At 41.2% G+C, this 284,420-nt stretch overlaps 1 protein-coding gene across 1 annotated transcript; it reads right to left on the bottom strand.

The window, feature by feature from the left end:
* Positions 1–40,992: 40,992 nt before the first annotated feature.
* On the bottom strand, positions 40,993–206,785 carry LOC136863609 (pyrimidodiazepine synthase). Its single transcript, XM_067139979.2, has 5 exons — positions 206,688–206,785; positions 155,494–155,819; positions 56,676–56,808; positions 49,064–49,179; positions 40,993–41,254 (listed from the first exon to the last, which is right to left on the bottom strand). Exons 1-5 carry the CDS (start codon positions 206,710–206,712, stop codon positions 41,126–41,128), a joined length of 729 nt encoding a protein of 242 aa, XP_066996080.1. The 5' UTR covers positions 206,713–206,785; the 3' UTR covers positions 40,993–41,125.
* Between the last annotated feature and the right edge of the window lie 77,635 nt (positions 206,786–284,420).

The raw sequence follows: 284,420 nt of genomic DNA, 5'->3' as shown, positions 1-284,420 counted from the left end.
CAAAAACCAACTGAACAAGTCCTGGGTGTCTTAAGATGTGTCCTAGCATTCTATCTCTTCTTCTCGTCAAATTGAGCCAAATCGATCTCCTCTCACCAATTCGATTCAGTATATCTTCATTCGTGATTCGATCTATCCATCTCACCTTCAGCATTTTTCTGTAACACCACATTTCAAAAGCTTCTATTCTCTTTCTTTCTGAGCTAGTTATCGTCCATGTTTCACTTCCATACAATGCCACGCTCCACACGAAAGTCTTCAAAAACATCTTTCTAATTCCGATATCAATGTTTGAAGTAAGCAAATTTCTTTTCTTAAGAAAGCTCTTCCTTGCTTGCGCTAGTCTGCATTTTATGTCCTCCTTACTTCTGCCATCGTTAGTTACTTTACTACCCAAGTAACAATATTCATCTACTTCCTTTAAGACTTCGTTTCCTAATCTAATATTTCCTACATCACCTGCCTTCGTTCGACTGCACTCCATTACTTTTGTTTTGGACTTATTTATTTTCATCTTGTACTCCTTACCCAAGACTTCATCCATACCATTCAGCAACTTCTCGAGATCTTCTGCAGTCTCAGATAAAATAACAATATCATCGGCAAATCTCAAGGTTTTGATTTCCTCTCCTTGGACTGTGATTCCCTTTCCAAATTTCTCTTTGATTTCCTTTACTGCCTGTTCTATGTAAACATTGAAAAGGAGAGGGGACAAATTGCAGCCTTGCCTCACTCCTTTATGGATTGCTGCTTCTTTTTCAAAGCCCTCGATTCTTATCACTGCAGACTGATTTTTATACAGGTTGTAGATAATTCTTCGTTCTCGGTATCTGATCCCTATCATCCTCAGAATCATAAATAGCTTGTTCCAATCAACATTATCGAATGCCTTTTCTATATCTACGAATGCCATGTACGTGGGCTTGTCCTTCTTGATTCGATTCTCTAAGATCAGACGTAAAGTCAGGATTGCTTCACGTGTTCCTACATTTCTTCTGAAGCCAAATTGATCTTCTCCCAACTCAACTTCAACTTGTTTTTCAATTCTTCTGTAAATAATACGTGTTAAAATTTTGCAGGCATGAGATACTAAACTAATGGTGCGGTCGTTTTCACACTTGTCAATGCCGGCTTACTTGGGAATAGGTATAACAATATTCTGCCAAAAGTCGGATGGGACTTCTTCTGTCTCATACATCTTGCACACTAAATGGAATAACCTTGCCATGCTGGTTTCTCCTAAGGCAGTCAGTAATTCAGAGGGAATGCCATCAATTTCAGATGCCTTGTTCCTATTTAGGTCAATCACAGCTCTGTCAAACTCTGGCCTCAAAATTGGGTCTCCCATTTCATCAGCATCAACAGCCTCTTCATGTTCCAGAACCAAATTATCTACACCTTTACCTCGATACAACTGTTGGATATGCTCCTTCCATCTTTCTGCTTTGTCTTCTTTCCCTAGAAGTTGCTTTCCATCTGAGCGCTTAATATTCTTACACCCAGATTTCTTTTCTCCAAATGTTTCCTTGATTTTCCTGTACGCAGCATCTACCTTTCCCAGGACCATACAGTCTTCGATATCCTTGCACTTCTCCTTCAGCCATTCTTCCCTAGCTACCTTGCACTTTCTATCCACTTGATTCTTTAATCGCCTGTATTCTTTTTTGCCCTCTTCATTTCTAGCATTCTTGTATTTTCGTCGTTCATCAATCAGGTCTAGTATCTCCTGAGTTTTCCACTGATTCTTAGTTGATCTTTTCTTCCTTCCTAACATTTCTTCAGCAGCCCTACTGACTTCATTTTTCATGACTCTCCACTCTTCCTCTATTGTGTTTCCTTCAGCCTTTTCATTTAGTCCTTGTGCAACATGTTCCTTGAAACAATCTCTCACACTCTTTTCTTTCAACTTGTCTAGATCCCATCTTTTGGCATTCTTTCCTTTCTTCAATTTCTTCAACTTCAGATGGCATTTCATGACAACAAGTTGTGGTCAGAGTCCACGTCTGCTCCTGGGAAAGTTTTGCAATCCAACACCTGGTTTCTGAATCTCTGCCTAATCATAATGAAGTCTATTTGATACCTTCAAGTGTCTCCCGGTCTCGTCCACGTATACAGCCGTCGTTTGTGGTGTTTGAACCAAGTATTGACAAGGACTAAATTATGATCAGTGCAGAATTCAACCAGCCGACTTCCTCTTTCGTTCCTTTGTCCCAATCCAAATTCTCCTACTGTACTACCTTCTCTTCCTTGGCCTACCACTGCATTCCAGTCTCCCATCACAATTAGATTCTCGTCACCTTTTACATATTGAATTAAATCTTCTATCTCCTCATATATTCTTTCAATTTCTTCATCATCCGCTGAACTAGTAGGCATATAGACCTGCACTATTGTGGTGGGCATTGGTTTGGTGTCTATCTTGACAACAATAATTCTTTCACTATGCTGGTCGTAGTAGATTACCCGCTGCCCTATTTTCTTATTCATTATTAAACCAACTCCTGCATTTCCCCTATTTGATTTCGTGTTGATAATTCGGTAGTCGCCTGACCAAAAATCCTGTTCTTCCTGCCAACGTACTTCACTTATACCAACTACATCTAACTTTAGCCTATCCATCTCCCTTTTCAGATTCTCTAACCTACCACAACGATTCAAACTTCTAACATTCCACGCTCCGACTCGCAGAATGTCAGTATCCATCTTCCTGATGATCGCCCCCTCTCATAAATTTCAAATATACATGTATTTTATAATGAACAGAAAGGCTTTGATCTGTCAGCATACAATCTCTTATGTTCTGAACAGAAAAAAGAACATGTTTATTTTCTTGATGAATGACCCCAACCATTTTAACGCTTCTAAGAAGAGACGATAATTGAAGCACTTTGAAAGGGATATTTAACCTCACCTACATGAAACATTACGTGTTCAACTCCTTCAAGGGGAGACAATAAAGACCGTGTGTGAGGTTAGGTTAGCATTTCTAATAACAAAGTTAGGTTATAATTTCACAATAATATTCTATTCTCAAGTAAATGTTATTAAACTCTACCAAGTAGTGGAAGTGAGGAAGATGGCGGCACGAGTGACAATTTTGAATGCATAGAAGCTATATTTGTGTTTACAGCATACATTGTCTGTTGTCATCTTACCTTGTTCAAAAATTTCGAATATAAATATTATTTATAATGATCAGAAGTGATTTGATCAGTCAGCACACAATCTCTTGTGTGCTGAACAGAAAGAGAATATCTGCATGTTTATTTTTTGGTGAATGGACCCCTACCATTTTAACACTTCTAAGAGGAGACGGTAATTGTAGCACATTGAAAGGGAGAGTTAACCTCACCTACAAGAAATCTTACGTGTACAACTTCTTCAAGCGGGGACAATAAAGATCGTGCGTGAGGATAGATTAGCATTGGACAGTTAACAATTATTCCACATTTTTGAAATGTAATGAAATGTGATTTCACCTTATCTTAAGAAGAATAGATGAATATGTTAAAGCAGTAAGAAAAATCCGATTCATTTTTTTTCTTTCTGTCAAACCGACACAGGTAGGTCATATAGCGTCAATGGGATATGAGAGACCTAGCAGTGGGAAGGAAGCAGCCGTGGTCTTAATTAAGGTACAGTCTCAGCATTCGCCTTGTGTGGAAATGTGATTCCACGGAAAAACAACACCAGGGCTGTCAACAGTGGGGTGCTCGAACCCACCATCTTCCGGATTCAAGCTGACAGCTGCGTGCCCCTAACCGCTCGGTATTATTATTAAGGATCAGTCTGAGGATCAGTGGTAAAGTGTTCGCATCCAGGTACCAAGACCGTAGGTTCAAATCCGGCAGTCGTAATCGGATCTTGAGAGGCGGGAGAAAGTCCATTCGACATTCCATATCGTACGATATTACTACGCGAAAGATCTCTGGTGACACATTTCATGTTCATTTAACAAATTAGTTCAAATAACTCGGCTAAAAATCACCCACCAAATATCCGTTTCTCTACTATTTAGTAGAGAAAAACAAAACGTCGAAATTGACACGTAGGCAACCTAGATTGTGTCAAATCTAAATAACTGCTCATGATAGCTGCGACTATTCGATTATTATTATTTCCACCTCTGTGGTGTAGTGGTTAATGTGATTAGCTGCCATGTGCGGAGTACACGAATAGACATAGCACACGCATTGGACTACGTAACACATTTTCGATCGTAGTGAAGAAACCAACGGAAAACGACACATTCATAAACGCATATCCTTCACACAGTTTTTATGTACGTGTTTTAATTCTGCACACACTTCGATCGCATTTTCTGTATTTAATTACTGTCCTCAGATTAGCATAATATATACTTAAAAAAATAAGAGGAATAATCATATTTTGAAATGTTGAATGTTGCTTGTTGTTTAAAGGGGCCTAACATCTAAGGTCATCGGCCCTAATGTTGAATGTAAACTGCATTGAGTTAATGTAAGAAATGAACTTTTCTTCAACACAACACACTGTTAGAGCAGAGAGCGGATGCGAAGATATTAAATTTGGCCCTGGTAGCATTCCACAGCACAGCGGTCTGTATCTACTCTAGCGTTCCACGACACAATCACACTTACAATACTGCGTGAAAGAAACTAAAATTAAAACATGCAAATAATAAACAGCTACTATTTAACACGTTTGTTTGTCCCAACCCGTGCTCCGTTTCTCTAGCGTGTTGTGTATGTGGTGTGTTCAATCCCTCGGGGCGGATTTTATGTCCGGATGCCCTTCCTGACGTCAACCTCATCAGAAGAGTTCATAAGGTGTAATGAAATGACGTGGTATATGTTATCAGGAAGGGAGAGCGTAATCTCACTGCCGACACATAGCCTACAAATGGTGAACAGCATCAACAGGTTCGCTCAAGGCTTTATGTCTCCATCCAACAGACAGTAAAATCTTGTACATAGTTAATTCCTGTTACCTATGTGTGTCTGTCTATTTGACAGCCTATGGGTAACCTGTGCGGCTAGATGTGGGATGCTGATGATGGGGTAGGGAGAGGGTGAAACTCGGTGTTGGTAGATAGTCTACGCCTGTCGATTAACATCAAGTGGTCTGCACAAGACTTAACATCTCCATTCAACGAATGAATCACTGTTAATCGAGATATGTGTCTTCGTTCCACCTAAACGATATGTAATGTAATCTAAACTTTTGGCACACAACTTGTTGAATAGAGCCGGGCTGTGTGGCTCAGACAGTTGAAGTGCCGGCCTTCTATCCCCCCCCCCACGGCCCACCTTCATCGCAGAGACTGAATATGGCAAGAAATAGCCACACGAAATTATGATTAATACTATAGCTGTCTAGAGTAGGTATTATTATTATTATTATTATTATTATTATTATTATTATTATTATTATTATTATTATTATTATTATTGTTATTATGTCTGACACGTTGGATGCATAGTCAGTGTACTGACCTTCAGTTCAGTGGGGTCATGGGTTCGAATCGCGACCGTGTCGAGGATTTTATCTATTATTAGTTAAATCCAATGGCACAGTGGCTGGGTGTATGTGATAACACCATCAATCATACAACACTCTCACGACACATAACACTAACCTTTACCACAAAAACATGCAGTTACACATAGCAGATGCTGCCCAACCTCATCGGAGGGACTGTCTTACAAGGGATTGCCCACGGCAAGAAATAACCACATGAAATTATTATTATTAATAATATAGCTGACTACAGTAGGTAATAACATTATTATTGTTCGAGAAAGCTCTGGACTAAAACCGGACACACCCTCTCATTTTACTGGCGGATAAAATAGGTACAAGAAGCGTATGATTGGCTGAAATATAAAAGCATGAAATTTATGACTGGTTAGAATCCCACGTTGGCGGGATGAATAAGAAGTGTTGCAAACCTTGAAATATCAAAAACTAAGAAAGTCCATTCAGATCAGAAAACCCATAAACACAAATTTTCTTTCAATTACTAGTTGGTCCACTTTGCACCAGAGTGCATGACATCAGATTTTTTAATAGAGACATCTATGGAGAAAAGTCCAAAACTTCTTGAAATGATTGTGGCAAACACCTAAAAACAAAGGAAATCCAGTCAGTTTAGGCAACCTTAAAATGTCACATTAATCTCTCCCTTTAGTAGTGACATTTGTTAATCAATGTCCCAACTTCCTCCACTACCTGTTTCAAGTTTTGTATGATAGACAACGTTCTTCAAGGCGTTTCTTTTAAATGAGCGGCGTTGAGGTGTACCTCCCGGTACAATTATTATGTCTAACACGTTAGATGAATAGTCAGCGTACTGACTTCGTGGCTTCGTGGGTTCGAATCGTGACCGGGTCGAGGATTTTATCCATTATTAGTTAATTCCAATGGCACAGAGGCGGGTGTATGGGATGACACCATCATCCCCTGCAACACTCACACCACACGTAACACTATCCTTTACGGCTAAAACATGCAGTTACACGTAGCAGATGCTGCCAACCCTCATTGGAGGAACTGCTTTACAAGAGACTGTACACGGCCAGAAATAGCCACATAAAAATATTATAATTAATTATAAAGTTGTCTACAGTAGGTATTATTATTATTATTATTATTATTATTATTATTATTATTATTATTATTATTATTATTATTATTATTATTATTATTATGTTTGACACGTTGGATGAATAGTCAGTCTACTGACCTTCAGTTCAGTGGGTTGTAGGTTCGATTCGCGATCGGGGTCGTGTAATTTATCCATTAATATGTAATTGCAGTGGCCCGGAGGCTGGGTGTTTGTGCTGTCTCCATCAACCGTACAACTCACACACCACATATAACTATATCTTTTCCCGCAAAATCGTGCAGCTCCACATGACAGATGCTGCCCACCCATCTCGGAGTGTCTGCCTTACATGGGCCTGCACACGGCAAGAAATAACCACACAAAATTATCGAACCTGCCTACATGGACGTAAACAATCCCAGATTCATCTTTGTACAACCCTTCATCTTGTAAACGTGCAGATGCATCTTTGTACAGCAATACATCCCGTATCACGTTATTTGAAAACCTACACATACCGCCTTGCGGCACGTAACTGTTGCCTGACTGTTCTGTCGCCTGAGCATACGAGTGTAAGAAAACAATGAATTTTATTAATAATATTATTAAACATCACCTGCATTTTTTTGCTCCGGGGCATGGAACACACTATCTTGTCCTGTTGTCTAACCATATGTGTATGAGAAAAAACTAAAAAGTTATTATTTTTATTATTAATATTTCCCATCTCCTTTGCACAATAGTCAGAGTTGAAGCCTTCGTTTCCGGAGGGAACCCGGGAGTTCGATTCTTGGCTTTGATATTATAAAAGTGACTGTGGTATGTGCGTTGTAAGTAGTGCCTTTCTTTCTGCAGCTAGTCCCTGCTATGATTGCTAAATAAATGTTGATTATAGGGTCGGACGGTGCATGCATTACAGTGCACTTGGCAGAATTTTGGTACGGTGAAGAAAGCAACGGGAAACTCCCTCACTCCAAATTTCCCTAGTATGCCTCTTCAGTGATGTCTAGACCATCTATGTCAGTTGATGATAGTTATGTTGAGGATCTAAGTTGGTGCATGCATTTCAGTGGGCTTTGGCAGACTTCCAGTACGGTAAAGAAAGCAACGGGAAACTACCGCCCTCCTCATTTCCGTAGTATGCTTCTTCAGTGATGTCTAGACCATCTATGACAGTTGATGATGATGCTATTGAGGATCCAAGTTGTGCATGCATTTCAGTTGGCTTGCCAGACATCTGGTTCGGTAAAGAAAGGGACGGGAAACAACCTCTCCTCATTTCTCTAGTATGCCTCTTCAGTGTTGCCGAGACCATCTATGTCAGTTGATAATGGTGCTGTTGAAGATCTAAGTTGGAGCATGTATTTCAGTGGGCTTCGCAAGCTTCTAGTACGTTAACTAATGAAAGCAACGGGAAACTACCACACTCCTCATTTCCCTACTATGCCTCTTCAGTGATGTGTAGACCAACTATAATATTTGATGTTGGTGCTGATGAGGATCCAAGTTTGTGCATGCATATCAGTGAGCTTGGCAGACATTTGGTACATTAAAGGAAGCAACGGGTAACTACCTCACTTATTTGCCTACTATGCCTCTTCAGTGATATCTAGACCATCTACAACAGTTATATAATAGAGCTGTTGGGGATCCAACCAACCTTACGGTTGAAAAAAGCTGCTACCTCCCGGAGGTCCGGGTTCGATTCCCGGCTCTGCAACGAAATTTAAAAAGGGGTACAAAAGATAGAACGGAGTCTACTCAGTCACGGGTAGACAACTGAGTAGAGGGGCGATTGATTCCCTCCTTAGCTATCTACGATGTGGTTTTCTGTGGTTTCTTACTTCTCTTAATGGCAAATGCCAGGATGGTATCTAACTTAAGACACACTGCTCCCTTCGATTTTCCTTATCCATCATTTCCAATAACATTATTATTATATCCGTCACAATAGATAAATAGACAGTGTACTGGCCTGCAGTTCAATTGGTAGCGGGTTCGATTCCCCCGACCAGCGCAGTGGATAGTGTGATTATCTACTGCCAAACGGTGGACAAATGAGTAGCTGGGGCGTCGATTCCCTCTTTAGCTATCGACGATGTGGTTTTCTGCGGTTTCTTATTTCACTTCAAGGCAAATGCCAGGATGGTATCTAACTTAAGACCATGGCTGCTTCCTTCCCTCTTCCTTATCTATCCTTTCCATTAACATTATTATGTCCGACACATTAGATAAATAGACAGTGTTACTGTCATCAGTTCAGAGGGTAGTGGGATCGATTCCCCCAACCGAAATAGTGGATAGTGTGATTAGCTACTGCCCACGGAGGCCTGCGTTCGATCCCCGGCTTTGCTACGAAAATTTGAAGTGCGGTATTAATGCAAGAACAGGGTTCACTCTGCTTCGCGAAATTAAATGATTAGAGGTGAGTACGATTCACACACACACTCACACACAACACCTATCGTGGATGTGGTTTATCACTTCTCCTCCAGGCAAATACCGTGATGGTACCTAACTTAAGCCTACGGGCGTTTCCTTCCCTCTTCTTTGTCCATCCCATCCCTCGACAGGGCCCCTGTTCAGCATAGCGAAAAATCCTCATTGCAACGGGTATATGACAGTGATGATTTGTCTGTTGGATGGAGACGTAATGCGCGAACTGTACGTCATTTGCTTTCAGCGACATACGAAAGTCCGCACATGTGTATGTCCACACTAGCGCGAATATTTGAACTGTAACTCACAAAGATCCCCACAAGTGTGCATGCGGGGACAGATAGTTACTTCGCAAGACGCCGCGTGACTGCACTGTACTCTCACGTCCATCCCTGAGTGTACTGTTTCCGCACTAGCGCGATATTTGAAATGTAGTGTAACTCACAAAGATGCTACAAGGGTGCGTGCGCGGCGATGGATAGTTACTTCCCCAAGTATCCCGCATGACTGCGCTGTTATCCGCAGGCGCGTTTGCACGCGCACCTCCCTCTCCACTGTGCACTGTTCCCCACTCCTCGTCCATCCCCCACCCGCAAGACGATGCAATAAAAAGGCGTTTCCCATTTTCTGTTTGTATTTAATTAAATCGTCATAGGGAATTGCAGATAATACACCCCGCATGTCAGAGGATCTTGAGTTCACTTCTAGGCGGCAATGAGGTCTATGCTCACTGTCGGTGACCGTATATGGACTATGCCATCTATTATTCATCTTGTAAATATGAAGTGTATTGTTTCATGTCTTGTCTTTCAGACAGTGTTAATATGTATGTCGTATTTTGTGTTGGTTATTGTTTCACTATATGTGTTGTTCTACAGGAAGCAACGTTGTCTTGGAATAATGTCTTGTCAAATAGTGCTTGGTGATATCCCGATGAAACAAGCGTCATGTATGATTTAATAGTTCATAAATAGTCAAATACGTGTGGTAAGGTAATACTGTGATACGACTTTCGTGTGTCTTCAAATGCGCTCAAGAAAGCTTCGTTATACACCTCGATCACCATGATATTAAGGCATCATAACTCATCATTTGGAATGTATAAAATCACGATGTAAAGATAATGAACCGTTGCGAGATATGCCTTTATTTAATTATATTTGTTTAAAGTGTTACAGTGTGTTATGTAATGATTGTCTTCGTGTGTTAAATAGTCGGAAAGGGGACGCCCTTTTGATATTATAAAGTTATGGAGTAAAAAATGCGACTCAGGAATAAACTGAAAGACATTAACTCACTCAACATAAATCAGGCATATATATATATTTCATAGCATATCTTTTCGCATAGATTTTTGACACGTGCTTTCTCAGTTTATTAAAGCTTGTGTTTGAAAAGTATAGAACCATTCTGCTCATTTAGAAATGAGAGATAATTAGTTTGGTGCCTACTTTCCGGACAGACCAGGGTATGCTCTCGAGCTTAGCCGCGCATGTTATTCAAGTAGGGGCGATGGGGCTTCGATGCCGGTGTTACTGCCGAAGGTTTCCTCTAAAATAATCCATTCAGCCATCGCATTGGAGACTTACAATAAATCATTACGCACTGGAGTCCTGGACAGGTGCAATATATACAGGGTTATTCACCTAAGACGTTACACGGACATAACGTCTAAACCGTGAAAGATTTCATATTAGGTTTACATAATATGTTTTCATATCATACCCAAGGGCTTGTAAAATAATGTGCTACGTATTCTCATGGGGTGATTAATAACCGAGATATCGATACTAATTCCATATTTTTAAATAGAACGGCACAAATTCATACAGCTTGTCCAAAAGTTCAACTGTGTACCAGTTCAAATATGTAAGTACTTTCAAAATTGGAAAGTTAGTTTTTGATATATCAATAAGAACAGAATGCGCTGTTTTGCATGCCGCATCAGACAGCATGAAGTCGGGCAAGAATATATTGATGCGCAAGCCGGTTCTCGGGTGTGATTCCAGCCACAGAATGGATACCAGGAATGTAAGCATATCGTACACATGTGATGGGTTTGCAAAGTGTGTATGACAGACGAGTCCGTCTCTGAGGTGCAGTGATTAGTGTGATTAGCTGCCACCCCTGGAGGACCGGATTCGATTCCCGACTCTGCCACGAAATTTGAAAAGTGGTACGAGGGCGGGAACGGCGTCCACTCAGCCTCGGGAAGTCAACTGAGTAGAAGTGGGTTCGATTCCCACCTCAGCCATCCTGGAAGTGGTTTCCCGTGGTTTCCCACGTCTCCTCCAGGCAAATGCCGGGATTGTGCCTAACTTAAGGCCGCGGCCGCTTCCTTCTATCTTCCTTGTCTATCCCTTCCAATCTTCCCATCCCCCGCCAGGCCCCTGTTCAGCATAGCAGGTGAGGCCGCCTGGGCGAGGTACTGGTCATCCTCCCCAGTAGTATCCTCCGACCCAGAGTCTGAAGATCCAGGACACTGTCCTTGAGGCGGTAGAGGTGGGATCCCTCGCTGCATTCGAGGGAAATCCGACCCTGGAGGGTAAACAGATAAAGAAGGAAAAGTATGACAGGCGAACTCATGACAGGACAGGGAGATGTGATGTTTTTAAAAGGAATAAAATAATTACTTTGACTTCAAAGGAACATAACGAAAGCTATAATTGTCAATGATTTAAGTCTTTCATACATACTACTCTATGAATTGAGATATAAACATAATACAGAACACCGGAAGAGCTCCTTCTAGAAAATCATCATCATCATCATCATCATCATCATCATCATCATCTGTTTACCCTCCAGGTTCGGTTTTTCCCTCGGACTCAGCGAGGGATCCCACCTCTACCGCCTCAAGGGCAGTGTCCTGGAGCTTCAGACTCTTGGTCGTGGGATACAACTAGGGAGAATGACCAGTACCTCGCCCAGGCGGCCTCACCTGCTACGCTGAACAGGGGCCTTGTGGAGGGATGGGAAGATTGGATTGGATAGGCAAGGAAGAGGGAAGGAAGCGGCCGTGGCCTTAAGTTAGGTACCATCCCGGCATTCGCCTGGAGGAGAATTTTGAAACCACGGAAAACCACTTCGAGGATGGCTGAGGTGGGAATCGAACCCACCCCTACTCAGTTGACCTCCCGAGGCCGAGTGGACCCCGTTCCAGCCCTCGTACCACTTTTTTTTTAAATTTCGTGGCAGAGCCGGGAATCGAGCCCGGACCTCCGGGGGTGGCAGCTAATCACGCTAACCACTACACCACAGAGGCGGACTCCTTCTAGAAAATAAAGTGAATAATGTCCGAATAATCTTCCTTCCCCGTTGTGTGTTCGCCAGTCATACAATAACCTTACACACCCAGGGTATGTTACGATACATCACATTATGTGTACGATAGTTCACAGTACATGCCTTGTCCGACTCGTTGGCTGAAAGGTCAGCGTACTGGTCTTCGGTTCAGAGGGTCTGGGGTTCGATTTCCGGCCGGATGGGGGATTTTAATCGCTTCTGATTAATACTTCTGGCTCGGGGTCTGAGTTAATGTGTCCGTCCTAACACTCTCCTCATCACATTCATACAACATACGACACTACCAGCCACCACAGAAACACGCAATTGTGATTACACCTTTCCATATAGGGTTGGCGTCAGGAAGGGCATCCGGTCACAAAACAGGGCCAAATACACATGTGCGACTCAGTTCTCACCCTTGACCCCGCAGGTGTGGGAAAAAGCCGTAGCAAAAGAAGAAGTTTACAGTACATGCTTGGTATCCGTTCTGTGGCTGGAGCAATGCCAAGTAACAGCTTGCGTGCCGATACGTCCTTGGCCGACCGTACGCTGTCTGATGCGGCACGCAAAAGCCCAAATGCGTTCTTATTGATATCTCAAAAAGTAACTCTCCGATTTTGAAAATACCTACATATTGAACTTGTATGCAGTTGAACTTTTAGGCCAGCTGTAGGCATTCCTTCCATTCCATTTAAGAGTATGGAGTTAGTATCATTATTTCAGTCCACTCTTCTTTGCTTTGTTAATGGGAGCTAAAAAATGAAATGTCGTATGGCTTTTAGTGCCGGGATATCCCAGGACGGGTTCGGCTCGCCAGGTGCAGGGCTTTCTATTCGACGCCTTTAGGCGACCTGCGCGTCGTGATGAGGATGAAATGATGATGAAGACAACACATACACCCATCCCCGGGGCCATTGGAATCAACCAATTATGGTTAAAATCCCCGACCCGGCTGGGAATCGAACCCGGGACCCTCTAAACCGAAGGCCAGTACGCTGACAGTTCAGCCAACGAGTCGGACAATGGGAGGTGATACACCCTATCTTGGCAATGTTAAATTGTCCATAATAAGAAGTATTTTTCTACAAAATTGTAAAACTTAGGATGATGATATTTGGTATGGTTCAAAAGCAATATTTTTTGTGTATACTGACACTTTTATTACTTCATATAACCTCACATATAGTAGAAAAGGTTTTTTTTATTTACTGCTGAAAATAACTGCTTTTAGCGAAGTGTTATGTTCAATAACTTTAGTACTATTTGAGTTAGAGGCATCATCCCATGAGAATAAGTAGCACGTTATTTTACAACATCCTGGGTACCATTTACGAATATGAAAACAGAATGCCGATATCTTTAATGGTTTAGAAGTTATTTCCGTGTAATATCTTAGGTAAATAACCATATATATATATGTGTGTGTGTGTGTGTGTGTGTGTGTGTGTGTGTGTGTGTGTGTGTGTGTGTGTGTGTGTGTGTGTGTGTGTGTGTGTGTGTGTGTGTGTGTGTGTGTGTGTGTGTGTGTGTGGCAAGCCCATCCCCTCACATAGGATTGGCATTAGAAAGGCCATCTGGCAGTAAAACAAGGCCAAACCCACATGCACGACACAAATCGCAACCGTTAACTCACCATTGTGTGTGATGAGAGGTAAGAGAGGAGAAGACTATAATATGGTAAGCTGTTTCATTGCAGGGAGTGCGTCAGTAGTTTGATTTTGGTACTGTTGCGCATCTAGTGCCTAGTCGCTAGAAATGCCAATTAGCTTGTAGAACAGCTTACCGGTAATGAGCTCAGAGAAGAGAACATTAATGCTTCCTCTTCTCCTGTCGCTCGATGTCACAATTCACATCCTCCATCCCGTCTGGGGAAAGATCTTTTGATCGCTGTTAATTGCTAGCATAAGCTTTCAGCAGATCATGAATTATTGTTTATTCCTCTGTAAGTTCACTGAGCGAAATACTGAATAGTCCACTCTTCTTTGCTTTGTTAATGGGAGGTGATACACCCTATCTTGGCAATGTTAAATTGTCCATAATAAGAAGTATTTTTCTACAAAATTGTAAAACTTAGAATGATGATATTTGGTATGGTTCAAAAGCAATAAGTTTTGTGTATACTGGCACTTTTATTACTTCATATAATCTCGCATATAGTAGAAAAGGATTTTTTTAATTCACTGCTGAAAATAACTGCTTTTAGCAAAGTGTTATGTTCAATAACTTTGGTACTATTTGAGTTAGAGGCATAAAATAATGTCAGTATATTAATCAAGCAAAATATAACAGCTGGTAGACATTTCATTTAACTGGATTAAATACATCCTGAGAAAAATACCTGAATAACTTTAAAAGTCATATTTCCGAAATAATTAAAGTTGCACACTGCCTAGTGCATCCCTGGTCCATATCATCTGGATCATCACAGTCATCTTCCCTTACTCTCTTCCTGTTCCTCATCACTACCCTGTCCCTCTCGACCACCATATCAGCTTTAACGTCAGCCTTTCTTACTTGCTCTGCATCAATTTCACTATAGATATGTCGCATGTTTCTTTCTTTCTTAATCTATTTACCCTCCAGGGTAGGTTTTTCCCTCGGACTCAGCGAGGGATCCCACCTCTACCGCCTCAAAGGCAGTGTCCTGGAGCGTGAGACATTGGGTCGGGGATACAACTGTGGAGAATGACCAGTACCTCGCCCAGGCGGCCTCACTTGCTCTGCTGAACAGGGGCCTTGATGGGGGATGGGATGATTGGAAAGGATAGGCAAGGAAGAGGGAAGGAAGCGGCCGTGGCCTTAAGTTAGGTACCAGCCCGGCATTTGCCTTGAGGGGAAGTGGGAAACCACGGAAAACCACTTCCAGGATGGCTGCGGTGGGAATCGAACCCACCTCTACTCAGTTGACCTCCCGAAGCTGAGTGGACCCCGTTCCAGCCCTCGTACCGCTTTTCAAATTTCGTGGTAGAGCCGGGAATCGAACCCGAGTCTCCGGGGGTTGCAGCTAATCACACTAACTACTACATCACAGAGGCGGACCGCATGTTTCTGCCAGGATTTATTCCTAAATTTCCTGCACTATCATTCGACCCACACAGCCCGCATTATAGATCACTGCATCATACAATCCCATGCATAAGGTATCATAGCTAATTAACACTGTTTTTAGTACACGGGTCCAAACTACACCATTGAACGATTCATTTACATTTTGTGTATTGCCATGTAAACAAGTACGAAAGAGGTCAGGGGCTGCTAGATTTCTGAACACTGATTTGAATACTTTTATAACTTCATCTGGAAGGCAATGCTTATGCTGATAAGGTTCATTAGTAACCAAGGACCTATTGTAATTACACCAGCTTGATTCACCTATCGGAGAAAGAAAATGTTATGGATGCTCATCTGTCGAATACCTGTGTAAAATTAATGCCCAGACTGCCTGTTTCATTTCATCCACACTATCTGTATTTCCCCTTATAGCCATACCATAATATGTCTGTATGTTGTCTATCTCTTTAGCAGTTAGCCTACCACGCCCAGATATGAACTTTCTATCATCCAGTTTCTTGCCTTTATAATCCTTCACTAACCTATGAAGCTGATATCCCATTGTTCTTTTTGTCATGTGCTATGCATTCCAACTTCCCAATCTGCACATCACCATAAGGTTTACTGTCCACAACCTTTTTAAAACCTTTGCTATCCCCATGACCCAAATATTTTCTATACCTATCACCATACAACTCCAGTAAACGATTGAAAATTTCAACTGCTCCAGCTGCTTCCATCCCTCCACTACACCTATATACATAGTTTACTACACATTCACCACTGTCCCGTCCGGCTCTAAGGCTAAATGCTCAACGCGCTGGCCTTTGGTCACAGGGGTCCCGAGTTCGATTCCCGGCAGGGTCGGGAATTTTAACCATGATTGTTTAATTTCGCTGGCACGGGGACTGGGTGTGTGTGTTGTCTTCATCATCATTTCATCCTCATCACGACACGCAGGTCGCCTACGGGTGTCAAATCGAAATACCTGCATCTGTCGAGACGATCTTGTCCACGGACACTCCCGGCACTAAAAGCCATATGCCATTTCATTTCAATATTACCACCGTCTTCATGTTGTTTCAATGAATGTTTACACTTTGTGACATTTTCATATTAATGGCAGTATTTTGTTAGAGATACAATATCTATCACCTCCCCATTGTCCACGCTTGTTGCAGAAACTATACCATTCGCACCTGTATGGCCACATTTCTGCCAGGAACCGTCTAATGCAACTGTCAAATCTTTTGAGCCTTCATTCTCTAACACAGCTTCCTTTACTGCCTTTTGCTTACAATTAGAGCAGGGTCAGCCAACTGCGTGTACGTGTGATGTCAGGTAACACGTCACACACTCTGCTCGGGCAGCGAAACGAAGTACTTAGTACTGTAACTGAGAAGTGAAGGCTAGAGGGGCAAGGGAAAACACAACGTCATTCGTAGGGGGAGGCCCAAGGGTTGCAGGTACAATGTGGTATGTGTAGTACATATTTCTCTCTACATATTTTATTGTAACGTAACTTTGTTATGAAGTAGCATAAGAGTTATAAAGCAACATTATTTCTACATATACAAACTAAACATTTAGCTCTAGCATTCCTATCATTTTCAACATATAAATATAGATCTTCCCATAAAGATAAAAAGATCGGAGGGGTAGGTAGCTTGTTGCACCATGATGTGCCCGGTTCATCCATACGTACTGTACCACTACCACCATCACTACGTATGGTACTGCACGTGTTTGCTACAAAGCGGGGCTGTCTCTTCGTCTCACTCTACGACAGCGTCTCCCCACCTTCTGCGCTCATACGTCACATGTGCTCTCCGACGTCACACGGGCCCTCTTACACCATACGCCAGCCAGTTGGCTGACCCTGGCTTAGAGTTTTCAGCACACAATTTTATACTTTTGATCAAAATAGCATTGAATGTACTGAACTTTGTTGGTCGTTTCGGTGAGTTCATCACTGCACAGAAAGTCATTCCAGCTCCTGGCCCTTTTTCAATTGATCTAATGCCATACACAAAATTAATGTTGGCCTGATACCCATCTGGTGTCAATTATTTTTTTGCCAGTAGTTTTACGTCGCACCGACACAGATAGGTCTTATGGCGTCGATGGGATACGAAAGACCTAGTAGTTGGAAGGAAGCGGCCGTGGCCTTAATTAAGGTACAGCCAGGGAAAACCATCTTCAGGGCTGCCGACAGTGAGATTCGAACACACTATTTCCCGGATGCAAGCTTACAGCCACACGCCCCTGACCGCACGGCCAATTCGCCCAGTTGGTGTCAAATTAGAGGCTAAAAATTCATGTTTACTATTGCAGCTTATGCATTGTTTTTTGCAAGCTGCTTTACGTCGCATCGACACAGATAGGTCTTATGCTGACGATGGGATAGGAAAGCGCTAGGAGTGGAAACGAAGCGTCCGTGGCCTTAATTAAGGTACAGACCCAGCATTTGCCTGGTGTGAAAATGGGAAACCACGGAAAACCATCTTCAGGGCTGCCGACAGTGGGGTTCGAACCCACTATCTCCCGAATACAGAATACTGGCCGTACTTAAGCGACTGCAGCTATCGAGCTCGGTGCTTATGCATATTAGAATTAATTTAGCAGCTAAACCTTTTCTACTAGAAATGTCCTCACATAATTTTATGGAATGTTCTTCATTGCAGATTTTACATTTCCCGTATATATTTAAAGCAGTGCAAAGTAGTTCAAGATCAATTGGGGGAGTACCATTCACTGCTACTTGATACGGTAAGATATTACCCGAGTTGCGATCGATCGTTGATAGAGCAAAATAATACTGGCATGGGGCCTTGCGCCTTCATTCTTGTTGTGCAAGCTGTCAGGCAGAATGCAAAAAAGAGACACGTATTCGTACTCTAACAACAATTGTAATAACGGATATGGTTTTATACTACGAGAGATTCTATAATCGTTCTTTCCCTTTCGAGATTACACAATCGTCAGTAGGTATTTGGCACCATGAAGTGAATCACAACTTTTCAGACGTGTGTAGCAATAACGTGTCCTCGTCTGAGTTTAATGTAAAAAGAAACAAACAAATCCGTGTCACACACAATTTTTTTAGGACCTTGCTCTGCCAAAACGACTACCACCCACCCAGATGGCCTGCAGATAATCGGCTGTTACGTGGTAAGGTAACGATATCCTCCAATGTATTACTTGGCTTTCTCCATTGGGTCCACTGCCTCTCCTACCAGACACCTGCCCAATCAAAATCACGAGAGTGAGTGAACTCTTTACCAGCCCTTAACCCACTATTAAATTCCGTGGACTGACCAGCATCAGAGCGTGAAGCCCCCCGTGTAAGAGGCAGACACACTACTCTACCCAACAGGGTTGGTTCTGTACTTTACCGAGCTCGATAGCTGCAGTCGCTTAAGTGCGGCCAGTACCCAGTATTCGGGAGATAGTAGGTTCGAACCCCACTGTCGGCCCCTGTACCTTAATTAAGGCCACGGCCGCTTCCTTCCCACTCCTAGCCCTTTCCTATCCCATCGTCGCCATAAGACCTATCTGTGTCAGTGCGACGTAAAATAACTAGCGAAAAAGAAGTAAGTTCTGTACTTTAATTGATTCCACTTATTTAGCGCTCCTGTCTCTATCCCGTCTGACCTCACTTGTTCAAGCTTAACTCCCATTCAAAGTCCATGATTTTACTGTACGGTTCCTGGGTCCTAGGCAAACCCATTTTGCATTTCAACTTCCATAGCCTTTCAACTTAGAATTTTGATATGCCGATATTGTATGGACTGATGACTTACAACGGGAACATCAATTAATAAACCAGCCGAATTCAGTTACATAACATTTAGTGGTCCGCCTCTGTGGTGTAGTGCTTAGTGTGATTAGCTGCCACCCCCGAAGGCCCAGTTTCGATTCCCGGCTCTCCCACGAAATTTGAAAAGTGATGCGAGGGCTGGAACTGGGTCCACCCAGTCTAGGGGGTCAACTGAGTTGAGGTGGGTTCGATTCCCACCACAGCCATCCTCGAAGTGGTTTTGCGTGGTGTCCCTCTTCTCCTCCAAGCAAATGCCGGGATGGTTTCTAACTTAGCGAAACGGACGCTTCCTTCCCTATTCCTTGCCTGTCCCTTCCGATCTTCCCATCCCCCCAAAAGGCCCCTGTTGAGCATAGCACGCTATGCTACCTGGACGAGGTACTGGTCCTCCTCCCCAGTTTTATCCACCGCCCGAAGTCTGACTCTCCAGAACAATGCCTTTGAGGCGGTAGAGATGGGATCCCTCGCTGAGTTCGAGGGAAAACTAACCATGGAGGGTAAAAGGATTAAGAAAGGACTAAGGAAAGAACATTTTAGTTTAGGTAATCACTTTAAAGCGTGAAATGGGATTCAAATATCAAGAACTGGATTCGTATACCGGGAAGTACACCCGATCACTGCGATCTAGTTTTATGACATCCACCGCGTTTACTACAATTCTGAAATACGTCGGTCCCCCTCCCTAAACAGCGGTAATATAACGAGACGTGTGATTGCGTGATTGAAGATGGCAGGAGTCATTCATTATGTGTACCTCGAATGAAACCGTGAAACGAGAACAGATCGAAGAACACATATGGTACAAGAGGTGCTGCACGCATAGACCAGAAACGGGCATTGTATACGCTGGGAACTGCCCTCTGCATTTCAAGCCTCGCTATAGCTCACTTGACCGAGAAGCGGATGTAAGAGTATAAGTAGCCATTGCTGGAGGATACAGAGGCTCGAATCCCACACCAGTAATTTCTTTACAGCATGGGATGTGGCAAGGTTGCATAGATAACAGTTCCACAGACAGTTTTTTTTAATTTTCTTTACGTTGCACGGACACAGGGAGGTTTTATGGAAACGATGGGAAGGAAACGGCTAGGAGTGGAAAGGAAGCGACCGTAGCCTTAATTAAGGTACAATCCCAGCATTTGTCTCATGGGAAAACGGGAAACCACTGAAAATCATCTTCAGGGCTGCCGACAGTAGGGTTCGAATCCACTACATCCCGAATTCATGCTGAGAGTTACGTGACCCAAACCGCGCTCTGATTTGTTTATTTGGCCCTGTAAAATGCCTTTGGCATCGTGACATAGGTATAGAGCTGAGTTGGACGGCGATGAGAAGGTGATGGTCTGTGGCTAGGAGATAGGCAACCAAAAATCCAGTTAGCAACGTCGTATGTGGTCCAAGCATCGTAGGACACAGGTGGGGCAACGTGTGCCCCATTGGAACGATAACAACGTGCAATGGCAGGTAGTCATATAGCCCCGTGAACTTCCTTCGAGGTAAGTCAAAAACAATACAACACATAACTTATTCACTGCCACGTGATGTATTCCAGGGACGGGCATGTGGATATGTTACTCATCTATGGAGAAGCTAGACATAATGCGTGACATGCACAACGCCTGTATCAAGGAAGCTATCCGGATAGACGACAACAAAAAGGCATGAAATTTTGGAGTGTGAAAAGAAGGCTGCCTTGTACTACGGTACGTCCCAGGGAAGGGCACGGCCTGTTCGAGATCATCCCGTGATGTCTGCTCGCAATGAAGGAGTAACTAGGACACAGTCCATTGTACAGGAGACGAACATCCGCCTGGCGTCTGTTATGCGGAAATTGCATACCCTGCGGTTTCACCCGTACAATCTGCACCTACACAAGGAGCTGCTTGGTCATGATATCGAAGCCCGGGTTGCGTTCTGTCAGTGGACCCTACAGCATGTGGACGCTGATCCTGCCTTTTTAGCGACCATCTTATTTACGGATGAATCATAGTTAGACAACAACGGAACCGTTAATCCCCATAATATGTACTGCTGGAGTGTGAATAAGCCACTTTTTGTACGACAAGACGCAATTCAGATTCAGTGGTGCGTGGACATACAGTGCGGCACCGAGGGTGATCACCTCATCGATTCCCATTCCTTTGAAGGCCATATGACGGAAGATAGCCACCGGCGGTTTCTCCAAGGTGAACTACCACCGTTGTTGAAACATGTGATATTCCTTTATCTATGCGGGATGTGGTTTCAACATGATGGAGCTCCACCGCACGTGACGGTGGTCGCCGGTAACATCTCCATGCGACCTCTCTTGATAAATGGATAGGAAGTGGAGGACCTGTCCTTTGGCTCGGCAGATCACCCGTTCTTACATCCGTGGACTTTATTCCTGTGGGCCCATGTAAAATAAATGGTGTATGCACAGGAGCTAGCCAGTCCTGGTCATCTTAGGTAGCACATCACCGAGCATAACGATCCGTTACGCCGGAGACGTTGACGTGCCAGACGGGCCTTGCAACATCGCGCGCAGCTTTGTATCGAACACGGAGGTCGTCAGTTCAAGCAGGTGCTGTATTAAACGACGTAGGTAACTGAAAGCCTGTAGCATATTTTCTAGCCTCTTCCAATTCAGCTCCGTACCATATGCCAAGATATCAACGGCCTATTACAGGGCCAAATAAGGAAATCTGTCTGCGGAAATTACTAAGTACGCAACCTCGCTTCATCGAAGACAATTGGTGGTAAAAATAAATATTGTCGCGTGATTTGAACCTCCGTACCCAACATTACTGTCCACTATCACATCTACAACCCTGCCACTGCCAAGTGAGCTATTACGAGGGAGAGGCACGGACCACCTAGAAGGTAACGCTTTCTTATTGGCCAGGAGATTAGGTGGGTTGCGTGTTTGATGGAGTAGAATGATGGGTGGGGTTATTTGACATGGTGAAAGAAGAAGAGGGGGAATTTTCGACTTATAGTCCAAGTGCTTTATTTTTTTATACAAAATTACAGTGGATTACAATTGGTGTTAAGTAGTTCTCGTGATTACAGTGATATTTTTAAAATCTGTTTACCCTCCAGGGTCGGTTTTTCCCTCGGACTTAGCGAGGGATCCCACCTCTACCGCCTCAGGGGCAGTGTCCTGGAGCCTTAGACTCTTTGGTCGGGTATACAACTTGGGAGGAGGACCAGTGCCTGGCACAGGCGGCCTCACCTGCTATACTGAAGAGGTGCCTTGTGGGGGAATGGGAAGATTGGAAGGGATGGACAAGGAAGAGGGAAGGAAGCGGCCGTGGCCTTAAATTAGGTACCATCCCGGCATTTGCCTTGAGGAGAAGTGGAAAATCACGGAAAACCACTTCCAGGATGGCTGAGGTGGGAATCGAACCCACCTCTACTCAGCTGACCTCCTGAGGCTGAGTGGACCCCGTTCCAGCCCTCGTAAACTTTTCAAATTTTGTGGCAGTGCCGGGAATCGAACCCGGGCCTCCGTGGGTGGCAGCTAATCACGCTAACCACTACACCACAGAGGACTACAGTGATTTTACCAGTACAAACAAGAAGTTGAGTACTAGTAATCAGCTAAGGAACGTGTACATATATCTATACCTACATATTCAGTATATAACAAAGGTGTTCACGGGCTGATGACCTAGATCCTAGGCCCCTTTAAACAAAAAAGCACCATCATCAAAAGTGCTCACGCTGGGCATTTCGTTCCACGGGCACACGACATTGTAAACGGGCGGGCAGGCAGGAGATTAGACACAGTGGGCCGATTGCAGAAACGGTATTTAGACTACGTCTACGGTTAAACAATGCCTAAGTATGGCTGCCGCATTGCAGAGACGTTATTTATCACTTAGACACTTATCTAAAACCGTTGTTCAACCGGTCATGTTAAAACACTGCCGAGAGCACTGTTTAACCTCAAATGGGAGGAGTGAATCACAATCAGAGGTTATGTACCATGAAATATGTAATTTGTATTATCATGTTGGCGCGGGAAGAAAGGTTAGGCCGACGGCCTCTCTCTGGTCGCCCGCTGCTAAATCGCAGCAATTTGTTCAACATGCACCGGGAGGTTGTTCTTAAAATAAGGTTTCGCTTTTCGGGATTTGTTTCTTGAGACTGACAAAGTGACAGTCTGGTAACTGTCAACTTGAATACAATTCTTGGCAACCTATATATTTTATTATATACATGGGGTAATTTCCATGGAATTATAGGTCACTTCGACTACATATATATCAGAATTACGTGTCCCGATCGTCAGAGGGCTGTCACATGAATCAACCGGGAGGGATTCACTTATATTTACTGCTAAGTAAACACACATAATAGTGAAAACTAAAAAGTAGGTTGTATGGGTTTTCTTATATATACAGGTATAATCGTATATGTTTTCGGCAACTATCAGATGGAAAAGACAAGTGGTGGTGAATATTGTTTAAAGAGGACTGGGGAAGAAGAGCCGTGGCCATAATAACAGCCCTGGTATTTGCCTGGTGTTAAAATAGGGAAACTACGGAAAACAATCTTCACGGCTGCCGATGATGCGTTTCGAACCTACGATCTCCAGAATGCAAGCTACATCTATATGGCCCGTTCAACACACTCGGTTACACATTACTATTGCTTCATCTTCCCTTCGTCGAAGCTACCGTATTTATGAGTAGATTACACTCACTGTAACAACGCTATAATGAAAGCTACACTTCCCCGTACGGTGGCGTGTCGATAATATTATGAGATTTAATTTCCCTCGAAAGCGATGCTCTCATCTGTGGACAAGTCATGCTCAGCCATATTTGAGTAATTTGTACGAAGACAAACAGCTGACTGGCGTTCGCCGCGCGCACCTACGAATTTCATTGGTTGCGACAAGCAAAGAGTTGAATGAAAGATACTTCTGTCTCCATTTCCAAACCAAAATTGAAACTTTAAGCAATGTCTAGTTAAACATCGACTGAACATTGTTTATGCAATGGAAGATCGTGCTCAATTTAGCCGTTGTTTAGGTAGACGATGTGTAAGGCTTAAAACTAGTCAAGTGACGTTTTGGTTTCGTCACAGGCCGTGAAGGTTGGGCGAGGTTCTCCCAGTCACTCTCAATCACTGCGACGATAGCCGAGTTTGAAATGGAGGCAGAAAATAACGAAGAAAGAGGACGGAAATCAACGTCATTACTTAGTTTTAGTTATTAAGTTATTTATGTTTGTTATGTCCGTTGCAGTTTATATATTTTCACCGGATACAATAAACAGTTAGTCCAACAACCTCAAATATGTTTGTATTGTACGTAATGAATTACATTTTGCAATATTGTATTTTAAGAAGTCAACAGATGTAATTGAGATAGCGAAGCGAGAAGTTGTATTCTATAGTGAGTGCTGAGTGAGAAAAATGAATATTACTGTAGATCAGCCATAGATCTATGGCATGGGCGAGTGATGTGTGTGTGTGTGTGTGTGTGTGTGTGTGTGTGTGTGTGTGTGTGTGTGTGTGTGTGTGTGTGTGTGTGTGTGTGTGTGTGTGTGTGTGTGTGTGTGTGTGTACGGCAAGCGGGAAAGTACACCTACGACAATCTGGGCTTGATCTAACTATGATGGTGGCAGCTTAGTGGCAATTCTTCTGGCAATAGAAGGTGTAGATGTGAATCCTGGATCAGCGGGAGCAATGATTTGTGATGATATGGAAAAGATTATGGAAATAATCAGAGAGGCCTGTCAGGCTGAACAAATGAGGGAGATAATTCGTGAGAAGAGAAACGAAATGGGAGAAATTAAAGACTAAAAGGAGAGATAAGAATTATGGCATAAAAGTTAGTGGAGAACTCTGGGGAAATAGAAATACTGAAGACGAAAATGATGGGGATGGATGGGGAATTGGAGCAAATTAAGTGGCAAGAGAAAATAATTTTTCATATACGGCATTGCGGAGAATGAAAAGAAGGATCTGAACGATTTAACGAAGAAAGTGTGGATATTATAAATGATGAAATAAAGGTAAATTGTAAAGAAGAAGACATTGATGGAACTCATAGGCTGGGGAGAGTTAAAAGGTAAAGACCGATTAAAGTTAAGTTGATCTCGGCTCAGAAGGCAAACAATGTTATCTTCAATGCTAGGAACTTTAAAGGAGAAAGGATTTGGATAAGAAGACACATGGATAGAGATACCATCACGGAACAGGGATTCTATCGATTTCATTTAGTAAATGCGGGAACTTATGGGCTAAAAGCATACATAAGTGGCAAACGTCTTATAGTAAGATGACGTAAAGTGGTCGCGTACTTGGTCAGTTACCCAACTGTGGGAAATGGATATGCAGTTGAGTTCGTCGCCTCAGGAAGTTCATCAACAGTCTGTAGAGCAAAGAATTAGCCAGTCAGCTGCCTGCACACTGGCTAACAACACACGATCTGATAACAACAGTGACGTGCATACTCTACAGAAGAAGAAGAGAAGAGAGTAGATTGACGAACGCACAATGGAGGGTGATGGACAACCAGCTGACTGTCGAGTCGACACGAATCCAGAAAACAGCGTACAATCTGATGACGGAAGCAAGACGCTTAATGGACTTCTCGGCTAACAAGGGCAAAGGACAGAAAGACAGTATAGACAAGGAAATTATTAGTCCACCAGAGGGGAGTATTTTAGAATTGGAGAAAAATAGTGTGTCTAGAAGTAAGGCAAATAATTTGACTGCGGGTAAAAGTAGGAAATAACTAGAATAGAATATTCGTACGGTCAATATAGAAGGTTCTTTAGTAAGTTAAGAAATGAACAGGTGAAATTATTTATGGCAGAAATGCATATCATTACCTTTGTTGAGAGTTCGATACCACCGGGATATGAAGTACATTTTGAAGGTTTCAAAACGTATAGCAAGACAAGGGGTAGATATACCGGCGGTATACTAACCTCGATAAGGGAAAAATAAAGGAGAAAATTGAAATAATAGTATCAGGTATAGAAGAAATTATTTACGTGAAAACAAGGATAAAACAGGAGAGGGATGTTTATCTCTGTCTCGGTTTTGTATACAACCCTCCTGAGGTTTCGACATTGGCAAGCAAAGAATTTTTCTCAGAGTTAGTATGAGCAATAAATAGATTAAAGAATAATATGAGGACATAGGCAATGTAATAATGGGGGCTTCAATGCGGGGATTGTGGACCAAAAACCAGTTTATTTTAAATAGGCTGAGAAAATAATAATTGCAAAAATAACTGGTTAATATAAAGGTTATAGTAACTATGGAAAATTTAGTAGAACTATGTAGAGCAGAAGAACTCTATTTCAATGGGTGGTGGCCAGGAGATGAAAGGGGTAATTGATCTAATATTATGTTCTAAGGAGGCATTACCACTCATAAAGAGGATAAATGTTAGAGGTTGGAAAGAATCGCATCACTGGCCCGTAATTGTAAATATGGTACTGTAAGTACGGGAGAGAATAGTGGGGGGTATATCAAAGGCATTTTAAAGAGATATTAGTGCCCAAGTTTGTATGGAGAGAAGACCTTAGCACAGAATTCAAGGAATATTTTGAATGGAGGTCTTTCTAAGGAAGCCTTAGCACTCAAAAGAGGATAAATATTAGAGGTTGGGGAGAATCGCACCACTTACCCATAATTGTAAATATGGTAAGTACGGTAGAGAATAATGGGGGGTATTATCAAAGGCATTTTAAAAAGTGATTAGTGCCCAAGTTTATATGGAGAGAAGACTTTAGCACAGAATTCAAGGAATTTTGTGAGGGGAAGTCTTTTGGAATTATTAAGACAGGAAAAAAGATCGCGACTGAAGGAAACGAAGTAGATGAGGAGATGAAGCTAACAGAAAACACAGTATTGATAGCAGGACATAAGATACGGGTTCAGGGGATAAGAATACAAAGAAATAGTCGGTGTTACAATGAAGAATGCAGAATAAAAGAGTCGGATTAATTAAAACACTAGACACATTCAGAACAATCCCTGGACATGAATCAGGAATTGAATGCTGTAGCAAAAGAAAATACTTCAAAGAAATATTGGTATTATTAAAAGACTTGTGGCAGACGAAACAGACTGATAACTTAAATATAGATGCAAAGAATAACGATGTTAAGGAAGTGTGGTATAGAATAAATCAAATTTTTACAGATAGAAAATATCACACAAGTAAATGTAAGCAATGGAGAATGGATAGGATATTTTAGAAAATTGTTAAGAGGTGAAGATCGTTGGAAACAGGATGTAGAGGAGTTGGGGACCTCGAGAGGACTGGAGTGCACCCTGGAAAATTTAGATAAGGAAAATTCAGCTCAAGAAGTGAAGGGCGGAAGGGAAAATCAGGAGCAATTTCAGGTATAAACAATGAATTCTGAAGGAAAAATTAAGAACAGCTTTATCCTAGCAAGTATCGTCAAAATATTTAACAAGATTTTTCAGGGAGCAATATTCCCTAAATCATGGCAAGAAGGAATCATCTGTCCTGTATGTAAGAAACGTGGAGTAATATCTAACCCAAGTAACTAGGTATAGAGGGATAACGTTGTTAGATTCTTTAAGCAATATAGGCCTATACACAGGGATGCTGGCAAAGAGATTAATGAATTGGGCAGAGGAGTGCTGGATCCTGTCGAGATTCCAAGCAGTATTTAGAGATTTAGAAAGGGAATGAGGATAAGTGACAACAAATGGTAGTAAAAACAACAATAGATGTAGTAAGAAAAGGGGCAAGTTGTACATCACTGCAATCGATTTAGATAAAGCGTTCTATTCGGTGAGTAGCAGGGCTGTCGTCCACTTGTTTGGGCAGATCGGAGTATCAGCAAAAATTATAAGAGCAAATTGATAACATATATTCGAAATTTAAATGAACTGTAAAAGTTAAAGAGGGTGTACTAGAGGGGGAGATATTTTCAAAATTGGGTCTTAAACAAGAGTGTAAATTGTATCCTATATTATTTTGATTGTTCCTCAATGATATCTTCCAATCAAAAGGGTTTAAGAAAAGAGCTTCTCCATATCTTGAGAAACAGGATATTACAGGTCTAATCTTTGCGAACGATATCATTATACTCGCACTAGAACCTGTCAAGATGCCAAATAGTATTAATGAGACATAAAATTATTGTAAATTGTGGAATTTAACGGTTAATCCACGTAAAACCAGAGTAATGGATTGTAAAAGGGGTGTCAATATTTCTAAGAGTAAACAGTGGTGTATGGTTATGACAAAGTAAGAAGTGGCAAAAAAATGGAATACTTAGGCAGCAATGGTAGATGGTCCTATCACATGAAAAGAGCAAAAATGAAGGGAGTGAATGCTTTGGTTAGTATAGAAATACTAGATAAACAGATGCCTAACATCAGACTTAGAGGTAATCGTCAAACTGTACTGCAAACAGTGGAGTAAGAATGATGTGTGAAGGGGTGAGTATACGGGCTGATATTGCGAAATGAATAGTTAAGTATTGGTTGAGATTAAAAACGGTGGGGAGGTGGTGAAATTTTAGGCATAGCTTATCAGCACAGAATGAAACATCTAAACGAAGGCTACTGGGTGGATGGGGTGAAGAAGCTTCTAGAATACATAGGAATGGGATCTTACTAGGAAAATGCATCAAGGGATGACAGGAGATTGTATAAGAAGGTCTTCCAAGGAATGAAAGATGTAGAAAGACAAATAGTGACAGAATGCCACAGCAGGAGGGCACTAATGGAGTTTTGCAAAATAAGTGAAAATGTGACAATAAGGACGCAAATGTTAAGAAACGGGGAAATGAGAGGAATAATTTGGTGGTTGATGGGAGTTTACAAGTATAAATATTTAAGAGAAAAAAATTCGAAAATAAATGTATTTTATGTAATTCACATATGAAGTGGCACATCTGATTAAGGACTGCAATGAAATGATAAATATGTATTAGAGATAAATATATATGTAGTTAAGGAAGAGGTATCTTAGGTAACTTCATTAAAATCCAGTAAATACCTCATAAGCGTAAGATTGTATACTTTGAAAAATATACCTAAACAATTATTAAAGAACATATCTGTAGTAGTAAAGATATACCTAAAAACTATTAAAGAACATATCTGTAGTAGTAAATTATAATTGAACTGTATATTATGATAGTTTGTTAGTTGGAATAAGCGTGTTATATTTCGAAAGCGAACAAAACCAGTGGCATGTGATGGCAATGGTCGGACGGTCTCTCCCTCCTTGTTAGTGGTCATCCGTGACTGGGGAGGGGAATGCCTGTTCGTTGCTTTCATCGGGCATATGTAGTAAAATATGTTTGATATTTCCCATAATTATTAATTCTAGTTGCATGTGACTGCAATGGTTACGGAGGGCGGATTTTCTCTCCCCGGTTGGTGGTTATCCGTCACTGGGTGTGGAGGGGGTTCTCTTCGTAGTTTTTGTTCACTCATGTGGGGTAAAAATAAGTTTTTTATGTTCGAAAAGTAATACTGAAGCATATGATTGCGTTCATCGCGATGGACGGTTGTTCCTTCCCCCATTGGTAGTCATCCGTGACTGGGAGGGAAGTGCATTGATTGATTGATTGATTCATTCATTCATTCATTCATTCATTCATTCATTCATTCATATTTTAAGAGGTGCTTTAGAAACATTTGTGATATAATACAGAGTTGAGGTTGATAAGCTGTGGCCTGTGGTTGATTGGGTGTGAATAATCTGATAAACTCACCAACGATCTAATCATGCCTAACGGTAACAACAGTCATGTTATTCATTTGAAGGCATACTGTATATCTATTTCGTAGATGCATTTACTTTGTTGTTGTACTTTAATCTTGGATAATAAATACCTATTTCTCCACTCGTAATGAAACTCCCTCTCCATTTAGAGGCTGACTATTATCGTCGGATGCTTGATGTGATAAGTTTTAAATATTATTTTCAGAAATTCAGAGAACAGGGAAAATCACATAACACTACAACACTGTGCAACATCGAGCAGTAAACTTCTTGAATTATATACATATGTTACGTTTTCCTGAATGAATAAGAGGAATTTTACTTTTCAATGGAAATACTGTCATCCCCATCCAAGGAACTGTAAACAGTGACTTGTACACTTAAACCCTGTATCTTTCTAAAAGTGTAACACAAAAATAATAACGTGTCAGTGCATCTTTATGCCCTTCACAATTATTCGTATTCGTTCCTCAACAATAACACATTAATTTTGTGTGTCTCTAATGTGGGAATTCGCCACTTAATTATTATCGGGATATTATATCATATCATGTGCTCATTCTTCTAATCTTTTCCGGACCGTAACACATTTAATTTCTTTCTGTTGTTTCTATCGTCTGCAAACTTCGCAATCGAAATTTATTTTGCAAAATGGCTCTATTTACCTATAATAACAACTAATTGCATATCAGGAGAATTCTAATTATTTACCTCCGTTCTATTCAAATTGTTACGAGGATACCGTGGAACGCAGAGGAGTAAGAAGGTGCTGGGGTGAATGGGCGAACAGAGAAAAGATCGAAGCATAATTTAAAAACAATAAATTTGAAATTTTATTTCTTTCCCTTTTTTGGGGCTTTAAATTTTAATAAACAATACCAACAATTCAGGAGCTCGTCGGCTCAAATGACTGGAATGATCAAAGTTCAGGTACACTACACGTTGCAGAATGAGCTTGTAGCTTCAAGGTTACACTATTAAAAATAGCACCTTTGCTCCATTCAATTAATACTCTAGGAGACTGCGCTCCAAAACTTATTACAATCTAAACCCTCCAAGACATAATTTTCTAATCCAAATTTTACATCCGATCATTACCAAACAGTTTTACTGTCTTACCCGCTCGACAGTCTGATTCACACTTGACTATGTATAGTTAGAAATCAAACAGGGGCAATAAATGCCCATATTAAACGGCCTTAGTGCTCAAAAGAAAAGGTTTAAGAAATCGGCGATAAACAAAATGCTTGGAGGTGGAACACTTGCACTCCTTTTGAAATTTACTTCGAAACACTTGAGATCCTGTGTGGGCTTATGGCCTTGAGTTACGGAGGCTAAGGCTCTACTAGAGAGGATCACTACTTGGTGAAAAATATTAAGTTCCAAAAGAAGAGATAGAATTTAAAGTTTTACAAAATCATAGTCACCCCAAAACCAAATTGAATGGTATTTTTTAAAGGGGGTGAACACTCTTTATTCCCTAAGTTATAATAAATTCCTTAGATTTACTGGAGAATTTATATTTAAAAGATATTTGAAAATTTACATTAAGAATTAATTTTAAAACCTTCCCCTCAAGTCATCTTTCAGAAACTATTGCATGTATTGAAAGATGTCTGCAATTACTTTGAGCTGGTGGGCCTTCCGACAGCCGGCAAGGTTTTCCCCTGCCTCCACTACGTATGCACTCTAGACCTCAAGACTGGAGTGATGAAAAAACAATATGACCGAAAAGCTCCCCGCGTTTATTGTAGAAGGGAAGTTTCCAGATCTCTCTAGGCCGGAGGCCTGTACACATCCCCAATTTTGATTGTCTACCTAATATATACACCAAAATTTCTGATTGGCTAATAATTTCATGAAGAAGGAAGAGATAGAAGTGCTAGTAACCTTAGGCCGCTATTAGCCGTGGGCGACTAGTGGCGCAACTACTGTATTTGCTCTGGCGAGTCACGGACCATTGGATATATTAGCCGTGCGCGACTAGTGGCGCAACTGATCAACTAGTTGCCGTCCGTCATCTGAGCCGGCAACTGCTCTCGCGATTCGTAGTTGCTCAAATGCATGACGGGGCATTACAGTAAATGTAACCTATTAGCCGTGGACGACAAGTGGCGCAACTAGATGGCGTCGGGAGGGCATCTTCCGTAAAAGTTAGGTTAGGCTCCTCCATGGGGTTAGGCTTGCTCTCTTACACGAATCCACGAATAGATGCCCTTCCCGACGCCATCTTGTGTAGTAGGGAAATGGGAATTCGCCGAAGCTATCTTGAGTCATAGGGCAATGGGAATTCGCATAAGAGAGCACACGTAACCACATGGAGGAACCTAACTACACGTGGCCTAGTTTTACGGTCAGATGCCCTTCCCGATGCCAATTTGGAGGGGCCTAACTACACAGGGCACAGTTTTAGGCCATTTTAATCCTTACACTAGAGGAGTTACATATAACCTAAGCTAGTTTTATGGCCAGATGCCCTTCCCGACGTCATCTTGGAGGGGCCTATCTACACAGAGCCTAGTTTCTAGGACATATGCCCCTCCCGACGCCATTTTGGAGCGGTCTAACTACACAGGGCACCTTCCCATCGCTATGTTGATCCTCCTATTAGAGGGGGAAAATGGCTTTATGTCTCCATCCGACAGTAACGAACAAGTCAAAACGTGCATAACTATGACGACGTGATCCTACGCTTAAGGCTTTACGCCTTCATCCGACAGACTGTCTCCGACGGGAGTAAGCACGTGCCATACTAAGATTATTCTGTTTTTAACATGCAACGATGACGTCGACATGCCGACTGAGCACGCGCTATACTAAGAATATTCTGTTTTTAACATGCAGCGATGACGTTGATATGTGTTACGTGTTTAGACTTGTTCGTTATCAAGGTTACTCTCTAGTAAACTCATGCCTTTATAGATGATATGTGTGAGAATTTTTCTTTAGTCTCTGATATACTTTGACAGAGAGTAGAGCACTTCATTCCATCATGACAAGAACATTAACAGTTGATGTATAAGACTTCAAAGTAAACGGAAACAAATTTGCCTTTAAAAAGTTGGCTGTTTTGGATTGCAGTGTGTTATGGGCGCCAAAACTCTTTAGTTTAGTATTTAGCCCAACTTTCCCTTCCTGTCTGCAAACAGATGAAAACAAAAAGCAGATTCAATGGATTGAACAAAATTTAGGTCTGTAGTGGGAAGAAAAAGGAATACCTTATCGCTTTCTATCTTTAATAATGAACACACATTAGTCAAGGACAGATCTTGTTTTTTTAAGGGTTGTGAAAAGAAGGAATGGTTTCGTGAGTATCTACCAACATCGTGTGAAATTATCGTCATGCATGAATTAGGATGTCCATTATTTACAACTATTTACAAGGAGCATAGTGGAGAGAAAATTAAACAGTCTTTACGACATGTGTGCATACTCTTTGATTGGTTATGTTGCAGTGCATGCCGGGAGGTGAAAAACATATGTAAATTACAGTGTCAAAATGACGTTAGTGCGAAAGAAACATTTGTAGAGTAAAGACATCATGTCATTTCTATCTGATACTAAGTGTAACGCAGTTGAAAAGGCAATCGTAAAGTTTTATGCTTGCAAAAAGAAACTAAACACTTTTACTGAAGAAGAGTTGAATGCATTACCAAAGGTATTTTTGGTAAATGTAGTTGCAAATTCTGTAAAGAAGATCTGGGATAAGTTGACTCGTGAGTGGACACAAGATCCTGTTTTGTCAGAGCTTCAAACGTGTAGTTTACATCATAAACAAGTTAGTTTAGCTAGGATACCTTCAGTGAGAGTGTCGTACATGTCAACTCATTAAACTGCATCACGGACCTAAAACTAACGAGTTGTCATCGCTTATAAACACTTATCATGGCTGCGAAAAGAGTAAACAAATTGTCTCAGGAAAAGGTGAAAATACGTGCTGGTAGAAACGTGAGGAAACACGCCGGCATGGGCTCATCAATAAGGTGATTGATCTTCTTCCCTTTGAGCTTCATCTTCCTAGTTACCAGCACTGCGGCCCTGGAACACGACATGACGTTCGCTTGGCACGTGATGATCCTGGTATTAATATGTTAGATATGCTGTCTGCAAAGAGTATCACATTGCTTATCGACAAAATAATTCTGAAGTAAGACGTGTAACTGATAAACATCTGCTTCGTAAAGCTATGCAGCATGTGGCGTCACCTAGTGCTTCAGTTACTGAGAAGATAGCAGCATTTGTAGTTGTCGGAGCTATGAAAGTAAAACTGTTACTATGTAGTGACGTTAAACAGCGAAGACAGTAAAGTAATCTATTTAAGACAGGACAAAAAAGATTTACTTAAAATAAAATGTATATGTTCTAAAAATAAATACGAAATGTAAAACATATTGAAGGTGTTGTTTAAATTTTAATATTATTCGTATCCTACAGCATGTCTTAAATTATCTCCTAGTAATAATGTTGTCTTGCAAATTTAATCTTGTGTTATGACGTAGAAGAAAGGAGAGGTAGAGGTTCGAGAATAAAAACACATTATTTAAAGCACATCCTATTTACTAATCCATTAATTGAAGTTGTTATTAAAACCAAGCCATTTGACATACAGTTTATTTCCATAATGTCGAATAACACGTTCGATTAAAAAGTGATCCGGATATTTTGTTTTCTGCAGTTCTTCGATGTAGAATCCTCCTTCAATAGGCTATCCTCTAAGATCGCGAAATAAATACGTAACTGGATTAGTAAGCTTAACACTCCTGATTTGAAAACTCTCAGTGCTCCAGTTAGGGGTGTATCCTTTTGCAAAGATAGACTTGTGTTTGCTGATGCGAACGAAATCACCTTCTTTAAAGCGATGGTGGCACGTATGAGCCGTTTTCATTACAAGATGAATAGTATCCAGGCGTGGTGTATTCCTTGTAACAAGACGTGGCTTTGTCACGATAGTGCGGTGTGGTGTATCGTTGTAGGAAGACACGACTCTAGGTAGCAGATCAATCCAACGATATGAATTTTGTGCTGTAAATTCTCGCCACATCATTGTTTTGAACGTACGATTAAAGCGTTTATACAACACTTGCATAGATATTGCTGAACGTAGAGTAGTGAAGAATGCCAAGTAACTTGACGTAAGAAAAAAAATTCTTCTTGTAAAACTCTTTAACTTGATTGGTTTGAAGAAGCCTTGGGCAGCGTTACCATTCTTCAACAATATGTATAAATGTGTCTTTGACTTGAGCTGCTGTCTTAGAACGCACAGGTTGTGTAAAAGCAAACTTAAAGTACACATCGATGACAGCAAGTATATACTTATACCCCTTATTGCTAGAGGCATATGGAATCATTTCTACTAAGCCAGCTTGCCAGAGATCACCTTTTCCGCGTGTAATCACGCGTCTGCGACAGTAGGTTCGACGTGCTGGTTTATGTAACTTGTGTGCAAAGCTTATCTTTACAGGTGAGGCCTTATCTTGACGAGCCATTACTGAATCATACTCGCATGTCGTATTTCTCTCTCTATTTCTAGAATTTCTGATTCGTTACCTGTGTGACCAGCATCCTGCGATGCTCTTAGAAGTTGTGATCGCTCAACGAGTAAGTTAGAGTCATTCCAGTATCTTATGTCTACATACGGCAACAACGGCTTGTAGATAACATTAATATCATGTGCAGTTGGTTGATGTGACGGAAACAGCTTAGAAATACACTCACGATACTTGTGAATCATATTTGCATTTGCAGCTTCCTTTCTCTTGTAATTACGTCGTGTTGCGTCAGTAGCAAAAAGTACTACTTTATATTTTTAAGATCATCTTTTATAATTATATCCTTGCTAGGTATTCATGAGAAAAGAAGTTCTAAGAAACCTTTCGTAGGTATATAGGTAACACCTTTTACGATAAATCTGTTGGTATTAATATTACCATTTGCAGTTCTTATCCAGAAACAGTCGTCTTCATAGCGAATACCGTAGGTTGAGTCAGTTTGTCCTGTAAAGAGTTTTTCTATATAAGGTGCAAATAGTGATTCATAGGTAGTTCGAATGAAAGTTCTAAACTGATTACGATACTCCGGCGTGATCATAACCTCTGACAAAGAACGTAGATCTTGTGTTGATATAGTAGGTGTTTCAGCAATAACATCTGTAGTTAAAACATAAAAAGCTTAGATGGTGAAGTATCGATAAGTTCTTCTTCCTCGTCCTCTTCTTCTTCCTTATCCTCTTCTTCATCCCTATCCTGCTTCTCCTCTTCCTCTTCCTGCTTCTCTTCTTTTTTTATGCTTTTCTTGTTTATGCTTCTCTTTATTATATGATTTGCAGTTACCCGTGGCTTCGCTCGCGTGGCTTTCGTAAAATATTAGAAGTAATCGTTCCTCAGTACTGTACTAAGACATTATCTGAAAATCCCTAAAGTGTAAACATTCACAGACAAATTGAGTTTCATTTACCCCGGAAACTATTTGTAAACCACGTTTGAGTTATTACCTTTTGGGGCTAAGATGACCATGTAACATAGAACTGTGCATATGAGAAACAGTTTTCTCTCAAATCAAAAAAATGTTATTTTTTAGTTTTTGAGATAGGCTATAAGAGCTCAACATAAAATTAATCCAACCCTTTTATCAGTCCTTCCCATTTTCTGAAAACAAAAAGAAATACATGTCTTCAGATTTTGTGATATCAGTATTCTAATCAAAGGAATTCAACCCACTTTTTCAGTCCATTCTACCCGCTCCTTCCCCCCCCCCCCAAGTGTTTTTTTTTTCGAAAACAAAAAATACGTGTTTCTTCTTTTTTGAAAGGGATTAAAAAACCAATTTCCACTTCTGTAACATGTTAAGTGTTTGAGATATACTGTAGATATGCTCATTCCACAAATTCACCCCCTTTCTTGTTTCCCTTAAGTGGATTTTCCGAAAAAAACTATCTATGTCTCTTTACTTTTACAGGAGATTCCAATTACCAGTTTTCAAGTCTGTAACATATTTATGTCGCCCCGTACTAAAGTATGCACGAATAACGTTTTGCTGTTCTGTTGCGATATCGTCAAAGATCATAAGAGAATTGGGAAACACATCATCCGGTGATGATACTTGCTCATGTGAATTAAATTTAAAGCATTTTATTCAATTTTTAATCAGATCTTGCATCACAACTTGTAGAAAGGTATATAGCGGTTGATCTGTTCATCTGTATCTGTCAGTGTTATGTCATCAGTCTGTACATTATCAACCTCTTCATCAGAACTAGAATCATTACACGAACCACACTCTTCCTCTTTTTCAAAAATCAATGACACAACTTTTCTCCGAAATTCGGGTCATCTCTTCGAATAGTACTCACCTGCAATAACAATAACGGCACACGTTACTAACCAGTATGTGTATAACAAGTTCTGTGGTTCTAAATACTTATTTCATTCAGAATAGTGCTGTAATGTAACTTTGTTACAGAACTTACCTTGCTAAGTTTAGCATACGTAGTCACAAATCGTCGTAAATTTTACGATGCAACAGTCTTTAATTTGAAATCAAAAGACTCACTCTAACAATGCACGCACATGACGAAGCTCGCGGTATTGTAGGAAGCTACTGGGTAGCACAGCAACGTGGCGCGAAAAGCCTAGCAGATAGAGCCGTGTTGCCAAGTATACGTCGTAAAAATTACGAGGGTTTGTGTTCTAGGGTTAAGGGTCTACTTATTAATGTTATTGTGTTTGTATTGTTGCTAGAGGCAAGGATTCATTCTTGGACGACGGTTTCGTGAGATAGATAGGCCATTGGTTGTGTTGTAATATAGTGAGCTGTGTATGCTTTTAGAGTTAGCATAACATGAACCAGTTCGACATATTTAGTTCTTACACCATGAAATCCCTTAGAAGGTGATTGACTATGACCACAGGTATAGGGGTTCCAGATTTTATTTTAGTTTTGGTACGTTCTCATTTTGCGTTTAATGTCAATTAGTTGTAATAGTAGCTACTTCGTGGCCAATTGTATTGAGGTTGTGGATGCTGTATATATTTCTGAGGTCGTCATATACATGTTGTTGTTTATTGCTTTTTGAGCGCGGCTGGACTCAAGTTCATTAAAGTTATTTATGCGTTAGTTATTCGCATAAGGTGACTGATTTATTTTATGAGGTGTAATTTATTTTATTCGCCTAAAGGAACATTACAACTTACAGAATTTATGTAAATGTTAATTTTCAGTTCATCAACAAATCATGACCGTCCGTGATTACCAAATAAAATATTTATTCACACCGACAATGAGTTCTCTCGTTTAAATCAAACGCTTGTATTCTGAGCATATTTGATACTTTCAATTTTCAATTAATAATTACGGACCTGAAGATTAATTTTATAATTGATTAATGCAATCTTTTGGAATAAGTTTAACTTTCTCGAGTCATGTTATATGTTCAGTTGGGACATACCTTTCCTGGGGTGATGATTTGCCAGCATCGTTTTGCATTTTTGTGACACTTGTCACAAGTGTTAACTTTATTGCGAGTGACGGAATTTACTTTTCGGTGATGCAATCTCTTATTTTACTATGACGCAAAGTTGGTCGTCCGTTACTAGAGAATGGATTTAAGAGCATTTAGACTCGATTTAGAAGCATGTTTTACCTCATCAAGTGTTACTTAAAATATTAGCAATGGTTCAAGTTAGGTTGGAGGTTAGGTTGTAACAGTCAAGGGTCCATTCGGTGATTATCTGATAACCTGTTGGTGATTTTAATCATTGGACAACCATACTAGAGATGAAGTTAGGCAGTCGAATTTTCGAGAATTTGAACCATCATACGTAGACAACTTAACCTACGATTAGCTTGAAACGTCAGTGTTTCCTTGCTTCCTTAACAATTTAACATTAAATAAACTTCAGTATTACGAAGGCAGTAACTAATGCAAACCAATATGTTGGTAAAATGTAATTCAACGGGAATGTATCCGATATCGTCATTATTTCTTTGGTCGACATGACATAATATCCTTCAATTTTCGTTTATTTTTTCAAATGTACGGTTCCATGGCTGAATGGTTAGCACGCTGGCCTTTGGTCACAGGGGCCCCGGGTTCAATTCCCGGCAGGGTCGGGAACTTTAACCTTAATTGATTAATTTCACTGGCACGGGGCCTGGGTGTATGTGTCGTCTTCATCATCATTTCATCCTCATCACGACGCGCAGGTCGCCTGCGGGTGTCAAATCTAATGACCTGCACCTGGCGAGCCGAAAACGTCCTCGGACACTCCCGGCACTAAAAGCTATACGCCATTTCATTTCACTTTTTCAAATGTTAATGTCGTGTTTTGGAAAGGAAATATAACTTTTGGAATATTTTTTTCAAGTACTTGATACATCCCTGTATACCTTGTCAATCAGAATACAATGTAATAATAATAATAATAATAATAATAATAATAATAATAATAATAATAATAATCGTATGGCCTCAGCTACCGCATGCACACATTTCAATTTGACGCCATCTGGTTGTCTGCTCTTCAATTTCGACGTTCCGTTTTACTCCAGGCCTACTAGTTGGCAGACCGAATACACCGAAACTCTCTTGGGCGTCTATGGCTGAGATTTAATTAATTTTGTCCTGTAAACACCAAATGTGTCACGAAAGATCATTTAAATGCCAATAACGTACTGCATGGAGTGTCGAATGGACTTTTCTCCGCCCTTCAAAAATCCAACTGCCTCTGCCGGGTTTGAACCCGCTATCTTCGAATCCGGAGACTGACACTCTACCACTGATCCACAGAGGCAGCTATGACTGCAGCGGACAGTTTCCACCCCCTGAGACAAGAAGACGTCATTAGTATAGTCCTACGACACTGGAGTCCTGGTATCGTATTGGCAAAGGTACAATATCGAAATGTCAGGACGGACGGACTGAAATATCAGAAATTACATTGTCAAACTCTCTTCTTTAAAAGTGAGGTCACGTGGCAGAAGAGTTTGCACACCGTTATAAAATACGCCTTCCAAGGTTCTTCGATAAAGTGAATGCGCATCACTCAGTACTTGTAATGATGAATCTATTGCTGCACCTGGACCATGCATCCATCCACATCGTCACAGAGGTTTTCTTGACCGAAGAAAGCATCCCAGTACTAATTCGTCCACTGCATTTGCCAGATGTGAACTTTTCCTTTTTAAATTAGGAACAAACAGGCGTGTGCACGCCGATTTTCTTTCACTTACGAAGCTGACATTCTCGAATATAACGAGTTTTGAAGAAAATATTTGATAGGAAGTAATGTTTAAGTAGATCGTAAAAAATAAAAAGTGCAAAGATATCAGTTAGGAGTCTTGAGAAACTGTGAATGTTTATATGTTTGTATCCATTTGTGCGTATTCGTTTGCGAACAGTTATAAATGTTCGATATGATGCTGGAACAATGATTTTACAGAACAAGCTTTTGTACACTACATAAAAGAACGTATTCAGTGAATACTAACGACTGTACAATACAGTAACTGAATTTATTATATCTGGTAGGCGCCACTGCATACTAAATTTAGGTAATCTAGAAGGTTTGCTTCCTAAAAGAATAAGAACGACTGTTAGGTTCACTTACAATGACATTCGAGAAATAAGGTGACTTTTAAAAAATAATTCTTCGTTGAGAAAGTTCCCTAAGAGCAGTTACGGAAAGGGAAAACTAAAGACAAGGGTAGGTCCCGTACAATTTTTCTCGCTGATCTAAGTGTCAAAGCGTGTGGTCTTTCTTCAGCTACGTGTTGTTGGATTAGAAGAACTCTGTCCGAGTAACCAGCCTTGAAAATATGTATTCGTCACTGCAATATGTATGCCCGTAATAAGGACGGGATATAACGAAGACCACCTTACAAGATTATGTTAGGTATAGAGAGGGCGTAGGGACTTTTCTTCAGTGAGAATGATTTAAAAATCTAGCTTGATTTATGAAATATATTTATTTATTTATTTATCGACCTTGTTTCCTTACTTTCAAAAATCATACAAGTTACAGAAAAATTCAGAGAGGCAAAAATAGGAATATACATATATGAAACATTCAGTAAGGAGCTGGTTATTATAATAATGACATTCTTTAATAGATTATTGTCATTATAATTGGTCACAACGTTTAGGAGACGACATATTTGAAAGCTCCATTCTTAAAGCATGAGACATTTAGTTCGGATGCACCTTTTCAAGGTACTCAGCTTACAGATCATCAAAGGGTGGGTTAGGATCGTCACGAAGGTACCCAACCAAGAACTTCAAGTGAGTTTCTTGATCGATGATGGTTTTCTTGACAGGATCCAGTTCCTGCATAGCCTGCCTCCAAGCAATCTGAAATAAAGAGCAACATAATATACTTGTATATAATTACGCATTTTCCCAATAATACTGATTATCAAATTCATACATTCAAAGAATATTTCAATGGCTTTCGTATATGTTATCATACGTTCGCGTACGGAAATGAAAACTGGCTAGCAGTTTTAAATAACATGCGCCTTGCTATCCGTTAATCATCCAGAGTGAAGAATTTTAAATTAGTTATAAATGTAAGAACAAATTTAACAACAAAATAAAGCACCCATGTTTATAAATAAGAGAACACCTTGAAACACTAGAGATAGGAAGTTCATATTCACACTACATGTTCATTGGTATGTTCTGGAGAAACGATTAGTATTTCAGTCACCTACGTTCAGCATGTGTCCTGTTGCCTAGTAGGCACAGGGTCCTCCATGGGCACTGAGAATTTGTTCCATGCGTGATGGCATCGACGCGTATAAGGCGCGAATGGCGTCCTGTGGTATAGCCATCCATGCTGCATTCACCTGGTTCCACAGTTCATCTTTGGTGGGTGACAATGGGTCACAGCGCCGCACCCATCGTTTCACCATATACCACACATTTTCGATTGGCGACAAGTCCGGTGATCGGGCGGGCCAGGGCAACATTCTGACATCCTGTGACAACAAGAAAGCACGTATTCATGCAGCAACGTGTGGTCGTTTATTGTACTGCTGAACTATGCCGTCTGAGTTGTCGTGCAGAAAGAGTATGGCTACGGGTCGCAGGATGTCATTCACGTAGGTCAAACTGGTCATAGCGCCCTGGACACGTACCAACTGTGATTTGTGGTTGTACCCAATAGCACCCCCACACCATAAGGCCTTGAGTTGGCGCTGTATGTATTGTGCGAATGCAGTTAATGTGATGCATCTTCCCCTGTCTGCGGCGTACCAAAATGCGGACGTCATTTTCAAAAAAAAAGAATCTGGATTCGTCCAAAAACACTATCTGCTGCCATTCCTGTCCCCAGTGATGACGTTCCATACACCATTACACTCTGGCATGTTTATGCACATTAGTCAAAGGTAGGCGGAGAAGTGGACGACGCGCCAGTAACACAGACCGTAATAAACGGCTGCAGACTGTCACTCCTGATAGTGTACGATGTGTTACACTGTTCCACTGTTGCGCCAGAGCCAAGGGGGACGCAGATCTCTCCTGCCATTCGGATGAGGTGTCGATCTTGTCGGGGGTTGGGGGAGGGTGTTCTGGGAGGTGTGACCAGACTATTTCATCGTGTTCTACGGCCTTCTGTGAACCATTCTGTACACACCCGTGCACTACCGACACACTTCGTCCCATACGAGCAGCAGTTTCCCTGATGAATGCATCACGTTCTCTCATGCCAATAATGCGCTCTCTTTCAAACTCACTCATTTGACGGTACGGTTCTCGCATACGACTGCAAGGCATCCTGCACGTCTGCTCAAGTCACACTGATCAATTGCCATCGGTTTATAGTGAAAACGAGAGCAGCAGGCACATTTTAGCAGTCGGTGGTGGTGCGCCGAGATATCGATGTGGACCTTGAACCTGAGGGCCAACATGGTTCAAATGCTAATCATTTCTTCAAAACATATAATGCACATGTTCTGTGAATATAAACTTCCTATCTCCTGTCCTTCAAGGTGTTCTGGTTTTAATGATCATGAGTGTATATCAATGAAAAGAAGTCCAGCTCCATGGCTAAATGGAGAGCGTGCTGGCCTTTGGTCACAGGGGTCCAGGATTCGATTCCCGGCGGTGTCGGGAATTTTAACCATAATTGGTTAATTTCGCTGACACGGGGAGTGGGTTTATGTGTCTTCTTCATCATCATTTCATCCTCATCACGACTCGCAGGTCGCCTAAGGCGTCAAATCAAAAGATCTCCATCTGGCGAGCCGAACTTATCCTCGCACACTCCCGGCACTAAAAGCCTTACGCCATTTCTGTTTTTTTAATGAAAAGAAAATATGATTTTGCCACTGTTTTACGAGACTTTTAATATATCATACTGAAGGTGAATTTAGTTTGGGACATAATGCACCTGGAAAGGGGACTTTTAGCATTCAGCTGGCAATTCCGTTCCTGAATATTCTAATTTTTCTTTCCAACTTGTGCTATGCAGTTACGTTCTCGATGATTTCAGATTTAAACTTGGTCTCCTCAAGCTGCTTTCCGACTGGCTAACCCACCGTTCCCTGGTCATTATGCTTTGCTAGGTAAGCTGATGCCTCTTTGTGACCATGTTATCCTGTTCAGTTCACGCCAGGGAAAGGATGGTCATCTTAAAATAATGTCTGATTCTCAGGAAACCTCTTTGCCTTTGAGATATTAATTACATCGCTTGAGGGAGGGATGGTTAAACTTATTTCCATTGCATTATAAGAAATATTTTCTTCTTTAAAGGTTAGAAGTTTCTGAATTTAGGCTATTGTTGGTATTCAAATCATCAAGTGAAACTCATGTGTCATTTATTCTTTATCTCGCATGTGCGGCTTTCAATTCTACATTTTTAAATATCACTGAGTGCCATTATCGATACATTTAAGGTTAAAAAACGATTCTTGTAACTTGATTCTGGACAACCTTGTACGCCACGTGGTGGCATTTTATTTGGGTGATGGCCCTTCTAACCTCGTTATTTGAACTGCAATCCCTTCTTTAGGTGGTTTCATTTAATTTGTCTGTTGGTTATTGATGTGCTATTTTTCGTACGTGTGATTCGGTAACAATGATTTGATGTGCTGAAAATTTATGTTTCCCACCGCCGAACGACTTCCTGCTCTCTGCGATTGAGCCTGTACTGGTACTCCACATTTTCAGCCCATCACGCTTTCAGCGATGTTTTTGTTAATTATTTCGATATTTTTGGCTATTTTAACTTTGTCTTCTTTTCAAGTAGGATGAGAAAACATGAGGAAATAGGGAGGCCCCTCTGCCTCCCATATAGGTTCTTCTACTTTTCTTTGTTTTGCTTGTTGCCTTAGCATGTCATTCCCCTATGTTTATTAAATCATGAAAAACTTTTGAAAATAAAATTTCCTTCAGTCACATCGCTTAACCATGCCCCCATATCTTTTAATCCTCTAAATTTTGTAATGTGCCCCTTAAGGTTAATAATAATAATAATAATAATAATAATAATAACAATAATAATAATAATAATAATAATAATAATAAACCGTATCTGTAAATAACAAGAGCCTCCGTAGCTCAATCGGCAGCTCACCGGCCTCTTACAGCTGGGTTCCGTGGTTCAAATCCCGGTCACTCCATGTGAGATTTGTGCTGGACAAAGCGGAGTTGGGACAGGTTTTTCTCCGAGTATTCCGGTTTTCCTTGTCATATCTCATTCCAGCAACACTCTCCATTACCATTTCATTTCATCTGTTATTCATTAATCATTGCCCCAGAGAAGTGCGACAGGCTTCGGCAGCCGGTACAGTTCATATCCTCGCCACATGATGGGGGCTTCATTCATTCCATTCTTGACCCGGTCAAATGACTGGAAACAGGTCGTGGATATTCATCTGTAAATAACTGCGAGCCGATGACCTAGATGTTAGGCCTCTTTACACAACCAAGACCATAAACATTACGTAGCACCTTATACACTATTGGACATATCATGTCTACCAATATACAAACATGCGGAAAGGTAATTTGCCTCCAATTACATATAATATGATAAGCAGCAATGAAAGGACTATTATTTCCTGTGCGTTGAGAAGTTCCCATTTCCCCATTCCTGAACATTATTTTAATGTATTGCAGTGACTGTTGTAGTATTCATTTCTACCTTCAACTACGTTATTTTAAACTATGTTTATTATCGTCAAAATCTAGCTTCCTGGATAGCCAGAGTATCCTTGTTCTTATGTAAAGAACTATCTATATAAGTAACTATTGTAAAATCGAGGAGAATCAAATCAATTTGTAACTCAAATTATATTACTCGATGATGATGGAATTATTCATTGTAAACATTCTCAATTGTTCCTTGTTCTGTGATCGTTCAGATGTTGCCCGGAATTATTTTTTATTTAGGGGTCGCCCTTAGTTACTTTTATTGGCATAACTGAGTGACTCGATTTGATTATTTGTCCTTGACCTATACGGACGTGTTATGAAACGTCAAGTTCATTGCTGGTGCTAATCAGCTGTGGGGTTTGATTACTTTGAATTTAATGTGTAATATATATACTGTAATCCAATCTTGATTATTATCCTTCAATACCCCTTTTTACTTGTGGTTCCTATATGGTTTCATGATGATTATTAATTTACATATTTTTCCGTCTGAATGATATTTTTATGTTTTCGTTCATTGAGGCGTTGACGTACTCATATTAATAATCTCAGTTGGGATAAACGACACATGAATTTGAAGTATATCACTCGGTTCAAATTCATGTGTCGTTTATAAATATAAATTCAATATGTTGTAGGACATATTGAATTTATATTTATCTGGTAACGTCATTTTATCCTTTAATTGTTCTCTATATTCTATTTGGCTTTTGAATTGTGCTCCTTTCCACTTTGCCGAATTACCTCAGCAATTGAGAATTATTTAACCGCAACTCAAAATAAACTTAACCAAAATATTTATGAATTAATTGACAAGTTAATACAATTTCCCTTCGCCTGATACTCTTTGTTTTGTAAAGCATCTTGTTATTTACCGGCATATTAAAAGTTGTCTTAATTAATTCTGATTTTATCACTGTTTAATTTGGTCAGGTAGATGGCAACCACGTAACGATCCACGGAATTTGGAGAAATTTATGGGCAGCTTCTTCCACGTTATACTGGTTTGAAAATGAATTTGGTGTTTGGCGTCATCGATTAATTCATTAATTAATGAATCGTGCCGTCACAATCATCGTGAACTAAAGGCTACGCCTTGTCACCCAAACCAACCTTTCCAATTCCCTGTCGTCCTTTTCAGTTCTTCGTAACTCTTGAAATCAACCCTGCCCTTTATGTTATACACGCAATTTTTTCTTGGTATTCCTGTCTTCTCCAGGAACGTTCCTTCGATTATCTTTTCCAAAAAGTGTATCTGTCTCAATATCTGGCCTACGAAATTAATTTTATTCTTTTACATTTCTTCCCAGATTCCTCTCTTTTCATTCACTTCCTTTAAAATGCATATATTGGTTTTCTTCTCTGTCCAACCTATTTTTCTCACATTTCTTCGTACCCACATTTCGGCAGCTTCCTTGTCCTCTTTCCCTTTGCCTATTTTCCAACTCTCGCAGATACAGGGATCTGTAACATGATTTAGATTACTATTGCCCCATTTTCAAATTTTGAAAACTAAGAAACAGGGACGTGGTTTCTTTTTTTCGATAAATAATGACCTTCTCTATACTGGCGGCCGCTTGATACGTGCTAATGTGCTTTAGTACCCTGGCACTTCACTCTAACAGAACAAAATTTTGTTCTCTTCGCTCTATTTACCGTTTTACAAGGTATAATATATAATATATATAGAATCTGTTTTACGTCGCACCGATACGACACACAGATAGGTCTTACGGCGACGATGGGATAGGAGACAGCTAGGAGTGGGAATGAAGCGACCGTGACCTTAATTAAAGTACAACCCCAGCATTTGCCTGTTATGAAAATGGGAAACCACGGGAAACTATCTCATGGCTGCCGACTGTGGGGTTTGAACCCACTATCTCCCGAATGCAAGCTGATAGCTATGTGACCCAAACTGCACAGCTACTTCCTCGGTTTTTACAAGAGAAACTGGTGTGCTGAGTTGCTGGCTTGGCTTCGGCTCACGAGGAAGTAGAGAATTCACGCATCTGAAATTCTAGAGAAAGGCTATGACGGAATGCAATGCGTATAAATATGCTCTTACAGAAGCGTAGCGATAAAACACACTTGCTAGGAAAGGTGTATAACTATCCGAAAACATTAGCTGCGCACAATGTGAGTTTCTTATGCGGACGAGACCATGTGCGAGACAACATGAATGAGGGGAAGAACGTTCACTTCGCTACTTGCAGCGGAAGTGCTCACGTCGGGCGTCGGCTCTTCGTAATTGGAACTGTATTAGGGTTAAGATCTCACGTGAGCAGCACAGCAATAGTTACCCCCTCCACTACCTTCTGCCTCTTCCAAGTTCACGGCCCCGCGCAGGTTTGTGCCATCAGGTTGTAACTCGCAGCACCGGACTATCGGAGTAGTACACATTTGAAGTAGGGATGGGCTTGAGCGCAGCTTGAACAGCTCGAGCTGATGACGTCACTGCTCGATTTAGGTCGAGCAGTACTCGAGCAGGAGTATGGCCCGCCATCTGTGAGTGATATCCTTGCACTAAATCAGTTGCGTGGCAATCTTCTTTCGTCTTTGATGTCAAATACAGCATGTTCGTGGTAATAAAATAAGTTTATATCGAAATATATTAAATTATTAATGCCTAATCCACTAGAATTACAAGAACATAATTCCAGCCCTATGTGTCCATTGATGCATTTTCGCAACATGCAATATGTACGGATTGTGAGATGTAATTTTTAAAAAATTCTGAAAGTTCAGTAAATCCTACCAGACTCAGGACTTCAGCTTTGTTCAAATTTTCTTCTTATTATTACTATTCTCCCTCCTTTCCCTTTTCCTAATTAGCATATACGGCAACAAAATAATTATAAATTGAATGGATACACATTAAATATCGAATGTCCCGTCATACCAATGGTGTACTGTATATAAACACGTCTTCGTGCATTAGAAATAGTATCATAGTACTATAATCAAACTGAAAAATATGTTATTCAAATTATACATCCAATGATCAGAAGAACCAGAAATGGAAGTAGCGACCAAATAACGACAGGAAAACCACAGAAATATTATCACTATGCAGAGCGCATCTTCATGTCGAGCAGTCAGTTAAATTTGAAAATAGGTGGCGAGTTGGCCGTGTGGTTAGGAGCGCACAGCTGTGAGCTCGAATCCGGCAGATAGTGGGTTCGAACCCCACTGTCGGCAGCCCTGAAGATGGTTTTCCGTGCTTTCCCATTTTCACACCAGGAAAATGCTGGGGCTGTACCTCAATTAAGGCCACGGCCGCTTCCTTTCAATTCCTAGGCCTTTCCCATTTTCACACCAGGAAAATGCTGGGGCTGTACCTTAATTAAGGCCACGGCCGCTTCCTTCCAATTCCTAGGCCTTTCCTGTCCCATAGTCGCCATAAGACCTATCTGTGTCGGTGCGACGTAAAGCAAATAGCAAAAAAAAAAATGATAACAGAAATTTATTCTGGTCATATATGGGTTTAATAAACTGATGCGTCCACTACGACTTGTGGTACGTCTGTACTTCTGTAGAATGATCGGTAATTACTCTACTACAATGTAATGCCGGAATGCGATGACAAGAGAATGAGTGAAGACGGAAATGTGGCTCGAGTCACAACTCACACGTCTTGCTTAGAGCGCATGCAAGCCTACGTCACGAGGGAATTCTGTGCTGCTCGATCTTGCTCGACCAAGCTCGACACACCAGTTCGTGACGTCATCACTCGAGCCTGCTCGAGCAGGCGATCGAGTGGCCCATCCCTAAGTTGAAGTATAGTACGAGCCGCCACCGCACCGCTCCACTGCACCTATCGTCCTCGTATTTTACTCGTACAGTTCGTGTATGAGTTAGTATTTAATTAAGGATACAGATTCTTACTGTTTATTACTGCGTGAATTGTGAACATCAAGAAGCGTCAAGGCCCATATAAATGAGATATCATTTTTTTCAATTATAAGAACACAACTGTTGTTTCACTTCCATACTTACCAACTTTGGATATTTCTCCTTTGGGAAATTCATGTCCTCGTTGCGCAGAATGTATGGTAACTTCGCACGCTCGCTCCACGGCCACGTCATCAGGTCGACCATGCCAGGCTCCTCACCTGAAAGAGAAGCTAGTTTCAAAAATAATTAACTATAAGGTAATATTTAAGAAGTGGAAACAATTTATCCTGTTCAAACGTTTAAAAGTTCCGATATAACGCAAGAAATATCCCTGCACACACCTGTCATTAGAGGATGAATTACAGTGTTATTCAGACATGTATGACAATCACGTAACACACTCAAATAAAGAATCTTCCGAAAAATGAAGGTATTGTTAAACTAAAATTAATGTTGGTAACATACACCATCATATTATTTGATGTTCAGTCGTGGTAAAATCGAGAAAACGTAAAAAGCATAGGAAAAAAAACTACGTAAAAGTGTGTGAATAATATTTCGGGAGCGTCCCTCCGTTATATTTTCCGATAGTTTCTTACTAGGGCCTACTTCTCGGAGTGTTCCATCATTCGGACGAGGTGCATAGAAATTTAATGGAAATAAGAAGGTAAGAATGAAATAATACTAGCGCTTTTCCTTTCAAATAGCCAGGCCATAGATGAAATACGTTATGTCCAGTAAAATAATAATTGTAGAAGTTATTCTAAGCAAATATTTACTAAAATATCTCCCTACTTTTAATACTGCAGCGTGCAAGAAAATGAATCAACAAGATTCAATAATGTTTTTTTGGAAAATCTTCAGCCTCGTAGAAGCATGTGGACTTCCGTCCCCTCCTTAGCAGGACGTCCGAGTTTAGAGTTTGAGACAAGTATTCTCCCCTAAATATATCTGTGGATTGTTCTAGGCCAGTGTCTTACAAGAGCAGTGCACTGCTGCCGTCATACTACTTAAGTTCTCATACGATCAGATTAAACATTGGAAACAGCTGGATTCTTAGGCCATGATATGACAGACATGCTATGCGTTTACGATAGGACTGGATACGTATGGCAGCTTGGGGCAGTGCTTTTTTTCTGAACTCAAGACTTGAATTCATCTCACTTACAAAAATATGTAGGCTATATATAAGATCAAAATGAAAATCCACAGCCTGTTTCCAGTCATTCGACTGGGTCAGGAATGGAATGAATGAAGCCCCCATCTACCGGCGACGATAGGAAATGTGCCGGCTGCCGAAGCCTGTCGAACTCCTCTGTGGCAATGATAAATGGATAAGATCAAAATAATACTACAAACCATACTATCACTTAAACCAAAAAAGAATCTGCTGAAATTCATTAAATGTCCCAGCCTCTCCAAGAGGCCGAATACAACTCCCCTCATATTCACACATCAAATTACCGACCTCCCGACACTTTCACCTCCTCAGAACCTGCCCGAATATCCTGGCCATAGAGAGGGCGTTGCCCTCTAGGTAACACTCATGATGATAATTTCGGAACTTCCGGGTGAGTTGGCCGTGCGGTTAGAGGCGCGCAGCTGTGAGCTTGCATCCGGGAGATACTGGGTTCGAACCCCACTGTCGGCAGCCCTGAAGATGGTTTTTCGTGTCCCATTTTCACGCCAGGAAAATGCTGGGGCTGTACCTTAATTAAGGCTACGGCCACTTCCTTCCCATTCCTAGGCCTTTCCTACCCCATCGTCGCCATAAGACCTATCTATGTCGGTGCGACGTAAGACAAATAGCGATTTCGGAACTCAAGATCGAGGAACTGAATACAGTACCAGAAGAGTCGGTTAGCATTTAAAAATGTCAAATAAAACCTGCTCAGGCGCATTTTCTAAGACAGATCAGAACAATGATATTTAACAGGGTATACTCATTAAAATTCACCATGCTGTCCCCAGCCGACCTTACTTCTTGCTGAGAACCTGTGTTTACTCTGTACTTTCCCTAAATCTCCGTTGCTATTGAGACTCAGCACATTCCAGGTCCCAATTCATAAATCATTTGTTTTTCTTCATTGCCTGTATCTGTCCGTTACATCCAGCTGGCGAGAAAATGGATTCAGACATACATCCATCCGACTGCTTCTCCAAGAGTCAGATACCGTTAAAAAGGAAGGATTGTGGATGCTGCTCGTACCATTCCAGCATTGCAACCTTGCGTTCATCAATGTTGCAGACACGTTCACCCTTCAGAAATTTGTTGACAGGCCTGCATACATGAAAGTCTCAAGGTGACAGGTCAAGGCTGTAGAGAGAGTGGTCGGTCATGAATCTCCACAATTTCCTCACTAACGTCTCTTGTACGACATTCACAACACATGGACGCACGTGTTCGTGAAATATAAGGATATAAGACTACAAAATACTGTGATGCTTCCTCCTAATCACATAATGCTGAGTTGGATTGTTGAGAATTGCCGCCGATTTTGCTCTTTGCCCATAAAGCCAAACGACGCACGCCAGCTGCCAACTCCTGCTAGAGAATGATAGTATATACTAGAGATGTGCCACTCGATCGCCTGCTCGAGCAGGCTCGAGTGCTGACGTCACAAACTAATGTGTCGAGCTTGGTCGAGCAAGATACAGCAGCACAAAATACCCTCGTGACGTAGGCGTGCATGCGCTCTAAGCAGGACGTGTGTGTTGTGACTCGAGCCACACCTCCGTCTTCACTCATTCCAGCTTTACATTGTAGCAGAGTAATTAGCGATCATTATACAGAAGTACGGACGTGCCACAAGTCGTAGTGGATGCATCAGTTTAGTAAACACATATTTGCCCAGAATACATTTTTGTTATCAAATTTAACTGTCTGCTCGACATGAACATGAGCTCTGCATAGTGTTAATATTTCTATGGTTCTTCTGATCATTGGATGTATAGTTTTACTAACATATTATTTCCATTTTTATTATAATGCTACGATACTATTTCTCCTACACGAAGACGTGTTTATATACAATACACCATTGGTATGATGGGACCTTCGATATTTAATTTGTACCCATTCAATTTATAATTATTTTGCTGCTGTATATGCTAATTAGGGAAAGGGACAGGATAATAGTAATAATAATAAGAAAATCTGAACAGAACTGAAGTCCAGAGTCCGATAGGATATAACTGAACTTTCAGGATTTTTTAAATTACATCTCACAATCCGTAGATATTGCATGTTGCGAAAATGCATCACTGGACAGATAGGGCTGGTATTATGTTCTTGTAATTCAAGTGGATTAGTCATTAATAATTCTATATATTTCGATATAAACTTATTTTATTACCACAAACATGCTGTACTTGAGATTAAGAGCAAAGAAGATTGCCACGCAACTGATTTAGTGCAAGGAAATCACTCACAGGTGGCGGGCCATACTCCTGCTCGAGTACTGCTAAACCTACATCGAGCTATGACATCATCCGCTCGAGCTACTCGAGTTACGCTCAAGCCCATCCAACCCGAGCCCCCTACGATAACTTACTGATGATCACGCAGTGCAGGGAGCAATGGGGCTGAAGTGGGTTTCATCAGATGTCGCGTCGTAAATACTAGAAACGTTGATTTACAGGTGACTAAAGGAAACCGTTCTTAGGGTAGAAGTTAGGCACTCCGGCGTCAGGATCAATGGTTATGACTGTTATGATGCCCTGTTTCACCAAATGTTGAATTTGACAAATTTATGCTTCTCGATATTTGAAACATCTGCAGCCTTATTTTGAAATATTTATATTCTTACCATATACCGTAGGTTCAGTGAGCTAGAATTAAGTGAGCTGTATGATTTTAATACTTTTTATACTTATATCAGTCTTTACATCTTATTCAGGCAGTTTAGTTGCTTCTTTTAGTAATTTTAAAGCATTGAGGAATGTTGGGAAATTACCTGTTTCGTAGTTCATGAGATATAGGTAAATATTATAATATTCACCAAAATGTTGACTGATCACCGTTGACGATAGGTAATTTGACTCGTGTAGCAAGCAACGCGACTTGTGCGGCCTTCATGTGTCTTAGTGAGTAAGAGAAACAGTTGAGGAGGGGATGGCAAATGATTTCGATATCGGTGTAACTGTGGACTGGCACCTCAGTGGGTTGTCCAGTATGGTAATAGCTACGAAATGAAACAGGCACATATCAACTGTTGCGTTGGCTCTGCGTTAAGTGGAAGGTGCATGGACCTAGTGACAATGGTGAACATTCCAAGCGACCGACAATTTTGACGGACCCTCAGATGTGTAATTGTCAAAAGCAGGGCACAGCCGATGACCACCATCAGACAGGAGTTTCAGGTAGCAACGGAGACTGGTACAGTATACCAGCCGCAGTGCATTATACTCTGCACTCTGACATGCCCGTGTTACGTAGATTTGTATGCCATATAGGCATACCAGCACAGATTGGACAATAAAGGTCTGCGGAGCGATTCACAGGGCGTTAGCTAACCACTTCAATAACAGACATCCAAAGACATTTTACAGTACACTTGTCAGGTATTTGTACTGTATATCTATATAACAAGAGCCTTCGTGGCTCAGGCGGCAGCGCGCCGGCCTCTCATCGCTGGGTTCCATGGTTCAAATCCCAGACATTCCATGTGAGATCTGCGCTGGAGAGGTTTTCTCCGGGTACTCCGGTTTTCCCGGTCATATTTCATTCCAGCAAAACTCTCCAATATCATTTCATTTCACCTGCCAGTCATTAATCATTGCCCCAGAGGAGTGCGACAGGGTTCGGCTGCCGGCACAAGTCCCATCATCGCCGCTAGATGGGGCCTCATTAATTCCAGTCCTAACCCGGTCGAATGACTGGAAACGGACTGTGGATTTTCTAATCCATATACCCCCCCCCCCACCTTACCTGTCGTAAGAGGAGATGGAAAGGGGAACCACCCTATGCTCTCACCCTGGGAGCGTAGATTGGCGATCACGTGCTCTATAGCTGAGTCTAACATTGTTCCGAGTTACATGTACCTGGTTCCTCACGTTCATATTTTTATCCGACCTCCCTTAGTCACCACTTGTTCTCTTTCTACCCCGACAGTACATATTTATTTTGCGAGGCCTCGGCTGTCTTTAAATTTTCACGCCCGTCGTGGCCGTCGATACCTTCATTCTTAGAAGAGTCAGACTTCTTCTATATTTCCCATGTGGTTAGTGGCAATTGGGGATGGTTGACCAGTTTAACTTCCTCTTGAACTAATACTCATCACCAAGCAACAAAGACAATAAACACAAAACACAGAAGTTCCTACTCCTACCAGATGGGACAAATAACGTGCTTTAATTTCCTTTCGTGGGCTGCTTACAACAGAAGTATAAATTGATAATTGATAATAATCAAACACCTTAATAACGTAAAATTACTTATAAATGAATGAATGAAGTTGCTTTAAAGCAATGGCTAAGTAATATTTGTACTACCGAAGTATTATCAGCAGTATCTTCTAATGTTACTTTGCTAGACCTAAGTCTAGAAATGAAAGTGTTAAAGGAAATTGCATTTTGTTTTCGCATTGAACGTAGGTATTAAAAGAATTAAAAGCAACTATATAGGCTACGATTGTGTATAGAGTTACGTTAAATACGGTGAATTATTAGCTGGTCAATTCATATGGTTGATACGCGCCTATTTCATGAAGTTCCTCACTGATGCACATTGATGAGGGCGAGCAATATCGTAGACGAAGATGACTTCAGCACCATATTCATCCTTGAAGGGTGCAAATGGTGGAAGAATTCCATCGCTATACCTATGCGAGGTTTACGTCCCTCGAATTTGTATCAAAGGTGCACGATGGTCACACGACTACCCTAGCCCACAACATTACACTACCATCTCCAAACGCATTCACCTCTTGGCCATGCTACTACTTTCCACCACGTCCTTTATGTTTCCATACCCTTTCCCGTCGTGTATCTGGCGTAAGTAACATCCGTAGTTCATATGCAAACATGACTTTACGTAATTGATACAACTCCCAATAAAGATATTGGATGACCCAATTCTCCTCCCAACACGATGGTGATTTTTCCAGTGGAACACGTAAAATCGGTCGAAATTACCTTAACGGAGCACTATGCAACCAATTGCGTACAATTTGTGCAGATACACAGATCCCGATTGCCTCATGAAGTTAGCTGGTAATTGTTGAGCTGTTGAAGTTGATATCCTCCAAGCTGTTACGCGAATGTATCTATCTTGAGGTGGCGTTGTCAACCTCGTGAACCTTGCCTCGGTCTGTTGGTCGTATCATTGGTCTCACGGTACCTTTTCCACGTTCTTGACACTGTACTTTGCGTAACCCATCCGATGCATGATACTGCTGCTTGTGTACGTCTACCCTGAACCTATGCCACAATTTTGTCTCGGTCAAACTGGGAAATACGCATTGCTCATGGAACGTAAACACTAGCTGAAACTCCTACTGATAGACACTACTATCAGTCTTAACCTCAAATGTCAGTGCTCACCCCAGACTCAATACAGACCGTAGGCAGTGACATCTGCTGTATTGTGAACAAGCAGTTGAATTACTTGTGTGTATACAGCCCTTTACTACTTACAACAGAACTACACACTCTCTACCTCATAACGTACTTAACTCCACAACATTCCAAAAATTTTGAGGTTTATGTTTTTTCCAATCGCCTCTTACAAGTTCCCAACGTATTTCTAATCACCCACATACTGTACTCTGTTTAGGGGTTGTAGTAAGGATGTAGAGGAGAGTGCATATAAGTCTCTGCTAAGACATCAACTAGAGTATGGTTCCAGTGTATGGGACCCTCACCCGGATTACCTGATTCAAGAACTGGAAAAAATCCAAAGAAAAGCAGCTCGATTTGTTCTGGGTGATTTCAGACAAAAGAGTAGCGTTACAAAAATTTTGCAATGTTTGGGTTGAGAAGAATTTAGAGAAAGAAGAAGAGCTGCTCGACTAAGTGGTATGTTCCGAGCTGTCAGCGGAGAGATGGCGTGGAATGACATTAGTAGACGAATAGGTTTGAATGGCGTCTATAAAAGTAGGAAAGATCACAATGTGAAGATAAAGTTGGAATTCAAGAGGACAAACTGGGGCAAATATTCATTTATAGGAAGGGGAGTTAGGGATTGGAATAAATTACCAAGGGAGATGTTCAATAAATTTCCAATTTCTTTGAAATCATCTCAGAAAAGGCTAGGAAAGCAACAGATAGGGAAACTGCCACCTGGGCGACTGCCCTAAATGCAGATCAGTATTGATTGATTGATTGAAAAAAAAAGGTTAGATAGTTTTCCTGACTGAGGCTTAGAATTTGCTTCCCATACATGAAGGCTACCCAGTATGCATCGACTCTGAATACACAGAAACGCACTGCATTCGAGTTCAAAAGGTACGAATTCAAGGGGGGAAAACATGCGTGCTGCAATCTTACCTTTACTGTAAAAGACACGTAGAAAATTATGTTAGGCTGGTTTTTTTTAAACAATAACAGGTAAGGCAGCTTCAATATCGACGGACGTCAACTACAATAACATTTAAGGCAAGGTGTCCAATCAAAACAAAAATAAGAATTTAGGTGGGATAATGATACCTAAAATTCAGGTTAAGTTACAAGGATTTTAGGGCACATGTAATGCAAAATGCAATACAACACTTACCACCAAAGAAAGTCGTTTCACGGCTTTCTAATTCGCGTTCGAATTCTTGAAGAATTTCGTATACACCAGACATGTAATGTTCCAGCGGTTTCTTTTCCTTGTCGTGGAACGCGTTATTCATGGCAGTCACCACCTGTAAACAAAGCAGTTCCATATATTTCTGGAATTTTATATGTAATTGAATGTGATGACACTTTAATGCATAACGCTTTCTAATTATCACTCAGAGTAACTGCGTGAGAGCCTCCGTGGCTCCGGCGGCAGCGCGCCGGCCTCTCACCGCTGGGTTCCGTGGTTCAAATCCCGGTCACTCCATGTGGGATTTGCGGTGGACAAAGCGGAGGTGGGACAGGTTTTTCTCCGAGTACTCCAGTTTTCCCTGTCATATTGCATTCCAGCAACGATCTCCAATGTCATTTCATCTGTCATTCAGTAATCATTGCCCCAGAGGAGAGCGACAGGCTTTGGTAGCCGGTAGGATTCCTATCGTCACCGCTGGATGGGGGCTTAATTCATTCCATTCCTGACTCGGTGGAATGACTGGAATGAGGCTGCGGATTTTCAGTAACTGCGTATCGAGTGAACGTCAAACGATTCTTATTATTATTGTTAATATTATGATTAATGTGACGATCGTCGCCATAAGACCTATCTGTGTCGGTGCGACGTAAAGCCCCTAGCAAAAAAAAAATTAATGTGACGATGTCAGTCGTGCTGATTCCGAGCCGAAAGGAGCGAGCTAGTCTGGCCCCACCCACAAGAAAGCGATGTCAAAGCTGGGCTATTGGCCGACGCCTGCGCGTCCACTCCAGGAAGGAGGAACTTGCAGCGGGATGTGTCGGCCTTTCTGGTGTCTCCCTAGGGGTCTCTGACGATTACCGGAAACTGCGAGATGATTGGGAGCCGAGAGGTTTCTGGATGTATACAGCTTCCGGACAGTTCTGGAACCACTTGCCTCCCTGTATAAGGCAGGCCAGACAAGTGTGGGTGTGAATGCAGTCAGTTCAGTCTGAGAGTGACTGCTGTCGAGGAGTGCCGCTGTGGACAGAGACAGTTCGAGTAGAGATTCAGGCTGAGTTGAAAGGGGCAGTCTGTGTGTCAGTCACTGTCAGTGTTCTGTCCGTGGAACTGAGTGTTCATTCCGTGTCTCGTCGAGGAGTTGAGTCTCGCGGGCAAGCTGCTGTGAAGTGAACGTTGTGTCTGGCGCAGCGTGGGAGAGTTTGACGTGGGATCGGCAAGGGACTGTGAACAAAGACTGTTGAGAGTAAACGGACATTGCACGTCATACGGGATTGTGAGACTGTTGTGCTCGGGCTGTAACTAAGTGGCGACAGAGAGAATAACTGCGGAAGTGATTTACACTATAAATGTCAGTTGAGGAAGTGTGTGTAGTGTGATTGCTCTAGTTCATAAGCGAGGCAGCGAAAAATTAGCATACCGAGCGAGATGGCCATGCGATTAGGGGTGCGGAGCTCTGAACTTGCATTTGGGAGACAGCCCTGAAGATTGTTTTCCGTGGTTTCCCATTTTAAGGCCACGGCCACTACCTTACCACTAATAGCCTTTCCCTATCCATTCGTCACCATAAGTCCTATCTCTGTCAGTTCGACTTAAGACAACTTGTAAAAAAAGTTATTCTGAATGAGCAGTGAGAGTAAAGAAAGCCCGAACTGTGTAATTGTGTACATGTGTAGTTGTATAAGCAATTAGTGTAAATTGAAAACTCCTAGAGTAAACGCAACCATTTGTGTGTTTATATATCTACCCGTCAATACGTTGCAATAGAATTATTATTTATTATTATTATTATTATTATTATTATTATTATTATTATTATTATTATTATTATTATTATTATTTCGTGTTACTTTTACTGCCTGGGGCAACTAAATGTAATGCAGATCCATCCCAATATAAAGCAGAATCTGCGATGGGGGTGAACGTCGTCTTTCGTCGGAAGAAAAGTGCCAGTCATAATAATGGTGGGAAGTGGTGTGCAAGTTGCAGAACACAACATCCACTCAACCACTCGAACGAAAATATAATCCGGGACCCAGCAGTCCAAAGATCAGGAAACTATTAATACAAAATGAAGAATTTCTAAGTTATTTATTTATTTACTTATTCTTACTATTTGCTTTACATCGCACCGACGCAAGTAGGTTCTTACGGCGACGATGGGATAGAAAATTGCTAGGAGTGGGAAGGAAGCGACTATGAACATATTAAAGTGCAGTCCCGGCATTTTCCTAGTTTAAAAATGATGAACCACGGAAAACCATTTTCAGGGATGCCGACGAATAAATAAATAAATAAATAAAAAGGGCTGCCCAGTTGCAGTGGTAGAAAAGTGCTCGATTCAGTCAGAATATCGTGGGTTCCATTTCCCGTCGAGAAGTCCATAAATTTAGAAAGCATATTTCAACTTCTGGAGAGGCAAATGGCCGTGAGATGCACCTAAGATACACAAAAAATGAGTACTAGGTTAATTCTTGGGTGCGAAGACGAAAGGCCACCGGGTGTGAACTACTCTGTCGAACTTAGTGCCGAGGTTAAGGATGGTGAAAGATAAGCCCTTAGTTTCCACTCTTCCAAAGGCCTGCATGGCCTGTACGAAGATGGCTTTGTTTTACCTGAATAAAATAATAATAATAGTAATAATTGGCTGAATGGTTTGCCTGCTGGCTTTTGGTCACAGGGGTCCCGGGTTCGTTTCCCGGCAGGGTCGGGAATTTTAACCACCATTGGTTGATTTCGCTGGCACGGGGCTGGGTGTATGTGTTGTCTTCGTCATCATTTCATCCTTATCACGACGCGCAGGTCGCCTACGGGCGTAAAATCAAGAGACCTTCACCTGGCGAGCCGAGCATGTCCTCAGACACTCCCGGCACTAAAAGCCATACGCCATGTCATTTTTCATAGTATTAATAATACGAACAAAAAAACTCGTTGCGTCAATTACGGCTATTGCCTAGCAAGACCACAGCCCAGCCAGTTAGCCTGCTGGCACTTGAATGCCACCTAATCAGCATACAACAACCACAATTATATTGCATGGTTTTTTGACCGCGTCAGCTGACTCTCTTATCAGAAAGCTCCTCAGTAGGTCTCACGAGGTTAAGTGAATCCCATTCCAGCCCTAAGTCAAGAACTAAACTCTCTGGATCGGCTGGAAATCGAACCTGGGTTTCACGGGCAAGAGGCAGGCAAGCTATGCCCTCACTACGGGCATATTATTATTATTATTATTATTATTATTATTATTATTATTATTATTATTATTATTATTACAATTCTTCGTTTGACTGTTGCATCCTGCATTATTATTATTATTATTATTATTATTACAATTCTTCGTTTGACTGTTGCATCCTGGTGCAAACTAAAGTAACGCAGATCCTCCAAAGATGTGATAACCATAATAATAATAATAATAATAATAATTGTACCGGGCGATACACCTCCACGACGCAAGTTCATATCTCGCGCCAATTGAAACTCCTCTAAGAGGAGAAGCTCTGAACTTTACTACTGAACTAACTCTACGGTTTATCAGAAGATGTCACTGAGTGTTTTTGATTTGCTTTTGTTTTTCATGGATCAAGAAGTATGGACATTCTCTAACAGATGTCTCTACCAAAAACTATGGTAATACACTCTGGTGTAATGGAATGTACTCTCCTGAAGAGATTTTGTATTCCTAAGTTTTGTTTTTACTAAATTTTGTTCTGTGGTTTGTGGGTTGGCAACATTAATCCTTTCTTTCCGCCTGTTTTGAATTTAACCAATCACTAATTTCTGTAATTAATTTTTGACCAATACTGTCTTTCTTCTTCGATGTTGATGTATAACTTTCAGCGACCCAATAAAATTGAGGGGGTGTGTCTCCTCATTCTTGAAAGGTCTCGAATTCTCCACGAGGGTATAAAAACTGCTGACTTTCTTGTCTCGGGGCCACTAGTATAACGTCTAACTCAGTGTGTGGATATGTAGCAGGGGGCGGGAAGCGCCTCTTTCTTCAAGCAGCAGCTCTTCAACAAGGTAATGGCCGTCTAACATCTTCATTTCTTGCTAGCTCAGCAGTTTAACTCTCGGGGAGGGTTCGAAACCTTTAGTATGTAACCTACCTTTTAAAATGTAAATTCCTTTTCTCTCTGTGTAAAATCTACAAATATCTTTTACTGTAAAGCGGGGATAGAGAGTGCTTTACCCTCTCGAACTCCCTGTCATTTTGAAATTGATGTGACTACGTTTTTATAATCGTTTCTTCTCTTCCTTAATGTATTAAAGTTTTCTCATACGGGCCACCTCCCTAGCTTGGGACTAGCCCCTTAGGTTTTAAAGGTGTATTTTGGAGTGCAAGTTTACGCCTCCAGTTCCTTCTGTACTTTGGGCCAGTAACTCATCCTGATGTTTTGTTTTCTTCATGCAAAGGCCCTGTAGGTTGGGTATTAGATACCCCTGTTTCACTGTATGTGTGCCTTGAGGGCAGTTAGGAGTAAGGGTTGTTGTGGCCTTTGATAAGGCTTGTAAAACTGAGAGCAGGTCCGCTCTTTCTGGTATTTTGGAAAGTGCCTCTAGGAGGCTTAACATTGTAATTAGGAGCAAGTGCTCCTTGGCATGATGGGGTTTTCTGCCCCTTTGTTCAATTTTGTACCTTGGTAAAGTTGGGCTAATAGCTCAAGGATTGTCATTGTGGGGCTCGAAGCCCAGATCGTGTAAATTATCCCCTAACACTTGTAATTTATTTGTACCTGATTTTGGCTTATTGTTGACTTGTTGAGTTTTCAAATTCTATGTCACCACTGTTAAGTTTTGAAAATATAACCTTGTTGAAATTTTAATGCATCTTTCGAACTTCTGTAGTTGAGACCTATTTCAGCCCGCACCTTTTTCACCTCTAACTACCACGGATATCTCCGTAACAATAATAATAATAATAATAATAATAATAATAATAATAATAATAATAATAATAATAATAATAATAATAAGGTAATGCCCTAAGTAGTGAGCTATACACTTTTTAAAGGGTGACATTTTCAGTGGGTTGCGCACCAATTTTGAGTTTCCGATTGTACTGTTATCCAGCAGCGGAAACGGAGTATTACTGCACAATTTCTGAGGCTGGGTAGTAAAGTTCTTCCACTGGGTACTGACAAGGAAACATCGGCAATGCGTAAATCGCCGATCACGATGAAACTTGGAAAACACATTGAGGTACACGTAAAAATGATGTCGGCATCAATTTTGGGTGCCAACATTCATTAGGGCGTTAACTACGGGGCCTAAAAGTTGCGACATTTCAAATTCCGCGCAATCAGCGGGGAATACCTGCTGGCCAATGCTAACCTGGCACACTGCGTATCTGGAGACACGCCACTGCACCTCCTCCCCTTCCCGCTCCAATTGGTTCGCCTCCGCACGTTCCCCTTCTCTCCGCGCTTGCCGGCCGCTTAGCTGTCGAAGAGAACCGGTGCTACACTTTTGCGTACTCTGTCAGCCTATCTCATATCTCTCCTTTGTAATTTAGACGTAGTATTAGTCAGTTTACGTTTTCTGAAATATTTATGAAAACGTTTGCACCGGGCGAGTTGGCCTTGCGGTTAGAGGCGCGCGGCTGTGAGCTTGCATCCGGGGGATAGTGGGTTCGAATCCCACTGTCCGCAGCCCTGAAGATGGTTTTCCGTGGTTTCCCCATTTTCACACCAGGCAAATGCTGGGGTTGTACCTTAATTAAGGCCACGGCCGCTTCCTTCCAACTCCTAGGCCTTTCCTATCCCATCGTCGCCATAAGACCTATCTGTGTCCGTGCGACGTAAAGCAATTAGCAAAAAATACGGCGCCTGTTGTTAATTGTGATTTGTTTCGGTTTTCTTTTCACTATTTTTTAATGTTTCGAATAGACCAAAGATAATTTTTGTTTACTATCAATTATTGACGGGGTGTTTGCCCGATGTAATTGTTACGGAGTCATTTATTGCGTTGCCTTGTAATTGTTTTTGTTGTACCAGTTCTAAAATACCCATTTAACTTTTTGCGTATGTAACTGCCATTATACCCAGAAGGCTGTAGTGTGATACTTTAATATCGGTACTTGTTGAATACATATAACTTCGTCAGCTATAACGCAAAAGTACCGGTGCAGTAAGACTACAGGTCTGCCTGTGATTACTGTATATCTATTGCATACATAAATGCACATCTTTTTTATGTTTCAAGGCTTTTCTTATTACGTCAAACTTTACTACATTCCATATCATACTCATATCGAAGTGGCCTATGCATTAAATTAATTTATATTCGACAACCATTGCTGCAGTTGAAATGTGTTGTGCCTGTCACTGCAAAACATAAATAAATCGTTCAGTACAAGCACAAATAAAAACATTCTACCTATAGGCCTATTAATTATACCAGAGTACGCAATACAGAAAATACCAGTAGTTTCAAACTCGGAGTTTATAATTGTTGTTGTTGTCATCCACGATGTCGTTTCGTTATGACACAATTGGTAGCGTACACAAAATGGGTGGGTGAAGATCTGGACCTATAACCAGGTTTTGATATCCCGAAGTACCGAATCTCATTACATTCATTGAGATCCTCTACCCAGGCACGTAATTTCTTTACATAAAAAGGTATTTAACGTTGTTTAAATGTGGGAGATTTATTTAGTGGTGGGTGATTTAATTTAATTAATTCCATATGTATGTCCACTCTAAAGGACACTATCGACAGCTTTAAGGCGTTTTAGAAGTAAGTAATAATTTAAGCGTAGGTAGGACGTGGTACCCCATCCCACGTTTCTGTGGTACTTAACTCGGAGTTGTACCCACGAATGTGACAACTCACCGGAATTACCAGGAATGAAAATATAACATTTGAATAAAATATGGGTATATTAATGTAGGTTATTTATTATCATTATGTGTGAAACGGAACGTAATTTAAAGGATTCCAATAATTACAGTACGAAAAGAAGCAGTCGGTCCCGTTGAACAGCTAAGCAGCCGTCAAGCGCGGGGAGAAGGGGAACGTGCGGTGGCGAACCAATTGGAGCGGGGAGGGGAGGAGGTGCAGAGGCGTGTCTCCAGATACGCAGTGTACCAGCTTAGCATTGGCCAGCAGGTATTCATCGCTGATCGCGCGGAATTTGAAAAGTCGCAAATTTTAGGCCCCGTAGTTAACGCCCTAATGCATGTTGGCACCCAAAATTGATGCCGACATCATTTTTACGAGTACCTCAATGTGTTTTCCAAGTTTCATCGCGATCGGCGACTTACCCATTGCTGATGTTCCCTTGTGAGTGTCAATAACGGAGTGCCAAGATGGCTTCCTGAACTTCAAAGCTCACGTATAATGTCCACGATCGGAAGTGGGATCTTAGAATCATGAGCTGTCTAATACCTCTTTTTAATGGCAACATAGATGATGTTACCAACATTTCTAATACAGAATTCTGCTATCGATACAGTACATTAAAAAAGGCTCAATTTTGGCAATTCACAAAACGGTGCTCGGGGCTGCTACCTTCCTTACATGGAGCAGTAACAAGCAAGCTTTTCGGCCGATCCTAAGGACTATTACAGAAAGTGAAGTTATCGAACGACGTTGACTCAGCCTGACAGTTGCGATTTTGGAGCAACCAACTGCGAGATATCAACTGAAATTCCCGTCGATATAATGTACTTCAGAACAATAGATTATCCGTTTTAATGGACGTCAATGGAATACGATTATTCAATATAATAGAAAATCTGTACTGCTTAAGTTGCTTTAAGGAAGTTCGGTTACAATTTTCTGCGCCTTGCAAGGACTAATAACCTTCAAAATTAGCACTCTCGAGTTTTTAAACATAAGTATGTCTAAACGTTTTGTTACGTCTTCCTACTTCGCGGTCACAATTCCCGATAAACGGTAAGAAGTGAGAAGTGACTTCTTACATGATAGTCTAATAGAATTCAAAGGACGAGGGACCCAAATGAAGATCACACATCCATCACAGTAACGTGCTTTCGATAAACATGAAACTGAACTGTGGTAAATACCACTTGATATACACTTCTTAAAAATACAACATATTTTTGCAACATAATTTGTGCATCTATTCATAGCAAGGAATGTTCAGAATAAGCGCTGTCCCATCTGGCCCAATCGTTCCTTCGTAAATCTTGGCTACAAGTATCAACAGTTCGTGCAATCTCCCATCCAGCCAAAGAGGTATGTTGTCAAAAGGAGACTTATAACGGTTCAAATCCCCTTACAAGCATTCATCTGTATTATTATTATTATTATTATTATTATTATTATTATTATTATAACTATTATTATTCTTTGTTTCAATTCTATAATCTGATTTCGCTATATATTAATTATCGCTTGCTTCATTGTAGTTAATTTATTTTGTATATATATATATATGTGTGTGTGTGTGTGTGTGTGTGTGTGTGTGTGTGTGTATCAGCATCAAAGTTATATAGAGTGAGACTTAATTTCTAAAATCAGATCTGGATATGTTTTGTGAAACCTTCTGACATTGCAACATATGGTGTAATACTGCTACCGTAACTGTCCAGTCATCGCTCTGTCATCGCATGCTCTTAGCGATGAGATCATATTTAGGGAACCCCTAATGTGCCTCAGGCTATGTCAACACAATATGTAACATTTTCAGCTGGGTGGGACTTATATCATAGTTATTTTGAGAGATGACGTGTGGATGACAACTTATGTCTATATATATGGGCTGTATTCCATAGCGGCAGTCAGTTGAATAGTTCAGTTGGTTAGAAGCAGTTAGTTGGGAGGAAATGAATGGAGAGACTTGCCATGAACTCAATTGGAGTCAACTGGAAGAAGACGAATGGGGAACAGTGATATGGATACGTAATCGTCAGTGACCAAATGGATTATATGTTCAGAGTGTGTTTCGTGCATCTGTTCGGTCGAGTTCTTGTGTTAGTTCGGTGACAGGCGAATATTGAGTCGTCCTAATGCAAACTAACAGTTATCAGTGAATTATTTGTAAATTTGATTGTGAAGTGTGGATATAGTTTCAAGCCATCCTATATCTCGTTTGTGAAACTAAAAGGATACATCACCAAATTAGGCTTGAGATACCTACAGCTGATACCAATTCAAAGGAATACGTCGTAATAACACTCAATGTGTTTAAGATACAATTAATTGAACCAGTGAGGGATAAATTTCTTGTACAACTTTTAAATGTCCGGTCAAGAGGACTTCAAATTTAATGCCTACAGTTTCCTTCAGTTATAATGTCAGAGTATTATACTATCTTTTGAATTATCGCAGTATATCTCACTCGTTAAAATCAGCATTTAAAAAATATATCTTGTTTAGTATCAAATAAATATTGTTTCATTTCAATAAGTAGATCAGGTAACCTCACATTTTAATAGGGAAACGGTATGCCAATCTCGTTTTCCCAGAACCTATATGTTATGCTGTCAAACTAAGCTTATTACCTCACACCATAAAGACATTCAAGACTCTCATTCATTCATCATTACTGTAGCTGGCGCCCATCAACAATTGTATATGTAAGTAATCAGGTAAGTATAAAGTGCGAGTACATAGTCCGACGATTGAATATTTTATTTCATGAATATTTTAATATTGTTTCATTTTAATTCACTTTCATATTTTTAAATCACTGAGTAATAGTCACAGACTGTCGAGGATTAAAAGAGATATTCTACCTTATATGTCATCTATCAATTGAATTAGGAAAATTGTACAAAATGTACATGAATTTCTGGACCTACCTCATCATACATCAGTGAATGGCACAATAACTCCACTTTATTTATGCATAGTATACAATCAGAATAACTTTTAGCTTCATTACTTTCAGAGGGTTCAACACATTCATAAAGCAGATTTCCGCCGCAGAATAGAACTCAATCAAGCTAGCAATCTCAATGGCATCGTGATCAAAGCTAGGTGACTCCATTTTTTATCACTCGGTCCCTGCAGATTAGAGGAGTAGTTGTGTTCCGTCATGTATGGGACTTGGGACATCCTGATCAACTGTCCCATGTGCGGACAGTCCTGTACGTGGCAACTCAAACAAAAGGCTATTTCCTCCCTTCCACGTGATCCGTTCAAATGGATCAATAATTTGTCTCCTTCTTTATTGGCTAAAAATAACTGTCTGCTAATTTTTGATAATTTGATTAGCACCACGCCACTAGTTGACCTTGGGCTAGCTGCCAGATTTTGCGTCGTGAGCCTAAGTTTGGCGTGACATTCTAGGTGTTGCTGGACAAGGGCTGGCGGCCCATGAGCTCCCAGGCAAGTAACTGGTCATTTGAGAAACAATATAAGCAAATTTTCCTGCAAAATGTGTAACGTGCATATTCGTGTTCTACTCTGATAAGCTGCACCTGCTACTCCTGAAATCACGTAAGTCAGGCTTCATCTGTATAGATCAAGGCATCGATTCTTGTGTTTCCGTTTATGAACAACGTGAGTCAATTTGACTTGTGTTGTTTCTCTAGTAAACAGTGGTAAGTGGCTGATAGCTTCTCACAACATCTTCCTCCATGAAGAGAAATATCATATTTGTTTCTCCATGGTTTCACCATGACATCTTGTTTATGTGCATTAGAGGTTCCTGGAATGGTATTACAGAAAATTTTACATGTGTTTTTTGCAGTATGAGACATATTGGGATTATTTGCTTGTGAAACGTATGTGTCTGAAGTTGCTGCAACTACAAAGCATATCAGCAAGAAAATACGGGAAAGGCGTGACCAACAGATCACAGTATAAATCAGAATAACCGCTAAGGCCCCTAGATGCACATCTTCACTATTAGCCACAAGTTCAGCACATCTGTTAATCTTCCAGCTCATTAAGGCCTACATTAATGGTTTCCTTCAAATTCATGAGAAGAAAATGGAGTACATACGGAAATGTCAACCTTATTTACATGAAAAAGTTGTAGAGCTCTTTTAACAAGAAATTTCTACATTGCCAGCCTTTAGTAAGGAATCTGCTACAGAGCATGAGATGTTAGGTTGAGAACAGTAGTGGTATTCACATGTTATTTAGCAAGAAACATCAACCAAAGATCTTAAGAACTTATTAAACTATCGGAATTCGTCACTTAACTTGAGAAACATCATAAGTCAATGTTTTGAAAAACTGTTTTCTCATAACTAGACTACCGAACTACTTTCTAATTCGCATTCTACTTAAGGAGAACGTATGAAGTGTGTATTATAAATGTTTAAATTTTAAATGAAACAGAATGGCACCTGGAAGTTTTCTTATGTTTCCCGAAAGTACTAATTCTGGACTTACGTTTTCGCAAATGACCACTTCAATGAATAAGTAGGGCAACGTGTTCTCCTTTCCATTTCCCTGTTCCCGCTTAAAACAAAACTTTGAAGTGTTACTCAAATATTCAAATTAGGAATTCCCATATAACTAAAATCAGTATGTTTAATAGTGGAAATCTAAGTTTTACAATTTTGCTCAAAGTCGCACCGACTCAGGTCTTATGGCGATGATGGGATAGGAAACGGATTTGAGTGGAAAGGAAGGGGCCGTGGTCTTGATTAATGTACAGCCCCAGCATTCGTCTGGTGTGAAAATGAGAAACAACGGGAAACTATATTCAGGGCTGCTGACAGTGGGCTTCAAACCCACTTTCTCGTGAATGCAAGCTCACAGCTGCGCGACCCTAACCGCACGGCTAACTCGCTCGGTGAAAATCTACGTGTGCGCGGCAGGAAGGCTAGATCACCTCCCTGTTAAGAACTTTAGAAAGTAGCTTCGTCATAAGCTACGGTATCCCCCCATTTGACTGAGGTGGGTAAATGGTGGTTAAATTTTAAAAACCTACGTATGTTTTAATACTCACTTCACGTAGGATTCAGATATCCTCTGCAGGAAGGAATTTTCCATTCCACTATAGGTACCAGGCCACGTGCCTTCTTTCTTGTTTTGCTGAGTTGTATTTCGACTGATCATGTACTGCTAAGAATGTATGGAATGGTTAATCCCGTAAGGGTAAAGTGACCCCGTGTTAATTTTGTGTTCATAGTCGCGTCACGACATTGTAACTGTTCCCTCTCATCATCAAGACTCGGGGAGATGAATGTTATTATCTTGGGACACATGAATATCAAATAAACTATTTGTGGCTTGCCCGCAAATTGCCACGCAAATAGAAACAATTAACATTCCATGGTTTCCCATTTCTCTATGTGATTTTTGGGCGCCAGGGTTACAGTTTCAAACAAAACTGTAAACCAAAATTTATATTTACTAGCATAGAAACTTACACTTAAACCACATGGGTAGGATTTTAAATAATTAACCATTAAGTATCGCTTAAGAAAGAAAATTAACGCAATATAAAATACAAATGAATTTATTATACAAAAAAATGAGATGAATCGGAAAAGTTCCTTAAAGCGTGGAGGAATTTACTTTACTGAATTTAATATTGCTTGCTTTATCTAATTGAAGCTCACCAATTGCAGCTTCCGTTGAAGTCATCTGGTTTCCGTGGTTACTCGTTCTCTTCTTCTCGATGTAGAATTTGTTCCATGGACATCCTTCCTTCCCTCTCTGATATGATACGGGCTATCTGGACTAACACTCCCTACTTGCCTAGTCTTTAAATTGGACATTGGCTCTATACTTGTAAAAACTGATCAGCTTTGCTTAAGAGGAGAAAATTCAGAGATATGAATTTTTCCATATTAGTAGAAATCTCAATCCAACTGAGCTATACTATTTATACGGTACAGACTTGTACGAAAATTACGTAGACTTGAACTAAACATAGTTCTTCGTCCACAATATTTACTGAACATCACACAAGCCATAAGCTTGTTTCGTTTCACGTAGATCCGATAACATAACCTAAGCGACAACACATTGTACAAAAGTAACTATGTCGCGGAGCGACCACACACTGTTTCAAAAATCAAATAACGTCGTTCAAAGTAGATGTTCACAGTAGAAGTAGTACTGATGGAGTACCCGTTAGTATCTCGCTCCGCACTTGATAATATCACCGGGCTCCCCCACTCTTGGTAGCAGCTCAATCCTCAGATCTCTATATAACGAAACATCTGATTCGTAGATCGCATTATCATCTCCCCTTCTCTTCTTCCTTGTCGAGTCCAGTAGGCGCGGCGATGATGTATCTGCTGGTATGCAAGCCTCGCGCGCGGGTCGCTGTTTACTGCCTTCGCCAAACCCATGAGTCACGCAAAATCCCCAGCTTTAAGAATAACTTTCCGTATACACAAATATGAGATGAAATGAAAACAACTATGTCTCAACATATTGACCGTATTTACAACATAATGAATTCCTATCCTACATAATATAATAATTTAAATAATAAAACGATGTTATCATATATACAATATGATTCCAAAAGGTCTTGATTACAAATGATTGACGTTGAATAAATATGTTATTATGAATAATTGCCGATGGCGGATAAACTTGATATCAAATGATTTCGCGTAAAATGATGTTATATTAAATTAGTAGGGCTGGAGAAGCCTGGACGGTTACAACATTAACGTCATATTCCAAGAAATTCATGTAACTTAGCGGTTACGCTGTTAAGCCCTCCATTACATCGAATGTTGGATAACTCATTTAATGTTCATGTTTTCATTTAGGATGTAGTGTTTTATCGGTATCCTCGCTTGGAGGAATTAACTTCTCGTAGTTTGATTGACGTTCTTACCTTCTTAATTTAATGTTAGGTGGTGGAAGTTAAGAGCATAACCACCTTTTGAAAAGTTCTTTTACGCACTTTACATGCAGTATAACTATATTGTCTTTTGATATTTATCCCTTACTTAAATTCACGTGGTCTTCTCATTTTCTTCCTCACTAGTTAACAAATTATGTTTTATAAAATTATCTGACTTGCATGTTCTATACCTCATCACTCTAGCAGTTCAACCCATGGACCTGATTCTCATTATTATTATTATTATTATTATTATTTCCAAATCATCTTATTCTTATTCTCCTTCTTTCTCTTAGCCTCGTGCTTCTCCAGTACGTTATAACTGTGGTTCATTGGACCAACTTGGAAATAACTTTCCGAGGAATATATATTTAAATAATTTTTCTTGTGCTAATGCTAATATTGCACCTGACAGATTTCTGAATGTTACCTTACTCGTAATCATGCTAATGCAGTAACTCATCGTCAGACGCCTACTAGAATTTCTACAAATACTGTGCATAACGTATGATATGTTTTCAGTGAGGTTCTAATAAACACTTGAAACATGACTGTCCTTGTGGTCGCCTTAATTTTTCTGTTCCTGGACGACCGAATTCTAGTGGTAATAAGATTAATTTCCTCAGGTCAACAAGCTTGTTTACGCTATCTGTAACGTTATGTCCTCTAATTAATTGCAACTTACTATCTACTCCAAGTGACTCTGATATTAAATTTTCAGTGCAATCACATGGAATTTGTGCTGTTCAGTCATGTAGTTTGCCTTACGTGTGTATTGAGGTTAATAACGAACCTCTTTGTGCTTTGTTCGACTCGGGAACTGGTGTATCACTAATGAGCGGGGAGTGTCATTGTACTATAAAATCTTCATATAAGTTCCTTCCTTCAGAGTCTGTCTCATTAACGTGTCGCACTGCTAACATTTGCGTGTTTATTGTTGGTTCTCATAAGGTTAAAATTCGAACTCGAGGTTTTATAAGGAAGGTCCCTATCCTGGAATCTATAGGCATGTCATGTTCTTTTATTTCGGGTGCTAATTTTACGGCGCTTTCTGGATTTATATTAGACTTCTTTCTTGGCATTTTATAAGCACTTCTCCTCTTTCTGTGAATATTTCCGGGTTCTTTTTTTACAAATTGCTTTACGTCGCACCGACACAGATAGGTCTTACGGCGACGATGGGACGGGAAAGGGCTAGGAGTGAGAATGAAGAGGCGTGGGCTAAGGTACAGCCCCAGCATTTTGTCTGTTGTAAAAATGGGAAAACACGGAAAACCATCTTCAGGGCTGCCGACAGTGAGGTTCGAACCCACTATATCCCGAATACCAGAAAGTGACCGTACTTACGCTACTGCAGGTACCGACCTCGGTATTTTCCTGTTCCACCTGCCAAATATTAGCATGTTATTCATTATGAAGATGTTGATTCCTGTGAAAATAAATTCAATTGTCTTCCTGATGTACAAGCTGGTAAGCTTAAGGATCTGTGTAATAAAATTCTTGATGCCTTTACTAATCAATTGGATGACATAGTGATCAATAGTAAGTGATTTCATGAACATGTGGTGCGTCTCAATTAAGTACTAGAACGTCTATATAAGAAGGTCTGACTATCAAATCTTCTAAGGTTAGTTTCACTCATCCACTAATGTCACTTTCGGATATTTTGTGTGTAGTAGTGGTGTCTCCATCGATAAGTCCCGTACTACTGCAGTTATGCAATTAAAGGATTTCCTACACCAAAAAATGGGAAAACAATAGTTAGATTCATAGGTATGGTTTTTTTCCGTAATTTTATACCAAACTTCGTTCAGAGGGCAACTCCCTTAAATTTCCGCTAGGCGGAAAAATGTGAAATTTCTTTGGATCCAGATCAACAGGAGTCATTCTATGGCCTTAGGCCAGCATAATATAGTGCTCCTGTCCTGGCGAGGCCATAATTGCCTAAGCGCTCCATGCTGCATACCGTACCGTCCCCAGGGTTCGAACACCAAGACTATCATTTACTCCGAAAATCGATCCTAAGGATAGACAGCAGAAGGGCTGATGGCATTTCGATGTAATCAATCTGAGTGTAACATTGTAATTGATAAGCTCATAATTCGTGAAAATTAAGGGATGTAGAATAGACATTTGGTACCATAAGTCGAAGTATATTCTGTATTATAGAATGAAGGTTTCATGTAATTAAGAAATTACGTTGCAAAACAAGGAAACAGTCGCGTACGTCCTGTAGACTCAGTGGAGCAATCAAGAGCATAGACTAGGCCAGTTGTAAACCTCCATGACGTGTCGGAAGAAAACTGGTTTCCAGCCTTTGGTTTGGCTGCTAATACTATGCAGAATATTCCATATAATGGAATATTAGGAAAATTTTGATGATCTTCGATATCTAGGGTGTGGTATGAAGGGGCTATACAATCATAACGCAGAAGCCTCCTGGCCTTTTGTTAGACGTCACTGACATATTTGCAGGACGAATCCCTGTCTGAGAAGATATTACGCATCAAAATATAGATATATATTCTGAAGTCGAGATTTCGGACATAGTCTATAGAACAGAAAGAGACTCCTCATTGACTACGCCATACTTAACTATACTGTACATAGTTGTACATAATTCAGAAATAATTGAATCATCAAAGGGAATTCTACGTACTTCATAGTCGGTATTTCCTAATCCAGACTCTCCATTCGCTGAAGATAGCCAACAACTTAGAATGAGTTCCTGTCCCTGTCACGAAAAGTAACTCAATTTTGGTGTCTGTACCGTGAGATCTGCAAATGTCCGACCTCAGGTGAAGAAGGAACAGATTTGTTACAGCCCCGAGCTGTGATTAAACAATGTTAAGTGAGAATTTTATTTCATAACTATTATGCACAACAGTTGAAGCTAGTCTGAAAGTTTAAAACTACGTAAGAGAATTATAGTTAGAGGTCCCAGCAATATAGCATGTGAAACAAATGTGGATTTTTTGAGGCCTGATATGGCGAAGAACAGTGAAAATTTAACAATGGATTATAGAAATGTACTGAAAATCATGACTCGCAGAGTGACAATCAAGAGAGTGTAATAGATCACAACATATCCGTGAAAATCCGGCACCGGTTAATTTGAGTACGACAAGGTACAGTAATGATATGTTGAGCGTTATTCTAGAACAATTTCGGAAGCAGAGTAGCAAAATTAATGAGCAATTTCAGGAGGAAAACGGGAAAATTAATAGGCAATTTCAGGGTGTTAAATTTAGCAGTGAGAAATTAGAGAAAAAATAAAGGACAAATGACGATGTTAAAATAAGTAATGAGAAATTTTGTAGGAAAACTGATGATCGAAGTAGGGAGTTATGTAAAAAATACCGATGACTCAGGTACATAAATTGAGAGGATAATTAATGATGGGAAAATTAGTATTGAGACAACAATATTAATAAAGTAAACAACGAAATTAGTGATCAGAGGGAAGAGAATCAAAGGTATTTCGGGTGGGGTGGTCATGATGAAATTAGAGAAGGTGTACAGGATGACTTACTTTCTGCTAATGTTCGTGGCAAAAACACAGTATGACTGATACTTCAGAAATTGAAATTGAATTTCCTCTGTAAGGTATTGTAGGTCGTTTAATTGGGGAACCACGGGCTTGCGTGGAGGCTTTGTAGCCACGCCGCTAGGAAAATTTTTGCACGGAATTTCAAAAGCTCCAACGAGAATTTAGAGCAGCGCAATTCCCAAGTAGATGAGAAACCAAGGTGTAAATGGTAGGTAGTAATACCTAAGTGTATAAGAAATATGTTTATCAAACTACAGTGTAACACTGAAATAGTAGTGTGTTCATTGTTTGACTTTGCAGGCGAGCGAGCAAGCCTAAGCAAATAAGATGTGTCGTAATTCTCAGGAGTGGTGGTTGTGTTGGTGGTGATTATTGTTTCAATTGGAAGTACGACTACGCAACCATCCTTGCTCGCTCTGATATCAGTGGCAGCCGATTAAGGAATATCTCGTTTTATTTGGCTAACGAAAGAATACGCAGAAGTGTGAATCCAAAGATAATAATGTTTCAAAAATTGGTCAATACAGTGATGTTATCCACGTTGGTATAATGACAATGATTTATATATGTAAGGAATATTGCACTGTTCCGTTTACTGGAGTCTATGGAACCCTGTTTGTGCTTGAAGGCTTGTGAGTATAACAGATATTTTATTAAATTTTAATAAATGTGGGGAAATACTGTTGTATTATGGAATAAGAAGAGTTGAGGTAAGTCAATCTAAATCGAATAATACATTTTTAGCTATCGTAAGCCGTAAATAGAGCTTGGCATATTTTTGCCAGTATGGTAACTAAAGGTACGTTAGTTCTGAACGATGGTTACTACTACCAAAGGAAAAGTAATTAATGAGTAAAGAAAACACTATTAATGATATGAAGCGAGTGAAATCAGCTGTTACTACAATCTGTAAACAGTCCATCGTAACAGGTAACGGTTGGCGAACCAGAGTTACAGCACATGACTTATTAGAAGGAGCTCAGATGTATCTACAGAATAAGCTGGTTCAGTCTGCAAGCAGTCGGATCTTCAAATACCCTGAAATCAACCCTCCAGTTAACGAGTAGTACTGTGTAAAATACGAGGGCTGTAAGTAAAGTAGTGGCTACGTAGTCCAGACACTCGGAGGAGATCGGGCATGCGCAAATAGGATATGGGAGCGATCAAGAGGCGCTGTTATCGGTGTGTTGTGTACATTTTACGAGCATCCGGTAGGGAGTGTTGTTGCTGTTTAGCGTTGAAGTGCTGAGTGTCGATTTCACCTCTCTAAACCATATTTTCAAAAGGTCATCAGCGTTCGTGGATTAAAATAGATCTTGACCGTGGCCAAAATGCATCAGAATGTTATTGAGGATTACGTGAAGCCTGTAGCGAGAATGCATTACCGTATAGGGCGGTTGCGGAATGGGTCAAAGCGCTTCGTGAAGGTCGGAATGAGACTGCCGATTTGCACCGCACAGGTCGGCCGTCCATTCCTCAAGATCAGATTGACATCGTGGAAGGCCTCGTTTCCGAAGATCATCGATGGACTCTCCGGGAACTATCCGTAGAGGTTGGTCACAGTTATCAAGCAGTGTGGCACATACTGACGAAATATCTTAACATGAGTAAAATTGCGTCCCGTTGGGTTCACATCAACTCGCCGACGTGCAGGAATGGCACAGGTACGCACTGGCTGGCATGCCCCTGGACAGATACCGCAATGAAGGAGACGCATATCTGCAGTGTATTGTCGCCATTAATGAGACGTAGGCATGAGCCTATGAGCCTGAATTAAAGCGTCAATCGAATGAACGTCATCACCCTGTTTCGGCACGTTATGCTGAGTGTGGCATATGATTACGAGGGTGTTATTTTTACGCATGCTGTGCCTGAGGGACAAACCATCAACAGTGACTACTATTGCCTATTTCTGGTGCAACATCTACGTCCGGCGCAAACGTTCACGTTTATTGCGAGACGATCACTCTATCGTGTTGCATGACAACGCACACTATCATGTCGCAAACAATGTCAAGCTTTTATTGTAACGGTTGCAATGGGAGGTCTTGGAACACCCTCTGTACTCACAAGATATGAGTCCTTGTAACTTCGAACTGTTTCCGAAGTTGAAGGAATCCTTCCGAGGCCGCCGATTTCCTGACGTGACATCTGTACTCGGGCTCGTCAGTTCATTAAGTATTGCGTTCTATCAATATTTACAGCCCTCGTGCATAAATTTAAGACGTTAATGTCCCAATTAAATCGTTACACCACCGGGCGAGTTGGCCGTGCGCGTAGAGGCGCGCGGCTGTGAGCTTGCATCCGAGAGATAGTAGGTTCGAATCCCACTATTGGCAGCCCTGAAAATGGTTTTCCGTGGTTTCCCATTTTCACACCAGGCAAATGCTGGGGCTGTACCTTAATTAAGGCCACGGCCGCTTCCTTCCAACTCCTAGGCCTTTCCTATCCCATCGTCGCCATAAGACCTATCTGTGTCGGCGCGACGTAAAGCCCCAAAAAAGAAATCGTTACACCGGGGATCAGTTCGCTTATGGAATTCTCGATAATATCTACCTTGAACCATTTAATGGCCATTTAATAACATACCTTAAGTTAAAAATCCGTAAGAAGAACGAAGGTAGTATCCTAAAGGAAGATTTTAAAATTTTGATATTGAATTACGATGAAAGCAAAATTATCAGTTTCTGCACATTCAGCAATCCAACACTTTAAAAGGAGTCCCGATGTATTCATGCTCTGTTCATTAACCGCCAAGATACTACTGCCAGCGAGTTCATTTTACCGTTGTCATTTTATATGACATGAATAAAAGTCCGTTATAGTTTAACACAATGGACTACATATTTCCGCCCTCTCCCCTCCCCCACTCTTATCTTATCCAAGGCTGTTGTAATGTAGAAAGTTAGAGAACCAGCTCCAGTTACGGCAGAGTACTTAGTACAGAACAAGCTCGACCTCACAGTACCGAAATGCGAACAGCCTTTTCTCCTGATGGTGTAATACTCCGCTGTACAGCGAAAGATGCCGTTTCTCGTGAGGGGATTGCCTTATATTTGATTTCAGGAGGGATGGAAAGAGGAGTAGAACATCCATGAAAGTTCTGGAAGGTAACTGAGCGGGGTTGCGTTAAACAACGTCACAGTGTAAGCAGACGGAAGTAGCAGGATTTCAGTTTCTTGCGTGCGCGTGAAGAAAGCGGACACCATCCAGGTTGGGCATCAGTGACGGAGGACGGTGAGTACAATCGACACACTGCCAGTAAAAGTCTGTAGCGACTAGTAATTTTATCATCGGAATGAATAACAGAGCAATTTGTGCTCATATAGCGGTAAAATTCAGTAATCGAGATAAATAGTGGAATGTAAGCAATTAGTTCCAGCGAACTCTTATTGCATACAAGAAATATTATGCCTAAGGATACCTGAAAAATTGCACCTAAGAAATTATCAACGAGGATGGGCAATTGGATCGAAGTAGCACCGACACTGCCCATGAAGTACTCTTCTTCTTCTTCTTTTTCTTCTTCTTGAGGTGGGCATTACTTGTGAATTTAGCCCAGTTTTACGTCTAGAGTCCTTTCAGACCACACGCCACTACCGCGTTTTTCTGGTAGTTGGTAGTGTGACGAGTTGAATATGATTGAAAGGATGTGCATTACGACGAGCAAAACACACAGTTCCTGGGACAGATAAATTACCTATATGAAGTAAACATCTTCGGTCGGGCAAGGTATCTAACCCCGGGCCGTATTAACCGAAGGCCACTACGCTGCCTATTCAGCCGACGAGTTTCTGTCTACAGAATAGCGCCGTGTCCAAAGGAATAACATGTTATTAGCATTACGGCCAACTAACTACTTTCACGGTTTTAGGAGAAGCCGAGGGGCTGGAATTTAGTCCCGCAGGATTTCTTTAGTAACCATTGACCGGCTTTTTGGGCAGTCGACCAGGTTTTTTACCTTGTCTTTTCTTAAATTACTGCAAACAATTTGGAAATTTATTGAATATCCTTTTTACGTGCCAGCAAATCTACCGACACGAGGTTGACGTATTTGAACTCCTTCAAATACCACCAGACTGAGCTATGACCAAGCCTGCCAAGTTGGGGCAGTGCCTCAACCGTGTGAGCCACTCAGCCCGGCTCTAAAGGAACAAAGGTAGCCCTACATGAGGAAGTTCAGGTAAGGAGTACCATAACACGAGAGGAACGCTACAAATCCCAGTCGGGAAAAAGTAATTGATCCGCTACTATTGGGCAGACTACTGCAAATATTGCGAGTCTTTCAGGCACCTTAGTATACCTCAGGATCACTTCACGACTACCGGATTATATTCTTCAGCCATTATCTTCGACTTTTCCCCGTTTCAGATATCAGAGCGAACATCGTCATTGATACAAACGAGAGCGATCCAGATAAATGTGAGTTCAGTATAACAAGCGAGTCTTGACTCCGCATATTATATATATGTACCAAATCTAAGTCAAAATAGTAATGTCGTTTTAAACTCTGATTTGAAAATCAGTGCAAATTAATCTGTGTACAGGTCAATAGCGTAGCCAGGATCGACCGATAGAGGCGGGGCAGTTATAGTTACAAAATGATGATATAACATAATGAAGGTGTTTGTGAGTGTGTGGTGCGCGCATGCTTGGATGTCGTTATAAGGACAATGACACAAGTAAATTATATTGATATTCAGATTGCAGTACCGGTACACTACAACATCTTACATTTAAACTAGGGTCCTTAGGCTACAAGATGGTGTCGGTAAGGGACATATCGAGAAGGGCAGCTAGCTATAAAACTAGGGTTCTTAGAACACTCCGAGATGGTGTCGGCGTGTGGTTAGGGGCACGAAGCTATGAGCTTGCATCCGCGAGATAGTGTGTTTGCATCCCACTGTCATCAGCCGCTGAAGATAGTTTCACACCGGGCTAGTAGGTCATGTGTTATTTTCACTACAGACATATTATGAAAATTAAAAAAATTATAAAGATAAGTGCAATTTCTAAATAATATTATTATAGAAGGTCTGCCTTGCTAATGTCCCGAGAAGGTCAAGTACTACCCGTGTATGGCTGAGCTATTACATCCGGTCAAGTCAGCGGGCAATGTACAGGCAGAATCTCGCTGTGTGTGCCTCGTTAATTTTTATATGGATTCAGGCAGAGAGCACACACACACCCACATACAAAAATTTTAATATATGATTTAATCACATGTAAGTATCTCAGGTAATCAAAATTAAATACTAAAAGTTAAAATTGCTATATCTATGAATGAAGTGTGCAGAGAATTAAACCACGTGTGTGTTTACGCGTAGTGATAAAATATACGTGTGTAAGGCTAGCGCACAGCATTTGCTTGTCCTGCAGTCAACTCCGTATTTTGCGCGTGTTTGGTTTTACGATAGAGAGTGTTGCGTGTGTATAACATCAAAGAAGTGTACAAACGGAAATAAGAAGTAGTGCGTTTGTTAACTTGTATAGTCTGTTGTTATCTTACACATCAGAGAGTTTCAGTGTTCGATTCCATGCATGTAATTTTTTACGGTAACTGTGTTATGAATCATGTGTACACAGCATACGAAATAAGGAGCGAGGTATTTTTATTCTACCATTAATCAGTAAGATCAGGGTTCGATTCCATGTATTAAAATGTTTTATTCTGACAATAAACAGAGAGAACGGGGTTTGAATCCTTGATTTTTATTCGGTCACGGTGACAAAATCAGAGAGATCAGAATTCGAAAATATATCTCTAATACAATTTTTTCTGTTGCATGTGTTAGAGATTTTCTTCACGCGTCGAATGGTGCCGTAAAGCCTTATCGACGGTGTTTTTCTTTTCAGAACACGATAGGAATATATGCTGACTATTCAAATCTTTACTGTAAGATAACAACAGACTGTGTATGTTCTAAACACATACACAAAATTTTGCTCTTAGTAGAAGGCACAGCTCAATGCATTTTTTCCGGTCCTCTGTAACAGGATTGAACCTGCACAGATTAACAACATGTTTCATCTTGGTCAGGACGGCAGGTCACGCGTCGGATAGAGATGATGTCCAGAAGGGCAGCTAGTCTTAAAACTTGGGTCTTCTGAAGTTAGCCCCATCCAAGATGGTTTCGAAAGGGCAGCTAACCTTAAAGCTAAAGAATTATAATGTTAGACCCCTCCAGGATAGTCGAGAAGGGCAGCTTGCTATAAAACTACAGACCTCTGAGGTGAGGCCCCTCCAAGATAGTGTTGGGAATTCCGCACCTCACAAAAGGACGTGGATAAGCCCCGCTAAGGTGATGGCAGTGAGGTTAGGGATCATTCAAAAATTCCAAGCACGTGGCTAAGTCCCATCAAAATGACAGAAGTGAGGTTAGGATCGTTCAAAATTCCGAGCCAAAACAAGTGCACGAAGTTAAGACCTATCAAGATGGCAGCAGTGATGTTAGCCACGTTCACTTGTTCAAAAATTCCACGCCGACCTGTCAAGATAACAGCAGTGAGGCTAACCATGCACACAGTTTCAAAATCCGCGTTGAAACTAGTACACGAGATTAGGACCTGTCAAGATAAAGGCCGTCAGGTTAGCCACCTTCACTTCTTCAAATTCCGCGCCCCACGTGGCCAAGAAAGTAAAGTTAAGACCTGACAAGATGGCAGCTGTCATCTTGACAGCTGTCACTTATTCAAATTCAGCGCCCAGGTGGTTAAAATAGGAGCAGTTAGGTTAGCCACGTTCACTTGTTCACAAAAAGTAAGGTTAGGAACTGTCAAGATGGCATCAGTGAGGTTAGCCGCACCCACGTGCTCAAAAATGGAGGTCAGGGTCTGTCAGGATGACAGCTGTCAAGAGCACGTGGCTTTGTTTGTAAACAATGTGACGTTACGATCACGTGGTCATGACGTCATGGGGTCAATGACCTTGGCAGGGGTCAATGACCTCGGGTGCTAACTCAGCACAAAAAATGCTGACGAGGTGTTTTAGAACATACATTGCTATACTAGTAACGAGGAAGAGATGGGAGATTATAAAGTGTACTTGACAGATGTTAAAAAGGGAAGGGCAGAGTGTGGGATAGGGCTGTTTTTCAGGAATACTATTTCAAGCAACAGAGTTTCTGTTAGGCACGTAAATAAGCAAATGATGTGGATAGATTTGGCAGTTGGAGGAATTAGGACGAGAATTATAGCATTTTATTCAACATGTGAGGGTGCAGATAATTATGAAGTTGACACGTTTTATGAAGAATTGAGTGACATCGTAGTCAGGGTCAACAGCAAGGACAGGATAGTGCTAATGGGCGATTTCAATGCGAGAGTTGGAAATAGAACTGAAGGATACGTAAATTTGGGGAAGATATTGAAGCTAATGGGAATGGGAAGCGTTTGCTGGACTTTTGTGCTAGTATGGGTTTAGCAGTTACTAATACATTCCTCAAGCATAACGCTATTCATAGCTACACAAGGGAGGGTATGGTACCAGATCGATAATAGAATACCTACAGTGTATATACAGTATATATATATGTATATATATATATTAACCGACATCGAATTCAGGAAATCTGTTAGAAATTCACTGGTTTCCGGAGATTTTTCGATGATACAGACCACTACCTGATATGCAGTGAACTAAGTATCTCTAGGCCTAGGATAGAGAATGTGAAATCTATCTGCAAACGAATAAAGGTAGAAAATCTCCAGGACGAGGAAATTAGACAGAAGTACATGGATATAATTAGTGAGAAGTTCCAAAAAGTGGACAGTAAGCAGGTTCAGGATATAGAAAGAGAATGGATGGCATACGGAGATGCTGTAGTAGAAATAGCAAGGGAATGCCTAAGAACAACTGTGTGTAAAGATGGGAAAAAACATCTTGGTGGAATGACGAACTGAAAGCAGCTTTGAAACGTAAAAAGAAGACGTATCAGAAATGGCTCCAAACAAGGACTGATGCAGACAGGAAATTGTATGTAGAGAAAGAAACACAGGGAAACAAATAGTTGTTGAATTCAAAACAAGTAGTCTTGAGAAGATTTTGGTAATAACCTGGAAATGCTAGGTCGGGCAGTAGGTAAACCTCTCTGGGCAGTAATAAAGAATCTTAGCAAGGGAGGGAAAAGGAGGAAAGGAATAGTGTTATGAGTGATTCAGATGAACTCAAAATAGAACCTGGGGAATCACTGGACAGGTGGAAGGAATATTTTGAAAATCTTCGCAGCGTAAATGGAAATCTTCCTGGTGACGTTTCGAACAACCGAGCTCATGGGGAGGAGGAAAATTACGTTGGTGAATTTACGCTTGAGGAAGTGAAAAGGGATGGTAAATAAACTCCATTGTCATAAAGCAGCAAGAATAGATGAAATTTTGACCTGAAATGGCGAAGTACGTATAATGCGAATTCAGGGATGAAATGCCTTCACAGAGTAATAAGATTAACATGCAATGTTGGTAAAATACGTTCAGATTAGAGAAAACCAGTAATTGCAGCTATCTATAAGCAAGGGAACAGGTAGGATTGATTTTCCAGGTTGCTATTGCCTTTAAGTCGCACCGACACAGATAGGTCTTATGACGACGATAGGATAGGAAAGGACTAGGAGTGGGAAGGAAGCGGTTGTAGCCTTAATTAAGGTACAACACCAGAATTTGCCTGGTGTGAAAATGGGAAACCACGGAAAAACATCTTCAGGGCTGCCGACAGTGGGGTTCGAACCCACTATCTCCCGGATGCATGCTCGCAGCTGCGCGGCCCTAACCGCACAGCAAACTCGCCCGGTAGGAAGGATTGGAGCAACTCTGGAGGTATAGCATTGATCAGTATACCAGGCAAAGTATTCACTGGCATCTTTGAAGGGAGGGTGCGGTCAGTGGTTGAAAGGAATTTGGATGAAAGCCAGTGTGGTTTCAGACCAAAGAGGGGCTGCCAGGATCAGATGTTCAGTATACGCCAGGTAAATGAAAAATGCTACGAGAAGAATAGACAGTTGTGTTTATGTTTCGTTGATCTAGAAAGCATATGACAGGATACCGAGGGAAATATTCCTCATACTGGTGGACTATGGGATTAGGGGTAGATTATTAAAATCAATGAAAGTCATTTATCCTGACAATTGGGCTGCAGTGAGAATTGATGGTAGAATGAGTTCTTGGCTCAGGGTACTTACAGTGGTTATACAAGGCTGTAATATTTCACCTTTCATGTTCGTAGTTTACATGGATTGTCTGCTGAAAAGTATAAAGTGGCAGGGAGGGATTTAGTTAGGTGGAAATGTAGTAAGCAGTCTGGCCTATGCTGACGACTTGGTATTAACGACAGATTGTGCCGAAAGTGTGCAGTCTAATATCTTGGAACTTGAACATATTTGCAATAAGTAAGGTATGAAAATTAGCCTTTCCAAGATTAAATTGATGTCAATAGGTAATAAATCGAATTTCAGGTTGGTGATACAAAGCTGGAAAAGGTAGATATTATCAAGTATATAGGATGTACGTTCTCGCGGGATGGTAGTAAAGTAAGTGAGATTGAATCAAAGTGCAGTAATACTAATGCAGTGAGGTCGCAGTTGCGATCAACAGTATTCTGTAAGAAGGAAGTCAGCTTCGTGACGATACTGTCTTTACATCGGTCTGTTTTCAGGCTAACTTTCCTTTATCCGAGTGAAATCTGGGTGGACTCAGGATATCTTCTTCATAAGATAAAAGTAAGAGGCATAAAAGTAACGGAATGATTGCTGATACAAACAGGTGAGAACAATGGCAGGAGGGTATTCGGAATGAGGAGATAAAAGCTAAGTTAGGAATGAACACGATGGATGAAGCTTTACGCATAAACCGGCTTCGGTGGTGGGATCATATGAGGTGAATGGAGGAAGATAGGTTACCTAGGATAATGATGGATTGTGTTACGGAGGGTAGCGCAATTATAGGGAGACCAAGACGAAGATGGTTAGACTCAGTTTCCAACGATTTAAAGATAAGAGGTACAGAACTAAACGAGGCCACAACACTGATTGAAAATAGAGGATTGTGGCGACGCTTAGTAAATTCACAGAAGCTTGCAGACTGAACGCTGCAAGGCATAATGCTCTATAATGATGATGTATGTATGATTTTTGTTTATAATAAATTTTCAACAGCAGTTTCAGAAACAAAACGTGGAACATTATCGTCTTATCGTGCTCCTCATTGTCACATTGAAATTTATGGAGAGAGGCTTGTGTACAATAGAATATTTCCATCCATCAAAACATACATCGTCCGGCTGGTTAGCGTGCTGGCGTTTGGTCACAGGGGTCCCGGTTTTGATTCCCATCAGGGTCTCGAATTTTATCCATCATTAGTTTATTTCGCTGGCGCTGGGGCTGGGTGTATGTGTCGTATTCATCACCATTACATTCGCATCACAACGCGCAGATCGCCTACGGGGTCAAATAAAAAACCTGCACCTGGCGATCCAAACTAGTACTCGGACTCTCCCAGCACTAAAAGCCAGATGCTATTTCATTTCCATTTCAACACGTATATCGCTCAAGCCGGCTCCAGGCCCGAAAGAGGCAGCGAGGATCAGGTTCCAGCATTAATGGCTGTGAGATGATAAACGTGGGTGTACTTTTAGCTGTGACAGTCACCTACGACGCAGTAAGGTGAGGCTGGCACCAGTAATAGATACTTCTAAGTATTCTCAGAAGTTTCCAACAAAGGAGTCAACAAATTAAACAATGGACGTCCAGAAGGATCTGTGTGGGCCGACTGCCGCTCTTCTTGTACGCATTTGATCGTCTAGAAAAATGGGTTCACGCCGATGACAGCGCGCTGGTTACCACGAATAAAGAATTCTCCAAAGCTGCTATAACGTTAACGTCGGACCTGATATTACTGGATGAGAATTTCAAACATTATGATTACTTTATACGTTTTCTAATTATCTCCTAGTAACTGTAAGTGGTATTGTAACGGTACATCAGGGTTAGAGACATCATTCAGTGTTCATTATAATTATTAGGCCTATCATTAACGAGCAAGATTGATTAGATTTTATATTCTGATTTTCATCATTTAAGTAGGCGGCTTCGGAACTAACCACATGAAAAGTGATGATGCTTCCTATATTTGAGATGATATAAGGTTAAAGTTGGTTATTTTTTAATATTTTGTCATTTAAGGCGTTCCAGTCATCTGAAGAAAGTTCGTGAGTGTTATCTACATTTTTCTTATAGTGAAACAAAAAATTACATCACAATTTTATATTGAATATTTCTTGATTCGACAGTTTTTTTATCCTGTATATATTTTTGCGTATACCATATTTTCATGGAATGAAAAAGCTCAACTAGGTATAGATCGATACGGAAGAATTATCTGGCGCGGAAGTTATACACATATTTTACATTCTCTTCTTCCAATAGCTGCTAGAATGGAAGTAACATTCAACATAAGATCAGTACAGAAATTATATATACATTTTTTTGGTATTTCTTCATTTCGTATCAACTCCAATGAGCTTAGGAACGAATATTTGATATACAAATGACAACTAACCATAAAGCAACTCTTAACCCACAACGCTCGTAGACACATCATTAGTTCCCAGACCTTTCATTTCATCCTGAGTTATACTTTACATATAACCATCAATATGACTGATATTACTTTTGACAGTAAAGACCAGAAAATTCCTCCTCAGTATTGTGGTAAACAGTACAAAGGACGTAAAATTCATTATATCAAATTCCATCCAGATGAATATCGTGAATCACTTGTAAATACGACCTCTTTGACTCCTACACCTGACCCAAATATAGGGATGGAAGATGTCGACTCACCTTTATCGTCGCTCCATTCACAAGAACTGGATAAGCGCGGAGACGTAAATAATGCATATGAAGGTGAAATTAGGAGAGGAATTTCTGTAGACTTAAGGTGCGCACATCCCGATCGCAGCGTGACATCAAGCACACATATAGTGTCTTGCGCAACCGAGGAACATTCGATATTAACACCTAACGAACGCCTTGATACCCAGGAAACCGGGAATGCAAATTCGTACGGAAAAAAAAGCAATTCACAAGAGCCTCGGGAAGTCAAATGTCAATACTATAGCCAGTATTTTCGTGGTGAGAGGGGCGTATCCATCCATATTAGTCGCTCTCATCCCGACCGACATCGCGAAAGATTGCTTCAGAATCACACAACCAAAGTATCTCAAACAGTCTCTAGCGAAGATCTCAATCCTAGCGACGACGGGGGTATATCAGATAATTTATCGCTAAAGTACAAACAAGAAATTCGCGTTTGAAAATCAAAATTCCACGCCATCTCTCCGCTGACAGTTCGCAACATACCACTTAGTCGAGCATCTCGTCTTCTTTCTCCCAAGTCTACCCAGCCCAAACTTTGCAACATTTTTGTAACGCTACCCTTTTGTCGGAAATCACCCAGAACAAATCGAGCTGATTTTCTTTGGATTTTTCCCAGTTCTTGAATCAAGTAATCCTGTTGAGTGTCCCATATACTGGAACCATACTCTAGTTGGGGTCTTACCAGAGACTTATATGCCCTCTCCTTTACATCCTTACTACAACCCCTAAACATCCTCACAACCATGTGCACAGATCTGTATCCTTAATTTACAATCCATTTATGTGGTTACCCCAATGAAGATCTTTCCTTATATTAACACCTAGATACTTACAATGATCCCAAAAAGGAACTTTCACCCCATCAACGCAGTAATTAAAACTGAGAGGACTTTTCCTATTTGTGAAACTCATAACCTGATTTTTAACCCCCTTTACAAACATACCATTGCCTGCTGTCCATCTCACAACATTATCGAGGTCATTTTGCAGTTGCTCACAATCTTTTAACTTATTTATTACTCTATACAGAATAACATCATCTGCAAAAATCGTTATATCTGATTCCATTTCTTTACTCATGTCATTTATACATATATAAGAAAACATAAAGGTCCAATAGTACTGCCTTGGGGAATACCCCTCTTAATTATTACAGGGTCAGATAAAGCTTCCCCTTCTCTAGTTCTCTGAGTTTTACTTTCTATAAATATAGCTACCCATTCAGTCACTCTTTTGTCTAGTCCAATTGCACTCATGTTTGCCAGTAGTCTCCCATGATCCACGTCATCAAATGCTTTATACAGGTCAATCGCGATACAGTCCATTTGACCTCCTGAATCCAACATACCTGGCATATATTGCTTGAATCCAACATACCTGGCATATATTGCTTGAATCCTACAAGTAAAGCTTCAGTAGAATAACCTTTCCTGAAACCGAACTGCCTTCTATCGAACCAGTTATTAATTTCGCAAACATGTCTAATATAATCAGAAAGAATGCCTTTCGAAATCTTATATGCAACGCATGTCAAACTTACTGGACTGTAATTTTCAACTTTATGTCTATCACCCTTGCTCCATAATGTTCAACGTAGAAGCATGCACTGATAATAACGTAGACCCATCGTTATTTATAGTCTCGTAACGCTACAGCATGCCCTTCCTGACACAAAATTTATGTAAAAGAATGCAATTTGCTTAATAAATATGCAAGAACTGAAAGGTACTATAGGACTAAATGGCTAGAGGGCAAAATGAGCTTAGTACTAAATAGCAAAATAGATAACGGGTTAGAGGGCAAAGGCAAAGGTCACTAAGTAGCAAAAGTGCTAAAGGCTTAACAGGCTAACAAGCACTAAAGTCTAATGGGCTAACGGACAGTATAGGACTAAAAGACAAACGGCTAAAGGCTAAAGGCTAAAAGGCTAACGAGCACTAGAGGAAAATGAGCTAAATGGTACTATAGGACTAAAAGGCTAACGGGCACTATAGGACTGAAGGGCAAAAGGTCTGACAGGCTAAGGGCAAAAATTCTAAAAGGCTAACAGCCACTATGGCTAAAGTAAACTAAACGAAAAAGGCTAACAGGTACTATAGGACTAAAGAGCACTAAATAACAAAGAATAAAGGGATAAAGAGCACTAAGCCTTAACTGCTGACGAACACCATAGAACTAAAGAACAAAAGGATAAAGAGCTAATAGACACTAAAGAACTAAAAGGCTTGTTGTTGATGTGTAGGAACTAAAAGCCTAAAGGACACTAAATGGCTAAAGGATGCTAAGGGCTGGGTCAGAAAGTACTAATGAAGACAAACGAACCTTATGAGTATTGGACTGTGCTAAGAAAAGTAGAAATATACTGCATTTATTGAGAAATGACAACAGGAAAAATCAAGCTTGTGTTCGTAGATGTATTGCCATGTAAAATAATTTCTGCACGACAAAGGTTCTAGTAAAGGTATTTAGCAGTACGTAAAACTAATAATAATGTTATTGGATTTACGTCCCACTAAATACTTTTCCTGTTTTCGGAGACGCCGAGGTACCGGAATTTTTTCCCGCAGGAGTTCTTTTATGTGCCAGTAAATGTACCGACACGAAGCTGACGTATTTGAGCACCTTCAAATACCACCGGACTGAGTCAGGATCGAACCTGCCAAGTTGGGGTCAGAAGGCGAGAGTCTCAACCATCTGAGCCACTTAGCCTGGCGTATGTAAAACTAATAAGATTTTTTTTTTGCTAGGGGCTTTACGTCGCACCGACACAGATAGGTTTTATGGCGACGAAGGGATAGGAAAGGCTTAGGAGTTGGAAGGAAGCGGCCGTGGCCTTAATTAAAGTACAGCCCCAGCATTTGCCTGGTGTGAAAATGGGAAACCACGGAAAACCATCTTCAGGGCTGCCGATAGTGGGATTCGAACCTACTATCTCCCGGATGCAAGCTCACAGCCGCGCGCCTCTACGCGCACGGCCAACTCGCCCGGTATTATTTTAAAGTGACTTTTATATGTTGATGAAGTAAAATCAAGTATTGTGTTATCAAAAATTAATATTTTCAAACTTCATACTTGATGCTTATTAGACATGCTACAGAAGGAGGTCTTAGATGAGGGTAAGGATGGTGACCGAGAATGTAGGAATGCGTTTTGGCTGTTATACTGTTGTGTGATAGCTTACAGGTGAAATCTTTGCTCAATAATACCTACACAGCGTAATTTTTGCTCAATTGCTAAAATTTCTGGTTTTTACTCTGTGCAACCATCATCTTGATAGGCTCCTAGCAGTTGCAAACGTTTTACAAGTAGATTGATGTCCTTACAGTATTTTACGTCAACATATGGTAACAGAGGCTTGTTGTTAACTTAGAGGCTATGTGCTGACAGTTGATGTGTAGAAACTTGTTTCGATGTAGTAAGTGCTTCTGCAGTAGCATTTCTAGGTACAAACTTAACTTGTGTTGATAGCAAAGAAGCGTTGTAATCTTCTTCTACCTCATCTTGCATTTCTTCTTCTTCTTCGCCTCCGTCAGAATGTGTAATAAGCCTAGAAAATGAAGCAGAAATAAAATGCTCTGATGGTAAGGAAATATTGAAATCTTCCTCCTCCTCGTTATCGTCATCATCATTATCTAGCTTCTCTTCATCCTGAGATGCATGAAAAGTAACAAAAATTGCAGCAGTGTTAAACAATAAAGGAGAATTTAAAATAATTTGCAGAGGTGTACTTTTTAAAATGAAATCAATATTTGCTTGAATGCGTTAGAGCTCATTTTGTTTTCTCGATGAAGCTACATGACACGCGTTTTCAAGACGTTGATCGTTGTCAGCATTCTTGAACTGTCTCCTACAGTGTTTGCATTGAGAAATCGACCTATACGATATTTTATGACGTCTCTTGGGATAGCTCCGTAGAAAGGTTTTTCCACACTCTTTGCAAATATGGCTAGGAATTGGTCATTTCATGATAAACATAATGTTCTGCTAACACATTTTTCTTTAGGAAGAAATAAACTAATCTACTAGACACCTACTCTCTACTTATATACTGTAATACAAAGCTGTAGAGTAGAATATCTGTACCAGAATTTGATCTGCAGAAATTATTTTACGTGCAAATAAATCTATCAACACAAGTTTGATTTCGTATCCTGCAGAAATTATTTCAAATATCAATAAATCTACCAACACAAGGGTGATTTCATCTGCTGTAATTTCTCAACGAATGGAGCACTTTGCTCTGTTTCTTATTGAACCTACCATAGCCGATGTGTTATCACATGTAGAAAGGATGAACTATAGCAAGCTAACATGGTAGAAATAATTGTCACTCAACGTTTATTATCCACGTTGCTCGGAGTTTCGAAGATTATAGGACTTCATTTGGGCACTACAAAGCTTCTTTGCGTTTTATTTAAATACTTAAAATTCCCGATCCAACTAAGTATCAAACCTTGCTAATGATGATAATAACAGTTTTACATCTTCATAATATTGATTTTACGTCTTGCTTATAACTTGTATAGTTTTCGGTGGTGCTATTAAGTTAACAAACACACACACTTGTAGCAACACAGTTAAATGACACACGAGTGTGATTTCAAACTTTTTGATCTCTGTATTTTACACCGTTTTCATGAAACAAGGAAAAATAACACTAGTGTGCGTGTGTGTTTTTTTACAATTTTTACAGAGATAGGACATATAGCAACGATAGGATACGAGAGGACTAGGAGTGAAAAGGAAGTAACCGTAGCCTTAGTTAAAGTAAAGCCCCAGCATTTGCTTGGTGTGAAAATGGAAAACTACAGAACCATATTCTCAGGGCTGTCAGCAGTGGGTTCACCTCCCGAATGCAAGCTCACAGCTGTGTGCCCTACCTGCACGGCCAACTTGCTCAGTGTGTAGTATAGATTGGTTCTTATTGTGTAGGTCGAGTATTCAGTACGAAGGTAGGTGGGATCTTCAAAGTTATTATTATTATTATTTTTTTTTTTTTTTTTTTTTTTTTAATTGTTAACTTTTCAACGTCTGCGTCTTATAAGCTGCCACAGTGGTTTGTTTCCTTGTTCTTGTTTGGTCGCGCAGTTAGCTCAAAATTTATCAACAATTATCCTTTAACAGGTGATATCTATCGACTCACTCTCAAGTGTTTCTTTTCTAAGTTTTAAAGTAAAAATAACCTCGAATGCTTAGGTTCGAACCCACGACAGGTTAGAGATTTTGCTTAGATGTGAAAGTGTTCAGTAGTCTACTCAGCCTACGTAAGGACAGTTAAAGAGCTATCTGACTGTGAAGTAATTAGCCAGGTCTAAACGGTTACGAATAACAGTCGAAAAGAAACATTGTGCTGACCGTGTATTCCGTATTCTGCAGTCGTTCAAATTGAACAGTAGTTGCTTCGTAAGCCAAAACTCCAATAGTAAGGAATGTTCGAACCTATGCGTTTCTTAAATGCAGAGTTTGGTTCTAGAGCCATAGTATATTTACACATGCGATTACTCTGTATTATTATGTTAGTCTTCTTTAACAGTAAAAAGTGTTCGAACTCTTGTATTTCTTGCATGCAGAACTTGACTTCATACTGAAACGGGAATGTCACAGCGACATTCATTATCAAATTATGTCTGGTGTTTACGAGCGCAACGCGTAACAACAGCTGTACGAGAGGATTGAAAAGACCGCTGTGTGCGCAGGTGACGGATGTAGCAGTTATGCAAGCAACCTGCTCGCTGATGGAAAACCAACCAAGGACATACGACGTAGCCATCGAACATTCGATTCCTTCCACCTCATGATTTCCAGAACCGAATGTCATTAAAACATTTCAATTTCATCATCGTATAGCCCATAACAACAGAGGGTAGTATACCAAATTTCATTAAAATCGGCGGTGGGATAACCGATAAATTGTAGATAGAAAATTGACGAATCAGAAGCCACAATGCCCGGACTACGGGTATAAAAGGAGCCGTTGAGTTAGCTTAACCCGGACCTAGAGAGAACGTTACTTTTTAGAGGGCCCGCCCCGACCTTCGGGCGGGAAATAAAATACCTTCTCGTATCTGTGTGTATTGCCAGCTGCCACGGTGTGCGGGGCAGCTGTGGAAGATATCGGTCAGAGATCGTTACGTGGTTGTGTTTACGGAAAGTACAAGTGTTCGCATCTGTGGACGTACAAATTTGTAAGTGTCGAAGATGGAAAGTTTGAACGCTCTTTACGTGCGAGATAGGAAGTGATATAATATTATGTTTATAGTATAGTATTCTGAGTTGTCAACAGCTGACAGACTTGTGTATTAAAACTTGAACAGTTCGAGTAATTAGCATTCTTGAGAACGGGACTAAATTCTCCGAGCGAATGATCATAGATTTTTATCAACTTGCATAAACTGGGCGGACTCACCACATAATAGTTCATCGTCGTGTTATTGTACATATTAAGAGAAGTGATAGTTCAGTTACAAACGAGACCATTTGGCTCATGTCAGTCTTTCGCAACAAATTGTATCATAATAATTTCTAAAGAGTGCGTCGTTTATTTGTTGGACAGTGTTAATTTCTTTCCTTCGAACTATGCTGATCACGTTATAATCATGCCTTTTATGTTCATGAGACTGTGCCTTAGTGACAGAATTTATTTCGTAAAACCTGTGCTTTATTAGCAGCATTTATTTCATGAGACTGTGCCTTAGTAACAGGACATATTTCGTTTTTTTTCTAGTTGCTTTACGTCGCACCGACACAGGTAGGTCTGATTGCGACAATGGGACAGGAAAGGGCTAGGAGTGGGAAGGAAGCGACCGTGGCCTTAAGTAAGGTATAGCCCCAGCATTCGCCTGGTGTGAAAATGGGAAACCACGGAAAACCATTTTCAGGGCTGCCGACAGTGGGGTTCGAACCTACTATCTACCGAATACTGGATACTGGTCGCACTTAAGCGACTGCAGCTATCGATCTCGGTGACATATTTCGTAAAAACTGTGCTTTAATATCAGGATTTATTTTCATGAGACTGTGTCTTAGTGACAAAGTAGACTCGAGGTTTTTGAACTGTGTTCGCTAAGTAGACTCGGTGCACTAGAACAGTGCATCGAACGACAATCATTTAATTTATGTTGAACTGTGTTAATCTTCTTCTTTCATTATGAACTGTGATATTCTATTAACTTGAGTTACGTCGACAGGTGCATCGAACAACAATCATTTCATTTACGTTGAACTGTGTTAATCTTCTTCTTTCGTTACGAACTGTGGAACTTGTAAATTCTACGAACTGTGTTGAGTAGTGATATTCAGTGAATGTACTAATTCGCAAAATGTGCAGTGCAGTAAAGAAGTATCGTACTAGATCTCATTGAAATTCTGTGCGATGCCTATACATACACTTCCTTATTCCCTTCAAGGAACCGAAGAGGAATTCAATGTTAAATTAATTATCCAACATTGCACGTTATCGATCATCAGGCGTCAGACTCTCGGGTTCGATCCCGATCCTCATCGGACCTTCAAGACCTGTCCACCGCCGGTGGATAATGTGGTGCCTTGGTGCTGAGAGGAGACCCATGTTGAGGGGGAAGGAGTCCGCCAACGTGGGATATCGCCGATACCGTTGCTGAGAGACAGCGTCACTTCCAACCACTGTTTAGACTTTCTCAAATCCATCCTTCATATCTGTAAAATGCGATATAACTTTTGTCCAACTTGAATAAAGACTTACATTTCTAAAGAACTTATTCAAATACCCTTCTCTCTGTGGTTCCAGCATGGACCGTACGTCAACCCATCCTCTCCGATAAAGCTAAAGTACGGGTGTTCCTGTTACACTACCTATAGCACATACATACGTGTAATTACATTGCAATTTATTATTATTATTATTATTATTATTATTATTATTATTATTATTATTATTATTATTATTATTATTATGTGTTAGTTTTTCTTCCTCAGACTCAGCGAATGACATTAACTCTACCGCTCTAAAGGCAGTGTCTTAAAGCGTAAGTATGCAATACCTGCTATGCTCATTTAACACTTTTTTAGAAATTTACGGCATTAGAGACCTCGATAAGCAACATTTACGCATTTTCAGAAGCTTTCTTTGCAGCCCAGTATCATTGCATTCTCTCTCTCTGGCAGCCCTCTCTTTTCTGCTGTTCACCCGCTGTTCTGCTGTTCTTCTTCACGAAGCCCTTTAAATTATTGATCCGGTCTCGATACTTGGTTCTGTTAACAATTTCTTCAAGATTTAGTCCAATTTTTTTCAGATCCTTTATGACATCCCTGAACCGGATATCACATATGTTAGGTCTAATTTTGAGTATGGAAAAAATGTTCTTAGTCAACCGCTTGTCTTCAGTTATAAATAGGTGGCCATAGAACTTGAGTCGTCGCTTCTTCATCGATTCCATCAATCATTCGGGTTTCTGATAAAGTTCCATTTGTCCTCGTAACCTGTATTGTCCAGCCACGATCTTTGGGCCATTATCTTTCGAAGGATCTTCCTCTCAAACTTCTCAGATTCTCTCAGACCAACCTTTCCAGTAACTCGAAGGCATTCATATCCATAGAGACATTCGGGTTTAATCACCACGTTGTAATGTCTGAGTTTAGGTTGCATTGAAATTACCTTTCCCTTGTAGAGATCGTGTGTTCTGCGAATCGCTGTGGCCATCCTATCTCTCCTACTGTTCTTAGCTACTCTTTCATCAGATCCCATCTGCACAGACTCACCGAGATATTTGAGGCGGTTAACTCTTTCAGTCTAACCTTACCTTGTCTTTGGTTGTTTCTAGTTTAGTTTTTTCAAAGGAGGTCCTAAATCCAGCCTTTTCAGCTTGTTATTTCAAAAGACTTATCTATTCTGCAACTGTATCTCTTTTACTAGAAAGGATCGCTAAATCATCACCAAAAGCTAGACAGTTGAACATGACACTTCTTTGAACCTACAATGTATACTTGGGTCAATAAACCATTGTTGTTAAGTTCCTTTCCCATTAACGGATAACCTTCTCCAACACGCAATTAAAGGGAGCCGGTGATAGTCCATCGCTCCCTTACTCTTGATTTAATGTCAAACTCGTTGGAAATTTCACGCATGAATTTTACTTTAGAACAGGTGAGAGTTAGGGTGTGCTTGATAATTTCTGTCATTTTATCATGCACTCCTAATTCACTCAAGATGTCAATTAACACTTCACCGTCGACTGAATTGTATGATTTCGGAAAATCTACACATAATACTACCGGATCTTTTGAGGTGTAATTTTATATAACTTCTTTTTCTGAAACCACCTGGGTATTAACCAAGTCGGTGATCTGTTTGCTCCTCTAGTCCGGTCTGAAAGGGCTTTTGGAGTACCGTATTTGCTACATGTAAACTAGAGATGCCGCGATAAATGTTGACATCTGCTTTTTCACCTTGTTTGTGTCATGGGTGAATCAGCGTCATATTCCTTTCTTCGGGGATCTTTTCTGTCTCCCAAATCTTTACCAGTTAGTTATTTATCCACCACTTTTCCGTATTTCCGCTATGATTGAATCATCCTTGCAGCTTCGTTGTTCTTCAGTTCCATGACTATCTTCTGAATTGCATCTTTGGTGGGACTGAATTTTTGTTTCCTTGTTCTGGAAGAGTTCTTGACCATTTATCCCTGGGTTCATCACAGTTCATCAAATGAGCTTGATACGATCTCACAGTTTCCTTTATTATTATTATTATTATTATTATTATTATTATTATTATTATTATTATCTGTTAGTTCTTTACTCCTCGGACTCAGCAAAGAATTCTACATATACCACTTCAAAGGCTATCTCTTAAACCTGCCATGGTCAACAAAAGTATTATTATTATTATTATTATTATTATTATTATTATTATTATTATTATTATTATTATTATTATGCACGCACGCGCGAGTGTGCGTGACCCGACCAGGAATCACAAAATCCAGAATATTTACATCAGCTTAGATTACACCCACACAACCAAAGCAGCTACCCTACATACCTACAGAATAAATAAAGTATACTCTCTTGATAACCATGATAGATTCTAAGTATTGTGTCTTATTTTGCAAATATAGTTGTTTGCTTCATGTCAAAAGCATGTGGTTCTGCATGGTAAACAAACCCACGTGCTTCATAAACGCTCCGCACTTTTGATATCACACAGCGTTGCGATAAGCTTACAAAAACATAATGGCAGTCTTTTTCCTACGTACTGATAAGGACTTACTATGGTAACAGAATGTGTGTCCCACTACTTCAGCCGTAGCGAAATCTCACTGATAATGCATTGCTATAGTAAAATGATGGTCGCCTTGTATAATGAAAATCATTGCTAATTAGGTGAGTTTGTTAAAAAACTAAACATTTTATTTTGTCTTACATTTAATGCATAAACAATAAGTTTACACACCTCACTGTTCATAATGATTCAAATAATTGCTTTCAAACAAAGTATTTTAAAAATAAAAAAGAATAAGAATAGAATAGAATAGAATAGAATAGAATACATGCAACTATCATTATGACCTTTATAAAAGGTCCAACACAAAACTTGCATACTTTTCTGCACAAGCATTCTTATCTGGTAAAGCATACTAATTCCACAATTTTGCCTCCAGAATGCAGTCCAAAAATTGTGATTCTCTTTACATCACATGTAAAAAATGTTCAACAGTATCTCGTATCATAATGTTCTTAGAAAGCAAAAGGATATCCTCCTTACATGTTCTGTTTCCCTAATACTACCTGACGCAAACTTCCCTTTGTGTTACACTTCCAAAAAGTTCAGGCAATCTAGCCCCGTCACCACACCACACTATACTCGAAAGAACAGTGCCTAGGCCTAGTCCCCAAGTACGCTGTCTCTACAAACGTGGGCAGCATTTTCTGTGTATTGAAAACTGTGCGTATGTTTATCTCTCCCGACCGGGAATTACAAAATCCTGAATATTTACATGTCAGCTGAGATTATGAGCATCCTCGTCTTTACATCGACCACCAAGGCCCGCCATACACAGCTCCATGTTGCAAATCGTTTACTCATATTTCCACCAGAATGCCGTTCAAACCTCTTTCCAGCGCTCACACACTAACAACATTTAAACACACTGCTCCAATACCATCAGCATATTCACACAAGTTAACACCACCACCATCAGGTTGGCCAAACCTACGCAGCTCTCGTTTCCACATCGACCACCAGAGCTCCCCATACACAGCTCCACGTGCTAATTACAGACGTCAAACACTTCTGGCAGCTCGCCACACATTAAAATTACCCGCGCACCACATTTCAAATTCCCGTCACACGCCCAACAGCCAATCTCAAGCCTTCCCGCCTTGAAAACCTACAACCTGTTTTCCAGTCATTGACCGGGTCAGGGATGTATGAATGAAGCAGATATAGGCTGTTAGTACGATAGGGTCGCCACTCGCAGAGTGATTTATTAATGAATGATAGATGCTATGAAATGAGAATGGAGAGTGTTGCTGGAATGAAAGATGACAGGGAAAACCGGAGTACCCGGAGAAAAACCTGTCCCGCCTCCGCTTTGTTCAGCACAAATCTCACATGGAGCGACCGGGATTTGAACCACGGTATCCAGCGGTGAGAGGCCGACGCGCTGCCGTCTGAGCCACGGAGGCTCCCTTCCCGCCTTAAACTGACCAATCAGAATCCTATGTGGTCTGGAAATCTCATATCCTAACTACATACAAGAAGTGGAAAGAATTCAAAGGAAAGCAATGCAATTTGTTCTGGGTGATTTCCGACAAAGGAGTAGTGTTACGAGAATGTTGCAAACTTTGGGCTGGGAGGACGTTAGAGTAAGGAGTCGAGATGCTCGGCTATGTGGTATGTTTCGAGCTGTCAGTGGAGAGTTGGCATGGAATAACATAAGGAGACTAATTAGTTAGAGCGGAGCTTTTAAAAGCAGAAAAATCATAATACGAACATAAAGTTGGAATTCAAAAGGGAAAATTGGGTTAAATATTCATTTATAGGACGAGAGATGAGAATAATTTTTCAAGAGAAACGTTCGATAAATTTTTAAGTTATTAGAGAAAGTTAAAGAAAAGCTACTTAAGCAATTGGTAGGGAATCTGTCACCTGGGTGACATCCCTAAAAGCAGATCATTGATTGATTCATTCATTCATTCGTTCATTCATTCATTGATTTATTAATGCGCAGACTAACGTGATTGATACTGAACCCAATTAGACCCAAGCCTCATTACAGAACGCATCCGCCAGACCAATGCACACTGGACATCCATTCCAAGCAATCTTAAACCACCATCCTTCAGAAGATTTCAATCACGGTCAGATACTTGGAAGACAATTTAGGACAGTCCCTCAGTGCCAATAAACAATGATGCAACTACACTCCCAAAATAAATAATACCATGGTGGCGTACATCACTTGATCTACAGGCGAGTTCGTAGAACATTTACAATGCCTGGAACTGTCAGTGGCTACAGTAGCCGAACTACCACATCACCACATTATCCACAATCCCTCTGTGCAATCTGGTTGATTCCAACTACCCAGACGGCAGTGGACGATTACGAATCATAGTGGAACCAGCCAGGAAAGACCCCACGTGGCTGTTCCTGAAGAGAAGACATGCAAACTCTGAACCGTATAGCCCTTGAATGGCCCATCCGTGCATTCAAGGGTACACTAGAACACCCCCACAGCCTGTCGATCGAACCAGCATGCTGGCTATCTCATCTAGATCTGGATATCTGAACATTTCAATCATTTACATTCCGCTAACAACGTTCTTTCATGGATTTCGGAGACGCCCAGGTGCCGGAATTTTGTCCCACAACAACTATTTTAAGTGCCAGTAAATCTACTGACGCCAACGCTATGTTGGTGTATTTGAGCACCATTAACTACCACTGGACTGAATCGGGAACGAAGCCGCCAACTTGGGCCTCAAAAAGACCAGCACTTTCCCATCTGAACCTCTCAGCCCGGTAGAACAGGGAGCGGTTCACTGGGACTTCCAATAAGTTCTATAAGTAGGCTCATAAGTAAATCCCCAGATTACAGAATATCTAGGAAAAACTACACGCAAGATATCCACTGGCACTTACAAATTAGTTGAGTATTTCATAATCAGAGATGAATTTCTAAGATTATATTCGCTGACCAGTGGAAGTCGAAAGGGGGTTAACACGAAAACAGAAAGAATTAAATATGATTTCATTGTACTCATCCCTCCACCTAGAAAATAAAAATTGGACAGTTCTACCATACTACGGTCCAGTTTCTGAAAAACTAGGAAATCTCCTACAGATATATGGTCCGCATCTGTGGTGTAGTGGTTAGTGTGATTAGCTGCCTCAACCGCAGACCCGGGTTCGATTTCCGGCTCTGTCACGAAATTTGAAAAGTGATACGAGGGCTGGAACAGGGTCCACTCAGCCTCGGAAGGTCAACTGAGTAGAGGTGGTTCCGATTCCTACTTCAGCCATCCTGGAAGTGGTTTTCCGGGGTTCCCTACTTCTCCTCCAGGCAAATGCCGGGATGGAGGCCACTTCCTTCCCTCTTTCTTGCCTATCCCTTCCAATCTTCCCCCAACCCACAAGGCCCGTGTTCAGCATAGCAGGTGAGGCCGCCTGGGCGAGGCACTGGTCATTCTCCCCAGTTGTATCCTCGACCCAGAGTCTGAAGCTCCAGGACACTGCCCTTGAGGCAGTAGAGGTGGGATCCTTCGCTGAGTCCGAGGGAAAACTTACCCTGGAGGGTAAACAGATGTAGAAGAAGAAGATATATGGTAATTATGTAGCATTTAAATGTAGTTATTATTTCTCAAAACTATCGAAAACAAAGGATATCATCAGTAAGGAAAATAAAATTGGCGTATGTAAATTACAGTGCAGCGACTGTAACTCCGTTTACGTCGATCAGATAGCACGAAACAAACCAGGACGGAAGAGCATAATCCCCCCCATGGCACTACAGCCCTTGAAGGGCCTTGGCCTACCAAGCGGTCGCTGCTTACCCCGAAGGCCTGCAGATTACGAGGTGTCGTGTGGTCAGCACGACGAATCCTCTCGGCCGTTATTCTTGGCTTTCGAGACCGGGGCCGCTATCTCACCGTCAGATAGCTCCTCAATTCTAATCACGTAGGCTGAGTGGACCTCGAACCAGCCCTCAGGTCCAGGTAAAAATCCCTGACCTGGTCTGGAATCGAACCCGGGGCCTCCGGGTAAGAGGCAGACACGCTACCCATACACCACGGGGCCGTCTGGAAGAACATAATAGACAATGGAAATTACGTAAGTCCACAGAGTAGCAGTTCTCTAAACACCCCAAAACAAGCAAATATTTCTTCAATCCGGATCAGCATCTAGAAATTCATCACATTGAAACTAAGGGCTCCAAATTAAATATCGTCGCTCCTATGCCAAAACTGCAATTTTGACAATGCTATTCTATCCATTATTTCCCTTAAGACTGGTCACACCTCCCAGCCACTTACTGACATGCAGTCCATCAGAACAATTTTCGTTGAGTTTACATTCCTATGCGAATGTGTAAAGGAACATGAACCTTAAATACATCACACTCTCGGAGTGGGAAAATATATCATGCAAACATACATTCCTACAATACGATACATAAGGTTCATTTTTCTTTACACGTCAGCGTAGTAAAATGAACTCAACAAAATTTGTTCTGATGGACTGCATATCAATATGTGGCTGGAAGGCGTGACGAGTCTTAAGGGAAATAACTGATAGGAAGTCCGACTTGTTGGCTGAATGGTTTGCGTACTGACCTTCGGTGCAGAGGGTCCCGGGTTCGATTCCTGGCCGGGTTGGGGATTTTAACCTTCATTGGTTCATTCCAATGACCCGGGGGCTGGGTGTTTGTGCTGTCCCCAACATCCCTGCAACTCACACACCACACACACACTATCCTCTACCACAATAACACGCAGTTACCTACACATGGCAGATGCCGCCCACCCTCATCGGAGGGTCTGCCTTACAAGGGCTGCACTCGGCTAGAAATAGCCACACGAAATTATTATTATATGGATAGGAAGACCATTGTCACATTCACGGTTTTGGCATAGCAGCGACGATATTTCAGAAATCATAGAAATACAAACGTATGTCAAAAATAACCAAGAGACATGCAAATGAACAAACTTGCTTCCCTGATTAACAGATTGTACAGTTCTACCCCTTAACTTATTTCCGTTACCTGATCCACATTTGTCTGTAATTTCATCGTAATCCGTAGTAGAATCGTTCGTACAATTTCTTGCTTCTTCGAGTCAACCGAGTGAACTCCCTGGTATACATCTGATCAGCAGATGGTGGAAGTGCATTATTTCAGTTATTTAGAAAAGGAATAGGTCCCCACGGTTATGTTAATCTTAAATAACGAGTTAGGAATGGTGAATTCCAATGGACAAAATTAGATCCCTGCATAAACTCGTTTACTTACCGTTTGACTTCAACAGGTCAGCGAACATAATGCAAAGGTTGTACTCAGCCGAACATTTTATAGCGGATCGGTCTTGCCCCTGAGTATACCGTCGCTTAACCATAAACACCGCGTAGCTAACAGACTACAGTTGGATATCGCGTGACTAACATGATACCATGAACAATTACGTAGAGAAATGATGAGTCTTCTCTTATTTACAAATTACTTGAGCTATTTCACAATTAGAGACGAATTTCTAAGACTATGTTCGCTGACCGGTGGAAGACAAACTGGGTCTAAATAAGTTTATATGCAGAGGAATAAACCATTAGGGATCTGGCCGATTTAAGCTCTATCTCCAGACACTGGAGTTATCAACGAACATACAGCAAATGCTACTTTGGATTAACAATTTTACAGATGAGAGGTCCATTGGTAGGGCGTAGTCTGATGCAATAGAGTCTGGAATTGATGACCTGGATAAAATGCTCGAAGAAAATCAGGTTGTAGTTGCTCGTTATGTACAGTTACTAGCAGTAAATCAATCACCACTGATCTGAATTCTTGTCAGTTGTGTATCTAGTGTTTTCCTAAATAATTTCTAAGAATGATAATTTATCGACCATCCCCCTTGGTAAATTATTCCTATCCCTAACTCCTCTTCCTATAATCGAATATTTCCCCTAGTTTTTCCTCTTCAATTCAAAATTGAACTTTGTATTGTGAACGTTCCTACTTTGAAAAACACCACTCGGTCGTCTACTAACGCTATTCCACGCCATCTCTACACTGACAGCTCGGAACATAGCGCTTAATTGACTAGTTCGTCCCTTTTCTCCTAAGTGTTCCCAGTCCAAAATTTGCAACATTTTCGTAACGTTCCTCTCTTTTTCGGAAATCATCCAGAACAAATCGAGCTATTTTCTTGGATTGTTTTTTTCTGTTCTCAGCTGGGGTCTTACCAGACACATATATACTCTCCTTTACATCATTACTACAACCCCTAAATACCCTCATAACCATGAGCAGAGATGTGTACCCTTTACAATCATATTTGTGTGCTTACCCCAATGAAGATGTTTCCTTATATTAACACCTAGGTACTTACAATGATCCCAAAATGTAAGTTTCACCCCATCAACGCAGTAATTAAAACTGAGAGGACTTTTCCTATTTGTGAAACTCACAACCTGATGTTTAACCCCGTTTATCATCATACCATTGCCATACACATCTTCTCTTCCAATCCTTGCATTTAGATCTCCAAGGATCATTTTCACGTCATGTCTTTGAACTTCATTAATTTCTATCAATGTGGTGTAAAATCCACCTTTTTCCTCCTCTTCTGCCCCCACTGTAGGGGCATACACACAGAACATTGTAACATCGAAGAATCTTGCCCAAAGTCTCAAAGAGCACATCCTATCGTCGATTGCAGTAATGCTGATCGCGCTTTGCTTTACAGACCTTTGTATGAGGAATCCTGTATCAGTACTGCCTTCTCCTCCTCCACTGTGCATCAGGATATGTTGACCAGATATTATTATCCCGGGTGTTAACTCTCTGTGGCTATGGAGCCAAGATTTACGTTCAGGAGACTCGTGGGTTCGAACCCCATGAGAATGGTTTTATGTGTTTTCCCAATTTCGCTTCGAGGCAAATACGGGGGACAGTTATTATTCATAAGCCACAGCCGACTCCTTCCATACTCTAACTGGGACCTCACCCGATACTTATATGCTCTCTGTTTGGATCCTTAACACAACCACGAAATACTCTCAGGACAATGTGAAGAGATTTGTAACCTTTATTTACAGTCCCATTTATGTGATTACCCCAATGAAGATGTTTACTTATATTAACACCTAGGTACTTACAGTGATCCCCATAAAGAGCTTTCCATAAAGACTTTTCCTCTTTGTCAAATTTCTAACCTGACTTTTCATCCTGTTTATCACCATAACATTGTTTGCTCTCCATCTCACAACATTGTCGAGATCACTTAACAATTGCTCACAATCTTGCAATATATTTGCTACTCTATATGTTAGATCATCATCTGCAACAAGCCTTATCTATGATTTCGGTCTCATATCATTTATATATAGGCCTATATAAGAAAATATATACGTCAAATAATACTGCCTTGAGGATTTTCCTTCTTAATTGCTTTATCTAATCAAATTCTCAGAGTTTTATTTTCTAGAAATAATAGCCATCCATTCGGTTAATCGTTTGTCTAGTCCAGTTGCTCTCAGTTTTGACGTAGTCACCCATGTTCTATCCTATCAAACGCCTTAGGTTGAACAATCGCGATGCAGTCTACTTGACCTCCTAAATATAAATTACATGCTACAACTTGCTGGAATCCCATATGTTGAACTTCAGTGGAATACCATTTCCTAAACCTGACATGCCTTCTATCAAACTAGTTAGTAATTTCGCAAATATGTCTAATATAATCAGAAAGAATGCTTTCCAAAAGCTTACATGCAACACATGTCAGGCTGACAGGCCTGAAATTATCGGCTCTGTATTTATCACCCTTTCCTGTATACGCAGGGGCTACTATAGCAACTCTCCATTCATTTAGTATAGCTGCTTCTTGCAAAGAGTGAGCAAATTTTATACTTCAAACAACAAGATTCGTAGTAACCCAAGGCCATAGTGGGATGGTTGGGGAAGGTGAGGGGAAAGAGGGAGTGAGGCGTTGATGGACTTCCAGTGGGAAAAATGTTGTAGTAACGGAAGCTGAGTATAGCAGTCACGTGAAATAGGAAAACAGTGGAGAACCATCATATTTAATTCAATAGGGGTGTCCTAGGCTGCGTGTATTTCAGTGAGCAGCGTTAAGAGAATTTAAGGGGGGAAACCAAGCTTAACAAAGGAATGCCCACGAGGAAATGACTGGTGAAATTTATGAGAAGTGGTTTTCGGAACAACCGATGCCGAACACTCCCGAAGGTGCCGTGATCAAGCTGGATAATGCCGCTTATCATCCCCGTAAGTTGGAACCTTTGCCGGTGGCTTCTTGGCGGAGAGATGACATCGTACAGTGGTTACGTAAAAACGTGAAGTTATGTTACACGCAAACTCAGTTACTCTTCATTGTAATTAATTTTCGTGGAACTGTGAGACAATATAAGTGCGTAATTATTATCTAATTATATAATCAGGAGAAAGAGCGTCACAGGAAAATATCCTCCGAGGGATGGAAATATGTCGACAAATCGCAATTAGACAATATTCTTCCGCATCTCGAAGAAGTTCAACCCAAGGCGAGTGTGTGATTTAAAAGTGAACGATGCGATTTCAAATCTCACTTGCACTATTGCACTATTATTACGAACTATGGACACGCAGTTGCTAATCATATAGGCCGCTGACATAGAATACTCTATCCCAATAGTTTCCACCCACCGAGCGCCAACAAGTAGTTCTGGCGCGCTCTGGACACACCAGAAAACATATTGTAGGAGGCCTGTCGTGTTCAGTCGTCAGTCATCAGTCGTCACCGTCAGTCGTGAGTCGTTAATCATCAGTTATTTCAGTTGTCAGTTCTCAGTTGACATTTTTGAACTTGGCCTTTGCGCCAACACACGAAAATGGAGCCGAGTGAAACAAGAGCTACAGCACCACGATAAAGTGTCGTCTTCGGTAAGCAAGACTACGGACTAATTTTTTTTTTTTTGCTACTTGCTTTACGTCGCACCGACACAGATAGGTCTTATGGCGACGATGGGATGGGAAAGGCCTAGGAGTTGGAAGGAAGCGGCCGTGGCCTTAATTAAGGTACAGCCCCAGCATTTGCTTGGTGTGAAAATGGAAAACCATTTTCAGGGCTGCCGACAGTGGGGCTCGAACCCACGATCTCCCGGATGCAAGCTCACAGCCGCGCGCCTCTACGCGCACGGCCAACTCACCCGGTCTACGGACTAATAGTAAGTTTTAGCCAAGAGATATTTAGTACCACTGACAGTAATAAATTATGGGAGTTAGCAAGAGATTACAGGTTGACCGACTAATTGGCTGAATAGTCAGCGTTGAGGCCTTCGGTTCAGAGGGTCCCGGGTTCGATCCCAGGCCGGGTTGGGAATTTTAATTGCCTCTGGTTAATTCTTCTGGCCTGGGGACTGGGAGCTTGTGTTTGTCCCAACACTTTCCTCTTCATACAACACAACACACTACACTACCAACCACCATAGAAACACGCTATAGTGATTACATTCCTCCATGTAGGTTTGGCGTCAGGAAGGACATACGGTTGTGAAATCCACATGAGCTACACAGTTCGCGACCCCACAGGTGAAGGAAAATCGGTAGAAAAAGAAGAATAAGAAGAGCTTACAGGTTGTATTTGATAAAGAGTGATAATGAACTTGAATTCCGAGTGTAGCTGAAAGAAGGATTAGTAATCAGTCAGTATATCTGAGGGACAGTTAAGCTTCTCACTTTGGCAGTATTTAGAAATGTAAATGTAAACCATTTGTCTAAGTGCATGCTCCATTACTAACTTGCAGTCCATATACGGTGGTAAAATAAGTTGAATGCTGCAAATCGGTCCAGAGGAATAAAGAAAGATGTAGAAGCACGTCAGAGAAAATGGTACCCTACCAAAAACCTGGCAGATCATGCCACGATATTAATGAAGGCGGCGTAGAAACAGACTGTTAGGAAAGAGCTATCTGCATTGAAGAAGGGTTAGTAACCAGTTCGCTATAGGAAATGTAAGTGTAACCTGAAGGTCGCGCAGACATTCTTTTGCTACCCCTAGTCCAGTACAATGACCAGAGCAGGTTTGTTGACAGTGTCCTAGTAATTAGCAGCCGTGACTAGCAAGGAAGAAGTTATAACTTTTACAGTTAGGCCCGACCTGCTGATTGAGAGCGAATCGTCGCGCCTGTATGAAGTATTTGTTAGTGTCAGGGCGACAGACCTGTAGCATGGAAAAGGCCTCTCAGTTTTAAGTGCCTATGTGTTAATATAAGGAAAGATCTTCATTGGGGTAATCGCATAAATGGGATTGTAAATAAACGGTACAGATCCCTGCACCTGTGTATGGGGGTATTTAGGGGTTGAGTGTGGTTCCAGTGGACCCTCACTAGGATTAAGATTCAAGAACTGGAATAAATCCAAAGAATAGCAGCTTCATTAGTTCTGGGTGATTTTCGACAAAAGAATAGCGTTACAAAAATGTTGCAAAGTATGGGCTGGGAAGACTTGGGAGAAAGGAGACGAGCTGCTCGACTAAGTAGTATTTTCCGAGCTGTCAGTGGAGAGATGGCGTGAAATGACATTAGTAGACGAATAAGTTTTGAGTGGTGTCTTTAAAAGTAGGAAATATCACAATATGAAGATAAAGTTGGAATTCAGGAGGACAAATTGTGGTAAATATTCCTTTGTAGGAAGGGGAGTTGGGGGATGGAATAACTTACCACGGGAGATGTTTAATACACTTCTAATTTCTTTGCAATCAATAAAGAAAAGGCTAGGAAAACAACAGATAGGGAATCTGCCACCTGGGCGACTGCCCTAAACGCAGATCAGTAGTGACTGATTGATTTGATAAATATGTATAATTATTTATGGTTAATATTATGCCGAGTGTAATCAAGAAATTCAACGTAAAATAAGTTGCGTGTGATCAGAGTAATAAAAGGAAAATGCATTACGTTGGATTAATCTCATCTTCCGACATCATTTGTGAAACTGTCCTTATATGGGCTGATTGGCCTGAGTTCGAGAGCCGACAGGGTCCCAATGGATCAAGCTGATATCCAGAAAAGGTAAAGAAATGTTAAATATATTGAAAATCAAAATCCACAGACGGTTTCCAGTCATTTGACCGGGTCAGGAGTGGAATGAATGAAGCCCCCTTCTAGCGGCGAGGATGGGAAATCTGCCGGCTGCTGATACCTGTCGCACTCCACTGGGGCAATGATGAATGAATAATTCATGAAATGATATTGGAGAGTGTTGTTGGAATGAAAGATGACAGGGAAAACCGGAATACCTGGAGAAAAACCTGTCCCGCCTCCGCTTTGTCCAGCAAAACCTCACATGGAGTGACCAGGATTTGAACTAAGGAACCGAGCAGTGACAGGCCGGCGCGCTGCCGCCTAAGTCACGGAGGCTCATTAAATGCATTGACATTATAAGTTAATATAAGGGCCAATGAGTTGTCCGTTTCAGTGTACATAAAATAAAATCCTCATATGGGAAGGAATAGTATCAGTTGTAGACTAGAATAGAGAAGTTCTCGTACCTGTTAATAATATCCATCTATTTGAAGAATTAGAGAAATTCAATTCAAATCGATCAAAGTTTAATTGATCTAATTTTGATCAAATATTTTAAACAGCGTAAATATCACAATCATCGTCATATTAAACCTGACGGGGTTGCCAGACGTCCCGGATTTTACGGGATTGTAACATATTCGTGTTGAGTGTCCCACATCCCGGACAGTTCCTATCCGGGACGGCAACTGTCCCGTATTCTGAACCCAAAGAGAAATACGCCAGTGTCTTCAGCTCTGATAAGTACCAAGAGCTTTCTTTCTTTCCTTCTTTCTTTCTTTCTCGCTTCCTTTCTTTCAAAGAGGATAGATTTCTTCACTCCTTGGTTTACTTATCTGGTGAGAGTTCGTAGATTTGTTTCTATTTTCGGGTTGTCCGTCCTCGCGAATAAGATGCGTAATAGCGGACAGCCATCTGAGGTAGTCCGAGTCCACCGCATGTTCGTGTGAAATTGTCAATTGTGAGAAATATTATGTTCCTGTTGACTTGATTAGGTCTGAGCTGTTAATTTCTGTAAATTTGTCTTCAATGTCATGCAGAGATCTTTATGAAATTGCTAAGAATGACATCAAAAAACTGTTAACAGCACTTTACCGCCTCTGTGGTGTAGTGGTTAGTGTGATTAGCTGCTACCTCCGGAGGCCCGGGTTCGATTCCCAGCTCTGCCACGAAATTTGAAAAGTTGTACGAGGGCTCGAACGGGGTCCACTCAGCCTCGCAAGGTCAACTGAGTACAAGTGGGTTCGATTCCCACCTCAGCCATCCTGGCAGTGGTTTTCGGTGGTATCTCACTTCCCCTCCAGGCAAATGCCGGGATGGTACCTAACTTAAGGCTACGGCCGCTTCCTTCCCTCTTCCTTGTCCATTCCTTCCAAACTTCCCATCCCCCCGCAAGGCCCCTGTTCAGCATAGAAGGTAAGGCCGCCTGGACGAGGTACTGGTCATCCTCCCCAGTTATGTCCCCCGACCCAATGTCGCAGGACACTGCCCTTGAGGCGGTAGGCGTGGTATCCCTCGCTGAGTCCGAGGGAAAAACCAATCCTGGAGGGTGAGCAGATTAAGAAAGAATGAACAGCACTTTAGAAAAATGAAAAATACACTGAAGAAAGTGGAAATTGCAACACCCAGAAGGAGTGGTGCTACATTGCTGCAATTGAACATGCGAGACGAGTGTCCGGTTGTGATTCGATGATTATACTTTCAGCTCCCTCTGACCGCAAGTTTGTACAACAATCAATACAGGACGTGCCCACCACGAGCTGCAATACATAGATGAATTCGTCGAGGCATGGAGTCAATAAGGCCCTGGATCGCTTCCTGAGGAATTGTGCCCATGCTTGCTGCACTGCACGGGTCAGTTGTTCCAGAGTTGTGGGTGGCTGAGGACGGTTGGCCAGTTGTCGACCCATCATGTCCCACACATGCTCAATAGGACTGAGGTCCGGGGATCTGGCGGGCCATTCTAAGGTTGTGATGTCGTGGAGAATTTCTCTGGAGATGCGTGCAGTGTGAACCCGGGAATTGTCCTGCTGAAACATCCCATTAGCAATGTTCGCCATCATAGAAACAACCACTGGATTGAGTACCCTATCAACGTCCTGTCGAGCAGTCATAGTGCCCTCAACGAGCACTAATTGTGATATCACATTAATGCCTATAGCTCCCCAGACCATAATTCTTAGTGTTGGCCCTGTGTGCCTCTCGACAATAAGATCTTGGCGGCCCCTCTCCCCGGTATGTCGGCGCACACGATTCCGGCGATCACTGCGGGCAAGACAGAAGCACGATTCATCACTAAAGACGACCCTATGCCATTCGTCGACCCACGTCGATCTTTCTCGACACCAGGCCAGCCTTACACGTCGCTGTTGTGGGGTCAATGGAACACCTTCTGCAGGGACACGGGCTCGTAAGCCAGCTGCACGCAGGCGATTACCAACTGTTTGTTGTGTGTAACGTGGGGTGCCACAGCTGCTCGAATTTGCGCTGCTGTTGCATGCGGTTCCATCCGGGCCATCCGAATGATGCGGCGATCCTCTCTCACAGTTGTCTGTCGCGCTGGGCCCGTACCAGGTCTACGAGTGTGGGTACCTTCATTTGACCACTGTTGCCATACACGTTGTACCGTAGATGCCTGTCGGCCAACACGTGCAGCGGCAGTCCTTAGCGATAATCCAGCCTCACACAGCCCAATTATCCGAGCCCTCTCAAACGGCGACAGTTGTTGATAGTGTGCTCTTCTCTGTCGTCGAGGCATATTTGACGGGGAACACTTTACTGCACAGACTGCAAGTCAACTACGCTACACCAGAGTCCGTATACTGGAGTTGATTCCTCCGCGACCAATCACGTGGGGAGACATGTAGCAACAATCCAATGAGTCTGAAACTTTGATCGTTTACATACCTACATGGCATCGTTCCATATCTTGAAAATCAACACAAACGACCAATGCCTTCATGGTGTTGCAATTTCCATTTTCTTAAGTGTATATTGAAATTGAAATAACTGGTGTGAATAATATAAGGTTTTTCCTGTTTGTTTCACATTGCACCGACAGAGGCAGGTCTTACGGTAACGATGGGATAGAAAAGGGCTAGGATTGGAATCGACCGTGGCGTTAAGACAGGCTAAAGCCCCAGCATTTGCCTGCTGTAAGAATGGAAAACCAAAACTACACTGTGATGTCAACATAATAATAAGCGTATCATTTTGAAACAAACTTTATCACGTGAAGAATACGAGCCCATTGATTTCCTCGATCCCATATCTGTATCGTACTTTGATTTCAGGTATCTGACAACCCTGAAACCTGAAGTAATAATCATGTTAATCAGTGATGAAATATATGTGAGTCAATGTCGAGCGGAAGTTTACTCAGAGGAAACGTGAATACTATAGACGTCACAAGTGAGATAACAATGAACGTTTATATGAGAATCGTCATAATACAATAATAAATTGCTTAATAATTGTGCAGTTAATAATAATTTATGTGTGTGATATTACGGATTTTTATTACCAGAAAATGTATGTGATTTGAATACCAATCATAAGAAGAAGAAGAAGAAGAAGAAGAAGAAGAGGTAGGAAAAAATCGCCGAGGAATAAATATTTTTCGAGGCTGTATCGTGTCGAATAAAGCATAATAATCGTTTTATAAGTAAAGAAGAAATAGAGTGAATAATAACCCATTTCTGGTAAATGAGATGAAGTTGAGTTTTGCTAATTTCAGGAAGGCGAAGTTGAGAGTAATTAATATTCTGAGTTTGAGTTGGATGTAAATGTAAACCATTTGTAAACATGTTCCATTGTTAACTTGCAGCCGGTATACGGTGGTAAAATAAACTGAATGCTGTAGACAGGTCCAGAGGAATAAAGAAAAAAATTGAAGCACGTCAGAGAAAATGAGGGTCTTTGAATATTTATGTGGCAATATCCTACAAAAAGTATGAAAGATCATGCCTTGATGTTAATGAATCTTCTTATTATTATTTTTCTTCCGCTTTTTCCCACACCTGTGGGGTCCCGGGTACGAATTGCGTCGCACATGTGGATGTGGCCCTGTTTTACGGCCGGATGCCCTTCCTGACGCCAACCATATATGGAGGGATGTAATAACTATTACCTGTTTATGTGGAGGTTGGTAGTATGGTATGTTTTCTGAATATTGGACCTCAAAGGTCACGGGTTCAATATGAAGAGGAGAGTATTGGGACGGACATAAACACCCAGTCCCCGAGCAAGAGGAACTAATAAGACGCGATTAAAATCCCCGACCCGGCCCAGAATCGAACTCACGATCCTCTGAACGAACGCCAGTACGCTGACCATTCAGCCAACGAGTCGGACCCATGATGTTTATGAATAAGGTGAAATATTTAGCTCCAAGAAAGAGAGCGTGAGTCTACGATGACATATTATAATAATTTGAGGATTGCGTGAAATACGTATATCTATGAAGAGTAATAAGTAGGGATATCAATGACAAAAGAGTGTTGTTATTGCAGGATAGAGTTCTAATTAAAGATGATATTTGTGAAATGGACCAAGGGAGCATAATGCAACAGCGTGCATGTAGCAGTTGTGCTAGAGAGTGTGATGTTTAGCCGTACATTTTAAATTTGTGATTCACAAATAATGTCCGCCTCTGTGGTGTAGTGGTTAGTGTGGTTAGCTGCCACCCCCGGAGGCCCGGGTTCGATTACCGGCTCTGCCACGAAATTTGAAATGTGGTACGAGGGCTGGAACGGGGTCCACTCAGCCTCGGGAGATCAACTGAGTAGAGGTGGGTTCGATTCCCACCTCAGCCATCCCCGAAGTGGTTTTCCGTGGTTTCCCACTTCTCCTCCAGGCAAATGCCGGGATGGTACCTAACTTAAGGCCACGGCCGCTTTCTTCCCTCTTCCTAGTCTCTCCCTTCCAATCTTCCCATCCCCCCGCAAGGCCCCTGTTCAGCATAGCAGGTGAGGCCGCCTGGGCGAGGTTCTGGTCATCCTCCTCAGTTGTATCCCCCGACCCAGAGTCTACCCTTGAGGCAGCAGAGGTGGTATTCCTCGCTGAGTCCGAGGGAAAAGTCAACCCTGGAGGGTAAACAGATTAAGATGAGAAGAAGAGGAAGATTCACAAATAATTAATATTTAATTGCCGCCAGGAAAATAATAGGGTGATAAAATTACTAAATACAATACGTTGACGTAAAGGACCGTATGTGATGCTACAATAATGATCGGTAAGTTAATAAAATTGGTGTGTGATTTTTTCTAGATCCGTGAACCAGTTATTTAACCGTCCAATTATTAATTATGCAATCACGATAAAATATGTGAGACATGATTCCTGACATAGTTAGTGATGAAAGACGATTTAGTCACTAACATGCCAGTAAACAATCATAATATTATTATTTCAATACCAGTGTGTGAAGTCATGGTACATTGAGAATAATGCAAATTTGAGTAGAGGCGCGTGAACTTCATTTTTTTAAACACAGTGTCGTCTCAATTTAGGATGTATCTTTTTTTTTACAGGTTATCTTTTTTATGTATAATTTAGAATAGGAAACGCTATGTTTTAAGCGTCACATTGTACATTTTGTAGATAGATATTGCATTAGAACAAGGACAATTATTGTACGCGCACTTTTTAGCGATAGATTTTTGTACTCGGTTGAGGAGTAAGGAGGGAGCATTGCCGGTTCCGGTGATACTGCCAACTGAATGGAAATGAATTCTGAATTGAATCGATAAGATGATCGATCAATATGAATTTTCTGAACCTTTATTATCTTACGCCAACAACTGTGTCACATACACAATATATAATACTATATAACATTTCCCGATGCGAAACGTGTTCCTATCATGAATTCTATAGTTTGCATTTGCTGTGTAAACAACAACAGTACGAGTACTTAAAGTGTACGCCAGATGTCGCACAGCGATGATAAGCTATTCTTAGTTTGTGTTTCAAAGGTTGTCAATACGAATTACGAAGATAACCGAAGTTGACCGATTCAGCACTAGGGTGTAAATCTATCACTAAAAAAGTGCGCAGATAATACCTTGGTCAACATTTCTTTCACCTTAAACCACAAATAGTAAAATGTTCACTGAGCCGACCTACTTAAGAAATCCTGTATGTAATGATAAATTTATAATTAGGTTGACCAATGATGTAAGGGACCAGTTCGATATGTGTAACCATGTCATTATTCACTTGAAAGAGAGTTAGGAATGGTCAACACGATAATTTTGAACTGTAAAATTCAGGTCACTTCAGCTTAGAGAATGGATTTTTTTTTACAAATGTTTTCACGGTAAAAATGAGGTATTAGTAATATTTATGGCTAATTGGATATGTGATTCAGCTGTGCAATTTTTATTTTCAATTTGAGTAAAGCCGTCAAGAGCATATTTGAATCATCTCAAATAACTGTATCAGGGTTCCTAAAATACGTGTGAGTGTTCACAAATTGAATGTGTGTTTCCTAGGACAGCCTACATTTTTCACACATAGGTCTCCGAGTTAATTTAATTATTATTGTTTGATTAACTTTGAGTAAGATAAACTGACAGGAGTAACGGAGGTAAATGTTACTGAGGACAGTTGCCAGCGTGTCTCGCATATTGTTATCAACAAGTAAAGACGTATGAGGTCCGCCTCGGTGGTGTAGTGGTTAGTGTGATTAGCTGCCACCCCCGGAGGTTCGGGTTCGATTGCCGGTTCTGCCACGAAATTTGAAAAGTGGTATGAGGGCTGGAACGGGGTACACTCAGCCTCTGGAGATCAACTGAGTAGAGGGGGGGTTCGATTCCTTCCTCGGCGATCCTGGAAGTGGTTTTCCGTGGTTTCGCACTTCTCCTAAAGGCAAATGCGGGATGGTACCTAATGTACTTCCTTCCCTCCTCCTTGTCTATCCCTTTCAGTCTTCCCATCCCCTCACAAGGCCCCTGTTCACCATAGCAGGTGAGGCGGCCTGGGCGAGGTACTGTTCCACTTCCCCAGTTGTATCACCGGCCGAAAGTCTCAAGCTCCAGGACACTGTCCTTGAGGCGGTAGAGGTGGGATCCCTCGATGAGTCCGAGGGAAAAGCCAACCCTGGAGGGTAAACGGACTACGATACGATACGATCCGATACGAAAGATGTATGAACTCTATTTTCTGTATTTTTCTCAAGGATCTGAATATGATGTCGATTATTTCGTTGCTGTTCTCCAAACGGTCATATCTCACAATGCACTTCCTATCCATTATTTTCCTTAAGATTAGTCACACCTCTCAGACACATATAGCTATGCAGTCCATCAGAACTATGTTCGTTGTGTTCATTTTCCTATGCTAACATTTGTAAAGGAAAATGAACCTTAAGTACATTATACTGTAGGAGTGCGTAAATAAGTCATGCAAACATACATTCGTATAGAATGATACGGTAAAGTTCATTTTCCATTACATGCAAGCACAGGAAACTGAACACAACGAATATTGTTCTGATGGACTAAATATCCATATGTGGCTGGGAGGCGTGATCATTCTTAAGGAAAATAATGGATAGGAAGAGCATTGGGAGATATGACCTTTTGCCCGAACAGCAACGATTTAATCTTGAGTGAGAATTTTGAACTTACGGTAGTTCGATGATTGTGTAAACTGAATTATATTTTTCTTCAGGATTTCTAGTATATGGTTTAACGTTAAGTACGAGTCTGGTGTTATTAAACGCCATTTTATTTGGTATTTTACATGAAATGAAATGGCGTATGGCTTTTAGTGCCGTGAGTGTCCGAGGACAAGTCCGGCTCGCCAGATGCACGTCTCTTGATTTGACACCCGTAGGCGACCTGCGCGTCATGATGAGGATGAAATGGTGATGAAAACGACACATACACCCATCCTCTGTGCCAGCGAAATTAACCAAGTAAGATTAAAATTCCCAACCCTGCCGGGAATGGAAACCGGGACCCCAAACCAAAGGCCAGCACGCTATCCATTTAGCCATGGACCCGGACGGTGTTTTACATTATTTTGTGTTACTCATTTTTCATTCGTCTTCTACGTCACGTTTTGAATAAATTAATTAATTTGAAAATCAGTCTGGTAAAATTAATTAATTGAGCCTTTAGCGTAGTTTCCCCACGTACCTGAAGACGAGAATAATCGGACGCTGCAGTCCTGAGGTTATTTTCACGTGCGCGGTGAGTAATTATTTTACAGCCGAGGTAGAACCTACGAACCAATTTACCAGGGCATTTGCATATATTTGAGATTAGTGCATAAATTTCAACATTCGGATTTATTGTGCATGTTTTCGACTTTTATTATTCATATTTTAACAGGATTAAAAGCAGTCTTCATGACAATGTAAAGTAATTAATGCCGTGAACTCTTTCCGGTCCGCCTCTGTGGTGTAGTGGTTAGTGTGGTTAGCTTCCACCCACGAAGGCTCTGTTTCGATTCCCGGCTCTGCCACGAAATTTGAAAAGTGGTACGAAGGCTGGAATGGGATCCACTCAGCCTCGGGAGGTCAAATGAGTAGAGGTGGGTTCGATTCCCACCTCAGCCATCCTGGAAGTGGTTTTGCGTGGTTTCCCACTTCTCCTCCAGGCAAATGCCAGGATGGTGCCTAACTTAAGGCCATGGCCGCTTCCTCCCTCTTCCTTGTCTATTTCTTCCAAACCTCCCATCCCCCCCGCAAGGCTCCTGTTCAGCATAGCAGCTGAGGCCGCCTGGGCGAGGTACTGGTCGTCCTCCCCAGTTTTATCCCCGACCCAGCGTCTGAAGCTAAAGGACACTGCCCTTGAGGCGGTAGAGGTGGGAGCCCTCGCTGAGTCCGAGGGAAAAAGCGACCCTGGAGGTTAAACAGATAAATGAGAAGAAGAAGAAGAAGAAGAAGAAGAACTGTTTCGGAATTAGTGGCCCTGTTCAGAATGAACATTATACACAGTTCAAGAAAATTTGGGGAATATGTTTTGTAACGTCTGGTATGTGAACGTTAATTTTGTAGATGGGATTCCAATGGCCATACAGCATACCTTGAGACCTTATCTACTCAGGGTGCCGCGCTCGATAGCTGCAGTCGCTTAAGTGCGGCCAGTATCCAGTAATCGGGAGATAGTGGGTTCGAGCCCCACTGTCGGCAGCCCTGGTTTCCCATTTTCACACCAGGCAAATGCCGGGGCTGCACCTTAATTAAGGCCACGGCCGCTTCTTTCCAATTCCTAGGCTTTTTCTATCCCATCGTCTCCATAAGACCTATCTGTGTCGATGCGACGTAAAGCAAATAGCTACTCAGGGTATGTCATATCGAAGTTATACTCCATCTGTAGGTGTAGCCATGCATTAAACTGTCAGGCGACCCCTCAAAACAAAGTGAGTAGCGGTGAGTCCAAGTGTCGTTTTGAGGTACACAGACTACTGTGGTCATTTTAGCACGTCGCACGTAAACCAACACACTCCATCAGACATTTTAACGAGGTTCAAGTAGCAAGGGCCGTTACTTTGATCCAGGAGGGATGGACTTTTCGTCGTGTTCCTGTGGATCTCAATGTCTCTCCGACAGTTATTCACCGCTTGTGGAATCGCTACAATGAGACAGGCCAGTTCACAAGGAGGATTGGACAAGGTCATGGACGCATGACAGCCCCACAGGATGACCGATATCTGACCATCTGTACGTTACGGCGTCCTTCAGCAACTGCCACAAGACCTTAGGAGGGCCACTTGAATCACGGTGTCTGACCAGACAGTAAGGAACAGGTTAAGAGAAGTGTCCTTACGACCCAGACGTCCTGTTCGCTGCACTGAGGTTCCCAGAGACCATCAACAAGTGAGTCACTTCCTACAGCTCATTGTGCCATTTCGCTTATAGTGCCATTTCCTTGCCCCTTCGAATCAATATTTACCCCATTCTCTCTATAGATGATTGATAAGCTGGGAATTTCGGAGATACCTCGTAAGGAAGCACTCAGTAGATCTGGATCCTGGGCTGTCGCTCCATGTAGACACCAATGAACACATTCTCTACAATGTTGACAGGAATTGACGCACGCTGTGTCCTTGTCTTGAATTTTCCTTGAAACATTACTATACTATATACTATAGGCCCTACTTGAAATATTATTTCTTTGAAATACACAGTTCACAGACAACGCCTCAACTTGACAGCTTCGATCGTGGCTCAGTCCGGTGTTACTTGAAGGTGCTGAAATACGTCTGCCTCGTGTCCGCAGATTAACCGGCGTGTAAAATAACTCCTGCGGGACCAAATTCCGGCACCATGGCGTCTCCGAAAACCGTAAAAGTAGTTAGTGGGACGCAAAAACTATAACATTATTATTATTTCCGGAGGTGCATATGGTCCTGAGGTTCATTCAGCCAACACCAAAAATGAGTACCAGGTTAATTTCTGGGGGCAAAGGCGGCCGGGAGTAGACCTAACCACTCTACCCCATCACGTACCGAGGTTAACAATGGTGGAAGCCTTTACCTTCCACTCCTCCAAGGGCCTTCATGGCCTGTACGGAGGTGACTTTGTTTTGTTTTTTTAAATTATTATTATTATTATTATTATTATTATTATTATTATTATTATAATTATAAGAACGATTTCCTACTAAATGCAGTGGTTCATAGCAAGCACACACTGTACTGATCCAAATTTACTTGATAGCGAAACTATTGTCTTTTTACCAAGAACTGACTGATGGAATTAGCGAATAATACGTTGAACATTACTAATAATAATATTATTTGTTTTTACGTCGCACTAACTACTCTTACGACTTATGGAGACGCCGAGGTACCAGCATGTAGTTCCGCAGGAGTACTTTTACGTGCCAGTAAATCTGAGTCTCATCTGAGATGAGAGTCTGATGTATTTGAGCACCTTCAAATACCACCGGACTGGGCCGGGATCGAACCTGCCAAGTTGGGGTCAGAAGGCCAGCGCCTCAACCGCCGAGCCACTTGGTCCTTCTTGAACGTTACTAATGTATCTGAAAGCAACTTTGGTTTATTCGTTTGACTGTAGAAGTCTTATTGATAAATATAACGTAAAACAACGTTATTTTGAGGACAATCCCTACTTGTGTGTTACCTAGTGTAGTTAGGGCTGAGACTTTCAGAAAGAAAGCCAGGGTATGCTTCATCCGCTCAATAAAGGTAATCTGGGATGACGAATATTCAATTTCTTCTTCAGTGAATGGGTTAACTGAGAAATGTTCTTATCGGAGTAGTATTATTTAATAGCAACCAATGCCGACTTCACATCGTGCAATATCAGTCCTTGCGATTTAGAAGCGGCAATGGTGGGAAGGTGTTGTTTTCTCAGTTCAAATTGTTGTGGGCTCTTATCTTCATTCCACAACTTGTTCTCTCTTCCATTCAATTCCATAGATGTGAAACGTACCCTCAATTACTTTACGCCTTCATCTCTAGACAAACTTCATATAATTGTTTAGATAACTCTTTTGTGATCAACCAAATAATACTACCAATCCTTGGTTAACGATCAGCCACTGAAATTCTATGAACAAGCATCGACCTGTACAGATATTGCCTGTTCTAATACCCTTTTACACTCATTGAAATCTGTTAATATTTCCGGATGCAAAACCCATCCATTCTACATTTCTTTCCCTTTGTATTTTATTATTATATCAACTATAGAACATGTTTTGTTTCAAATAGTGTCTGAAATTGCTTTCGAGTAATGTGCTAGCAGCACTCAAAGCGAACGTCTAGAGCCTTTTCTATTATGATTAATGACAATGGTAGTCTAAGCAGGGAATACTGTAAACATGTACTGAGGACAGTGATCTCGTAACAAGAAGTATATGGATAATCCACAAAATTGGGGACGTGACGAAGGGACATTCTAATATGACAATAATTGATTAAATTGTATTCTCTTAATTAAAAAGTGAGTGATAGCGAGAAAATGTTAAGTGACCACGTTTAAATTCCGCTCAATGCATGCAGGCTTTTTTGACTGAAAAGTCATATCCCCGTGGTTCGAATTCCACGTAAAACGGGGGTCCCAGGACAATGATCATGACAATAGTCACTTGCTTGCTTTCTCATGATTAATGTTGAGCGTTTTTTTTTTCGTGTCGCGAAAACATTTTGAACAAAAAGAGATTCTTTTATTCTTCCTCTCAGCAATCTTTTTCACTTAACACAAGCTCTTTGCCTAATAGAGCAAATGATATGGGATATTCAGCTTGTGCTCAGATTTGCGTACATCGTGGGAGAACTCGTTATGTATGATACCTTTGATTCCTTTGTGTGCAGGAACTGTCGCGCTGGAGACCTATCATATAATGAAGAGAAAGGCAGTCTCAGCAGGGTCAGTAGAGAGAAAGTGAGACCGCTACACGGTGTTAGAGTTAGGGTGGTGAGCATGTAGGTGATATGGCCAATTTTTCTTATTAGATCTTCACTCGACCAGCATTATACTTATATTATACTGATGAGGATAAAATTAGGTCATGGATAACAAGTCAGAAAGTAACATAAAATATAATAGCTAACTTAAGACTCGAGGTCGGCCTCATTCAGGCTCATCTGCAGAACTTAACTGGATGATGAACATGTTCTTAATATTAGCGAAAATTCAGCATTGTTAAGCACTGTAGAACTTTTAACGCATGTAGCTTCACTTTGTTTACAAGCACACACATACACACTAATTGTTATCCCATGTCGGCGAGGAAAACTCCTGTGGTAGTCAGCTTCTGATTCTTCTGAAAATGACAGTGCACCTAGCTGACAGCGGACTGTTCCTGGAACACCATGGAGATTTCAAAAGAAGTCCCTGGCTTGTGATTATTGATTGATTGTACTGATTCCTATTTCATGGTGTAGTTGGTTATTGCGAAAGAGCTAAGGGGCCTTGACTGCCATGAGGGAATTTTGTTTCGGAAGCAATGAAGTTTATTTATCTTGCTCTTAGCCGCTCTAAACCATATAGGCCAAGGATATGTGAACAGTGATCCAAGATTGAGCCTCGAGTTGATGTGGAACCTCCACGTTCCACATCGTCAAGATGAACGCCGAGGTACTTCACTGCTTGACCAGATTTATTTCATGGGATGTCAGTAGAGTTACACTGAGTGTGGGTGGCATGTGAGGTAGACACAGAGTGAAGATCTTGCTTCGCACTTTGAATTGTTCAGAGCCATTCTCCATTTATTTAACCAAATAGAGAGTAATTAATTGTAGAGCACTTTACAAATGCTGGGAAGCAGTTACCCATCGCGGGATGTGTAGTAGAGAGAATTCTTTCGTCAGCATACATTGCAATGCTACGATATTAGCTAACGGTGGTGTAAGAATATCACTGGCATAGATGATGTACAAAGCGGTTCCAAAAATGTACCCTTGAGGTACACCCGCTGCGACTTGCTTTTGTGGAAACGATTCTGTCGACGAGCCCACGCCCAGACAGAAAATGTTGAGGAGTTTGGATGCCCGTAATTGTTTAGCTTGTGCGCAAGTCCTTTTTGCTACATCATACCAAAGGTTTGTGTCAAGTCAAAAAGTACTGTCACAGTGTACTGTTTCAAATTGAAGCCATGGGTGACGTGTTCAGACATGCGAACTAGCTGATAATTTGTGGAGCGGAGTTGCCGTAATCCAAATTGATGTGGTGGGAGAACAGACGTGTCTATTACGAATTTGTTGAGGCTTTGTGGATTACTTTTCAAATAACTTAGAGAGAGCTCATAAGAGACTTACGGGCCGATAACTTGATGGGAGGGTGTGCGGCTTATTGGTCTTGTGAACAGGAATGGTTTCTGCGTGTTTCCATACGTTTTGGAAGTGACCTAGGAGCAGAAGTGCGTTAAATATCAAAACCAATAAAGAATAAGCTTTTGTGATGAGATGTATCTCTGCACTGTTTGGTATGAGATCGTGTCCAAGTGACATTCGGTGCGACAAGTTCTTTACGATGTCACGTAATTATCTGGGTGAAATTAAGCCAATTGTTTCCGCTACAGTAGGGTATCTCCTGATTATGATTCTCATTTTTCGGTTCGTGTGGTGTGAAATCTGTTCGAAAGGGTCCTGTTACTAACTCACACTTTTCTTAGTTACTTACGTAGTAGTTTTCTGCTTTTTTTCATAGCGCGTATGGTATTCGGTTCTCGTAAGACTCGTTCAGTTTCCTTCCACAGCCAACAATTTTCTGGTGATAAATTAGAGAGATACCGTTAACAGCTTGTGAATCTGTAGGTGTTCATAGCCGATTTGACTCCTTTGGTGAGGTGAATGAGATGGAAGCGCTGCCAAAATAGAATTTGATACTGCCATAGTGGACATATTTTTGACTTAGATGTTATTAGCCTTATAATTCGGAAGAGAGGTCTTCGTGTGCACTCCATTGACGGACGTTCACGTTCGGAGGTGTGACACTGCGCAAGGATTCGCCGATTGCATATATGAAGTGAGCGATTGCTGTAACAACATAGGTCATTTCTTTCTTAGTCATATTTGGTTATAAGTACTTAATTCTCCCTGATATTTCTCCCAGTTGATAAGCCGTAAGTTTAAGTAAGAACGTGGAATAAATAAGAAAGGATATGACTGCACGATGGTTAATGCAGGTCAATGAGCCGTATTAAGTTCACGTATTTTCTGAGAATGAAACGGTAGAGAGATGTTCTTGACTAGGACGATTTCTGGTACAACGTTACTATTACAAGGGTAGTAGGTTGGTTCGTCAGGTGCCATGATGTTGATACCATGTTGTTCACTGGATTCCATTAGACGTCTTCCGTTTGCTGTTGTCACTAAGTCCTCTAACAGTACAACAGGAAGCTACTCTGCAAAGAGGTGTTTTATAACTTCCTTGCTGATGGTTATGCTGTGCAATGCTTACTCCACAGCTTCTAAACATGTGATTTCAGGTAGAAATATAGAATGATGTTTGATGCTCTTGTTAGCTATTCGTGATAGCAACCCCTCCTAAAGTGACTGGATTGTGATGATCAGACCTAAGAACATTATAATCTGGTAGAGTGAACATTTGACCTTCAGCCAAGTGGGTTTCTGTTATGCAGGCAATTGATATTATTTCGTGGCATAAATTCTACTAACCTTTGCGTTTTGTATGCAACCCGTTGGCTTTCCAATTTAGGAATCAATTAAAAGAGAATCGTATTTGATCGTTAATTGTCATTTTGGAAGATACTTGGCAGTAGATTTTCAATAAAATATTTTTATTTGTAGGATAAAAGGTGTAATTAGTGCTATGGCAAGCTGTGCGAAGCTGGTGGTGCCCAATCCTGTGAGTCACTATTGTTAATAGCTGGACTAGTTGTACTCTAATAGCTTGTTTTTATGGAGGCGATTTGAAGTACTAGTTAACTGAAGCTGCTGGTGTTGTTTGTGTGTTGACACGCTTCCAAGCAGTAGTCTGGCTGAGTGGTGCGAAAGAAATGCGCAACGCGGGGGGCGGGGAGGAAGTTTTCTATGTTCATTACTAGCGGAGATTGAGACGTTTGACTATCATTAGTGTCAGGGGATTTAGGGAGCAATTTACCTGATAATTTTTGAAGAAGTTTTGTTTGAAGACAACCTTTGTAATGGACGCTGTTTGTTTCGGCTTCTTATATTCGGAATAATGGTGATATCCGGCAAATTCCACTCATCTTTAGTTAAGGTGACAGAGATTTTGTATTTCCAAACCTCTGGCATAGAGTGCATTGTGGGATGTCAGACATCTTTTATCGTAACTCAACTGTTACAATCGCTCGTTGGATGCCGGTTATTTGAAAATTTGTTTCGACTTCGTTACTCTTTAATTTGACCATGCATATTGGCATAGGCTCTTCATCTCTGTGCAGAAGTCTGACCCTGTTCCATTTCAGAAAATTATTGCCTTGAGGTCAGAGAACAATTCTTCATCTGTGATTGAAAATGGGACGTTTCGGATTATTACTTCGAGCATTTTATTTTTTGAATCCTGAAAGATGTGAAACTACAATTGCATTTCATCCACAAATTTGGTAACTAAGCGATGATCATCTATTGTCAGGGGCATATTGTACGGGCTACCGGGGCTACCAGCGGTAGCCCAAGAAAATTACATTTAAAAATTAATAACACTTTATTATAGTTTCAACAGAGCATTCAAAAAATAGTGACATTCATGTGTATTTTCTTTACCGAAAGAAAGGATGGATTGAGGATAGTGAACGCGGCAACGCTGTAGAAACCACTACCGGCGAGCGGCAGCCTTACACCCTTCTCCCCATGTCTCCGCACCCACACTCGTTCAGTACAGGCTCAGCACTGAAAGCGATTCAGCTGCCGCTACAGCTAGCGATTTCTTACCTAGTTAAAAGGGTTTGAAGCAAAAACTAGCCTACTAAAATATACGTTATCGCACTCATAGAGGTAAGGTAAGGATTATTCTGCCCGAAGGCAGGTCCGAACCTCCGCAGAGGTGTTCTTGAGCCGGAGTTTACGTGCGGTAGGGTGGCCAGTTCCTTTCCGCTCCTCCATTCCCTTACCCCCACCAACAGCGCGTTGCAACCCATCCAAATCCTGACCACGCCCAATGTTACTTAACTTCGGAGATCTCACGGGATCCGGTGTTTCAACACGGCTACGGCCGTTGGCACACTCATAGAAGTGAATATGTTTTAGAAGTTGTAGTATTTTCGATTTGTGATTTGTTGAAGTGCCTATATGCTGAAGAATTTTATAAGTTTACCTATAGTTATACTTTTAACTATACCAGCTTTGGTTTTGTGAGAAGATGATGGAACAAACACCTGTGGGGGCTTTAAATGCCAATGACTGTATAATAGAGACGTTGTTAAAAGTTCCTTTCAGCCATCTTCGCCCACACAGTGACAAAGCTTAAATTATGAATATGACAAGGCCTACCTGAACTGCAATTGCTTGCCGATGTGAAGGTAAAACAGCATGAGTACACACGTCATATCATATCATCTACGTTACAAGTCCGACTCGTTGGCTGAACGGTCAGCGTACTGGCCTTCGGTTCAGAAGGTCCCGGGTTCGATTCCCGGCCGGGTCGGGGATTTTAACCTTAATTGGTTAATTCCAATGGCCCGGGGGCTGGGTGTATGTGTTGTCTTCATCATCATTTCATCCTCATCACGACGCGCAGGTCACCTACAGGAGTCAAATAGAAAGACCTGCACTTGGCGAGCCGAACCCGTCCTGGGATATCCCGGCACTAAAAGCCATACGACATTTCATTTTCACCTACGTTACATATAGACTTACATATGGACTTAGTTGTCCAGTAGTTCTAAGCTGTCTAAACTATACTGCTGGCCAAGGTATTTAGCCGTGAAGCTGATTTATCGTCAAAGGAAGGGTTTTCAACTATGAACTCTTTCCGCACGGCAGTTCAAAAAATATGATAAATCGAAGACTCATACTTGCAGTAGCATGAACTTTGCAAACTTTCATAATACTAGAATATATTTACAACTAGATAAACAACATGCTCTGCATACTGACCAACATAATGCTCTTGTAAAAGATAAATTGTGAAATTTTACTACGTTTTATTATCACTTGACGTTACAGAGTCAAGGTCTGAAATGATTTTTGATTATTTACTTCTTTCCTTCTTTCTTTATTAATCAATTTACCCTCCAGGGTTGGTTTTTCCCTCTGTCTCAGCGAGGGATCCCACCTGTAATGCCTCAAGGGCAGTGTCCTGGAGCGTGAGACATTGGAACGGGGGATACAGCTTGGGAGAATGACCAGTACCTCGCCCAGGTGGCCTCACCTGCTATGCTGACCAAGGGCCTTGTGGGGGGATGCGAAGATTGGAACGGATAGACAAGGAATCGGGAAGGAAGCGGCCGTGGCCTTCAGTTAAGTACTAACCCGACATTTGCCTGGAGGAGAAGTTTGAAACCACGGAAAACCACTTCCAGGATGGCTGAGGTGGGAATTGAACTCACTTCTACTCATTTGACCTCCCGAGGGTGAGTGGACCCCGTTCTAGCCCTCGTACCACGTTTCAAATTTCGTGGCAGAGCCGCGAATTGAACCCGGACTTCCGGAGGTGGCAGCTAATCAAACTAACCACTACACCTCAGAGGCGGACGATTATTTATTTATTTATTTATTTATTTATTTATTTATTTATTTATTTATTTATTTATTTATTTATTTATTTATTTATTAGTGCCTTTTTACAGTGGCGAAATTAGGCCTCTAGGCCCTACTTTACACTGAACCACATACTAAGTAAAATCTTAAGTTATTAAATTCGTGTAGGAAGATTGGTGGTATGTTACCAGGTTTAGAGGGAGTCTGTGCCACCGAGCGAGTTGACCGTGCGGTGAGGGCCGCGCAGCTATGAGCATGCCCTCGGGGAAATAGTGGGTTCGAATCCCACGGTCGGCAGCCCTGAAGATCGTTTACCGTATTTTCCTATTATTGCGCCAGGTAAATGCTGGGGCTGTACCTTAATTAAGGCCACGGCCGCTTCCTTCTCACCCATATCCTTTTCCTATCCTATCGTCGACATGAGACCTATCTGTGCCGGTGCGACGGAAAGCGAATTGAAAAAAAAAAAGTTTGTGTCTGAGGTGGATGTACATTCTTCATCCATTAGTTGCAATGGGATGTACGTATTATGAATTCTGAAGATATTGCTTGTTTGTTACTGGGCATTTGGAACTCACCATCGTTAGCTATCCCTATTATATTGCCCTGCACAAGTTTAGTTGTTTGCAGTATTGGTTTCGTAGATGAAAATGATAATAACGAACGGCCAGTAATTGCACTGTTACTCACAGTTTGCTGTTGTAGTTGTTGTTGGCACTGCTGCTTTGAAATTGGTAGTGAACTGGATGTGGTTGATTTGAGGACTGGATATTATTTATCGCTACGTGTTGGTTTTGGCGAAGTTGGTCTTGAGTTAAGCGAGAAGTGAACAGTTTGGATTGGGTTGACCACTTTGATAGTTGAGTAATACATTCATTGATTTACTGATGATAGACCATGTAAAGCAAAGCAAAGTCATCTCCCTACTGGCCATGAAGGCCCTTGGAGGAGTGGAACGTAAAGGCTTCCACCATTGTTAACCTCGGCACGTGATGGGGTAGAGTGGTTACCTCTACGCCCGGCCGCCTTTGCCCCAAGGAATTAACCTGGTACTCATTTTTGGTGTAGGCTGAGTGAACCTCAGGGCCATATGCACCTCCGGAAGTGGAAATCTCGTTTCTTAAATTTTACGAATTCCTGACGGGGATTCGAACCCACGTCCTTCCGGGCGAACCGAGCACGCCTTTACTGCCTCGGCCAGGCAGCCCCTGATATAAGAGTTCGCACATTATTAATGAAAAACTGAAGGTGATGGTTAACTAGTGTAAAAGTTTAATTGAGATAAACATTTGCTAAACATCCTAAAAGAGAATTTATTATCTCTTATGAATCCTATCAAAAATTACTAATTTCAATTTTTCATTAATATAATAGCAGCTTTAAGCTGATGGGCACAAAGAACACTTTTTCCCTGTTGGTAATTCGCGTGCCTGAATATAGTGTTCTATAACTATAGTTTCTGATTCTGTTCATACTAGCATGCACCGAGCTGGATAGCTGCAGTCGCTTAAGTGCGGCCAGTATCCAGTATTCGGGAGATAGTAGGTTCGAACCCCACTGTCGGCAGCCCTGAAGATGGTTTTCCGTGGTTTCACACCAGGCAAATGCTGGGGCTGTACCTTAAGTAAGGCCACGGCCGCTTCCTTCCCACTCCTAGCCCTTCCCTGTCCCATCGTCGCCATAAGACCTATCTGTGTCGGTGCGACGTAAAGCAACTAGCCATAGTAGCATGCAAATCATGTTGGTGCCTTTCAAGATGGTATCCTTTTCGGGTGTAGTGCTGGTGTGTGGCTTGTAGTCTGTGCTCCTAACAAAAGGTTATTTATGTCACACTTCAACAGTTGGTGTCGTATATTGCATTGAAACATGTATAGCCCTATTACGGAATAATATGGTACCTTATTTGATTTCCATCACGCACATGTTTCCGTTATATAAAAATAAAAGGATAATGAAGATGATGATGATCACTGTTTACTAATAATGGTATTGGCTTTTCGTCTCACTAACCACTTTTATGTTTTTTCAGAAACGTGGAGATTCCAGATTTATCTTCCTCAGGAGTTTTTGCGCGTATCACTAAAGCTGCCAACATGAGGCTGACGTCTTACCTGCCAACTTGGGCTCAGAAAGCCAGCGTTCTAACAGTCTGAGCGCCGGGCTGAGTGGCTCAGACGGTTAAGGCGCTGGCCTTCTAACCCCTAACTTGGCAGGTTCGATCCTGGATCAGTCCGGTGGTATTTGAAGGTGCTCAAATACGACAGCCCCGTGTCGGTAGATTTACTGGCACGTAAAAGAACTCCTGCGGGACTAAATTCCGGCACCTCGGCGTCTCCGAAGACTTTAAAAAGTAGTTAGTGGAACGTAAAACAAATAACATTATAATTACAGTCTGAGCCACTCAGCTCGGCGATTGTGAGTTATTCTATTGTGCACCTGACTCTGTGGCTTAGATTGTAGAACGCTGGTCTTTCGAGTCCAAACTGGCGGGTCCGACCCGGGCTCAGTCAGCGCAATAGTGACTTAGCAAACAGTTTTGGATGAAGTGTAATATAGGGCTATAATAGCCCTTTACGGCCTAAACTCAGTTTGTACAGCTGCCAGAGCCAACATTCACGATGTGGCTGCACAACGGTATGTTTCTGCACTGGATTTCGGTATCATAAAGGGCTATTATAGGCCACTATCGCTTTATATCTAAAGATGTTGTTTAGGCCACTATTGCGCTGATAGGCTCACTTGAAGCTACTCAAGTACGCCAGTCTCGTGTCAGATTAACACCCTGTGGGTGGGGGACGCAGACAAAGAATGCACCCACGTATCCCCTGTCTGTCGTAAGAGGGGACTAAAAGGGGCGACCAAGGGATGATGACATTAGACTACTTGGGATTAGTACCATTACGTGAAGAACACCATGGGTCGACGTTACTTGCGATCAGTACCACCTTGCGAGGAAGACAATGGGTCTACGTTACATAGAAGCAGTAAGTTTACCATTATGTGGGGAACACTACGGGTCTGGGCGTTGCCTGTGAAAAGTATCATCGTGTGCAGTCCATCGGTTGGTTCCACTGTGTTCAGAATGGGTCTGCGTTACCTGTGAGTAGTGCCACTCCATGCCTGTGGGTGGTACCGTGATGTGTGGTACACCGTGGGTCTATACTGGCTATGATTAGTATCACTATGTGAGCGACACTATGAGTTCCACTATGCGAGGAACACCAGGGGAATGGCGGCGCCCGTGATTAGTCCCACTATATGAGGAGCACCATGGGCCTGCGTTGCTTGCGAGTGCTGCTCTTATGTGATAAACACCATGGTTTTGTGTTACCTGTGAATGGCGCCATTATATGTGACATATCATGGGTCTACATTACCTGTGATTAGTACCACCATGCGAGGAACACCATGAGTCTACGTTACCTGTGATTAGTATCACTGTAGGAGCAACAATATGGCTCTGCTATACCAATGATTAATACTATTAATGAGGAGCCGTTGACCTAGATTTCGGTCCCTCTGTGGACAACAGGCAACATCTCCGGAAATGAAGAATTGTGAATTGGATCACTGATTGTTTCGGATTCATTGTCACCGAGTTCGATAGCTGCAGTCGCTTAAGTGCGGCCAGTATCCAGTATTCGGGAGATAGTGGGTTCGAACCCCACTGTCGGCAGCCCTGAAGATGGTTTTCCCTGGTTTCCCATTTTCGCACCAGGAAAATGCTGGGGCTGTACCTTAATTAAGGCCGCGGCCGCTTCCTTCCACTTCCTAGGCCTTTCCTATCCCATCGTCGGCATAAGACATATCTGTGTCGGTGCGACGTAAAGCAAATAGCAAAAAAAAAATGGATTCATTGTCATTTATTTATCGACCGAACTCGATAGGTGCAGTCGTTTAAGTGCGGCCAATATCCAGTATTCGAGAGATAGTGGGTTGGAACCCCACTGTCGGCAGCCCTGAAGATGGTTTTCCATGGTTTCCCATTTTCGCACCAGGCAAATGCTGGGGCTGTACCATAATTAAGGCCACGGCTGCTTACTTCCCACTCCTAGCTCTTTCCTGTCCCATCGTCGCCATAAGACCTATCTGAGTCGGTGCGACGTAAAACAAATAGAAAAAAAAAAAATGGAATGATTTCTGAAAGCGAGATTCGACACTAAAGACTAAAGACACGTATTGAAGTCAACTGTCACTGCGAGTTTAGAGGATTGGGATGATAAGCGTTAGTGTTTTCAATACGTGAATATTTTAAAAATGTTTTGTTGTGCCCGCGATATGTCAGACTAGCTAGAAAAATTTCACATCAAAGTTCTTACCATTCAAGAGACGCACCATTCAGATAAACAAATAACGACACACTCACTCGAAGCTGTACGAATATTAATAAAACTGAACTCATAGGATATGTAGGTTTCTCTACACGTTAGTAATGAACGACAGTGGTACAGCTACTCTAAATGTACGGTAGAATGTCTCCGAAAAATTATTTACACTGCCCTACTAATTATATTTACAGTATATTTTAAGTGAAAGAATGTATCCTATACAATTAAACGAGCAATTCTCGTGCATATGTACGAACTTTATAGACAACGGCTCGATTCCGCTGAAAATCACAGACTATGGTGTGTTCGTTTGGGTGGTGGTGGGGTCTAGAAATCATCTGTCAGGGGTCTCACATTTTGGAGCGAATGAATGTTAAAATAATCACTTTTCACTCAATTATTTCGAAAGCATTCACTATTCGATTGCTTCATGCATTCCAAGACGTTCATTCGAATGGAGATTCGAATGATTAATCGAAACAATAATTGAATGAAAGAAATAATCGAGTCCACCTCTGTGGTGTAGTGGTTAGCGTGATTAGCTACCACCCCCCGGAGGCCCGGGTTCGATTCCCGGCTCTGCCGGTACGAGGGCTGGAACGGGATCCACTCAGGCTCGGGAGGTCAACTGAGTAGGGGTGGGTTCGATTTCCACCTCAGCCATCCCCGAAGTGGTTTCCGTGGTTTCCCACTTCCCCTCCAGGCAAATGCCTGGATGGTACCAAACTTAAGGCCACGGCCGCTTCCTTCCCTCTTCCTTGCCTGTCTGTTCCAATCTTCCCATCCCACCGCAATGCCCCTGTTCAGCATAGCAGGTGAGGCCGCCTGGGCGAGGTACTGGTCCTCCTTCCCGGTTGTATTCTTCGCGCTCCTGGACACTGCCCTTGAGGCGGTAGAGGTGGGATCCCTCGCTAAGTTCGAGGGAAAAACCGACCCTGGAGGGTAAAGAGATTAAGAAAGAAGAAGAAATAATAGAATAATTGAATTAAATTAAATACTCCAATAAGTGATTATTTTGTATTCGACACATCGCTACATCGTAAACTAATTGGTAGCGTGTGAACAACTCCCAGTTGACTACGCTACTTGGATATAGATTATGTATATCGTTGTCCGTTAGTGTCATTAACAGCTGACCGGGCGATTTAGTCGTGCGGTTAGAGGCGAGCAGCTGTAAGCTTGCTTCCGGGAGGTAGTGGGATTGATCGCCACTGCCGGCAGTCCTGAAGATGGTTTTCCGTGGTTTTCCATTTTCACACCAGGTAAATACTGGGACTGTACCTTAATTAACGCCACGGCCGCTTCCTTCCCACTCGTAGCCTTTTCCTATTCCATCGTCGCCATAAGACCTCTCCGTGTCGGTGCGACGTCAAGCAAATTGTAAAAAAGCATCAACAGCTAATCTCCGAAATCAAATTTCAGCACAGATAGTCGAGGAATTCGGGTGAAGTTAGGACTTCCTAGCCTTCTGGCCTCGTATATTAATTGTCGGGTTTTGCCACAGTCCGGTCTAGAAATCCAAGAATAACGGCCGAAAGGATTCGTCGTGTTGACCACACGATATCTCGTAATCTGAAGGCCTTCGGGCTGAGCAGCGGTCGCTTGGTAGGCCAAGGCCCTTCAAGGTCTGTAGTGCCGTGGGGTTTTTTTTGTTTCGCCACAATAAGTGTTATACTATTATAATATACCGTAGTACTCCTGTATTGTTTGTAGTTGTAGTGACAGTGTTCTTAATTCGCCTTAGAAGTGTTAGTGAAAAGCTAAAGAGTTGACATAGCCTAAGTGTTAAACTGTTTCAGCGATTCTTCATGTCCGACTCGTTGGCTGAATGGTCAGCGTACTGGCCTTCGGTTTAGAGGGCCCCGGGTTCGATTCCCGGCCGGGTTTGGGATTTTAACCTTCATTGGTTCATTCCAATGGCTCGGGGGTTGGGTGTTTGTGCTGTCCCCAACATCCCTGCAACTCACACACCACACATAACACTATCCTCCACCACAGTAACACGCAGTTCCCTACACATGGCAGATGCCGCCCATCCTCATCGGAGGATCTGCCTTACAAGGGCTGCACTCGGCTCGAAATAACCACACGAAATTATATATATAGCGATTCTTCATTGTAGGAATGCACTAAGAGTTTTAGGAAAAACGTGTTATCCTTACGAATGTCCAGAAAAAGTTGTGCCTTAAATTGGTATCCATCAACGTATTAAAGAAACGAGTGAGCCAGGCCCAGATGGTGATACGTCAAATACAAAGAAAATCGTATAAACAGAAATAGGGTTATAGAACGATGACATCTCCGGGTATGTTTTCGAGATGTTATCGAAGAACAAATCTTGATAAATAGGTTTCTCACTTCACTGAAATATGTTTAAACATTTTGAGAAAATTGAAGTTATAGGGTTCCACCAAGCTACCAAAATTTTTATATTTTTGGTCAGTAATAAAAGGCTTATTCAGGTTTTACTTCCGGTGCGAAGTTGTATATTCTGAATGTTAGTCTGTAAACTGAAAATTTATTTCTAAATTAGTAATAATGTAGTGAAAAGAATGAATGAAAACTGTTGCTTGACCATTGGCACGCTAACAACGCTTCATAGATCAATATTTTCACTTTGCAATGCCTTCTACTCATAGTTAACGGCATTCCTCCCTGCATTATTTAAAGAGTTGTCTCCGCGTGTCATTAAACGAGTATTACCAGAACTGCAGAGGTCTAAGAACAAAGCTTGATATATTTTATACAAACTTATTAGATGAGAACATCGATCCGTTGGCTTTGACGGAGAGCTGGCTAAATTCTTCTATTGGGAATTATGAGCTCTTTGATCGAAGTTACAACGCAATTCAATGCAATTGTAATAAAATACCAACAGGTAAAGAACTTGGCGGAAGTGTTTTACTGGCTGTGAGCAACAAATATAAGGCCTCACAGGTTGACATATATGTTTCAGCTGAGCATGTATGTAATAAACTGGCTGCAGATAATGAATTTTACGAAGGTATTGAATCCATTCCTATTTCAAATAGTAAACTGTTGGTAATATTAGGAGACTTTAATTTACCATAATTTACTGCAGAAAACGATATAAGGTGTTCATCCGCACACTTAAATAATTTCTTACAATTCATGGGATTAAGAAATGTTGTTAACGGCGTTGTTAAAAACAATGACATAATGCTTGACCAGATAGAACATGGAATATGTGTAGATAGGAACAACTTTTGGGCATTCGTTAAAAGTAAGCAATGGAAGCCCTATGTCAGTGTAATGAAATACAATGGAAAAGAACTATTAAGCGACACATCTGTTGCTGACAGTTGCGCAGGCTATTTCTCATCTGTATACTCAGAGGAACGGGCGCGATATGATTTACCGGTGTACTAAATGTTAATGAAATTAGTCCTATTGAAATTCAAAAGGCAATGCGCAAGATGAAATCTAAAATAGCCGCAGGGCCAGGTCTGATCCCTCCGTATATAATTAAAGGCTGTGTAGATATTTTATCTTACCCCCTCTCAATTATGTTTAACATTTCCCTAAAAACTGGAACCTTCCCTACAATGTGCAAGATAACGCGAGTTCGTCCACTTCACAAATCCGGGGATAGGTCAGTAATTAATAACTACAGACAGGTTGCAATTTATTCCGCGTTAGCAAAAGTTTACAAACAAACCCTCTATCGGCATGTGTTCGAACACGTAGAAGTTATCATCAGTGACTCCCAACATGGCTTTAGACCGGGGAAATCGACAACGACAAATCTGTTGAAGTTCACTCATGAAGTATCGGCAACTACGGATTCAGGAGGCGAAGATGATGTAGTTTTCACAGATTTAAAAAAAGCATTCGATAAAGTTGATCACGATATACTTTTAAATGCGAGTAAATTAGCTTATTATGGACTTTCTCACAGCTCATTAAAATTATTTTCATCATATCTCTCTGATAGACAACAATTTCTGTATTATGAAGGGATTGATGCTGCGTGTTCAGTACTCGATTTGGTGTCCCACAGCATTCAAATTTTGGACCATTACGTTTTTACTAGTTATTAGTGATCTTCATAAACGCATACAGTATTCAAACATATTGCTATTCGCAGACAATGTAAACAATTTCAAAACATTTCGGTCAGAAGAGGACTGTAGATTTCTTCCGGAAGACCTGAATAGCATATCAAATTGGATCGTTATAAACAAGCTAGATTTTAACATTAACAAGTGTCATGTAATGGTATTCTCCAGGAATAAAAATAAAATTAGTCACTCGTATAATAATTTGAGTATTAACCTGTCATGTCGGCAGATTTACTGGCACATAAAAAAACTCCTGCGCGACAAAATTCTGGCACCTCGACGTCTCCGGAAACCGTAAAGATAGTTAGTGAGTCGTAAAACCAATAACATTACTAGTATTATTATTTCAGAAGACATCGCTAATTATTACAATCTACAATATTTAAGCGGGCCTTTAACAAGCAAGAAAACGTTATTTGAATTTAAATTTCCTGAGATCTGCTGCTTGGACCATCAGCCACTTGCCCTGATTATTTCATCCGTTGATATCTTCTGTTTTTAAAATGAAAATACGTTTTGTTGTATTCAGATGAAACTTATATTCTCCCACATGCACAGTGGTAGCAAGCGTAATGTTCAATATTTCACGAGAAATAGTTAGATAAAAGTAAGAAACAAAGCGTACCAGAAACCAACAGTCGATCCATGGAAAATATTGGCTCTTGATAATGATAAAGATGTCCGGCTTCGTGGCTAAACGTTGGCCTTTCTCCAACGGGTCTCGGGTTCGATTCCCGGTCAGGTCGGGGATTATAACCTTCACTGATTAATTCCTATGGCCCGCTGGCTGGGTGTTTGTGCCATCCTCAACATTAGAATTTAACATAGGTAGTGCTCCATTCTCACAGATGCGCAAATCGCTTACAAGGTGTGAACTCGAAAGACCTGCACCAGGCTTCTGCGGAGGCCATACGCTATAAATATTATTGAGGTTCGGCAAGTGACGAGCTGTAAGGAACATATTGAATCAGAGTTAGTAAAGAGTGTGTCAGACACGCGACATTTCTAACCTCTTGGAATATTCATGAGCGTTCCACAACATGTCTTTCACCTCTGTAATCAGAACAGCTACTGCTCTACCAATACGTTCTCGAAATACTTCATTCATGTGTATGAATAATCGATGATGTTTTCTCTTAGTCTCATGCCATGGCTCGTTTAAGGTGTTTCAAGTCCTTGTATAATTGAGTCTCGTTCAATTATAAAAAAATCCCTTATCCTCAAGTGATACATTGTATTTTTTTATTTATACGATCCCAGTTAAGGATGTAATGTCATTCTTGATTAGCAAACAGGCCGAAAATGTATTAGCTAGTCCTGTTGCCATTTCTTGATGGATGCAGTATTTTTGTATCCGTCTCTTGGCACAGGCCAGAGCAAAGTGTAGCTTCCACCGAAGTCCCAGTCTCATCCATGGCTGTGACAATATGGAAGCTACTGGGGTATAGGTGGTGCTGAGTAATGACATTTGGGGCACAACTAGTGTCTGAGTATTATGAAAGGTGTTGCTCATAGGATCAGTCGTGCTGCAGTGGCACCTTCTGGTCCAGTGAGGAAAGCAATGGCAAACTACCTCACTCCTCATCTTGCCTAGTACGCCACATTTGGGCTCTGCCATTGGTTTTTGCAGTTTCCCTATAACTGCATAGCCTTTGGTGGTCCTATTTGAGGATCCAACCAGCCTCTGGGCTGATGACCTAACAGACAGACAGTCCGACGAATAGCACACAGAAGCCAAAAGGAAAGAAATATTACAAGAAGATTGCGAATAGGCAATGTGGGCATCATTAGAGTGTATTTTGTGAATATTGAAATTTACCTGATAAGCTGCATTTCTGAAGGATCTGTACTGATGAATGCATCCATAATAACAAAATAGATTTCGAAACGAATGCGATCATGAACGGAAAACAGGCTGTCCTTGTAGCCGAATGTTGGGAAAAACACTTTTACCAGTGTATCTGGATACGGAAAATAGATGAACTTCAATAATCGCGGTGCATGTTCCGGGGAAAGAGTTGCATTTAAGGATAATTTGCTCAATACAACAGCTCCAATGAGCTCGATGGGATAGGAATAACTTTTTTATTTCCTGACTGTTATCAGTAATCAACGTTTCATTCAAGATTGGCACAAATACAGCTGCTCAGAGAAATTCTTTGAATACAATAATCAGTATTTAAACTTTATTGCCAGCTTTTCTGTCGATTTCATCAACTGAAATAATATTTGAATGTTCAAGACCACTGGAACTGCTGATGAATGTGGACAGTACGATGGGCTGTTTCAAGAGTTACGAGAATGAAGTTAAGAATGAGCGAGAGACCGACTTGCATATTGTGCCTCCACAAAGCACGAAATTTATTGACGAATTTTCCTGTAATCAAAAGTTAGACACATACACACCATATTTTACAACTGAATGTTTAAGACACAATGTACTCCGCAAATACAGTACTGCAATACAGAACAGCGCTGGTTACTGAGTAGTTGTGGACGGAGCGAACGTCTCATGCGCTTTCATTTCGAGCCTTCAAATGAATTGCAATTGATTTACGGCGGGACAACTTTAAATTACGAAATCCATCAGATGCTGATGTTGTAATTTTTGTGTTAGTTATGCTGCCAGAACTCAACATGGAATGAAAAATTAAAATATGCAATCCTAACGTATTATTTAACAAATATTAATGCATAACTCTCATCCTGTACAACCGATATTTTGGGATATAATTTAAAATAACTGAAATAATTTAAAATCATTTTTCTTGATGATGATGATGTATAATCTTGCTCAAATGAAAATGTATTCTTTTTAGTTTGCCAAAACTGAATCTATAAAAGGTAAGGGTGCATTCTGCCCGAAGGCAGGTCCGAACCTCCGCAGAGGTGTGCCTGAGCCAGAGTTTACGCACCTTAGGGTGGCCAGTTCCTTTCCGCTCCTCCAGTGAATCTATAAATATATCAAAATTCGAATAACTCATTCTGTACAATGATTTTTCTTTAAATTTTTACTAGTGGTTTAACGGCGCACTAACACACTGAAGGTTCCACGTCCTACTCACTCGGTACAATGAAAATAATGCCCATCTAGTGGTCTAGCGGTAACAAGCCTGCTTCGTACCCTTAGGCCCCGGTTTCGATTCCCGATCAGGTCAGGGATTTTTTGCCTGAACCTGAGGGCTGCTCCGAGGCCTGCTCAGCCTACGTGAGGAAACTTGAGGAGCTATATGACGGCAAGATAGCGGCCCTGGTATAGAAAGCCAAAAATAACGGCCCAGAGGATTTTTCGTGCTGACCGCACTTCACCTCTTAATCTAAAGTCCTTCGAGTTGGGCATCGGTCGCTTCGTAGGCCACGGCCCATCAGGGTTGTGGCAACATGATTTTTCGTTATATCGTAAAAATAGGACTTCATAATATTTACCGGCGAAAGAGGTTAAGCTCAGATAATTTAGGCCAAATAATGATTACTTCCATAGAGAAAAATTTACTTTTGGCTTTCTTCGAGACGGAGGAAGTTTTGCCTCCCTGTAATTATTTGTTCAGCCTTGAAAACATATTATCGTCGCTCCTATGCCAAAACCACGAATGTGACAATGCTCTTCCTATCCATTATTTCCCTTAGGACTGGTCACGCCTCCCAGCCACATTTTGATATGCAGTCCATCAAAACAAATTTCGTTGAGTTCATTTTCCTATGCTAACGTGTAAAGGAAAATGGGCCTTACTGTACCGTACTGTAGGAATGTTTGTTTGCATGATATATTTACCCGCTCCTAGAGTATTGACAATCGTTACCCCAGCTGCAAAAATGTTTTTCTTCTTTTTTTTAAATATAAGCAATTGTAGCCCCACTACACTTTCTAAATTCAACATTAACATTTTATAAGGCTGCATTTTTTCCGTGGAAAGGTCTACCTGAGAAAGATATTTCAAGAATATTTTCAACCACACACTCGCACATATTTCCAAATTGATATTCACGACAGTGACGATACAATCATAACTTAATCTATTGCAGATTTTAAACAATGTACTTACAGTTTCATCCAGTGACGCTTCGTTATAGTACAGTCATTGTGTGCACAAAAATTCACCGGGGCTGACTATTTGTTTTTAACTTAAAACGCCTAACCTAAACTAAATCAGCAGAATTTAGCTGGTATTTTGCCGCCACCGAAGTTTCACTCGCTTACTCAGTGTACTATACGCGCACTTTTTCTTGAGCCCGATTTTTACGGGGTGAGGAGTAAGGAGGGAGCACTGCCGGTTCCGGTAATACTGCCAACTGGATGGAAATGAAATCTGAATTGAATCGATAATATGATCAATCGATATGAATTTTCTAAACATTTATTATCTTACGTAAACAATTGTGTCACACATACATTATTTAACATTATATAACATTTCTCAATGCGAATCTTGTTACTAGCATGAATTATATAGTTTGGCTTTGCTGTGTAAACAACAACAGTACTAGTTTGCAAAGTGTACGCCAGACGTCGCACAGCGATGAATAAGCGATTCATAGTTTGTGTTTCAAAGGTTGCCGGTATGGATGTCGAAGTTAACCGAGGTCTACCGATTCAGCACTAGGGAGCTCCGGGCTCAAGAAAAAGTGCGCGTATAGTACGTGCATCAACGACAAATGGGGGAAATATTCCTCTCGACGTATAACACACATCATATTCATGAAGAATGCCACAGAACTCGCGAAACCTTCACCTATAATACAAGAGGAACACTAAAACAATTCACAATATACCACCATCATAGACAACCAAATACGAAATCCTTTCACTTCGCGCTTAGCCCTGTGTTCGTGCTGGGTAACCTAAATATTTTTCTGCGGCTATCGGAACACATACTCTACACATGTCATCAATGAATTCATCGAAGAACTTTATACGTACCGAAATTCAAAAATTGAAATGTATTCTTCTGTATTAAAATTGATTCCATAAACTGGCTCTATTGTTATTAGCAAGACGATGTGATATTTTTCTTCTAGTCTCTAGTGTGTGATGCTGAACACTTCGAGTGTCAAGTGTTAAAACAAACATACCTTACCCAAGCTAGCTGGCCTGTCGCCGTAAATTGCTGGCGGGAGAGGGCCCGCAGCCTCGCCCCACTCCCAGGGCAAGGAAGCTTCAAGTGCATGCGTCAACCAAGTGACTTAAATTTCGCTGGGGTAGCTCTCTTTCGCGCCGGCAAGGAAACCCAGCTCGCTGGAGAAGCTGAACTGCGGTAGTGCGAGTGGATTGTCGAGACAGCTGTACTTGGCTTGTCTTAGATGTTCGCAGTTTTTTTGAACCTTATAAAAAGCGTTCTAAGGGATAATAAGAAAATGTTAATACAAAGTTCAGAGCACGCCACTGTCTGGCAGTATAGCCAACATTCGATTATGCTGGACAATGGAATGTAAGTTCACATTAGCTCCTATTCTTCTCTTTCATCCTGGACATTTCCCTGTTTATTAGGGTCGACACGTGTGTGGATTTGGCTCTGTTTTACGGCCAGATGCCTTTCCTGACACCAACGTATGTGAAGGGACGTAATCGGTATTGTGTGTTCCTGTGATGATTAGTAGTGTGTTGTATGTAGAGGTATACTGAGACGAATGCAACACCCAGTCCCCGAGCCACTGGATTTAAAGATACATAGCTAAAATACCCGATCTGGCCGGGCATTCAACCCGGGTCCCTCTGAACCGAAAGCCACTACACTGGCCATTCAGCCAAGAAGCCGTATTTCATTTTAGCTCATTAATCCAGTAAGTTAAGAACTACATGTCGCTTTTAATTAGGTCTATCCTTCCAAGTTCAGTAGTATGTTGCACAACACTCTGCTTCGTACCTGTTCCCGGTGGCGTAGACATGGGTAGACATATAGTAGACAAGGACAGATCCAAAAATCATTAGTTCAGTTCTCACCCAGCATACATTTTCAATAATAATATTATTAACTTTAGGTCACACTAACTACTTTTTCACGGTTTTCGGGGACGCCTAGGTGCCAGAATTGGTCCCGCAGGAGTTCTTTTACTTGCTGGTAAATCTACCGACATGGGGATGAAGCATTTGTACACCTTCAAATACAACTGTACTGAGCCAGGATCGAACCTGCCAACTTGGGCTCAGAAAGCCAGCGCCTTAACCGTCTCAATAAATAGCTGGAATCAGAGAAAAGACTCTTTGCGGGCGATTTTATATTGTATAGAGTAACAAATAAACTATAATATCGTGAACGACTGCAAAAATAAAAATAAAGACTCGACATTGTTGAGAGATGGACAGCAGGGAAGATAAACGGGGTGAAAAGTCAGGCTGTGAGTTCCACAAAGAGGAAAAGTCCTTTCAGATTTAATTATTGCGGTGATGCGTTGATAGGGTGAAAGTTCCTCATATGGAACACAGTGAGTAGCTAGGTGTTAATATAAGGAATTATATTGATTGGGGTACCCATATAAACGGAATTATAAGTACAGGTTACAAATATCTTCATGTGGTTATGAGGCTATTTATGGGTAGTAGTAACGAGGTAAAGGGGAGGGCATATACGTCTTTGGTGAGACCACAATTAGAGTATGATACCAGTGTATTGGACCCTCGCCAAGATTGCTTGATTAGGGAACTGGAAAAAAATCCATAGAGAAGCAGATCGATTTGTTCTGGATGATTTCCGACAAACGATTAGCGTTACAAAAATGTTGCAGAGTTTGGGCTGGGAAGACTTGGGTGATGGGAGACGAGCTCCTCGACTAAGCGGTATGTTCCGAGCTGCCAGTGGATAGATGGCGTGGAATCATTTTAGTATACGAATAATTTTGAGTGGTGTTTTTAAAAGTAGGAATTCAAGCGGACAAATTGGGGCAAACATTCATTTATACGAAGAGGAGTTAGGGATTGGAATAATTTACCAAGGGAGATGTTCGATAAATTTCCAAATTATTTGGCATTATTTAAGAAAATACTAGGTAAAGAAATGAAAGGCTATCTACCACCTGGGTGACTGACGTAAATGCATATCAGTGGTGATTGATTGATATTCAAACTCTGTGTGTAGGAATGTATATATTATTGCATATTTATGTGGTCTTTGGTAGTGTGGTGAATTGTGTTGTTTGACTATGAACGGAATGTGCTGGGATAAAAAGAAACACCCAGTCCCCGAGCCGTAGGAAATAGACCTACGCAGTTAAAATATCCGGCTCAGTCAGGAATCGAACCCGGATCCCTCTGAACTGAAAGTCGGTTCACTGACTGTTCAGCCAAGGAGTCAGACACCATGAAATACCAAGTCCCTTTCGGGAAAAAGAATTATACAACCAGAAATGTTGCTCCTCTTCTCCTTCTTCTTCTCCTTCTCCTTTCCTGGGCTTTTTTTCAGTTATGTGAGGTCGGCACTTACATAGAATAACCCCAGTTTTATTAACGGATGCCCTTCCTGACACTAAGCCTATGTGGATTGATGTATTCACAGTTGCATTTTCCTGTGGTGATTCCTAGTATGATCTGCTGTGTAGTAAGTGTACTAAGACGATCAAAATTACCTGGCCCAGGGGCTAGAGGATTTAACTAAATGTGGCTATAAATCACCCATACGGTCAGGAATTGACCCCAGGGCCCTTTGATCTGAAGGCCACTACACTGACCATTGAGACGGACGTTCAGAAATATTAACTCACTGAAAATAATAGATGTGCAGCAAAGACATTTGTCAAGTTCGGCTCGGTTCCCGTCCGGGCCGAGGATTTTGACTGCGTATAGTTAGACTTTCGGGCTCGGGAATTGGGTATTTATAATCGTCTTAATACACAACTTCATGCACACTCAACCGCACAAAAATTGGCCGCCAAAAAATATTCATTCTCTTACCTTCTCGAAACGCGAGGATATTCATAAATTGTGGATATCTGGTGGCCGAATAGATGACACTTGGAATCCTACCATCTGCACAATATGTTCATCCTATTTCAAACAGAGGATTTTTAAACAATGACAATTTCTGCGACGGCCAATTTTTGTGCGGTTGAGTGTATATACTGTACAACACACTTCCAATTACCACAGGAACTTGTAATAATCAATACAAACCTCCACATAGGGTTGGTGTTAGGAAGGACATTCAGCCACAAAAACAGGTTTAATTCACTTCAGTAACAACCCCACATAATTGGGGAAAGGCCAGGGAAAGAAGAAGAAGAAGAAGAAGCTGAAAAGTTTGTCTAGTACATGAGGTGAGGGATGGTGAGGTGAGGTCGGGAAACAATACAGTGCGCCTACTCTTCCACTGCGCAACAAGTCACAATTCCCTAATACTTCACCGTCTGTTTCCTCCTACGTTAGCGAAGTGCCGCTAGCTGATCGCATTATTCTCATCGCGTGTCATGACCTATTGTCGAGAAGTGAACCTTGCCCATGTTACTGCTCTGTTGTGCTCTATTTCATCAGGAATTCCTCTCTCAAATTGTGATTTCAAACGCTAGGGAGCTTTAGCCGGAACAAGTCACACAGCGCTCTTACCACTCGCTCGTGTTTACAGTGTAGCATAACGTGTATTGAGTGTTCGTTCTTAAGTGTATTTGTATAAATAAACTTAATGTGCTTTCACACTACGAACCTCAACTTCTCTCAACATGGCTAATGGAATAAACCCTGATACGGGGACTATATCGAAAGAAAGTTTGTTAAGATATTAGGCCTACTCGTCGTCAGCGGACAAAGATTCTACCCAATCAACTAAACTCAAACAACAAGTCCGCACAAAGCAACCACTTGTGAGTGCTCCAGTACATCTACAGCAACAAACTACTCAACAGAAACAGCAATTACAAAGACGGGAACATCATTATGTAAGTCCATAACTTATTTTTTGCTAGTGGCTTTACGTCGCACCGACACAGATATGTCTTATGGCGACGATGGGACAGGGAAGGGCTAGGAGTGGGAAGGAAGCGGCCGTGGCCTTAATTAAGGTACAGCCCCAGCATTTGCCTTGTGTGAAAATGGGAAACCACTGAAAACCATTTTCAGGGCTGCCGACAGTGGAGTTCGAACCTACTATCTCTCGAATACTGGATACTCATAACTTATTAATGAATCTTCTGTATCTTCAGCCCCGTTACGACCTATTTTACAACCAAGTAAACTTACAGAACTTAAAAGTGCGCATGAAACTATTGCTTCTTGAGATCACCAATTGTAAAAACACGACGGTTTTCAGATTCCCAGAATAAAGCAAACTGTATCAGTAGCAAGATTAAACAGTAGTCCCTAAGAGTGTATGGTAAATCATACAGCCGTTCATAATAAGTATGCTCCTCTTGAACACATGGATGTTAACAGTACAGACAACGACGTTGCCCCATTAACACCTAAAGTTAACGTGCCACCAAACTTTCTTCACGAAGTACACAATTATCAGCAAATTATTAGACTTAAATACTGTAACGAGCAGTGATTACACTACACAAAACCGTAGCAAAGTTCTCAAAATGAATACTTCCACTAGCAGTGATTACAGTTCTGCAACAAACTTTCTAGAACAATCAGAACTTCAAATTCATATTGTACCAGTAAATGATAGCCCATACTAACTTGTTATTTGAAAGAGCATGAATATAGTTCTCGGAGCACTTCCTAGACAAAAATAGCTAGGGCTTGGTATAGGAGGATAGATTCTATCTATAAAAAGTAAAAATGTACTCTGAATATTCTGTTTATTCAAAATATTGGCAAGTTGAAATTCGTATCACCTTGGTGCAGTGAACCGCCATCTCCCGAATCGTCTCCCCGAATGGTTCTCCCGGCAACTCGTACTCCAAGATCCTCTCATCACCATGGAATTGGACTCGTACTCCAGGATCCTCTCGTCACCATGGAATTCGACTCGTACTCCAGGATCCTCTCGTCACCATGGAACTGGACTCGTGCTCCCAAGTCCGCTCGCCACCATGGAATCGAAACCGTGCCTCGTACCTGAAGGTCTCGAATTTCTCGGAGGTCTACAGCAATCTGAATGCGAGGTAATCACTCGTGGTTTAATTTTATACTAGTGTCCACAGTCGTACAGTCCCCCGACACGTTCACAATAAATTGTCACCAAAATTTGCAAAATACTGCCTTTAATTTATGTAGGTGGACAACACGTAGTTTGAAATATGCCAATAAACTTCATTTGGTGCTTGAAGATAGAAATTAATGAATGTCACTCCAAAATATTAAAGTTGAACATGCATTGATGTAAGAAGCGAAGTGATGGAACACAGTTCATGGTTATTTACCACTGAAACTAAACACATGCTAGAAGTGAAGATTCCATGGTGTGTAGAATGATTTAGTTCATTCTCCGCGTTGAACCATGTTGTTGTCTTTACATTACGTACAGTTTGCCGACGTTTCGAATACATTGCAGTATTCTTTGTCAAGGCGACTGAAATACCCCTACTCGATCCGAGGTAATCAGTCTCCCAGGCAGCATTCACACTACAAGAGTGGTTCCTGACCTTGTTCTTATATATACTAGTCTTTCTGGCTGACGTAAGCCCCCTGGCTGTCTCGTGAGAATTCTGGAAAGTATGTTTCGCAGCCAGGTAGTGGGGCTTGCCCGTGCTGTTTTGCAATTGGAGGTTCGTCCTGCGTGTTTATGTTGCGGTCTGTATGTCTTAATCTATGTATGACAGCCATCTATGAATTGCTGATTTTATATCCTTCTAAATTCATCCTAGCAGCTATCGCTTGGAATCTGGAAAGGAAAATCCGTAAGGCTATCGAAATCAAGAAACACCCGAACAATATGAATGAAGTACATGCTATAAACTACAATGATTGCCCATTCTACCTAAGTATGAAGAAGAAAGATCAGGCGCGAAAGCTCTTCCCTTTCAACACTACTGCTCAACAGCACCCAGTCCAGCAGAGTCACCCCACTACCAACAGCCAATAACGCTAAAACCTTTCTTCCGCTTCCATCCCAACCTTCACTAGTTTAGGCCCCTTAAACACCAAAATGGCAACGGCCCACTTCCCAAGCTTCAATACAAACATACTGCTCAGAATCGACCGAATAATTATTCTCAACCTGAAGCATCCTCAAGTCTTGTCCAACAGGGCAGAACATTTCTTACGCTTGTCACCCCTCAAATTAAGTCGTGTATCATGAAATTACTTTCAGGAAACATCAGTAACTGTAGTAATCTCCAATCCTACCATTTCAAAACTGGAATGCCAACGGTTTGAAAGTCAAACATACCTTCCTTCTTCTTGTAATTCATGCCTCGCCATAATATCGATGTAGTTTGCATTTTTGAAACACACCTAGTTGAACGTGAACATTTTACAGCACCTGGACGCAAAGTATATAGAACTGATCACCCGACTCATGTTGCCTCTTGTGACGTGGCAAGCATCATAAAGAAAAAACCTTAAGCATCAACCAGTATTCCTACCGCAGCTGTCCACTAGAGAAGCTTCCTGTTAGAATTGAGTTAAGCTACGGACCTCCCCTGGCCGTCACAGCAACCTATAAACTCTCATCAGCTCGACTCCAAGTGGAAGACATATCATTACTGTTTCAAGACCGACTACCAGTCATATCAATGAGAGATCTTAATAGTAAGAACGAAATTTGGGGTTGTCGTGTAACAACACCTAATGTCATCTATGCAGTGATGTGCAGTCAGAAGATTAAAGAAGAAGAAAGTGTAGCTACCAAACAAATATGTCAATGTGAAATATGGTAACATAGCAGCGAGTCGGATGCTCAAACGTTTTTAAACACAGATGATTATTTAACATGCCAAAGCATCTGATTCAGTATTGAGCGCCTGATTTTATGTCCACTTATGCTGCTTCTCATATTCAATACTTTTGGTATGTGCTACCCCTTCACAGTTAAATGTCAAGAGACGTAGCGGTATGCCGTCCTTGTCAACGGCATTACAAAGATCGTGATAAAAACGGTACTTCCGATTGGGACGGACCAAATTCAATGATTAAAGATTGTAGACGTTGTATGCATGAAGTAGCTGATACATCTGATCATATTGGACCGATGACCTAGCTGTTAGGTCCCTTTAAAAAAACAAACATCACTTATTATCTTCTGATCGCAAGGAGATTCAGTCTGTGCTTAATTCTAAAGACACGTGGATCACACTACGAATAGGATGCATGGTAAGAATAGCAACAGATCGTTTACAAAAGCATAATATGCATAGTATAGGATACTTTACACTCACCATTTTGTAAATAATTAAACAATACATACTTTGTTAAATTAAAATATTGCAGGGGTTTCTCAAATTCACGAAGTGTAGACAGTTTACGCTTGAAATTACACCTGTTTAAAAAGAAGTTGATGTTTCTAATCACAACAAGGTTCAGTCTGTGCTTATCTCTAAAGACACATAGATGGTACTCTAAGTAGGATGTAGAGTAAGAATAGCAAGAGTTTCTATTACAGAAACATCACATGCATAGTATACATAATTTTAACACCTAATTTTGTAAGTAATTAAACAATAAATATGTTTTAAACTTTTAAAAAAAATTCTTTTCAACTTTGCTCTTTTTACCTATCACGCTTCCATAGTCACCATCATAGTTTTAATTCTATGATGTAAGCTAAAGAACGTTTGTCCTCTCCCAATCGCCTATCTATTGTTCGCGTCCTTGGCACAAGTGGATACGAAGTAGTAATTGGTTGCATAATGCACAATGCACGAGGTTCGAATCCTGAACTCAGGAGGCGAATATTTTATTTCTACAAAAACATTAGAGAAAATTGCATAACATATTCTAGAGAGCTGACGGAGAGAAATAGTGATATCGAATGCGTCTAAACATGCATGACCGTGTCCACGTGATCATTCCATGTTAATATATTTCTATGTTAAGGGATGTTTTCACCCCTAATGTATTTTTTACTCTAAAAGTCATTTGACGTGTAACCCGACACTTTTTTTAACGTTGGAGGATATTTTCACCCTGAAATTTTTAAAGAAAGAGATAGGGGTGAGTTGATTTATATGTACCGTTGAAAGATTATGTTTAATAAATGTTAAGCTACAAACCAGTTTGCTAAGACCAACAGTTTGGGAGATAATGCATTTTTAACTTAATGGATGATTTAAACCCCAACGGTTTTCCTTACACTAAAATTAATTAAACGTATAATCCGAGACCTTTTCAACGCCCGAAGTTATCTTTCCCAAAATGTTAATATAAACAGTTAGGGGTGAGTTAATGTACTCATATATCGACTATTAAACGATTATTTTTTACTAACTTTGAGCTAAAAACTGTTTTCTTGGACCATTGGTATACATTTTAATTAAGGTATGTTTTATCCCCAACGACGTTTTACTGTAATCGTAACTGGAAATATAATCCGAGGCTTTTTTAACATTCGAAGTTATTTTACCCCAAAATTTTGAAAAAAGTTGAGGGTCAGGGGTGATTTGATATATATTAACTGTTAAGCAATTATTTTTGATAAATTTTAAGCTAAATACAGTTTCCTACGATCACCGGTTTAGGAAGTAGCAATTTTTTAAATTAAGGGGTGTTTTACCCCTTCCCTAACAATAGTACACTTTAACAGACTACAACATTTACTACAGTAACAGAGGTTATCAAACACAGTCTACATACATACAAGTACACGAGGGTAATGACCTCAATGTTATTAAGCTCCTAATGAATCAACAACAACAACAACTTAAGAGAACGGTTTGTTAATAAGAGAGCATGATATAAATAGTTAACAAGACGCGTTTAGTTGCTCTATACTTGGTAGGACACACCACGCATGAAACAAATAAGAAGGTTATTATTTAAAGACTGAAATTAGACATATAAACAAGATGTGAAATGGACTGCTGTGAAATGGCTTGATCTTTCATTTATGTATCACTTTCTTTTGCTTTAGCATTCCTCCATGAACTTTTACGGTTAGATTTGTCCTTTTTATCATTAAAAAAACATTGTATCATCACATTAAGACAATTCTCAATAAACATATCGGCACATTCCTTACACGCATGATGCAATGAATTAACGTTTAAAAGCTGCACAATTTTCCTCTTAACATTAAGCCTACTAACAGAAAGAAAATCTATAAAATCCCGGCTTTAATCTGAGAAGAGGGATAAAAGAAAGAAAAGTATGAAAATGTTGTCGATAGTGATGCTTTGAGGAATATTTACGTACAATTAGAGTAAAAATGTGACATACCCTTGGCTGTATAGTTGAGGATTTCTAAAGTCACTGGCCTGGAAATGATCTGAACAGATCTTATAATTCTTATATAAGCGTAACGTCCCTTCTTTATTGTACACCTTATCCAAATCACTTCTGTGGCATTTCAAAACCCACAGATCACACCTAAAGCAACACATCGGTATTGATGGTAAACTGCTGCACTATACGATAAAATATGCGTATTATTTTTTAAGTCAGTTTAAATATGGGTCGAACAGGTAAGAAGATTATGAATTACTATAAAAATCTCTTTGTCTCTGGAAGAATATATGTGCAAACACAATATTACTTACATTTCCTTGTCACGAGGGAGGCGAAAGAAAGACCGCTCATTCTTCTCTACTTCATAGTTACTGCAGCCAAACACAGCACATACCTTTCTCCTCATGTTAAAAGGAGATATCAAGGAATGATACACGCTACAATTTAATTATGTCAACTCACTGAATACGCATAAATAACACCAAAAACTTCACACACAAATACACATGCTCTTATGACAGAATCAGTAGTTCTCAGGTCTACCCGCTAGAGAGAGCTCTAATAGCTGTCCCTCGATATCTCGCTGAGTGTCGCGTATTGTCTCTACTGTATTTGGCCTGGAACACACGTAGACAGCGCCCTACTTTTCAAATCGCTCGCCAGGTGACATCATACGCTCAACAGCCAATCAGCGCTTGATCTGTTAGGATTGTAAAAGACATCTCAGCGGTGAAGGTCGCCTCTCAGGTCCTGGCAGCGGCGGTGGCTGCTGAAACCCACCAAATACAGTACACTACTGCTGTACGCTAATTAAGACCACTCCCATCCTTGCGTCGCCGAAATATTTCAATGTGTTTGTGCGAAGTTAAGCCACTAGCGTACAAAGTATATAGAGAGATGAATTCCGAAAACTCGTCTCTCGTTAACTCAACATTCCGTAAAACACAACATCAGCAGAATCTCTTTTGTCATAGCAGATAAATCATGGAATTGCTCTTATTACTTTATTTCTGTACTTACACTGGTCAAGCGAATGACATGGGGCAGTAATGTTTGGAATATGCTGCAAAGCATAACAACGTTCCTAGTGACAAAGTACTTGTACGGGAAAATTCCTACATACCCGCAGGTACTCATCAGTCACTGCACTTCTTTCTAATTTTCCGGTCATTATATGGGGCAAAATTTCCACGGAAAATGATCTTGTAAATATTGACCGGTGTGCAGTGACTGCACGAATTTATTTCATTTTAAATAATAATGTTATTTGTTTTAAGTTCCACTAACTACTTTGGCAGTTTTCGGAGACGCCGTGGTGCCGGAAATTTGTTCCGCAGGAGTTCTTTTACGTGCCTGTAAATCTACCGACACGGGGCGGACATAATTAAGCACCTTCAAATACCAGCGGACTGAGCCAGGATCGAACCTACCAACTTGGGTTCAGAAAGCCAGCGCCTTAACCGTCTGGGCCACTCAGCCTGCGTATCTTCCTTCTTATTTCCAGTGAGTCGTCGAGCGGGAAACTTTTCACGTTATGTGCTGTTGTTCTAGCTGTGAAAATGTCGAGTGAGAAGAACACGAAACAAAATAATGTGGTTATGAGATGAAACTGACTTGTTTAGTTTAGGTTTTATATTTTCTTTTGCCTGCTATATGCCAAAAGCTATCGGTATCTTAATACAACCTGAAATGAGTTTTATATAACTCTTCCAGTAGTTCGTAAAAAACAATATTTTAATAACTCGACACCCTCTCAGACCACATTAGGTCAAGTTTGTGAGACTCTTTTTGCAATTTGCTTTACGTCGCACCGACACAGATAGGGCAACGCTGGGATATGAAAGGCTTAGGAGTGGGAAGGAAGTGGCTGTGGCCTTAATTAAGGTGTGAAAATTGGTAACGACAGAAAACTATCTTCAGGATTGCCAACTATCTCCCGGATGCAAGCTCACAGCTGCACGCCCCTAACCGCACGGCCAACTCGCCCGGTTGTGAGACTCTTCTAGGCCTATATCTAATGTGATTCACCTATAACTTGCACACAAACTATTTCTGTAATGGAAGGTACTACTGATGTGCTGTTTTCACGGAAATGAAGTGCAACCAAGAACTGATAATTGTACCCCACACACAGATTTTAATAATTATTAGGATGTGTATTATTTTTCAAATGGAACAATGCTCACTGACATTAACAATCTAGAGGCAATCAAAACATCAATGGTGTTCTTTTTCATGATTCTAGTAGAAATAGTTTACGAGCTTTCGTAGTTTGAAGATTGTAAATACTGAAAGTTTCCGCTCCATTCAACTGCTCAGTTACGAGGCTATGATTATCTTACGTTTGTTTCGTTTACAGTACACTGATTGCAATGAGAATTCCTTGTCAGTTAATTGCATTCGGAAGATGGTGGTCTCGAACCCCAGTTTCGGCAGCCCTGAAGATGGTTTTACGTGGTTTCCCATTTTCACACCAGGCAAATGCTGAGAACATTCGGACATCGACCAAAGCATATGTACTTTGGCCGTACTTACTCCGCTTGCTCGGAATGAACTGGCTAAAGCGGTAGTTTCCACGAAAACCTTCCAGTTCTTCATCTAATGCCCAGTACTCATCACCACAATATGCCTTCTGACTGTTATTCACAAACAATGTAAAAATTTCCCGAATTTATTCCAAGTTTTCACACCTTATCCTGGCCTCTCTGGTATCCCTCCTGTCAAATCTTAGGAAATAAAGTAGGAACCAAAAATGGCTCTCTGATACAACCAAGGGCACAGTTTTACACCCGTCTTATCAGTAGCCCAAATGTCCTTGATATTTCTGTGGTTATCTTTCCTAGCAGCACATGCAATTAATATGCCAATTTGGGCCTTTATTTTACATGTGTCAGTAGATCGAGCGTCATATTCTCTCTACTATCCCTCCTGCGCTGTGCAAACCAAACGTATACGTTAATCAATGTCCACGCCCCGACCAACGACCAGAACCAAAAAAGATTCCGAGAATACAGATAGATTTTGTAACACACTCGATACCAGAATGGCAAACATTCCAAAACACCACGTCAAGATCTTAATGAGTGATTTCAACGCACAACTCGAACGAGAACAGATACACAGACACGGCATTGAGCGATACTTGACTCACAAGAGAACCAACATAAAAGGACGTCTGTTGAATTACGTTAAAATGTCCACCCACTTTCGACACCTTCCCAAAAGGTTCCTTCCCTTCGAAACACAGCAATGAGAGAATTCCAGCTAGACCATGTCGCAGTTTCTTGAAGGTACAGACTCGAAATAATGAACGTCATAGTTAAAAACGGGATGAACATGTATTCATACCCATCCCTTTAAACAGGAAAAAGTGTCAAGCTCTCTTATCCCACTTCGACAGAATGAAACTCAGAGGAAAAAGAGAACGAATTCAAAGAACTAGCCCGGCCAGTGGACTTGGGCTTTAACAGTACAAAATGGTCATGGTTCAACCTGCAAAAGAAGTAGTAGAGTTTAAAAAGAGGAAGAAACAGGCGTGGTGGAAATAAGGTTGTGAACAAGCCTTGATGGATCGTCTACTTACCTGGAAAATGTACTACACGTCCACAAGAGAGAAAAAAAATGGAACATCTACAAAACCCAATGGATGCAAACGGCGAAGATAACATGGAGTGAGAATCTCAAGTACGAAGAGGAACAAAATGAACAAGATTGAGCAGAACTTCCAGCGAGATGAGTCCCGAGAATATTATAGGAATTTTAAAAATAATATAGCAGGGTACAAGCCTCCCTGCTGCTTTCAAAGGAAAGTTGGATCTTTAACAACATTAAATGAAGAAAACTGTGAGCTACTTGCCGAATACTTCGACAAGTTTCTAAACTGTGAAAAACATGTTAACCCCATCAGAACCAAGAAATCAACATGTCAAAAACCTGCCGTCTTCTCCCCCGGGTCGCGATGAGATCAAACGCCAAATAGAGAGATTAAAACTCAACAAGGTCTCTGGTGAAGGTTCTATGACAGCGAAACTATGGAAATACGCCCCAGAAGAAGAAATAGACGTCTTTCATAAGACTATCATTGACAAATGGGAGAAAGAACAGCTACCGGAGGACAGCAAGGTAGATTTAATCCATCATTTACGTAAGAAAGGAAATATTACAGACATAAATAAGTATCGTGCTATCTCATTACTCCCAGTAGCAAACAAAATTGTATCGTTATCCATCCTAGAACGACTAGAGTAGCAAGTTGAGCTCTCGCTTGGAGAATACGAAGGAGGTTTTCGGAATGGCCAATCAGCAGCAGAGCAGATCCACAATCTTAAAACGATAATAAGATATCATGTGCTGAGAGGCCGAGCAAACGTGTGAACATTTGTAGACATCTGAAAGGCATACGACTCCATTAATCGAGACGTGTTGCTTCAAGTTATTGCAGAAATGGGAGTCGACAAAAGACTGCTAGTGGTAATACGAGCAACACTTACTAATACCATCTCCAAATTAAAATTCCAAGGACGCTACTCTGCACCCTTTGAATTTAAAACGGGTGTTAGGCAGGGATATGGACTCTCGCCTCTCTTGTTCAACTGCGTACTGGAGATTAATACAGGAACGGCGTCAGACATTACAAGGTGGAAACTTTTTCAGACCGTTGAGGATTGGGACGAAAAGGAACGGAGTAGGAATGGACTGCTTAACTTTTGTGGATGATATTGCTATAACGACAGAACGTTTTGAAACTGCGACAGAAGAAATTAATGTGCCGAAGGAGGTAGCTGAACGAAGAGGTTTGCACATATCCTTTGAAAAGATGGAAGTAATGTCAAACATTAAAGAAAACACGACACAACTGAACACCAACTACTGAACAATAAACCGTGTGCATAAGTTGAAATAACTTGGTGAGTGGATCCAATGAAAAGGCCTAAATACAGAGGCCTTGGTGGCCATAGCAAAATAGATGAAGGTAGCTTTCCAAACCACCCGGGACAAAGATAACAAATGGTGCTTTTCTATAAATACCAAAGTTCATCATTACTACAACACTGTCGCCAAGCCGGTATCTCTCTATGCGTCAAAATGCCTTATCCTCTCTCAAAAATATGCTCGCTAAGTTACAACAAAAAAGAGAGAAAGATTCTCCACAACATACTTGTCTACATAAGAAAACCCAGACAAGAAATCTACTCTAAGATAGAGAAGATCACGAACCCCAATGCGCGAACGCAGGACTCGCTTCTACGGTCACTTCCGACGGATGGGATACTCTCAATGAACAAAACGCATTTTTTACGATTTCGACTCCAAACCAAAAACAACAATAATCTGGTACGTTAATGTCAATAAAGACCTCGAAGAAATGGTCCTACGATCGAATGACGGGTACAAACGACACCTTTTCAGAACAAGCATCGTGACTTTTGGGACTTTCTGAGATCAGAAATGGACAACGGGTGCAATGTGGTCGGATGACCGCCGTGCTTGACACAGCAAGCTAATGAAAACCTACTGAATCAATCGAAAAGGTAATAAACGCCAGAATGTATAATGAAACATATCGTGGTCCCTAGTTGCCTGAATAATACATAATTAAATAAATAAATAAAAATGATAACGGTATTTGTTTTACGTCCGTCCGTCTTGACAGACGCTGAAGTGTCGAATTTCGTCCCGCAAGTGTTCCTTAACGCCCCCGAAGCCAACAACACGGAGTTGTTGCCTGTAAGAGAAAAGTTCTGCATTTGTTACGTACTTTACCGTGCAGTACACTGTGATACAAAAATTGTACGTGTTTTATCTGAGGCTTGTTGCAGTACTCTGTGTTTCGTGTTGTACGTTTTGGTTATTGCATATTACAGGCTTTTTCGCTGTTATGAACGTTATTTCTCAGAAACAAGGCTGACTGGGGTAATTAACCGAATAAATTATAAGTACATTATTACTCTGTAACGACCCGTCGGAGACCACGGGTCTCATATGCCAAAATATGCAGAAGGTATCCCTGAACAACCACAGAAAGTTTGTCGGTGGAGTTCGGGTTCATTCTGTATATGTGTATTGATTGATATATTTTTGGCACGTGTATTGCAGTATTCCACGTGAAAACGCAACGTTGTTATTCTATTTGTTGTGTTTGTTGTTGTTGCTTGTTATATAAGTTGAGTCAATTTTTTTTTTTTTTTTTTTTCGTTGTAGGTGGTTTTCACCGTCGTCAAGTTTAATAATAAATCTCCTATACAATTTTAGGAAAATAGTAGTTATTAACGATTAAGATTTTTTTCCGTCATTTGCTCATGGAGACAGAGACTATTCCAATTAAAGGAAATGAACGTCGATTACTCTAGTTTTAGCAACGTTAATTGCTATATTTTCATAATAATTTTGGGTTATACAATATTCTAATGTTAAAAGATATGAAATCACTTAAATCAGGAACGCGTTGTTATATATTCTTCATTGGTGAAACGTGTCTTTGGTGAGATAGCGAATTGTTAATTTTTCAGCTCATTCTTAGTCAACATCGATACACCGATATAACCAAGCAATCTCGATCATTTAATTTCTTTTCTTAATCGATAGTGTAAGAGTATCCAGACATGCACCTGGCGAGCCGAACATGTCCTCAGACACTTTCGGCACTAAAACCCATACGCCATTTCATTTCATAAATAAGTAGATCTATAGAATATGAATAAAATAAAAGGTGCAATATGAAGTACTTTCCCGTGGAACTATTACTTCTCCTACACTCTGTCATATCACTAGAGCCGATTCCTCCCTTTATCAAAATATTCTCAGGGGAAAAAAACATTACATTTTAAAAGTAGCTATTTACCCGGTATGAAACTATGACCATTTTAAACATGTGAATTACCAAATAAATAATACAAGTACACTTTCAACGAATCATGGTTTCTATATTTACCTGTTCCAGGAAAGAGAAACCAAATTATAAAAATGGAAGAACAAAATTCGTATAGGGAATCGATCATTATATGGAGCTGATAATCACGATACCCCGGCCCCTTAGATAAAGCAACAACCACTTCAACGGTCGCTTATTCCATCATTAGGCACTGTGTTATAACATTCATATTACCGGGCGAGTTGGCCGTGCGCGTAGAGGCGCGCGGCTGTGAGCTTGCATCCGGGAGATAGTAGGTTCGAATCCCACTATCGGCAGCCCTGAAGATGGTTTTCCGTGGTTTCCCATTTTCACACCAGGCAAATGCTGGGGCTGTACCTTAATTAAGGCCACGGCCGCTTCCTTCCAACTCCTAGGCCTTTCCTATCCCATCGTCGCCATAAGACCTATCTGTGTCGGTGCGACGTAAAGCCCTTAGCAAAAATAACATTCATATTGGTTTTATAGCTCATAGATAGAGACTATTTTGTTTTTTTTAATTATGTCGGATAAAGATTTGCTCAGTTGCAAGCAAAAGGAGCTTTATGTGTGGGTCTTCGGATATCATTATGTCACAGACGTCGAGAACAATAAGTAAAGCAGATGCATTCTTTATGATCTTAATCACCATTAGTTTACGAGTAAATTGTGATTATATATTAGAAATTATTTATGGTTATGCATTTGTAACTAACCTTGCCGAACTTGACAATCAGCTCTTGATCCTTGGCCTTGCGCTCTGGATCAGAGGGGTACAGCGGAGGCTGAGGATACTTGGCATCCAGATAGTTAACAATATCCAAGGAATTGACGAACACCTTATCACCGGTGTCAAGAGCGGGCACCTTACGCTCAGGGTGAATCTTGAACATCCATTCAGGTTTCTGCTTCATATTCACGTTCACCACATCATAGGGAACCTTTTTCACGTTGAGTACCAGCTTAACACGCTGTCCATATGGGCAGAAGTCACTGGTGTACAAACGCAATTTTCCCTGTACCTTAGGGGGGCAAGAAGAACCTGAAAAAAATAAAAGCTTTGTTAGAACATTATATGAAGTTTGACAATGTGAATGCACAATTTGATATTCCCTGGGTCTGCTAAAGCAATCTAGCCTCTAAACAGAAGCTCAGTAACCATTTACAGTCTTTACTAGACGAGCAGTTTCAATGAATTTATTAAACAATATAGAAATAGGCGTTTAAGAGATGAAAAATCGTAATAATTCTAGAACCTAGTACTGTAAAAGATTAACCGTCGACGTGTTTTTCAACCCAGAATGCCTGGAAATTACTCAATGGACACAAATCTTGAAATGGCTTGTAGGAGTTTATAGAATGATAGCGTCATAAATCAGGACTGGGTGAAACTATAATTTTGAAAGCATGGATGAACATTCATGAGTTCCAGCCATTCCAACCCAACGTTTGAGGGCTAGGGAGCGCTGACGCTGCCCTGTATCTACACAGGGCTGATCCCCTACCAATTTCTATAGCTGCGTCATTACAAACCACTCGAGTGATATTAATGTTTCGATTGGTGCTATGGGAGACAGAAATCGTCTTTTAAGACAGAACTTTCATTTCTCGAAAAAAATTACAGAAGAAAGATTTTGAAGACTTCCCATCTTTTAAACCTTATGAGTAGTATGGGCAAGGGCTGTTCTGGACCACAGTAGGAAAGCCAACTCAATGACCTCTGGCAAGGTCATGACGTCATAACCTAACCTACCCTAGCCTCACAGACTCCCCTGAAGGAGCCCTATCGGTGAGGTTAGCAACCGAGTTTGGAAGAAAGAGCTCTCCCCTCCTGGACCACCCACCCCCAGTTCCACCAAAAAATGGCGAGGGGGAAGAGGGTTCTCCCGACTGGACCAACCCCCGGTCCACCAAAAATTGCCGGTCTACTTAGCTGTTCTCCTTCTCCTTCTCCTCCTCCTCCTGCTCCTCCTCAGGCTTGTTGCCCAAGGGTTGGTGGACTGTTGAAGAGAGACCAGCAGTAGTCACTTCAAACAAACCGGGTGAAATGACAGCTTATAGAAGACGACGACGAAGAAGGAGTTTTCATTTCCCACCTTGAAGGGATGGGGCGGGCCATCTAGAGGGTTACGCCCTCTCTCTAGCCAAGAGATGCAGGCCGGTTGGGGAGATGTGATGGGGGAAGTAGGTGGGTAAATGGATGTGCTGAAAAGAGATGAGAAGGGGTTTGTGCCCTCTTGGCTAAGGGATTTGCAACTTTATTTTATTTTATTGTCTTTGTTATTTACAAGAAGGAAATGTTTGTACATACTGTACAGTCTAGCGGTTTAACTTATAACATGCTAGTAGTTATTCAATTTCATCCTACGCCTGGGAGTACACAGTTGAATTTATATTATGGAATAAATGTATTCTTCTGACACACTACATTCCTACATTGAGGCTTGAATTAGTTAGTGAAAGAAGGAGTTTATTTGCTAGACTGAGATAATAGTGAGTTAGTTTAGACCAGGGTTGCGAAAGGGGTGAAATTAAAATGTGAATTTAAGCCTCAGTAGGTGTTTGAGAAATGAAGATTAAAGGTTTTTAAGTTGTAAGTTGTTAAGAAGGAACGATAAGTTGTAGGGATGGATATCGAGTAGGGAAATAGTTAAGAAGCGGATGAGACACTCAACTGTGGGTGGTGGGAAAAGGGAACGATTGAGTGTCTACGATTCGAATAGAGACTATGAGCTCAGGTTGGTTTGGGGGAGGTGCAGGTTGGCGTCTGCATCGGCGTGAGTATTCTAGATGATTACGTCCACAGGTGTAACACCGAGGATGGGGCTGATGTGTGTTCGGGCATCTGAACGTAGATTGATACTGACTACATTGTTCACGTCCCGGAGTTTTTGTTGTGCACTTAGTGGTGGGATGGTTGTTATAAATGAGGCATCCCTCACACCTGATAGATTCCGGCGGCGGGTCTCGGGATGGCTCCATTTTGTGATTGTATCTGTAAATGGAGACCCCGCTGGCCAACACTCGGTCCACGTCTTCGGGTGTCGGAAGAAGAATCCGGCCCTTGTAGGTAGGACCTGTTCAATTCTTCATCAGGAACGGTTTTTTTGCAGGGATGCCCTCTGCGTTACGTACGTAGAGGATGATGTCGTCAGTCGTCAGTCGTCAGTAATAGAGGGGTTTAAGCCTCGTATTACGCAGCTGAAGAATACATAGCGTGAAATGGGAGGCGAAGATTGAATGGGTGGGACTGGGATGGTTTGAAGATGGGTGCTTGATCTAAGATGCCGAAAACCGATTGTAGAGGCAAGCAAGTTGGCTGCGGCGTCTCCATTGACTTGGATGACGATTCCGGCAGTCGTTCTTTGGATGTCTCCGATGTCCTCCCGGCGCATGTTGAATCGAAGCAGAGAGGCAAATATGGCGTGTGGTGACTGGAAGTCAGGGGAAAGGTGGGAAAGTTAAAAGCAATGTGTGCCTGGTGGAGTAGGCTCAAGAAAACGGGAGTGATTAACTGGGCGTCTGGTGTCGGTTACAGCGAAGGAGAGCTAGGAAGGAACAGTGGTGGTGGTGGTTGTAGCAGGTGGGAGGTCATTCTGCATGTTGACATCCATAGGTAGCGGCTGATCATATGACGTGGCTACAGGAGATACCGGTTCCGAGTCAATCACCAGGCGTCGCGAGCTTGTTCCTGTGCTGGATCAGATCGTGGAGCCAAATTCATGAAGTGAAATTGAAGTCCTGAATTATCCAATTCGTGGAGCCGGTGTGGTGGGAATCAACCTGGCTTGATAATTTGGAGTAGCTTAACTGGACATTATAGCCGAGTGGAAGGCAACTGTGACTGCTTGGCTGAAGTCGGTAATGGTGCTAGTGGTGGTGGAGCTGGTGGTGGTGGTGACCGGGCTATGAAATGAGTATGGAAACGTAGTAACTAGTGATGACCTTGAACTACACTGCCATTTCGGTCCAGCAAAGTGTGGAAGTCGTAGGCGATAGGCTCATACCGAGGTGAAACCTCGGATTTTCTTCAGTTCACCTGATCAGCTCATATCTTTCATTAGAGAATGCCCTACGTGACTTATTTAACAGTGTAGGAAAAGGTGGACGGAGAAATTTCAGCTTGTAGTGAGCTCACGGTCTTTTATAGTCAGTGTGTAGAGGGGAGAGATGTAGATGGCGCTCTTAGTACTCTGCTAACACGTATAAGATTCAGCTCCCTGCAGTCGCAGACTGTCAACTGCTGGCTTCTCAGCGCTTTCACTCCCATGTGCGGAGAAACCAGAGGCCTGCAAGGGAGAACCAGTGAATGCTCACTGGTCGGCAGTTGGCAATTTTCTCGAGGAGAGGTTTTAGCCCACTCCCCAAAACAATAAAGCATAACTGATTACTGACCTTGCTGTGGTTCAAGAGAAGATCTAGAGTCTTGGATGATGCGTAGTTTTAAGGAAATTGTCCTTTCCTGCTAGAGTTCGTGAATTCAACCTCTAGTTTTGAGGTTCGGTGCCTTTCTCTGTCGAGGGTTTACGCAGGAAGTACATACATATCCAAAAAATACAGCCGCATAACCCTACGGAAATCTCCACTACTGACACACTATTACTGTTCGATAAGCCCATCAACCGTAGTAAGGCAACAGCGGGACTTACGTGTAAAATTTTCGATACCAAATTACAAATCAAGAGTTACAAACAAACATATAAAGCCAAGGCTATGAAATTACTAAGCAATGTCAACCGTTTCAAAGAAACAACTGATCCCACTGCCCTTCGCCCCTCCTTCCTCACGATCATTCAGTCTCGTAAACAACTGCTCTCAGATTTGAACAACAGCCTCCCCCTCCAATATTATTCACTTAGACAGAGCAGTGTCCTTCGCTGCAATTGTAAGGAACAGAAACCCCAAGCTTAGAAATCGATTCACGCATCAGGTAATAAGGGTGATAAATGTGCCACCGCCACGTATTTGGTGACAGGAAGCTGACCTGAGTTTCCGCCACCGAATCTTAAATGGGTATTACCGCTCGGAATATATATATTCCCACTGTTCTCTCAGTGCTCCTTCCCACTCCACCAAAGTCAAAAATCTTCTCCTCTTTCCTCAACGATCCTTCTTAATCCGTATCCCAACTATCTTTAGTAATATTAATGAGACAAGAGCTTGATACAGCATCATGCAATAGTTTATTCCATAGGAGTGTGAATAATCTCTTAAGAATAAATTAGTGTGGAGTGATTATAATGCCATCTTGACCTACGACGACTTGGCTATGAACATTCTCATGGTTTTTGATTTGGACGGTTGTTATTAATATGTTGTGTACCTAATTTTGTAACACTTGTCTGTTATGTTTTAATATGAAAGTTTACGTTTGTTAATTCATCTGTTAACAGTACGAGTGAAATGTTCTCAGTGTAGCTGAATCTTGTACTTTCCAAATTAATAAATTAATTCGTCGTCGGTAACTCCTAATTCTTCCTTTTAATTTCCTTCACATTACACCAGATATGGTTTTGCTGCGTGTTTTGGGTTTATCTCCTTGTTTGAACATCAGCATGTACGAGGCAAGGTGCACGTGGCCTCAACGTAGGATGGTCTCCGCTGAAGGGAAGCGTTATGGCGAAAAAGGCTCCCCTCCTCCCCATACCTTAAGTAGAGTTGCGTATTTTCATTTAGAAATAAAGTAGACCACCTGATCTCAGTCAGCTATTGAATTCCGATGGAGTAAATAAATACAGAGTTAAATATGTCAGAAATCATGATTTTTGAATTCTTGTTAAAAATGGCAATGCTCTGTTTTAATTTTCCAATAGTGATAGATCTGTAACTTCTAACCTACTTAATCGGTCTCCTTAATCACAACGTCAACACAGAACGATGACTAACGCTCACGAAGTGTACAGCGCGTATTTAAAGCAAACTTGCTTTGCAAGGTCATAGCGGCGCTACTAGCACCACTTTTCGTCGACTAGAGAGCAAATTTGAATAGATGTCATCTTTCAGATGTGCAAACACGCCTTCTGAATTTCGTTTATCTAGCGGAAATCGTTCTCGGTGTTGGGATTTCATTCCCACATTCTCCCCGCGCGTATTATAATGGCATTTTGCCCAGGTGTTTCACAAAGTTCAAATCCTCTTTTTCTACTGGAGATTAACATTTTAGCGAGACAACACAGGCCAGCCTACAAAGAATACATAATTGACTCCCTAGTTAAAACCAGTGGTCACGTCATTTTAAGACTGTCTCCATATCACCCGGAGCTTAACCCGATAGAACTTGTCTGGACACAAGTAAAAATGTATGTTGCCGCTAACAGCACAATTTTCTAGATGCAGCATGTGGTATCACTTAACTACGAGAAAGAAATTTGAAGACTACTCCAAGAAATCCTGGAAAAGGAAGTGTGAACTTGTTGAGGAAATCGAAATCGAACCATTCGTCTACCCCATTCCGCTCTCTTAAAATGTTTCCTAACCTTGTTTACAATAAGCTGAATCCCAAACCCTTCATCAATTTCGCATGAAGCTTCAGGAGAGTTGGAATATATTTTCCCACTAAACAAATGTTGTTTATTCTTCTTCTTATGGCCGCCTGGTAGAAAAAATCCAGTCCTACATTTTCGCGTCTTCTATTCTTATTCGGAGATTCAAATAGAGATTCACTATCCTCTCCTTTCTTACCCTCTCTGTCTATTATTATTATTATTATTATTATTATTATTATGTAAGCCTTCCGGAAAACACCAACTCCAGCTGACACTGTTTCCCGTACTCTTGGTATATCGATTACCTCCCCGCCGTTGTCGTTTCACTCTTCGTGAAGTCCATCACATTATAAATCACTTGACGGATTTGACTTTTTAAAACTCTCCTACTCAAAACAGGAGGTGTTGTGAAATAGCTTGAACAATCACACTGGCGAACACTTCACTATCTGATCTCAAACTAAACAGTAAATAGAACATCAAGGAAATCAATGTCAATATCCCTTTAGTCGCCGACTCATTCATTTACTTAGGAGGAGCTTGTACCAAATACACTTGCTGTTACCACAGACAAATGGTGGCGCTCCTCGTGTCACGACCTGGCAAAATGGCTCCAAATTGAAGCGTTAATGTATTGCTTATAGACGAAACGTATTTGGAAACCCTAGTAAATTAATATATTCACATTTAAGAAGAATTAGTTGTCAAAATTTGTCTATGGCGATTAAGGAGACAAATTAAAGCACAAACGTTAAAATATATTTAATAATAAATAACGTTATTGGCTTTACTTCCCACTAACTACTTTCGGAGACGCCGAGGTTCCCAAATTTACCCACGTGAGTTCTTTAACGTGCCAGTAAACCTACCAACGCGAGGCTAACTTATTTGAGCACCTTTAAATACCACCGGACTGAGCCAGGGTCGAACCTGCCAAGTTGGGGTCAGAAAGCCAGCGCCTCAAGCGTCTGGCCGTGTTTTTCCATTTTCACACCAGGAAAATGCTGGGGCTGTACCTTAATTAAGGCCACGGCCGCTTCCTTCCCATTCCTAGGCCTTTCCTGTCCCACCCATCGTCGCCATAAGACCTATCTGAGTCGGTGCGCCGTAAAGCAACTAGCAAAAAACTTTGAGGATCACATAAGAGGCCATTCGTGCCACATGCGACCAATAGCATGCATGTTGAATGTGTAGTGGCCTGACACTTGGTGTAGCCAAGCAGTCCTGGTCATTTCTTCGCTATGTATTCAACAGATGAGTATGTTGACATGCTCCTTACCTACCGGGAAACAAGACAGAACGCACAGGAACCATAGTGCCTGTACCAGGAAAGGTCTCCACACAGACAACAACCAAACGCAAATACGTTTAGGAGAGTGGAGCGACGTTTGCGTACAACTTCGTCACATTCCCGAAGAGGTCCTGTTAGAGAGGCACCAGTTACGTCTGGTGAAATTGGTGAGATGGTTTTGGACATTTTCCGGGAGAATCCTCACACAAGTACCCGGGCAGTAGCACAACAGCCCAACATCAACCAGTCGTCAGTTTTAAGGATATTGCATTCCAGGTTTTTCGTCCGTGTCACCTGCAACTACATCAAGAACTCCACAGACGAGATTTCGAAACTCGTGCTGATTTCTGTGCGTGGATACTGTAGAAAGTAGCAAATAATCCAGCGTTTGAATCTCAGATTTTATTTTCAGACGAGGCACGATTTCATAGTAATGGCTCTGTGATCGTCATAATATGCACTACTGGAGTGCTGAAAATCCCTACTGGGTAAGGCAGGCAGCATTTCAGGCACGATGGGGAGTAAAGTTCTGGTGTGGTATACTGGGTGATCACCTAATTTGACCATATTTCTTTGAAGATCATTCGACAGGATCACGGTACCTACAGTTTCTTCAAAATCGAATATCATTGCTGCTAGAGGATGTTCCCCTGGGTGAGCGTGTAACCAATTGGTATCAACACGACATGTCAGCAGGTGTTCGCAACTATCTGAATGTTACTCATCCCGGTCGATGGATAGAAAGGGGAGGACCTCTCACCTGGCCTGCTAGATCGTCCGATTTGACGCCACTGGACTTCTTCCTATGGGGCTATTTGAAGGATGTAGTGTACGCTACAGCGTGTAAGCGTGGAAAGCGTGTAAGGGAAAAGTGCCTGCCTCTTACCCGGTGTCCCTGGGTTCGATTCTAGGTCAGGGATTTTTACCTGGATCTGAGGGCCTATTCGAGGTCCACATAGCCTACGTGATTACAACTGAGGAGCTATCTGACTGTGAGATGGCGTCCACGGTCTAAGAAGCCAAGAATAACGACCGAGAAGATTCGTCGTGCTGACCACATGACACCTCATAATCTGCAGGCCTTCGGGTTGAGCAGCGGTCGCTTGGTAGGCCATGGCCCTTCGGGGCTCTAGTGACATGGGGTTTGGATTTGTTTGGTTCGTTGAGGGAAAGAACATATTTGCCCATGCACGGGTCAGACACTTTCCTCTTTCTACATTGAGAACGCTGTATAGTACTAGAGTACATATTTACTACGAACTCCACCTCCGACGACAGAACAGCACCAACAGTATCTTAGATACCGCTGGAAACGGCAGCAGAGCACGCCGCAACCCGAGCCGAATAGGTGAACACTCGTGCGAACAAATTAAAGCGCTTAAATTTATACATTACAACCCCGCTTCTACCAAGTTATCAACCGCTTGTTTTCGGATTGCAAGCTGAATATGTCTGGTCATATGAGTCTTCGCAGACTGAATACAATCAGTAATATATATACACTCATGTTCATAAAAAACAAAGCACCTTGAAAGACTAGAGGTAGGAAGTTCATATTCACAGGACACGTTCAGCAGTATGTTCTGCAGAAACGATCAGCATTTTAGTCGCGTACGTTCAGCGTATGTCCTGGTGCCTAGTAGGCACTGGGTCCTCCATGGGCACTGCTAACTTGTTCCATGCGTGATAGCATCGACGCGTATAAGGCGCGAATGGCGTCTTGGGGTATAGCCATCCATGCTGCATTCACCTAGTTCCACAGTTCATCTTTGGAGGTTAGCATTGGATCACAGCGCCACACCCGTCGTTTCACCATATCCCACACATTTTCGATTGGCGACAAGTCCGGTGATCGGACGGGCCAGGGGAATATTCTGACATCCTATGAAAACAAGAAGGTACGTGTTCGTGCAACAACATTTGGTCGCGCATTGTCCTGCTGAAATATGGCGCCTGAGTTGTCGTACAGAAAGGGTAAGGCTACGGGTCGCAGGATGTTATTCACGTAGGTCAAACTGGTCACAGCGACCTGGACCCGCGCCAACTGAGATTCGTGGTTGTACCCAATATAACCCCACACCACAAGGCCTTCAGTTGGCGCTGTATGTCCTGTGCGAATGCAGTCAATGTCATGCGTCTCCCCTTGTCTACTGCGCACCAAAATGCGGCCATCATTTTCAAACATACAGAACTTGGATTCGTTCGAAAAGACTGATACCATTCCTGTCCCCAGTGACGTCGTTCTATGCACCATTTCAGTCTAGCATGTTTATGCACATTAGTCAAAGGTAGGTGGAGAAGTGGACGACGCCCCGGTAACCCAGACCGTAATAAACGGCGACGGACTGTCAGTCCTGATAGTGTACGATGTGTTACACTGTTCCACTGTTGCGCCAGAGCTGAGGAGGGCGCAGATATATCCTGCAAGCCATTCGGATGAGATGTCTATCCTCTCGGGGGATGGTCTGGGTGGTGCGACCAGACATATCTCGTTGTGTTCTACAGCCTTCTGTAAACCATTCTGTACACACCCTTTGCACTGCCGACCCACTTTGCCCCACACAAGTAGCAATTTCCCGGTTGGATGCATCACGTTCTCTCATGCCAATAATGCGCACTCTTTCAAACTCACTCATTTGACGGTACTTTTCTCGCATATGTCTGCGAGGCATCCTGCACGTCTACTGAAGTAACACTGATCAATTACGTTCAGTTTATAGCGACAACTAGAGCCGCAGGCATATTTTACCAGTCGGTGGTAGTGCGGAGAGATATCGATGTAGACCTTGAACTAGAGGGCCGACATGGTTGAAATACTAATCATTTCTTCAGAACATACTATTGCATATGTCCTGCGAATATAAACTCCCTATCTCTAGTCTTTCAAGGTGTTCTGGTTTTTATGGACATGAACATGAGTGTATAATACAATCTCACTGTTAAAGAGTCCGGCTCCATGGATAAATGGTTATCGTGCTGACCTTTGGTCACAGGGGTCCCGGGTTCGATTCCCGACAGGGATGGGAATTTTAACCATAATTGCTTAATTTCGCAGACACGGGGCTGGGTATATGTGTCGCCCCATCACCATTTCATCCTCATCACGACGCGCGGGTCTCCTATGGTCGTCATATAAAAAAGACCTGCACCTGGCGATCCGAACTTGTCCTCGGACACTCCCGGCACTAAAAGCCATACGCCAGTTCATTTCATTTTACTGTTAATGAAACAAAGTGTAATTAGCTTTTGTATGTTGTAGCTTAAATTGCCTGCATGAAAACTTACTGCTCTACAAATCACAACAGTATTCAGTGTTTCCTTTTATTCTTCGCTGTCGATGGCTAACAAATAATGTATTCTTTAAAATAGATATGTTCCCACATTAACAAATTAACAGATGCACGAGGAATCCAGTTGTGATTCCTTATAACAGAGTAGATTTGAGTATCAGTTAAGTTACCTCCCACGTATCAATGACCGCTTGTGAGTTAATTGCCATGTTCTATTAATCAATTGGTCACACACTGTTGTCACTCCACTTCCAATTCCACTTTTTTCTACTCGCTAAGGGAAATTAAGAAACGTTTCAGAAAGGTACTACGTTATTGCGTTCACATCGAGATAATTTCACATTTTCAGCAAAACATTATTTATTTCGACCCGAAACATATGTCTTCGTGAAAACTTGCTTTAATAAAATTGGTTCTATTAATATTTCACCCCATCCTCCACCCTCATTCCCCAGCTTGTCGTATTTGACAGTCATGTGAAAACCTACGTTTCGTAATAACCATCTTCAGTAGAAAGAATTATGACAACTAAGCTGCAAGTCAAGCTCCTTCGTATAAGCTACAAGAATTAATTTGAATGGAAATACATTCGTAAATCAGAGAAAAGGATTATTCACTATCAGTTCTATGTAAATTATAACAACTATCATTTAAGGTCAATATATAACATTATTTCCATATTTGAAAACACGTACAGTTTTTAAAATACGAGGTTTAAAATGATGTGAATTACATCGCTTAGGTATCTGTTTCGAATAAAATTGTTAAAGAAGTTATTGTGGAGGTTTCCTGAGAAGGCGGGTTTTAGTCTCTCATGAAATTACTGCCCTCTTCTTGCTCTGCACCGAAATACACAATCAATACTTGACGCGCGAACAGCCCTAAAATGCTGTTTGGTTTGGCGTTTCCTGGTGCATTGCTCCTCTACGCTCGCGGTCGATGCGCAAAGAATCCCACTGCAGTTCTATCAGTCCTCACACCACCTGCAGCAAGTGAAGAAAGTATCACAATCTGCCTTTCCTTGGTTGATACGGAAATGTCGATTTCTACCCTGTAATTCAGGATGGCATTTTAAACATTATAACAGCAGACACAGTGCTTATAATCCTCTTTCCCTAATACCGTCAAGGTATTACATTCAACCATCTCTTTATGTGGACCTAGTGAAGAGCATGGTCTTCGATGGAATGTCGATATCTATAAAATAACATTTCCTGACTGATTCATCATAAAGAAATGAAATTTTGGGGATACATTTATATTACAGTGTAGGTGTTCACTAAGTGAGGATTTTTGGATATTCCGTCCGTAAGCGGGTGAAAAGGGGGGTGAATTTTTGAAAAGAGTATATCTATATCTCGAAAACTAAACAGTTTAAAAAACGTTAAAGTTGGTATCTGGAATCTTCTTAAAATATAAAGGAACACGTACTTTTTTGTTTTCGAAAAATTCACTTGAGGGGGTTAAAAATGAGTAAAAAATGGGTTCAATCATTTTTTAGGATACTTATATCTCAAAAACTGAATATGTCACAGACGTGGAAATCGGTACTTTGAATCGCCTTTAGAAATAAAGAAACACGTACTTTCTTGTTTTCGGAAAATCTATTTAAGGGGTGAGAAAGACCGAAAATTATTTTTATGAGGATACTTATATCTCAAAAACTGAATGTATTACAGACTGAAAATTGTTACTTGGAATCACCTTTAAAATAAAGAAACACGTGTCTTTTTGATTTCAGAAAATCTATTTAAGGATGGTGAAAAAGACCGAAAAGAAGGGTTGAATTATTTTTATGAAGATAATTATATCTCAAAAACTGAAGATTTTACGGACATAAAGATTTGTATATGGAATTTTTTTGAAACTAAAGGAACACGTACTTTACATTCGAAAAATCCACTTAAAAGGGTGAAAACAATTGAAAAGTGGGTAGATATTTAAAATGCGTATATGTACAGTATATCTCAGAAACATAACATGTACCAGACCTGAAAATTGGTACTTGGAATCTCCTTTAAAAATAAAGAAACATGTATTTTTGTTTTCGGAAAATCAACTTAAGGGGTGGGGGTCAAAAGAAGTGAAGGAGCTGAATTATTTTTATGAGGATACTTATATCTCAAAAAGTGAAGACGTTACAGACGAGGAAATTGGTTTCTGAAATCGCGTTTAAAAATAAAGAAACACGTACTTTTGTTTTCGGAAAGTCCACTTAATGGAGCAGGGTGTGAAAATAAGTGAAGGAGTTGTTTACTTTTTATGAGGATGCATATATCTCAAATGCTGAAAATGTTACAAAAGCGAAAAGAAAAACATTTCTTTGTTTTCGGAAAACCCACTAGAGGGGGTGAAAAGAATTGTAAAAGCAGGGGAATGTTAAAAATGAGTATATCTACAGTATATCTCATAAATGGGCATTTGTAATCTCCTTTAAAATTAAATAAACGCGTACTTTTTGTTTTCGGAAAATCCCCTTAAGTGGATGGGGTGGGTTGGGAAAGAAGTGAAGAACGAGTTGGAATTTTTTTTTTACGAGAACACATATATCTCAAAAACTGAAGATGTTACAGGCGTGAAATGGTATGTGTAATCTTCTTTAACAATAAAGGAACAGATGTATTCTGTTTGTGGAAAATTCCCTGAAGGGGATGGAATGCATTGAAAAATCGGTTGAAATTTTAAAATGAGTATATCTACAGTATATGTCAAAACTTAACATGTTACAGATGTGAAAACTGGTACTTTGGAAGTCCTTTAAAAATACAAGAGACCGAGCTCGATAGCTGCAGTCGCTTAAGTGCGGCTAGTATCCAGTGTTCGAACCCCACTGTCGGCAGTCCTGAAAATGGTTTTCCGTGGTTTCCCATTTTCATCCCAGGCAAATGCTGGGGCTGTACCTGAATTAAGGCCACGGCCGCTTCCTTCCCACTCGTAGCCCTATCCTGTCCCCCCCGTCGCCATAAGACCTGTCTGTGTCGGTGCGACGTAAAGCAAGTAGCAAAAAAAAATATAAGAGCATGTATTTTTTTGTTTTCGGAGAAGCCACATAACGGAGGTGAAAAGGAAGGGGAAAAGATAGTTGAATTATTTTTCATGAGTATACCTATACCTCAGAAACCGAAGACGTTACAGACATGGAAATAGGTACTTGGAATCTCCTTTAAAAATAAAGAAGCATGTCTTTATTTTATAAATCCACTTAGGTGGGGTGTAGGGGAGGGCTGATAAATGGTAGAAATTTTTATGGGGATACTTATATCTAAAAAATGAAGATGTTTTAGACGTGGAAATAGGTATTTGGAATCCCCTTCAAAAATAAAGAAACACGGTTTTTTAGACTTAAGAGAGGAGTTTTTCTCACATGTACAGTTCTATGTCGCATGGTCATCTAGGCACCAAAAGGCAATACCAAACATGGTTTACAAAAAGATTCTGGGGTAAATGAAACTCAATTTTAGGTGAGTTTTTATACTGCAGGAACTTTCAGATAATGTCTTAGTGCGGTATCGAGGAACGGTTAATGTTTATCAAATTACGAAATCCACGCGAGCAAAGCCGCGGTTAACAGTTAGTTGAAAACATGAATATAACTTTATGAACTGTGGGATAACGGACACCAACTCAGTATTACTATAACTTAGCAGAGAGAAACAGTTGTAAGTACAAAAATGTCAGTGGAGCGGAAGAAACCTCTTGGTAATTCTCGTATGCATTCAACGTTCATTTAACTAAGGCACACTGGAAGCTTCCCGTCAATGGGTTCCATAATGTTCCAGTATTTTTTTACTAGCTTGGTTTTTTCGGCCTTGTTGGGAGATGAATGAACGACAACGCAACTGATTTTCCGGCGAGGTGGCCGCGATTTGAATCCCAGCCAAGACATGCTGGGTATTTTAAAGTCACGTTGCTATGGTTCAAATTCCATACAAAAGTGGAGGTCCTATGTCTACAATCAACAATCACCTAACACTAAGAACTTATCTTTGATTTTCCTCAAGTAGTCTTAAATGTCAACTGAGTGTGCCAGGGCTCCACACGACGTGATCACCTTATAGGATGAGCCAGTAATCACAGCACTGTACACCAGGTTGCATAGGAGCACATACGTCAGGGCATGCAACCGCTGACGGGAGAAAGCGTTCGTTTAGTGGTTGTACCTATTTGTGACAGCACATTCCAGTGCCATGATGACAAGTATCCGTAAATGAGGGTGAAAATTCAATCTAGATGTTTCTTGTCCATCCTAAGAGAAAATTCAAAGAGAGTGGTGATTAAGACAAAGACACCTCCGTACAGGCCATGAAGGCCCTTGGAGGAGTGGAAGGTAAAGTCTTCCACCATTGTTAACCGCGGCGCGTGATGGGGTAGACTGGTAATCTCTACGCCCGGCCGCCTTTGCACCCAGGAATTAACCTGGTACTCATTTTTGGTGTAGGCTGAATGAACCTCAGGGCCATATGCACCTCCGGAAGTGGAAATCTCGTTTCTTAAATTTTACGACTTCCTGACGGGGATTCGAACCCACTTCCGGGCGAACCGAGCACGTCTTTACCGCCTCGGCCAGGCAGCCCCTAGAGTGGTGATTAGTTCAATGATATATTTAGGGACTTAAAATCAGATGCTATTTTATTGCTATCACCATCTAAATATGCATACTAAAACGCATAGTACCTTGTTAACGTGTAAACGGGATCACCTTAGATATTGTAATAGCCGTACCTCACAATCAGTTAAGATGTGTTATTCTTTTTTCCATTTTGGTGGTTTGTGTTCACTTCAGAAATTAACTTTGTTTGTGTGTACAGTCTAATAGTACAAAAGTACACCTCTGATTTTTATTTTGCCAGTTCTTTACAGTCACACTAACATATCGAAGGTATTCGTCATCATCATCATCATCATCTGTTTACCCTCCAGGTTCGGCTTTTCCCTCGGACTCAGCGAGGGATCCCACCTCTACCGCCTCAAGGGCAGTGTCCTGGAGCTTCAGACTCTTGGTCGGGGATACAACTGGGGAGTATGACCAGTACCTCGCCCAGGCGGCCTCACCTGCTATGGTGAACAGGGGCCTAGTAGGGGGATGGGAAGATTGGAAGGGATAGGCAAGGATGAGGGAAGGAAGCGGCCGTTGCCTTAAGATAGGTACCATCCCGGCATTCGCCTGGAGGGGAAGTGGGAAACCACAGAAAACCACTTCGAGGATGGCTGAGGTGGGAATCGAACCCACCTCTACTCAGTTGACCTCCCGAGGCTGAGTGGACCCCGTTCCAGCCCTCGTACCACTTTTCAAACTTCGTGGCAGAGCCCGGAATCGAACCCGGACCTCCGGGGGTGGCAGCTAATCACGCTAACCACTACACCACAGAGGCGGCTGAAGGTATTCGTGAGAGTGAGAAAGGGCTCAGATTGGGAGAGAAGCGGCCGTGGTCTTGATTGATGTACAGCACCGGCATTTGCTATGTGTGAAAGTAGAAAACCACGAAATCCATCTTCAAGGCTCTCGGCTACATCCCGAATGCAACCTTACACCTACTGCATAGCCGACTCGCTCTGTAACTACACAACCCTTTTGGCCCTAGATGTGGGAAATGTGTCCTAAGTAAATTAATATTCCGCCATTCGCCTTGTGTTTTAGAGGACGAGGGCCCCCTTCTGATAAAATGCTAGGTTATGATCGTGACATTACTGACCAGCTTACGGCGTTTCTTAAGGAAGCCTTAATTTACTTACAGTATGTACCTATTCTATTCGTACGGGCTGTTTGCTTTAGCACCTCAACGCACTGCCAGAAAATAATAAACTGAAAATGATTTTATTCACTGAACATATATTCGAAAAAGCCTTCAGAAAACATATACCTACTATATATGTTTGCAACCATGTTAACAAAACATACAGCTTCTAATAAAGAAAAGCGCGCCTATAATCTTGTATCTTTCCTATTCGTACAAGCAAAGTGAACACTTGAAATAAAGAAAAAATAAAGGTTTCCTGGAACATGTTAGTATCTAGTGGAATGTCCCCTAGCATTTGTAACTTCCTGACATCGTCGCCGCATAGATACACTAATTTCTTGCACATGTCGGAGCTGATTTTCTGCCATTCCTGAAGAATCACCCCTTTTAAGTTCCTCCTTCGTACGCACACGTTGCCTACGGATATTCATCTTTAACGTAGCCCAAAGATCTTCGATGGGATTTTAATCCGGAGACTTGGGAGGTGTTCTTAGCTGCTTAGGAATATTCCAGATCAACCATGTCTTATTAATATCAGCAGAGTGTTTTGGGTCATTATCATGCTGGAACATATAAACAGGTGGAAACCCCATTTTTTTTTCCGGCACTCTGCTTAAAGTTTGCCCTAGGATTTCATTATAGCCCTCCTTGTTCATTATTCCGTCAAAGAAATATATGTTACCCACACCTCTGGCTAACGTACAGCCCCAAAACATTACAGACCCACCACCGTATTTTACAGTTGGAAGTGTATTTGCCAATTCATTGTCCGTACCAATTTTTCTCCATATTCTGTGGATGCCATCTGACCCGAAAAGGTTCATTTTTGTCTCACCATACCAAATAACGTCAGTCAAGAATTCTTTCTCTTTATACACATGCTCCTTAGCGAATGTCAGTCTAAGCCATCTGTTTTTTCAACTTACGTTTGGCCTTTTTCCATGGAATTCTTCCATAGTACCCATGCCGATACAGTATCCGACGGATGGTGGAGTTACTGATCTTCTTTCCAGGTCGTTACTCCGTGATTTGCATCAGTACTGGTGTACTTAATTTGGAATCTGACTTTAGCAGTCGAACTAAAAATATTCTTTCCTTTCAGTTAAACACTTTCCCTTGGGTTTCCTTGGAGTGTTCTTTATACTGTAGTGTCTTTTTACATTTATCAACCACATATTGCACAGAAGAATGTGTTCTAATGACAAGCTGTCCAATTTTTCGTAATGAAAATCCTTGAAGTGGCAGTTGATATATAGTGTTCTTAAGCTCCGTACTTAACTCTGCACTCCTACCCATGTACACCACAGATACATTAGGAAGGAGACTAACACTCTTGACTAGTCGTATGCCGTCACTGAGACTTTTCTGTGCATCGCAAGTAAACGGTGCGCATCATCCTGTCCATGTGTATGAATACAACTGGTACACCCGTTTGTCGATGCCGGCATATTCATATAAAATCTTCCTGCCTGTATGTAGATAAGTATGGTTTTGACTAACGAATTATCATTGACAAATCATGTTTTTACCCGTAATTTACGTTTTATTTCAGTTTTTCAATCGTTACTGTTAATATACGAGACTTGATAAGAAATTGAAGCCTGTACGAATAACAGAGACACATGCTGTATCTTCATCGCCATAAGACCTATCTGTGTCGGTGCGACGTAAAGCCACTAGCAAAAAATAATTATTGATCTTTAAGTTGAAGGGGAGCCGACCATAGTGCACCATTGTAGCACGGTAGGTAGAAGAATGCAAGCAAGCAAGCAATCCAAGTTGCTTGCAGGCGCCCAAGTTGGACAGAGCTTGGCTTGGACAGGAGTACAGCAGCCTGTCTGTACTGTTGTTTTCGTTTGACCAGCTTGCTTGTCTGCTCTTCAGGCAAGCATGGGCAAGTTTAACAGTTCAGATGTGACAGTTGCACTGAGAAATGCTTGTGCATGCCAGTGACAGTGGTATCTGCAGAACAGAGTTCTCTAAGCTGAAGGTAATTAAAAATTACTTGCATTCTTCTATTTGTGAGGGACGACTAAGAGGCCTTTCTGTAATAGCTGTGGAAAGGAAGACAGTACCTTTCTTAAATATTAAGAAGTTAGTGCAACTCAAAAACAAGAAAGGTTACCGAGCAAGTGGTTGCGCTGTTTGGGTCACGTAGCTACCAGTTTGTATTCGGGAGTAGTGGGCTCGAACTCCACTATCGGCAGTCCTGAAGTTGGTACTCCATGCTTTCCAATTTATACAAAAAATTAGGTCAGAGTGATCTGAGGTAAACATACGGGGGCTCCAAAATAATGCCTTACAGCGGGACCCAATGTTCTTTCAATTAGCCCTTTACATACTGTATTAATGTTTTCGGTGTTCGACGACTAACCAAAACTTTGTGCAAATATTCACAGTGATTTAGAAGATCGTTTGAAAGATCTAGGCGTTCCTCATGAACGTACATTACTTGCAATATTACATTTGTAACAGACCATGGAAGCAATATTGTTAAGGCTCTCGCCCTCAGCATAGAGCCTACAAACATCTTCCATCCATGGCTCATATTATTAACACGGTCTTAGGGCATGTTCAAAATAAAACGTTTAAAGAATATATGTAGCATATTTCCGTAAATTATGAAGTCCGATCGTTAAAAACGTTTCTCAAAAACTTAAAATCATTAAAATAAAAAAATATCTGAATATATTTGTTCTCTGTCGTAAATCATGTTTAGCCTCTTCGTAGCCATCTATGAAGCGAAGATCATCCGCTTCCATAAAGAACAACACGTTCCTGAGCAACAAAATATGACGAAATGAGAAGTCAGAGGCTAGAAAGAAAGACAGCGCATCTCCAGACCTTACCTTCAGAAGTTAACACTATCACTACACGCCACTGACAATACATGTCAGTGATAATCACAAGAACGCTGTTTAAGTTGAAGTTTTCGGCACTGGAACTACAGAACAGTCAGGACAGTTGAAACTATAGACTATTGATTGGTACTTCTTGGATTAATATCACGTTGTTTAGCGACACAAATATGGTATTTGTAGGTATTTTCATGAATATTTCGGAGTTTGATTAGAATCCTTCCCTCCTCATCTCCGTACAAGCACAGGCTACGTATCTGAGTTGGAGGCAAAGACCTGCGTAAGTCTTTGCCTGCTACCAATTAAGTGAAACTGAAAGCGGACTCGTACAATTTTAAAGAAAGCATACCTAAGTAAAGTGCATTGAAGTTTTAACACGTAATGTATATCGTCGTTGTGCCTAAATAAACCGCTATGTGTTATATTTCCGCTTTTTTAAATTATATTTGTTCCTGGCGTCGACCTCTGCAGATCTTTCGCCACTACCTTCACCATATGATAAGAACCTGCGTGTAAGTGTAATTGGGGAAGTGTAGAGTGTTGAATGTGAGGAAAGGAACATTAAGGACGACACAAACCCCCATCCTCAGGCCAGAGATATTAATCACTTACAATTAAAAACCCTGACCCAGCTGGGAATCGAACCTGGGGCCGCCGGGTGACAGGCGGACGCGTTGCACCTTACACCGCGGAGCCGGACTATATTTCCGCTTAATAATAATAATAATATTAATAATAATAATAATAATAATAATACTTTTATTGGCTTTACGACCCACTGACTATTTTAATGTTTGTCGGAGACGCCGAGGTGCCGGAATTCAGTCCTGCAGGAGTTCCTTTACGTGCCAATAAAACTACCGACATAATGCTGATTTATTTTATCTCTTTTCAAATACTGCTGGACTGAACCAGGATCGAGCCTGCCAAGTTGGCGTCAGAAGGCCAGCGCCTCAACCGTCTGAGCTACTCAGCCCGGCTATTTTAGTTTAGGACTCTGACGAGAAAGGTTCTTTCATTTAAGGTTCAGTATTCTATGAACTATATTATTGAATTTTCGTTCCAAGTGATACATGTACTGCGGGTCTGTATTTTCCCCGACAACATTGTCACATAGCTTTTATTTCGAGGCGCAACGACGATATATTGAATTTAAATCTACCATTTACACATGTACGTGGTCTACTATTTTTGGTTTCAAAATTTGTATTCGGTCCCAACCTTTTAACTGACTGTGAGTGGTTAAGTCCGTTTCATAACGGAAGTGTGAAGCACGATAACCGGCAGATGAAGGAGCTATCGTGAGAGTAGTTCTTCCTGAACTTTTCTCCAAACTTATCCAATAAAATATTGAGATAGCAGTTCTCTTTAACATACTTTTTAACTTTAGGATATTTTGAATGGATTTATTAATTGAACCACTCAGAACGGAAACATTAATCCACTTATAATACTTCTCGAGATATAATATTAAAATAAAATGTCTCTTTTTAAATAATACATATAACCGAGCTCGATAGCTGCAGTCGCTTAAGCGCGGGAAGTATCCAGTATTCGGGAGATAGTAGGTTCGAATCCCACTGTCGGCACCCCTGAAAATGGTTTTCCGTGGTTTCCCATTTTCACACCAGGCAAATACTGGGGCTGTACCTTAATTAAGGCCACGGCCGCTTCCTTCCCGCTCCTAGCCCTTTCCTGTCCCATCGTCGCCATAAGACCTATCTGTGTCGGTGCGACGTAAAGCAACTAGCAAAAAAAAAAATAATAATAATACATATCAAAATAAACTGTTTTATGAGAAGCACTAAATAACACAGTCACTTTAATATTCGGCCACACAAATATGTCCAATTTCTTTCTTTCTTTCTTTCTTTCTTTCTTTCTTTCTTAATCAGTTTACTCTGCAGGGTTGGCTTTTTCCTCGGACTCAGCGAGGCATCCCACCTCTGCCACCACAAAGGCAGTGTCCTGGAGCGTGAGACTTTGGGTCGGGTATGAAATAGGGGAGAAGGACCAGTACCTCGCCCAGGCGGCCTCACCTGCCATGATGAACAGGATCTCATGTGGGGATGGGAAGATCGGAAGGAAGAGGGAAGGAAGCGGCCGTGGTCTTGAGTTAGGTATCATCCCGGCATTTGTCTGGAAGCCTCTACTCAGTTGACCTCCCGAGGCTGAGTGGACCCCGTTCCAGCCCTCGTACCACTTTTCAAACTTCGTGGCAGAGCCGGGAATCGAACCCGGGCCTCCGGGAATGACAACTGATCACACTAACCACTACACTACAAAGGCGGATATTTATTTATTTATTTATTTATTTATTTATTTATTTATTTATTTATTTATTTATTTATTTATTTATTTATTTATTTATTTATTTATTTATTTATTTGCCAGTGTTTTAACGTCGCACTAATACATCGAAGGTCCTTCGGTGCCACAAGGTTGGGAAACGGATAGGATTGCGAAGGAAAGGGGCATAGCTTTAATTAAGGTACAGCCCCAGCATTTGCCTGGTGTTAAAATGGGAAACCACGAAAAACATATTCTGGGCTGCCGGTGGTGGGATTCGAACCCACCATCTCCCAAATGCAAGTTCGGAGCTACGTGACCAATTCCGCACGGCCATCTCACTCGAAAAATGTCCAATTAAATAGAACCGCCTAGGAATATAAAATAGTCAGTATCTAGTACTTTGTAGTACACCCCTTTCGGAGTATGACCTCTCTTTAAGCGTTTCGGTATGTTTGAAATTAGTTTTATTGCGTCGTCAACCTGAATACGACCCCATTCCTCTTGAATTCGTCTTTCTAGCTAACTTTTGGAACTCACTGGTGTTCTGCGCACTCTTCTCTTTAGCTTAGTCCATGCATTTTACATTGGATTGAGGTCTGGGCTTTAGAGAAGTGTTTCAATTACTTCGAGACAGATGAACAACAGCCAACTTCGTACAATTAAATACCTTTGATATTTTTTTGTTAGTTGCTTTACGTCGCACCGACTCAGATAGGCCTTATGGCGACGATGGGATAGGGAAGGGCTAGGAGTGGGAAGGAAGCGGCCGCGGCCTTAATTAAGGTACAGTGCCAGTATTTGCCTGGTGTGAAAATGGGAAACCACGGAAAACCATCTTCAGGGCTGCCGACAGTGGGATTCAAACCCACTATCTCCCGATTACCGGATACTGGTCGCGCTTAAGTGACTGCAGCTATCGGGCTCGGTGATTTCATTACTGCAGAAATCCGACACTTACTTTTTAGAATTTTTGGCACTTTAGCATATCCTTCCGTCAAATTATCTCATGTTTACCGGGCGAGTTGGCCGTGCGCGTAGAGGCGCGCGGCTGTGAGCTTGCATCCGGGAGATAGTAGGTTCGAATCCCACTATCGGCAGCCCTGAAGATGGTTTTCCGTGTTTTCCCATTTTCACACCAGGCAAATGCTGGGGCTGTACCTTAATTAAGGCCACGGCCGCTTCCTTCCAACTCCTAGGCCTTTCCTGTCCCATCGTCGCCATAAGACATATCTGTGTCGGTGCGACGTAAAGCCCCTAGCAAAAAAAATCTCATGTTTATTCCTATTTCTTGTGTAAGATAAAAACAGTAATTCTGGTCGAATATTAATTACAGTCGCTGTACTTTCAGTTGTGCCGGCCCCGTGGTGTAGGGGAAGCGTGCCTGCCTCTTACCTGGAGGCCCCGGGTTCGATTCCCGGCCAGGTCAGGGATATTTACCTGGACCTGAGGGCTGTTTTGAGTTCCACTCAGCCTACGTGATTAGAATTGAGGAGCTATCTGACGGTGAGGTAGCGGCCCCGGTCTAGAAAGCCAAGAATAACGGCTGAGAGGATTCGTCGTGTTGACCACACGACCCCTCGCAATCTGCAGGCCTTCGGGCTGATCAGCGGTCGCTTGGTAGGCCAAGGCCCCTCAAGGGTTGTAGTGCCATGGGGTTTGGTTTGGTTTGGTTTGGTTTGGTACTGTCAGTTGCTGCATTCTGTAGCCGTGCTAGAGGGGTCATACCGACTCCCGCCGGGACAGACTGGTAGTGCAACTGCTTCGTCATTTCAGGAGGTATCGTGGTGATGAGTAGTTAGACGTACGGTGTGTTGCTTGTGAACACTCAGTGAATGTTTTCCGTTTGGAGAGTACTACATTGTCACCATAGGAAGGTCTGTGTACTGGGTGGCGTTCTCATCGCCAACTTTTCACTTTTCCCCGTGGCTAAAGATCCCAGCAACTAACAGTATTTCTAGTTCTGCAGTGGAGTGTGATTATCTCAGTGGCTTAGCTGCTGGCATCCCACCCGGAAGGCTGAGTCAGGGTTCCAACAATCACTTATAAATTAACATCTCACTAAAGAACAAATCAAATTTAGTGAACGCCATTTGAGTATTATCTCCCGTTGTGTTTTCATCGTGTTTCGCCCCAACACGATTTTATTTTATTTTATAATCATACAATCACGGTTGATTCTGGGTTGAGATTTTCATCTCACAAAATCACGTGTTAAAAGCAAGGGCATCCGTCACTAGGCCAAAATCAAAATGCACCTGAGTAGCTCCAGCTGAAGCAAAATTTTAAGTCCGTCTCCTTGGCGGAATGGTTAGTGTAGTAGCCCTTTCGGTTCGGAAGGGCCCAGGTTTGATTTTCGGCCAGACGGTTATTTTAGTCGCCTTTGGCTAATTCCTCTAGCTTGGGGACTGGGTGTCCGTAGTCTTGATATACATATTCATCTACATTCAACACATTATACTACCGACCACCATAGTAACACACACTTGTGAACAACCTACATTCCTCTACACAGGGCTGGCGTCAGAATAGACATCCGGCCGTAAAAATGGCTAAATCTACTTTCATACCAATCCCTGATGATTGGAAAAAAGGCCAGGAAATAAAGAAAACTGTATTTCTAGCCCTTTATCACCTAACGTAATCCTACTCTCAAGGAATTGCGTTGAGGAACACGCTGAGGACTAAATATGGGTTGCAAGAAACAGAGCAGGTATTAATCTAGAATTGTCTTACCCGAGTTGTTGCTGTAGTATCAAATAACAACTGAAAGTTTTATTCCTTTTTTTATTTGTGTGGTAATGTTCCACTGCTTCTGTCAAGTATCCTGACAAGACCTCACGCGTCCAGATTGGGAAAATCGTATCATTTCATAGCTAACTGAATCCGTTGCTGGCTACCCATCCAGGTAGCCATGGTTCGAATCCTGGCCGATGCAAACGACGGTTTAGAAACGGAAAGTTATGTCCCTGTGGTTCGGATTCCACATAACAAGGTCCCGTATTTCATGGCTCAAGATTGACAGTTAAGTAAATCCCCTGCTTGCCTTCTCACAATATTTTCTGCCTTTTGTTTCTTGAATACTGCGCTGGTTCGGGGTCCTTTGGTCTACAAATTATATTTTTAAAGGAAGAACAAACAAGAAATCGAACCTGCAGCGGAAATAGACATAATGAATTCAATAAATACGCACTCGAGTTATTCGATGAAAAACAAAAAGAAACCTGTCCCACCATATTTACCTCAAAATTTGCATATGCGTTCATCGTGTAGTCAAGTAAGTCCATATATCTTATTAATGCGCTATGATCAACCAGTTTTCTATATATTTTTTTACAATTTGCTTTACGCCGCACCGACGATGGGGCAGAAAAGGGTTAGGAGTGGGAAGGAAGCGGCCGTGGCCTTAATTAAGACACAGCCTCAGCATTTGCCTGGTGTAAAAGTAGGAAACCACGGGAAACTACCTCCCGAATGCAAGTTGACAGCTATGTGACGCAAACCGCGCAGCCACTTGTTCGGCCATTAAAAAGTTACTGGGTGTCAAACATAGCTAAAAATGTAATTTAAAGAATACGCATTTTAGGTAATATTTGAATCTTTACCATCATTAGTTTATCTTATAGTATTCATCTCTCTAAAGTAGCATAAATATACCTTCAAACTGTGCACTCACATGTTTTCTAAACTTAACTATCTATTAGATAATGGTTGTTAAACTCAAATCCTTTATACACGTTAAACGTTTCTTTGAAACTTTGTGTTCTAGTTAAGTATAACCAAAATACCAAAGAAACCACGGCACATAACGCCCTTGAAAGGGCCTTGGCCTGCCCAGCGACCACTGCTCATCCCGAAGGCCTGCAGATTACGAGGGGTCGTGTGGTCAGCATGACGCTTCCTCTCGGCCCTTATTCTGGGCATTCGAGACCGGGGCCGCCTTCTCACCGTCATATATCTCCTCAATTCTAATCACGTAGGCTGAGTGGTCCTCGAACCAGCCCTCAGGTCGAGAGAAAAATTCCTGACCTGGTCGGGAATTGAACCCGGTGCCTCGGGGCGAGAGGCAGGCACGCTACCCCTACACCACGGAGTTAAATATATTTTTGCGGGTCCTTTAGGCGTTTGAAAGTTAGGGTCGGAGTGAAGGCTAACACCATGAATCACCTAGTTGACTCAGCACAACGTTTCTATAAATTAGAGACCATCTCCCTGCAAACTGTATTTCTTTTTTTTTTTTTTGCTATTTGTTTTACGTCGCGCCGACACAGATACGTCTTATGGCGACGATGGGATAGGAAAGGCCTAGGAAGTGGAAGGAAGCGGCCGTGGCCTTAGTTAAGGTACAGCCCCGGCATTTGCCTGGTGTGAAAATGGGAAACCACGGAAAACCATCTTCAGGGCTGCCGACAGTGGGGCTCGAACCCACGATCTCCCGATTACTGGATACTGGCCGCACTTAAGCGACTGCAGCTATCGAGCTCGGTAACTGTATTTCTATCCTAGGAGTTCTAGTCATAAATATACTTAGTATGCCAACACTGAATGGTTTTTCATTTGTTTCAGGTCGTATCTGTGTCAGTTAATATTGTTCTTAAATGTGTTCTTTAAAACAGTTTGGGGCTATTGCAGCAGTACAGTGTTCATTTCTAGAAACGCCGACCACTTCAAGCTCTGCATCAGAAACTTCAAATAGTGTAGTGTGTTATATATCGCTGAATCAATGTGACGACTTTTCGTGTGACAAACAGAAGATTATTTGCCTAAGGTCAAGTTTCCCTGAATTGAAATTCGTAGTTTTATCGTGAAGATCTTTATAAAAATATTATGAATTCAAACAATTAAAAAATCTTGTTGTCTTCGTAGCAAACATAGGCATGAAACACGCACCAAAGGTCTTAGGAAGACTGACATTTGTATGTGCGAGATCAGCGGTTCGCCCTCCAAGTGGCCAGGGATGTTCCGCGGTCCGACAGCTTTGGACTCCGACCAACCAACTGAGCAGAGGACGGGTATCAACAGCTCTACCGTGGCTTTACACCTTTGCATTCGGGAGACGGAGAGGAGCTGATCCCCACCGTTGGCTGTTCTGAAAATTGTTTTCCAAGGTTTTCTATTTCCCTGCACTAAGGCAAATGCCGGGACAGTTCCGGCCATGGCCGCCAAGCCTCTCACCTGCACCATACATCTACATCATCACCACAAATCTCCTGGCTTGAGAGGCTGCGTCACTGTCCAACAACTCCACCTCCCCATTGAGGTGAGGAACGAAAACGATTTAGTATGGGTAGGTGTGTGTGATATTTATATTATGTATAATCCTCAATCTTGTACCAGGACAGAAGCTTTGTGCTACTTTTAGGAAAAAATATGCCATTAATCCTGAGTAAGGAAAATGAGAAAAAGGCTATGAATGAAAGTGATGTAATTGGTGCTGGACATGATTGGATACCAGTTATACTGATATGCAGGAATGAAATTCATCTTTACTACTCATCGGTGAATCACCAATAAAGAAAGCTAAACTGGCCCGGAAACACTATGCAGAAACTAAACTTAAGAAGATCAAAGAAAATACAGTTCCAAATTAAGAGCTGTGTCGCCAATTCTTGAACTAACTCTCTTAGATTCAGAGTTTTCTCTACCAGTACAAACTGTTAAAACAAAAAAAAATCGGCTTGACTAAGTGACATGCCAACTGAAAGAAACATTCAAAAATACATAATATATAGTGAGAAAGCTACTTTGGCGGTTCTCCCTAAAATCTGGATTATACGCAGGATTGAAAAAGAGTTCCAGAGGACAATTTAGGTAACCAGAAGAGTCACGTACTGGTTAAATCTCAAGTAATACTTTCATATCCACCCCACAGCCATGCAAAGCAGGTTTGCTAAGTCACCTGAGGACACTGTTCATCAGTTTTATAAATGTGACGTCATCAACCACATAATGCCAGGGAAATATGACTTAAAATCTATCTAAATGCATAGAAGCAGTTATCATATTCAAAATAGGTTAATAATTACAAATTCAAAATAAATATATCAAAAGTATAAAATTACTAACCCAGACATGAAGACTGGCTTCTCAAAATTAGCGAGCTTCGATCCAGGCATGTGGTGCTTGCGGGAGTTGTTTGTACACATTCTGTTTTCTCATGTGTTCAACATCAGAATGCGCAGCTTATGGCTGATATAATCAATTGACAAAGTGCATTAACGATGTCAACTATCAGACATGTTTTCAATGATGAGTTAAAATCCACCAACAGTAGCCTGCCTAATAAATAACTGCAAATAGTTCCCTGAGGATAACGTACTGCAAGACGAATTGCTTGAAGTACTGGAATTCAACGTGATAAATGTCGATACACATGAACAATAGCTAACTGCTCATATATGTAACCTTGATACTCTCACATCCACAGCAGAAGAATTCACGGAAAAATGTGTATCATACCTCAAGAAGCTTTAACTACATGGCTTCATAGCCCTCCAACAGTCTTATTCCTAACTTAAAATAAAATCGTACTTCAAGCTGATGAAGTTACAGTAGTGGGAATTTTTTTTCTGAAAATTATTTATTCATTTTCTGTGATGTAGCACAAAGATTTACTGGAATAACCAGCAAGCAGCTATTCAGCTATTTATTTGTTATTTCAAGAATTTCATGAATGAACTATGTAAACTTCCTTTCGTTGTTTTATCAGACTGTTTGACCCATGACACAGTGGCTGTGCACAATTTTCAAAAATAGTTCACTGTATTTTTAAAAGAATAAGTACCATGTTTTTCAAAGATCTATCACTTTTTGGATGGTACAGCATCTCAACATAAAAGGAGGCACTCAGTAATTTTATCAACTTACGTCTACTGATTTCGGAATCAGTGCTGATTGACATTTTTGCCACTTCAGATGGTCTAGGTGGTACCATTAAACGTCTTGCTGCTCATTCAAGATTACAAAATAATAAGATACAACTTTTCTCGTGGTCAAATGAGCATTTACTATTTGTACATGTAATGTGTCTTACAGTGAAATCGAACAAACGAGACGTAACCTCAAAATAAAGGTTAGAATATGCCAGCACAGTAGCCGACACCCGTCAGTCTAATGCCTTTATTCTAGTTACCTAAACAGCTTTGGTTGCTAAGATGACACCATAGTGACTGTAGGTTATGTGGTTAGCTTATGTGTTGGAGAAATGTGATAAAAATCAAACATTATGTAAAGTCCGACGATTCCTTCATCCAGATGGACCATCATTTGTGTTACCACCACAGTCAGATTACATGCATCTCAAATTTTGTCTTTGGTCAGTCCCTTATCTCAAACTGGAAGGACCGAGCTCGATAGCTGCAGTCGCTTAAGTGCGGCCAGTATCCAGTAATCGGGAGATAGTGGGTTCGAGCCCCACTCTCGGCAGCCCTGAAGATGGTTTTCCGTGGTTTCCCATTTTCACACCAAGCAAATGCCGGGGCTGTACCTTAATTAAGGCCACGGCCGCTTCCTTCCACTTCCTAGGCCTTTCATATCCCATCGTCGCAATAAGACCTATCTGTGTCGGTGCGACGTAAAACAAATAGCAAACTGGAAGGGCATCTACAGAGGCAGACTATACATCTAAGTTACAGGACGATTTCAGGAAATCACCAAAAGAATTTCAGAGCGTGAAAACAATTTGCTTTTTTATTTGTGAAAGTTTAAATCAAGAAATCAAGAAATCTGAACTAATTTGTAACATTTCGTTTATCAAAACTGAAGATGGATTAAAAAGGCTAAGACTTTGCTTTATAAAGAATGTCTACCGGGCGAGTTGGCCGTGTGGTTATGGACGCGCAGCTGTGAGCTTGCATCCGGGAGATAGTGGGTTCGAACCCCACTGTCGGCAGCCCTGAAGATGGTTTTCCGTAGTTTCCCATTTCCACACCAGGCAAATGCTGGGGCTTTACCTTAATTAAGTCCACGTCCGCTTCCTTCCCATTCTTAGGCCTTTCCTATCCCATCGTCGCCATAAGACCTATCTGAGTCGGTGCGACGTAAAGCAAATAGAAAAACTAATATAAAGAAGTTCAACATTTTTGTTTGAATATTAATTTAAAGTAGATTGTGTAAGCTTCCAAATAAGCCATGGTTCGATTTTATATCTATAATACAAAAACATTTATGAGAATTTCAATTTTCTAACATTTTCTTTACGTCGCACTAACGCAGATGGTCTTATTGCAGTGATGGAATAGGATAGGGCTAGGAGTTGGAAGGATGCGGCCGTAGCTTTAGGATACAGCCCCAGCATTTGTCTGGTGTGAAAATGGGAAACTACGAAAAATCATCTTCAGGGCTGCCTAGAGAGTGTTCGAACCTCCACCTCCCGAATGCAAGCTTAAAACTGCGCGAACCTAACTGCTCGGTAGTATAAAAATTTGATTGTTCACCACATGTATAATTATGTCCGTTTTCAAACATCGTCTATTTTTTTGTTCTAATGAATATGTCTCCAATATATTAACAGTATACTGTATTTCACACGATGAAGACAGAAGTGTGTATCAAGTTTCTGGAAAATAGAAGATAGTAGCGTTCAGGCCTACGTTGGTTTTCGATGGAATGACTCGAAGACAAGTAATCGAACGTGAAGCAAGCGTGTAGTTCTTCATGGTTGCTGATCTCGTAATCATAGTATTGGTCGTGTGTCAAACTGCGGATTATCGTTGGATGAAGGTACGTGGCAGAAGCAGTCAGATTTTTAAAGAGCAGAAAAGTGTCTTCTAGACACTCTACGTCATCATGATTTCAGCATGCAATATATCTCCAGAGTCACATCTGGCGTTTAACCGGCAAAATTAAGTAGTAACAGGTCACTTGTACGAATTTCTCTGCCATCAGGTAGTGAAACATTGAGTATCGAAAGTGGCATTCACGTAGGCTTACTGCCGTGAAATCAAAATATTTGCACGTGGTACCTCAGAAGATATAGTAGTAGTAGTAGTAGTAGTAGTAGCAGTAGTAGTAGTAGTAGTAGTAGTACATCAATTTAGGAAGGCTCGGCTTGAGCCGGTAACATAATGGGCTGACTCGGCCTCAGCAAGGAGTCACACTCTTGATTATGAAACTATAGGTACATATCTCTACAAATATTTACAACAGAAATAATTACAACATGTACATTTATATAATAAATATGCACAGATGATGTCACTAAACAACTTCCTATCACCCCGTTTTGGGAATCTGTTCTTCAGTATTACTGCAACTGCGGCCTAGAACTTCATGCTGTTTGGCGTAAGTCAAAGGAAAAGTCGTTCCTAGAAACTTTCTCACAATGTGGCAGGTGCTCAGTTCTGTAGTTCAACGTATGTGTGATGATGCAGGTTTAATGCGGCCAGAGAGCTGTGCAAACGTTTTGGAATAACACCGTTACATGATATTACTATTGGAACTGTGGTGACTGAATCTAGTTTTCACAGGCGTTGTATTTCTGTTGCCAGTTCTGTGTATTTCGATATCTTTGTGGCTATTGTTGTTTGCAGATTGGAGGTGTTTGGACAAGCAATTTCTATAAGGGATGCGGATATTTTTTATTTATCTGGCCTATTGTTGCTGACCGTGACATCGGTTATGACTTCTCGGTCCCATAGTAGTTTGTATGAAGAGTTTTCGAGAACGGGTGGAGGTGTATATTTCCAATATGCAGTTGATGACTGAAGAAATCCACATTTTACAGAAAGTTTCAGGTGAATGACTTTATCTACGTGATCATGTCGGTGTTTATAATCAGTGTTGGCCAAGTGTGGGCAGCCATAGATGACGAGCTGTATGCTCTCTGTAGTTCTGGAACGGCGGCGGCAGGTGCCTGTGACAACTGTTGGATCATTCATGATGAATCTACGGTAGTTCCGTGCACCAATTATTTGATCTTGGATGGCTAGAACAGATCCTTATGTTTATTATTATTATTATTATTATTATTATTATTATTATTATTATTATTATTATTATTATTTAGCCACACGTACCGTTTTCTACTTCAAAAATCCCACATGGATTGCCCAGTTCTTTGCGAAATTATGTTTTTTTAACTTCTCATCACTTAGTAATGCCTGATATTTATTTCGAGTGTATATTGAGATAGAAATAATTAAGTGATCTTTGAGACCTAATTACCTTGCTTTTCGCCTTAAAATAACGAACATCACCATCAGAAAGGCTCTTTAGGAAATTGTTAAATTTCTTTGCCATCCAAGAACAAACGAGAGGTTCGCTTAAACAGAAGAATGGAGTATAGATTTCATACGATGTTGAAAGAAAGGAGGAAAGAAAAAGGGAAGGATTACTCATTTAAGGGATCTCGAGTAGTGGGATTATTAATTCTTGTGGTAACTTCCCGAACAAAAGAACAGGAAGTCCACTTCGGCTAATGCTGTCAGCACGAGCCACTTATTCAAGAGCTCAAAGTGACAACTTAAAAGGCAGTAGGTTTTCCTGAATATCCGGTTGCATAAATTTCTAGGAGTTAGATCGGAAAGCTGTTCAAGTATAGATGACAATTACGAGCCTGTCAACGCAGCTAATTGCCGGGATGCTTCGCTATCATTTCAATAAGTACTTGACATGTGAAAATTACTTCCCTATATTTAAGCATAACGAGTAAATAGCTTACGTAAATGAAAAGGTCAGACGATTAATACGTGAGTTATCCTCTTTATTTATTTATTTATTTATTTATTTATTTATTTATTTATTTATTTATTTATTTATTTATTTATTTATTTATTTACTTTTACCTAGCCACATGGCTGTATCGTAATGGCCGTGATGCTGCAAGCTTACATTCGGGAGATGGTGGGTTCGAACTTCTCTATCGGCAGCCACGGCAGCTCCCTCTTATTTCTTGCACTTTTATTCCATCGTTGCCGAAAGCCTACCCGAGTTATGGGCCGTTAAACCACTAGAAAATAAAATGTGAACAGTGTGACAAGACAGTTCATTTAGAAGCCATAACTTTCCGGGTTAGATAGTTAAGTACAGTATAGCATTAAAACCCGAGGTGTGTTTCTAGAGTGGCATTGTAACTGGCTTTTCAGTACGAAAGTCCCGATTCGAAACTCAGTTTCTAGCTTTGCCCTGAGACTGAATAAGTGTATATAGATGTACAGTCACACTTGCATCGAGGAAAAATTTTAGTGCCTCTTCATCGCTATACCGGATAGAACTTGATGAAAAACTCGATTGCCCCAGTTTCTTAATTTTTGTGGAACTCTCTGAAGACGCTCTTAATTTATGCAATATCTCTCCTTCATAAAGCTCGTATGTCAGATTTTGCAGCGAAAGAAACTTCATCTGCACTTGTATTTTGTACCTAAGATTGCACCTTCCTCCTTTAACTTTTAGTACTGTTATCACTAAATAATTTCCCAGAACGTCCCTTTCTACCTCCTGCTTGGGCCCCATGAAAGGGTAGCCTCAACGTTGCGTATCTTTTCCGGAAAAATTAAATTTCCACTCAGCCATTCATGATTCCTTTCCAAGAATCTCTCATAATGCCTGTGATATGTTTTCTATCGCAGGATAATTTCCCTGTGTCTGCTCTGAAATACCTTGTATTCTTAAGGTATGTACTATACGGTATATCTGAATATGTAATCTTTCCTTGAGCTTCGGTACACAACTTGAAAAAGCTGCCGCCTGGACAGCTTATGCGGTGCCACTGAATTAAATTGATTCCTCCTGTTAGCGCGAATAAGCGCAACAAATGAACGTATATTTCAAAAGCTTAGAAATTTATAGATACAAACATATATGATTTTAATAGCGTCCAATGGAGTCATTCTATAACTCTATTTGAAGTTAGCGTTACGAAAAGAATAACCACACGTTTACATCTTAAAAATATGATATGTTTTCTTTGCGGGGGCCACACTAGTGTCGAAAACATTGATTGTCACCTCATGCAAACCCACATACCTCTATTATTCATTTCCATGCCTTTCACATACAAAGATCACTGATTTAGTATCACTTGCAAGTCTGTTAATAAGGTAAACATCACTGCGGCCGAAGAACGACAGCGAGCGAGCTATGCAGTTGGGGTTCCCTTATGCTATCTAGTCATAAGAAATAATTCGCGAAGACTCAAAAGCCATGCTTCTCAACATTCCTTGTACAGTCGAGAACATAAGTCAGTACACATTTCGGCCGAAGTAAAGAAGTCGAAAAATGATTTTTGTCCAGTTAGATCAAGAAAACTGCGCACTGTGCAACGTGCAAAAAATAACAAACACCGTCGACCTTCCCTGCAAGTTGTTTTGCGTCGACGTACCGAAAGTCGTCTATCTGCAACCGTCTGTGTCTCTCTGAACGTGTTACTAAATCTGGAGACACAACTCTGACTTACTCTAACACAAGCGGCAACATCCCCTTGTAGCCATCTTTCTTGCAGGAATGTCATAATTCGAATGCGGTCAGTAGCAGAAATGGGTACTCTAGCCAAGTTCTGTCGGACAAATATCGAATGTGATCTGAGTTTAGAGTCACTATTTGTCTCAGACATTGGCCTGCATTACATATTGTAAAAACCGGGCGAGTTGACCGTGCGGTTAGGGTCGCACAGCTTTGAGCTTACATCCGGGAGATAGTGGGTTCGAACCCCAGTGTCGGCAGAACTGAAGATGGTTTTCAGTGGTTTCCCATTTTCACACCAGGCGAATTCTGAGGCTGTACCTTAATTAAGGCCGCGGCCGCTTCGTTCCCACTCCTAGGCCTTTCCTGTCCTATCTTCGCCATAAGACCTATCTGTGTCGGTGCGCCGTAAAGCAAATAGCAATATATATATATATATATTGCTAACGTGTTTGAGGTGCCGTGATATAAACACTGTGGCACTGTGGTGGTAATCAAATTTGGCTTTCTGCCTCTCTAAATAAGTTTCTATAGATATCGGCAGGGAAATACGACCTTCCTTGCTTCGGCACGCCTTTAAATCTACACGTAAACACCAAGTGACGTCTTTCCTCAGAATTATAACTTCACAAAAATGAACAGCTATCACAATATACTATTCAGAAGTCGCTAACAATCAATGAGACATATGAACTCACGAGATAATGAACTAGAGATCACCGCAGTGTAAGTATATTTCTTATGCTGGCGCTTAGAACGATGTTCACATAGGTCTCAAAGTAAGTTTACCGACCGACTGGGGTTACTATTGTCATCTTATATGCCAGGGCCTCTCAAACGCCCAAACTCTCACGCGTGCAGAGCGAGGTGCATAGGCTCTGTGCACTGTGCATCGGTACGCTTCGCCTCAACTCGGCTTGACTCGGGTGGTGTAGTGTGCTGAGAGCGACGAAGCGTTTGGTGGTAGACGACGTGTTTATCAGTGAAATAGACAAGCGCACGACAACAACACAATAATGGAGCAACCTGTTTCGAAGAAAGCAAAGACTTCCGAAAGTCCATTTCAATCGAACTGGGAACTTTCGTATTTTTTTTTGTTTGTTTATCGTGACGATAACGCCAAATGCTTAATCCGTGGGACGATAATTACGTGCGTAAGAAAATCATCTATTGAAAGACACTACAACAGACTACATTCGGAAAATTATTGTGAAATCATAGGAGACGTCAGAGAGAAAGAATTAAGGAAGTTGAAACAGCTTGAAGAAGAGCATTCTATATCCACAAATGAGTTTTGTTCCAGTACTGTAGCATTTTCATTTTGGTTACGGGTTCTGCATTTTTTTTAAATTATGTTTACATTCCTCTCAAACATGTATGTGTATTTCTAATTCACTTTTTTAATTTTTTTAATAACACTGGTAACCTTGTCCCATACAACTGTGCGTCTCCGCTCACCACACGTAAACATTTCGCAGTGGGGGAGAAACAGCAGTGAAGGTGAGGAACGCGGAGAGAGGCCGAACGGGGAGACAGGTGTAGGGAGAGAGGAGTGGGGGGTCTGCACTCTGGTCAACCAAGCGAAGTCGTCTTTTGCACCGTGCACAGTGCATGCACCACGCGCATGCACCCTGAGAGGCCCTGTTATATGCCAATATAAACCGTGCTGTGCTGTACAGTATTTCACTTTAACTATCATCAGCATTAACCATTCCTAAGAAAAGATAAAATACCTTACTTCCTTTTATACAGGGTGTAACAATAATTTAATGGTGTGTGGCCTCCGAAGAGGCCTGGTGCAGGTCTTTTGACTTGACTCCCGTAGGCAACCTGCGTGTCGTGATGAGGATGAAATGATGATGAAATGGAATGACGTATGGCTTTTAGTGCCGGGAGTGTCCGAGGACAAGATCGGCTCGCCAGATGCAGGTCTTTTGATTTGACTCCCGTAGGCGATCTGCGCGTTATGATGAGGATGGAATGATAATGAAGACGACACATACATCCAGCCCCGTGCCAGCGAAATTAACCAATCATGGTTAAAATTCCCGACCCTGCCTTGAATCGAACCCGGGACCCCTGTGACCAAAGGCCAGCACGCTAACCATTTAGCCATGGAAAATGATGATGAAGACGGCACATACACCCAGTCCCCGTGCCAAGGGGACTAACCAATTATGGTTAAAATTCCGACCCTGCCGGGAATCGAACCCGGGACCCCTGTAGGGTGTAACAATAAGGTACGATCAAACTTTCAGGACGCATTCCTCACAGGTGGAAGAAAGAAATATCGTCCTTGCGCCTGAGGAAAACGCTATGCGATAATACTGTGGGTGAAATACTGACCCGCAGCACATTACATAAAATCGAGAATTCTTTCAATCCCGGGTGCGCTGACGCGGCGGATTAATGCAGGCCTCAATGCTGACGGAGGGCATTTTGAACGTTTCATGCGGTATGCTAGTAAATTCCTATCATTAATGTACTATGCACCAGTCGCATGACCAATTGCTCAAGACAGCAGTACCGAGCCAGTGGCTGCGCAGTTTGGGTCACACACCTGTTAGCTTGTAATCGGTAGCCCTTAAGATGGTTTACAGTGGTTCCCCATTTTCACACCAGGCAAATGCTGGGACTGTACCTTAATCGAGGCCACGGTCAATTCCCTCCCACTCCTAGTACTTTCCTATTCCATTGTCGGCATATGACCTGTCTGTGTCGGTGCAACGTAAGGAAATTTGTAAAAAAGAAAGACAGCAGTACTCCTCATTGCACGTCTGCACAACGTCAGTTTCTAGAGTACAAAGGAGCCATCAGGTCCTCTAGTGGTAGTAGTACAGAAATCCATTTTGAAAACATTATATCTTTATCGTAAGATCTTCAATTAAGGAAACGCATCCTTTAGGGGAAAGATAGTCTTCTTTCTCGATAGGTAGAATATGTCCATTTTTAAAACTCACAACTTTTTTTACAAATTTTTACGTCGCACAGACACAGATAGTTCTTATGGCGACGATGGGATAGCAAAGGGCTAGGAGTGGGAAGGAAGTGGCCGTGGCCTTAATTAAGGTATAGCCCCAGCATTTTCCTGGTGTGTAAATGGAAAACCTCGGAAAAACAATCTTCAGGGCTGCCTACAGTAGGGTTCGAACCCACTATCCCCGAATGCAACAACTTCTTTTACCATGCTACTTGGAATGAAAGATCTGAAACCACTAGCATTAAGTGTGAGTATTGGCATTTATCTATCGTGATATATCTGAAGTCTACAGATACCAAACGTGGATATAAAGATTAACCAGCTATAAATGTTTCCACTTTGTTGTTAAGTGATAAATTTGAAAATCTTAAATATGATAAAATGACGTCCAAAATTTAAGAATTGACATTAAAACCGCCAATACTTTACTTTGAAGATCCACCAATATGTTACAAGAAACATGGTATTATGGGTAGGATCCTCCGTCGATCAGGCGGCAGCGCGCCGTCCTCTCACCGCTGGGTTCCGTGGTTCAAATCCCGATCACTCCATGTGAGATTTGTGTTGGACAATTCGGAGGCGGAGCAGGTTTTTCTCCGGGTACTCCGGTTTTCCCTGTCACTTTTACTCCAGCAATACTCTCCAGTATCGTTTCATTTCATATGTCAGTCATTAATCATTGCCCCAGAGAAGTGCGACACACCGGGCGAGTTGACCGTGCGTGTAGAGGTGCGCGGCTGTGAGCTTGCATCCGGGAGATAGTAGGTTCGAATCCCACTATTGGCAGCCCTGAAGATGGTTTTCCGTGGTTTCCCATTTTCACACCAGGCAAATGCTGGGGCTGTACCTTAATTAAGGCCACGGCCGCTTCCTTCCAACTCCTAGGCCTTTCCTATCCCATCGTCGCCATAAGACCTATCTGTGTCGGTGCGACGTAAAGCCCGTAGCAAAAAAAAAGAAGTGCGACAGGCTTCGGCAGTCGGTACAATTCCTATCATCGCCGCTAATGGAACTTCATTCATTTCATTCCTGACCAGGTCGAATGACTGGAAGTAGGTTGTAGATTTTTTATTTTTCATGGAATTATGGCGTCTAAAGACCTTTACCAACAATGGCTACGCAGTAGCCTGAAAAGTCTTGCAATAACAGATCGTCAACGCAACACCAACAGGAACAATATGCTGAGAAAAAATGACAATCTAAAAAACAACTTGCGGATATCCAGATCGTTATACACAAATATTGTAAAAAGAAGCATAGGCTAATTATGAGAGGAGGGCCTTATACAATTGGGTAAAATATATTTCATCGCGTAACAGTGTATCTTAAGTTCCAGATACGTGTGAAACAGGGCTAAAGGAAAAGGGAACGAAGGCTCGAGACGAGAGAGTTTGAAAGCTGACACGTCTATAGATAACAAGAATCATATAACATCAATAAGCCTCTCTCTCTTTAGCCCGTGCCTTGTATTGACACTTCCTGTTTATCGTCAAGCTCTCCGATCTAGTTAAAATTTGGGATGCTCCGAAGTGTATGTGGAGTCAGAACAATTTTTGGAAAAATGTTTTCTTACATACATAGCCAGAAGAATCAATGATGGTTATTACGGGCAAGTGAACGAAGTAAATTACAAAATAGAGCCCTTAAAACTACTGCACAATCTCTTTCCATCATCCGTCATAATGTTGTTGTTTTGGGTTTTTTGTTTTGTTTTACAATTTGTTTACGTCACACCAACACAGATAAGTCTTATGGCAACGATGGGACAGAAAAGGGCTAGGAGTGGTAAAGAAGCGGCCTTGACCTCAATTAAGGTACAGTCACCAAGCATTTTCCTGGTGTGAAATTGGGAAAACACTGAAAACCATCTTCTGGGCTGCCGGCGGTAGGTTTCGAACCAACTATCTCCTGAATGCAAGCTCACAGCTCAGTGTTCTTAACCACGCGGCCGACGCTCTCGTTATGCAGTATTTAATACCCTCTACCACTGTTCACATTTAGATAAGGTAAGCCACTTTCTCAACGTTCAGTCGAATAATCCAAAAATTCTTACTTCCAGTCATTGTGATATACTGTCAATCGCCAATCACCCAGCATGAATGATGAACTAATTGCCATAGAGCTCTCATGGGCCGGAATAGAACGGGTAGTCAGAAAATATTGGAGATTTATCTCTCGCGAAAATGCTGGAAATCACAAGCAACTGAACTAAGAGATAGTGTGATCACTTCTTTGGAGCAAGAGAGTAACGAAACCTCGTCGCCTAAAACCGAACGAGGCACGCCGAAATTTTGAAACTGAATTAGTCCAGCCGCTGGTGCTGGATTCGAGAACGTGCAGTAAGTTAGAGCTGTCAATTAACCATCACCATCACCTATCATAACTGCACCACGAGCGTCAATCCATTTATTAACTCTCAGGGTATTGAACGTTCCGCGTTGCTGTAAGCTTCCATTAGTGTGATGATGTGTTCGAATCCCACCGTCGGCTGCCCTGAAGATGATTTTCCGTGATTTCCCACTTTTGACCAGGCAAATGCTGGGGCTGTACCTTCATTAAGGCCAAGGTCGCTTCCATTCCAGCTCTAGCTCCGTCCCAGCCTACCGCCGCACCACCAGAAGACCTATCTGTTTCATTGCGTAAAAGAGTACAGTAGAAAAGAAATAAAAAATGATGTTTTACCTTAAGACGACCTTAGCCTTAAGACGAACTTAGCATTTTCCCATCCTGCGTCGACGGAAGTCTTCCATGTTTTACAGCGACGTTAGTTAAACAGCAAAAATCTTCCTTCACATTTGTAGGTCCCTCCTATACAATCGTCAACGGAAACCTATTTGAGTTACCATGATGTAAAAAATAACTCGCAGACGATAAATGTAGGCTAATGAAACGGAACTTGACATATCAAATGATTAAGAAGAAACTGGAGAGCAACATGACTTGTTTTTCTACAATAGTTATAGCCTTCTCCGAATGATGCTCCTGTAGCAATGTTATCGCTTCACCTCTTACGGCATCCTCTTAGAGACACTCGTAAAAAACTCTCATGAGACGAATTGATCCAGGCATTATGTAGCTATTCCTCTACATCTACACTGTTCTAATGACGATTCCGAAAACTCCTGTCCAAACAGCAACCCCACCCCACCCCACCCCCATCACACACACAGGATTACTCTAGTTCTTCTCCTGGCCATTTTCCCTATGTATTTATGTTCATTTAGGCCAGTTTTACGGCCGGATGTCCTACCGTATGTGGAGGAGGTATTCATTATTGGGTGTTTCTGTTGTGGTTAGTAGTGTAGCGTAGTGTGTCGATGAAGGGAAGTGTAAGAAGATGAGCCAGAGGAATTAACTATACGCAGTTAAAATCCTCAACCCAGGCAGGAATCGAATCCGGGAGCATCGGAGCGGAAGGCCAGTACTCTGAAAGGATCCGGAGGATTAATAAACTACTGCATAAATAATTGAAAAATAACCAATAGGCATATGTAGTCCGCCAACTGCGTATTACATTCAGATGTGTGAATCGAAAGCTCAGTAACCTAGGCTGTAGCGAAATCGTCACAAACCATGCACTAAAAGTGGATGTACAAGGAACTCCACTTGCCCGAATCACATAAATTTAAGATGGTATCTATAAGTGTTGGCTGGCTTCTCGGCTGAAGGGCTCATGTAGTGGCCTTCCCTTCAGTCGGTCCCGGATTCAATTCCCGGCCGGGCTGGGGATTTTAACCTCGTCTGGTTAATTCCTCCAGATCCTGGGCTGAGTGTTTGTGGTAGTCTTAAAATACACATTTAAATTAACATACAACACACCACACTACAAGCCACCACAGAAACGTGTAGTAATGAATACATCTTTCGTCATAGGATTGGTATCAGGAAAAGCAACCGACAGTAAAAGTGGGCTAAACCCCTACAAAATACAAACTCCAGGTAACTGGTAAAAGGCCAAAAAAGAAGTATCTGCAAGTGTTATATAGACATTGCGTAACTCAGATAATCATCATGGAAGTTGATATGAGTTATACAAGGGACCATAATTGCTTTAGAGGTCATCACCTTCATAAATTTATGAAAATGACTTATGCGTATATTTCGGCTTTATGGCTTTGCTTGTAAGTGATTCTTTTATTGGATTTCTTTGCCTAAAAGATCGTTGATTTTTATACTTTTCTTTTTTAAAATAACCTTTACATCGCACCGAGACAGACAAGTCTTATGGCGACGGTGGGATGGGAAGGAAGCAGCCGTGGCCTTAATTAAGGTACAGCCACAGCATTTGCCTGGTGTGAAAATGAGAAACCACGGAAAACCATATTCAGGGCTGCCGACAGTGGGGTTCGGACCCACTATCTCACGAATGTAAGCTCACAGCAGCGCGACCCAAGCCACATGGCCAACTCGGTGCTTTATACTTTTAAGACTGTGGCAGTGCAATATTATTAATACTGATTTTATCCCGAAAAATGCTACAAGTACCTGAATATTCAGGGACGATCAGTATCACTGCTATTAATTATTTAAAGATCTGCCTTTTCAATACAATTCAAAGCATATTTGCTAATACTTCAAATACATAAAGAAATATAAGTACATGCTTCGAGATTCTATTAATATACTCTTATCCAGCTTACGGGCTAAAATCACTTAGATGTATAAAACATTGTGCCCTAACATAAAACTGGTTACAAACAATACAATAAAACATATTCAAGTTTCAAACATGAATAAACTTAGCATTATGCCCAATTTTGTCCTGTAAATATCGTGTGAAATTTCATGTACAGTATTAATATTTAGATGGTTTACAATTATCAAATACTGTTGTAGTGAGGATCAGTATTCTCAGATAGAGAGACATCAACAAAAGAGCATCACTAAATATACAACCAGCAAAAATAAACACACAAACATACGTTTACGATCTAGATGAATCTTTAAAGCACTAATCATGATATTTAACCAAAATGTACTTCACATCGTCCATGTTAAGAATCCATGAACAGTAATATTTGAAGTCAGCGTTTGTGCGAAACTTCTGTACACGGAACTACGCAACCTCTTTTTTATTTTTTACTTTAAATTTTAAATTCTGACGTTCGGCCTTGTTTGACAATACAGTTAGCGTCCTAATTTGCATTTTGACACATGTTAATGAAACTAATTATATATGATTTTTTACTACGATGTTTAATGTTGATTTTGTACGATGTGGTGTACTTACGTATATTTCAACACGAACACAAAGACCCAGTCCCAGGGTAAGAGTTATTAATCAGACGAGGCTATCCTCGACCGGGAATCTAACCCGGATCTCTCTGAACCGAAGGCCGCTGTGCAAAACTTTTATTTAGGAAGGAGCCAGACATGTAACTTGAATCAATGAGATAGTTTCCATGAAACTTTGCACAAATGGAGTCGATGTTAACCCAGTCATAAATATAACATGAGTTTACAATATATTGTCGTTGCACCTCGAAATACCGTTATGTGACAATGTTCAGGGGAGAAATACTGATCCACAGCAATGTATCACTTAGAACGAAAATTGGTTGATATAAAAAGACAAAGTCACCTCCATACAGGCCATGGAGGCCCTTGGAGGAGTGGAAGGTAAAGGCTTCCACCATTGTTAATCGCGGCACGTGATGGGTTGGAGTAGTTAACTCTATGCCCGGCCGCCTTTGCCCCCAGGAATTAACCTGGTACTCATTTTTGGTGTAGGCTGAGTGAACCTCAGGGCCATATGCACCTCCGGAAGTGGAAATCTCGATTCTTAAATTTTACGACGTCCTTCCGGGCGAACCGAGCACGCCTTTACCGCCTCGGCCAGGCAGCCCCTAATTGGATGATATAGTTCATGCAATACTGAACCTTAGATGACAGAACGTTTCTGGTCAGAGTTCTAAGCTGAAATATTATCACTAGAGCCCAGATTATATATAATATAAAAATGAGAAATATGCACATAGATATATAAGATAGCTAATTTGGCAAAATATGTAGTTTACGTATCAAATAAAAAAAAATATTTAAGTTAATGTCTAAGCTTTATTTGATGTATTCTTGTACACAGAAGGGAAACAAAACCGAAAAAAGTTAAAAGTGCAGATGTTATTCAAACTCTGGATTTCATTTGGAGACACAATTAATAACTAAATAGTTTTCCTCATTTTCTGCGGTCATCGAATGCCGTCTGTCTGTTGGGATGTTCTTATGTACAGAAAAAGTCCTTTCAACTTCAAATGAAGTACAGTCCCTGGCCAAATTAATATGACCACCTCATATGTTCTCTCTTTATGGATTCATTTAACCATTTTCGTCACTGGAAAGTGTTTGTAGGAAGACTGTAAGTGCATTTATATATCAAGGAAACATTTAAGTCGAAGAATTGTGAAAAATATTGTATGTTGGACACACTGTTTACATGTTGGCGCCAATTTATACTTATGGAGGGAAATGCGTGTCGCTCTTGTATTCATTTTCTCTGCACACAAGTTGCTTTTTAAAGGTAAAATTCTAATGGTAAGTTAAACCTAATCAATTATTTTCATTTCTGTTTGCATGTACCTATATTTCATGTCCGTTCACGATAAGTTTATGCTCCTTTGGTGGAAAATTAACAACATTTTCCAATTCTAACCTCAAATCATTATGTTTTCAGAAATGGGCTTAGAAAAGGACCTGTCACCAAACAAAAGGGGAATGATTCAAGGTCTTTTGACTGAAACTAATCTTTCACAGCGAGAAATAGCAAAAAAGTTGGAGTTTCAAAAACTTCAGTGGCTAATATCAGTCGTAGGTTACGTGAAAAGAACACTCTGGCATCGAATCGTAAGGCCAAGTGTGGCAGAAAAAAGGTGCTGTCACCTCGCGGTGAACGAATGTTGAGAAAAATAATAATAGAAGATAGAGCAGCAACGAACAGCATCATAAGAAGGAAATTAAACGATGCAGGAATTCCATACCAGAACAGTTCGGCGGAGACTGGCAGACTTGGGCTACAAAAGCTGCAGACCTGCTCGCAAGCCAAGACTTAATCGGATGATGAAGCAACGGTTGGAATGGGCTAAGGCGCACAAACACTTCACTGTAGAAGACTGGAGATCAGTATGTTTTCCAACTCTTCATTTGATTTGAAAATTATCCATAGTTTTAAAAAATGTACAAAGTGCTTTTGTGTTTCAGGTATGCTTTAGTGACGAAAGTACCTTCCAGATTTTAATGAACAAGGCTCAGTTTATTAAGAGAAGGCCATTGGAAAAATTCAGTGAAGATTGTGTGATAAAGACTATCAAACATCCAACTTCGGTGATGATATGGTCAGTGATTAGTGGGAGAGGTCTGGGTAGGCTGTACATCGTTGAAGGTACGATGAAACAAGAACAGTACATCAATGTTCTGCAAACTCGACTTCTTCCACAACTCCGGGACTGGTTCAAAGGAGATGAAAAGAAAATATTTATGCAAGATGGTGCGCCCTGCCATACGGCAAAGACTGTCAAATTCTTGAAGGAAAAGGAAGTTCCTCTGTTGGACTGGCCAGGTAATTCTCCCGACCTCAACCCAATTGAGAATGTATGGGAACTGTTAAAGAGGGAAGTGGCAAAAGACAATGTCACTACGAGGATACATTTACTTGAACGGATCATATTCCACTGGCACCACAACCAGCAATTGAAGGATATGAGCTTACGATGCATAGATAGCATGCCTCGCAGAGTGCAGGCCGTTACTGCAGCAAAAGGAGGACTGACAAAATACTAGTATTGACAATTAAATGAGGGTTCAAATCTGAGTTTTGTGATTAGTTGTGTTATTCTATATGTATATGTATAAGTCTAGTCACATTTCACACAATTAAGATAAATAAAACATGAATGAAATGCATAAAGGCAATTTAAAGTTTATTTTCCTAGGTTTCCTTAGGTGGTCATATTAATTTGGCCAGGGACTGTAAATGGTGCGTATTCCAAATTGCCCGGCAAAGAAATATTTAATTTTAGACTTGCTCAAGCAAGGAAGGTCCTTATTAAGAGAGAAGAAATTTGATCTCATCAAACATAAATATGCTTATTAGAAAAATGTTCCTGAAGACTTGTGTGTGGACTGTAGCTCTTTATGGAAATTAATGGAATAACTGAAGAAGAAAGAAAGAAAGAAAAAAGGTGCTTTTGACATATGGTATTAAACCGAATACTGGCGAAGGGATTACAAAAGAAGAGTCACTAAACATGAGAGGAAAACAATGTGACAAAATTTGTGCAAGGGAAGATTGATAGACACCGCTCAAGACACCCAAGACTTGCACCGTCAACATACCTAAGGGATGCGATTCTTTGACAGAATACTTCACTTTCAATTATTAAACTATTTTTAGATTTTAGAGACGTACAGGCTTTTAAAACTATTTTCAAGTGTTTAACAATAAACTTCAATCGGTGTAAAAATAGTGAAAAAAGAATTGTGTTTTCTTTCAAATGCGCTATAATCTTCAAAATATTTGAAATATGTAATGTTTATCAAAATATTTATTATGCATCGAAAAATGTAAAAATACGTAACTTTCAACTCCTGGAATAATGGCCCTTTTAGTGTGATTCGCCGACATTTTAGCTTTTCTTGTAGCTACTGTACATATATGGTAACAGAATATGTAATTACATATAATCCAGGCTCTAATTATCACATACCGGTTTTTTAAGCGCAAAGACATTATTTAAAATTCATCTGACAGTGGGTAACGTTTATATCTACAGAACACGTTACATTATTACAGAATTGGCTCAATGATTACGAAAATCTCTGACAAAATGGAAGTTTCGTAGAATGCATTCCATATGCCGTTTTAAATAGGCTACAGATGCTGGCTACACATAAATTATTAAACGTTGCAGCAGTGTGAACAAACGAAAACATAATCTCAGCGTGTGTGAAGCGAAGCGTCGTCTGAAAAAATAGTCATCGAAGGCTCCAGTGCATCCATCCAGCGTTGCGGCCTTTGATTCAGAGGGCTCTGAGTTAATTCCCGCCCAGGCCGGGGATTTTAGCCACGTCCTGCCAATTCCTGTGGTTCTTGAACTGCATGTTTATGTTCGTTTTACAGCACATATCTTCTTTTACATACAAAACAGACAACGCTACCAACCATCACAGAAACACGCAATAGTGAATACACCTCTCCACATTAGGTTGGGGACAGGAAAGACATCCGGTCGTAACACATAGTGTCGTCTTCAAGTAATTGGGTGGGAAGGGAAAATTGTCATGCGTTTCAATAGTGCGCTTATTACGAGCGCCACCATTAAAGAGTGAAAAAGTATACCGGGTTGAGTGTCTCAGACGACAAGGCACTGGATTTCTTTAGTGCAAGTTAGTGGAATCGATCCCGGTTCAATCCAGTCGTATCTGAAGGTGTTAAAGTATGCGAAGCTCGTAAAAGATCTCTTGTGGGAAAACATATCCGGCACTTCGCCGACCCGAAAACAGTAAAAGGTTGTTAGTGGCGTAAAATCAATAGCTTTATCGTTCTCTTCTTCTTCTTCTTCTTCCAATTCATTGAGGCCAGCACTTTATGTGAAGTTGGCCCAGTTTACGATCGGGTGCCCTTCCTGACGCTTAACTCTAGGTGGAGGGATGTATTCACTATTGCGTGTTTCTCTACTAGTTAGTGCGATGTGTTGCATGTAGATGAAGAAAAGTATATTAGGACGAACAAAATTTCTCAGTCCAGAGGAATTAACTATACGACCGAATGAGTTGGGATCGCTATTTGAGTAAGGTATCTGTTAACTTGCACTCGGAAGGTGGTGGATTAAAACCTTGCTGTTGGCAGCAAAGAAGATGGTTTTCCGTGGTTTCCCATTTTCACATCAGGCAAATACTGGGGTTGTACCTTAATTAAGGCCACGGCTGCTTCCTTCCTAATCCTAGCTTTTTCCTATCCCATCGTTACCGTAAGACCTGTCTGTGTCGATGTAAAGTAGAACAAATAGAAAATGCCCATATGCAATTAAAATCCACAACCCGGCCGAGAATCGAACCCTGGCCTTTCAGCCAAGGAGACGGGCAAAACAACATTATTATGATCATCACTACTATCACTACTAAGCTACTACTACTATCAAAATTTGTTTACTGAGTTTATTCATTCTCGGACTTCGGATATCCTAGGTCAGAGTTCTAGTGTGCATAGGACCTGACCGTGAGTGACAAGCACTGATATTCTAGGGCCTGGAGCATTGCACCGGGAAAATCATTTGTGTCCAATATTGCGACAGAAATCCCAGAGGAAAAAATAATGTATTTATAAGAAGAGAGTGTGGAAATAAGGCTGTTGTCGATGTCTAGATTCGATCATCGGATCTCCAAACACTCCACTCTCCTGTCAACCTTCTGTGAAAGGCGAGTTTACAATTTCTACGACGAGTAAGTGAACTAAGCAGAGCTCACACTAGAAAAGTGTACCTTTAGTTCACGCCATACAGCTGAAGGCTTCCGAAATAATTCTAGCTTCACGGTATTCGGAAAAGACTGAATATCGTCTTCGTGCCTCGAAATGCCGCCATGTGACAATGTTGTCGGTAAAATACGATCCGCAGCAAATGTCAGGGGTTCAGAGCAATACTATCGTAACTAGCATTTCTCAGATTTTACATTATAGCAATTTAAAAGCTTAGATACTTATGACTGTCAATGTTCTAGTCAATGCTAACAACCATACGTTTCCAGGGTAAGTTCTGACATACATGGGAACTTTAAATTTGCTTTAATATAAAATCTGAGAAATGCTAGTTACGATAGTATAGTTCTGAACAGACAATGTCACACTTAAAACGAAAGTTCGTTGATATAATTCATGCAATACTGAACTTTAGATAACAGAATCTTTATGGTCAGAGTTCTAAGCTGAAATATATCACACAGAGTTTTTATAGGCACAACGACGATATACATTGCTGAAGGAAGAGCTAAAAAGACGTTGCATCGTTGGACCGCTTATGAACAAGGGAATGAATAATTGCTTAGTCTCAGTTGTGAAGTATACCAGAGAAGTTCTAAGGTTTGCATAGGAGCTGATCGTGAGTGACAAGCAGTGATATTCTAGAGTCTGGAGCATTACGCCGACGGTAATAATTTGCGCCCAATATTCGGGAAGAAATCCCAGAGAATAAAATGACATTTACAAAAGAGAGTACTTAACATTGTTGGTATCTGATTGTATTAGATAAGGAGACTGCTAGGTTTGGCTCCGAAATAGATTACTACAAACAAGTGCTGTGGATTCAATAGTAAAATGCTTACTCACTAAAACAGAACATGTTAGTAGTTAACAATTCATGCCAGAAGACAGGAGTTCAAACAATGATTTATGTATTACGGAATGTAATGACAACATAAATTTCAAATTTCCAGTTGTGCGCCGCACATAATTTTGTGTACGCCCCTTATGCCTATGTTTTCGACTCAACCCCGCAGTTGGTTGACATTTAAGACTGTTAAAATGCAACATACTAGCGTCAGAATTTTCTAGCACGCTACAGCGAAGTTGCGGTACCACTGCGCGCCCTCTGCTAAGAATATTAGCTTGTTGCTTTACGTCGCGCCGACACAGATAGGTCTTATGGCGACGATGGGACAGGGAAGGGCTGGGAGTGGGAAGGAAGCGGCCGTGGCCTTAATTAAGGTACAGCCCCAGCATTTGCCTGGTGTGAAAATGGGAAACCACGGAAAACCATTTTCAGGGCTGCCGACAGTGGGGTTCGAACCTACTATCTCCCGAATACTGGATACTGGCCGCACTTAAGCGACTGCAGCTATCGAGCTCGGTAAGAATATTAGCAATCAAGATGACGCTATACAAACAGAATTATCAATTTATATATTCTTTCAATTGTCATTTGTAACAAGGTACGCCGTAGTGCCAGGATTTTGCTGTTGAATGGGGTTTTAACGTGCCAGCAAATTTACTGGCACAAGCAACTCCACAATTGAAATATAACAAGCAGTTATTCATTCCCTTATCCACAAACGGTCCAACGACTTTGCCAGGATAGGATCACAGCAACTTGGAATATGGAAAGCGAGGACCTAGCAAACAAGGCAAAGCAATCGAATATCATCATTTAAAATTAGTCTTCTTTCCTTGCCTTTCTCGCAATTATCTTGGGTTGGCACTAATGTGGATTAAGCCCCATTTTACGCCGAATGCTCTTACTAACGCCCACCCTGTGTGGAGGGATATTTCGCAACTCCGCAAAAATAGTGGCACAACTCCAAAAATGTCAAATGTGAATTTTTTTAATAATAATAATAATAATAATGTTATTTGTTTTACGTCCCACTAACTACTCTTTTACGGTTTTCGGAGACGCCGAGGTGCCGGAATTTAGCCCCACAGGAGTTCTTTTACGTGCTAGTAAATCTACCGACACGAGGCTGACGTATTTGAGCACCTTAAAATACCACCGGACTGAGCCAGGACCGAACCTGCCAAGTTGGGGTCAGAAGGCCAGCGCCTTAACCGTCTGAGCCACTCAGCCCGGCAGTGAAATATTTTAGCTTAGAACTTTGGCCGGTAAGGTTCTGTCATCTAAGGTGCATATTGTGTGAATATTGTGAAGGCATTCTCGCTCTTCATAATGTATGTGCTGCGGGTCAGTATATCTCCAAAAACATTTTCACATAAGAGGTTTTGTCCCGGCAACGACGATAAGCAAAAAATAATCACTCCTTCGATCTAGAAAATTGTTATAAGTGTAACTTCTTTCTTTCTTTCTTTCTTTCTTTCTTTCGGGAGATAGTGGGTTCGAACCCCACTCTCGGCAGTCCTGCAGATGCGTTTCCGTGTTTTCCCATTTTCACATGAGGCAAATGCTGGGGTTAAGCCTTAATAAGGCCACGGCCACTTCCTTCCCACTGCCAACCCTTTCCTAGCCCGTAAAACCTATCTGTGCCAGTGCGTCATAAAGAAAAATTGTAAAAAGAAATTTTGCGAAAAATCACAAATTCCTTTATATCACTTCAGCATGCTAATACATCATTAGTCAAGAACATTAATACTTCTTAGTTGACCGGGCGAGTTGGCTGTATGGTTAGGGCTGCGCAGCTGTGAGCTTGCATCCGGGAGATAGTGGGTTCGAATCCCACTGTCGGCAGCCTCGAAGATGGTTTCCCTTGGTTTCCCATTTTCATACCAGGAAAATGCAGGGGATGTATCCTAATTAAGGCCACGGCCGCTTCCTTCCCATTCCTAGGCCTTTCCTATCCCATCGTCGCCATAAGACCTAGCTGTTTCGGTACGACGTAAAGCAAATTGTAAAAAAAGTTCTTAGTTGTGATTTATTTCATTGAAACGCTGTCAAAATATGATGTAATATATGTTAAATGTTATCATGCAGAAACAGTCTGATAAAATATTATCCTTGATTTGATATAGTGCCTTAAATGTTTAAACTTTATTTTCTCGGAAACGTTAATTTTTGAGTTGTGCCACTATTCTTGCACATACACCATCACTTGTTTCTGTGATGGTTGGTGGGCGCTAAGCACGTAGATTATTATTATTATTATTATTATTATTATTATTATTATTATTATTATTATTATTATTATTATTATTATTATTATTATTATTATTGTATCCAAGTAGTTATAGTAATGATGATACTATGTCCCTGACAGTTTAAAGGAGACCTCTGAGTGACTTAGGCTCCGAAAAGGTAACCAATGATATCCGAATCCCCAAATGAAAGGACAACAATGCGTGGAACAGAGCGGGAGTTTGAAAATACTTCGCAAAACTCTCTTCTGCTTTACAAAGACTCACTCTAAAAATATTCGTGTCAGATCAGAATACCGCTATTTAGACGTGAGATTAACTATTTGATGTTTTATGGTTCAGATAACTTCAAAACAATGCTTGGTATAACATCTTAATGAATAGTGTCAGACCAGCAAGTAGCTAAAAAAAAAAAAATCGTAGGTACATTACAAAAGTCTAAACGACATTCGTTGGAAATACTGTCAAAAAAAAAAAAAAATTATTACTGATTGTAGTGCCAATTGCTAGGTCTACGCACGTTCTGTGTCATTTCTGTATGATCATTTTTTAACAAAGTGCCTTTGAAAGCGCATTTCAGTAATGGTTTTTAGGCACAGTTTCTTTTAGGTATAAGTATTGTACATTAGGTATTATTGTATACAATTCTTTCAAGAATTCACGTGTAAATTACGAAAGTATACATACAAATTCAAGAACTTGTGTAGAATAAATATTACAAAAAGAAAAAACTTTCCTTAAAAGTTGCTCAGCATTTTCTAAACCTGGGAACTGCGGCTCATACGAGTTTTAGTCTGATAATCTTAAAAATAAACATTATAGAGAAGAGTTCTTAAGCGCGCGTCATCTAAACACCGGTACTTCTGTCATATACAATCAAACGGCTCTGAACATATGTTTAAAGGAAACTGTGCCCAGTATTAACGTCTGAAAATATTCAAAATAATAATCTAGGTTTGAAATGAACAAGTACCTTTAGTAAACTTATGATATCAATGTTTGAAAATACTTACCAATTGACAAATGCCTCGCACTCATGCTGCCGGCGATGAATGGACTGCTACGGGACCCCGCCGCTTCTCACGATGTCGTGCTATGTAGTAAACTGATGATCGACCCAATCTGCGTTAACCACGCTCCGCGTCTCGTTTATATCGACCTTGAATAGCGATGGTTGCGATTACGACTGCGCGGTGGGGACGGTGTGAACTACCTATGCCCCACCACTCTTCGGGACACGAAAACTAACGATGACCAATAGACGTGCCAGAAAGTAATACTAGACCAATAAAACTATCACAAACTTGATCGCGCATTTGAACTTACTTACGTGTATTCTTCCCATCCATTTTTTGTGTATGCTACTTATACGGGGAAGAAGCTTATCCGGTGACTATCTTATGACATAGAATATGGAGGAACAAAGGCCTTCTGAGGACCAGACAATCTAAAATGTGCATATCAAGTGGATGGGACAATAGACCACGGACAGGGTGTAAGGTAAAGCGCAAGTCTCTGTGACAAACAGGTTGTCTCAGCTGGCCAATCAGTGGTCGGCTAATTGATGGCGCATTTATCTTCCTTCACTACGCAAACAGCAGCTATCAACTAAGTTACCTCAACACAGAACAGGGTGACAGGTGGGTTGAACATCGTAGACATTATTTTTCATGATTTCCCACTTCCATTTCCAGCATATTACAGGATGGCACGACCCGACTCCTTTCTTTCTCGTCGTAGATCCTATTAATAAGGAGAGATACTTCCATTAATAGTCAAAAGTAGAGATGACTGTTGGCCACGGTATTCCAAGTCAAAAAGTGAAATAATAAAAAACATTTCGATTGCATTGAGTACGCTGGGATTCGTGTGCGTATTAAATGTTTAAAAGACTATGTTATATTAGAATAGCAGCGCTAATACTGGTTTCTATGTTGTACGGTTGTTAGTGATGGAGAAGTCTTTGGTTATCATCCCATAACAATAATAATACTTTTAGGTCTGACTAACTACTTTTACAGCTTTCGAAGAGGTCCGGAAACCGGAATATTGTCCGACAAGAGTTCCTTCAAGTGCTAGTAAATCTATCGACATGAAGCAGGCGTATTTCAACTACTTCAAATACCACCGATCTAAGCCGTGATCGAACCCACAACTTTGGGCTCGGAAGGCCAGCGTTTCCACCATCTCAGCCACTCAATCGGCTTTCCTCAGTTAACTGTTCGATTGCGGATGCGGTCGGTGCCATTTGAGGTTGTTTAAATGCGACAACTCGGAGTTTTCCGTTTCCGACTCGTTAATAAACTATTGTCACCGACCGTAAGTGAACGATCTGCTGTTGAAGGTGCTCTCTCATTTCCTAGTGAGAAAGTAGTTATTACTTTGCATAACAGAAAAAATTGGTGTATGAGTGATTCAGTTAGTGGAACAAATGACTTTGTGTTGGAGGTAATAAAGATGAGTGATTTGTTTCTAATTTTACGTCGAGTAGATCTGCTGGCGTTCGCAGATTACGTACTGTAGCTTACGGAAGTTAGGTTTGCATTGTTTTGTATTTGGGTTGGAGGAAATAGGAAATAATCATCTACTTTTGGTTTAGATATCTATAGTTCTGTTGGTAGGATACTTACTAAGACAGATTCTTACACGGAGTTGTAACTTCAGCAGTTTCCACATTTACATTCGTATAGGTACTAGACACGATATTTCGTACAGCACTTTAAGATGCTTTGCACCTGACACGAAGGAAAAAATTTACATAAAACTAGCTGTAGTACCCATCGTTGGCAGGACAGTCACTTAACATGTGCGTGATTACATGTTTGCTCACCCCTCATATTGTTCCACCAGATTTTGAGACATCCCTCTAACTGCCAGTGGCTTGTTGTGACGTACTCGTTTCCTTGCTTTCTGTGTCCCTTTCAATTTTCGTAATTTTTGTATTATTGCTGATCTTGATTTGATCTCTTCCATCCCGTATAAAATAAAGCCATGTATAGTGTTAATATTCAAAAACTACTGACGGAAATACAAAGCCCTTAAAACGTTGCTGGAAAAATCTCCATAGCAACTCTCTTTACAGTCTTGACAGTGGGCTTAAAGTTTCGCACGATTCAAACTGGTAATTTTTTTTTATTTATCGGAAAATGGTATAGAACGAAAAATCGCCATGAGCTATTTTCATGTAAAACCAACCGTTTGAGCGATACATCGAGTTTTACACGTTAGCCCCTTTCTGAAGCACCCACTCCTGCTGAAATTTTTAGAACAACTTATAGCCAAGAGAAACTTAACCGAGATCGATAGCTGCAGTCGCTTAAGTTTGGCCAGTATCCAGTATTCGGGAGATAGTAGGTTCGAACCCCACTGTCGGCAGCCCTGAAGATGGTTTTCCGTGGTTTCCCATTTTCACACCAGGCAAATGCCGGGGTTGTACCTTAATTTAGGCCACGGCCGCCTCCTTCCCACTCCTAGCCCTTCCCTGCCCCATCGTCGCCATAAGACCTATCTGTGTCGGTGCGACGTAAAGCAACTAGCAAAAAAAAAGAGAGAGAGACTTAAAACTTCCCCGTCTGTTAAACACACAAAATGTCAATATAAATTACAACACTATAAACATACTTGTAAATAATACACACTATTATACAAAGAATGACATGTTTCGTTCTGCAAGAGCCGGGCTGAGTGGCTCAGACGGTTAAGGCGCTGGCCTTTTGACCCCAACGTGGCAGGTTCGATCCTGGCTCAGTCCGGTGCTATTTGAAGGTGCTCAAATACGTCAGCCTCGTGTCGGTAGATTTACTGGCACGTAAAAGAACTCCCGCGGGACTAAATTCCGGCACCTCGGCGTCTCCGAAGACCGAAAAAGTAGTTAGTGGGACGTAAAGCAAGTAACATTATTATTATTATTATTATTGTTCAGCAAGAACTTCCTCAGATTCTATCAAATCACTTACAACATGCTTATATAGGTAGAGTATTGTTTACGTTGCGTAAAGTTGTCAATGATAGAGAACCAGGTGACAATATGAACGAATATTAACAAATAATGATGATTTAATAAGAACTCAACCATCACCGTATTAACATTATGAAAAAATGTTGCGCTTACCTGGATTGCCGAAGTTTAGTTCGTTGCCTCCAAACACTATTTCACGGCAAGTGGAAAACCACAGAAATCCATTTCGAGGATGGCTGAGTTGGATATCCACCCCCCACCCCAACCCCCTGCTCAGTTGACCTCCCGAGGCTGAGTGGACCCAGTTCCTGCCCTCGTGCCACTCATGTTTGGAGACAACGAACTAGGCTTCGGCAATCCAGATAAGTATAACTTTTTTTTCATGATATCAATACCGTGATGGTTGAGTTCTTATGAAATCATCATTATTTGTTAATACTTGTTCATATTATCACCCGATTCTCTATCACTGACAAGTTCAAGCAATGTAAAAAATACTGTACATTTACACGCATGATTTCAGTGATTTTATAGAATCTGAGGATGTTTTTGTAGGACGAAACATACTATTCTTGGTAAAATAATGTGTGTTTCTACAGGTATGTTTATAGTGTTATAATTTATATTTGTTGTGTGTTCGACAGACTGGAAAGTTTTTATGTCTCATCTAACTAAGTCGACAGTGGAAAGTATAGCTTCCTTCTTAACAAATTATAGCCAAGATCACACTCAACTTCATTCCACACCGAATACCAAGTTTCATATAAATCCACACATCGGGTATTTTTCGTGATGTAACAGACAGTCATATATTGAAATGCATTCGACATAGGTCGTTACAATCACGTCAGTATTGTTGTCAAAATACAATATTAACCGACTGAAATGTTGGTTTCAAAGCAAAGTTCTTCTTTCTTGGGCCGATGACCTGGTATTAAGCCCCTTTAAACAACAAGCATCATCATCATCTTTCTTTATCCGTTTACCATCCACGGTTGGTTTATCCCTCGGACTGAGCGAGGGATCCCACCTCTACTGCCTCAAGGTCAGTGTGCTGAAGCGTGAGCCATTGGGTCAGGGGGATACAACTGGGGAGGAAGATCAGTACCTCACCCAGGCGACCTCACCTGCTATACTGAACAGGGAACTTGTGGGAAGATTGGAAGGGGTAGACAAGGGAGAGGGAAGGAATCGGCAGTGGCCTTAAGTTAGGTACCATCCCGGCATTTGCCTGGAGGAGAAGTGGGGAACCACGGAAATGCACTTCGAGGACGGTTAAGGTGGGAATCAATCCTCCCCCCTACTCAGTTGACCTCCCGAGGCTGAGTGGACCCGGTTCCAGCCCTCGTGCCACTTTTCAGATTTCGTGGCAGAGCCGGGAATCGAACCCGGGCTTCCGCGTTGTGGCAGCTAATCACACTAACCACTACACCATAGATGCGGTAAAAGCAATGTTATCATACGAAATGCTCGATCAAATGAAAAACTCCACAATTACTCACTTTTCACGATTAGTACTACGCTGACATTCTAACAGTGACACGTTCCATAACTGGAAAGACACCGGGCGAGTTGGCCGTGCGGTTAGAGGCGCCCGGCTGTAAGCTTGCATCCGGGAGATAGTGGGTTCGAATCATACTGTCGGCAGCCCTGAATATGGTTTTCCGTGGTTTCCCATTTTCACACCAAGCAAATGCTGGGGATGTACCTTAATTAAGGCCACGGCCACTTCCTTCCAACTCCTAGCCCTTCCAATCCCATCGTCGCCATAAGACCTATCTGTGTCGGTGCGACGTAAAGCCACTAGCAAAAAAACTGGAATGACCCGGCCACAGACAGCGGTGAACACTGCTCTGACGTATCCGTTAAGTGCGCACCCTGGCTATTCTATCAGCGCCTCATAGCAGAAATCTATTAGCTGGAATACCACGATGAACCAGTGTGTCACGTATCAGTAGTTATCATAATGTGTATGAACCAAAGGAATGGCATACTAAAAAAAGAAATTTGTCCAACTACCCAGCTATTTCCGCCAATATTCAAGAAAGCTGTTCTACTGGGCATACAGCAGTAATACCACCTATTGGAGATGAGTGTGAACAGAGGAAAATAAGAACAGCACAACAAATGTAAGCTAATGTTATTGTTGATCAATTTCATGGACTTTCGATGCTGTACGCCTTCATGTTTAGTTTCCCTCCGACTCTGTGATATCAGGATATCCAGTTGCAAAGGGAGCCATTATTCCTCCTTTCATGATGTTCCTTCACGGTTTTTTTCATTTTGATAGTCAGTTTTAAAATTTTCCTTGCCGATAAGGACTGATGACCACGAGGTTTAACGTTAAGACAATCACGACAAAAACACTATCATCGCCAGTTAACACGATTGAACAATATTTCAATTTACACTTTAGCCCTCTCCTGCTGAAATTTTTAGAACAACTTATAGCTTATTTGTATATTGAATACGGACCACAATGACAACATTGTAACGTATGACAATATTTCCATGTTAGCTACGCTCGACATTGACATGGGTTAAGAAACAAAAGTCTAAATTATGAATGTCTCTGTTTACACAACGGAAAAACCGAAAATTGTATTTTCTTCAACTTTTGTTATGTAGTGTTTATCGGTGGGGCCACTAATCTATATATATAAAACAGCTTGTACTGACTGACTGATTGACTGACTGACTGACTGACTGACTGACTGAGTCATCATCGCCGAGCCATAACTACTGAACATAATGAAATGAAATTTTGGGGATACATTCATATTAAGATGTAGGTGCTCGCTAAGAGAGGATATTTGGATATTCCGTTGCTAAGGGGGTGAAAAGGGGGGCAAAATTTTAAAATGAGTGTATCTATATCTCAAAACGTTAAAAGTTCACAAATGTAAAAATTGGTATTTAGAGCCTTCTTTGAAAATAAGGAAAGACGTATTTTTTGTTTTCAGAAAATCCCAATAGGACGGGTGAAAAGGGTGAAAAAAGGGTGAAAAAGGGTTTGAATGCCTTTAATCAGGATACCGGTATTTATATCTCAGAAACTGAAGATACTACAGACCTGAAAATTGGTACATTTGATCCCTTTTAAAAATAAAGAAACACGTATTTTTTGTTTTTGGAAAATCCAATTAATGGGACGGGGAAAAGGGGGGTGAATTTTTAAAATGAATTTATCTGTATCTCAAAACTTTGAAAGTTTACAGATGTAAAAATTGGTATTTAGAATCTTCATTAAGAATAAACTAACATGTATTTTTTGTTTTTGGAAAATCCCAATAGGAGGGGTGGAAAGGGGTGAAAAAGGGGTTGAATGCATTTAATGAGGATACTTATATATCAGAAACTGAAGATATTCTAAACCTGAAAATTGGTGTTTTGGATCTCCTTTAAAAATAAAGAAACACGTATTTCTTGTTTTTGGAAAATCCAACTAATCGGGGGGGTGAAAAGGGGTTGAATTTTTAAAATGAATGTATCTATATCTCAAAACTTTGAAAGTTTACAGATGTAAAAATTGGTATTTAGAATCATCATAAAAAATAAAGAAACACGTATTTTTTGTTTTCAGAAAATCCCAATCGGACGGGTTTAAAGGGTGAAAAAGGGGTCGAATGCCTTTAACCAGGATACCGGTACTTATATCTCAGAAACTGTAGATATTACAGACCTGAAAATTGGTACTTTTGATCTCTATTTTAAAATAGAAAAACGTATTATTTTTTGTTTTGGGGAAATCCAATTAATGGGAGGGGGAAAAAGAGGGTGAATTTTTAAAATGAGTGTATCTATATCTCAACACTTTAAAAGTTTGCACATGTAAAAATTGATATTTATAATCTCCTTTAAATATAAAGGAACACGTATTTTTTGTTCTCTGTAAATCCGAATAGGAGGGGTGTAAAAAGGTGAATAATGGGTGAATGCCTTTAATTAGGATACATATATCTCAGAAACTGAAGATATTACAGAACTGAAAATTTGTATATGGGATCTCCTTTGAAAATAAAGAAACACGTACTTTTTTAGAAATTCCAATTAATGGCGGTTAAACAGGAGTGACATATTGGGGTGAATTTTTTGAAAAACTATATCTACAGAATATCTGAGAAACATAGAATGATACAGACGTAAAAAGGGGTATTTGGAATCTCCTGTAAATGTAAAGAAACATAGGTGATTTGTTTTTGGAAACTTCTCTTAAGGGGAACTAAAAAGGGGGTGAAATTTTTAAATGAGAATTTATACAGTATATCTAAAAAAAACTGAACATGTTACAGAAGTGAAAAATGTTATTTTTTATCTCTATTAAAAATAAAGGAACGTGTATTTTTAGTTTTCAGAAATACCCCTTGGGTGGAGGGGGGGATAAAGCGACTGAAAATGGTGTTGAATCCTTTTAATTAGGCCACGGTTATCTCAAAAATGAAGATGTTACAGACGTGAAATTTGATATTTGCAATCTGCTTTAAAAGTAAAGAAACACGTATTCTCGGAAAATCCAATGAATGCTGGGGAGAGGTGAAAGAATTGAAAAATTAATTGACTTAATTGTATGAGAATACTTTCATCTATTAAAAACTAAAGTTGTTAGTTCCTACAGACGTGAAAATTGGTATTTGGAACTCCTTTAAAAAGTAGCAAGATACCCGTGCTTCGCTACGGTATTATACTGAAATTTAGAATTGAATGCTTATTTCTTTATATATAATCCGCCGAAATTTGTGATCTGATTCGTTTTCTGAGAGAATCCGCCAAAATTCGTGATCTGACTCGTTTTCTACTAGATTATGGCAAGTTTCCTCCCATTTTTCAATCCTTCTTTCCAGCAATCGATTTCGTACTTCCCGTGCTAAGTCCAGGTATTCCACCCGGTCAGTTGGGTCCATAGTCTTTGCCATCTTTTCCTATAAGCATTTTTAATATGGGCAAAATCCTTCAGGAGATCCAGCATGGTGACGTCTTGGTTGCCTTGGCGATACTGAACCCGCGGCCGGACTGCATTCTTAGTCATTACCCGTCCAGGAACCGTTTTCAGCGCGGTCCGCACATTTGACGACGGTCCAGAACATTATTATTATTATTATTATTATTATTATTATTATTATTATTATTATTATTATTATTATTATTATTATTATTATTATTATTATTATCATCATAGATGTTCTGGACCCCACAGCAAGATGCAAGACCGCTACTTGGCGGTAAATTACATCTGGTGCCATTGTCATTGCTGAAAATATGACCAACACCATTGTCGCGCGTAGGCAAGTGTGCTGGATTTCTGGCCATACGAATGTCATACCTCCGTGCATTATTGACCTTATTATGGAGGTGAAAAATTGGACAATCAATCTCATTCCTATCGTTTATTTCAAATGTGTTTAAATTTTTATTTATATGCCAGGAGAATCTACTGTAATCTAAGAACGTTCTCCGAAGGAAAAGATGGCTCTTGAAAACGAACCCAGGAAAGATTAAAAATGATCGGTTTATGATCAGAATAAGTACATCGAAAATCTACAGCCTGTTTCCAGTTATTCGACAGGGTCAGGAATGTAATGAATAAAGCCCCTATAATAGCGGCGACAATAGGAATTTTGCCGGCAGCCAAAACCTGTCGCACTCCTCTGCGGCAATGATTAATGGATTACAAATGAAATGAAATTATATTAGACAGTGTTGTTGGAGTGAATGATGATAGGGAAAACCGGAGTATCCGGAGAAAAACCTGTCCCGCCTTTGTTTTGTCCAGCATGAATGTCACATGGAGAGACCGGGATTTGAACCATGGAACCCAGCTGTGAGAGGCCGCCTGAGCAACGGAGGCTCCTTGTAAATACATTATGAACAGTAAAATCAATTGGTCTCACCTCCTTTTACACCCCACCGCCGTTAAGTTTATTTAGCCAACCCCCCACCAAAAAAATCTAAAAGATGGCGTGTTTCTTTACGTTAAAGGAGATTCCAAACACTAATGTTCACGTCTATTACCTTCAGTTTTGAGATTAAAATAATTCACTTTTTTCACTTTCACACTCCTCCCCCCTGCCCCTAAGTAAATTTCCGGCAAAAAGTACTTGTTTCTTTAATAGTAAAGGATCTTCTAAATACCAATTATCACGACTGTAACTCTGTAACTTCTTCAGTTTTTGATTTATGTGTCCTCATGAAACGAATTCATCTCCTTTTCACTCCCGCCCCCAAGATGATTTGCCCCCAAAAACGCGTTTATCTTTGTTTTTAAAGGAGTTCCAAATACCAATTTTCACGTCTGCAGGCCCTAACAACTTTAGTTTCTAATAGATGAAAGTATTCTCATACAATTAACTCAAATAATTTTTCAATTCTTTCACCTCCCACTCCCCCCCCCCCCCATTCATTGGATTTTCCGAGAATACGTGTTTCTTTACTTTTAAAGCAGATTCCAAATATCAAATTTCACGTCTGTAACATCTTCATTTTTGAGATAACCGTGGCCTAATTAAAAGGATTCAACACCATTTTCAGTCGCTTTATCCCCCCCTCCACCCAAGGGGTATTTCTGAAAACTAAAAATACACGTTCCTTTACTTTTAATAGAGATAAAATATAACATTTTTCACTTCTGTAACATGTTCAGGTTTTTTTAGATATTCTGTATAAATTCCCATTTTAAAATTTCACCCCCTTCTTAGTTCCCCTTAAGAGGAGTTTCCAAAAACAAATCACCTATGTTCCTTTACATTTACAGGAGATACCAAATACCCCTTTTTACGTCTGTATCATTCTATGTTTCTCAGATATTCTGTAGATACAGTTTTTCAAATATTCACCCCAATATGTCACTCCTGTTTAACCGCCATTAATTGGAATATCTAAAAAATACGTGTTTCTTTATTTTCAAAGGAGATCCCATATACAAATTTTCAGTTCTGTAATATCTTCATTTTCTGAGATATATGTATCCTCATTAAAGGCATTCAACCCATTATTCACCTTTTTACACCCCTCCTATTCGGATTTACAGAAAACAAAAAATACGTGTTCCTTTATTTTTAAAGGAGATTATAAATATCAAATTTTACATGTGCAAACTTTTAAAGTTTTGATATATAGAAACACCCATTTTAAAAATTCACCCCCTTTTTCCTCCTCCCATTAATTGGATTTCCCCAAAAGAAAAAAAAACGTTTTCCTTTATTTTTAAAAGAGAACAAAGGTACCAATTTTCAGGTCTGTAATATGTACAGTTTGTGAGATATAAGTACCGGTATCCTGATTAAAGGCATTCAACCCCTTTTTTACCTTTTAAACCCGTCCTTTTGGGATTTTCTGAAAACAAAAAAATACGTGTTTCTTTATTTTTTATGATGAATCTAAATACCAATTTTTACATCTGTAAACTTTCAAAGTTTTGAGATATAGATACACTCATTTTAAAAATTCAACCCCTTTTCACCCCCCGATGAATTGAATTTTCCAAAAACAAAAAATACGTGTTTCTTTACTTTTAAAGGAGATCCAAAACACCAATTTTCAGGTTTATAATATCTTCAGTTTCTGAGATATAAGTATCCTCATTAAATGCATTCAATCCCTTTTTCACCCCTAAATTCTAAATTTCAGTATAATACCGTAGCGAAGCACGGGTATCTTGCTAGTCTATATATATAAAATAACTTGTCCTGACTGACTGACTGACTGACTGACTGACTGACTGACTGACTGACTGACTGACTGACTGACTGACTGACTGACTGAGTGACTGATTCAACATCGCCGAGCCAAAACTACTGGACATAAAGAAATGAAATTTTGGGCATAGATTCATATTAAGATGTAGGTGCTCAATAAGAGAGGATTTTTAGTTATTCCGTCGCTAACGAGGTAAGGGAGGGTGAAATTTTAAAATGAGTGTATCTATATCTCAAAACTTTACAAGTTTACAGATAAAAAAAATTGGTATTTAGAATCTTCTTTAAAAATAAGGAAATCGTATTTTTTGTTTTCAGAAAATCCCAATAGGAGGGGTGAAAAGGGTGAAAAAGGGGTTGAATGCCTTTAATCAGGATACTGGTACTTATATCTCAGAAACTGAAGATACTACAGATCAGAAAATTGGTACATTTGATCTCTTTTAAAAATTAAGAAACATGTATTTTTTGTTTTTGGAAAATCCAATTAAAGGGAGGGTGACAAGGGGGATGAATTTTTTGAATGAGCGTATCTATATCTAAAAAATTCGAAAGCTTACAGATGTAAAAATGTGTTTTTTGAATCTTCATTAAAAATAAAGGAACACGTATTTTTTTGTTTTTGGAAAATCCCAATAGGAGGGGTGAAAAGGGGTGAAGAAATGGTTGAATGCCTTAAATTACGATACTTATATCTCAGAAACTGAAGATATTACAGACCTGAAGATTGGTGTTTGGGATCTCCTTTAAAAATAAAGAAACACGTATTTTTTGTTTTTGGCAAATCCAATTAATGGGGGGGTGAAAAGGGGTGAATTTTTAAAATCAGAGTATCCATATCTCAAAACTTTTAAAGTTTATAGATGTAAAGATTGGTATTTAGAATCTCCTTTAAAAATAAAGAAACACGTATTTTTTTGTTTTTGGAAGATCCCAATAGCAGGGGTGAAAAGGGGTGAAGAAATGGTTGAATGCCTTAAATTAGGATACTTATATCTCAGAAACTGAAGATATTACAGACCTCAAATTGGTGTTTGGGATCTCCTTTAAGAATAAAGAAACATGTGCTTTTTGTTTTTGGAAAATCCAATTAATTTAGGGGTGAAAGGGGGTGAATTTTTAAAATGAGTGTATCTATATCTCAAAACTTTTGAAGTTTATAGATGTAAAGATTGGTATCTAGAATCTCCTTTAAAAATAAAGAAACACGTATTTTTTGTTTTCGGAAAATCCCAATAGGAACGGTGGAAAAGGGTGAAAATGTGTTGAATGATTTTAATGAGGCTATTTATATTTCAGAACCTGAAGATATTACAGACCTGAAAATTGGTATTTGGGATCTACTTTAAAAATAAAGAAACAGGTAATTTTTCGTTTTTGGAAAATTCAAATAATTTAAAATGAGTGTATCTACATATTAAAACTTTAAAAGTTTACAGATGTAAAAATTGATATTTAGAATCTCCTTTAAGAACAAGGAAACATGTATTTTTTTCGGAAAATCCCAATAGGAGGGGTTAAACAGGGGTTGAATGCCTTTAATGAGGATACTTAAATCTCAGAAACTGAAGATGTTACAGTCATAAAAATTTAAATTTGGAACCTTCTATAAAATTAAAGGAACACATAATTTATTGTTTTTGGAAAATCCAAATAATGGGGGTGATAAGGGGGGTGAATTTTTAAAATGAGTGTATCTATACCTCGAAACTGTAAAAGTTTACAGACGTAGAAATTGGTATTTAGGATCTCCTTTCAACATAATGAAACACGTACTTTTTTGTTTTCGGAAAATTGCAATAGGAGGGTTGAAAAGGAGTGAAAAGTGGGTTGAATGCCTTTAATGAGGATCATTATATCTCAGAAACTGAAGATATTACAGACCTGAAAAGAAGGTATTTGGGATCTCCTTTAAAAATAAAGAAACATGTACTTTTTTTTTGGAAAATCCAAATAGTGGAGGCTTGAAAGGGGGTAATTTTAAAAATAAGTGTATCTATATCTCAAAAATTTCAAACTTTACAGGTGTAAAAATTGGTACTTAGAATCTAATTTCAAGATGAAGAAACACGTATTTTTTTGGTTTTCGGAAAATCCCAACAGGAGGGGTGAAAAGGGGTGAAAATTTGTTGAATGCCTTTAATAAGGATCCTTATATCTCAGAAACTGAAGATGTTACAGACCTGAAGATCGGTATTTGGGATCTCCTTTATAAATAAAGAAATATGTATTTTTTGTTTTTAGAAAATCCAAATAGTGGGAGTGAAAGGGGGGTCGTATTTTAAAAATTAGTGTATCTACATCTCAAAACTTCAAAAATTTGCAGAGGTAAAAATTGATATTTAGAATCTCCTTTAAAAATAAATGAACACGCATTTTTTTTTGTTTTCTGTAAATCCCAATGGGGGGGGGGCTGAAAAGTGTAAATAAGGGGTTGAATGTCTTTAATGAGGATACTTATATCTCAGAAACTGAAGATATTACAGACCAGACAGTTAGTATATGGAATCTACTTTAAAAATACAGAAACTTTTTTTTGGAAAATCTAATTAATGGGGTTAAACAGGAGGGACAAATTGGAGTGAATTTTTAGAAAGACTATATCTACAGTATATCTAAGAAACGTAAAATGTAACAGACTTAAAAACTGGTATTTGGAATCTCCTGTTAAAACAAAGAAACAGGTATTCTCGGAAAATCAAATGAAGGGTTCCGGGGGGGGGTAAAAAATTGAAAAATTAATTGAATTAATTGTATGAGGATACTTACATCTAATAAAAACTAAAGTTGTTACAGACGTGAAAATTGGTACTTAGATCTTCTTTAAAAATAAAACGACGCGTTTTTTGGGGGGAGGGAGAATTATCTTTGGGGCGGGTGTGAAAAGGAGTTGAATTCGTTTCATGAGGACACATATCTCAAAAACTGAAGAACATCGGTATTTAGAAGATTTTTTACTATTAAAGAAACAAATATTTTTGCCGGAAAATTCACTTAGAGGACGGGATAGTGTGAAAGTAAGTGAAAAAGTGAATTATTTTTATGGGAATACTTATATCTCAAAACTGAAGGTAACACACGTGAACATTGGTATTTGGAATCTCCTTTAAAAATAAAGAAACACGCCTCCTTTTTTGGGGGGGTGGGGGGTGTAAATCAACTTAACCGCGGTGGGGTGGAAACGGAGGTGAGACCAATTGATTTTACTGTTCCTAATGTACTTATAAGGAGCCTCCGTCTCTCAGGCGGCAGCGCGCTGGCCTCTCACCGCTGGGTTTCGTGGTTCAAATCCAGGTCACTCCATGTAAGATTTGTGCTGGAAAAAAAGGAGGCGATACAGGTATTTCTCCGGGTACTCCGGTTTTCCCCGTCATCATTCATTCCAGCAACACTCTCCAATATCATTTCATTTCATTTGTCATTCATTAATCATTGCCCAAGAGGAATGCGACAGGTTTTGGCAGCCGGCACAATTCCTATCCTCACCGCTAGCTGGGGGATTATTCATTCCATTCCTGACCAGGTTGAATGACTGGGAACAGCCTGTGGATTTTCAATGTACTTATTCTGATCATAAACCGATCATTTTAATCTTTCCTGGGTTCGTTTTCAAGAGCTATACTTTCCTTTGGAGAACCTTCTTAGATTACAGTAGATTCTCATGGCATATAAATAAAAATTTAAACACATTTGAAATGAACGATCGCCTCTGTGGTGTAGTGGTTAGCGTGATTAGCTGCCACCCCCGGAGGTTCGGGTTCGATTCCCGGCTCTGCCACGAAAATTTGAAAAGTGGTACGAGGGCTGGAACGGGGTCCACTCAGCCTCGGGAAGTCAACTGAGTAGAGGTGGGTTCGATTCCCACCTCAGCCATCCTGGAAGTGGTTTTCCGTGGTTTCCCACTTCACCTCCAGGCGAATGCCGGGATGGTACCTAACTTAAGGCCACGGCCGCTTCCTTCCCTCATCCTTGCCTATCCCTTCCAATCTTCCCATCCCTCCACAAGGCCCCTGTTCAGCATAGCAGGTGAGGCCGCCTGGGCGAGGTACTGGTCATACTCCCCAGTTGTATCCCAGACCAAGAGTCTGAAGCTCCAGGACACTGTCCTTGAGGCGGTAGAGGTGGGATCCCTCGCTGAGTCCGAGGGAAAAGCTGAACCTGGAGGGTAAACAGATGATGATGATGATGATGATGATGAAATGAACGATAGGTATAAGATTGACCGTGCAATTGTTCACTTCTATAATAAGGTCAATAATACACGGAAGTGTCATTCGTATCGCCAGAAGTCCTGTGCACTTGCCTACGGGAGACAATGATGCTGGTCATACTGTCATCTACTACAAAAAGTGGCAGCAGATGTAATTTACCGCCAAGTAGAGGTCTTGCATCTTGCTGTGGGGTCCAGAATAATAATAATAATAATAATAATAATAATAATAATAATAATAATAATAATAATAATAATAATAATACCTAAATTTAACTAATTTCACCCACCCTAATAATAATAATAATGTCCTGGACCGTCGTCAAAATGTGCGGACCGTGCTGGAAACGGGTCCTGGAAGGGTAATGACTACGACTGCAGTCTGGCCGCCGGTTCAGTACCGCCAAGGCACCCAAGAGGACACCACGCCGAATCTCCTCAAGGATTTGATCCACATTAAAAATGCTTATAGTAAAACATGGCTAAGATTTAGGGACCTAACTGACCGGGTGGAATACCTGGACCTAGCCCGGGAAGTACGAAATCGATTGCTGCTCAAAAGATTGAAAAATGGGAGGAACGTTGCCGTAATCTCACAGAAAACGTGTCAGATCGCGAATATCGGCGGGTTATATATAAAACGATAAGCATTCAATTATAAATTTCAGTATAATACCGTAGCGAAGCACGGGTATCTTGCTAGTAACATATATATTTGAGAATTAAATTTCAGGCCTTCCCCTAAACTACCACTTCAACCAGCGAAAATAAAATTATGTGTAGCCTAGATTTTAGTGCCTTATTCCCCGACTTTACTTACCGATTTTCAGTACAGTCTGTTCTCGTAATGACCGGGCGAGTTGGCCGTGCGCGTAGAGGCGCGCGGCTGTGAGCTTGCATCCGGGAGATAGTAGGTTCGAATCCCACTATCGGCAGCCCTGAAAATGGTTTTCCGTGGTTTCCCATTTTCACACCAGGCAAATGCTGGGGCTGTACCTTAATTAAGGCCACGGCCGCTTCCTTCCAACTCCTAGCCCATTCCTATCCCATCGTCGCCATAAGACCTATCTGTGTCGGTGCGACGTAAAGCCCCTAGCAATAAAAAATGTTCTCGTAATGCGCGTACATACATACATATATACATACTGTGCATGCATACATACATACATACATACATACATACATACCGAGAGACAGAGATGACGGAAAAACAAAAATTCCATTTCGTTCTTCCTGTGGACACGGCCAATGCAGAAATCATCATCATCATCATCATCTGTTTACCCTCCAGGGTCGGCTTTTTCCCTCGGACACAGCGAAGGATCCCACCTCTACCGCCTCAAGGGCAGTGTCCTGGAGCTTCAGACTCTTGGTCGGAGATACAACTGGGGAGAATGACCAGTAACTCGCCCAGGCGGCCTCACCTGCAATGCTGAACAGGGGCCTTGTGGAGGGATGGGAAGATTGGAAGGGACAGGCAAGGAAGAGGGAAGGAAGCGGCCGTGGCCTTATGTTAGGTACCATCCCGGCATTCGCCTGGAGGAGAAGTGGGAAACCACGGAAAACCACTTCCAGGATGGCTGAGGTGGGAATCGAACCCACCTCTACTCAGTTGACCTCTCGAGGCTGAGTGGACCCCGTTCCAGCCCTCATACCACTTTTCAAAGTTCGTGGCAGAGCCGGGAATCGAACCCGGGCCTCCGGGGGTGGCAGCTAATCACGCTAACCACTACACCACAGAGGCGAACCAATGCAGAAATACCATTCATTTTTAATTCTGAGCTATGTACAGACATCTCTTATTTTATATTTTATATACAGGGTGAAGCGAAATTCGCGCACTCGGGCGTCGCAGCGCGACTCCTTACATGCCAGCAATAAAAATATGTCTGTCACAAAAGTTCGTCCTGCGAGTATATCCGGGGGGAAAAGGACGTTGAAGAGTGGCAGTCTGGCAACACTGTAACCACATGTAGGGTAACTACCTCTGTCAGCACATATCAGTCGTGCTGTACAGTTGGTGCAGAGGCTAGATTTTTGGGTTAGCATGCAGGAGGTCGAGGGGTCGATCCTGTTTTGAGGCGTATGTTTTTTTTATTTCGTAAATGTAGTCCAGGTGGCATGGTATCTGGCATCTTAATTGTCAACAGCGATTGCAACGCGTCCTCTAGAAACCATTTGCACTTACATACTACGATCCTAGAAATGCACGAACATTCGTTTTCATTGGTCAGCTTTGAAAGACGCCCTTTCCACGTCGTGGGCGTGAATTTATTCGCACCACTTCATCTACTAGATGCGTTACAACGTGTTCAGCTTTACGAAATTTTGTTAATGTATGATACAGGTGACCTAAGAAACGGTGTCTTACTGTACTACAGTATGTGATATCCGATGGAAATGTTTCTACTACAGAATTCCTGTATGCCACCCATTCAATTTCTATATCCTGAACCTGCTTACTGTCTACTGTTCGAAAATTCTCACTAATCATATCCATGTACTTCTGTCTAATGTCCTCGTCCTGGAGATTTTCTACCCTTATTCTTTTGCAGACAGATTTCACTTTCTCTACCCTAGGCCTAGAGGTACTTAGTTCACTACAGATCAGATAACGGTCTGTATCATCGAAAAATCCGCGAAAAACCTCGTACATTCCTAACAGATTTCCTGAATTCAAAGTCTGTTAAGATACAGTCTATTATGGATCTGGTACCCCAAGCCTCCCATGTGTAGCGGTGAATAGCCTTATGATTGAAGAATGTATTCGTAACAGCTAAACCCATACTAGAACAGAAGTCCAGCAAGCGCTTCCCATTCCCATTAGCTTCCATATCTTCCCCACATTTACCAATCACCCTTTCGTATCCTTCAGTTCTATTCCCAACTATCGCATTGAAATCGCCCATTAACACTATTCTATCCTTGCTGTTGACCCTGACCACGATGTCACTCAATGCTTCATAAAACTTGTCAACTTCATCCTCATCTGCACACTCACATGGTGAATACACGGACACAATATTCTTGCCCTAATTCCTCCAACTGACAAATCTACCCACATCATTCGCTCATTTACGTGCCTAACAGAAACTATGTTCCGTGCAATGGTATTCCTGATAAAGAGCCCTGCCCCAGACTCTGCCCTTCCCTTTCTAACACCCGTCAAGTACACTTTATAATCTCCTATCTCTTCTTCGTTATCTCCCCTTACCCGAATATCACTTACTCCTAGCATATCCAGATGCATCATCTTTGCTGACTCAGCCAGTTCTACCTTCTTTCTTCCATAAGCCACATTAATATTGATAGCTCCCCATCGAATTCCATTTCGTTCGCCAAGTTGTTTCCAAAGAGTCCCTCGCCTGTCAAATGGGAATGGAACTCCATTACTCTCATAGGTCCGAGGCTTGCTTAAAATGTTCTGAGCTCGGTGCTACCCTACTTGCACATAGTCCAAGTGATGATTTCTCCTCTCACGGTTTATGGACTATCGGTGAATTGTATAGTCCTAGCCGCCTGGACACAAGGAGGGCCATGATTCAGAATATGTCCGAGATGCCCACTCCCATTCCATAGCAACTGGTTTCCCGACTCTCAGGACCACTTGCTAGGCCACTCAGCCGTTGCCCATGGTTCACGAACTAGGAAGTGACTACAGTAACCCACAAACATGAACCATAACAGATTACGAACGAACGAATAGTAATAATAATAATAATAATAATAATAATAATAATAATAATGCCGGCTGAGTGGCTCAGACAGGCGCTGGCTTTCTAACCTCAGCTCAAATATGTCAGCCTCGTATCGGTAGATTTGCTGGCACGTAAAAAAACTCCTGTGGGACAAAACTCCAGCAGCTCGGCATCTCCGAAAACTGTCAAAATTAATTAGTGGGACGTAACATTAGTAACTTTATATTATTATTGATAGTCATCTGCCTACGTATTTAGTTTAAACTACATTTAAATAAACATGATAATTAGCTTTTGGGGCTTTTTCCGTGTCACGAAAACAAGGTGAAATTCTTTACATTTCGCAAAGAACTCTACTCCGCCTCTTCAGAAAATAAAGTCCAAAAGCTCATTATCATGTTTATAATGACGAGCCGTCATAGATTTAAATATACAGTTCAAAAATTTAGGGGAACATGTTTTTGAACGTATGCCATGCTCCGCAAAACAATACCTCACACCCAGATATATTTCCAGCTAAACCTTGATTCTTTGCCGTTGAAGTACACAAAGAACATCGATGGATTCGCGTTCATTTTCAGAACACAAAAGGAAATGTCCAAATAGAGGCGAAAACAAAGTGATAACAATCCTCCAGGGTATATTTTGATCACAGTTGGAGAGCTTCAGTATGGTGTAAGTCCACCACGAGCATTTATCACAGCTTGGCACCAAAGTGGCATGCTCCGTATAAGTCGACAGAGGTCACGTTGCGGTATCAGGTCCCATTCTTCAATGAGAGCCTGTTCGAGGTCTTGGAGAGTCTATGGTGGAACAGGCCCCCAACGAACACCTCTGTCAAGCCTATCCCACGCATGTCCGATGGGATTATGGTCGGGAATCACTGCTGGCCATTCCTTCTCTTGAATGTCCAGTGTCCAGATCTCGCAAGACAGCTCTGGTGATGCGTGCTACATGAGCCCTGGTATTGTCGTACATGAGTACGAATTCAGGGCTAACACCGTATGCAGCGACCAACACATGATGTAGCAGTATCTGCTCGATGTACCCCACAGCAGTAAGATTACCACGGACGACGACAAGATCCGTAAGGTCATCAATTCGTATGCCACCTCACAGCATCACAACACCGTGTCCGAATCGGTCGCCTTTCTGGACAACATTTGTTATGTAGTGCTCACCGAGGCGTCTCCATACACGTTGACGTTCATCATGCTGTGTCAGGGGAAATCTGAACTCGTCTGTGAACAACACAATTCTCCATTGACGAAGTTGCCAGTTGACATGGGTACGGGCAAACAGAAGGCGAGGTGCGCGATGTTGCTGCGTTAAACGGGGAACTCGAACAGGACGTCTGGGTCGTAAGGACACTTCTCTTAACCTGTTCCTTACTGCCTGGTCAGACACCGTGACTCCAGGGACCCTTCTGAGGTCTTGTTGTAGTCCTTGGCAGTTGCTGAACGACACCGCAACGCACACATGGTCAGATATCGGTCATCCTGTGAGGTTGGCATGCGTCCACGTCCTTGTCCAACCCTCCTTGTGAACTGGACTGTCTCACTATAGCGATTCCACAAGCGTTGAATAACTGACGGAGAGACATTGAGATCCACAGCAACAGACGAAAAGTGCATCCTTCCTGGATCAAAGTGACGGCCCTTGCGACTTGAACCTCGTTAAGATGTCTCATGGGATGTGCTGGTTTACGTACAACGTGCTCAAATGACCGCAATAGTCTGTGTGCCTCACAACGACACACGGACGCACCGCTATTCATTTTGTTTTGAGGGGTCGCCTGACAGTTTATTGCATGGCTACGCCTACAGATGGAGTATAACTCCGACTTGACATATCCTGAGTAGCTAAGGTCTCAAGGCATGCTGTACGACCATTGGAACCTCATCTACCAAATTAACGTTCACAAACCAGACGTTACAAATAACAGTTACCCTGTTATTTCTATTATATTATACTTAGAATACGCCTAAGTAGTACTGTAGTGTAGTTATTTAGTTAGTTAGTATCTTGCTTGCTCTTTATCGTGTAATCCTTGTATAGTATACATAAACAGTATTTCGTCATTTGTTTATTAATTCATAGAATACGTTTATTTATTTCAATATATTTTTCGTAATATTTTATATTTCCTTGAAAAAGATTAAAGAATGGCTGAGAAATACAGGTGTACGGACTGTGGATGTGAGTGGTGGGTATCAGGGAATGGATGGAGAGTTTGAGGGAGATTAGGATTCTAACGGGGGACAGGAATTAAGGTAGGTCTCCCTCAAACAATCGTAAAGTGTAGTGTTTATAGACAAAAAGGTGGGGAAGTAAGGGAAGAAGCTGTGGAAGACAGGTAGGCAAATGTTTTAAATTAATGGAAATTGAGAGCCAAGGGGTCTGGACAGGGGGCAAGTTCAGGAGTGATATCAATGAGGAATCGGCATGAGTCAGTGCAGGTAGAACAGCAGAGGGAACAAGACGAAGAAGGAATTATTACAGAGGGGGAAGGTAAGATGAAAGGGAAAGGTTGGAAAAGGAATCGTAGGGTAGAGGATAGGAATAGGAGATGAAACTGAGTCTTGAATAGATGAGATGGGAGGAGGAAGTAGGTACTACAGCCGTGAGGGAAGATCAGGGAGACCAACAAGGGATGTCATCTAATGAGGTGGGCAGAGTTGAGACTCTAGTCTTGAGAAACTCCATTGTTAATTACGATGGGTAAGCCTGTAGAGATAATGGAACCAGGGTAGAGTGTTATCCGGGAATTAGCTTAAGCCAGATTTTGAGGAAAGTGGAAGAGGAGGAGGGTAAAGAGGAGGCAGTTTTTCACGTTGGTACAACAACGTATGGCAAGCAGGAATAGGTGCCGCCATATATGCCGAAATGAGGGATCTGGTTATAACAACGCAGGAGTAGTTTTAGGGAGCGGAGAATTCATGAGTGGGATACTATATAGGTGTGAGGCTGACTACAGGGCGATTGCGAATTCAAGTCAGACTATGGAGTGGGTATGGATTTGAGATTTGTAGATCATAAAGAGTGGGTAGGTGATAGCCTTCGCTTGAATTAGAGCGGTACGTATAAGTTCGGAATTTTGCTTAGAGGGAGTATAGGGAGGTGAATTCAGGGAGACGGGGTGGTCTAGGAGCAGTGATGAGACTACAGGGAGCAGGAAGTCAAGTAAAGATGGCATAATATATTTAGTGTTAAACTGTAGAAACATTGTAAGGGAAGGAAAAAATAAGTAATTTAATAGATACAAACTTACTAGATATTGTAATAGAAGTGGAATCGTGGCTAAGAATTAATATTATGGAAGGGGAATTTTTCTCCGGAACTGGAGTGTTCATCGTGCAGACAGGAGATTGATTTGTAAGGAGGTTGAGTATGCATACTGGTGAAAGAGAAATCTGTAAGGTACGAACAGGTTAAGGATAATAAACACGAAATTCTAGGTGCAAAGCTCATCTCGAAAGATAATAGACAACTTCATGTGTTGGGGAGTACAGTCCTGGAACTAGTGACGCTGGCACAGACGCAGAATTATTTGATAAGGTAATCAGCAATGTGGGGAACCACACAGTAAGGAATGTTATTTTAGCGGGTGATCTCAGTTTACCAAACGTTAACTGGGAAGGTAATGTGAACGACAGAGGGCATGACCAATAAATTGCAAAAAAATTCTGGGAAGGATAACTGAATCAGAAAGTGATGAAACCAACTAGTGGGAAGAATATTCTTTGCGTAGTGCTGATAAAGCCACATGAGCTCTATAGAGAAACTGGCGTGATAAATGGTATAACTGATCAGTGATCACAAAAGTATTTTTTTCGTAGTTAGAAATAAATGCTGTAGACAGGAAGGCTGTCAAAGTAGGAATTTTGGGCAGTGCCACATGGAATGAGGGAGTCCTTAGGTATGCTCATCAAAATGTTAAGTGTATTTGCAGTTTACCCACCAATGTCTAATATTTATGCTCCATTCTTGATTAGATACTAAGTACGTTGTTCAAATCTTGGCAGCCCTGCCATCTTCACATCTAGGGGCATTCGACTCATGACTGGTAAACAAATCCACTACACTGGAGCTGAGGTGACGTCTAAACAAGTTTGTCTGTGTGCCTCGCTTCTATGCACTGTGCACTAAAATGCCTTGCTATACGCTGTCAATGGCAGATCGTATCATAATTAACACTTCGATGCAACGGAACATGAGGCAAGTTTCCAACATTTTTCACGTGAATAAAAATGTTGTCACCGAGCTCGATAGCTGCAGTCGCTTAATTGCGGCCAGTATCCAGTATTCGGGAGATAGTAGGTTCGAACCCCACTGTCGGCAGCCCTGAAGATGGTTTTCCGTGGTTTCCCATATTCACACCAGGCAAATGCTGGGGCTGTACCTTAATTAAGGCCACGGCCGCTTACTTCCCAGTCCTAGCCCTTTCCTGTCCCATCGTCGCCATAAGACATATCTGTGTCGGTACGACGTAAAGCAAATAGCAAAAAGAAAAGGTTGTCTCCAGATCGTGCGAAAAGGTCCAGGACACCCAACCAGTTGCAGATCGACATAACGCGGGCTGTCAACGCAAAACAACAGCAGACGCCTCAGAAGTTACTATAAGTGCGCAAACTTCGCATAGTAGGCTCTACGATTGGCGACTGTATTCAAGAAGTTCCCTCAGGACTCCACTACTTCCACACCACAGAGCGGCCCGCGTTCGATGGGCTAGAGCATATAAGACTTCGACACGAGATCAATGGTTCAGAACGCTGTTCAATGACGAAGTGCGAATTGGTTTACACACTGATGACAACTCTCTGCACATTAGGAGCGCAAGAGCGGAACGTTACAATGAATCATTCTCAGTAGAATGCTACCAACTACTTGGCGGTTCAACAGTACTCTGGTCAGGTATCATGTTCGGCCACCGTACACCACTGAGTCCAATTCAGGAAAACTTGATGGATGTAGTGTGCGAACACATCATTTTCCGACCCACAGTAAATAGTTCTGCAGAGACTGTAGGAGATGGGTTTAGTCTACAGGACGACAACGCTCGTCCACATCGTTCAGCAGCTGTGATTGGATATCTGGACGGACTTGGGATCCTCAGAATGGACCATCCAGCGTCTTCGCCGGATATTAACTGCATAGAGCATGCGAGGACCTTTCTAAAACAGCAATTTCCAACCATCACCATCCTGCACTAACAATTCAGGCCCTCAAACATGCTGCCTTCAGGAGGTGAGACCGTTTGCCTCAGGAAAAGTTCAAAGATTGGTTACTGAACATGCCACGTTGCATTCATGAGTGCCTCGGGATTCAGGGAGAACCAACATTTTATTGCCTCATATGACTGCGTTGAAAACTGTCTTTAATTTGTGTTGTTCTAACCGAGAATGTTCCTTACTTTATTTTCCTCGCATACTTAGTGCTTTTCTTTTCACACTGGACCCAGACTTACAGATAAGTGTACGGTTTCGTTGTATTTACGTTGTATTTCACATTAAATAATATGATATCGGTTCCACCTCAGCACAACAGAATCTGGTAAATTCTAAAAAAAATGTTGATAAGTGTAGTTATTATAATCGGTGGGCAATGATAAATACAAAATATAAACAGCCTATTGGATGGGTTTAAAACCGTTCTACCGAGCTCGATAGCTGCAGTCGCTTAAGTGCGGCCAGTATCCAGTAATCGGGAGATAGCGGATTCGAGCCCCACTGTTGGCAGCCCTGAATATGGTTTTCCGTGGTTTTCCATTTTCACACCAAGCAAATGCCGGAGCTGTACCTTAATTAAGACCACGACCGCTTCCTTCCAATTCCTAGGCCTTTCCTATCCCATCGTCGCCATAAGACCTATCTGTGTCGGTGAGACGTAAAGCAAATTGTAATATAATAATAATAATAATAATAATAATAATAATAATAATAATAATAATAACACAGTTTTCAAGAAATGCAATATCATTTATGTACGTACTTACTTAGTCGATCTTCTTCTACTCCAAAATGTAGAGGTTCGGAAGAGAGCTTTCCAGCCAGTTCTCTCTCGATTACGACTCCTGACACTGCGCCAGTCTACGTCCCTTTGTCAGACAGCTTCTGATGTTATCTTCCCAGGTCACTCGTGGTCGTCTGCGGGGCCTCCCCATCACCTGCTTTGAACTCAACTTTCTTCCATCCTGACGACGTGCCCACACCACCGAATCTGGGTTTCCTCAATTTTTGACTGTAATGACTGCACGTTGAGCATAGTCCTGATAGTCTTGTTGTGTATGTGCCTTTCCCATCACTTCTTCGGTGATAGCACATCTCTGTGGCTTACAGTCGGCTCTTACGCTATGTATTTAGGACCCATGACTGGCAGCTATAGGTATGTGTCGGCACGTATATTGTGCTGTAAACAGCCAACTTGGTATTCTTGCTGATTTCCTTCTTGCCAGTGAATCTTTGATTGATGGCATGGTAAGGACGACCCGTTGCAGCAATCTTAGCGTTTATCTCTGCACTCATTCGTCCGTCCTCACTTATTGTAGCTCCCAGGTACTTGAAGATATGTACTTGTTGTGTTTGCTTACCGTTCAGGGTGATGGTACGTTGGACAGGCTTCCTTAATGTCACCATTGACTTTATCCTCTTGGATTTCAACTTTACTTTCACATTATCATCTTTCCTACTTTCAAAATTGTAATCGTCTACTTAGGTCATTTCACGCCATCTCTCCCCTGATAGCTTGTAGCATACCACTTAGCCAAGCAGCTCCTCTCCTTAACCCAAGTCTTCCCAGCCCAAAGTTTGCAACATATTCGTAAGCCTACTCTTTTGTTGGTAATCACCAAGAATGAATCGTGCGGCTTTCCCTTGGATCTATTCCAGTTCTGGTATCAGATAGTCCCGGTGTGAGTCCCATACAATGGAACCATACTCTAATTGGGGACTTAAACGCCCTCACTTTTACATCCATACTACAACCCGTAAATACTATAATAACCATGTGAAGAAATGTGTAACCTTTCTTTAAACCCCGTTAATATGATTACCCCAATGAGAATCATTCCTTATGCTACAACCTAGGTACTTGCAGTTATCCCCAGGAGGTACTATCACACCATCAACACAATAATTAAAACTGAGAGGACTTTTCCTCTTGGTAAAACTTAAAACCTAACCTTTCATCCAGTTTACCACTATACCATTGTCTGCTGTCCATCTCACAACATCGTCTAGGTTTTTTGTAGTCGTTCCCAGCCGTGTAACTTATTTACTACTCTATACATTATAACATATATCAGCAAATAGCCTTGTCTGTGATTCCAGTTCATTACTGATGCTTGTTGGATAAACGGGTCTAACATCTAGGTCATCGGTCCCAGCTGTTTACTCATATCAATTATATATAAGAAAACATTAAGGTCCAATAATTCTGCCCTGTGGGAAACCCCTCTTAATAATAACAGAATCAGATAACACTTCACCTACTCTAATTCTCTTATTTCTATTGTCCAGAAATTTAGTCAAGCATTCAATCACTCTTTTGTCTAGTCCAATAGCCCTCATTTTCGTCAGTAATATCCATGAACGTCCCTATCAAAAGCCTTGGAGAGGTCAATAGCGATAAAGTACTTTTTAACGTCCTGAATCTAAAATAACTGCTATATCTTGCTGCAATCCTACAAGTTAGCCTCAATGAACCCGAGCTGCCTTCTACTAAACCAGTTAGTAATTTCGCAAACGTGTCTAATGTAATGAGGAAGAATGCTTTCTCAGAGCCTACAAACGACACATGTTAGCCTGACTGGCCTGTAATCATCCACAATGTTTATCACCCTTTCCCTTGTATACTGGGGCTATTATTCCAACTCTCCATTCATTTTGTATCGCTCCTTCATGCAAACAGTAATAAATGAGGTTCGGATGTTAAAGAAAAATTATATTTCATCCCTGAAGTCATTTTACTCTAGATCTCAAAAATAACTGTATGATGGGTCCCTGGCCCCTTTTAATGAAATTTTATGTTGCATATAAATGCATAGTTCGGCCAATGTTATTGCTTTGGTTATATTTTACTCATTTTAGAGATATAAGGTCACATTTGGTTATATTTTGAGCATTCTTGTTTCAATTACGGCGTCGTTTTTAACAAGGTACATGTCATCTGCGTCAATTTTCAAACACAGGAATACAAAATACTGCAGTAGATGTATTTTTATTTCTTTTCCCGAAACAGGTAGCAGGTTTAGAGGACATGATTCCGAGAAAGAGATGCTGTACGAACGACAGTTACCCCTCCACGGTATGTACTGGCCATGCGTCTTGGTGGGTGTGCTATGTACCAACTGATGAGCCCAACTTAGCACACGGGAGCGAAACGCTGGTAACCCGAAATGAGTTAGCTGGAAAATTTATAATGTCCAATAACGGACCATTTATATTGATATCGGTTGTCCTTTCCATATTAAATTATTCACCATTTGTTGGGCATGCTTTCCCATCCCAGTTAACTTTTGGTAAACTGAAATCACCCGCTTCAATATCGTTCCCCACATAGCTGATTATCTTACAAAATTATTCCGCATCAGCGTCAGCGAAAGCCTTTCCAGGTCCGTACACTCCAAAAACATTACGTTGCCTATTATCTTTAGAGATAAGCCTTACCAAATAGAATTTCATGTTTCTCATCCTTAACCTTTTCGTAGCTTACAAATTCTCCTTTCAGCAGTTTGGATACTCCACCTGCTACCGTTCCTAACCTGTCTCTACGAAAAACACTCCAGTTCCGCGAGAAAATTTCCGCATCCATAATATCATTACTCAGCTATGATTCCATTCACATTATAATATCTGGTAAATATGCATTACATTACTTCATTCAATTCGATTCTTTACAATGCTCTACAGTTTAACAATTTTATGCCATCCTACTTGACTTCCTGCTTCCTATACTGCCATCGATGGTTATGGTACTCTCGGTTATAACCCTTCTTGAAGATTGGGACGATGGTTGAAATGCCCCAGTTTGAAAGTATTATCTTGTGCTTCTGCGGTAGTTGAGCAACATGAATCAGGAGAGATTTCCCTATTTCTCCCATGAATTTTGCCATTTCCGAAGCAATTCCGTCATGCTTCATCTTCTTAATGTTCTCAGTTCTTGAAGAGTAATGCATTCTGCATCATTTAGTTTCACTTCTCCATACTGTACATCCTCTCCTTTTGTGTCTTATTCACAAGTCAATAATTTTCTAAAATACTCTCTCCATTTTTCATTAATCTCTTTCTGATCAGTCAGGAGGACTCCGTCTTCGGATTTAATAAATTTTAGGGAGTATTCGTTTCCGTCCAGAGATTTTCCAATACCATATAGAACAGTTTTCTGTTTTCATTGTGTGACATCTCCATGTTTTTTCCAAACTCCTCACAGGAGCACTTCTTCAGCTCATCAACTGCTTGCTTGATGACGATCCTCTGAGTCTTATATGCATCATAGTCCTCATACCTTCCTATCCCTAGGTATTTCTTCCATGGCGCCTTCATCCTTCTAACCTCAGTTTTCTTGGAGTCGCTCCTCCACGCTGTCTGTTACATTCTTTGTCCAGATCTAGATGTTCCATAGGTGTCCTTTACCGCCTTCATCAGAATGGTCTTAACATTCATCCAGGCAACCTCCAGATCTTCTGTTGATACTTTCGCAAGTCTCTGAGCTTCCTTTGCTGTAGTATTTTGATACTGAGTCCCAGTATCTGAATCCATTAGTTTATATACTTTGTTCTTGTCTCTCCCAGTTTCTTCTTCCTCCTCCTTCTTCCTCTCTGTGAAGTAAGAAGTACCATTGTCAATAACAGATGGTCAGTGACAATTTCAGGACCTCTTTCTGACTCTAACATCACGCATATTGTTCATCTATTTTATCTTCACTATAATATAGTCAGTGATGGACCTCTCATCTTTAGATGTCTCGATTTGCATGTATTTGGGAATGTACTTGTGATTGACTTAATATTAGCAATGACCAGGTTCTTCCCTAAACATAAGTGAAGAAGGTACTCTTCGTTATTGTTAAGAACATCTTCACCGAGCTCGATAGCTGCAGTCACTTAAGTGCGGCCAGTATCCAGTAATCGGGAGATAGTGGGTTCGAGCCCCACTGTCGGCAGCCCTGAAGATGGTTTTCCGTGGTTTCCCATTTTCACACAAGGCAAATGCCGGAGCTGTACCTTAATTAAGGCCACGGCCGCTTTCTTCCAATTCCTAGGCCATTCCTATCCCATCGTCGCCATAAGACATATCTGTGTCGGTGCGACGTAAAGCAAAATAGCAAAAAAAAAAGAACATCCTCTCCCTCTTTTTTATCCCGTTCTCCCTCCTTTCAGGTTCGTTTTCAACACGTCCATTCAGATCTCCAATGATTATCATTCTCTCAACATTTGTTTCATCTCTTGCATGGATGCATGACCAGAGTCACTCCTTATGATACTGCTGAGTCATTCCTATAAGGCAAAAAGCAAGGTGATGCCGGAGATCTAAAGGATGATAGCAAAGCCAAGATGTATAGTTAAGTTCACTACCGTTTTTGTACTAAAACTGTATGCAGCTGCAACACTAATTGAAGTTTCCGGTTCCATGGATAAATGGTTAGAGTGCTGGCCTTTGGTCACAGGGGTCCCGGGTTCGATTCCCGGCAGGGTCCGGAGTTTTAACCTTAATTGGTTTATTTCGCTGGCACGGGGGCTGGGTGTATGTGCCGTCTTCATCATTATTCCATCCTCATCACGACGCGCAGGTCGCCTACAGTAGTAAAATCAAATGACCTGCATTTGGCGAGCCGAACTTGTCCTCGGACACTCCCGGCACTAAAAGCCATACGCCATATCATTTCATACTAATTGAAGTTATCCCCCGAAGAAAACGTTGGATAATCCAGTTTTAACGAAAGTGATTTTAGGTTGAATAACGTTGGATATCCAATGCCTCATAAGATAAGGGAGTAAATGAGTTGCTACTGCAGTTAGAATCCATGGTAACCAGCTTTGAAGTACGAGCTCCATGTAAAAACGATGTACATCCATTCAACATGGCAGAGGAAGAATTCTGTTCACCATTTGTTTCTGAGTTATTACGAGTGAATAACGGCAGAAAACGGCCTGTTAATATTACCAAGTGGAAGGATAATGTGAGAAAATGTCAAAGGAATAGTGGTAAACATATACAACAAGGAAAGTTGTGGTAAAACCTGGAAAATGTATTCTGAGTAAGGTGCGTAGAATAACGTTAGGTATCACATACATTGTAGGTTAAGTTAGGTATGTTGCTTTCAATGTGGCATTTCATGTGTATTGCGTGCATCCAATTTTACGTTATAATAGTATAATAAATGTGAGTGAGCCGGCGATGTGACAGTTGGGTATTTGAAGTACAGGATGTTTTTCAAAATAAGTGACTGCGTGTTTCTCTTTCTGTTTAGGACCGTGTTTGTACTTGCCTTCGCAGCGATTGTAAAAAACATTACCGTGGACATAATGAAAGATGCATTCAGTGATTTGTATACGTTAAATTACAATGGGCAGTCTAAACTTTTAGCCTCAAATAAGGATATAACTGAACCTAAACCTCGTCGAGTTGAAAAGGCCGTTTCACTTAAATCGTGTTCGTTCGGGTACTATATTCCAGTGAAGAGGAAGAATCTTCAGATGTGCCAAAAAACATTTTGTGATGCGTTTCAGATTATACAAAGAAGAGTGCAGATCTTACAGCATAAAATTAAAAATGGGGAAACAGACTTCAAGGATGACGGAGGTTCCCATAAAAGCAGACCGAACCGTGTTCCAGATGAAGAAAAACAGTCTGTGCGTGATCATATCAACAGTTTTCACTTCCAAGAGAGTTATTATAGCTGGAAAGACAAGTCTAAAAATGCCTTAGTTCAGACTTGAATGTTGCTGCAATGGACTATTCCAGAAAGTCCACCCCACATCTAGGGTCTCGTTGCATATGTACTGTGATATTTTAATTCAGAATTGAATATACGCTTTGCTTCCAAGGTCGGACAGCTGTGCTACATGTCACAAACTGTTCATGAAGTTGATTACAGCAGAATCAGATGAAGAAAAGATCAAAATAGCTCTTGAAAACAAACGTCACCATCGGAAAGCAGAAAAGGCGTATACAACAATGAAGGACGATATCGCTGTTGTTAGTGAAAGAGACAATGTAGTTGTATTATGTGTCGATTTTCGACAAGTATTGTTTTATCCACCTTTGACACATTCTAATTTTTTATCAGAGGCAATGTGCTACGCATAATTTCGCCACATTTAGTCCAGTGAGACCAACTAAGATGCATGTGTGGCACAAAACCATAGCTTGAAGAGGGTTAACTGAGATTGCATCATGTGTGCTGAACTACGTCCATACGCACTATGAACCTCTTTCACAATATCAGGAGCGCACATTCATTCTGTGGTCTGATCGTTGTGTAGCTCAGAATAACAACTGGACAATGCATGTACCATTCCAGTGGGATGTAGTCATCAAAAATGCATGCTCAAATAAGCCATTTGATGTAAAAATGATGACTCAATGTGACTTCCTTGACGTGACTCAACTTGTCTGATGCAGTGGTTGGTTGCATCGAGTTATTTCACTCAGGTGAGACAAAAGGTTCTTTGTAGCGGGCCCAGCTTCTTGCTGTGTGACAGGGCACTTGCCTTAGTTGAAAAGAAAAAAGAGAGTATCCACAGTTCATGTACCATTCCAGTGGGATGGTGTCACAAAAAATGCATGCTCAAATAAGCCATTTGATGTAAAAATGATGACTCAAGGTGACTTCCTTGACGTGACACAACTTGTGTGCAACCGGAGGAAAGATCCTGCCTTAAAAATAACTGGATGCGGATTTGTGCAGACAGTTCTACGGTGATTGATGTTTGTTGTTTAAAGGGTCTAACATCGAGGTCATCGGCCCCTAATGGTACGTAATGAGAGGAAATGAGATGACAAATTAAAAGTCCAAAATCCTCCATTGACCATAACTCAAAGCGTGAGGACGAAGAATGAATGAATGGATTGATATGCATTTAAAACGATCAGTGGATCCGACCCACAGTGCCTCACATGCACAGAAGCTGGCATAAAACAATAGTAATACGGACCAAGGGACTGCTTCTATAGCACGATGCTGCATCGATTAGAATATGCTCGTTCTTGAAACGGGTCCAAAATCCAGGTCACCGGCCCTCATAATGGTATTTATCGCTAGAAAAGTAGAACCATGATATTTCCCATGTTGCGATACCAATCAAGAGTAGCGTAGACTCGAGGTATTCCATACATTATGGTAGAACTCACAGGTAATGAAATTCGCACATGTATTACAGACCTAATATGTTTCGCACATTGCGGCGACCTTGTCAGGCAACGCAAAACTATGGTGTTCATTGCCTACGTGTACTAACCACAGGGACTCGTACTATCCCGTGGTGTTCCTCATATAGGGGGTACTAATCATAGGCAATCATGGGTTCCTTCATCCCATGGTGTCGCTCATATAGTACTACTAATCACAGATACTGCAAAAGCCGTCGTGCCCACGTTTGCTACTAATCACAAACCTATTTGGTACCCAACATAGTGGTACTACTAATCACAAATAGTTTCATGGTTCTAATTTGATCATCCCTTGGTCGCCCCTTTTAGTCGCCTCTTACGACAGGCAGAGGATAGTATAGGTGTATTCTTCATCTTCGTCCGCCACCCACAGGGGGTAGATCAAGAGAAAAAAGAAGAAAAAAGTAGTGATCCGTCACTTCGAAGAATGAAGTAACGGACAAAGAAAGGCAAGGGCCACGAAGGGCGTGAAAATGGAAGACTCCGTAGGCCTCGAATATTCTAATACCGTCGGGGTCGGAAAAGAACAAGAGTTGACCAAGGGAGGTCGGACAGGATAGACGAAAGTGAGGATCCTGGCACAAGTAAGTGGAAGCAATACCAGGACTCAGCGAAGGGCCCAATGGTCGCCAACCCACACTGCCAAGTTGAGAGCCACTTGGGGCCCTTTTAGTCGCCTCTTATGACAGGCAGGGGATACCGTGGGTGTATTCTTCATCTGCGTCCCCCACCCACAGGGGGTGTTCTACAGTGCCCCGGTGTACCAGGAGACTTTGCCGATTAATAAATAGAAGAAAAAGGACTTATTATTACCCTGCAACTAACAAAAGAACCAGCGCAAAGCTCACTTCCCCGCTCATTCTCTCCGAGTGGATGTCTGACATCATAGGGAGTAGTGGAGGGGGTCACATGCTGTCTGGCCACCGTACTGCGCACACTGTGAAGCGCGGTTACACAAGAGTTTCGCTGTCACTTCTGTATCCGTTTTAGCGCTCTTGTTGTTTTGTCAGTTTTATTCACATTTATTTCTTTAGTTGTAGTAATTGTAGTCCTATAATTCCTTCGCGTGTAGCGTGTACTGTATTGGTAAATGTTTTTATGTATATAGTGTTGAACAGTGTTACCTAGCGACCTTCAAGGGTCATTACTCATTACGGAGCACATTAACCAGGTGAATAAACTAAATTCTTGACTGTGTAAAAAAAAAGAATTAGCAGTATCGGCAGTTGCGCAACTGGTGTACCAACACACACACATCTAAAGCCGCTCAGCAGCGGAATAATTGACGGCAGCCCAGTCTTTCAGCTATATAGTATTCTAGTGAGAGTGTCATTTGAGTGTACAGTAGTTATGGCTGCTACTTCGAAGTCTGGTAGCAAATCTGGACGGCCTGTAAGGGGACGCGCCAGAGAAATAGTATATAACGTAGCTGCTCACCTACGAGAACAGAAAACAGCTCATAAGCTGAATTATAATGTAGTGGCTTCAACAAGTGAAGCAACAGGGGTTTCTAAGTCACTGGTAAAACGTATTTTAGCGGAAGGGAAGATATCTATGGCCAAGGGTCGTTTGCATTTTTCTACACCTGCTGGCAAGAAAACAGTCCACAAGAAAAGGATCGAAACATACGACTTCACAAAAGGTGTGATACGTCGGAAAGTAAGCGAATTTTACGTGGTGAAAAAAACTGTACCTACACTGGACAAATTGAAGCGTGTGTTAAAGTCGGAAAAGATACTTGACTGTAGCAGAGAGTATCTTCGACGTTTATTGAAGGAGATGGGGTTCCGGTGGACTAGGTGCCGTAGTTCTCGAACGTTGTTGATAGAGAAACCTGACATCGTGGCATGGAGGGGAAGGTACCTCAGACAAATTCGTCAGTACAGAGAGAATGGTCGGAAAATAGTGTATTTAGATGAGACATTCGTTCATTCTACTCACTCTGTCCCATCATGCTGGCAATCTGATACAGAGGTGGGAAAATTACAAGCTATAGGGAAAGGTCCGCGCATTATTGCTGTGCACGCTAGGGGAGTGGAAGGCTTTGTAAACAACGCCTTATTGATATTCAAATCAAAACAAAAAACAGGGGACTACCATGACGACATGAACTTTACCAATTTTTCAACCTGGGTGGAAAGGCAACTGCTACCAAACTTAAGTCCAAACAGTGTGATAGTATTAGACAATGCTAGTTATCACAGCGTACAAGAGAATAGGAAGCCAACACTGTCATCGCTCAAAAAAGACATCGTTGATTGGCTTACGCGCAACAACATCCAATTTGAAGGAAGTTTGACCAAAGCGGAATTGATGATGTTAGTAAAAAAATGTTCCCAGTGAGAAGACCTACAAAATTGATAAAATGTTAGCCAATGCTGGTCACAGTGTTTTACGTCTGCCACCCTATTACGCAGATCTCAATCCTATTGAGTTGGTGTGGTCAGACATCAAGGGAAGAGTGGGTGAATCTGTGTCAGACTCTCTAGAAGTGAAGCGTAGACTTTGCGAGCAAGCAATTTCTGAATATTCAGTGTCCAAATGGAAAAACTGTTGCAAGCACGTATGCGACATAGAAGATAAATATTGGTCCAAAGATGCCCTCATTGATGACGCCATTGATAGCTTCATTATTTCTGTGAATGATGACAGCCCCTCTGAATATGAATCAGAGTCCGAGGATGAAAGCAGTAATCAGGAAGACGATGATGAGTTGGCAGATGAGATATGAGAATGACAGGTATGTCACACTGCCTCGTATGACTTAATCCTTTTCCTTCATAAGCGTGCATGAATTATTTTTTGTTGTTCATATTATGTCCTCTGTGTGTACGCTTATTGGAACAGTATATTTTAAAAAATATGGTTTACAGCTTGGGTATTGTAAATAGTTCCATTTAACTCAATGCTTAATACTTTTGGCCACTTTACATTTACTTTCGTTCTTTTAATTGCATTGGGTTTCCGGCTTTAATGAAAGAATAATCTCAATGGAAGAGCCTGACTCCAGCTACTTGCAGTATGTGTTAACGCCAGTTTGACAGCCGGCATACCTGTCAGCCAGCTGCGCGTGTGCTTGTCCTTGATTCGTCGGGTAACATCGGGGTGAACCGAAAACAAGCTGCGCGAACCGAAGTAGCCGAGGGTTCTTTTGTTTGTTGTCGGTTAATAAGCATGTGTGATTTCCTTGAACCTCAGTTCAGAAACTTCTACTTCAATTTGCCCTGTGAATAAGTGAGTAAAATACTGATGTATGGGTATCCAATGTTTTTGCTATTTTGGACGTACAATGTAGCCGCATAATACTTGAAAAAATTGAGTAGCACACTACTAACGTTTTTGTTCACCAATAATTATAAATGGTTCAATAAAACATGCAAACATGTGACTTTTGGTGAATTATTTAGTTTTTTGCCTCTCCTGTAAAATTACAGAAATGGATTATACAACGTTGTATTTCGGGGAAGCCCTTCAATTGCGCATTCAGGCCTGCCTCAGATGACGCTAGAGCAACTATCAGTCCTTAATAACACTCATTTAAGCGTAAATGCGAATAATGGGTGTATACAAGACCTTTTCGAACAGCCATCTACGGGCAGACCGTTGGTGAGCGTGCCTTGTGCAACAGGGTTCACGTGGAGCAGTGCGAGAAACAACGTCATAGTATTTGCTTAATGTGACTTCCATCGGCACGCACACAAGATTCACAGCACTTGCTAGAGGCAACGTTATACAGTGTGAGTTCTCCCTCTACTGAAATGAAAACCTACAACCTGTTTTCCAGTCAATGACCGGGTCAGAGATGTAATGAATGAAGCAGATACAGGCTATTAGTACGATGGGGTCGCCACTCCCAAAGTGATTTATTAATGACTGATAGATGCTATGAAATGAGAATGGAGAGTGTTGCTGGAATGAAAGATGACAGGGAAAACCGGAGTACCCGGAGAAAAACCTGGCCCGCCTCCGCTTTGCCCAGCACAAATCTCACATGGAGTGACCGGGATTTGAACCACGGTATCCAGCGGTGAGAGGCCGACGCGCTGCCGTCTGAGCCACGGAGGCACTCTCCCTCTACTATGATATGATAAAAGAGTACAGCTCGTACAAATAGTAAAGAACACTGCAAACAAAATGCGCAGTGAGCCTGGGCTACTATTCTGGTCGAGCGCGATTATATCTGATGGTACAGAAGCATAGTTACGCACTGAATGGCTTTTGAATGCAGGCGAACAAGTCCATGTGCTGCAGCGTGAGTGAGAGGAGAGGAACATTCACTTCGCTGGCTGCTACTGAGGTGTTCACATTGGTTCCCGGTAACTGAATGACTTTCTCCATGATTCTCCTTCTGCTGTCAGCCTGGAAAAGCTTCACTTCGCTCCCAGCATCACAGCAGTATTTACCCCCTCCACTGCCTTCCTTCCTCGCCCTTCCCCTCCAAGCTGGTGGCTTCGCGCAGGTTTGTACACTCTACGCCCCGCTCAGTCGGTCGCCAGCAGAGGATGTGTTGTTATCGTGTCTGGCGAAGCCCTCAGCTGGTATTACTCTGTAGGAAGACATGTGGAGTTGAAGATGCCACCGGTACAAAGCAAGTTAAATGGTAAAGTTCTTCATAGTCAGACTTGTAAAGTGGTTGCTAATGTCTACCAATTTATGAAGAAAGAAGCCGTACTTGGTGCTCCATTGAAACTCACATTAAAACGAGTGGCCGAAGCAACTGGCGTATCATTTACTACAGTCGGGCGAATCAATAATTAACTAGAAAGTGTCCAGACAGTTGTCCTCGTCATTTTCAGGCCCAGAAGATTTTGGAAGGCAATTTTAATGAACAAATCGTTCGCCGCGCGGTAAATAATTTCTATATTACTGAAAGAAGAATACCCACTTTAAGGAAAATTCATGCAAAATTACAGACTTTGATCATTTTCGAAGGAAGTATAAACACACTCCGAAAAATTCTTCGCATTCTGGGATTAAGATGGAAGAAGACAATGAATAACTGAAAAGTATTCCAGGAACAATGCAGTATCAGGTCCAAATGAAGTGTTTACTTCAGAAGTACCCGAAAGTACAAGAATGGACATCGCCCAATTGTCTACAACAGGGATTTCCGACTTGTAAGGGCTCTAGGGTCCCATTGGAAACCTTAGGCATGATCGCGCGCCAATTTAATAATAGGCCAATTTTCGTAAAATTCTGCAAATAGAACAGAAGTACCTACCAGTGTATTATGTATGTTCGGTCCTCATCCCAAACGCTGGTTGGATCCTCAACAGCTCCACCATCTGCTGTCATAGATGGCCTATGCATCACTGAAGAAGCTTACTAGGAAAATGGGGAAAGAGATATTTTCCAGTTGCTTTCCTCGCCGAGCCAGAAGTTGCTATTACATATCAGTCTGCCAAGTCTAGCATTGCTCATACCTCAGTTACTTTCAAATTGTCAAAGCCAAGAGTAAGTTTGAAACAGGCCAATGAAAGTAACAAAATTGCTCTAGCCTATACCAGAAGACAAAGCGCACTGTAAACACTAGGTCCCGCCAGCAAAGGCATCACCTACCAGTATGATAGTATATGCATAGGTCAATTGAAGCGAAGTTTTAACCATTTTAATTGATTTAAACACTATTTTACAATCGCATATTATACGCAGAATAATTGAATTTTGAAGAAGAGCACTCAACAATGTCAGTATATTTGACAAACGCTAAAAGGAAAATGAAAGCCTAAAGACAAACTGAAATTAATAATTTATTCAAAACAAAACTTCAAAAAGTGGCAGTACGTGGTGGATCGGCTACATCTACCGATGAACGAACGTCCACCTCCAGCTCTCTTGTTGCTAATCTTATAAGGTGGAGTAAGGTAGAATCTGCAAGTCGACTTGTTTACTAATATTTTAATGAATTTCACAGAAAGGGAAAAGCACCTTCTTACATGTACGTCTCCCAAACACTGAAGTCATTTTTAGTCTAAATTGTCCTACGTTTGGGCGTTCTTCGCTGCTTAGCAGTTTGAAAAATTGTGATCCCTTTCTTCATCTGGAACAAATCCGAAGATCCTCCTTGTGGACAGAACATTGAGATTCAGTTTCAAAAGCCTACAATCCCAACAATGTATTGCCAAAAATACTTCCCTGAACATTTCTTCGAAAGTAGAGCACAGTGTACCAGCCAGTACTACCAACAAGAGAAGAATGAAGAAATTAAACCGCCTCGTACACCAATGGAAATTAAATTTCTATAGCTGAGGTTAGCATGAATTTAAGATCGGGAATGGACCATGCAGCCATTTTTTATGGTTAAGACCTGTCACTGACAGTTCTGAGGGCTCATCCCACCCATCAATTAAATATACCGTGTTTAGATCAAATGAACACATAAACACGGGAAATAACATTAAAGAATGAAATAGTCCTCACTCGGGTCGGTAATGGGCATGAAAATTAACAAAATTTTTGAACGAGCTTTGAAATATTTTTCAATTTTCTTCGTATTTCTTGTTTGTTTGTTTGTTTGTTTTTCAGAAAGCAATCGCGGGCCGAAAAATATAGCCTTGCGAGCCACATGCGGCCCGCGGGCCGCTAGTTGGGAACCATTAATCTATGTGGACGAGACTTATGTATACGTTCACACTTCTCACACAGCACCATACGGATGGGGTGACAATTCACTGCAGGGCCTGTTTAAACCTGTTTCGAAAGGAGACAGAACTATCATCATCCATGCTGGAGGGCAGTGGTGTAACGTGCATGGCCTGCAAAGTAGGCGGTTCTGGGACTTAAGGAGCCCCCATACTTACCCGCAAAAATAAATAAATAACATACATACATACATACATACATACATACATACATACATACATACATACATACATACATTATCATTATAGACTGTTATGCCTTTCAGCGTTCAGTCTGCAAGCCTCTGTGAATTTACTAAACGTCGCCACAATCCTCGATTTGTAACTAGTGTTGTGGCCTCATTTAGTTCTATACCTCTTATCTTTAAATCGTTAGAAACCGAGTCTAACCATCGTCGTCTTGGTTTACCTCTACTTCTGTTACTCTCCATAGCAGAAACCATTATTCTCCTAGGTAACCTATCCTCCTCCATTCGCCTCACATGACCCCACCACCAAAGCCGGTTTATGCGTATAGCTTCATCCATCGAGTTCATTCCTAAATTAGCCTTTATCTCCTCATTCCGAGTACCATCCTGCCATTGTTCCCACCTGTTTGTACCAGCAATCATTCTTGCTACTTTCATGTCTGTTACTTCTAACTTATGAATAAGATATCCTGAGTCCACCCAGCTTTCGCTCCCGTAAAGCAAAGTTGGTCTGAAAACAGACCGATGTAACGATAGTTTCGTCTGGGAGCTGACTTCCTTCTTGCAGAATACTGTTGATCGCAACTGCGAGCTCACTGCATTAGCTTTATGACACCTTGATTCAATCTCACTTAGTATATTACCATCCTGGGAGAATACACAACCTAAATACTTGAAATTATCGACCTGTTCTAGCTTTGTATCACCAATCTGACATTCAATTCTGTTGAATTTCTTACCTACTGACATCAATTTAGTCTTCGAGAGGCTAATTTTCATACCATACTCATTGTACCTATTTTCAAATTCCAAGATATTACACTGCAGGCTTTCGGCACAGTCTGCCATTAAGACCAAGTCGTCAGCATAGGCCAGACTGCTTATAACATTTCCACCTAACTGAATCCCTCCCTGCCATTTTATACATTTCAGCAGATGATCCATTTAAACTACGAACAACAAAGGTGAAAGATTACAGCCTTGTCTAACCCCTGTAAGTACCCTGAACCAAGAACTCATTCTACCATCAATTCTCACTGAAGCCCAATTGTCAACATAAATACCTTTGATTGATTTTAATAATCTACATTTAATTCCATAGTCCCCCAGGATAGCGAACATCTTCTCCCTCGGTACCCTGTCGTATGCTTTCTCTAGATCTACGAAACATAAACACAACTGCCTATTCATCTCGTAGCATTTTTCAATTATCTGGCGCATACTGAAAATAAATAAAATTGTAGCGGGAGGTACACCACAACCCCGTGCATTTAAATGAAGCGCCTCCGAGAACGCTATCTATCACATAAAAATTAAAGTTTACAACAGCTATTTCAAGAAGTTGGGACTTTTCTCCATAGATGTTTCTATTAAAGAACTGATGTCATGCACTCTGGTGCAAAGTGAAATAACTAGAAATTTAAGGAAATTTTGGGTTTATTGGTTTTCTGAACTGAATTGATTTTCTTTGTTATTGATACTTCAAGGTTTGCAACACTTCTTACTGATCCCGCCAACTTTGGACTCTGCCCAATCAAAAATTTTGTCTATTTAATTTTCAGCCAATCAAATGCTTCTTGTAACTTTTTAATTGTCCAATAAAATGAGAAGGTGTGTCCATTTTAGTCCAGAGCCTTCTCGAACCTTCCTCACGGGTATGAAAGATGACGCCTTTTCGAGTTAACTTGTCTTATTGATCGTAGTACTACTCTAATCTCTTAACTGAAAGGTTGCCTTGAGTAGGCTTTAAGGGACTGAGAGCGCAGTCTCCTCGGTAGAACTGTAGAGCACTGAGGCTCTTTTCGTCAAATGTAAAATATATTTGTACGGATATTGAATGGTGCGTTTGGAAGGACATAACTTGTAACCTTTGAAGCAAAGTGCTCTTGAAAATTGTGATTTAAATTTTATGTTAAACAAATTGGGAGATTTATCTCCTTGCCTACCTGACTGAACGCAACAGTAAATAGGGAGTTGGAAGCTCGGATTTTGTAACTAACCTTTTCTAGGCTTTTCTGTTTTCTATTTTGTACAAAACTACCTCTGTACATGAAATCTTGTTGTTTGCTACAATTTAATATCTGAAAAGAAATATAACCTTTATTTTAAAGTTTTAAATTAATCTTTGACTATCATAGATAGGCTCGTTCAAACCAGCACCTTCCTTCACCTCTCTGTGATCCGCGAAAACCCGGTAATAAAAATAATTTTACCAGAATGCCATTCTGAACGGGAAAAGTTGCTTAACGATGCTGTTTTTACAATTTGTCAGTAGATATCAGGTGAATTCCCCTATAATAGCAGCAATTATTATTATTATTATTATTATTATTATTATTATTATTATTATTATTATTATTATTATTATTATTATTATTATTGTTGTTGTTGTTGTTGTTGTTGTTGTTGAATCCAGTACAGCCGTATACCGTAACATCAGCGGCACGCTCTCTTACAAAACGCGATGAGAAAAGAAATCACCATGACAACAACAGACTACTGCGTTAGTAGTAGATAACTCAATCAAGTGTCCCAGGCTTATGTCTAAGCACGGCGTTCTACCAATTTCTAACTCTTCCTATTTCCGTTTCTTCCACCGACCGATCATTTTCGAATTAGAACTTATAAAGTTCTAACTATGAAATGAAATGAAATGTCGTATGGCTTTTAGTGCCGGGATATCCCAGGACGGGTTCGGCTCGCCAGGTGCAGGTCTTTCTATTTGACTCCCGTAGGCGACCTGCGCGTCGTGATGAGGATGAAATGATGATGAAGACAACACATACACCCAGCCCCGTGCCGTAGGAAGTAACCAATTAAGGTTAAAATCCCCGACCCGGCCGGGAATCGAACCCGGGACCCTCTGAACCGAAGGCCAGTACGCTGACCGTTCAGCCAACGAGTCGGACACTATGAAATGATATCACCCAAGGCAGATTCACTGAAATCAGCCTCCTCAGCACAGAACGTCAAAGGGCAAGATCCAGTGATGTCAGTACTTCTGCATCCCAGAAAGCACGCCACATGGCCCAGTTTCATTAGACTTTGATGTGAGTATAGAAAACTTTCAAAAATATAAAAACAATAATTTCGTGTCGCTATTTCTAGCCGAGGGCAGCTCTTGTAATGCAGACCCTCCGTCGAGGGTGGTGCGCATCTGCCGTGTATAGGAAACTGAGTTTTATTGTGGTGTAGGACGGTGTTGTGTGTGCTATGTGAATTGCAGGGATGTCGGGGACAACACATACAACCAGTCCTTGAGCCAAGGGAATTGATCATTTAAGGTTAAAATCTCCGACCCGGCCGGGAACAGAAGAGCACTATGCTGGCCATTCAGCCAATGAGACGCACAAAAAATAGAGATAGAAGTTGATGTTGTGTTTCAATCCCTATAAGATTTTTTTAAAAATATAATCGATGAATTAGTTTTGTAAGCTTACAGTTAGTCCTTTGTACATATTGTACTGTATTCAAGGGATATAGTTTGTATTAAAGCTTTTTTTTGTATTTGTTGCAGTTAAATTTATGTGTGTTATGGATAGGTTTTAAACAATTTCTTTGAGGTGGCCCAACTATTACTTCTGCATACGGGCCCGTATGATATTCGTTTCATCACTGCTGAAGAGGAGGACGGTTTTGTACCGAGTGCCTACGTAAGATTTTAATCTGACCAGAAAAAAAGGGGAATATCAGAGTGATATGTATTTCACAAATTATGAAAAATCGCTCAAGGAGAAATTAACACTTAATTGACTACCTCATACCGTCCTCGTCAGAGGTGATGCTCCTTACCACAACAAGCAGCTAACTCATGCTCCCACATCAAACTCATCGAGATGAGAAATTAAGTCTTCGTTAACAGAATAGGGAGTTCATTTCCACGTGGACACGAAGACCCCAGTTATATTAATTAATCAAACTGAACAAACCAGTCCAGGGTACTAATAAAATAGGCAGTAGTTTAGGTGAACACGGCCGTACCGTATTACGTTCTTCCTTCTTCTTCTTCTTCTTCTTCTTCTTCTTCTTCTTCTTCTTCTTCTTCTTAATCCATTTACCCTCCAGGGTTAGTTCATCCCTAGGACTCAGCGAGGGATCCCACCTCTACCGATTCAAGTGCAGTGTCCTGGAACCTGAGACTTTCGGTCGGGGATAAAACTGGGAAGGAGGACCAGTACCTCGCTCAGGTGGTCTCACCTGCTATGCTGAACAAGGGTCTTGAGTGGGGATGGGAAGATCAGAAGGGATAGACAAGGAAAAGTTAAGCAAGTGGCCCTGGCAGTAAGTTAGGGAAGTGGGAAATCACGGAAAATCACTTCGAGGATGGCTGACGGGGGAATCCAAATCCCTGTACTCAGTTGACTTCCCGAGACTGAGTGGACCCCGTTCCAACCCTCGTACCACGCTTCAAATTTCGTGGCAGAGCGGGAATCGAACTCGGGTCTCCGGGGGTGGCAGCTAATCACACTAATTACTACACCACAGGGGCGGGTCTTTCTCTAATAATAATAATAATAATAATAATAATAATAATAATAATAGTGATAGTGATAATAATAATAATGTTATTGGCTTTACGTCCCACTAACTACTTTGGAGACGCCGAGGTGCCGGAATTTAGTCCCGCAGGAGTTCTTTTACGTGCCAGTAAAGCTACCGACACGAGGCTGACGTATTTGAGCACCTTCAAATACCACCCGAATGAGCTAGGATCGTGGATGTTTCTGCATACCACCCAGAAATGAATCCTATTGAGATGATATGGACATGTGTCATGAACGGCGTTCAGAATGGACGCGTTATTAAAACTACGGATGAACAAATTGCTTCCATTACGCAAGAGGACTGAAAAAGAAACGCTGTGAGCACGTAAAGAAAATTGAAGACCAGTACATTTCAAGTGAAGCTTTACTGGACCAAGCGCAGGTGATGATCATAACGTGGGCAGTGACACGGACTCGAAAAGTGACAGTGATGGAAGCAGTACCGATACCGCTAGCGAAGGTGATAATAAATCGACCGACAGTGCCAGCGGAAGTGAAACAGACACTGCTACAGAAGATGATGAAACATCGGGAGGGGCACTTTCTAAGAGTGTTGTTATGTGTGGAAATGATGACAAAGAATGATCCGTTGTCTTTTGTCAAGCGATTAACATACTGTGTTATGTGTAATGTGCAGTTGTGTGTATAATTACTGGAAGAATTTGTGAGAGTCTTCTTAACAGTAGCCTAATGCTCCAATTAACGATAAGATATATGTTTCATATGGCTTGGCTTACACTCTCTTATGTATGTTCACACCGCTTGTCACCAAGTGCTTGTCCCCTTCCACCTCATCGTTCTTCCCCTTTGTGCTATTTCCCTCTTGCGCTTGTCAGTGTTCTCCACTATTTGCCTGAGCTGCAGTAAATTAACTAACAAACATTAGTTGTGTATTTGTCATCCGGCTTATTTGCTGAATGGTCAGCGTAGTAGCCTTTAGTTCAGAGGGCCTCGGGTTCGATTCCGGGCCAGCTCGGAGATTTTAATCTTAAATGTTTAATTCCCTTTGCTCAAGGAATGGGTGTTATTGGTGCTGTCCTCAACATCCCTGCTACTCATACTCCTAACAACACTATCCTCAACCACAATAATACACAGTTTCCCGTACACGGCAGATGCCGCCACCTTCGGCGGGGGAGCGGGAGCGGGGGTCGTCTGCCTTACAAGGGCTGCACAAGGCTACCAGTAGCCATACGAAATTATTATAGTATATTTGCCCAGCTCCGTGGCTAAATGGTTAGCGTTCTGACCTTTGGTGATAGGGGCACCGGGTTCGATTCCCGGCAGGGTCGGGAATTTTAACCATCACTGGTTAATTTCGCTGGCACGGGGGCTGGGTGTATGTGTCGTCTTCATCATCATTTCATCCTCATCACGATGCGCAGGTCGGCTACGGGCGTCAAATCAAACGACCTGCACCTGGCGAGCCGAACATGTCCTCGGACACTCCCGACACTAAAAGCCATACGCCATTTACTTTCACAGTGTATTTGACCTTAATTCTTAGATTATGTCATTGCTATTTTTTCGGGGCGTTATCCTATAGATATCTTTTGCCTCTTAATTCTTAGCTTACTATCCTCCTTATAATCGCCCCAGTCGCCTTCCTGCGCTTTATCATAAGTAAGAGGCTCACCCTGTTTACATACGACTTCCTTGAATGTGAACATTTTCAAGTTACCAAGTATTTCTTCCTCCTAGTCTTAGAGAATATTTTGTTCATTTTTGGGGAACCTCCCCAGTCTGCTCCCTCTAGTGAATTCTGATTCTGAATAGCTAAGGTCATTAAATATGAAGTACGAAATGTTTAGAATAATGGTAGATACTTCTTTGTATTTTCAATGTTTTCGGAACACCTCCCTATTTTCGAGACACCCATGGGAATTTTCGGTCATTAATTGTTCATGTATCCTTGCGAGTGGGGGACACGGGGGAATGCTTACATGTAAACTTGCTAGAAGATATAACGTAAGAACTCTTAAATGCCAACAGAATACGTACCAAAATAATAAAGAGTTTGTTGCTTTCTTCAAAAAAGGAAGGAAACAGAGTTTTACGTTACTGTCGGTATTATAATCACAGCTACAGGATCTCCAGTTTTACTTGGAATCCGATATACAGTGAAATGAATGTCCACTTCAAAAATCCCACGTACGTTGGCTGGGATTCGAACTACACCCACTTTGGTCAGAATGCAGCGAAAATATAACTCAGTTAGCACTCCACATGACATAGACATGATCACTCTATCCCATTTAAAATCAAAATCTTTACTTTCCAAACGTCCATGGATCTTCGTGAACTGTATGGACATGGCTTTGCTATAAGTGCCACTCAGAAGCCAATGCAGAATACAACACAATACAAATCTAGAAGTTTTACGGCATTGCTATGGTAATTACAATTATAACGTTAAATGAATAAATTAGCTGAATAAATAAGGCTGAACGGTCAGCGTTGAAACCTTCAGTTCAGAGGGTTCTGGATTCGATACCCTGGTGGGTCGTGGATTTTAATCGCGTCTTGTTAATTCCTCTGGTTCGAGGACTGGGTGTTTTTGTTTGTCCTAACACTTTCATCTTTATACACACACACTATACTAACACCCACCACAGAAGCACGTAATAGCGAGTACATTTCTCCACATATTTTTAAATTAATTTTGTCCTCCTAAAAATTCATTAAATAAACAAAATCCTAAAAGCTTTTTCTTTACACTTATAGCTTTTTGATTGCATTGCGAATCAAAAACATGATCGTAAATCAAGTGTCATCTCTGAAATACCTAGGAACGCGTGTGTGAGCAGTGTGGTTGTAAGAAATAAATATTATCCAAGATTGAACAGGCCAGACGAACAGTCGTTAGTATGAGGGCCCTGTCTGAAAATCCACACTCTGTTTCCAGTCATTCGACAGGGTCAGGAATGGAATGAATGAAGCCCCCATCTAGCGGCGAGGATAGGAATTGTGCCGGCTGCCGAAGCCTGTCGCACTCCTCTGGGACAATGATTAATGAATGACAGATGAAATGATATTGGAGAGTGTTACTAGAATGAAATATGACAGGGAAAACCGGAGTACACGGAGAAATTCCTGTCCCGCCTTCGCTTTGTCCAGCACAAATCTCACATGGAATGATCGCGATTTGAACCACGGAACGCAGCGGTGAGAGGCCGGCGCGCTGCCGCTTTAGCCACGGAGGCTCAGGGCCCTCTCTTACTAGTCGGAATATCAGCCTTCAGCTCCGCCCTCAGATTCTACGATGTTACATTTTCCCTGGCCTCTCGTTTTCAAAAGTTGGACCCTCGATCCATCATTGGAACACTGAATCGAAGCTTTCGAATATCCTGGGCAGAAAGCAAACCTAATGACGAAGTCCACAAACTGATTGGAAAAGGAAAATTATACCTAAGGTGCAAATTTGATCTTCGAGGTTAAATGATATTTCTTTACTCATGAAATCGAAAGCATTGGAACTGTAGTATCTGTTGCATTTCAGCCATGTTTGCATGCCGTTTATCGTTCATAATATTATACTTTCGCCAGGCTATGTTACGAAGAGTTACGATAAACGCGAATAAGACATGCCAAACAGAGGTTGTGGCCGTTCAAAATATTACACAAAATATAAGCTGTGTGCCAGCAAGATAAACTTTCAAAAATGATCTTATGAAATTACAAGGCGTGTCAGATGTTTCAGGAATCTAACTACAATACCTGGTCTTACCTCACCAACACCCAAAAACATGAGTTCGAAGATAGGTAAACTGGTAACTATGGAAATTAAGACACTGATATGTGGAATTTACCATTTATAAAAATACTTCTTCTTCTTCTTCTTCTTCTTCTTCTTCTTCTTCTTCTTCTTGATCTGTTTACCCTCCAGGGTCGGATTTTCCCTCGGACTCAGCGAGGGATCCCACCTCTACCGCCTCAAGCGTCCTCGAGCTTCAGACTTTGGGCCGGGGAACAAGTGGAGAGAATGACCAGTACCACGCCCAGACGGCCTCACCTGCTATACTGAACAGGGGCCTTGTGGAAGGATGGGAAGATTGGATGGGACAGGCAAGGTAGAGGGAAGGAAGCGGCCGTGGCCTTAAGTTAGATACCATCCCAGCATTTGCCTGGAGGGGAAGTGGGAAACCACGGAAAACCACTTCCAGGATGGCTGAGGTGCGAATCGAACTCACCTCTACTCAGTTGACCTTCCGAGGCTGAGTGGACCCCGTTCCAGCCTTCGTAACACTTTTCAAATTTCGTGGCAGAGCCGGGAATCGAACCCGGACCTCCGGGGGTGGCAGCTAATCACGCTAACCACTACACCACAGAGGCGGACATTTATAAAAATACAATAAACAAAATCATATAGAGCCTAACCATTTAACAAAAAATAATTGCAACAAAATTAACTTTGAGGTTTTTGCATAAATTCATATACACTTCCTTTCAGAATAACATCGTAATGACACCCAACTATCATCGACTCGCTGCTGCTGTAATCGCCGTTCCTCAACTCGGTGATCTCATTACTCAAAATGTTGAATTGAAGTTTCAACATGCAATTAGTAACGTTAATGATAATGTTATTGTCTTTTTTACGTTCCACTAAGTATTTTTTACGGTTTTAGGAGACGCCGAGGTGCCTGAATTTAGTCCCACAGGAGTTCTCTTACGTGGCAGTAAATCTATCGACACGAGGCTGATGTACTCGAGGTCCTTCAAATACCACCGGACTGAGCCAGGGTCGAACCTGCTAAGTTGGGTTCAGAAGGCCAGCGCCTCAACCGTTATTTTCGAAAACCCAGCCCGGCAAATGCAATTATTAGCACACGTATTACTTTGAAGCTAAGCGCCTTGTTTATCTTAAACACCCACTACATTTTATATCCACACAAGAACCTCGTTTACCCAGCCCTCATTAATCGGGATCTCCGGTTTATCCGGATCGAAAATAATAAAAATTCAGTTTTACTTGTACAGTATTTCTTTTACGTGTTCGATTCTTCTTGAATGTCTTTCTGCCAAGGACAGTTAAGGACAGCAATTGGAAGTTAAATCAGCCGCGGTCTATCAAAGGTACCGTCCCGATATTCGCCTGGAATTGAGAATTGGAAACCGTGGACTCTTCCGAGTTTCTTGACACATTTGCAAGCATTCCCGGATGCTCGGATTTAGATGTGAACGACGTAAATGACTGGTTGAAAAATTACTATAATTCGGGCTACGGCATAATGACAGATGAACAAATGATTGCCTCTTGTTCCTCGGCAGGTAATGACGAGAGTGACGGTGAATTCGAAGATGAAACAGGCGCTCCATCAGAAGAAACAATGACTCATGGAGATGCAAAAAATGCAGCTGGACAAACTGATAGCCTATTTCGAATCCCAGACTGAAACACACCGGGAGAAATGATATTAGTAAAACGTCTTCGTGATCGTGCTGCGCGCAAACGCTATACAAATGTAAAACAGAAAAAGCTCCCACATTATTTTTGTGCATAAAACAGAGTCGTAAATGTAAGAAAAGTATTCTTATATTTTGTTACAATTGAAGAAACGTATTACTATACAACTTATGTTAATATATAACGTGTACTGTATTTGTTTTTTGTTTTCCGGATTATCCGGATTTTCGATAATCCAGATCAGTTCCGGTCCCACTTCATCCGGATAAACGAGTTTCTTGTGTACTTCATCATACAACACCAGCCACTTGTTAGCCTCTTTAAATATCTTGAATAACTTACTCGACATTTTCCATATGATAAGGATATAGGTCACTGCCCAACAGCTGATGTGGCTTCCTGGTTCTGGAATGTATCGCCACGCAAGAAGACGAACCTTCAGAGGATGAAAAATGGATAAGCCTAGCGTCCCCAAGACTACTGGTCACTTGAAGAAGGGCGACCCGCTAATACTCCCTTAACGTGAGAGATCGAAATAATCTCACGACCCCTTGCTAGCAACAGGATCGAAGTGATCTGGGGGTTGGGGGCTACACAACTAGCGTCTTAGAGTAGTATGTACTTTTATAACACAAGCCACGCCAACTCAGTTTTCTATGAAATCAACCCAAGCAAAGCTTAGCTAGGACAATAGCAGCTCCACGAATGCAAGCTATAAAAAAAGTCCTCTCCGTGTAAGGACGTACCCTAAGGGTGCAACCTTACCCTTTCTCCCCTGTAACATTAAGATATTGATTTATGGTTACTTTTCTTGCTGTTGGGTCTTTTTCAGTGTCGGTAACCATACAGTTTAGGGACCCTACTTGCCGATACGACGTCTTACATTTACCGTTAATCTGGCACGTTGGCAACGTTCAATCACTGCTCTAGCGTTAAGTGCGTGTTGCCACCGCATTGCCGTTAAAGTCACTAGTGATACATTTGCGAGAATATTTAAAGCATATTTTCTTTTTCTGTGGGATTGTAAATCTATTTGGCTAATACCAGGTAAGTAGGATTGTGGCATGTTCGGATAATGCATTTAATAACATAGTTTGTGTGAAATGATGAAAGTGCTCAAATACGTCAGTCTCATGTCTAGATCTACCGGTACATGAAATAACTCTTGCGGGACGAAATTTTGGCAGTAGAACTTATAACATTATTATTTTCAAATCCGCAGTGAACTTGAAAGCTGACCTAAATTCCGTTCACGGAGCTTGGCACATTAGTATTCCTATATGTTTCCTGATAAGCTTGAAGATATAACCAGCCTGCAGGCTGAAAATATGCCCAACAATCTCTCTCCTTACTGGTTACCGGTATTGAAGAGAGAAGGAAATATTCGCGCAAAAGAAAGGGAAGTCATTGGATGTCTGGAACTTTCGAAAATCACACTGCAAAGACTTATTAAATAAATTGCATCGTTTAACACGCCCCTCTTTTCAAGAATATGGTTATAGTACGCCTACTGTATGTCAAAATAAAGACAGATAATTTAAGTGAGAAAGTGTGTTTATTTCCTTAATTCCTCATTGAGGAGATATTCATAATTATCTTGATTTATTTCATCTTATCTTTTATCATTTACTAGGGTAGGGAAACATTTATTATCGGTGTTTACATTGAGGTTAGTTTGTTATGGTTATGTCTGATGATTTTAATATGTAACCAGGCAGGTTGGCAGCAGTGATCAGCCATTACAAAAAAGAGAAAAGAAGAGCATCGGGCGGCGATATTTACTTTCTGGGGTATTTCCTTACGTGGCAATTACTATACGTATGTCCAACACACGGTTACACAACAAACATTTCCTGTTAACCTACTACACCTCAAGCTACAGCAAACCACTCTCAAATACATACGAATGATAGCAAAGCAAAGTCACCTTCGTACAGGCCATGAAGGCTTTTGGAGGAGTGGAAGGTAAAGGCTTCCACCATTGTTAACCTCAGTACGTGATGGGGTAGAGTGGTTAGCTCTACGCCCGGCCGCCTTTTCCCCCAGGAATTAACCTGGTACTCATTTTTGGTGTAGGCTGAGTGAACCTCAGGGCCATCTGCACCTCCGGAAGATACGAATGATACTGAACAAAAATAACACATGTTAATCATCCGCATATATCACTTCATTAAAAGGTGGAACATTAGAAACATATACACCTAGTGTAAATTATAATGGTACCCTTTGTGGGTGAGGGACGCAGACGAATACATGCACGGTAACGCTGCCTGTTGTAAGAGGCAACTAAAAGGGGCAACCAAGGGATGATGACAGAACCATGAGACTGCTTGTGATTAGTGCCATTACGTGAGGAACACCATGGGTCGACGTTACTTGCGATTAGTACTGCCATGTGAGGAACACCATGGATCTACGTTACCTAGGAGTGAGGAACACCACGGTTCTGTGGTTAGTACCATCGTGTGCATTCCACCGAAGCGAGGGAGTAAACATTCGGCTGCGCGGACTAATGCCCATGTGCCGTAACGCTACGCTGGAATGTGTCGGTTCCCCTGTGTTCAGAATGGATCTGCGCTACCTATGAGTAGTACCACTTTAAGAGAAACACCATGGGTCTACGTTGCCTGTGATTAGTACCACTATGTGAGAAACTCCACTATGTGGGAAAACCATGTATCTAGCCTACGTTACCTGAGAGTAGTTCCATTATATGAAGAACACCTGTGGTTGTTACCGTAATGTGTCATACACCGTGGGTCTACATTGCCTATGATTAGTAACACTATGTGAGCAACACCATGGGTATACGTGGCCTGTGATTAGTCTCACTCAGTGCGGAACAGGACGGGAAAACCGGCGCCCGTGATTAGTTCCACTATATGCGGAACACAATGGGTCTGCGTTGCTTCTGAGTAGTACCCTTATGTGCGAAACACCATCGATTTGTATTACCTGTGAGTAGTGCCATTATGTTTGACATGTCATGGGACTACATTACCTGTGATTTATACCACCATGCAAGAAACACCATGAGTCTATGTTGCCTGTGATTAGTACCACTATAGGAGCAACACCATGGTTCTGCTTTCCCAGTGACTTGTACCATTATGAGGGGTCGGCGAACTGGATTTTGGACCCCTTTAGATAATAATGCACCATCCCAGTAATTCAGGCATTGTGAATTTCATCCTCTGATTGTTTTTGTTTCACGATCATTTTAGATCCTAGTCAGTGGTTACATTTTTAAGTTTTAATTTTCGTTTCGTTCACCTCGTACCATTAGGGGCCGATGACCAAATTATAATGGACACTGGGGGAAAATGGGTTAATTTTATGTCAACTGTTGTTATTGCAGATCACAACTGGTGTCAATTTAATTTTTTGATCACGAATAGACTTGAGTTTTCGAAAATAACGGTTGTGAGGCCCACGTAATCTCTAAATATATTTTCAAAACGCCGTCCCTCTCATAACATAATAGGCCCTAGCTCGTAGCATCTCCCTGTTCGTCATTCCCTTGCGACGGCCCTGTGTTATTTTTTTTCTAGGGAGGGACAGTTTATTCCTAGTGTGCTGACTTCTTACTAAAGTGAGCAGGAATTGCAGTGCTTACGAAATAATTTTTGCTACGCGTTTAACGTCGCACTAACAACTGCAGATTTCGTCGACGATGGGAAAGTAGAGGACCCGTACTTGGAAGGTAGTGACAGTGGCCTTAATTAAGACACACGGTGTGAAAATATGAAATAATGAAAAACCATTTTAGGAGTGCCGGCGGTGAGTCTCGAATCCACATTCTCTCGAAACCATGAGCATGTGAGTTATAAAATTATTGGTCCCGTGATTTATAATCACAAGGTTAAGAACCATGTAAATCTGCAAACTCGCCTGTTTTTATTACGGATTTGTTGCCATTATGATATTTTATATCTTATTTTCTTAAGCTCGAGACGCTAAATGGCTAATAAGGCTCAATGTTTAGAATATAATGTAGATTAAAATCTATCTGTTTTCTGTAAATGAGAAAGTTTTGAGGGTACTGTCAAAAACTATTTAAACATCTTGAAGGAATCCGAAACATTTTCGTGGGATTTCATATTGGAAGGAAATTATTACATTATTACATTTTGAATATACACGGGATGTAAATAGTGTAGTGGCAACGTAGTCCAGACATTCGCAGGAGGATCGGTTTGCTCAAACAGGATACTGAAGCGGTCATCGACGTTCTGGGAAGTGCTTTACTCCCAGAACATACAGACGAATTCCTATGGCGTCAGACATACTTCAGGAATAAACAAGAAGCCTTCAAAACACTAATTTCGCATATTACAGAAATATGTGTTTAACTTGTGATAGTCAATTGTCCCAGCAACTTAAACTGAACTGAATTATCTGCAAACTGAACAGAAATCTCCTATTCCTTGCTATTGCAACTTTATTGCTTTGCTACTTTTACCTTAGTGCTTTCCGTTATGTACAGTCCATCCCTCAACATCACTGGTTTCAAAAAGGCATGAAAACAAAACATCCTACCCGTATATCACATTTTATTTCTTATCTTATTTTTTACAATTTGCTTTACGCCGCACCGACACAGATTGGTCTTTTGGCGACGATGGGATAGGAAAGGCCTAGGAACGGGAAGGAAGTGGCCGTGGCCATAATTAAGGTACTGTCCCAGCATTTTCCTGGTGTAAAAATGGGAAACCACGGAAAACAATCTTCAGGACTGCTGAGAGTGGGGTTCGAACCCACCACCTCCCGTATACAAATTCACAGCTGCGGGCTCCTAAACGCACGGCCAACTCGCATTGTATAGGTCTAACTTATATCACCTATTATGACCAACATAATTATAAAATGTCCTCAGAACCTACTTTTCGGGACATCAATATCTTCAAAATGGAGTACTGGACATATGTGAGTAATTTTCAAAGCAGTATTACAGTTATTAGCATTCCCCTACTTCTTTATCACCACCCTCAATGCAAGTCCGCAGTGGAGAAATGCCCTACTGACCTGAAGATCAGAAGCATAACTTTCTTGTAAAGGTTTATCTTGACTGCCAGAATTGAGAGCTGCAGATCAGCCTCTGGTATAATTAAAGTCCATAACATAAATCCAGTGGTCAGGCTGGTATGCCAGTGTACAGAGTGTAATAATAAAGTATGGCCGAACTTTCAGGACACATTCCCCACACGTAAAAGAAGAAATGTATACTCACGTTCATAAAAACCAGAACACCTTAAAAGACTAGAGATAGGAAGTTCATATTCACAGGACATGTGCATTAGTATGTTCTGAAGAAATGGTTAGCATTTTTACCATGTCGGCCCTCAGATTCAAGGTCCACATCGATATCTCGGCGCACTACCACCGACTGCTAAAATTTGCCTGCGGCTCTCGTTGTCGCTATAAACCGAAGGTAATGGATCAGTGTAACTTGAGCAGGCGTGCAGGGTGCCTCGTAGACGTAGGTGAGAACCGTATCGTCAAATGAGTGAGTTTGAAAGAGGACGCATTATTGGCATGAGAGAACGTGATGCATCCATTCGGGAAATTGTTGCTGGTGCGGGACGAAGTGTGTCGACAGTGAAACGGGTGTGTACAGAACAGTTCACAGAAGGCCGTAGAACACGACGAGATAGGTCTGGGAGCACCACACAGACCACCCCCCAAGAAGGTCGACACCTCATATGAATGGCATTGCAGGAGAGATCTGCGTCCTCTTCGGCTCTGGCGCAACAGTGGAACACTGTAACACAATGTACCCCATCAGGAGTAACAGTCCGTCGCCGTTTGTTACCGTCTGAGTTACCGGCGCGTCGTCCACTTCGCAGCCTCCCATTGACTGATGTGTATAAACACGCTAGACTGCAATGGTGCATGGAACGACGTCACTGGGGACAAGGATGGCAGCAGACAGTGTTTTCGGACGAATCCAGGTTCTGTTTGTTTGAAAATGGTGGCCGCAGTTTGGTTCCCCGCAGACAGGGGGAGAGGCATTACATTGACTGCGTTCGCACAAGACATACAGCGGCAACTCAAGGCTTTAAGGTGTGGGGTGCTATTGGTTACAACCACAAATCACAGTTGGTGCATGTCCAGGGCACTGTGACCAGCTTGACCTAGGTGAATGCCATCCTGCGTCCCGTAGCCATACCCTTTATGCACTACACCCCAGACGCCATATTTCAGCAGGACAATGTTGCTGGACGAACACGTGCTTTCTTGTTGTTAGAGGATGTCAGATTGTTGCCCTGGCCCGCTCGATCACCGGACTTGTCTCCTATCAAAAATGTGTGGGATATGGTGAAACGACGTGTGCGGCGCTGTGACCCATTGCCAACCATGAAAGATGAACTGTCGAACCAGGTGAATGCAGCATAGAGGGCTATATACCCTGACGCTATCCGCGTCTTATACGCGTCGATGCCATCACACTTGGAACAAGTTATCAGTGTCCATGGAGGAACCAGTGCCTGCTAGGCAACAGGACACATGCTGAACCTAGGTGACTGAAATGCTAATCGTTTCTGCAGAACATACTAATGAACATGTCCTGTGAATATGACCTTCCTATCTATAGTCTTTCAAGGTGTTCTGTTTTTTATGAACATGAGTGTATGTTGTATGGATATAAGTCCGGATAGCCTATATTTCTATGTTAAAACTCATTTACTACAACCTTACATAGTATATTGACCATGGGATGTGCACAGGAACAGAATGTACCAGCAAACCACCTTCTTACAAGATCTGTTCAAAATGCACTCCGAGCTTTTATACATGCATCAACCCGACGTTGCACCAAATCCATCAGGGCATCTGGGATTTTAGTAAAATTGGATTAGACATTCCATTGTAACTAAATAGAATTTTCTGATTTCAGTAACGGAAACTTACAGTGAACGGGTCTAACATCCTTCAAAAGTTTGAGGTAGAAATCTCCCTAATTCTAACTTCAGTCTTCAACAAAACATAAATAGATAAATCAGTGGCGGCTCGTGCTGCATTATGTTGGTGGTTCTGCTCTGTGACGCCCAGTCCATTGCAGTGAAAAATGAAATGAAATGGCGTATGGCTTTTAGTGCCGGGAGTGTCCGAGGACTCCATTGCAGTAAGTGTAATAGACAAATCTAAATTCGTATTGCATACGGGAAGAGCCAACTGAGCTCGTGTACACCCATTCTCCAACCGTGCAGAAATATCTTATTCCATGTCATATCAGCTTTGAAGTTCCCGAAAATTTACAGAAAAGTACAAGCAAACAAACATCTCAATTTTTAAGACGCCGATTTCGAGGGACTTCGACGATATAAAATCTAACTGACTTGTACAAAAACCAACAGTTAAAATGTTACACAAAGGCCTTTCTACCGCTTATTGAAAAAATGTTGATTTACTATCGATACACTCATCTTTACAGAGGTTCTGACACCTGCATACATTTTTGGTAGGCAGCTTTCTTAATGGAATGGGGACATCATCTGATGACTACCGAACTCCGAAGAATTCACTACCATTACGGAAAAACATATTTATGATGATTTGCAGAATGCCTATTCAGTTACTAACGCAATTCATTGTGCGGCTTGTCTCATCTTGCCAGCTGTAGTACGAAGTGTGAAAGACTACCTACTCGTATTAAAACCTTTTCGAAAGGAGATCAGTTTAAATCCTTGAAATAATAATCGGCCACTATAACGAGGCGCCAAGCCGGAGCAGTAGCATTTCAATGCAAATCGTCAAACCAGGTCTTACCTTTCATATCCAGCAAGACCAGGTCGTCCCAAAGAGGATGTGAATTACAGTCGCGCTTGGAGAGGAAGTGTCAACGATTCCAAAAACTGGTACGTCTCAGCCATACAGTTGGTACCTATGATATGTAGGCCTACTAGAGGCAGTTGCATGCGAATTTGAGCGAGCGCGGTTTGGTAAAAGCTGGCTTGTTTGGCACTGTCTCTACTGCTGCTTCCCGATAAATTGAAGTATGTATTTCTCTGCAGAAAAATGCCGGCCTGTTTATTTGACATTCGTTTTCGTACGTATAAAATAATATTTTGCGTGACACTTGTTGCCGACTTCGCGTTTTCGTTTTTCCTATCGACGTGAGTGAGATTTTTAGACATACGTATAAGGGACAGCATTTTTCTTTCACTGAGTAGCCATGCCTTTGAAACTGAATATCCTGAAAATCATGTCATCAGGTTGATCAAGCTGATTGTGAATGCTCATATATGCATGGTCCCAATATTAGAAGGGCCGATGACCTAGATGATAGGCCGCTTTAAACAACAATCATCATCACAAGCCAATGTTAGAAGTAGGCTAACAAAACGATTTTGTTTCGCAACCAACAGATTGATACACTGTTAGTCTTTATTATAATCAGGAGCTAATGTTGATTTCTCGACATATTTCTTACAGTACTGATAATATTGACGGGTACAGTGTAACTGGTTGGTTACGATCATGAATATTCAGTTTTTAGAGATTAACCTGATTGATTGACTTACATAATCTTTCCTTTCCTTTCGTAAATGCGAATGATGTGCATGATAGCTTGGAATTATATATGATGCAACAGTTTTCATTTCTCGTGCGTGTTTACAGTAAAAACAGTTATTAAATATATTTTATTTATATACAGTTTGTTACTACTCCTTCATACAATACGTGGAGAAGCCCCCATTCGTACCTTACATGATATTGGTGCAATACCACATGAATATCTGAGTCCTTTATTTTCATTATTATTATTATTATTATTATTATTATTATTATTATTATTATTATTATTATTATTATTATTATTATTATTATTATTATTATTATTATTCCATTACATGTCATATAGGACTACATACAAGCACAATAAATTATTGAAGATAATTTTTCAGTTCTCTTCAATCATACAATTTCGTACTCTCCTTTTCCATTAAAAGAATTCATTTTACAACTTAAAATATTGAAGCAACTCGAATAATTCAGGAGAAGCTAAATAAAACTCCATAATAGACTAAAACCGCAACCAAGTGTCATATTTCCACTTTTAATCACGTTTAAAAAACAGCGATGATAATAATTTGTCTACTTTGCCCCATCTAAGGCTTAAAAACTCGCTCATTCGTTTCGTAGGACAGAGAATGTTTTCGGTCGTCGGATAGCATTCTGCCTTAAGTCCTGGCCATTTTACACAAAATATAGAGCATTATTCACATCTCCAATCTTAAAATAAGTTGTCTGAAGACTTAACATGAACAGTAAATTGATTTTGTGTTACTTAATCGCGACTGAACACCGCCCGCTTTTATCGCGCATTTCTCATGTATTTATGCTTTTTGGGCTTTCTTTCTACTGAACAGAAGCACCACAACTACACTGTGGTATTTGTCAATGTTTACATGTAAGAATTTTAAACCATATCAATATCCACACAGGTTTTTCTTGCAAGTTGCTTTTACGTCGCATCGATACAGATAGGTGTTATTGCGACGATGGGACAGGAAAGGGCTAGGAGTGGGAAGGAAGCGTCCGTGGTCTTAATTAAGGTACAGCCCAGCATTTGGTTGGTGTGAAAATGGGAAACCAACGAAAACCATCTTCAGGGCTGCCAACAGTGGGGTTCGAACCCACTAACTCCCGAATACTGGATACTGGCCGCACTTAAGCGACTGCAGTTATCGAGCTCGGTCCACACAGTTTTAAAAGTTTTCTATTTACATTGATGAGTACAGCGGAGGGAGCCTATAGCCAACAGCTGAGATTTCAACATGCTCCGCTCGTTGCAGTGATTCTTTCGCAGACGGTGGCGCCGGTGCTACCTCTAGTGTATTATTTACTAACTCTATGGTCTCAGCGTCACAGCTCCTCCAATAGCCTATACGCGAATAGGCCAGCCATGCTGCAAGACGTGCAGTTCATACAGAACCTTATGGGTGACTCTTGGCTACCTACCGGAGAAAGCTGTAGTTAAGTGTGCTCTCTTGCTTTCAACCCAATGTTCTGTCGTTCACAGATACAAAGAAGGTTGCGAGATCACCTGCGTCAGAATGGGTAGTCGATCATTGGCTCGATAAGAATACACGATATGAAGGACGGGATCGCCAATCGCTGTATACTGCGTTATACCTTTCATTCTGGTAACTACCAGAATGAAATAGAAACCCGTTACCACCCTGACGCCGGATTGCTCCGTGCAGGGGGACGGACCCATCTGGTCAAAGCAGGGGAAGAGGCGCGGATAAGGCTTGAATCTCCCCGGTTGAGGTATTTTCGGGTTTCTCACGTTTACCCCCGAACGGTTTCACGTACTCTTGAACTCCCTCTTCAAAGTTCTTTTCAACTTTCCCTCACGGTACTTGTTCGCTATCGGTCTCGTGGTCATATTTAGCCTTAGATGGAGTTTACCACCCACTTAGGGCTGCACTCTCAAGCAACCCGACTCTAAGGAGAGATCCTCCCGGAAGCCGCAGCGGTCTCTACGGGCCTGGCGCCCTCTGCGGAGCGTGGCCCCATTCAAGAAGGACTTGAACTCGCCACAGGTTCCCGGGATAAGTGGACCCTCCCAAACACCACATTTCTCGGCAGGGTGAACCTGCGAGATTCGGTGCTGGGCTCTTCCCTGTTCGCTCGCCGCTACTAAGGGAATCCTTGTTAGTTTTTTTTTCCTCCGCTTAATAATATGCTTACATTCAACGGGTAGTCTCGCCTGCTCTGAGGTCGTGTTTGGTTTGTGCGTGTCGCACAAAATGTTCGGTCGCTGCACACACAGCACACACTTTCGAGCTTGGTCGCGGAGCAAGGGCGGCGAACCAGCGCCAGCAGACACAAAGACGCTGCGCGGACCAACCCTCCCGTCTCACACACTCTCAGTGGTGGTGTCTACCGGTCCAGCTCCACCGGGGTGAAGCTCTTTTCAGGAGACGCGGCGGCAGCCGTGACCGCACGAACCGCGACGCTCCCAACCTTCGAACGCAATGTCGCGTTCAGTTCTGCAGCACTGCAGATCATATTATGAAGCCGCGCCTGATAAGATATTGAAATGCTACGTTCTGTGAATCGTCATAATTCAACAGTTTACATTTGGAGCCGAGATTCGTAACATATTCTACAACTGTAAGTTGCATTACAAAATCACATACGGTATTTCTGTGTTAAAATAGCTGTAGTCAGCCCAGCGGTGTAGGAGTAGCCTGCCTGACTCTCACCCGGAGGCCCCAGGTTGGATTCCCAGCCAGGTCAGGGATTTTTACCTGGACCTGATTGAGATTACGGTCTAGAAAACCAAGAAAAGTGGCCGAGATGATTCATCATGCGTCAACTCATAATCTGCAGGCCTTTGGCTTGAGTAGCGGTCCCTTGGTCAGGGCTGTATTTCCATGGCAAAAAATTAGCTGTGCTATTCAGAGATTATTGAGTGTGGTTTAACAAACTTCCGCCATATACCGGTTACAGTAGGCAACTTTTTTCTGCTATATTGCTTTACTTCGCACCAACACAGATATGTCTTATGGCGACGATGGGATAGGAAAGGCCTAAGAACAGGAAGGAAGCAGCCATGGCCTTAATTAAGGTACAGCCCCAGCATTTGCCTGGTGTGAAAATGGGAAACCACGGAAAACCATCTTCAGGGCTGCCGACAGTGGGGTTCGAACCCACTATCTCCCGATTACTGGGTACTGGCCGCACTTAAGCGACTGCAGCTATCGAGCTCGGTATTTAGAGTTTCTAATAAATACTTCCATCCTATAGTGAATATTTGAAATTGAAACAAGCATTAAAGAACTATGTTTTCGTAATGATGTCGGCCTTCATGGCCGGCATCTAGCAGAAAGGTATTGTCTACCTTGGACTGTAGTCACTTTTTACAGCTATGCGACTCGAACCGCGTCGCCAACTCACTCGTCTGTTTGCTTGCTTGTATGTTTGGTTTTTTTGGATTAACAAACTTCCGCCACTTACCGGTTACAGTAGGCAATATTGGCGTCATTTAATGGAAAGTTCGAAATATTTATTCTAGGAAATACTTCCATCCTAAAGTGATCATTTGAAATTGAAACAAGCATTAAAGAACAATGTTTTCGTAATGATGTCGGCCTGCACGGCCGGCATCTAGCAGAAAAGTGTTTTCTACCTTAGACTGTAGTCGTATTTTGCAGCTCGCTCGTCTGTTTGCTTGCTTGCATGCTTGCTTGCTTGTTTGTTTGTTTTGTTTGTTTGTTTTTTGTGTGTGTAACCGAGCTATTGTAGAGGGATACCTTTCTTCACGCCTTCGGAGTTTTGTTTTGTAGCCCGGCATAGACACACGTTACCAGGCAGAGCTTTACAACCGCTCATGAGAACTTTTTCTTAGCCCCTCCCCTTTCGCTTTTCACACGGAGCTGACCTTTGTTCATAATTTAGAGTTTAAGTGCCGATATTTACTTCAAACCAATAAGAGACTGGTTCATGAAGAGGTCGTGGGGAGTTCGCAACTAATCATAAGGAGGTTCTGCCAACACTGGATACAATAAAACACCATTGAAATCGAGATACATCGGCACGATTCCGTGGTCTCCATTAAACGTGATGCTTTTCACAATGAATACGTCATTAGCATCTAATTATTATTATTATTATTATTATTATTATTATTATTATTATTATTATTATTATTATTACTGGCCTATTCCCAGTTACTTGAGGTCGGCACTTTGTATGGATTTACCCCCAGTTGTAAGACCGGATGCCTTTCCTTACGCCAACACTACGCAGAGGTGTGTATTCATTATTGTTTGTTTGCTTGTTTGTACTGTGATGTGTTGTACAACAGTAAGAGGAATTAACCAGACGAAGTTAAAATCTCCTGCCCCGCCGGAACTCGAACCCGAGACCCTTTAAAATAAAGGTCACTACGTTGACCATTCGGCCAAGAAATAGGACTCCTTATCATCCAATTGACTAGATATATCCATTTTTGTTTGGATGAAGAGGGTGGGTATTTTACATACAAAAATAGCGATAATAACAATTATGATGATGACTATGATGCTAAATAAAGAAGAGCGATCATACATTGGAAAGCTCTACCTCTGGTAGAATAAGGTCGTTGGGATGCTTGAGTAAAAACTGATTACGGCATCTGCCCGAACGCCAGAACAGAGGTACGAATTTGACCTGTCTGATGGATTAATCTGCCTTTTGAAGAATGCACGTGCAGAAAGCATATTGCGGTACAAGTTACCAGAAACATTATAATGGACTCGTTAACTAGGTCCAAAGTCTAATATACAGAACATTGTTCAAATAGAATATGCTAAGAGGATTACCTTCATGTTTTTATCATTCTCCATTAATAAGTTAAAAAGCTCCTTAATCTCCTCGACGTTCAACATGTAACTTCATTTTCAGCTTAAATCAGTACCTGAAAATGTTGGCGACTGCATAAACCACTAGTGAAGAATCGAATTCAGTGAGTAGCAGTAGATTCCCAACATATTACCAAATTTAAAATCGGACATAATAGGAATAAGGAAGCAATTCTAACTGCCAGTTTCCTTGTTAGTAATTCTCCTTAAGTAATCGGTCTTTCCTGTATAGTCCTGGCTTCAAAGGGGAATTTCAATATTCGTAAATCATATGGATTTTATTGATGAACTGTTGTAATTATTCTAGAAATACGTTTTACACAAGTTTTCTTCGTATCGGCAGCGCATAAGATGGCTATTTTACTTTTATAGTTTCGTGTGTGTCTGTGCGGCTAGAGGACCCATTCCCAAACTGCGGTCCGTGGACCCCTGGGAGGCAGCGGGGTCCGCAATATTCATGTATGTTGTAAGTATTTACAGAGCAAAATGTTTTTGTACACCCACAATTCATAGATCACTATTCTGAATTTAGGAACATATGTCTTCACTTTTGTATAATTTACATCAGTATATGTAATTCTTGACCGATAAATCGTACATGTTGGCAGTATCTTGTAAAGACCTTGTACCACAACTCCACGTCTCTGACCGACTTCTGGGTCCATGACCTCCCCTATACCCAGTGGCGGCTGGTGCAGAAAGTCAGCTGTGTGCTGTAACTCCCCCACCCCTCCAAAAATATTTAGAAACATATGCAGTGTTCAAGTGCTTCTCCACTGAGTTTTCAATACTAAACAAACAAACAAACAACCCCAACACATATACACATTCCTCATACAAAACTAATTAAACACACAGTAACACCTGCAATCCTGCCACGAACCACGAACTCAAAAACACTTGGTGTGAGCGCTCAAAACAGAACATATCAATGTTACCAAAATCATTGAAATAAAACCTGCAACGTCGTAATTCATAATTACATGTTTATGTTGTTACCGTATAGTGAAATGTATAAACTAGACATTTTGTAATTAAAGAAATTCACAATATTATGCCCTTATTTTGACAACATAAAAATTACAATTTTTATAGTTCGTCGATTTACAAATGTGGCTATGACATAGGCAAGTTGGGAGTATTAAAAGACCTGGCGGGAACAGCTGATGGCTTCGTCTACAGCATTTTGTTCTTAAACACTACCGCTGAGTCAAGAGGGTGCCACCTGCCACGTTCTCATTTCGGTCGAAGTGCATATGTGACCAGTACTGCCTCTCTAGACTCGCTGTGAAGTGATGTCGTGGCTGTTGTTTCCACAGCTCATCGGAAAAGTTGGGCACGCATGCGCAAAAGGCAGAGTTCTTGCTTTCTGGCAAATAGCTCAGAAATTCTCGCTGAGCTGTGCTCTGCGCAGCACCCGGCGTGGAGCGCGCGACTAGTTGCCTCGTTGTGAGGGGAGTTGAATGATTTGCTATTCTTGGGCTGACGTATTTTTCAATGCACTGTATTTTATTGTAAATAATATTATGAAAGTAGTTTATTTTTCAAATAGACAATATGCTGCAGCACTTCAGCGCATAAGGTACGGCCGCCTCTGCCTATACCCTACAATTTCTAGATAGGAAATACTGCGTTTAATGCTTTCCGTGACAAAATAACCTGTGCCTGTGTAAGTGTACCTTTTCTACTCTCAAATAAATGAAAACGAAGTACAGAAACAGAACTAACGTAGAGGCTGACCTTCGGTTCGTGTGACTATGCTTCTAAAAACGCTTGGTCTTTGGAAAACAGCACCATCCGTCCCAATGATACAACTGCATCAAGTAAATTTTCTCAAGTAAGTTTCTAGATCAAGACTGTGGTAATTATTAACCAAATATCACAATGTTTTATAATTTCTATGCGTATATAAGTAAGATGAGGGTGTATTCTGCCCGAAGGCAGGTCCGAACCTGCGCAGAGGTGTGCCTGAGCCGGAGTTTACGTACAGTAGGGTGGCCAGTTCCTTTCCGCTCCTCCATTCCCTTACCCACCACCAAAAGTGCGTGGCAACCCATCCACTTCTTGACCACGCCAAATCTTCGGAGATCTCACGGGATCCGGAGTGTCAACACGGCTACGGCCTTTGGCTATGCGTATATAAAGTATTTATGTAAATGAAGTTACATTTAAATTTAAGGAAAATTAAATATTAGTCCTAAATTGCACGAACACAATCAAACATGGTAACATTACAAAATTCTGTTTTTTGTTAACTGAATTCAGTATCATGTTCTGTGGCTAGGGGGTCCCTGCACACGAATACGATATTCTAAGGGGTCTCAGACACGAAAAGTTGGGGAAACCCTGGGCTAGAGCGTTGAATATGCAATATCAATAAGAATTGTATACTAGGACTGAATGGAAGGTCATACGGGCAATAGTGAATACATCCCTCCACACAGCGTTGGTGTCAGGAATAGCATCTCGCCGTGATACATGGACAAATCCGCATGTGCGACCCCACCAAGCTGTGGGAAATGTAATACAGGATGAATACTGAATGGAAGATCATACAAGCATTTGCCTGGAAATATTCAAAGAGGCATGGGAGAAAGCCAGTATCGAATTAGCCAACGAATATTATCGAGACTCAGATTCGAATCAACTAGTAATGACTTCGAAATACCTCGATTATACATTAATGTAATTATAAATGAGAGCAAAGCACCATGAAGGCCCTTGGAGGAGTGGAAGGTAAAGGCTTCCACCATTGTTAACCTCGGCACGTTATGGGGTAGAGTGGTTAGCTTTACGCCCGGCCGCCTTTGCCCCCAAGAATTAACCTGGTACTCATTTTTGGTGTAGGATGAGTGAACCTCAGGGCCATATGCACCTCCGGAAGTGGAAATCTCATTTCTTAAATTTTACGACTTCCTGACGGGGATTCGAACCCACGTCCTTCCGGGCGAACCGAGCACGCCTTTACAGCCTCGGCCAGGCAGCCCCTTATAAATGAGAGCAGATTTAAAGAAAGGCATAGTGGTGTAGCACGGTCAGCTTATAACTAAGTATGTTGATAATTTAAAAAGTCAAATATACTCGCTCGCTTTGGTTAGTTTCCCTTATGAACAATGTGACCGTGTCACTGAGGAGAGGCTTGCATGAACCAGAGAGCTGCAGGTGCGAATGAACGAATGGGTTTGTCCCTCCTCCCAAACGCCTATAAATTCCTCTCAAAACTGCTTCTTAATAGAATAGAGGCGAATCTGTACCAACAACTAGGGAAATACCAGACAGGGTTTAGGAAAAGCCGCTCCTGTATCGAACAAATATTCAACTTGAAGTCAATACTCCGTCACAGAATGTTGAGTGGTAAGAAAATTGTGGTGTCGTTTTGCACCTGTCCAGGGTTCCAGTGCATAACAATTTATCTTAAATGGCTTATGAATTGGCTGTAAGGATATATTAGACGAGACCCTCGAACAGTCTCTGGAATCGAAGTCCATCACCCCTACTTGAGTCTTTCCTCAGCTGGCTCAAGAGCTTGGGTACGTGGTATGTCCGGGAAGGGGCTTAAACTATTTAATTCTAAGTAGGGGAAAGAGTCTCGGATATCAGAGGAATACGAATACACTATTAATGAGAAGGAAAATCATCTATTTTTGCACAAACACTTTTAATTAGCTAAGGAGACACTTGTATATTACATTACATAAATATATGCCTAGATATTTACCGATACAGTATGTAACGTTCCAGACGTAACAGTGTAATTATGTTAATTTTATTATGTGTAATTAATTCAGGAATTTAACGTCATGATATTTATCTTCGTATGTAATGTTATTATAATTCATGTTTGATCATTTGCTCACTATCATTTCATTACTTTGTAACTACGGCTTGTAAACGAGGGCTGAATATCCTAATATTAACTTAGATTCTTGCGACATTCGTTTAAATTTAACTTGCAGTAGATTTTCCTCTATCTTGCCACATCACCGAGGAAGAAGGAAGGACAAATTTAGACATCAAATTCTGGGAAAAGCGAGCATGTGTTCAAGCGTTGTAACCACAGCTACTGTATTTCGACCAGAATAATTCAAACTGATCACCGCCTATATTTTCAAAGGAGCGTCATGTTGCCATGGATACTGAGTGAAAGGGCTAATAGAAGAACAGTTGATATCATGGTTGGGACCCATCAACTTTAATATCTGGAGTGGGGAGAGACGTGTCAACTGATTGGACCACGTGTAGCGACCTGTAATTAGAGCCAGAAAAGGTTATAAAAGGGCGTGTTGGAGCTCTTGGCATGATTCTTCTTCTATCTTGTATTTCGCTTTAGGTCTAATAACTTGTCTTATGGTTGTTGTACCATAGTGGACTAGTGTGATAGTTTATCACTTCTACATTCATTACTTCGTTACCACGACGTGGTACTTAGGAATTTCTGAATGATGGGTGTATAGCCACTCTCATCAGGAAGTACGAACAGCTCTGTATTAGACCAGTTTATACCAGTCTAAGACAATAGGTAGCATTAAACTAGATAGAAATGAAACTTCAGTGCACATTTTCAGTAAAGTTGGAAGGATTGTTAATTGAGTATCCTCTCCACATAACCCAAGGAGGTTTTTCTAACTATGATTTAGGGCTCATCTCCAATATATGGGATAAAACATAACAGGGAGTGATAGTTTCTGTACCGGGTGGTACACCTCCACTCCGCTAATTTAAAATGTGCGCCTGTTGAAACTCCTCTGCTGGAGGAAGTCTGAACTTTATTGACTGTATTAATTTTCTACCGTCTCAGAAGATGTCACCACGTGGAAAATTTTGAGTTTTTGAACTGTGTCATTTTGATGTGTTTTTGTTTCGCTTGAAGTAAGAAGTGTGAACTTTCTCTTCTAGAGGACACTACTGAAGATCTACAATAGTGCAACCTAGTGCGGAGTCAAAGAACTATTTTTTTGGAGAAAATTTAATTTCAAGAGTTTGTTCTTTGTTAAATTTCTTTCTATCATTGTTTAAGTTGGCAATATTTACCCCTTTCTTCCCCTTGTGTTGAACCTAACCAATCCCGAATTTCTTAAATTAATTTCTATCCAATCAGATGTATCTTCCCCCAACTTGAATCTGTTGCGGGGTCCTATCCAATAAAGAGTTTGTGGGAGGGTGTTTTCTTTCCCCTAACGCCTAGAAACTTCCGCGAGAGTATTTAAACTGCTGATTTTTGGGTCTCTCGGCCACTTCTGTTCCATCTTTCAGTGTGTTAAGTACATAGCAGGGGGCGGGAAGCGCCTCTTTCTTCTCCAGCCGTTCAACACAAGGTAATGGCCGATTAATAACTTCTTTCTTTGCTAGCTCAGCAGTTTAACTTTCGGGGCGGGTTCTAAGCGTTCAGCCATGTAACCTTTTCCTAAAATGTAACTACTCCTTTCATATATTCTCTTTTAAAACGACATATTGGGATAGAGAGTGCTAACCCTCTCGAGCTCCCACTCACATTGTCTTGAGGTGAACTTATTTTCTCAACCTATTTTTCGTTAATGTAAAACAAATTGTTCTTTTCTTAAGTCACCTCTTTAGCATGGGATTAGCCCTTGTATTAACGGCCTAGTGCCAAGTAGGTCTTAATCAAAGTGTATTAGGAGTGCAAGTTCGCCTCCTCTCAAATTGTTATTTTAGAGGTCATTTAATTAACCTGCTTTTCTTTTAATAGACCTCAGTAGATTGGGTATTTTACCCCTGTGTTTATGTCCGTTGAGGACAACTTGAAGGTGGAGTTTGGTGTGGCCTGGGAGAGGCTTAAATTTTGAGAGCGAGTGGCTCTTTTGAAAATTCTGGGTTGTATGCCTCATGGAGGTTTTTCAGTGTAATTTGGAGCAAGGGCTCCTAGGTATGAATGGGGTTTTCTCCCCCTCTGTTAAAACTTGTGTTTGGGGTAAAACTGAGCTGATTGCCCAAGCATTGTGAAGTCAGGGCGCGAAGCCCAAATTCTGTAAATATTGTAACTAACCCCCTTTGAATTGCTACTTTGTACCTGCCATGCTTGTTATTTCTTTGTTTTCGAAAAGAAAATATAACCTTGTTAACTTTTAAATTAATTTTACATTGCACTATAATTTCGTAGCTTGAAACCCATTCACACCCGCACCTTCTTTCACCTCTACCTACCACGGAAAAGTCCGTAACAAGTGGTAGCAGAGCGTGGTTGAATGGGTCTCAATTTAGCCCCTTTTGACGGCTAAATAGTGTTTGTTCCGAACTCTAACTATTTTCCCAGTTGCTGGAATTTTTTGAGTTTTTCAAAATTGGTCTGTCATCATGCCCGGCCCTCGCGATGTTCTCCTTCTTAACTATTTGCGTAAGGAGGAGTTGATCTATGAATTAACTATCAGAAATGTGCAATCTGGAGGCACGGTTGCAATAGACACTAACAAACTTAGAGAGTCCCTTGATTTGCCCATTTCTATCCCCAATTTGGGAGAGAAAAAAATTGACGACTCTCTTTCCACGATCACGGAGAATATTACTGGGCTAGCTTCTGTAGTTAGTTTTTTTGATGAAAATGATCCGTCTCCTAATCAAATTAAGCGTGTGCAAGGCAGGCTATATCATTTTTCGAATAGGGTTAACGATCTGTTGTCTCTAAAACTGAATGACGTTCAGAGGAAGGAAGCTAGTACGCTCCTGGAAAATATTTCCGAATTATCTAGTAAGGTCACTCAATTGTTAACTGGGGAAGTTCCTCCCAAATCTGATCAACCCACCATAGTAAATGCAGGTAGTGAGGAAGCGCCTCCCAAGGGAGAAGTTAATAGAATAACCGTTGCTGCTCAAACTATCCCTGCCCCATTGGACAACGAGTCTGAACGCCGTGCATCGCTGAGTAACATCCGTTCTGAATTAACTTCCTTGCCATTGAAACCTTTACCTACTATGTCACCCGGGTTTAGTAGCTTGCCTCATCCATTGGCAATGTTGCTCAGAGGTATATCTAAGTTTTCCGTTAATACCACCAGTGACGTAATTTCATTTTTAAGATTTCTAGTGGAATTTCAGGATCATGCCCTTGTTTTTTCTCTTTCCCCATGTCAAATCTTGCAAATTATCTATCCGTATGCTATTGGTATTCTCTCTGATAAAATCGTAAGAGCCATTGCCGAGCAATCATCTATTGAGGATTTCCATGCCCATTTGCTAGCTAACTTCATCCCTGCTAGGGCCAGGTCCTCCCTTATTCAGAAGTACTATTATCGTGTACAGCGCTTGGATGAAAACTTGGCTGATTTCATACAGGACATTAAGTTTTATACTCGGGTGTTTGCCCTTCATTTTCCTGAAGATCAGATCGTACAGGCTATTGTAGAGGGAATTTCACCTCCCTATAGGTCATATTTGTGTTTCGCGGCGTGCCCGCAAACTTTCTCGGAACTTGAAGCATTGGCCGTCTCAGCGGAAGGAGTTAGATACGCCGATTCTTTGCGTGTCGCGAAAGAACCCCCGCCTTCCATTAGTAATACTCGGCCTCCACCTCGCCGATCAGTCACCCCCCGTAAATGTTATGCTTGCGGGTCGCCTGACCATCTGCGCAATAAGTGTCCTCTGATCAAAACTAGTAGGGCAAATAATGGAGCTGGTTCATCACAAGGCTGTTTTAAATGTGGGGCTTTCTCACATATCGCAAAGAATTGTCCCAATTCGAATAGCACCCCCTCCTGCTCAACTTCTGGTGTAACTTCCAACAACAATCAAAAGTGACTAGTGGCTGCGGCTGAGTCAACTAATTCTGCTTCCCAAGGCTCAGCCCCTGGCAAAAAGGTCGAGAATTCAGGGAACGATAAGTCTTCGAATACATCTTTTGAATGCCCCAAAGAGTGTCTTAGGATTGCGGCGGATACCCCCGCACCTGTTCCTTTACTTAAGATTGAGTTAAATAACGAGCCTATAACAGCTCTCTTAGATTCAGGCAGTGTTTGTTCGATTATTTCGGCTGAATGGTATTCTAAATTGAAAGCTGTTTGTAAACTACCTGACTACGTCTCATCTTCTATTCAATATGTTTCGGCTAATTCATCTCCATTAGAAATTCTAGGTTCCGTACTGGTCAAAATTCGTATTTTTAAGTTTACTTGGAAAATTAAATTGTTTGTGGCTAAGCACCTGTCTTGCCCCATCATACTGGGAGCGGACTTTATTTCTCACACTGGTCTTGTGCTCGATCTTCAGAGTAAGTCGTGCACATTCAAATTTGTGTCCAATTGTAAAATTCCCTTGTTAAAGTGTAATTCTGTGTCGTGTTCATCTATTTCGCCTACCCAGGATGAGATGTTGTTAGACCTTAGACATCTACCTGAGGAGCAGGCTGATAGTATTCGTAAATTATGTCAGTCATTTCCAGAGGTGTTCTCTGATACTCTTGGTGTTACTGACCTTATTGAATACAAAATTGAGGTCACGGATTCGATTCCTGTCCGTTTTCCACCTTATAGGCTATCTCCACCTAAAATGAAGGCTCTGAAAGAAATTATCGATCAGATGTTGAAGGATGGTATTATTAGGCCCTCTAAGTCGGCGTATTCATCGCCTATTTTTCTAGTCCCGAAACCCCAAGGAGGCTTCAGGCCTGTCATTGATTACAGGGCTCTCAATCGGAAGGTGGTGTTGCAATCTGTGCCCCTTCCTGACCTTCATTCTTGCTTTTCATGGTTTCGTAAGGCCAAGTTCTTCACTATCTTGGACTTGAATCAGGCCTATAATCAAATTCCCCTTGCCGAAGAGTCTAAACACCTTACAGCGTTTGCCACGGACTGGAATTTATATGAATACAACCGCGTGCCTTTCGGGCTCCCCACGGGGGCAGCTGTGCTCACTAGGCTACTAGATAGGGTCTTCTCCGACATCAAATTCGAGTACTTATATCACTACTTAGATGATGTCGTCGTATTTTCAGAGACCTTTGAAGAACATCTAGATCATTTGCGAGAAGTTCTCGATCGCCTTCGTAAGGCTGGGTTAACTGTTAAGTTGTCCAAGGTTGCCTTTGCTAAGCCCTCTATGTCATTCCTAGGGCATATTGTGTCACCCGATGGTGTAGCAGTCGATCATTCTAGAACACAGGCCATCCGTGATTTTAAACCTCCCAAGGACATCAAAGGTATCGCCAGGTTCATTGGTATGGTGAATTTCTTCAGGAAGTTCATTCCTAACTTTGCTAATAGAGCGGCGCCCTTAAATCTTCTTCGTAGGAAAGGCATCAAATTCGAGTGGGGACCTTCTCAACAAGCCGCTTTTGAAGATCTGAAATTAGCTCTCTGTAATGCCCCTGTACTTGCTATGCCTGATTTCTCGAAGAAATTCATCGTCCAAACCGACGCGTCGTCGTCAGCAGTAGCTGCAGTCCTTCTTCAAGAGACTGAACTAGGGAGGCGACCCATCGCCTATGCGTCTAGGACATTGTCGGCTCAAGAAGCCAAGTATTCCATCTATGAGCTCGAAGGTTTGGCAGTCTTATTCGCCTTAGAAAAGTTCCGTCTCTATCTGGAACACGTCAAATTCGACCTGGAGACAGATAATCAAGCATTAAGCTGGGTCTTAGGTAGGCCGCGTCGTACTGGTCGTATAGCCCGCTGGGCTATTCGTATTTCCGCCTTCCAGTTTGATGTTAGACATATCAGAGGTACCGAAAATGTTGTTGCTGATGGACTCAGCCGTATGTTTCATAACGACGTCGAGACCCACGAACCGGTCGACAGTTCATCACCTCCCGAGTCCATACTATCTGGTGTTAATGCCATCTTAACAGATGCTCCCATGCTTTTTAGGGATATTGAGAAATACCAACGTGAAGATCCGACGCTGGCTCCGATAATGGAAACCCTTTCTTCTGGGGAACATGTTGTCCCTTATGTTCTGAGGAATGGTGTTCTATGTTGCCCATCGAGGCATGATAGGATGATGAAAGTTGTCGTTCCAGCTGTTCTTGTACCTATGATCTTCAAGTATTATCATGAGACCCCATTAGGAGGGCATCTTGGAATCTTTAAAACTCGTGAGAAGATTCGTGAAATGTTCATCTGGAAAGGTATGGACGGTGAAATCCGGGAACTTGTAAAAGCTTGTAAATCTTGTTTGCTCAGTAAACCCACCATGTCCACCAAGGTAGGCCTTTTGTCTTCGCATCAAGCGTCGCGCCCCATGGAACGTCTGTATATCGATTATGTAGGACCCTTCCCCCAGTCAAAGGGTAATGCTAACAAGTTCATCTTTGTGTGCGTAGATGGTTTTACCAGATTTTGTTGGTTATTTCCGACTAAGCTGGCTACCGCTCAGTCTACCATTACCTGCTTAAATTCTATTTTTGCTTCTTTTGGTCCGTGTCAATATATTGTATCTGATAATGCTAAGGCTTTTACATCTAATTTATTTCGTAAATTCTGTTTTGACTTATCTATCTCTCATGTAACTACTTCTGCTTATTACCCTCAACCATCTCTGGCTGAACGGGTTAACCGTAATCTCAGGTCCGCACTTATTGCCTATCATCATGAAGATCATTCCAGGTGGGACACGTCCCTGCATTGGATAGCTTTTGCTTTGAATTCGGCGGTTCATGAATCTCACAAGTTTACTCCAGCTTCTTTGATGTTCAAGTTTGTTCCCAACTCGCCGCTCTCTAACCTCTGGTCTCTGAATGACATTCTACCCGAGACAATAGATCCGGATAACATTAAAGATCTTTGGAAGAAGGCTAAAGCCAATCTTAAAGTGTCTCATGAAAAGGTTAGGGAAAGGTATGATCGTGGACGGAGACCCACCCCTTTGAAGGTAGGTGACCAGGTTATGGTCAAAAATTTTGTTCCCGCGGGCAAGCTTGCCCTCAGATTTCATGGGCCTTGTATAATTCTCGATTTCCTCACCCCGGTTACGTTGTTATTAAGCAATACAGCCACCGAGAGGATATTTAGGGTTCACCTGTCACAGGTGAAACCAGTGTAAATTTTGTGTCAACTTGCTTCATATAATTTGATAGGAATATGAAGGTTATATTTTTTTTGAGTTCAACTTTTAAGGCATTCTGCTCCTTCTATTTTATTTTATATGTAAGCATTTCTTGTAAACCTCCCCGATTGTTAAACTGCCATCCTGTCCTTGCCACGGCCATTACCACGCTCCCGTCTCCTGCTCCAACACACACAGTGGCTTAACTTAGGCCATGGATATTTGCACGCCGCTGTCCCCTCAACCTCTCCACAAGCCTGTACCCTCAAAAAAGATGATGGTCCAACACAATTCTGCCGCCAAGCTTTAATGTTTCAGTGCCCCCGCAGCCGCGCGGCGCCGTGCAGCAACTGGAGCTGAGGACGGGCCCCCTCGGCCCCAGCGAGGACGACGTGTGCACGGCGAGCCGGAGCTCTCCTCCCGGCCAAGGCTGATGTGCGGCGCACGACCTGCTACTTGCCCGCAGCCTGTATATGTTCACCGCGGGCGCGGCGTGCTTCAACACCTCTGCTCCCCTCATAGTGCGGGCGAGCGGTATCTCAGGGTACTTGAGGGGTCCGAGCGGCCTCCTTTGGACGCAAGCCGCAACGGCCGGTCTGGCAATCCCACTTCATCACCATCTACTACATGAACAGATACCATAAGTAATGACTACACTTGGGAATTCAACTGCAATATTTGGTGGACTTTGAAATTTTTTTTCCCTTCACTTTCAAGTATAAAAAGTTATCTTCAGAAATTCAACTTCTACAAATATAAAGACTTTACTTCATCTGCAACAACAAATTTTGAAACCAAATCAACCCAAATTAAGAAAATCTTATAAATTTTTTGGCAATCAATCTTCATACCCACAGCATAACATGGACCTTGTTTCAAACTGATTTCATGTGTCATCCCTGGAGGAACTTTTGGGGCGGGAGGTCTGTACCGGGCGGTACACCTCCACTCCGCTAATTTAAAATGTGCGCCTGTTGAAACTCCTCTGCTGGAGGAAGTCTGAACTTTATTGACTGTATTAATTTTCTACCGTCTCAGAAGATGTCACCACGTGGAAAATTTTGAGTTTTTGAACTGTGTCATTTTGATGTGTTTTTGTTTCGCTTGAAGTAAGAAGTGTGAACTTTCTCTTCTAGAGGACACTACTGAAGATCTACAATAGTGCAACCTAGTGCGGAGTCAAAGAACTATTTTTTTGGAGAAAATTTAATTTCAAGAGTTTGTTCTGTGTTAAATTTCTTTCTATCATTGTTTAAGTTGGCAATATTTACCCCTTTCTTCCCCTTGTGTTGAACCTAACCAATCCCGAATTTCTTAAATTAATTTCTATCCAATCAGATGTATCTTCCCCCAACTTGAATCTGTTGCGGGGTCCTATCCAATAAAGAGTTTGTGGGAGGGTGTTTTCTTTCCCCTAACGCCTAGAAACTTCCGCGAGAGTATTTAAACTGCTGATTTTTGGGTCTCTCGGCCACTTCTGTTCCATCTTTCAGTGTGTTAAGTACATAGCAGGGGGCGGGAAGCGCCTCTTTCTTCTCCAGCCGTTCAACACAAGGTAATGGCCGATTAATAACTTCTTTCTTTGCTAGCTCAGCAGTTTAACTTTCGGGGCGGGTTCTAAGCGTTCAGCCATGTAACCTTTTCCTAAAATGTAACTACTCCTTTCATATATTCTCTTTTAAAACGACATATTGGGATAGAGAGTGCTAACCCTCTCGAGCTCCCACTCACATTGTCTTGAGGTGAACTTATTTTCTCAACCTATTTTTCGTTAATGTAAAACAAATTGTTCTTTTCTTAAGTCACCTCTTTAGCATGGGATTAGCCCTTGTATTAACGGCCTAGTGCCAAGTAGGTCTTAATCAAAGTGTATTAGGAGTGCAAGTTCGCCTCCTCTCAAATTGTTATTTTAGAGGTCATTTAATTAACCTGCTTTTCTTTTAATAGACCTCAGTAGATTGGGTATTTTACCCCTGTGTTTATGTCCGTTGAGGACAACTTGAAGGTGGAGTTTGGTGTGGCCTGGGAGAGGCTTAAATTTTGAGAGCGAGTGGCTCTTTTGAAAATTCTGGGTTGTATGCCTCATGGAGGTTTTTCAGTGTAATTTGGAGCAAGGGCTCCTAGGTATGAATGGGGTTTTCTCCCCCTCTGTTAAAACTTGTGTTTGGGGTAAAACTGAGCTGATTGCCCAAGCATTGTGAAGTCAGGGCGCGAAGCCCAAATTCTGTAAATATTGTAACTAACCCCCTTTGAATTGCTACTTTGTACCTGCCATGCTTGTTATTTCTTTGTTTTCGAAAAGAAAATATAACCTTGTTAACTTTTAAATTAATTTTACATTGCACTATAATTTCGTAGCTTGAAACCCATTCACACCCGCACCTTCTTTCACCTCTACCTACCACGGAAAAGTCCGTAACAGTTTCAAAGCCATCATACAATTAGTGGTTGATGCAATTTGCAAGGCAGGAATGGTACTTAGCTGCAGATGAAGATATCTCAAAGACGACCGGTGATGTTCCAGCTACAAGGATGGAAGCTTTCCAAGGACCAGCAGAACAAGACTACATGGTGAGCAAGCGAGTTAAAAATATTGCAAGTTTTCGCGAGGTAGAGTCATTCAATTTTTTGTTAAATTCATTTCCTATTTTAAATTCAGTTCTCGTCAAACCGTCGTCATTTATATTCAATATAATAAATAGTATTTTCCTAGTTCACTTTAATCAATCTGCTGTAATTAGCCTTTTGATTTCTAATTCTCCTGCTTAATGATTAGTGCACTATCACCCCATCCCTGTGATGAGAGTCCGTCCAAGCTTTATTATAAATTTTTGTTTTTAAGTCATCAACTTAAAGATTGGCGCCCTTAGCTTGCATAGTTGCATTTCTCGTTCAATTATTGTTCTCTAAAAGGGGCAAGTCACAAGTACATTGATTCATAAATTAGTCTTGAGCTTTGGATGTGTCTTTCTGTCTACCTCAGATAGGCATCTATCACTTCATAACCTTCAACTGATTGAAAATCGAAAGGACGTCCCCTTTCAGAGCCACTTAACACACGGAAAAACCTCATTATAATTATATCCTATGATAACACTGTACACATATCTTTCCCAAAGGCATATCTCCTTTACAGCATGAATTACTTCATTTAGTTTATTCAGATCATGTTAATTGAGGTTTACTACAAAATTCTTGAGCGCATTTTAAACACATGATAGTTATGTCACATTGTCTACGTTAATGACCGTGTCTAATGTATCGTACGGAGCATTAACTCCTTCAGCAACCAATATCTTACAATATATGATACATAATGAACAATCACTAGAAGAAATAACATAACGCTCTGCATTGCATCTCCATGCAGAGAACAAGATCTTGGTACGATCCATCTCATTTACCACTGATGGGCAACAGTCTTCGCCAGAATCTGGCACTTGAACCCAGGGACTTCGACATGTGGGGGGTGTCACAACCTTAAAACCCTATAGCGTGTTTTTACTTTAATAAACCAAAATAATAGAAAGGTGGGAGGATTTCATTCATTTATCACATCTGGGATCTATACGACGATGTCGTTTTCTTAATTTTATGCATGTCTCCGTTATACTGGAAGGAGAAAAGAGTGAACCAAGTGTGCCTCCCTTCACGAAGTGGCAAACAAACTTTGCTAGAGCTTCCCCTGACCGTTCCCTCATAAAACTGTCAGACGGGTCGGCCGGCTCGTTCTTTTCTTTTTCTTCCCCGCAAAGCAAAGCCTCATAGTTTACCTGCTATTCTTAAATATTCATATCATCACAAAGACAATCTCTTTCTTCGACACATTAACATTATCAGCGTAACATCATATACTAGCCTACATTTGGCCTCAATCATCTTATTCTCAAGGCGGCATTCTACATCACCCTAATTATACGTATTCAGCAGGGGAACTCATATATTTAACACCACTACGCTCTCAAAATTACGAACTTACATATCAGGTTCCGTCTTCTCATTCCTCATATCCCGAGAACGTGCATCTTTAAATAGATGATCCTAACCTTCAAAGAGGGAAAAAATCATGGCTAAACGCGATGTACATAATTCACCTACACCCCCACAGTTGACATTTTTTGTCGTGGAGTTTGCAGTCTTAAATCTAGACAGGAGGAGTTTCTACCAGTAGGTGACGTGCAATCAAAAATGAAAAATCGGAAACTCTTATGATGAATCATAGCATTTAATTGTAACTTCAAGACGAATGGATCATACTACGAAATTTTATCCCTTTACATTATGTCACGTCACTTATAAGTCATGCTTGGGTCTTATAACTACCATGCAATATTTCACCATAATTAATTAAATAAGTGGTTCAAAACCACGAAGAAAATCTCACAGAAAAAATCTTACAAAAACTATAATCCCTCTGAAACGCCGTCATGGTCAAATAATATTCAATGTATTTACATGCAAGCTACTTATTTATGGGAATGTGACCTAACTGGCATACGAATAAGCTCAAAAAATGTACTTAGCGCTCAGATATCTGCAATCAGCTTTCCTCAGAGAGTACAGCCAGGGATTTAAGCTGCCATCAGGACGTCTTCACTTGCGATGGCACCCAGAGTCGTCCTATGTCGGTTCACCTACATGTTGGTTGAATCCTCGTCTGGCGTCGGAAGC

This window comes from Anabrus simplex, chromosome 2 (assembly GCF_040414725.1).
Source record: "Anabrus simplex isolate iqAnaSimp1 chromosome 2, ASM4041472v1, whole genome shotgun sequence".
NCBI lineage: Eukaryota > Metazoa > Arthropoda > Insecta > Orthoptera > Tettigoniidae > Anabrus > Anabrus simplex.
Note: the sequence above shows the minus strand (reverse complement) of the source record. Positions and strands in the feature narration are given on the sequence as shown.

Excerpts from the sequence above, each read along its gene's own strand:
- LOC136863609 (XM_067139979.2), bottom strand. The coding sequence starts at position 206,712 with ATGAGTGCGAGGCATTTGTCAATTG. Across the intron at positions 155,820-206,687 it reads TGCGAGGCATTTGTCAATTG|GTTCTTCTTGCCCCCCTAAG; the intron begins GTAAGTATTTTC and ends TATTTTTTTCAG. Across the intron at positions 49,180-56,675 it reads TGAAACGACTTTCTTTGGTG|GTGAGGAGCCTGGCATGGTC; the intron begins GTAAGTGTTGTA and ends CTTCTCTTTCAG.